Source organism: Gobius niger (genome assembly GCF_951799975.1).
Source record: "Gobius niger genome assembly, chromosome: 15".
NCBI lineage: Eukaryota > Metazoa > Chordata > Actinopteri > Gobiiformes > Gobiidae > Gobius > Gobius niger.
Window position 1 is genome coordinate 18,593,383 of NC_136866.1, and position 288,358 is coordinate 18,881,740.

Here is a 288,358-nt window from a genome sequence, read left to right on the forward strand (position 1 = left end):
GTGACATTGACAAAGCCACACAAGTCGCTTCCAACCCTGCTGCACGGTGAAGTGACACGTGGTTGTAGCATAGACATATTATTAATTGTTGATTATTTGGTAGTGGTGGTAAATTCGATGATACACAAGCCTTATATACCGTATAATATATATTTAACAAAGTAAACATGCATGCGGTTCCTCTCCTCTGACAGACACGGGCTGACGGCGGTCTTTCCTTGGGTCTTGTCCTGCTGCTGCTTCTGTTGCTGCTGCTGTATGGGTTTCCCGCCCCTGCCTTCCTCCTCGCGCCTCCTCCTCTCCTGCGTCCTCGTGCCCCTCTGCAGTCGCGCGCCATACTCACTATGGCTGTGAGCGCGTGCAGGACGCTCTTGGCTGTCTTTGTGACGCTGTGCACACCTGGATTTGGCTACTCAGGTAAAGAGCCCATTTGTCTTTGTAGTGTGAGATGTTGAGCAGGTGCATGTGACATAAACTCTACAGCTCTTACAGTCTGTAATGCATGCGGCAGAGTCAGAACAGCCACCTGTTGATACTGCTAATGAAAACACTTGCATTGTGGTGATATTAAGTTAAAGGGATTATGCCGACCAGAGAAAAGAAAATGTGCTATGGAGCCATGGTTTGCTATTCTAATAGAGTAAAACACATGTTAAATCTAAAGACAAACATACCCATCAGCATTGCAAAATTTACACTCAATTTTCTGCTGTTGCTGTTATTGCACTACACGCATAACCTCGATTACTGATGTTAGTATAGAATAAAAAAATGTAAAAAACGATGTCTTGGATGTACACTTTGTTTGACCCTTTGATTCATTCACATAAATGTTTCCATTTTGGATAAGTCTTGCTTTGGTCCTGATTAGTGAGTTTTTTCTTTTTCTTCCCTGGATGGTTAACCCTGATATTTTGCCACTTTTCATTCCAGTTTTGATCTTTACTGTCCAAGTGTTTGTTTGTTTGTTCTTTTTTTGTATCTATTTAATTTAAAGCAGTACTAAGTAACTCTTCCCCTTAGAGGCCATAAGCGCAACTACAGGTGTAGTAGCAAGTTACGATTTTTTAACTTATTAATTGTCTTGGAGAGTAAATACTACGCTGACAGGAAAGGCGAAGGGAGAGAGGGTTACAGTGCATCAAATTATACAATAGAAATATTTTTTTTCACTCAAACTTGGCTGTAAATACTGTTTAAAGTGACGTTATCCCGCAGTTAGCTTTGCCCGTTAGCATGTTAGCTTCTTCTTCGTGATTACATTAGTGTGTATTGCTTTCTCCGCACCGGGGGCAGTCAAGTTGCAAACATGGTTTTCTGGCCAGAGACACCAGGGGGAGATGAAAGACCCTCCAATCATCCCATAAACACTTGTATTACCCCCACAGGGACTACGAAAAGGATTTATTAAGGTAAACAAGTTACTTAGTACTGCTTTAACCTTAGTACAATTTAGTCATAGATCATGTTATTATAAAAAAAATTATATGCATAAAGGACACGAATTGGAGCAGAGCAGAAGGTTGTTGTCATTTTTGCCTTATTGTTAAATTAGGGCAGCGATGCGTTCAGACAGAATACTTGTTGAACGGCGTTTCCAAAATATGGTGCAGGAACTGCTGATGGTGCACCGGCTGCTTTGGTTTTTGTCCTATTTTTGTGGAAGATGAGGTAGTGTTTTTAGTTAGTTTTCAGCGGAATCGTGATTAGGGCTATGGTCAGTCTTGTGCAGCTTGTGGTTGTGGCTGCATATGGTAGAACACTGTTGTGTCCTCAGAGTCATGGATTTGAGTTCCGGCTCGGAAGAAATTGCTGAATGTCTCTCCCCTCCGCACTCCACCCCCTTTTCATCCCGAGCTGTACTAAATAAAAGCCAAAAATACTTTAGGCTTTTTAATGAACAGATCTGCTGCCAATCGCGTGGATGTAACAGAGGTTTGGAGTGGAGTTCGGAATGAACGGAAATAAAATGGAAACTATATTGTGTTAGAGGGCACTGGAGAGGAAAGCTTTCATTTGTTTCATCTGTTTGTAAGTGAACATGTATTTTGAAACGTTAGTATAATAGAAAAGTCATGTTTGTTTTATTTTATTGAGATCGGTCAAAACTGTGAAAAATAGTTAGACATTTTTGGCACATAATATCATCCACCCAGTGCGAATAGAAAACATGAAACCTCTGTGCGAAGATGTCCAAAAGTTTAGAAAAATGCCATAATGATTCATAATTGGACATTTAAAGACACTCACCCAACATATTACATAATAGACCTTGGCTGTAGCTACTTTGAGTTGCAAACTCAGCTGCTGCACAATTATCATGACCTCATCGGAGCACACCGAGGATCAATAGAGGATGGATATTGTGCAACATTGTGCATTATGGACAGAGCCTTTTGTTCAGTTATAAATCCAGATTAATCTGATGATGATTAATCTGGCCTGGAACAGTTGTGACCAAAGTTGTGGCAAATGTGGCGTTGATGGGAGAATATATAAAGCCTAAGCTTCAGTCTGTGACACTTCCCCTGGGGTTGACAGTTTCATAATGCTCGGTAATGGATAAAGCGATGAGTTATGTGGCTTTAAAGCCGTGGTTTGGGAGGACGAGAGAAGCACACATGGTTTTGCTGTTTACCGAATCCATCGTGAATTAAGAGCCGATCTTCCCACTTTCCTGAGACAGTCAAAGTGCCTTAAACCCAGAGGAGGGGAAACAAGTTGTTTTCCTGTTGCCAAATGCATACAGCTGAAGCATGCTGCAACTCTCATTCAGGTCTCCCCTGACTGCAGTGGTCCTGCGAGGGTTATTGGCCTGATTCAATCCAGGAGTCACTTTATGGCTTTCCATGTTGGCAAGTGCTGCTCGTCAGACTTTGGAGGAGCTTTTAAGTCCAGATTTTCTATTGGTACAGAATACATTCTAAAAAAGATTAATTGCGTTTGAATCAGAATGGAACTGCAATTTGAATAGTCACGATTAGCAATTCAGAAATGCAGCAGCTATTGAAGTAGAACCTTGTTCAAACAGTCCTGTCAGTTTTATGTTGTAAAATGATGTAGTTTAGACCGCTATGAATCTTTTCTGAAATGTATCTGGACTTGTTTGAAACATAAATTGTAATTTGCAATGCATACCCTAAAAAAAGATTAGATAGGCTCGATAACCATGCAGCTCTAATCTAAAGAATGAATTAGTTTCAGAAAGTCATATTCTGGCCTCGACACATAGTGATTATTTGGTGGATTATTAATTCTCTCCTAAAAGGAAAGTTATAATATGTTTCATTATCTCTGTAATCTATGTTCATTTTATACAGTGTTGGTCATAGTACTCAAGTACAGATTCTACTGCTCAAGTATTACTCCAATGAAAGCAAAAATTGCTTGCTAAATATATTACTCTAGTGAAAGTACTGACTGTAATTTCGATGGAAAATATTCAAGTATTCAAAATTGAAAGTTGAAGTCAGTTTAAATGAGTGAGCTCATAAAGCACAAAACATGTGCCCAAATTCCCTCTGCACGGCAACACAACAGAAAACTTCTTTCTCATTTTGAGTCAGTGGCATTGACTGTACATGCGCACAGCGCCCCCTACTGTTCTAAGAGTAGAGTAAGCTTTAATCACATGGCCAAATGTACTGTTTAACTTTGAAGAAGAAAAACTTTATTTGTATAACACCTTTCACAGACATAGTCACAAAGCTCTTTACATGGGACAGTTTAGAGCCTTTGTAGTGGAGTAAAAATAAAACACTCTCAGCAAAGATACTTAAAATAAGAATCCTCAAAAACACTTCTTAAGTACAGCTCTTAAGTACATTTGGATTCAGATCCTTACTTGTATCTCTCTGTGTCATGTGTTTTATTTTAGAGCAAATACCTGCAGTTGTCCGATTGTATTAGTCAACCTGAAGCCTTCATGAATGAAACACCACATGAGGCTGCATTTTCCTCCACCATTTTCTTCTCACTTTTCGGACGTACATTAACATAGTCTTCTCGGCCGGAGCCCCTTAATGCTTTCCCCGTGTTTAGTCTGACAGTAGTTGTTGCGGACAAGTGTAAATCCTACCCATTAACTCTCTCTCCTCTCCTCTGTCATCAGCCCGTCAGTCTCCACGCGAGACTCTCAAAGGGGCTCCTGAACACAGGGAGCGCTCTGAAAAGAGTGTTTCTGGATAATAAAAAATGTCAAGTTCCTCCGCGCTGCTCCAGTCCGTCACCTCCTGGAAGGTAGAGTGGGAAAGAGCGGATCATGTCTTTGCAGGCCAGAGGAATTTCATTTTTTCTGTCTTTCTGCTCCCAGCTCCCAGCAGAAGGACTCAGGCGAGAAGAGAAATGTGTCAGGCCTCTGTAGGAACAGGGAGGAAGTGGATATAGTGAGAGCTGGACAGGTTTTATGTGTGCTGTGTATAGGTGGACTAATGCCAGAAACAGGTGCCACTTTTAAAGACATCCAAAATAACCTTTTTGTTGTTACCGTACACTGTCGGGATATTAGCCTCTTCTATTGTGATATTTAATAGTCATAGTAGAAGTGAGTCCTCCACAGACTTTATTGAAGACCTGCATGTCATAACAGTCTGATGGCAGCACTATGGCTGAGCAGTTAGCACTCTTACAGCAAGAAGGTCCCAGGTTCAGTTCCTCGGTCGTATTGGCCTTTCGTTGTGGCGTTTGCATGTTCATCCTGAGTCTTGGTGGATTTTCTCCTAGTGCTTCTGCTTCTTCTTCTGCTCACCCAACACAGATCATACTTTTGTTCTTTTTTTCTACTTGGTGAAACAATAGCACTGGGAAAACAATGCGTCCATTGGAGGTTTTTAAGAGTTACTCCTCAACTCTAACTCCAGATCTGACTTAACCACACAACCGTCAACATCAAAATAGAAGAAGGAAGAAAATAGCCTCTTTTAAATCAAAAGAAAGCCTCAAAGAGCTGCAGAACTATTTTTATCTGCCAACAACAAAGCATAAATCCACTTTATTGATACTATGATGATAAATCAATAATCCCATCAAAGACCTAAAGAGGCTTTAAAGAGCCCCATGTGTGTTGAGATTGTGGTGTCCCGCTCCTGAACGAGGTGATTATGTCCACACGGCAAAACATAAGTCACTAGATCAGTAAAATGTGTCAAACTGAGCGTAATGTTTTAAATTTGAGCTGTTTGGACTGTTTAAGATGTAGTTAGGTGTTAGTTGTTAGTTTGACCAAGATTATTTCACTTATTCTGAGATGTTTCTGACCCGTCTTTATTTCAGATTCATTTCTTTGCCAAATTGTTCTTATCCCATTGGCAGATTAACTTTCTTATTTCAAGCAAGATGACCATAGAACTGGTCTGAAATGTCATCAAACAAGCAAAGTATTGGTTCGATCAGGGAAAAAAAAGTGTAAATTTGTGAAAACCTCTTAAAACAAGATAAATATTCTCAATTCAAGTCATTTAGACCCATGCTTGATATTTACTTTTTGTAGTGCATGAACTTTGCTCAAGATCTGGAGAAGGATGAGTTGAATGCAGGGGACACATTTCTCTACAAAACGGCACATCTTAACCTTATATTAAAGCAGTACTAAGTAACTCTTCCCCCTAGAGGCCATAAGCGCAACTGCAGGTTTAGTAGCAAGTTACGATTTTTTAACTTATTAATTGTCTTGGAGAGTAAATACTACGCCGACAGGAAAGGCGAAGGGAGAGAGGCTTACTGTGCATCCAATTATACAATGGAAAAGAAAAAAATCACTCAAACTTTGCTGTAAATACTGTTTAAAGTGACGTTAGCCCGCAGTTAGCTTTGCCCGTTAGCGTGTTAGCTTCTTCTTCGTGATTTCATTAGTGTGTATTGCTTTCTCCGCACCGGTGGCAGTCAAGTTGCAAACATGGTTTTCTGGTCTGAGACACCAGGGGGAGATGAAAGACCCTCCAATCATCCCATAAACACTTGTACTACCCCCACAGGGACCACGATAAGGATTTATTAAGGTAAACACGTTACTTAGTACTGCTTTAAGAAAAGGCAGGGAACTACTGGCCCACATTGGCTGCGTGAATGTCCAGCTTTGTGCAGGACTTGACAGGACTTTCAGCTCAAATGACACGTACCATGGATTGGGGCTCGGGGCTGTTTACCCCATAGCTCAGGTGATCAGACCGCCGACCGATGGTGTGCACTAATGAAGGTAGCACAATGACTTACTGTGACTGTATTGTAAGTATCACATCACTAATATGACACAATCCACTCAATTCCTTCCTAATGCAGATCCTTTTGCCCAAGTGCTAACATTTTCCAGTGCGTTTAATTGTCTGAAACAGTATGATCTACGTCTCTGCCTGTCAGATTTACCAGCGCCGGCACGAACCCGATGATCTCACTCACCTTACTCTAAACTAAGGGCGCACAGGTGTTCCAGCGGAGAGGGGGAAAACTCGCATACACCGCCTTAGCTCGCTGTCAATCTCTGTCACCAGCCCGAACAGCAGGAGTCAGGAGCGGAGGCCACCAATGAAGACAAGCTAAATATTGTCTTTAGCTCTTTACACCTCATTATTTCAGTTTTTACAGATGTGCACATTAAGACCTATTTGCTCAGCGTCACTTTCCATAAAAATACTTTACCCTCACCACCTAATAATTCACCGTCATATGTTCCCTCCCGACGTATAACACTACATTCAATGCCAGGGCTGCACCGTTTTGGAAAAGTGTCATGTAGAGGTCGAGACTTAAATGATTTTTTACCACAGTATTAGGTGATGCGCTCTCCATATCACAAAGCCACAACACATCGCAAAATTGCTCAGGTCTTCCATTGAGGACTGAGGTTTGGCTAAAGCAAAAATGCATGGCAACTTTGAAATGTGCAAATGTCTGTTTTTGTTACATGCGTTTACAGAGACCGCTTGTAAACACTGAGACCTCCAGACTTCTCCGAGTTCGCAGTCATAGTGGCCCCAGTGGAGGAGCGGCGCTAATGATAAAACTGTAACAAAACCACTGCAACCTGTGACGTGAACGTTCAATATAACGTTACTTTGCGTGTTTTGAATTATATCTGGTTTGGAAAAGCTAGCGGTTGTAGCATTAGCCGTTTCGTTTATATGAGTTTGCAAAATTAACATTTTATATAATCAGTGAAACATTTAGACTTCCAGACTGTCACTTTAAAGGTGCATTAAAGAGTTTTGTATGTGAAAAAACCAACAACATTATACTTGTGCGTATCTGCGTAGGGTTTCCGCGGGGCTTTAAAAAGCATTAAATCATCAAATAAATTATGCCAAAATAAAGGTCTTAAAAATTACTGAAAAAGCATTCAATTGGATTAAAATAATAATAATAATAATAATACATAAGTCTTATATAGCGCTTTTCAGGAGACACAAAGATGCTTTACAAGTGAGAAAAACAAACAAAGATGGCAGAGCTATTGTTGGTTGTAGGTGAGCTGGGTTTTGAGCAGTTTTTTGTAGGTGGTCAGTGAGTCTGAGTTTCTGATGTGGACGGGGAGTGAGTTCCAGAGGGTGGGGGCGGCGATGGCGAAGGCTCGGTCCCCCAAGGTTCGGTGCTTTGATCTGGTGATGGGTTTGAGAAGGTTTAAGTCGGCAGAGCGGAGGCGACGGGATGGGCGGTGGCGTTGTAGGAGGTCTGTGAGGTATGGGGGGGGTCAGGTTGTTGAGGGCTTTGTAGGTGATGAGCAGAACTTTGTAGTGGATGCGCTGTTGTACGGGGAGCCAGTGAAGCTGTTGGAGGACGGGGGTGATGTGGTCTCTGGAGCGGGTGTGGGTGAGGAGGCGGGCGGCAGAGTTTTGAACATATTGCAGTTTTTGTAAATCAGAGAGGAGACCGTACAGGAGGCTGTTGCAGTAGTCGAGTCTGGATGTAATAAATGCATGGATCAGTGTTTCAGCAGCAGATGTGGAGAGGGTGGGCCGGAGGCGAGCAATGTTACGGAGGTGGAAAAAGGCAGTTTTGGTGATCTGGCGGATGTGGGGTTTGAAAGTGAGTGTGGGGTCGGAAATAAAAATTTCATCGAAAATATAACTTTTCCTTCGAGATAGAACCCTCAGCATGTAAAAAAATGTAAAAACTATTGTCTAAAACTAATTCAGCAGGAGGTCTCACTGAAATTTGACACAATCTTTATCTCTTCTTCTCTTCTTTTAATCTTTTATTTATTTAACCTTTATTTAACCAGGTAAAAAACTCATTGAGATTAATAATCTCTTTTGCAAGAGTGACCTCCACTCTCCACTCTCTTCCAACATTTCCCCTCATTCTCCTGTTCGATTGAATACTTACAAATCTTACGATATGAAATATGCCATGCTTTTTAAAAGAAATATATATTGTATGTATTTAGGCATTAAAATTACATCATTGTTTTTAGAGTTTCTGGTAGGTTTTCATCGCTGGCAGTGCCTCTCACCAGAAAACAACTGATCCTGGAGCATTGTAGAAGCCATCGTGTAAATTGTTCACTGCTCATTTTGCAAGTTAGGAGTGACTTTCTGGTCCAATAAGGAAGAGATGGAAGAGACTTGTTTACTTTGCAATCTTAGGTTAACTTTCACACTATGACTATGCACACTTGTAAAAGCCTGACCTATTTCTGCCCAAGAGTGCCTCCTTTTTACAAGTTCACTCTTCTGGATTACGTTATTTTACCCTTTTCACAACATTTCTGAATTTTAGTGAAGTTAACATCTCCTCCATGCTCCTCTCACACCAGCTGTGCCCCGGGCCCGTGGTAGAGCCAACTTCTTTTGAACAGACGGCACAGGATTCATCTTTGTAGCACTTATTAAATTAAATGTTGCCAGGTGGAATCAAATATATGATGGGCTCATGTCCAACTTGTTGCACGGTGTAGTGATGATGGCAGAGGGATACACAACACTACACAAGAACTGTTTTTACAAGATGGATGGATGGATGGATGGATGCATGGATGGATGGATGGATGGATGGATGGATGGATGGATGGATGCATAGATAGATAGATAGATAGATAGATAGATTAGCATTTGTAGTCACGCTGAAATGAATACTCACTACCATTACTTCATTAACGATTTTCTTAAATGTCACTTATATTGCCATGTTCAATTAGAAATTAGGGTTGGGCGATGTCCCCTTAATTGGCCGTTGACGATGTTTACAGTGAACCATCGTGATGGACGATGATATCGTCCATTTCTCATTATAAGCATTTTTTTTAAAGACATTTACATAGCCTATATATATGCTGCATATTACTATGTATGTTAGGAAGATGTGAGATTGCAGGATAAATGGATCTAAACTAAACATGATTTGAACAGAGTCACGGAACACGAGTTTTGCAAAAGAAATGTGTTAAAACTCGTGCGTAAAGTCTGAGAGGAGAACGACGTATTCAGAGCGTGAACTCCAAGGCTCTTCTCCACTAATACAAATGTAAATCGGAGCTCATTACTTGCATTTGCTCAGTTTTAACGCAATGTTTAAGAAACAGTGGGTGAACGGGACAATATTTTGAAGTTTGCGTCGTAGCTCACGTTTTTGAAGCCGCTCCACGCGCCGCCCGGTCCGTGAGCTCGTAACCTCTTAACTCCTGCACCGCCTCTTTCTCTCTCCTTCCTCTCTCGGTCCTTCGTGAAAATAGTCCGCGCGCTCAGCTAGCTCCGATGTGAGAGCTATTCTCGTAATTTTAAAACGGTTTAAGTTTCAATACGCAGCAAAGCAAAGCAAAACCACGCGCTGTTAAACTCTGAGCTGCAGAAGAGAGAAAGAGAGAGAGAAAGAGAGAGCTCCGCGCGTCAGAAACAGCAGCGCTGCGTCTTTACGTTAATAATTACGGCCAACACATCGTAGCTTCTGGCAGGTACTGACACTAGCGCGCATATTAGTTACATCCGTGAATTAATTTACAGTGCAATCCCTGCACAGTTTGTAGGTTTACAAGGCCTACAGAAGACCAGTGCGTGTTTTTGACGGGAGGGGGCGTGGCATCACGATGGTGGCTCTCCATCGTGATGTTGCTCATCCATCCACAACCCTATTAGAAATCCACCTCTAAACTTCTTGCAATCCTTCAAATGAGCTCGATAATGATAGTAAAGGTGTGTGTTACTGTGTGTGACATCTTAAATACACACTATAAAACCCCTGTCTACAGTGATGTATGTGCCGCTGTGATGTCCTCCTGTGTGTCCTGAGTCTTTATGGTGGACATGATTACAAAGTGCACAAGCACCTCCCTCACCCCGCTTTCACTAATGCTTTTTATTTGGCCTTTCAACTCACATTCTTCACAGTCTTCAGGTGAGAGGCAGCATCGTGTAAACCTACGTGCAGCTGTTTAAGATCTCTGTATCCTTTACTACAGAGTGATACTTAGCTTTGAAAGGTTACGTTTTATGCATTTGCATGTACAGTAAAAAGCAGGTGTTTGCTTTCTATAAGTCGATTTTATTGGCCTGAAAGTATTGACCGGATAAGAGCAGGGCAGAGTGCTGAGCAATGGCACCGATCACTGACGACACAAGAGGAGAGGTAGGAATTGTTTCAGTGAAGGTAGATAGATAAGACATGAAGGTATAACTCAGGGCTCTATTAGTGAAAAGGAATTCTTTCTATGTGTTTGAGACGAGATATGATGGTCCTGCCTTCTCTCAACCAGCCACACGTGCACAGACTCACCTTGATTTCACTTTACAATAACATTTAAAGGAAACTTTATAATTGCTTGCATAAAATTATTAGGGATGCTCCAATCCGACAAATATTTATGATAGATTAGCTCTTGACCAGGCAAAGAAAATCATCAGAAATCCTACGTTCGGTAAGCCACTTACTGAACAGGCAATAAGAGGTTCTCCCCTCTGGCGGTTCGGGGCGCTTAAATACAACAATAACCGCTTTAAGTTTTCTTTCACGAGTCGGGCATTACTCACTGCTGCTATTGTCTTATTCAACTGTCTCTACATGAGTGTTGTGTTTTTGGCTGTATTTTCTTCAGTGTAATGCCCACCACACCAGGCGGTCTGTTAGATGCATAGTCTTTTTTCTGTGCTGTAGCCGACTGTATGTATCTATGTTGTATTGTATGTAACTATGTATGTCTAATTGAGCCAGCAGCTGTGAGTCCAAGACAAATTTCCCACAAGGGACAATATAGTTCAATCTAATCTAATCTAGATAGATGCAGTAGATAGATCGAACAAGTCAGTTTATTCCATATTACATATTTATTCCATGCTTGCATTTTCCCTGCTCCGATGCGGAGGCGCAATACACACTAATAGAATCGCGAAGAAGAAGCTAGCAGGCTAACGGGTAAATGCTAACGGACAAAGCTAGCTGTGGGTTAACACCACTTTAGCAGTATTAGTACAGCCAAGTTTGATCTTGGAAAGAATCTCCATTGTTTAATTGGGTTGTGGCACAATGTACAATATTCCTCTCTCCCTTTGTCTTTTCTGTCAACGTAGTATTTACTCTCACGGACAATTAATGACTAAAAAAAACAACGCAACAACACCTGCAGTGGCGCTTATGGCCTCTAGGGGCATGATTGACTTAGTTCTGCTTTAAGCTGAAACAACCCAGGAAGTTTTTTCCTGATACCTTACTGGTATTTTTTAACGGTACCTGTCTGATTTAGTTAAAAATACTGATTAGGGTTCCAAATATCCAATACTGAACCGATACCTACTGTTGCCTCTGACTGTCTTTCACCAACTTAATCTGACTGACTATGGGCATGATGTGCCATGTTTGAACCTGTAGAATCCAGTCGATTGACACAACCCAATGTTTGTGTTTTAGTTTATGAAGAAATATTGTTCCAGAATTGCTCATATATTTGTAATGCAAGTTGTCCATGGATCATTTCACTTTATGTTGGCAGTTGTCTATATTAATGTAACCAGCCTATGTCACGTAGCCAAGGATATTTAGTTAAGTTCAGTGATCTTTGTTGTTGAAATTCTGAGGCGGTGTCTGTGCTGACATTTTGAACTTCCGTTGGTTGGCCCATGCTTCCTGCGGTCTCCTGTGGTCAGTGAGTGCATGTTTTCCTTTGAGAGGAGCGGTGGGCAGTTCACAGAGGTGTGTGGTGACCTCCTTAGGGTGATGGGGCGGTCACATGTGTCTCCCAGTATGTCCAGGGTGAGGAGTTCTCTTGTAAAAGTCACTGGTGCAGGTGGAGGAGCAGCTTTACAAGAGCCCTTTACCCCCCGTTCACCTGCACGGCATCTGGACATGTGTGTGGCTACTGCCTGGCCAGGATGGGAGGCTGATGTGCAAGAAAAGTATTTGAAAATACAGATATCTGGAAGTCAAGTCTGCAATGCTGCATGTAAACTTAAGCCGTTCTTTTGCTTTCCTTCTAGAAACATAGGGTTGTATATTGGAAATTCATTTCGTAAATTTGGGGATTTTGTGATAAACAATTGTGATCATATTGAGTACATGAGGCCTAAACTGCGTTAGATAAATACTGTCTTTGCAATTTGCCGATTGCGATAATTAAAAAATTACGATTAAATGGAAATTCATCTTATAGTGGACATTTTTAGAGATAAAAATGTTTTTTCCGCTTTAAGATGAATTTATTTAACTTGACAAATTTGTCATGTGACAAAAACCTGCTTCCATTTTGGATGTTGTTGCTAATGTAAACAAATGGAGGTAACTGAAGGTCATTCCGACTGTTTAATCCTGTCAGATATCAGAAGGTATGGCAGGTTCAGTTAGTGCCTGGATGCACACAACTGTGCATTATCTGCAAAAGCGCTATATAAGACTAATGTATTATTATTGTTAAAAGTCTTGTGTCTCGTAGTTGCCCCCTCGCTGTGAATTTCTTCCCCCTCGCTGCAATTTCGCCCCCTACGCTGTGTTTCAACCAACAGTAATTGACACCGTCCGAGCAGGGCTCGACATTAACAGTTGTTCGCTTGCCCAGGGCAAGTAAACCTTTTGTCCAGGCAAGTGCCCTGTTCTCCCTGGCTGCCCTATCGGGCAAGTGAAAAAGAAAAAAGAAATAAATGTGGTCTTTAATGGATTAGCAAATAAACAGATGCTGCAGCCAAACTGAAAACTGCAGCTAACTCATCAGCAAAAACACTTCTAACGGTACAGTACAACATAAAGTGAAGATTACTGCGCAGATTTCGAACTACTCCTGGTATTATTACGCCTTACAATATAGTTCCCCCTTTTATCCGCTTAGAAAATCCACATTGTTTAATTTTGTGTAATTATACTTTGTAGTGTAACACTTCATGTAACCATATTTAAATAGGGAAAACGTGGAAGAGCTTGGTAGCTTCTATCTTGACCTGTTTTGGAGCTGTAGAGGAGAGAGGGAGAGGCTAAATGCTAACGCCGTCTGCGCTGTGTTTACGTGATTGAAGGCACGGGGGAAGACCAGACAGGTCCTATAGAACTCGTCAAAGCTAAGGTAAGAACATATCTCAGTATGTAAAAACGGAGGCCTATTCCTTTAAGGCACCGGTACCGAAAAGCAGGTATTGTTAAAGTAGTGGTATCGAAAAAAAAACGAACGGTACCCAGCCCTACTCCTGAGTTCACTCTGATTTCCTCGCGCTCAGAGAGTAGCTTGTTTGTTTGTAGCAGAGAGCTAATGTAAAGCTAACAGCTAAAGCTGCTTTGGAGTTTGACCCGCCCTCCTCCTCGGCTGCTGTGTTTATTTAGGCCTGTCTGTTTTAGCCAATAAGCAGTTACTGTATATAACCCATGTTATGGTTAATTAAAATAAGTTATGATACATTCAGAAGTGTGCAGCACATTTAATAACCACAGGCTCAGGATAAGTGATTAAAAATATAAAAATGCTGATGGGGACAGAAATTATATCAGAAAATTGGAAACTTTTCTCAGTGGATGAGTGTGATTAATAAGATATTGCTTGGCAGTGAAACTTTTTAAGAGAATAAACAAGTGGCTGTGACGTTGCAGATTTGAAAATAAAGTGACAAACAATTTTCAAGAAAGATGAATAAAAAATGTATTGAATAAACAAAATTACAAGTGGAACAATGCTAAAAAAAAATACTAATGTGAACAACATTGGCATTCCATATAAAAACGTACACATATGTAATATATAATAGCTTGTTCATTTACTCTTAATTTAAAATTAACACTATTTTACCGGACAAGTAGATTTTTTTGTCGGGTAAGTAAAAAATACCTGCTACTTGCCCTGTGTTATACCTGATATAAATAAAATGAAAAAATCCTTGTGAAAAAATCGTGGTGAGAATCCTGCATAGTGTACCAGTTTGATATGACATTTATGTAGTGTCTTAATAGAATGTATATCCAGTTCTTCAAGTTTGTGTGTGGGTGCAGTAAAGACGGCAGAACTGTAAGACAAATGAAGCTGTTTGTGATGTTCGGTGACTTGGTGAAACATAGAGAATCTAATTGTTTTTTGTGTGCGTTTTAAGGAACCGATAATACAAGATTCATCTTCCCTCTGTGCCGTTTTGCTCAAGTATGGAAAAAAATTACGCTTATGCAATGACATGACATGAACAAATACATAGAAAGATAAACCGAAGCTTAAAGTTTGTGTCTACAGTTAAAAGACCACACTGTGCTACTCATTCTACTACTACTCATTCTCGTATACCTGAAATTGTTTTACCTATGTAATTGAATACATTTTCCATTTTCTTTAAAGGATAGTAAATAAAACAACAAGAAGCCTTTTTTTACAATCCAATATTAAGCACTGATAATTTTCCAGTGCAAAGGTTTCTGTCATATTCTATGCCTCTAATTTACAGCTTCACTTTTAGGTTTGAAATTGGGTTTCAAACAAATTTATGGCAGACACGAAACAGCAGCCTCTGGGTGTGCGCTGGCATTCCTCAGATACAGAATACTTTCCACTGTTCAACTCAATCTCTCTCCTCTCTGTTGACTTTCACAAACCAACTGCATGCTGCAGGACACATGACTTTTTATAGGATATTCTTCATGAACTTTGCTTTACTTTTGATGGTCGATAAGTTATTTACAGTTATAATTTGGCTTCCTGTGACTAACGCCCTCTGCTGGCAACAATGAGGAGTTAAGGCTTGTGAAGCTGCATTATGGAGCTAATAGAAGCGCTGTACCCTGGACTTATTGCTGACTGGTTCAAAAGAATAGCAGCCAGATTTGTAGGGGAGGCCATTTGAGCACTAAAAAGATATGTTCTTCATGTGGGAATGGCATCATAGCATTGGTAAAAGCTCCAAGAGGCCAAATCTAACATAGTATTTGTCAGACTGTTAGTTCTTGGACAGCAGTGGGACGTCTGCTTTGTTCTGGAGGGATTTGGGTTCATCAGAACTTTGTGCGTCTGTTGGATCAGTGTTTCCATAGAGGCCCAGATCTCGCACCACGTCACACTGGGATGAACCTGATTGGAAACAGGAGGACACTGACTGAAGTATGTCCAGGCTTGTGTCAAAGGAGCTAAACTAAATATGATAATACTGACCCCTTCTTAACTACATTGTTGTCAGGACAGAACAAGAGGGAAACAATAGCAACCTGTTTCTGCATGTTGCTTTTCTATGAGAGGAAGTTAGGAGGATGTAGTTGGACTGACAGAGAGAGGAATAGTAGAATGTATCGTGTGTTTGTTACGTTCATGGTGGAATGAGATCTTTAATATGAGCAGGACCAGCAGGAGCTGGGATTTGAATTAGCAACCTCTCCATTATAAGATGACCTGATCTTCTAAGCCACTGTTGTGGTCCAGAATATTGTTTTACTATCTCAACTCATTTCAAACATCCCTGTTCTTCACATGAATGAGTTCATAAGCACATTTCAAATGTCTGATTTTACAATATACTGAAGGAAGACAAAAATAATGAATTCCCTTCAGTAAGTGACTCAGTCATCACAGACGTATCTCTTACATCACCAAAGCATCATAATGATGGCAAAATAAAGATGCTTACTCCTTCATTTAGCCTACTACCTAAATCATCTACCTCCACTAACTGGAGGATAAGACATTGTTGTGCACTTTTGTAGTTTTCTTATTTAACACTATGATCCTTCAGCAGCACATCCGTACGAAACACTGAGAGTCCTTAAAGACTGTTGCCATCTGCACTGTGACAGTGGGAGCCAGTCAGACACAGCTGGGAGCACACCTGCTGACTGCCACACTCAGAGCGGGTTAGTGTTCAGACTGCAGAGGAAAACCCCGGGGGAGCCCACAGTAGGCCATGAGGTGCACAAACCACACTTTGTGACATCTGTCCACTATTACTTGGACGAGCAGCACCAGTGCCACAAGAGTGACCTCTAATAGCTCAACACAAGGCTGCAGTTATTTATTTATTAATGGGACACAATGTCTGTCCTTTGGGAGAGACAAATGATCTAAAGGTGATATGTACAGGGCCACCCCACCCAGAGTGGCACCAAAGAGCAAGTTTGAAAAGTTTGTCAGCTTAGAGTCTTCACAATGTCTTCCTCGGTCAGGTTTTTATCTTGTATCGTGTCCATGGGTTGAAGTTGACCTCTACAAACATGTTCTGAAATGCATGTATTTCAGCAGTTCAGTGTTCAAAATATGTACTGTGAAATGAACGTGATTTTAAAAAACTTTCCATCCCACATATAATCATAATGTTTGTCAGAAAAATAGCGATTAGACCCACCCACAGCATTGAATACAGCTGTTTCAGGTTCATAGTGTCACACTTTTACTGCTTGTTTTCAGTAATGTTATCAGTATGGGATAATAGTAGTGTTCATGTGAAATAATGTCTGCCATGTTGTGCTGCAGAAGAGAAGCACTATTAACTTTCTCACTTCATAATTTGGAAGTTGGGGGTTTGACTCCTGGACAGGTAACTTAGAGTTTTATAAAATTGCTGCACAACTTTGTAAGAAACAGAGATATTTGGTTATTTGCTAATTGTAAGATTCAAGATCTTAAGCTACAACAGTTTTGGTTATCTGAAACAAACGTCTTGGGGTTTTTTTATTCTTTGTTTTCCACGACTCAAGCCAAGTAACGAGATACGAAGCTTTGCACATCCAACCAGATCCACATTTATTTATGCTAGCCGAAAATTAGTTTGCATTTCTGAGCTGCTGGTTCTCATGTAAGTTTCCTTTTTGCCAAAGCCGACACCCGTTTCTGCCAAGTGTAATAAATAGAAACGGAGACTTCAGGTTGAACAGTAGTCTGAAATTGTAAAGTCGAAAAGCATCAAACTGTTTGTCTTGTATAAAAAGTGGAGTGAAGGTGGTGTAGGATTTAGCAAAAAACGAAGGCTGAAATTGAAGCTATAAATATATATAGTCCACATCGGGTTTGATCAAAAACATTATTATAACAGATGAAGATAGTGTTTTCATACTGCATATACTTTTCCAGTCAGTGACAATAAGTAAGTAGTGCACCGTTTGGAATTTCTCACATTTCTGCCTAAATTGGTCACTAAATGTGGTCTGATCTTCATCAAAATCACAGGAATGATTAAACAGTGCCTGCCTGAACTAATACCACCCAAACATTTACATTTGATCATATTTTTATTGGCCACAACATGTAAACATTCACAGGAGAGCGTGGAATAAGTAAGTACACCGCCTGAATCTCACTGAATTGCAGCAGTTTTGTAAAGAGGAATGATCCAAGATTCATCCTGATCGTTCTGAGCGTCTAATTTGCAAATACAGAAAAGCAGTTATTGCTGCAAAAGAAGGATCAGCAGATATTTAATACAGAGGTGCACTTTACTTATTCCGAACACAACACACAACGTCATGTGTGGAGGAAAAATGGAACAGCACATCAACATCAAAACCCTCTCCTCACTGTGAAGTCTGGAGCAGGAGAATCATGGTGTGGGGCTGTTTTGTTGCCTCAGGTCCTAGACAACGTGATATCAACAATATAAAAAATAATTCACAAGTTTATCCAGATATTTTGCAGAAAAACCTGAGACATTCACAACAGCATGGAATAAGTAAGTGAACCGGTGTATTAAATAGCTGCTGATCCTTCTTTTGCTGCAAAAACTGCTTTTCTGTAGTTGCAGATTAGACGCTCACAACAATCAGGATGATCGATGATGAAATATATAAAAACTTTATGTTTTTATATTTGTAGCTCTGTTTTATTGCCTTAATGTTCGGTGCAGCCCTGTGAGGCAACTCCTGTTGTGATATTGGGCTATACAAAACCATTGATTGATTGATTGAATCTTGGACCATTCCTCTTTACAAAACTGCTGTAGTGCAGTGAGATTCAGGTGATGTACTTACTTATTCCACAGATTATTGAAGATCATTCCCTTAATCTGCAAAGTTGTAGATGGCAGGAGCACAGGGTTAAAAAACTAAAGCGCAATTCGGCAGCCGCTAGAGGATGACATGTGAGAATTTAAAAAAATCCTGTCCCGTCCCACTCCCGTTCTGATCCGGCATGTTTTACAAAGTTTTTAAGATGCACATTCAGTCAATAAAAGCCACATGTTGTGACTGAAATAACCAGGGCTACATTATTAGTCTAACCACCAGCATTATTTAAATAAAGTCGTTCAGGCAGTTTCAGTTTAATTTCACAGGGGCAGTGGAACATGACACCTCCCCTTTAAGATCGCTGTCCCTTTAAGATCCCCAGCCAAAGGCCCTGTCCTCGTATCACACACAGCTTTTATCACACACGGAAACTAGTGGCTGTGAAGTTTACTTATTTACTTCAGCGTTCGTCTAATGCCACTGTGTTCAGCACCAACACATGTCCATCTGTCCGCCTCGACAGCGGCTCCAGCCCCACACACCCTCGTGAGGGAGAGAGAGAGAGAGAGGGCGGCGTGTTTGGGTCGACAAGGGGATGGTGCGCAGAAGGCAGGAGGAAAGGGAAGAAAGTTAGCGCTCATTTGTATTTAATCGATATACGATAAACTCCCGCCCACTCATGGTGATTTTTCAATCCCAATCACGGGATCAATAGTGAAATTCACTACCGTGACAAATCAGGACAAATTGTCATCCTCTAGCGGCCCCCTAGTCGCCTGTGCCCAGGGTCGGCCCTGTGTCCGAGTCTCATTCCCCCACTACTGGATCCTCATTTGGCGATGCTTTTATCTGACATAAACGCTGCGAGTGCATTCATGGCTTCTTTTCCCTCTGATGCGTTGGCGTTCGTGTCAAGAGCTTTCAATGCTGCTTTTGATGCCTCGAGGAGTGTAGAAACAGGGGTAGAAGCTCAGTAAATGAAATAATGCAAGCGTCATTTGTTATTTTCCTCTGAGCCTCGTTTAGTTCTGTGTTTTATCAGAGCTGTGTGGACTCGGAGGCCTCACAGCGACAGGTGCCCGTCTGCCCCGCCCACTATCCTCCCTCCAGCTGAGCGGTTTCATAGAAAAATTATAAGGCCAGCAAGACCTTCTCTGCAAGATTGTACACGTCTTTGAACAATCGTAGAAATATCGTCCACCCCTACGGTGAAATAATCCATGATGTGTTGCTGTGCTGCAGATAAGCCCCTGAAGAAGGCGTCCTCAGCGGAGAAGACCCTGAGACCGGGGTGGGAGTCATCCATCCTTCTGGATGGGACACCGGTGGATCGCTTTGTGGTCAGCTCCAGGCCCGGACGCTCCCACCGCTTCACCAAATGGGACAGGGACAGTCGGACCAACCCTTTTGAGGATGTGGGTAAGGTTAAAAGCAAAACTCGAGTGTTTTGGGAAGAGTGTGGCGTTTTCAGGAGGCCCCCAATCACGAAGGCTGTGGTTCTTGCCTTTTTTGTTGATATTTCAGTCTTTTCTCCAATGATAGTGCTCCTGAATGTGCTTAAATGGAAACTTGGAACTGAATTTTGATTGTCACATGTACATTTGCAAACCCAGTCACATTATTATTGCAGTTTGATCTTCCACAATCATTCAGCCCTGGATTGTTTATTATCTCTTTATTTGATGGGGATAGTATGTGTTATTGAACATGCAAACGCCACACCAGACCCACTGTCATTCATACATCAACAGACACTGGAGAGAAGGCTTAGTTTAGGTTTGTTTTTTATTTGAAACAGGGACAATATACATTCACGTCAGACAGGAGAAATGTTTTGTGTCTGGTTATAATGCTCAAAAGGGAAGATAGAACATTTTATAAAACGCTAAATTCATTCATTCAAATTACTCTTGGATTCAGAATACACAATTAATCACAATTTTACGGTTGCAATGAGCAAAGTGCAGAGGTTTTGTCCATCTAATCTGCTCTGCAAACAACCAAACACCCTGTCTCCTTGAGGTTTTATGTGTAAACTTTACTAATCGTCAAATCCTGTTGTTCAAACCACTGCAGGTTCTCAAATGCATCAGAGACTGGGACCAGAGCATACGTTTAGTCTTTAGCCAATAGTAATGCTATTGGACATTGTTTTAAATGTGCACTGTGAATTGAATTGAATCTGGATTTGGAAAAATAGACAGCAAATCTAAACTCAACTGCCACACTTTGTGTTTAAAAAATGCAGCTATAAATTTGAGTCTTTTAGTTTATGGTGAGAGCGCTAGAACATGGCTCTTGTCTTTTCCTAAAGCCTGACAAGAGCAGAGCCAATGGTGTTGTACAGCTGTGTGAAACTACAGCAGTCCTATGAGGGCATGACTTCACTCTTGAATCTGTTCAACTCTGCATTTGCCAGATTATAAACTTCTGTGATGCTTGATTGATCTTTTTTGGAAGGACCTTTCGCAGGTTTCCATTTGAGAGTGGTCAGTGCAAATCATCCCCGTTTTTTGTATCAAATGAGTATTTCACAGCGAGAAGTACTTCCAAAGATTGAAGTAAAACATCCACAATGCACTCAGTCTAGACCAGGGGGTCCCAATGTGGAGGTCGGGAGATATTTTCAAGACAATATTTAATCATTCATCACAGTGAATTAGCCGTGTTTTGATTGAAAGCAGTATTTTAGTGAACTGAGAAAACAGCAAACCAGATTTTAAATATTGTGCACCTGAATTTATTGTAATTACCAATAATATTTGACAGTGAGTGGTCCAGAGTTGTTGGTCTGATGATTTTTGGGGTCGTGGTCCGAAAATTCCCACATGACTGAGAGCCTATTCATTTGTCAAATATTGTATTTTGCATTTTTTTTTGGTCGGGCTTCTCAATTTGTGATTTATTTATTTTCTGACAGATATTGCAATTCTATTTAAATAATTATGTATATTTCTGTTTTATTTTTCATGCATTTGTGTTTTAACAGAAAAATACAAGCTTCTACAGCTGCTGCTGAACATGTTCATTTATTACACATTCATAATAAAGGAAAGATCAGAAAAACCCGAGTCAGTACAACAGCCCCGAGGAGTAAACTACGAAGCAGGATGAGAGGGTTAGGGCTAAGTTTAGCGCTAACCCTGGATAGCTGGATAACGTTCTGGCTGGGTAAATCTCCATGGAAACATAACCTGCAGTGGACCAGCTTTAGTTCCAGCTTAGTTATAAGAAGACGACTCTTTGACCAATCAAATCAAAGAAGCGACATCATGTTGTAACTTTTCCAACATGGGGCTGACGCAGATTTTAGATGACGACAGGAAAAGGGCTCATTTCTCATTAACAGAATAATGCGAGTGTTGCATTTTAGTTGTAACAAAGATAACAAACATAAACATATATGTTCGGTTCAGACTTGTGTTCCGTAAAATGTTTGAATTTGAAAGTATTGTAGCTTCATAATGAAAACAACACAGCTAAATACTGAATAATGTAAGTTTAGTGGATCACTTTGTTGAAATATTGGTAGGGGGTACTCGGGGTGTAAATGAACTACACGAGGGGCACATGAGACAAGAAAGGTTGGAACCACTGGTATAGCCCTCTAATGTAGTTCTGTATCTTACCTGTTTGTGTCCGCACTGTGTTTCCCATCGTTCAGATACTGACAACTACTTGTGAGCAGGGATTATGTAAGCTGACGCCTACTGGATGCAGTGGTTTTAAGTTTCATAAACTTTTCCTTGGATGAGAGAGCTGAATGGGCTGAATGAGCTTTGGCGACGACAGACTTTGTGAACAGTTCCGCTTTTCTCAAATCCACAAACAATTAAACTCCCACTCTTCTTTGTTAACAACTCCTCTGCATCCTCTTGTGCTCCTTCAGCCAATATCAGCAGTCACCAATAAGACTTTGCACAGCACGGCACATGTTGTTTGTTACTAGCGGCGAGAATAGTTTACAGTGGAGTTTGTTTACAGTGCCCTACTCCTTCGCTCATTGTTTTCTCCCTATATCCAATGAAGGTTATAGTCCCAAGCCATTATTTAGCTCTTAATGGCTTTATTAGTGTCCCCCTAAAGCTACATAGTAAAATGTAACACCGATCTTTATTCCTTTTCGTTAGTTAGTTGACTTAGCCTTAGCCTGTTTTTGTCATTATTCCATTTTCCTCCGTCCTTGGCATCCGTCAGCCAAAGCAGTCTTCTTTTCCACATCCAAAATCTGGCCCAGCTCTTCTAACAATCCCCTGTGTTGTGGTTACGCTGTGGTCAGAAGCGTTTGTCGCCAAGTCGTGACGCCATGCATTGTCGTTTTCACCGCGTGTTTACCATCGCCGGCAATCAAAAACGCGTCTTTGAGTCGAGAGGATTCGCCCGTGTTCGTGTTTACGGTAGTTGGGGGCGGAGGCGGTTCCTGCGGTTTTTCTGTTCCTCCGTAAATCTTTTTCGGGGCTAGCTGCGTCTCCGGTGCTGTCGATCTGTTCCAGAAATTGTCCTTTTGTTTTTTTGCAGATCGAGAGTTGTTTCCCCCTGAAACAGCATGAGAGCAGCGGCGTCAGGCGTCGTAAATAACACCGCATGGACTTTACAACATTGACGTCTGGCCAAAAATGCAGAAAAACTCAAGATGTTTTTGTGCTTTTTGGAAGCACTTCGGGCAGATGCAGACTGATAAGAGGATTTCAATCATAAACCACGAGTCGGGCATCGCTAGAAAGTGGAATTGCGGTCGTAATGTTGTTGGTTTTATCTGAAATCTCTTGGCTGGCTGGCTCTGGCATTCTCAGCTGGAGGGCTCAAAGTTGGAAGGTGAAAGTGGGTCAAACTCCTTCTCTGTGTGGGTTAGGAATGGATTGCTGGAAAATAGCATTTCTTCCATCAGATAAGCAACGTGTATGTTTTTGAATCAGGAATCAGTTCACAGCGCACACTTTAAAGAGACGTATCAAGCAAAATCAACTTGTTTGACCATGTTGTAATGTTCCCTCATCAAAAACGATGCCTGGAGTAATAAACTTTATTAAACAGGCAAAGAAGACGATTGAAGGCGAACATTGTGAGGATTGTTGTTTTGGGGCTTCAGAGGAGGCGACGAACTCTCAGGCTTTCAATCCCACTGACCTAAATGATAGAAGGCATAGAAAGTAGTGAGATATGGTATGATATGGTATTATCGTGTTGTGTGGTTCGCAGCTACATGGGAACATGATAAACACACTTTGGATTATGGGCTTGAAAAATGCAGAGGACTGTTTCGTGTTTTACCATTGACGGTATATAATAACATCTGTTCCGGATGCCTCCTGGCCGCCTCCCTTGGGAGGTGTTCCGGGCATGTCCTATTGGGAGGAGGCCCAGGACACGTTGGTGGGACTATGTCTCTGAGCCAGCCTGGTCTCGCCTCGGGGTCCACTCAGCACAGCTGGAGGAGGTGTGCGTGGATCGGAAAGTCTGGGCATCTCTGCTCAGACTGCTGCCTCCACAACCCAGCCCCGGATAAAGCGGGAAAAAATGGATGGAAGGATGGATGGATGGATGGATAGATGGATGGATGGATGGATGGATGGTATATAACCAGCAAATACAGATCAGAGAGCATCAGCAGTAGAAGAAGAAACGGCCAAAGTTAACGAGATTATTAGTAACTGTGTAAATGTCGTGAAATAGTACTCCAAGAACATTTTTGACGAGGGAACAATGTTATATATTTGCCTGAGACGTCTCCTTCAGATATTGTTCTTATATGATTGCAACTATATCTGTGAATGAGGCTGATCCTAACATCCCTTATGTATCTGCTGCAGATCCCGACTGGTTGAACCTAGACGGCTTTGCGGTGTTGAGCGCTGCACCTGTCAACTCCGCAGGTAAACTCTGTCTAAAAACATCTTGACTTGAGGTTGTCCATGTAACTGTGTCTGGTCAGCTCCTGTGCTCTGGGCGCTGCCTTGTCATGTGAAATATCAGATGAATCGCTGAGTGTGATGAGATAATTCCTCACCGGTGCTAATGCCCTGAGGCAGTTGTCTAAGTTTCCTCCTGACCTCACCCCTGAGAGCGTTTCTGAAAACACAGTCTGACTCATACGTCCCGTGTGCTCAGGTATGTTTGCCTTGTATTTCAGCCAGGTTTTCAACTTCTGCTGCCACTTAGACTAAGTACTTCATTATCACTGTCACAGGCTTCGGAAAGTTTGGGAGGTTTTAAAATATACAGTGAGTTATCATATTACTGTCAGTGCTCGTTTTTCTCCTTTGATAAGACACTGTCGCTGACAAATGGGCCACGTTTTCTTTATTAAAACCAAATTCACAAAGCACTGCACTCTAGGGTTACAATTCCTAAAATGCTCTGACGAGGATAGAGACAGGGATGCCGGTACTTTAGTCTGACTATTTTATTTGAGTAACGAGTAATCTAATGCATTTCTAAACCAGTAATCAGATTAAAGTTACTTTTCCACGTCACTGCACGTTACTGTTTTGTTTTGTAAGAAGATATTTGCGTAATGTATTCGACAAGTCACATTTTCAGTGTGAGGACCACGGCACAAACATAAACAACAGGAGGAGGAGAGAGAGGTGCGTTTTCTCTTTGGAAATACTACATAGTCACTATTTTGCGTTTGTGACAGCTAAAGATGACAATATTCAGGCTCGTAACTTAAATGCAGTATTTTCGAAAGTCTAAAGAGCTCAGCACTTTAGTATTTTGCACTAGCACCTATTTTGATAAATACAGCAGATAGTGTCATTCTGCTTTGGGGGGATTTGCTTGTCAACAAAAATAAATAAATAATAGAACTTGTCATTCTTGTTCTGCACATTAAATGTATTGAATGACCTTCATATCAAAATACGTATTGAATCATGACAATCCCTAATAAACCCTACACAAATCACACTACAGTAAAGTAACGCGTAAACTTAGTTACCTTCAAAATCAAGAAATCATTTTGAAGTCAGTCAGATTACTTTTTCCAACACTGGATAGAGCAGAGCTTTGGGAACTGTTTTCAAGGCTTTAACGAAAGAGCCCCATCATTCTGAAGTCCAGATGTGGAGCCAGGCCAATGGTCACAATCACCTGCTGTAATATAAACCTATTGACTGGAGAATATGTATCCGATATAAAGCGTTTTTAATGATAAATCTAATTTTATGTAACCTGGATTAATAAATCAGGCCCTTAGTGTCTTAGCTATGAAAAAACCTAAAAAAGTCTTCCATAAAATGTTTTAAAAGTAGTAGGGGTGCTGAAAACATTGATTCGGTGATATGTCGATATTTAAGCATCTATTTTGGGGGAAATAATAATTACAACGTCTCTCTTTGGTCCTGCACTTTTACTCCAGCCCGCTAGATGGCAGCGCACCGCGTAGCCTGCTTGAGTGACACTAGAATCTAGTGAGAGTTAGAAAAACACAGGAAAGTTAACCATGGAGTAGAAGGAGCTAACGAGACGCTCCGGGGAGAGCCACCAGCTTTGTTACTGAGTGTGTTGCCGCTGCGTTCCTCTCCCCCTTTCTCCACTTCACCGTGTTCTGGCACATTGTTTTATCACTCAACTAAGCAAAATGGATTTATCTTCATAGCATTTTATTACGGAAATAAAATGAAGCCGAGGGGAAACTGTGAACTGGTGCAGTGGCAAGAAGTGCCACTGCACTAGTTTGACACAAGTTTAACATGAGCCTGCTGCATTTAGTTTCCCCTTGGCTTCATTTGTTCAGTTATCGTAAATGTAATCATAATGTTAGTCCAACAAAATTTAATTGATTCCATCCATCCATGTTTTGTGCGAAGTAAAAAATAAAAAAAGAAGAAAATGGGAAGAGTGAAGAGGAGAATTGTCTTTAAAATGGATCAGGAGCGGGTTAGCCCAGGACAGCTCGTGTTGGATGTTTTGGAGATCCAGTGAGTTCTCAGCAGCTTCTCAAAGGGTGCAACATGAAGTCATTTTGCCGGCTTGTTTCAAAAGCATGTTGGCATATTCATTTGTTTCCACACAGATACAATAACAAAGTCTCTTTGAAATCCAATCCAACTCTGCGCTGTTTTATTGTTAAAGATGAGGTAACCACTGCTTTTTCTTGTACATTTGTGCTGCCACCTTTTAGGGCTGTGCAGTTGTTCAAAATGTAATCAGACTCGCATTATTACCTTTGGTCAATCTCAATGATCGTCATGGGGCTTTTGAACGCTGAGGTCTACGGCCCGTTATGTTGCAGTGACACCATATGGTTTGGAGTTTGGAGGAGACAATGGGAGACTTTTGTGTGTTAAACAATACTACAACGGAACGCACGCTTTTTTATTTCAGCTGAGGTTTATTTATCTTGTCTGTGTCCATAAACCATATTAGTAAAAGTCCTTTTTATTTGTGCCTATAATCAAAAATCCACAGACCTATAAAGGGTAAACACAGTCATTTGTGAAAGAAAAGAGAGACCACACCCATTGTTTATCCATTGCAAACACGAAAGAGTCTAAAGTCTGTTGCAAGGGCAGTTCCAAACTTGTGTTTAACTGACAACCAGGATGTATGGGAGGTATTGTGAGAGCTACAAACAAGTTGGGCCTGCAGCCACCAGTTCATGCTCGAATGCCTCCTAACTTTCTCGGCTTGAAAATGGTCTTTTATTGGAAATATCATAGCAGACTCGCACTCCTCGGCCCAAAGAAAAGCACAGCAGTCCCTTTTAAAGCTTTCTGCCACTATAAATGATGGAAGGAATCGACATTTGGATTATCTTTGTGGAAAGTGCAGGCTACTAGTTTATGTAAAATGTGTCCAAGTGCTTTCAAAAGCCTCAGTTTTCTTCCCCTTTAGGCTAGCCCGGTGGCTTGAGTGATTTGGTTCTATGGCATGTCTGTGGTTGGAGGCTCGCCCCGTTGCACCTCAGATGATTAGCTTCCAGGAACAGAGCGAGCAGAGGGGAGAATGCAGCGGTCAGGGGCTCTCTGACCTGCGCCAGACTATGCTACAGCGACAAGATCAAAACCAAATGTGTTAGACCACTAATGCATGACACATGTTACATAAGAAATTGGCTGATCATTATTTTTTGCAACATGATTTATCTCACTATTTCAGTTAGAAAAGAGTGTAAGATAATGGGTTATAAAGTTTTGTTACATCGCTGCCATTTTTTTGCCGCTGCTGTCTCCCAGAAAAAAAAGGATCATATTTGTATTGCAGAGTCATCTTGGCCGCCTTTTGTGCACCACGTGAATATCAAACATGTCAATATTTGTGATTAAGTACGCATGGGAAAGACGCCGTCGCAATTTTGTACTTATTTCTTGTCAACAGGACATCATGACAGTTTGAAAACCTGACAGAAAATTACACTGAATTCACATTATTGGCATGTGGTCTTAAAGGAACAGGCCACTGTTTTTACATAGTGAGATATGTTCCTACCATAGACTGTAAATATAATGGATGTCTTCTGCTCACTCCTCCCCGTTTACCACAATGACCGCGCTTGAGGGGGGAATCATGACTGATTTACAGACTCCCCCTCCCCAGCTCTGACGAGGGATCTTCACTGTAGACTCGGCCCTTGCCTGACGTGTAGATCGTGCTGCTCCAATGCTAACAGTCCGACCCTCATTAGTATGAGATTTCTACATTTTTTTTACGAAAACCGGCCTGGTCTCTTTAATTGTGACTAACCCAGCGTTATCACAGGAGGAATATCTAGCTCTAGATAGGTCCAAAAAAATTGGGACCAGGCTTTAAAGTTGTTTTTAAAGTGTCTAAAGTCCAATGCTTTTCAATAGGGGACTAGCGGCCATACAGCGGTACTACAGCAATGGCGGCCTCTAGTGTCGTCAAAAAGCAGAGCAGCCAGCGGCCATTGGTTCCTACCTTAGCTTTGACGAGTTGATGCGTAACTATCTGGTGTTTGTGCGTGTGCTCAGTCACGCAAATTTTGTTAGCATTTAGCCTCTTCCAGCAAAGATGTAGCTCCGAACTGAGGTGAAGATAGAAGCTACCAAGCTGTTCCACATTTTCTCTATTTAAAATATCAAGTAAGAAATTAAATATAGGAAAATAAATTATGAGTATATATATATATATATATAAACTAAAACTCTTCCTCACCCTCCGCGGGCGGTCTCTCTTTTTCCTCCTGCTCGGGTCCTCTACCAGAGGCCTGGTATATATATATATATATATATATATATATATATATATATATATATATACATATACATACGTATACATACGTACATACAAACAAGATCCTCAAGTTCACTCTTCTGACATGGGGCGGTTCATCAGTCCTGCTGCACCACGACTCAGAGGAACTGAGGCATACATTACTTTAAAGCAGATGCACGTTTTTTCATGGTAATTAGAAAAAAGTATTTTAGAAAGTGAATTACTCTTATATAGCAGCTTTCCAGTCCGTTTCCATTTCTTTTCACTGTATCTATGAACTACTCAAGTTTCAGTAGTGATTCTTACATCCAGCAAGTATGAAAGTTCAGTCTGAAGCAGAATCTCCACGACTTCCTTCTTCACTGGTCAGTCTGTGACAGACTAAAGTGCAATGAGGCCTCAGCCTTTTTACTGAAAACAAAGAGCAGATTGTATTTACAGTCATGTTACAGTACATCATGTCACTCATTTTGTCTGACTGAAGTGTAACTCTGTTGGTTGGACACTTGATATTAATTATTATAGCTTTATTAGTGAACTAAATGTGTGCCAGTCTTCAGTTTTAGTGGGAAATTAATAGAAGACATAAGACATTTCCCATTTAGTCTTAATTTAGTCTTTGGAAGGTCAGACTTTCATTACATATTTAAGAAGTGTTACTATTTGCACTTTTTTCAGTCCGGTATATTTGTTGCAAAATCACCAGTCTGAATATTTTATGAGGTACTTGGTGTGAAAAAGCTTTAGGAGTTGAGTTTTGGCGACAGTGTGGAGTGATTTTGGTATGAACTCTGGTCAGGGTTAATCTCTGTCTGAATGGACTAGTGCAGTCTCCTGGCCAGGCCATAATGAAGTAACAGACACATTTTATTGCAGTAACATACAAGCGCGTCGCCGTTGAAGAGGTTTCCATGGTTAAATAAGAATGGCAGATGTTTGAAATTACTGGAGGAACTGAATCAGTGCTGTCAGAGCCGCTTCCACCGGAGTGCTCCAACTCAGCTGTGTTGGCAGACGGTGACAGACGTATGTGTTACAGTGAGAGCGGCTCGCCAAGTCTGGATAACACACACCCTTTATGTGGATTTAGACACTCACTTTTATTATTATTATGGATTTTCCTTGTAAAAGCGCCGTCTTTTAAGGCATGATACGGTGCGAAGTCTAGGGACACATTTGATGGCACTGGATTTGCCATTATTTGAGATGTGATGGTGGTTTTGGAGAATTTTATTGGTCTGGGAAATAGTCCGTCATAAGTTTAATCAGTGTGGTCGACGGTGGCGCAGTTGGTCGAGCGGGTTGTCTCATGATCGGAAGGTCAGGGGTTTGAATCCCAGCTCCCATAAATGCACACTGTCGTTGTGTCCTTGAGCAAGACACTTCACCCTACTTGCCTCCAGTGTCTGGTACATTGGTGTATGAATGACAGTGTGAATGGGCGACTGGTTCCTTACTGTGAAGTGCTTTGGGCCTGATGAAGGTAGAAAAGGGCAATATAAGCTGAGTCCATTTACCATTTTACCATTTAGTGCAAAGACTGGCTGCTCACACTCCGATGTTCGCCATACAGAGAAAGTCATGAAGTTCTTCTGGGTCTTGTGTGCTAAAGTGGAGCATAAAGCAAGTGCAGTTGAGAGTGCTTTTTTAATAGATGTTAAAACGTGCAAAATTTAGCTCCTGGGACCTAATGAATATGCAAAACAGGGCAATTCGGCCACACTGCGCAAAATTTGAGGTGGAGAAAATCCAATAAGCAATAATTAACCCCAAAAAAGCTGAAATTATGATCAAAGCAACCCGATAAGAGTTATTATAACAGACTCAAACCCGGACCAGATCCAGTCCGGGTTTGCCCCAAGCTACCACTCACAGTGAGTCCGGCTGACACTGTGGCTTCCCTGGTTCAGGCGGCAGACGCTGCACCAGGCACAGAAACCGCACTCGCGAGAAAACAAGTGCACATGGGTTCACCCCCTTGGTGCGAGTTCACGTGATGATTAGCCCTGTGTATTCACCTTATTCCGGAAGTTCGCGTGGGCGCCGCCTTGAATTGTGCCCGCCCCTTTTCTCCTATCTGTTAACATGGGACTGGAGAAGTCCAGATAAAATCAGTTACTACACAAAAACAAAGCAGTGTGCAGTGTGGACTTGTTGGTGCAAATGAACATTGGACATTTTACACAAATCAATCTACTAAACTATTTGAGCAGAGAATATTTTCCCTCGTAATATTTTCCCTCGTTCTCCATTTAAATGAATGGGCTTCGCACGGAAGTGCCAAGACAAAGCAAAAAGTGGCAAAAGTGGGCAGGACGGAATAAGGTGAATAGGTAGTTTTTGTAAAAAGAAGACAAAGACTCTCGCCAGTGAAGTGGATGCTTTGCAACACACTGGAGCCCCTGTGTCACCGGTAATGGAGAAATTTACATTTACGACGCTACGTTCGTGTACAGGTGGTAAACAAGACCAAATAAGTAATGAGCAGACAGATTTTATTTTGATCTTCTTGTCTCACTAGACCTGACTTCCTGTTTGGCTCGTGTTTTTCCGTCAGCTTGATCCGCAGGGCTCCAGGCTCCGGCAAAAATAGATTTCTTGCGGATTCTTTCCGTTGACGCCGGAAGGCCGGCGGACGGCCTCGGTAGCCGGACCCGGACTTTGCGGAGCAGTGTGTGTGTGCACACTGGTTTGAATGACTTTCTAAGTTCCCGGAGGCCGTACCGGACCTTAACCGGATTTAATGTGAGCTGGACAAGAAATGTTTTCTTGTGTTCTTTCCTGACCCATCAGTTGAGAACCAATGGTTTAGCGAGTATAGTCATATTTTCATGACTATGCCTGAAATATGAAGACATTTGAGAAGCTTTATAAAGTTTGCACCAAAGTGGCGTTAAAAAGGTTTTCAAATATTTGCATTTGGCTCATTTACAAAGATGTAATAATAATTGTGTTGTTTTGATGGTTAACGGGGTCATACCGCAAACACACTTTACCTGCGTTATTGAACTGGAGCGGATCACAGCAGCTGTCCACCAGGAGTCTTTACTTACCTTATGAAGAGGCAGGGTCTGTGCACGGCATCACTGCAAAAAGTCACCTTGAAATAAGTGATTTTGGCCTTGATTTGAGACTCTAATTTCAAGAAATCTGTCCATGGGGCAAGATATTTACACTTAAATTAGGATAAAACAACTACCTTTTTTTCATGCCAGGTCTAAGCCGTTACTTTCTGACATGTTTACTATCGACATGAACCACTTTGCGCAAGCCTTCGTAGGAAATCACTTTCTTGCATCCCTCGACAGTCCTTCACCAGCTGCAAGTACAGATGGCTAACACTGGCGAGGGAGCACTGTGGTTCCTTTGCATCCGACTGCAACTGATTAAAGAAATGAACAAATAAGTGATTTTTGAGGCCTGGGGGAAATAGAGCAGACAAGAGCTGGGAGGCGCACAGGGATTCAGGCTAAATTGATAACAGCGCCATCACTCTGAGGCTGGAGATGAGGGAGGTGACGTGCTAAGTCTGGTTTTGAGGTAATGTCTAAGCTCCAGTCCAAGATGGAGTCTCAAATGAAGAAAGACAGCGGCATGAGGAGGGGACACGCAGTGGGATCAGCGATCAGGGGGTTTTACAGCCGACTACATCAGCGCAGTGTGGAAGAGTGTTTTCCCTCGTAATCACCAAGTATAACTAAGTGTATTAGGGCTGCACACTCGGGGATAAATGTCTAGTTTTGCAGTTGTGACAGTAGTTTTTAGGTTTTGCTTTATACATTATGTTTAGGTAATTTGCATGTGGTGATATTGACAATAAGCCCAGTCATTTTGTGTGAATGTCGTCTCATCTGAAGCATGTGCTGCAATTTGTTTCACAACCAGGGCTGCCCACTGTGTTGCTCTAGGTCAGGGATGTCCAAACTTGTCTCATCCAGGGCCGCATGTTGAAGTGTTTACACCATTCAACTAGGAGCATATAAGAGAGTTTTAAACCGTTCCCCACACCGTTAGTGAGGCTCTGGACAGTAATCCTGCTCTGTCTCACTAAATGTATTGTTTTTGAGGTCTAATCATGCGGAATGATTACATTTGCAATAAAAGGCGCAATTGTGTGCCAATTCAACATGAAGCTTGAGGGTTGCACTTTGGGCACCCTGGCTCGTGGTGCTTTGTGAGCTGGAGCTGCTCGAAGTCTGTCCCTGCTTTGACAGCGCTATGAGAGGCAGCAGCTACAACAGTATCAACAAGGCAACCACACACTAATGACACACACACACTTGGAGGTGGAAGGAGCAGATGGTACAGTAGAGGTGAAAGATTGCTTTGCTTCTTGTTTTAACATTAAATAAACACTCCTGACTACAGCATCAGTTACTGATGCACTTATTCTGTAGAGACTTGCTATTAGGGCTGGGTACTGTTTTGTCCGATAACAGTACTTTAGCAATACTTGCTTTACAATACAGATACCTGAAAGATGCTTTTTCCATTCAAAACTATTTGTCATCTAGGACCACAAAACAGAAACAAAATGGTAATTTATTTCATAAAAGACTATTTCTTTTAAATTAGTTTCATTTATTTGAGATGAAACAACCAAGTTACTTCCTTTAATTTTGTTCCTGGACCAACAGCATCTCTAAAGATTTCAAAAAAATTTCGGGACCGTTTTTTGACTTTTGCGATACCAGTCGTATGTTAAACAATACCAGTATGGTACCAGTATGGTATGGTTTAACAGTACTTGCTGTGGAAACAAGTAGCGGCCTGATTTTAAACATTTGGCTCATTTGGCTCACTGAGCCACTATCACGATTGTTATAGAGTGGGAAGAAATCTTTCCAAAGCGTTCACATACATTGTGACCCATCACGAGAACGGGGGACACAGCTGGGTTTTGGGCATTTTGAGCGGGACATAGCTTGTGAAAGTGTCATCTCCAAAGTTTCTAACAATGTGTAACACATGGAAATCTGATAATACCAGTAGAAAATCCACTCGCTCTCAGCGGGTAACCAGAGGGGCAGCGCTTGGGGACTGCCTGGTTCCTCTGAGACGAAGTGCCTTCAGTCAAAGCACCCTCTCGGTAACGGCAGCTAGAGACTGGAACTCCATCCCAGCTGGCCTAAGAGATCTGTCAACCTACATACTGTTCAAAAAACATCTGAAAAATTGGTTAATAACGCAACAGATATGTAACCATTAGTGTAGGTCTCTGCCCTGGCTGAGCCCGCTGCCACTCTGTCTGTATTTTTTGTTATTGTGTTTTAATATTTCTTATAGTATGTGAACTATGATATAACTGTGCAGTGTTTGTGTTCTTGCTGTGCCCTGTTTTATGTGTTACTGCATTTTATAACTGGAAAATTGTTGATTATGTTTTTAGGGAGACTATGTACACCTGTCCAGGGACAACAGATGCAAAATAGCCTTCTTGGCTAATTCTGGTGCATTTACAGAAATGTTCCTTATTGCGCAATGTCTCTGTCAAATCTATTATAGAAAACGCTATTTCAATGGCCGCCGCCTGGGCGCCGCCATGTTTATTTCCCATACCGACTTTGAAGCTAAGCAGGGACGGGCCTGGTTAGGACTGGGATGGGAGACCGTTTGGTAACACCAGGAAGCCTGGCGACAGTACTGAGTGTGTGCGTGGTTGGTGGTGGGGGCTGATGTGCGCAGTGGACTGAATGAATATTGCGACACATTGTACACCGACGAGCGTCTGGAAAAGCGCTATATAAGACTTGCCATGTTCATTTCCCAAAAATCCGCGCCCGCCCCTCACGTGGCGGTCCCTCCGCTCGCGGGCATTGGCCACGGGTCCATATGGTCCGCGGTGCTGCTGTCCGAGGACAACCCGCCGTCACAACAACGCGAGTGCACGAGATCTGACCGCCGTGCGTGTGTGCGCATCCAAACAGGGCGATGTGTTCGCGTGTGTGTGTGTGTATGTGTGCGCGCGCGCATCCAAACAGGGCGATGTGTCATCATCACTCACCGCTAAACTGGAGCTGTAGACGCTCCGCGCAGGTACAGTGACATCCTCCAAAACACATCTGTGCGTCTTCATTTAAGTTTCTCCTGCAGTGACCGAGGCTGTGGTTCATTATGGATCCAGTGTTGTCATGTCAGAGGTGCTGACACATGCGTAAGATCCAATCCTGGCCATATTCCGTCTCCAAAGTTTTGTCTCCGAAAAAAAGTACACGCAGAAACACGAGCTTCAAATGAAACGCGCTGCTCCGAGTGCTTCAGCCTCCGTGTGCGGAAAGCGAAAGAGAAACTACCATTTAACGAGCGCATGGCCTGCACTGTAGCTTTTTTTTTAAATTTATGTATTTTTTAACTTTGTTGCTGTACCATTTCTTTTCTATTTTTTCTTTACATTCTATAAAGCGGCTTTGAAAGCATTGCCAATTGTATTCTAAGGATATAAATACTGTCTAATAAAAAACAACTTATTCTTTTTTAGATTGCACTTACACCGTGATGCACCAAACCACGTGCCCTGCACCGTGAACCGAACTGTGAGAGCTGAACCCCTAATATTTATCCATAGGCCTACATGTTCCACTTTCTCTTGAATTCTATTCCCTGAGTTTATCGAACATATTGTCGTTGTAGTATATACGAAAGGAGTACAGGTGCATCAAACATTCCAATTGCAGTTTGTTTGAAATTATTTTTAGCATTCATTATTTTACACATTTGTAGTGGCCAGAGTTTTAGGAATGGGTTGGGAACCACTGGTCTACTTACTGCAGGTCTACAGCTATTGCTGGGTTGCAGGTTCTAGAATGTGATGATGTCATCGGACCCAGCGGGGGGCAAGAGCCAGTTTTTCCTATTAATAACATTACACTTTCACAAGTCATAGCTAAAAAGAAAATATATGAATTTAAAAAATGATCTGGGTCACTGGGTCCAAGATCTCTCTGTACAAGACCAAAAATTTCCTCAAAAACAAAATAATTTTTCCTCTATATAATAGTATAGGCCTTTAGAACGCTGTGATGTCACCTGCAACCCAGCAATACCGAGTGACGGGTTATAGGGACTATACTGGACATTTCTTCTCTCTGAATATCAAATGTGGAGACTAGCGAGGGCCGGCCGAAGGCCGGGTCTCAGCTAGTAAACTAAGAAAATAGAAAATCAAAAATATTGTTGATAAAACATTGATGTGGCAAGTTGAATTTAGGAACTGGAAATCTGTCAAAGAGAGGAATCGCCCTCTAAACTTTTGGGCTGTAACCGCTGTAAAGTTCTCCCCTGTCATGTCATGTGTGGGGGGTTTCAGTCCTTAGGCGTTGAGTTCATTCACTTCATTGAGTGAACTCAACTTCTTCTGCGTTTTTCTCCAAACTTGAGCTGCCGACTTGTGTCGCTCGTTCTCGCAACGGGTCACATTTCCCTCCCATTGTATTCGATCAGTATATGACAAATACTACAAATACTACATCATTTCCCCTATATATTTTTTGTTTTTAATGCAGACAAATCAAGGTCTGTCCCACTTTTTAGTCCAGTCATTTGTTTCAGCCTTAGCCTTCAATTTTAAGGGGTAGTCGTAAAAAAATATATATAATTGGGACCAGGCCTAAAGCTAATTTTAACTTTAACTGTGACAGATTGCATTATTTTTGCTCCTCAGTTCCTGTCAGACCTCGCCAGGCCCGGGGCAGAAACAGCTCGTCTGTGCACCGCTCGGCTCGTGTGAACCGGACTCTTCACCCCTCTGCTCAATCATCACCCACCAGGACCCTCCGCAGGGCGCCCCAGTCGTCCTCGGGGCCCCGGCAGCCCGAGAGGTACTCCGCTGGGACGCCCCCGCTGGAGAGGAGACGCTACCACCACATCAAACCGCAGTCGGACCAGAGGAGGCAGCGGCAGGCTCCCAAACTCAGTAAGGGGAGATTTTGGAGACGAAGCTGTGCAGTAGAGTAGAATGTCAACTCCACTCCTCGGTGTCCCTCTTTGTTCGTAGCGTCTGAGTCCGTTCATGTGGTGTCACTGCAGGCTCCGAAAGAACCAGGGCAGAGCGCCGCCAGCAGAGGAGCAGCCGCCAAAAGACCCATCCCAGGTATCGCAGCATGGGATGGAAACAATATTGGCTATAATTCAAGAATACTCTGCAAAGGGCAGAAGTCGTTCTTAAATTCAAATATGAGCATGTGCATTTGTTTGCCGCAGACCCTCCTCCAGAATACGAGGCTCGGGACATCAGCGTGAGGGTCATGTCCCCAAAGTCAGTGCTCATCTCCTGGGTGGACCCTGCCGTGGAGATGGGCAAGGTGGAACCAGGAACTACAAGGTAACACTCCGTAATGTGAAAGCCATGCCAGCCAAAGTGATGAAGAAATATTTTTCCTTAAGCGTGACAGCAGCACATGTAGAAAGGCCGTCACCTACACAATTTCATACAGTATTTTATGTTTCATGGTTAGGGCTGGGTACCGTAATATTATTTCCGATACCAGTACTTTAATAACGATGCTTGGTTTTCTGTACCAATACCCGAACCTTTTCAATACTTTTTACTTTCATACTAAAATATTTGTCATGTAGAATCATAAAACAGATCCATTTAACCAGAAGTACCTAAACTTTTTTTAAATACCAGACTGGTATCGTTTAATGGTACCCAGCCCTATTCATGGCACAGTGAGTGAAAGGCTACACTATGAGTCGCAATTGAAACAAAAGCAACTTTGGAATGGTAGCAATAAACAGTTCACAAAAGCTACATAATTTCTCCTAATGTTTTCAAACAACAAAGTATCCGGTCTCTTTGGGGTCATATTATATATAAAACCTGCTATTTCTCTCATTACTGCAGTTCTTATGGAAGTCTCCTTTCAAATGATGAAGAGGGGATGTTATAGTTTTCAATGCATTTGGTTATATTATAATCTCAAACACATCTTGATCGCCATTTTACACTTTGATTTAAAACGCCTTGCTCAAATTTTCCCCATTCTTCCTGGTTCAACAAGCGCACTGTAAGCCCCTCCCCTCCTCACTCCCCTTCACGACAAACCTCCGTAGTGTACTCTGTCCCAACATGACTGGACTCCTCTCAGAGCGGGCTGGTTACGTAGAGCCATGGGGACGGGAAATGTACTACAAGTGAGCGGTGCGGCACTAAGAAGAGTCACAAGAGGATTCAAAGATTACTCAAACATGCGCGAATGGTTCAAAACACAGCTCCAGGTGTGTTTGTGAAGAGGTTTGTGAAGTGTTGCATCTTCTGTTTGTCTCAGGTCGTACACGGTGCGGTACAGGGAGAAGGGCGAGTCTGCGCGGTGGGAGTATAAGGACAGCGCTCAGAGGAGGGTGATGATCGAGGACCTGTCGGCTGACGGCATGTACGAGTTCTCTCTGCGCATCAACCAGGAGCAAGGCCAGGGCAAGTGGAGCGTGTCGGTGTTCCAGAGGACCCCCGAGTCTGGTACGGGCACTCACATATTTACAGATCAACTATAGAACCAACCAGGAGAGACGAGGCTCGAGGGAGGGAGGTTTATTCGCTTCTACTTTACAGCATTCCCGTCTTCTTATTGTTGCCAACAAATTACTCGTTGTATTTCCTGCTAATCCACAGTCTTCTTTTGGGAACTGATTAGCTCGAAGACTTTGGCCGAGTCCCACTTCTCCTCCTTAGCCTTTCCCTGGACGTTTTGCACGTTCATGAGAGTTTCCCATTTCTGTACTGCTGTGAGGGGCGGGGCTTAGGGCAAGGGGTGCATTCAGATTTGGACTGAAAACAGAGGGGTAGGCAGAGTTTCACAAAACCCTTACTTTAACCTACAGTTAAGGGACCATGTAAAGCAACCTCATAGAGATAGAGATGTACTATACCAGATTAGAGTTAAATAGCGAGTTTGTATCCATAATGCATCCAAAATGAATTCACAATCATCTATAAGCACTTTTACAAAGCTCTTTGCTCGTGATTTTGTTTGTTATTTGACACAGTTAAAATTCTCAATTGCTGTAAACATGTGAATTACACATGGAGTTACATTTCCATATTGCATTTTATTTTTTTGTCTTCTCTGCCCTTGCCCATAGCCCCCTTTTTTAAGGTGTAGGTAGAGGAAGGGCGAGGGGTAAGGGCAGTAGTCTTAAGACAATAAAAAAAAACATGTTCAATTGTTCATTCTCAATGCAGTGTAAGGCGTTTGTCTGTCCTTTTCACAGGCATCAACTCTTTCTGGGAGTTATAATAGTTTATTAGGTAGCGCATTTGTTCATAAGAAAAGTAAATGGCACAATGATGTAAATCCACACCAGAACCCATGCGCATGACTCGCTTTTCCCAAACCTTTTCAAAACAACTCAAAGTTCATCATTGTTTCTTCAGTATTGTGTATCCCAAGTGGCCAAAAACCTCAGTAAACTAAAGTACTGCATTGCACACAAAAAATAACTTAACGTTGTACACATAGTCTGAATGTTATGAGTCTTCCCTAAAAACCACTAATCCCCTTCATGTTGTTTTACCAAATCTATGCGACAGACATTTACATGCTCCTTAAAATGATTTTCCACTATGATTTCTGCATCTCGGAGCCCTGGCTGTCAGCACCTCTCTGCCCCTCATACCAGGCAGACCACATGAAAGGCCCGTTTGAGATTTCAGTTTTGGCTCTGACTCGCTGTGATTGCAGCTTCAAAATACCTGCAGTCCATTTAACAGATTGGATTTACTGCCCGTCTCGGTCTCTCGTATGCTTTCCAGCGGGCACTTCCTGAAATATATGGCCGTATTTTACGTAGCAGAAGTTTCTTGGCCCCGAATGACTCCTGTTTTTACATGGGTTTAGGAGCGATTTCCTCTTTCCTATGTTGATGTTGGGAGCTTTCAGCTGCTTTTCTGTTCTTTTTGCTAGCACCGTCTGGGCCGCCTGAAAACTTTGAGGTGAAGCCCCTCAGAGGAAAAGGAACAGCCGCCATCGCAACATGGGACCCACCAGATGAACCCAACGGGAGGATACGAGGTTAGGCTACATTCTGTAAGAACGCAATTAGTTAAAGGTGCATCATGCAACGTTCTTTTGCGGGGGGGAAAAAAAGTGTCTATTTGACCTTGTAGTGCCCCAGCGGCCGTATGAGTGGTCAGCATAGCACCTTTACTTTCCATCACAGTGGTCTCTAGGATGCTCCAGCGTCAATTATTTGGAGGTTTTCATGCCTGACGGACCCTCTTTCCAAAAAACCTACAAAACAATTGATCCTGGAGCGCTGTAGAGACCACCGTGATCGAAAGTAAAAGTGCCATGCTGAACACTCATACAGCCACTGGGTCAACTTTCTTTTCGCATAAGAAGTTACATAGTGAACCTTTAATCATCTCTTGGAAAGTGGACCACATGAGAAAAACCTGGTGCAGTTTTTCAAAATTGGAAATTTAACTTAAAGGGATATTTCAGGATTTTTGACATAGGACCTAATTTCCTAGTTTTCCATGGTGTGGTTGATTTCTGGAGATATATATATATATTTTAAATTCATGCAGTCCTTATATTTGATGAGTTTAGTGGTGCTAGTAATAGGCTAGCGCATGTCTATGGTAACTAGTAGCTTGAATGAAAAACCTATTCAAAATCATGGGGTAGTCCTCCTGCCATGTCTGATTTGTAATTCCACGTGAAGTAATGCCGGCCGCAGGTAAACAAATTACCGTATTTTTCGCACTATAAGGAGCACATAAAAGCCTTTTTTTAACAGTACGCCTTATATCCCGGTGCGTCCTATGTATCAATTTCATTCGTACTGCATCGTGCCTTTGTTTACAGGTAAGCCAGCATTAATTAATGCTTATTTATGAAAATAAACATTATCATCGACAATGCGCCTTATAATAAGGTGCACCTAATCGTGCGAAAAATACGGTACTGTAGATCCGGTAACCGAGCAGCTCACTCCGCCACTGCGTAGCTTACAACCAGGAAGCTGATGCTGCTCAAATATAAGTTCTTTGAAATGCAAAATTGTTATATTTCAAACATTATTCAGTCAACACAGACATTTATATCGGTAGTCTGGTGTTATAAGTGGTTTGCCTGCGGTGCACTGTGCTTGGGTCAGCCTGTTTTTGCTTAAAACTTAGTACATGTACAATAGACCATGAATAATGAGAATTTGTTTGTGGGTGCAATCAATCAATCAATCAATCAATCAATCAATCAATCAATCAATCAATGGTTTTATATAGCCCAATATCACAACAGGAGTTGCCTCACAGGGCTGCATCGAACATTAATGCAATAAAACAGAGCAGTAAATATGACAACGTAAAGTTCAAGCGAATTAAGTATCCAGGCAAACATAATGTCTAAATAAGCGTCGGCAGCAGGTGGCGTGCAAGTGTGCAGGACAGCATGCGTGCTCATTTGCATGCACCGTCCCAACCAGATATACCAAACAACCAAAAAATATAATAATGATCTGATTTCATCTCCTTTAGAATACATTCTGTCCTACGCTCCTGCCATGAAGCCGTTTGGGATGAAGAGCCTGACCTTCTCTGGCAGCTCCAGCTCAGCCACAGTGGACGGTCTGACCCCCGGGGACCGCTACATCTTTAAGATCAGAGCCACCAACCGCAGAGGGCAGGGGCCTCAGAGCAAGGCCTTCAGTTTGGTCATGCCAACATGTGAGTCTTTTATTTAACTTGACATTGATATTGACATTTCACCAATTCTTAAAGGTACATTATGCAACTTTTTTTGTAAGAAAAAAAAGTTAATATTTGTGTGTGTATTGACCTTGTAGTGATCCAGCAGCTGTATGAGTGGGTAGTCAGCATGGCGCCTTTACTTTCTATCACGGTGATCTTTACAAAGCTCCAGGATCAATTGTTTTGTAGATTTTCTGGGGGGAGGTTCCGTCAGCAATGAAAAACAATTGACCCTGGAGCATCCTACCTGACCACCGTGATAGAATGTAACAGCGTCATGCTGACCACTCATACAGCCGCTGGGTCACTACAAGGTCAAATAAGCACAAATATCAACTTTTTTTTTTCACATAAAAAGTTGCATAAGGCACCTTCAAAATGTTTTACTAGTCACTTAACAAATAGTTAACAGCCTATATAAATGCCCAATGTCTATCTTGACTTTGCATAGCATTATTAATTAATGTGCATCACTAGGCAACTGGCTTGTTCTGTAAAAGGTTTAAACTACTATTTCTTCTTTTGCCAGCCAGCCGCACCGCGTCTTCACCTTCCAAAACCGTCGAAGTGAGAAGAACAACTCAAGCTCCCATTGGACAGGACACCGAATATGAAGAATCCGACATTGAGACAACTCTAGCGCCTACAACCACTACTACAATACCAACTACTACTACTTCTACCACTACTACTACCACTACTCCTCCTCAACGTGGTCCTTCGAGCCGGAGAGTTAGGCCTTTATCTGAAACCAGATCGTACCATGGTATTTTCTCATCCGTCAGGGGTTCAGTCAGAAAAGGTCATAGAGGGAATTCTAAAGCTAAAGAAAAGCAGACAACAGCGCCACCTACCGTTCAACCAACTACTACTACAACAACAACAACAACAACAACACTGCCTCCAGAAACAACCACTATGGAGTTTCTGGTGGAAACGGAACAAAATAATGATGTTGTTGAGGAGGAGAAGCCATTGACAACCGAGACGCCAAGTTTAAAAATAGCCACGCCATCGCCAAGTAAGAAAGTTAAACCGCCGCAAAGAAGGCCGTTAAAAATTAGGATACACCAAAAGCCAGGTTCCAAGACTACCTCTCTGTCACAACCGATATCAAGCAGGCCAGTTATTACAACTACTACAGCTGCACCAAATGTCCAAGAATCAGCGGCTAAGAGAATGGACTATACGGCAACAGCTTATCCAGACAGCAAAAAGTTATATGACACACCAGTACAAGGCAAGAAACCTGTTTTAAGTTCACAAGACACTAATTTTCAACCAGAGAAAGAGTCAGTAGTTACGAGTAGGGGTACGGCAAGGGGTAAAGGTGGATTTGGTGGGAGGTATGGCTATAACCGAAGAAATCCGAGCATTTTTCACAGAGGTAATTTGACAAGAAATGGGTTCAACCCTCTATGGACGTCAGCTGTGTCATCGAACGCGAATATCCCAAGCAGAAATAGTCAAGCAGTACAAAGTAGACTTGGCAACAGTGAAAGTAGTGCAAATGAGCCAAACAGGGGTGTTTCGGTCTCAAGTCGGCAAGAAACTTCAGATGGGTTGCACTTTGATAAATCAACAAATGCGCGGTCCAAATTACAAGAGGGTTCTAGTAGTTCTATTACGCGAAGCAGTTTGACTAATTTAAAAGCAACCGGAAATGGCCATTCAAATTCAAATGTAGAGAGACCTACAAAATCTGACAAAGATGAAAGTTCGACACATGCTTCAAGTGGTAAAGGGAACAGAGGCGATAGCAGAGATGCTAAGAGCCAAGCTGGCGTCGAGTCCAAATCAAATACTAGAACTCAAATATCTGAGAGTTTTCCATCTCGCACCAGCACATCTGTTTTGGAATCAGCAAAATCAGACCATGCTGAAAATTCAAGACAAACTTTGAAATCTGAGAGGAATTTCGAAAGTGAAAACAAAAAAGTCGAAGCAAACTCCCAAGCTCAAGGGGATAAATCTTCTTCGCAATCCAGAACACATACTGGTGCCACGCTTTTGGAATCTGCAAACTCAGACACTATTGGAAATTCAAGATTAACTTTTAAAAATGATAAGAATGATGAAAGTGATGGTAAATTAGCAGAAACGTCAAACTCCAAAGCGAAAATTTCAAACGGCGAAGAGACCACATCCCAATCTGGAGCAGACATTTTAGAAACGGCTAAATCTGACAGGACCGAAAACTCCAAGTTATCAACACAACAGAATGAAGACAGGAATTCCAACAGAGAAAACAACAACAGAAAAGTTGAAACTTCAAGTTCCAATGCTCAAAGTTCAGAAGGCGAAAGGACTAGATCACAATCTCGCGCGAGAATTAGCTCATCGCTTTTGGAGAAATATCCTTGGCTCGCTACGCGGTTCCCTCACCGGTTTGGATCCGCCGCGAGAACACCAAGTTCTGTTTCAACTTCCAGCCAGGATGGCAGGACTCCGGTGACCAGAACAACGTCTTCTGCTTCTTCATCTATGGGGGCGTCAAAGCCAATTTCACGAGGTACTCCGACGAGAGTTTCAGGGGCGAGCGGTGCAGCGGGAGTGTCCACCATACAGGAGACAAGCCAAACAAGCGACGCCGACGAAAACATTTCCAAGCTTGATTCGCTAAAAAATAACATTGGCAGTGAGCCAGTAAAGGCCGGTGTGAGGAAAGCAGTTAGCGAAACAAGGCAACAAGCTACCTCAACAAGTTCCACCAGTTCGAACAGAGACCAAAACTTAGAAGAAGAAATTACAGACAACGAAAGCCATGAAAAAGATCATGCTGCAGAAAATATTGAAAAATACGATCAGAAAAACCCAACGTCAGAAGCTACCGACAAGAAAACTGACAAAGAAAGCGTGGATGCTACCAACACACGGACTGTCTCATCTGGGGTCAGTCCGACGATACGAAGACCAAATATAGGAGCCAATGGGCGTGTTCGTTCTCAATTTTTACCGAATAGACAATTCGGAAGCAGATTTCCGGTCAGACCAGCACAAAGAATAGCTTCAGAGGCTTCCGCAGAAGCAAAGCCAGAGCTAACGTCAGACAGTAGCACCAGCAATGGAAATAAGCTAACAAGAACAGGTGGGCTAGTTCCGAGTGGTGGTGTTGCCACAGCTAGTTCTTCTCGAGATGGCTTGAGAGGACAGGGAGGACAAGGAGGTAGATCTCGGTATCCAGTAAGAGGGAAGCCACTAAACGGAGGGGGATACAAGCCAGTCAATGGGAACGGTAAGGTTGATATTATTTCGATATGGGTGTGTGAGGTTGCTTTATTTTGTTTTTGTTTTGTAATTATTATTATTTTTTTGCATTAAATGGCTTAGATAAAAATGGAAGACCAAACCTGACAACAGCTGAAGATAAAGAGCCTGCTGCACTGGATGAGTCCAGTAAATCGAACGGTCAGAGGTACATCACAGGGCCTGATGGAACCAAATGGGTAAGGCTTGATATAGGACTGAAACATAACCGAAGAACCTGAATGTTTTTGTGCTAGAGTTGCACCTTCATGAGATAATGATATTCCATGAACTGTCAAAATTTCAAGTCACTGTTTTGTCTGTAATTTTTCAGCTGGTGGATCTGGAGAGGGGTCTACTGATGAATTCTGAAGGCCAGGTTTTACAGGACTCTCAAGGCAAACCCAAGAGAGTGGTGCTGGGAGAGGACGGCCGTACCATTTTTGGTGGGATATTTTTATTTTTTTAGGTTCTTTTAGAAAGACACTAGGTAAAGCAAACAAAGCTTGTTCAAATACCTTACGCGTTTCGACGGACAAGGAACTACTTCCGTCTTCATCAGAGGCATCTCCCGACGTGCATGATGCGTCTCTTATTGGGATGTTGTTCTTCCCAGGCGTGGCCACAATGACATAAGCAATAAACCTGTTAGTGTGACCATGTCGCTATTCTTTCCCTCTGTACACAAATAATTCAGCGTGATGTTTGTTTAACCTTCTCAAAATGGCTGTTGCAGATACTGGTAAGGATTCTAAAAAATCCTTTTGAAGAACTTCCATGCAAAGTCATATTTTGTGTCACTAAGATCACTGCTTAGTTGCACTTGTATTCTGCAGACGTGATGGGCACCCCGTTGGTGAACCAGGAAGGTGTGGCTTTGTTTGGACACGGCAGAGACAGTCGTCCTGTGGTCAACCCTAAAGACAAGATGCTTATGGTGGGAGGGAAACCTGTGCTGGGCCTGGATTTACCAAAACGCAGAACTTCTACTTCTACGACTACTACTACTACTGCTACTACTACTACTACTACTACTACAGCAACGACGACTTTGGCTCCTACCACTACAACTGAAGCCCCTACAACAGAATGGACCTCTCCTCCATTTCCAACATGTCCGCCAGGAACCTACTCTAAAACAGACAAGTTTGGATACCCTGAGGTGGATGAAGAGGGAATACTGGACTGCTATCCCATAGAAGGTATGTGGTTCGTTTAGTCAATATCTCCATGCATGACAAAACAAATATTTTTATGCCCCATTGGGTTTGAGTTTCCTCAAAGTATTCATCGTGAGCCCATCACAGTCAGGGTTTGTAATTGATCATACAGCTGGCACTTCCATGCTTCCCTTTGGGTTTCTTTTAGGACTTCCACCGCAGCTCTAGGTCAGGTCAGTCCAGACCAAATGGCACCATGTGATCATGTTTGTCTAGTTGCACTGAAGCGGGCTTTGCACAAGGCATCACACCAAAGTAGACAGATTAACTGACCGAGATTCCTTATTCAAAAGAACCCAAGCTACATGACACCTGACTAACTTCCATGAATAGAAAAGGTTCAACAGCAGGCAAAGCAAAGTCCTTCCTTAGGTTACACTATAGTAATGTTACATGATTGACAATACCAGTGCCATATTTTACTCATATTCTGCATACCATCACTGTCTTGTGGTGAGCAAACAATAGATAATTGAGTATCCAGCAGTTTTTTTCTCTTTCAAGGCCAAACCCATGGCTGTTTCCTGTCTGTGCCCGCAGACTTGTAGCTCTGAACACTAGCTTGTGTTGGGGGCATTCTGTCTCAGCCGGGTTTCTGCTGTGTCTATGGGAGACCACCAAACCACAGCTAAGTCCCCACATCTGGAGCAGAGACACGCTGGTTAAGACATGTGCCAGCTGTCACATGTTAATTACCAAGACTTACAGGGCAATAAAAAAAATATGCTATTGCCAACATGAACGATTTTGGCTTTGTTTTCTTACATTTTAAATGCTTTGTTGAAACATCGTGCTCAATTAAGCCATGACAAGCTGAACGCGGGTCGGCCCGCGTGCTACTAAAACAAATTGACAAGAATTAAATTTACTACTACATGTAATACTCAAGTAAAACTACTACTAAAAAGTGTGGGGTAGTCGTCATATTGATGTTCCTTGATTGGTTCAATAAGATTCTACATTAGAGAAGCACATTTTTTTTAATTTTCTTTAACCGATAGTCGGAGCCTTAAGACTTAAATGTAACTCTTTGCTAAAGTGTTCTAAAACCCAGTTGGCTTGGTTGGGATTCATGCACAGTGTTCTAATGCTGAGCCGCAGTCAGCTGTTTGTACAAAACAACAGTCCGATTCAGAGTCCAGCTGATGTCCAGAGCTTATAACCGGTTACGCATAACAGTTACCAGTTAATCGGTTAACCATGAGCATCCCTATTCTACACGGCTTGTTTATCATAGACATAATACTGTAAGAAACTACTTTTATAACTGAAATGTTTTCCATCTTCATCTTTTTCTCTCACAGAGGAGTCGTCAGGGATGGAGGACTTTGAGAAAGGTATTTGTTACATTCATTTACTTAAAAGTTTGTATTGAGCAACATCTCAACTGCATAAGCCCACATAACAGCAGAAAGTGCAGTTTGTCACAGTTTAAACCTTTCCTGTACGCTCTGGTTGTTGCATTTATCGGGTTTTCTCTCTCTATCTCCCTCTCTCTTGTTCTCTCTCTTTGTGGTAATGTTTGATCTGGTCTTGTTTTGTTGCTGGAGACTTGGATGATTTTCGGCGTGGGCTGGTTTTGATCACGTTTATTCCAAAGTTTTGGACCTTTTGAAGCATGAGGACAGCATTACTAATCTGTACAGAATGCAATTGGCTTGTAATTTTGCACTGTTTCTGGACCTTCTTTTAAAGGATAAAAGGCACGTGTTCACTATGTTCCATTGAAAAAAAAACAAGAGAAAGAGGCTGCCCTGAAACTGTTGCAGTGTGAACAGAAAACTCTTTGGGAAAAGTGCTTTTGTAATTTTATCATCCCGACGGAAGGAAAAACAAAAACCTCAAAACATGCAAACTAGGCCAATCATCCTGCTGGGTTATCATTTCTTTGCTATTGACCAGCGGTCCAGCGACATGTCGAAAATTTAGTCAAATGTTGAGTAGAACATACATCCACACAGGAACAATGAGTCTACAAATACAAATCATAGAGCCACGGCTCGTGGGACCTCCATTCATGAGGCGGATTTGTTAAGCAGGATTTGTTACTATTTATGTCTGTATAATCTGTGACCATACAATTTGCATGATATCATTTGACAATTAACCTTTTATTTGTAACAAAGTGCTAGAAAAGGAGTTTTAACACATTGAGTGCCAAAAAAACAGAAAACTAAAAACTAGTTACTAACTAAACTAATTACTAAACTACTAAAACTAATTTTTGAGTGCCAAAAACGTAAAAACATGTTTTTGCTGTGATGAACAAAAGTGAAATTAATTCAGATTGACTTGTGAAAAGTCACAATCTGGACATTTCATCTGAGCATTAGACGCATTTGTGGCGGTGCCACAGAATCAACACTGGCCGCCACATATTGCGGCCGGTGTCTGCGCATAGTTGTGGCATCCAGCGCTTCTGCGGGGGCTGTTGCATCTGTCCATCAGTCTCATTTCTCTCTTTCTGCTACTGGACCTCATTTGACTTATATCTGATAAACTGCGTGTGCGTTTAGACGCTTCTCTTCTCTTGTGATGTGGTGCGCTTTCGTGAGGTGCTTTCTTTTTCACGCGGACTTTTAGGAGTCACATTGCTGAACTGGGAGCCGAAGCTCATTTCTGCAAAGCAGCTCGTTCTGGGCAGTGTTTTATCAAACTTGTGTGGACTCAGAGGCGCTAAAGCCGCTGTAGTGTCTCTGAGTCTCTGAGTGCTGAACTACAGCACCTGTCTGCTGTGCCTGCATGTCTGCTTTGCAAAACAACAGCATAAAGTTGCCCACATCACCATAGTAAACCAGAATGCGTCAATAGCACATGCCTTGTAAAGCATCAAAACAACAGCACTCATCATTAAACTGGATTTCTCTTGCCATCGTCGAGTCTGTGTCCGTCATCCGCAGTTTTTCCACCGGCCTCGAAACGGTCTGGTTCTAATGAAAGGTGATGTCATGTTAGGCCCACCGATGCAGAGGCCAGCCGCGAAGGAAGAAACGGGCTAATTCAATTCTGCTCACCCAAAGTGCCCAGCATTTGTCAACCTTGGAGCCCTAATTGCATTTTGTTGTGAAAAAAATATCCCCGTGCCCCCTCGGATGGAAAATCGGCCTCTCAGAACATTACCTAATTTTAGCGTCTGGGATAAGAAAGTGCAAATTCAAAGTGAGATCACGCAGCTGCCGGCAATTAGTTACAATATGGAGGGTTGTAACATAAATCACTGTGACTTTTATGCATAATTAATGGGGCTGAATACAAAGGGTGGAGAAAGTCAATTATTTATTTATTTGTCAGCGATTGTGATGTTCTTTTGTTACTTTGCGACATCAGCAATGACTCTCTCCACTACTGGCAATGCATGCTGTTGTTGTGTCCATGAGCAAGACTCTTTACCCACTGTCTGCATATACTGTGTGAACGTGAGAAAGATTCTGCATTAATGTGCCGATCAGAGATTATGTTAGAATGCTAATTGTCAACTGCATTTTTTGGTAAGAGCTCCTGTTGGACGGTGAGCGCCCGTTCCCGGATTCAGTTTGTTTGTCTTGTTTCAGATGAGCTGATCCCTCAGACCACTCTGCCCCCCTCCACCACAGTCCACATCACCGAGGCCTCCAGACCCTCCAGCAAAGGCCCCACCAACGAGTTTGACCTCAGCGGAAAGAAACGCTTCACAGGTAAAAGACGCCGGGGTGACCTTAGACTAGTAAAAAGTGGTGCTTCATATCAGCTTTTCCTTTTGGCCAGGGAGCTATTGAAATTCAGCTCGGCGGGGCTTTTTTGTGGTAGGAAGTTGATAGTAAACAGGAACAGCCAGAATGAAAATCTTGTTCTTTCTGTGAGGCAGTACATCCACTCTGTAAGTATAACCTGCTGTGGAAGTCTTCCTCGAGGGCTGGCTCACCTGAATTACATTTGTGAATCACGAACACACTTATTATTGTTTTCCCTAGAAGTCCATCGAAACAACTTTTTTCAGATATAGATTTGTTAGCTGCTTGGACTTGTTCTGGTCAGTAGTTAGAACAGAGGTGAGCAGCTTCTGGGAGGGCTATGCAATGATTCATTATTGTATTGTGAACTTGAAACAATCAGTGCCGGCATCAACTACGTATCCAAGCAGACAAGGCAAGGAATAAACCAGCAAAGAGTGGGCTTGCGGTGTTTTTTGCGGTTCTGCATTAATATTGAAACAAGATTATGAATAATAAAAACTCACTGTCGACAGATACAAATGGCATCTTAAGAAACGTCCACTACGTTAAGAAACCCTGAATGAAGGATGTATTTTCTATCAAATAAAGATACAGAGACACAGAAAGAAGCATTGTGGTCCAACAGCCCAAATTTGAACAAATTGCAGTGAATGCTAACCATAATGCTAAAATTAGTTTCATGCTAATGCTAACCTCTAGTCTCGAGTGCTTTTTTTTTCAGTGCTTGTGGACAAACTGCTGTGAAAAAACATTCAGAATGACCTGACTTTGACTTGACTACATACATATGCTCATAGTCTCCCAGAAAACGTCAAAAAAGAGTGAGAAAAATGTTCATAACTTCCTTCCCCCTCACTATGCCACGCTCCCTATGACGCGTTATCGTCTCATCATTGCCAGAATCCTTCCTCCGTATCCACTTCGTTGACCTCCATGGGAGTGGGGAGAGGGAGTTGGAACAGCCTCGTGTGTGAGCAGCTGCTGCAGGTCACATGATCAAATCATGTGATGAAATATCGATCTATACATGCAAAAAGAACTGTTTTATGGCTAAAAAGGGGTATAGGGCCGATACCACATGCTTGTACTCATACTCGTACTCATTCATGAGGTCCCGATACCAGAAACCGATACCATTTGACGTGCGGCAAGCGCACCTACGAGGCGCAGCTCTCAGCTGAGGAGAGAAAATAGCAACAAACTAGAGAATTCTTTAGTGAAAATACAATAATCCACATAGAGCTGACTTTACTACAGACTGCGCTCTCTAAATCAGAGTCTGGGCTGGATTTAACCAGAGCTTAATGTTGTTAGTGCTGCAGCGTGGAGTCTGCAGTGTTTACAACATACAGGCTAACGTTGCTAACTCGCGGCTAGCGGTTTTGGCCATTCTGACGCCGTTTTATGCCCAGGGGTTTAATCAGCTGAAAAACTAACCCAACGACTAAAAAGTCCTCAGAAAATCCAAATTAAAGAGATACAGCATTACCATATTGAGTGAAAATCAGCTGCAGCAGAACAATGAAAACGCTGTAGCTACTCGCTAAGTTGCTACAAACACACGAGAGAGACCATTTAAGTAACATCTCAATACTATCGTTAAATAAAAATACACACAATGAATAAAGCACAGGCATTGGGGAGCTTTTGGACATGGGCTTTTCTGTCTGTGTAATGAAGTGCAATAAAAATGTAAAATTATATTGAATGAAAATAAAATAGATAAATGGCATCAGCACAATTCTAATATAACTGCTCTTAAATGTGTAGCATACTTTACTTAAGGAAATGTAAATGAGTAAATTAACTAATTACAAACCAATCTGCTGTGAAAAAAGTAAGAATGTTGAAGAAACTGCCTTGTACTCGTATCGGTATTTGGTATTGGCAAGTACTTAAATCAAAGTACTCGTACTCGTATCGGTTTTAAAAAAGTGGTATCGGTGCATCCCTAGTTGTGAGTCACACAAACCGCTCCACATTTCACTCCTGGAGTCAGTGCTCTGACACTGAGCTGATCAGCTGTTGGTCCAAATCAACAGTCTGAGGGCGCAACACTTTGAGTCACTTTTCTCTCATTAGTTCATGTGCGATTTACATTGGGGACATAAAGTGACCACATGAGCATTTATATCACCGTGACAACGACTTATCGGGTAATTGCTCCGATCTCACTTCATATGAACTGCACAGGACCCGACTGAGCCTTGATGATCCATGCTCTCCGTTTCTAAAGGCAGGACCTCCTCTGTCATCATTACGCCGTATAAGTTTTACTCAGTGATGGGCCTGTCCTATTTTTGCTTCTACTCTGCGTCCTCAGACTATTCTTTATTCCATTCCAGTTCAAACTTGTATGCCCCTATCAATGTTTTATTGCACGCACCTCAAAAGTAAGGAAAAGTAAGTAAGTGAGTAGGATATAGGAAGGCCATAGAGGAGATTTGTGGATGTTTTGACATGGTTAGGGTTAGCTAGAAGTCAACTGGTGTGACAAGACGGTGCTGAGGAAAGGCTTAGATGGAAACCAATGACATCACCCAGTCACGCATCATTTTTCTGCTTGCTGTCTACAATTTCTCTTTCCTTAGCGTTCAAGAAACACACAAATAAACATTCCCTCTTTCAGACAGTGTAAAACAAATTCATCTTTTGAGACGGTCGAGGTCTGGTGCTCCTCAAAATCCCATTGACTTTACGTCCTTTCCTTTTACAAAACATCCCTCTCATCCGTGACACCATTTACTCGAAGCACCTTACTACTGCGCCAAAACAGTAAATGATTTAAACATCGAAGTCTTCCCCGTGTTATTTCTGCATACATTTTACGCCATAAAACATCATAACAGTAAATTCCCGTCCGCAGAGGAGCTATCAAGCTGTAATTGTACGGTAATGTGAAAGGTCGATGGGGACGCGGGTTTGAAAAGTGGCGATCTGGCTGTTTTACTGTTGCTTTGTGCTTATTTTGGCCTGCCATACTCGGATCAGCTCCATCTGCACGTACAAACGGTCGGCGCTCCTCTCGACTGAAATCATAACAGGAGTTTGACCCTTCTGTAGCCAAGGGGGTCCCACTGCTCTAATGCTCTTCAATGGGGCTTTTTGTTTGGCCTCAGAAGGGGAAATGATGTTAGTGGGAAAATGGAGCTATCCATACAAGCCTGCAACATGTTCTTGTGAGCATAAGTGTCACAATTATCGATCTCCACATCAAAATGAGCAGCGGAACAACTCTGTTAGCTTTTAAGTCACTTCTCAGCTTTTCTGCAGCATTTAATTCTCACTGGGACTAGATCTACATTTCTTTGGAAACGGTGATCTTTGGTCAAAAAACAAAAAAAGAAGCTGATTTTTAAGCGACGGTAAGCCCCGCCCATTCCCCTGCGCTGCGCTTCTGTTTCAATAAAGAGACAAAAAAAAGGATGACAAATAAACCATTGCCTCTGGTGACAATCCAAAGATTACTCAAAGGTGCACAGCTCCAGGTCTGTTTTTGATGAGATGTAACATTTTGCATAATAATAATGCACTTACTTATTTTAATAATAAAATGTTTGCTTAAAAGTTTCTCATAGTGTAGATACTAATTCTACACATTCAAGTTTCCCATAATCCTTCTGTTTCCTGGAATGACTGAAAAGCATTGTGTTTTGGCTTGCTTTGGGCGGGCAGACCGACTGCAAGCCTCCAATAGTGATCCAGAGATTTTTATTTCTGATATTAAAAAAGAAAAGAAAATGTGGTTAAAAATATGACACCTAGCCCAGTGTTGTCACATGGGTCATAGTAATTATAGTAATTGGAGCTAGGCTTTTAAATGGTCCAGAACAAGGTCAAAGTCTTCATAGGAACCCTGTCTTTTGGAGTCACCCCTGGTCACCAGGGAGTGTTATTAGAGCAATGTCAGCTCCCTGCCATGAGGACCAAAGAGAAGCGCCCATTGGTACAAACCCGACAGTAACTGCTTACTTTATATTTATTTTTCTTCTCGCTCCTTGACTCGTTTAAAACCTGCACTGGAAACCGAATCTTGGCACCAAAAATCTATCACAAATCAAATTGGCAAAAACTGAAAACAAAACAAAATGCAATTAGGATGTGGAAATTGAGTCTGATTTTTACGGACAAAACTATTACGAATTTCCATGTAATGTGCTGTTTGATCTGAAAACAAGTCCAAGCTTTATTTAATAGAACCTCATTACTCTCAGTGCAACACTTGCTGACTAACCACAATGGTTCACAGATGAAATTAAGATCAAATATCTGATTAAACTGTATTATGGGCAATTTCACCATCTAAAATATGTGCTTTTATTCATCACTGGGATAATATATATGACAAATATCCTCAAACTCATTTAGCTCAAAGCTTCACTGTGGAACATTCCAGAATATACGCTACTACATCACAAGAGTAACTTTTCATAAAAGTCAAAACAGAAGCATAGAGATTCCAACTGAATGCTAGACTGCGACAATGCTTGTTTTGCAGTGGGTTAAGGTTAAGGAAGAGGCGTGTCCACTCACATTAAGGACTTTTGTGGTATCTTTCACCAATAAAACCCCGATAATGAAGCTGTATATTTTATACTATTTACTGGGTGAAGTAACACAAGTCCGTCCTTCTAAACATCTGTGTTGCGAGTGCAGTGCCCTTCAGTAGAGTCTATAATCCCTCCAAGTCTCCTGATCATACGCAGGCAGGAAAAGGCAGTGTGAATGCTTAAAAGCAGAGAATGCTGACCTCAGCTCGGCGAGGACTGTTTTGGCTCCACACCGAGACAGTACTCCCCGATTTATGACTTTCATATTTTTAGATCCGGTTCTTCAGACTGACGCTCTAACTCAGCATGTTTGCAGGGCTGTTTGATGCGGACCTCCTTCCACTCCCTTTTCTAATCCCAATACTGCATTCTTTATCTTTTAAAGTATTCTTACATTACGATCCCCCTACTCTCTATACCTTTAAGCAATTTTAGTCTTTCATACGAGGAACAATCTGCCCATGTTTGCCCAGTTCAGACAAAGGACAAGTATAAACAAATAATCATCAGCAGTTGCGTCAGTGTGCGTCTTATCAGAGCCACATGGAGAGCAGTGACTTCGCTGGGCTTTCAAACCAGTAGCAGGAGTCTTGGTCTGGTTAGCGTCCTAATTTATGCCTGTCCATCTCCACTCGTAACATGGGACCCATCCTCATCATCTCCTCAACATTATAGTGCTAGCTAGGAAGAACAAAATCCTTTCATTGTGGTTTTTTTGGCGGTAGGGTCGAAAGCTCAATACCTCAGGCTAGGAAGTCTTCAAAAAGCAAACTTCAACATGCCGCACCCACTTGAAGGCGTTACTAGACTGGAAAATTTGGTTGTTTGCAAGGGAAAGATTTCGACAACTTTTAGTGCTTCACAGTGAGTATGTGCTGATTTGAAACATGTCATTGGTTGATGTTTATCCTTTCCAGTGCCTGGTGGACCGGCCGATATATAAATCTCCAGACCACAGCCGAACATCATTGGTGTAATAGTAAAACCATATGCTACATGTAGAGATAGAAGGTTTTTTTTAGGAATGAGGGAAAAAATTGAGATAGCAGAGCCACGTGGATTGAAGTCGGGAGTGAGTGATAGACTTGTGTGAGGGCTTTCTGTGGGGTTTCCTTGGTGAGAGATAAATTCAAAATATTGCCTAACAGAGATGAGAGCTAGAAAACATCTAGAGGTGGTCAGTAACAAAATAAGATTTACTGAAGTTCTGTACTGTTGTCTTTTTTAGGAGCTGTACTTTACAGATTCTCAGAAAGATTACACTACATTACATATTCTCATAAGGTTGAGAACGTATTACTTTTCCTCCACTACACATTCAAATATCAGATATTTTTTTTATACTCCACAACATCGCTATAATGGCTCTAAATAAAACAAAGAAAACCTATTAAGTTGGCTGCAACTCCGGGACAGTAGGTGGCGCTGTGCAGATGTACTGTCAATGCTAGTGACTCACAACAGAAGAAGATTTGACCTCATCGTGTTTGAATCTTGATGTTTTTGAACCTGCAAAGTTATGATTCACAACATTTCTTTAACCTTATTTGCTTTCTTTCTACTTTGAACACTTCAGTACTTTAGTAGATTTGAATTTAGCAACTTAATATTTAACCAGTAGTATCTGCACTTTTACTCTAGTAGACATTTATTGCGGGAGGAGGGAATTATATGAGCTGAATAAATAACTGCAAACACTCAGTTTTGAATTTGATTGTGATTTATCTTGCTAGCATAGCTTTTAGCCCTGTCTTTTGGCTATATAAGAGACAGAGCACTCTTCCTGCATCAAACTCCCTTTTTACACCTCCTCACTGAGTTATCCTAAGACGATGGTCCTCCTGATTCCTGGTATAAATTCTGTGTGAATCCTACGTGATGTTTTGTCCCCCGTGCTCTCATCTGGAACAGTGGAGCCCGTCCAAGCCGCTGACTTTGTCCAGACCTCGCTCAAACCAGGAATTGTTGGAAATCGCAGCGTTCACAGCTGTGGGTTCAGATTCACACACTCTGAAGACAAAACTCACATAAAGGAAACACTGGAATGGGAGGACAGATGACTTTGTAATTACTTTAACTGAAATTATTTTCTTTTCTTGTTGGCCTTGAATATGTTTTTACACTACTGATGGCTCTACTTTTTCTTGCTCTTTTTAAAGGGTTGTTCAAGGTGTGATCAGCACAGGTTGTTCAGAGTTCACCTTTGTCCCCCTTCGTATACATAATATATATCCACTCATACTGCACTGTTCTTTTCTCTCAGCACCGTACGTGAACTACATCCAGAAGGACCCAGGCGCCCCCTGCTCCCTGACGGAGGCTCTGGAGTACCTGCAGGTGGACGTTCTGGAGAACCTGCTGGAGAAGGACAACCTGGTGACGCCCAACGCGCCTCCCAAGAACAAGCCCCACAACCTGACCGTGGTGGCCATGGAGGGCTGCCACTCCTTCATCATCGTGGACTGGGCCCGGCCGCTCAAGGACGACATGGTGTCAGGTGAGAGGCTAAAGGACATCATTTAATCATTCACGCTGGTTTGAATCTCCACGTTTGCTTTTGTCGCCTCTTCTTCTGAACCGCTCTAATCTGTAGTTCCTTGATTTTGATTTCGAAGCCTGTAAATAAACAAAACTCCACCCGATCGTGTAATGGCACAGTATATGAATGATAACACTCCCCCGCAAAAGTCCTGTATGCTTTGTACAAACACTGGCCACGAGTCAATTTCCACAACATTCCCACAGAATTCTTCTCAAAGGTCACTTTTAAAAGGTTTCTCTCACATATGGTTGCTAATGGGTGTCCTAAACATCGGCCGTAGCAGTGTCAAATTGTTAATAATAATAATAATAATAATACATTTTATTTATATTGCACTTTACATTTCAACGAAACCTCAAAGTGCTACAACAGAAGAATAAAATTAGATATAAACAAAAAGAACATTCACATAGTAAAACAAAGCAGCAAACAAACAAATGAGTCCGAATAGGCCTTTTTAAATAAATGCGTTTTCAGGCCTTTTTTAAAAACCCTCAGGGACTCTGGCAGGACGTTCCAGAGTCTAGGGGCTACTGCCTTAAAGGCCCGGTCTCCCATTGTGGATCGACACAACATTTCTAACTACGCAAATCTTAACAGCAGCGAGTGCATTCAGCAGCTGCACCGTGTGTGAAAGGTACGCAGTTACGCGCACGGCACACGTGCACGCTGCAGTGCCGCACACATACCAGGGCAGGCCGGGAGATGTGCCCAGTTATGTGTGCGGCGCGGGGCAGGTTATGTGCCCGAGCCGCAGCTCAGTGTCCGCTGCATTTACAACAGCCTACTTTTTACGCACTAACAGGAACCAAACTGCCTATTTCTCTGCTGTAAATGAAACGCTGTCCTGAGAGAAAGAGTGAATAGCGATGTTCTCTGTATGGCGCTGGTATCAAAGCCTGGCCATGCTGCTTAAACGTGTGTCAGCATGTGCACCCGAAACCCCGCACCTGCACCACCTCCCTATTTTATATTGAGTATAACCACATTTTGTATCCAATAGACTAAGCCTATACAGTGGTGAGAAAAAGTATGTACACCGTTTGGAATTTCTCACATTTCTGCCTGAATTGGTCACTAAATGTGGTCTGATCTTCATCAAAATCACAGAAATGATTCAACAGTTTCTGCTTAAACTAACACCACCCAAACATTTACAATTTATCATATTTGTATTGGCCATAACATGTAAACATTCAGAGAAACATTTGCAACTACAGAAACACAGTTATTGCTGCAAAAGAAGGATCAGCTGATATTTAATACAGGGGTTCACTTACTTATTCCATGCATGTTGTGTCTCAGGTTTTTCTGCAAAATATCATGATAAACTTGTGAATACATGTTTCTATTGATGATATCACGTTGTCCAGGACCTGAGGCACCAAAACAGCCCCACACCATGATTTTCCTGCCCCAGACTTCACAGTGAGGAGAGGGTTTTGATGTGCTGTTCCATTTGTCCTCCACACATGACGTTGTGTGTTCCTCCCAAACTATTCAACTTTGGGTTCATCAGTCCACTGAATATTTTTCCGGTAGTGCTGTGGAGCTTCCAAGTGCTCTTTCGCAAACCAAAGTTGAATAGTTATGACCAATAAAAATATGATCAAATGTAAATGTTTGGGTGGTATTAGTTTAAGCAGACACTGTTTAATCATTCCTGTGATTTTGATGAAGATCAGACCACATTTAGTGACCGAGATTTAGGCAGAAATAAGAGAAATTACAAACGGTGCACTGTAGCTAAGGTTTTTATTAGAGATTGTAATGACTTAAAAAAAAATGCCGCCGCATCGTAAGGACTTTTCGAGCCACTCGAATATGGCAAATTTGTGGACTATTACAAGAAAAAGATTAAAAATTATAGGTTTAAGATATGGGAATTATCTGTTTGGTCATCCTGTATAGACTTACATAGAAATTATAGAGTAGACTGGCCAGAAACTAAACATGAAAAAAAGAAATAATTTTAGATATAGTATCCCTCCTTAATTTGGATTCACACGCACTAATGTAAACTGTTGAACCACCAACCTTACACATTTCAAAAGCTTGATTTGTCTTATTAAGTACATGCAGTGATAATAAAAAGCATATTACAACTACAGTGTTAATATGTTATTTTATTGTGTGTTCTGGTGGTCTGCCAGTCTGCATAAGGGATTTCCACTTGTGTTTGATTTAACAGCCCAGGGATTGTCCAAATACAAACTCTTTCAGAATGTTGGCTCCAGCCGATAAAGCCAGAGTGCCATACTTACATTTCTGAATTATGTATCTTTTTTGGTATCAGCTACAAAGACACTTTTGAAATCTTTCCGTCTTTAATTATGAAAAAAGGTCAGAGATTAGGCACGTACCACCAAGCTCTTGGCTCTTACTGCAGCCCATAGGGGATTACTCCTTAGATAAAAGAGTACGTGGGGCTGGAGTTTAATGCGGGCCATATCAAAGAGGTGTGTGACTGGAAATATGGACAGAGCTGGAGATAAAGGGAGTGCTGGGAGGAGAGGGAGTCAGACATTGCAGCATGTTGTAATGTGCAAGGGAGATATGGGGTTTTCGTTGGCTTTAAACTCAAATCATGATGTATCTTGTGTTATTATCTGTCCATCTAACAAGTATAATGCTTCTAAGGCAAAGTCAAAGCTTGACTTTGAGCTTTTAGCCCTGACATTCCCTTGTCAAACTCGTATCTGGAGTAGTATTATATTTTGAATAATCTGGTTCACTGTTTCTTCATCTGGATTTCCTGAGTTTTGTCATTTGTCGAAGCCGTTCTGCATTTACCACAGCACCATTGATTCATGTACATGCTGTTAGCTAGAAATGGTCGCTTGCACCTTGTTTTTATTATTATATTGTGGCCATGCCGCCTTTGCCATGCCCAATCCCGTCAGACCTTGGATGCTAAGCAAGGAAGGGCCTGGCAGGACTTGGATGGGAAACCGTTTGGAAACACCAGGAAGCCTAGCGAATGTAGTGTGTGAGTGAGTGGTTGGTGGTGGTCGGAGGGGCCGATCATAATTAGGCCCGAGCAACGGACACGCAGTGTCCCGCGAGGGACTAATTAAAACCGTTAACGGGGGACGAAAACGCAAGAATTCACGTAGCAAACGTGAACCGATTCGCAAGTAACAGGGGTCAAAACGTAGTGCTCCGCAAGCTCTAATTTTGGGTGGGGTTCGCGAGAGAAAATAATAAAATATGGCTCAGTGGCGCCCCCTCAAGCACGCAGTTTACATTGAGTCAATGAGAGCCCGGTGGCAAAAAAAATCATCGTACAAAAGTGACATTGGCCAGGGACATAGACCACGTCAAGACATGTCAAAAATGATATTACGACCCCGCCCTAAATGCTACAGGAAGTCGGCCATCTTGGCCCGAACCTCAAACCTTCAAAATCGTACCTCTTGAACTTCTGGTCCCTGATCCTCGAGTTTTCTATGGAAAGACTCCAATTTTGGCCAACATGTCCCCAACCCATGTGGCTTTCAAAATCATCAATTCAAATTTTGTTCCATTATTGGGCGTGGTCATGACAAGGCCGCAACTGAGAGGCCATTTTCAGCAAATTTCAAAGCCTCATATCCTTCACAGACTCGGCCGGATTGGAAAGGACCCAATCCGGCGCGCGTGCACATTCCCCACCTGGACCTAATGGTGTGCACACGCAGCCGCTATCGCCAAAAATGACCCACTGGCGCCCCCTCAAAGTTTTGACTTTAAAAATTCGTATTAAAAAAACGGGATGGCATGGAGGTGTGGAAAAAATCATACAGACCTTGTCAGTGATGGGGAACAACATATCAAAGCCACGGCTCTCTGAGTAATGTCTTTGTGGGAGAGAAATAATAGCCGAAAAATCATTTCCATTATTATTATTATTATTTTGGTGCGCCTTTGACCCCAATTTTGACCCCCTGAATATTAACGAAAACTCCATTTTATTTGACTAAATGATCAAAGTTGGTGAAAAATTCAATATTTTGAAGTCTGCAAAATCACACTGTGCATAATGCCTCAGTGGCGCCCCCTCAAGTCTGACCCCTATTCAAATGGAGGCATGAGTTTTTGGCCTAAACCTATGTTATTCGGTACAGTGATAGAGCACATCAAGACAAACGTAAAACGTCATTATAGCTACTTCCTCTGACAAACCGGAAGTCGGCCATATTGGATTGAAAATTTTACCCAGCATTTCTTCGCCTGACATTTTTTCAAGTCACTCCCAGGATTTTGGACCAAATGACATTTAACTTGGTGAGTGCAATCTAGAGGCGTAGAGCTACAATAATCAAGCTCTTTTGTTCAGATATCTGTTACGGTGTGTCTCTACCGCTCTGCTAAAAAACATGCTTTTTCCGCGCCTCTTTGACGACAACTCACAAGGGCATGCAAATTCAGATCACACTCATCTTTGGATCACATAAGCCCCTCTGTGGATCGTACTGATTACCCTTGATAATTGTACAATTTTCACAAAAATAGCGCCCCCTACCCATACCTTCAAAATTACACTTGCACGAAAGTGAAAACAAAGGTGATATCCTGATTCGGCACGTCGCACTGATCAAAAAAGTCTATTACAACATGCCTCTATCTCGCTTAATTTTCTGTATAATTAGGCCCGAGCAACGGACACGCAGTGTCCCGCGAGGGACTAATTAAAACCGTTAACGGGGGACGAAAACGCAAGAATTCACGTAGCAAACGTGAACCGATTCGCAAGTAACAGGGGTCAAAACGTAGTGCTCCGCAAGCTCTAATTTTGGGTGGGGTTCGCGAGAGAAAATAATAAAATATGGCTCAGTGGCGCCCCCTCAAGCATGCAGTTTACATTGAGTCAATGAGAGCCCGGTGGCAAAAAAAATCATCGTACAAAAGTGACATTGGCCAGGGACATAGACCACGTCAAGACATGTCAAAAATGATATTACGACCCCGCCCTAAATGCTACAGGAAGTCGGCCATCTTGGCCCGAACCTCAAACCTTCAAAATCGTACCTCTTGAACTTCTGGTCCCTGATCCTCGAGTTTTCTATGGAAAGCCTCCAATTTTGGCCAACATGTCCCCAACCCATGTGGCTTTCAAAATCATCAATTCAAATTTTGTTCCATTATTGGGCGTGGTCATGACAAGGCCGCAACTGAGAGGCCATTTTCAGCAAATTTCAAAGCCTCATATCTTTCACAGACTCGGCCGGATTGGAAAGGACCCAATCCGGCGCGCGTGCACATTCCCCACCTGGACCTAATGGTGTGCACACGCAGCCGCTATCGCCAAAAATGACCCACTGGCGCCCCCTCAAAGTTTTGACTTTAAAAATTCGTATTAAAAAAACGGGATGGCATGGAGGTGTGGAAAAAATCATACAGACCTTGTCAGTGATGGGGAACAACATATCAAAGCCACGGCTCTCTGAGTAATGTCTTTGTGGGAGAGAAATAATAGCCGAAAAATCATTTCCATTATTATTAGGCCCGAGCAACGGACACGCAGTGTCCCGCGAGGGACTAATTAAAACCGTTAACGGGGGACGAAAACGCAAGAATTCACGTAGCAAACGTGAACCGATTCGCAAGTAACAGGGGTCAAAACGTAGTGCTCCGCAAGCTCTAATTTTGGGTGGGGTTCGCGAGAGAAAATAATAAAATATGGCTCAGTGGCGCCCCCTCAAGCACGCAGTTTACATTGAGTCAATGAGAGCCCGGTGGCAAAAAAAATCATCGTACAAAAGTGACATTGGCCAGGGACATAGACCACGTCAAGACATGTCAAAAATGATATTACGACCCCGCCCTAAATGCTACAGGAAGTCGGCCATCTTGGCCCGAACCTCAAACCTTCAAAATCGTACCTCTTGAACTTCTGGTCCCTGATCCTCGAGTTTTCTATGGAAAGACTCCAATTTTGGCCAACATGTCCCCAACCCATGTGGCTTTCAAAATCATCAATTCAAATTTTGTTCCATTATTGGGCGTGGTCATGACAAGGCCGCAACTGAGAGGCCATTTTCAGCAAATTTCAAAGCCTCATATCCTTCACAGACTCGGCCGGATTGGAAAGGACCCAATCCGGCGCGCGTGCACATTCCCCACCTGGACCTAATGGTGTGCACACGCAGCCGCTATCGCCAAAAATGACCCACTGGCGCCCCCTCAAAGTTTTGACTTTAAAAATTCGTATTAAAAAAACGGGATGGCATGGAGGTGTGGAAAAAATCATACAGACCTTGTCAGTGATGGGGAACAACATATCAAAGCCACGGCTCTCTGAGTAATGTCTTTGTGGGAGAGAAATAATAGCCGAAAAATCATTTCCATTATTAGGCCCGAGCCGGACGCAGTCCTGGCAAGGGACTATTGTTTTTGGGTGGTTTCTTATTAGGCCCGAGCCGGACGCAGTCCTGGCAAGGGACTATTGTTTTTGGGTGGTTTCTTATTATTATTATTTTTTTTCTCCGGAAATGATCGCGTTTTTGACCCGCTGAACGTGGGCGAAAACTCCCCAAAATTGGCGGAGGCAATGGGGCAGCGAAAAAATTTATGATATTGGACGAATTGGACACGCTCATAACAAAGTGGCTCCGCAGCGCCCCCTGGAAGCGGACCCCAATTCAAAAAAATTGGGGCATTTTTGGGCGTATGCCCAAGTCCTTGGGCACAGTGAGAGGGGACATCAGGACAAGCCCAAAACTCACTTGGAGCGCCACGCCCACTCGCACAGGGAGGCGGCCATCTTGGCTTCAAACCCGGACCTCGTCCAAACTAATTTTACGTTTTAACGAACTAGTCCCTGGTTTTTCGCCGGATTTAGCTCACATTTGGCACAGCGCATCTAGACATATTGAAATTCAATATTTGCCCAGCGTTTCTCAAAAAAGTTTCACCGTCTCCGCGTAACGCCGCGGCAAAAAACGCGTAGATTTCGCGTTGTTTCCAAGAAAGCTCACGCTCACAGGCATAAGCCCACAGAGCTCATATTCATGTCACTAATGCGCCACCTGAAACTGAACAGCATGAAGCCATTAATGTGTAGCCTGCTCCCAGGATAGCGCCCCCTAGCCATACCTTGAAAACTGCACTTTTGAATCTTTTTTATACAATGATGCCAGTATGTTCTAGACACTTTTGCAAAGCAAAAAATACATTATAGTTATGTCATATTTTCTAAGATGTGGGCGTGACTTTGACTTTTATGTGGGAGTCTATCTGGACCTGTCTTGTTTGTCAACAAACTAGTCCCTGGTTTTTCAGCAGAATAAGCCCATACCTGTTTAAACAGACTCTCCTGACACGGGGCTACAAAAAATACCTGACTTTTTTTTCACTCAGACCCCCCCGTTTCGAATGGCGCCCCCCCAAAAACACGTTTTGTCATGTAAATTTGACACCACCTCGCAGGCGCGCGCTCTATCCAGTCTGGATCCTACTTGGCTGACAGAAGGCCACTTACGGTCTGATTCCATAGAGATCAATTACTTCACGGTGCACATCACTATAGCGCCCCCTGCCTATACCCTGAAAAATTTATTTTGTCCGATTTCCGCGAAACTTTCCAGATGTCTTCTACTCATCATAACAAACAAAAAAATATATTACACCATGCCTCTATCTCGCTCCGTTCTCCTAATATTTAGGCCCGAGCCGGACGCAGTCCTGGCAAGGGACTATTGTTTTTGGGTGGTTTCTTATTATTATTATTTTTTTTCTCCGGAAATGATCGCGTTTTTGACCCGCTGAACGTGGGCGAAAACTCCCCAAAATTGGCGGAGGCAATGGGGCAGCGAAAAAATTTATGATATTGGACGAATTGGACACGCTCATAACAAAGTGGCTCCGCAGCGCCCCCTGGAAGCGGACCCCAATTCAAAAAAATTGGGGCATTTTTGGGCGTATGCCCAAGTCCTTGGGCACAGTGAGAGGGGACATCAGGACAAGCCCAAAACTCACTTGGAGCGCCACGCCCACTCGCACAGGGAGGCGGCCATCTTGGCTTCAAACCCGGACCTCGTCTAAACTCATTTTACGTTTTAACGAACTAGTCCCTGGTTTTTCGCCGGATTTAGCTCACATTTGGCACAGCGCATCTAGACATATTGAAATTCAATATTTGCCCAGCGTTTCTCAAAAAAGTTTCACCGTCTCCGCGTAACGCCGCGGCAAAAAACGCGTAGATTTCGCGTTGTTTCCAAGAAAGCTCACGCTCACAGGCATAAGCCCACAGAGCTCATATTCATGTCACTAATGCGCCACCTGAAACTGAACAGAATGACGCCATTAATGTGTAGTCTGCTCCCAGGATAGCGCCCCCTAGCCATACCTTGAAAACTGCACTTTTGAATCTTTTTAATACAATGATGCCAGTATGTTCTAGACACTTTTGGAAACCAAAAAATACATTATAGTCATGTCATATTTTCTAAGATGTGGGCGTGACTTTGACTTTTATGTGGGAGTCTATCTGGACCTGCCTTGTGTGTCAACAAACTAGTCCCTGGTTTTTCAGCAGAATAAGCCCATACCTGTTTAAACAGACTCTCCTGACACGGGGCTACAAAAAATACCTGACTTTTTTTTCACTCAGACCCCCCCGTTTCGAATGGCGCCCCCCCAAAAACACGTTTTGTCATGTAAATTTGACACCACCTCGCAGGCACGCGCTCTATCCAGTCTGGATCATACTTGGCTGACAGAAGGCCACTTACGGTCTGATTCCATAGAGATCAATTACTTCACGGTGCACATCACTATAGCGCCCCCTGCCTATACCTTGAAAAAATTATTTTGTCTGATTTCCACGAAACTTTCCAGATGTCTTCTACTCATCGTAACTAACAAAAAAATATATTACACCATGCCTCTATCTCGCTCCGTTCTCCTAATATTTAGGCCCGAGCCGGACGCAGTCCTGGCAAGGGACTATTGTTTTTGGGTGGTTTCTTATTATTATTATTATTAGGCCCGAGCGGCCTGCCGTCGCAAGGGCCTATTGTAATCGCAATCGCGATCACAGCGCAGTGCGCACAGCGCACTGAACCTTAGTGCGCGGAGCGCACAAAAACAGCGCGAAGCGCTGTCCCCATGTCAACCGTAAACTCACCATGTAAAACAGTGAAGCCCACACCGAAGGTGTGGGCCCTTTATACTTATTATTGCATTAAAATGAATGGGGGTATATAGTGTGAATGGGGGTATATAGTGGATGACGAGCGCGAAGCGCTCGTCATCCACCCAGGAACCCCACGGATGTGTGCGGATCGTTGAAAGCTTTCCAAAAATGTATAATATGATATCGTCGCGAAAGCGACGATATTGTTTTTGTAAAAAATATTATTATTAGGCCCGAGCGGCCTGCCGTCGCAAGGGCCTATTGTAATCGCAATCACAGCGCAGTGCGCGCAGCGCACTGAACCTAAGTGCGCGGAGCGCACAAAAACAGCGCGAAGCGCTGTCCCCATGTCAACCGTAAACTCACCATGTAAAACAGTGAAGCCCACACCGCATTAAAATGAATGGGGGTATATAGTGTGAATGGGGGTATATAGTGGATGACGAGCGCGAAGCGCTCGTCATCCACCCAGGAACCCCACGGGTGCATGCGGATGGTTGAGAGCTTTCCAAAAATGTATAATATGATATCGTCGCGAAAGCGACGATATTGTTTTTCTCGGAAATATTATTATTAGGCCCGAGCGGCCTGCCGTCGCAAGGGCCTATTGTAATCGCAATCACAGCGCAGTGCGCGCAGCGCACTGAACCTAAGTGCGCGGAGCGCACAAAAACAGCGCGAAGCGCTGTCCCCATGTCAACCGTAAAGTCACCATGTAAAACAGTGACAGCCCACACCGAAGGTGTGGGGCCTTTATACTTATTATTGCATTAAAATGAATGGGGGTATATTGTGTGAATGGGGGTATATAGTGGATGACGAGCGCGAAGCGCTCGTCATCCACCCAGGAGCCCCAGGAGCCCCACGGATGCGTGCGGATCGTTGAAAGCTTTCCAAAAATGTAAAATATGACATCGTCGCGAAAGCGACGATATTGTTTTTGTAAAAAATATTATTATTCTTTTTTCTTCTTTCTTCTTCTGCTCTTTGAGCAGGAATTTGACCCCCTGAACATAGTCGAAAACTCACCAAACTTTGCCCAAAATTCAGGTCCGGTGAAAAATTAATTAAAATGTGTGTTTCATGTTGGGGGGGGGAAAAATGGCGCGACAGCGCCACCTACAAAAGTCAAAATACATTGCGCCAATGGGGGAGGGGCCGAAGTAAACTTTGTCGTAGAGCGACGAGATTCGGTACAGACGTTCGTCATGTGACGACAAAAAAAAAATATTATTGTGGCCACGCCCCCTGACAAACCGGAAGTCCGCCATATTGGCAGGAAGCCCGGAGAATGCTGAGTCAGCGTTTTCGCTGACGTCGCATTTTAACGAACTCCTCCTAGGGCGTTTCACCAAATGAGCTCAAAATCGCTCCAGCTCATGTCGAGATGTGGGGCATCAAAAGTTATCCAAATTTTTTGGCTAAGTTCTTCGGTTTGTTTGCGGCGAAGCCGCAATCTTTACGAAGGATTTTGCGATTAATCAAAAACTAAAAATTACTCCCATTCGCACAAAGAAACTCCGATTAAAAATCGGAAATATACATTTTATTGACCTTTCACCCCTGGACACAGCACGTGTGAAAAAGTGACACTGGGCGCGATAGCGCCCCCTCCAGGTGCAAAATAAAAAATGCATTATGGGAAAAAAATTAGTTTGTCGGAAATGGATGAAATTCGGTACAAAAATAGTTGATGGCATCCCGATCCAAAAAGCCAATGAGACCCATATCGTATTTTGCACGGTGTTGCCATGGTGAATAAAAATACATTGCGTCCATGGAGGCGGGACCAACGTCAACTTTGTCGTAGAGCGACGAGATTCGGTACAGATATTCATCATGTGACGACAAACAAAAAATATTATTGTGGCCACGCCCCCTTACAAACCGGAAGTCCGCCATTTTGACAGGAAATCTGGAAAATGCTGAGTCACGGTTTTCGCTGACGTCGCATTTTAACGAACTCCTCCTAGGGCGTTTGACCAAATGAGCTCAAAATCGCTCCAGCTCATCTCGAGATGTGGGGCATCAAAAGTTATCCAAATTTTTTGGCTAAATTTTTCGGTTTGTTTGCGGCGAAGCCGCAATTTTTCCGAAGTATTTTGCGATTCATCAACAACTAAAAATCGCTCCCATTCGCACAAACAAACTCCGATTTAAAATTGGAAATATACATTTTGTTGACCTGTCACCCCTGGACGCAACAAATGTGAAAAAGTGACATTGGGTGCGATAGCGCCCCCTCCAGGTCCAGAAGAAAAAATGCATTATGGGAAAAAAATTAGTTTGTCGGAAATGGATTAAATTCGGTACAAAAATAGATGATGGCGTCCCAATCCAAAAAGCCAATGGGACCCATACCGTATTTTGTACGGTGTTGCCATGGTAATGCCCGGGGGCCCCCATGTTATCATAATGGGGCTGACACATGAATCTCACATTATGCAACATTACAGCGCGTTAGCGCCCCCTGTCAGGAGCGTGTGGACAGTGGTCATTGAAATACGGCCCGTTAGGGCCGTCTGATGCTAATTGTGAAATTAAAAAGTTTATGCGCGCCAGCGCCCTCTGCAGGCTGGAGCCATTATTCACATGGAGAGGCTAAAATGTAGTTTTGATGTTTACTGACAAAGATTAATGGCTCATCGGGGCAATAAAATGCAGTGTGGCGCCCTTGGTACGGTTACATAGACACGGCAATAGAGGCGCTAAAGGAGGCACGGCCCGCGAGGGCCGTTCGATGCCGCTTGCGGCTTTAATTCTTTCTTCTTTCTTCTTCTTCTTCTTCTTCTTCTTCTTCTTTCTTCTGCTCTTTGAGCAGGAATTTGACCCCCTGAACATTGTCGAAAACTCACCAAACTTTGCCCAAAATTCAGTTTTGGTGAAAAATTTATTAAAATGTGTGTTTCATATTGGGGAATAAAAAAATGGCGCGACAGCGCCACCTACAAAAGTGAAAATACATTACGCCAATGGGGGAGGGGCCGAAGTAAAGTTTGTCGTAGAGCGACGAGATTCGGGACAGATATTCGTCATGTGTCGACCAAAAAAAAATATTATTGTGGCCACGCCCCCTGACAAACCGGAAGTCCGCCATTTTGACAGGAAGTCCGGAGAATGCTGAGTCAGCGTTTTCGCTGACTTCGCATTTTAACGAACTCCTCCTAGGGCGTTTCACCAAATGAGCTCAAAAGCGCTCCAGTTCATCTCAAGATGTGGGGCATCAAAAGTTATCCAAATTTTTTGGCTATGTTTTACGGTTTGTCTGCGGCGAAGCCGCAATCTTTCCGAAGTATTTTGCTATTCATCAAAAACTAAAAATCGCTCCCATTCGCACAAACAAACTCGGATTAAAAATCGGAAATATACATTTTATTGACCTTTCACCCCTGGACACAACAAATGTGAAAAAGTAACATTGGGCGCGACAGCGCCCCCTCCAGGTGCAAAAGAAAAAATGCATTATGGGAAAAAAATTAGTTTGTCGGAAATGGATGAAATTCAGTACAACAATAGTTGATGGCGTCCCGATCCAAAAAGCCAATGAGACCCATATTGTATTTTGTACGGTGTTGCCATGGTGAATCAAAATACATTGCGTCTTTGGAGGCGGGGCCAACGTCAACTTTGTCATAGAGCGACGAGATTCGGGACAGACATTCGTCATGTGACGACAAACAAAAAATATTATTGTGGCCACGCCCCCTGACAAACTGGAAGTCCGCCATTTTGACAGGAAGTCCGGAGAATGCTGAGTCAGCGTTTTCGCTGACATCGCATTTTAACGAACTCCTCCTAGGGCGTTTCACCAAATGAGCTCAAAATCGCTCCAGTTCATCTCAAGATGTGGGGCATCAAAAGTTATCCAAATTTTTTGGCTATGTTTTACGGTTTGTCTGCGGCGAAGCCGCAATCTTTCCGAAGTATTTTGCTATTCATCAAAAACTAAAAATCGCTCCCATTCGCACAAACAAACTCGGATTAAAAATCGGCAATATACATTTTATTGACCTTTCACCCCTGGACACAACAAATGTGAAAAATTAACATTGGGCGCGACAGCGCCCCCTCCAGGTGCAAAAGAAAAAATGCATTATGGGAAAAAAATTAGTTTGTCGGAAATGGATGAAATTCAGTACAACAATAGTTGATGGCGTCCCGATCCAAAAAGCCAATGAGACCCATATTGTATTTTGTACGGTGTTGCCATGGTGAATCAAAATACATTGCGTCTCTGGAGGCGGGGCCAACGTCAACTTTGTCATAGAGCGACAAGATTCGGGACAGACATTCGTCATGTGACGACAAACAAAAAATATTATCGTGGCCACGCCCCCTGACAAACTGGAAGTCCGCCATTTTGACACGAAGTCCGGAGAATGCTGAGTCAGCGTTTTCGCTGACATCGCATTTTAACGAACTCCTCCTAGGGCGTTTCACCAAATGAGCTCAAAATCGCTCCAGTTCATCTCAAGATGTGGGGCATCAAAAGTTATCCAAATTTTTTACCTAAGTTTTACGGTTTGTTTGCGGCGAAGCCGCAATCTTTCCGAAGTATTTTGCTATTCATCAAAAACTAAAAATCGCTCCCATTAGCACAAACAAACTCGGATTAAAAATCGGAAATATACATTTTATTGACCTTTCACCCCTGGACACAACAAATGTGAAAAAGTAACATTGGGCGCGACAGCGCCCCCTCCAGGTGCAAAAGAAAAAATGCATTATGGGAAAAAAATTAGTTTGTCGGAAATGGATGAAATTCAGTACAACAATAGTTGATGGCGTCTCGATCCAAAAAGCCAATGAGACCCATATTGTATTTTGTACGGTGTTGCCATGGTGAATCAAAATACATTGCGTCTCTGGAGGCGGGGCCAACGTCAACTTTGTCATAGAGCGACAAGATTCAGGACAGACATTCGTCATGTGACGATAAACAAAAAATATTATTGTGGCCACGCCCCCTGACAAACTGGAAGTCCGCCATTTTGACACGAAGTCCGGAGAATGCTGAGTCAGCGTTTTCGCTGACATCGCATTTTAACGAACTCCTCCTAGGGCGTTTCACCAAATGAGCTCAAAATCGCTCCAGCTCATCTCGAGATGTGGGGCATCAAAAGTTATCCAAATTTTTTACCTAAGTTTTACGGTTTGTTGGCGGCGAAGCCGCAATCTTTGCAAAGAATTTTACGATTCATCGTAAGCCAAAAATTGCTCCCATTCGCATAAACAAACTCCGATAAAAAATCGGAAATATACATTTTATTGAACTTTCACCCCTGGACACAACAAATGTGAAAAAGTGATATTGGGCGCGATAGCGCCCCCTCCAGGTGCAGAAGAAAAAATGCATTATGGGAAGAAAATTAGTTTCTCGGAAATGGATGAAATTCGGTACAAAAATAGTTGATCGTATCCCGATCAAGAAAGCCAATCGGACCCATACCGTAATTTGTACGGTTTTGCCATGGGAACGACCGGGAACCCCCATGTTATTCAAATGGGGCTGACATATAAATCTCACATTATACACCATCACGGCACGTTAGCGCCCTCTGTCAGCAGCGTGTGGACAGTAGTAATTGAAATAAGGCCCGTTAGGGTCGTCCGATCCTGCTTGTGAAGCAAAAAAGATTATGGGCGCGCTAGCGCCCTCTGGAGTTTGGAACCATTATTCACAAGGAGATGGAAAAAACACATAGCACCTATGGGGGCGGGGTCAACGTCAACTTTGTCGGAGAGCGACGGGACTAGGTACAGACATTCGTCATGTGACGACAAACAAAAAATATGATTGTGGCCGCGCCCCGACAAACCGGAAGTCCGCCATTTTGACAGGATGTCTGGAAAATGCTGAGTCAGCGTTTTCGCTGACATCGCATTTTAACGAACTCCTCCTAGGGCCTTTAACCAAATGAGCTCAAAATCAGTCCCCCATTCATACGTAATCTCATCGTCTCAAACAGTGACCAAACATATTGTTATTGCTGGATAGTGCCACTCAGTCATATTGAGCTCTTTTTTTTTTTTTTTTTTCAATAATCTTTGAACATTTATTGGAAAATACACTGACCTAATTTCATACATGTTGACAGAAAATCCTGAGCATTGTGACAGATTTTAGCCAAAATGAGAAAGTCATGTGACGCTAGTTCATGTGCTGAGAGAGAAGACGCTGGACCTTGGGACAAGTTTTGTTTCATATGGATAGGTCCAGCCATAAACCAATAGTAATCATGGTTACCACAATAAAATTTGTAACTGTGTCAACTTGATTTTAAATTGTAGGCTGTTTTTGTGACATCATGAAAACACAACCTAATGATGCAATTTTTTTTTTTAGAAGTAGAAAAGATAAGACAGATCTTTATACAATGGAACCATAGACCAGAACACTGATGGAGCTCACTAAAGTGCACTCAGTCTCTACCCCGTTCATCTTAATACCATAAGAAATAATCATAAACATGAGTTTATTTTAAAAGTACACCTTAAGTTGAGAAAGGATTACAAACACAACTGTTATTGCACTTTGCGCTATGTTTCCACTGATCGTGGGTAAACCTGTTCTGCAGCCTATTTGTGTGCGCCCTGGGAGTTGAGTCTGCCTCTTCACCACTCTCTCCTCAGGCAGTTTCCTGGGTGAGTGGGAGCCTGCAGTATGTTGGCTGCAAGTGTGAGCGGTCGAGTGGCGTAGATGTCATCCAGGTTTGGCAGAGCGGAGCCCAAAATCCTGTCCGCTGTCCTTATCACACACTGCAGGTCCTTCTCAGCAGCAGCTCGCGCACCATGCTGTGCAGTAGTATGTATGCCAGTAGTATGCTTTCTATGGTAAAATGATAGGTGAAAGTGATCCTGAAAAGTGACCCTGCAAGTTGTGAAAATTGCTGATTATTTGAAATAAAAATATCAGGTATAGGGACTTTAATAATGCAGGTGTTTACACTCCATGTCAGGTCCTCACTGATCTGCACACCCAATAACCTGAAGTCTGAGACCCTCTCTACCTCCACCCCATCAGTCCACAGACCACTGAGGTGTTTTCTTGTTCTCTCCCAAAATCAATTATGACCTCTGTTGTTTTCTTTGTGTTCAGAGGTTGCAGCTAAAATGGCAGGAATCATTATATAAGACCATTATAAGACCTGACAGTATTTGACCATTTAAGATAAACATGTGTCATGTATCTGAAACACTTAATCTGCTCTATATGTCTGTGAATTCTTTCATCTGCTGCCTTTGTAATTTGTCATAAAATTTCTACACCAGAAAAATGACCAAGCCTTGAATGTAAGCAAGTGTAACAAAACATTTATTGAGTTGAATACTTCTTTAAATTGACATTGACAAAACATTTATACACATGTTTCAAACAATAGCAACTGTCCCTTAAAATAAAAAAACAAAACATTTTCAATTTCTGTCACATTATTACAACATGAATACTTTAAAAAAAGCTTGTGAATACATTCAAACCTATTTACATCATACACAACAACAAAAAATGAGGATCAATCAGTGAAAACTTCATTGTAGTTTAATTTAATATTATCTGAACCACTCTTGGTCTGGCCTGTCACCTAGAACCTGTTTGCCCTGGGAGTCCCTACAGAGGCATAAAGCCCCTCACAACATAGCTCCTAGGATCCTTCAGGCGCTCAAACCTCTCCACCACGATAAGGTGGTGGTTCAAGGAGAGGAAAATTTATTAACATTATTAGTGTCATTACAATCGAATACATGATTTACATCAATAATACATTATAAAATACATAAAAGTACATAAAAATACATAATATACAATATAAATACAATACATACATTATTATTTGGCATTTATATATACATTACATAATTAAATTATTCAAGGGACCCTTTGAACCAGTCAGAATGGTTCAAGACCAGAGACAACAAACCTTACAGTATGTGTGCACGCATCACTGTAAGGTACAACACACAATAAAGCCAAAACTAAATCAACAGTAACAACAATTACAACCAAAAGCCCTAAAACTACAACGCCTAAATCAGCAAACACATAATCCAAAGCTAAGCAGTCTCTTCACAGACAGGTTTGTTTGTTCACCTGCTTTACAACTTTGGTTTTCCTCAGAAACCTCCCTCTTCACATGATGTCACTGTGTAAAGGCTTGTAGTTTTCTAATGTACTTTTGTCAGACAAAATGGGAAAACTTTAACTGCATGGTCACAGATAAGTTTTCCCAGTCTGACAAAATGACATTAGAAAACTACAAAACTGAGCACAGCTTCGCCTAATAAAGAGGACGAGAGGAGGAAGACCAATATTGTAATGCACGATTCACAAAAAACCTGTCAGCAAAGAGAAAACCTCTGCAAATAAATATCTCAAAATACTCCATCACTGAATTTCCATGATCCAACATCTAAAGCTATCATCAAAACGAACCAACACATAAATATGTACAACACTCGAAATGTTTCCAAAGACAAACACACAAAAGTCAAAATACATGATTGCAGCCAATCAGAAAAATGTTATGTACAATTTTGACAAAGGGTCAAACCCTGAATGCTCAATAATCAAGAGAGGAATGGACTGCTTAGGGCATGATGAAAGGGCATGGGAAGACAAAGTTGTAAGAGACACAAGACAAGTCATATGTAAGGAGCAATGTGATGAGCCGACACAATAAACAGCAGCTGTCCATTTAAACTATAAAGTAGATCTAATCTAAACGCGGCATTTCAACGCACTTCCCCCTAAAAGAACAGACGATCCCTTCATGGTCGCTAAAGTATGTTGGCACGACTGAACAGTCAATGTCGTAATCACTTGACTTTAGATAAAAATGATCAATTAATGTCCCTCTCTCAGTTGTGGGAGATGTGACGTACTGAACATATCCTCTTTCTACCATAAAATTGCAGAGACTTGTAGATTTCAATACGTCGTCATTAAAATCTCCCATCACAGCCACAGTGGCACAATGTGAACTCAGCCAATTCAAAAACCTGTCAAAGTTATATTTGAATAGAGACATGGGATAAGACGGTGGCCTGTAAACTACTGCTATGATAATTTGATGCTCTGCAAAATAGTTAACTAAACACTCCAAATCGAAATCTCGTACTGTGATTTCATAGTTACGGTTCTCCTCACAGTACATGCCAACTCCACCGTACTGTTGGCCACGTAAACTAACCAACGCTGTGTGGTTACTGCGCTGGTAGGAGATACTACGGGGACGACTATGGAAGGTATAACCTTCAATTTGACAACCATCAAAAGATGAGTCTACAGATAACCATGTCTCTACCACAGCGATACAGTTAGGCTGCAAAAGCTGTGTGCGTGAAGCTAAGTCAGACACATGTCGGGCTAATCCCTGTACATTCATAAAAAATACTGTCAAAACATGTGCCTCTTGTCTGTGCCAGGGCAAACTGTCGGCCACGAAGGGAGGCAGGTTCTCTAACGCGGCTCTAATGTTGTCCTTGCAGTAAATGGCCTTTTCCGAAAAGTCTTGAATTACAAGACCCTCTAAACTCCGGACGCGACTTAAGGCCACATACGCCTGACCCGCGGTAAATATTTTCTTCAGGGACACCACAGCTTCATCTACAGTAACCCCTTGTACTTTGTGTACTGTACAGGCCCACGCGAGTTTAAGCGGAAACTGTCTACGCCTCTCGGTGCGTTTATTCACCTGTTCTTCAGCTGGTCCTATGCGGGTAGAACCAGTCAGGTCTGCAGGGGTACGGGTCTGTTTCCTTGTCTTCGCACCTACTCTATCGTCATCGAATTTCACGTAAATAGCTAAAGGAAACCTCTTGTTCTGGGGATCTTCGACTATATAGGTTACAATGCCACATACCCCATTTACTAGACCGTCAGAAAGATCTATGTTTTTACAAAGCATAACGCGTGCATTGACGCCGATATGCAGTGCCTCCGCCAAACTAGGTTTCATTTTTTTGGACTTATGGAAACACAGATGACCATGGAGTTCCTTAATTTTACCGGAGCCCTTATCAATCCCAAAATCCCGCGCCTCTATGGTCATCACCTCTGAACAAACGCTACTAAGCTTTCTTAAGTTATATTCCCCAACATGAACTCTCCTCGCGAAAATATGCAATACGTCGGGCTCTTCGCCTGTTTCACGACGCTTCAATATATCTATGTCGCTTTGGAGCATGGGTGTCCCTCTCGTACGCACTCTTAGCCGGTTTAAGAGGTCCGCGAAAGTACTATCTTGTTGTCTAACAACAGTTTTTAATTCCGCTACTTTAAACAAATCGTTGAAAAAATCAACGCCTACATTTTCTTTATACAAAACCTCCCCCCCAACAGGAGCTAACTGATAAAAATCCCCAACTGCAATAACGCAAACGTTTCCAAATTTAATCTCCTCATCCGTCTGTTTAATTTGACCCAAACGACCGTCAATCCACTCAAAAACCCTTTTGTCAACCATCGATATTTCGTCGATTACAACAATTTCAACATCGATGTATCTAGCGCGCAGTGTACTTAACTTTTCCTCTCCAAGCTTACCATACTTTGCTGGAGGATTCGCAGGGATAGAAAACGTCGTATGGATTGTCGCCGCCTCTAAGTTATACGCTGCTATCCCGGTCGGAGCCATTAATAAAACGCTAATGTTATCCGGACTATGACAAATAGGAGCCAATAACCGCGACGCTTCGTACTGAATAGCCCTAATCAGGTGACTCTTCCCGGTGCCAGCTCCACCTGATATAAATACGTGCAATGGCTCAGGGTTGTTACCGGCAACCTTATCTAAGCACCATTGCCGTATTTTGTAAAAAATTGACAGCTGTTGCTCATTCAGGCTTCGCAAAAGTGCAAGACCCTCTGGACGACTCATAACATTTGTCCTCTCCAAATGACAAATGTCCTCGTTCCTTACAGCTAAGTCAGGGATGGGCTCTTGCTCATGCTCAGAGAGGACCTCCTGCAACATCTCCCTAAACTCCTCCTTCGACTCCAACCTTTCAACTTCCAGCTCTGGGCAGAGATCGGCCCATGCCTCTTCCAAAAGCTCTTCAGAGTTCATTGCCTCTTGGATCTCATCCAGATCCTCAGCCTCCACTTCAAAACGACACCTATTCGCATCAACTATCGCCTTCACCGAATGCACCGACCCGTCACTATAGCGCACTTCCCCATTTTCATAAAAGTCCTTATATGTTTCGTATGGAGCCGGCTTAAGGTCGGCTTCATCGCGATATGGTAAAAACAATTGAAGGATGCTAAGATGGAATAACTCTGAATCTTTTGTCTCTGAAAACCGTGCATACCTAACAATTGCAGGCTTGGTGTTCTGCCGTTTAGCGACAGCACCTAAAGAATTTAGTAAAGGAATAGCCTTTTGACATGTATCTGTTTGACTAAGTACACGGTATTCAGATACAAAAGAAGCAATACACATATCATTAAAAGTACTATCGTTTGGCCTACTCATAAAGCGATCTATAATGTTGGTCATCCAAATATCGTCCGCAGCCGAATCACCATCTAACTGACTGATAGGTTTGCTCAATCTAACAATGTTGTTTCCCGTAGGAATGAATTCTACTTTACGTGAGAATTCCTTAAGGTGCATGTTTGTAACGCGATAAACAGCTTCCTGCGCAGAGACATCCCGATTATGCAAATAAACGCGTCCTAACTTTTTCAATGCCTCTTTTGCACTAACATTATCTTTGGAAGCTTCTTTTTGGGCAGCGCCCAAGAGCAAACCCATCTCCCTCTCTGCCTTAGAAATATATGAAATTATATAAACTATGCACGCCCACGCATCTACAACAAACTGAATATCCATATTCGCATCCCAAGCATCCAACAATTTCGCGTTATAATTATTAATCCAGACTTCCTTAATCCCCCGCTTTAAAACTACATGAGTGTGACCGCCTAAAGCCTGGTACACCATTTCAAACGAGTCCTGTGTTAAACCGGCAGCTGCAAACAATGACTCCACACTATCAATGGGAACATTCTCATCTACAATAGCATCTTTAAGTGCAGTCATAAACGCCACAGCTTCCTCTTTAGGCATAATCGGTTCGCTCTCCGGGTCTACTTTTTTAATAAACGTGCGCATGGACGGAGGACGTGGGAAATTAAAGCGACACTTCTTTTTTCCCTTTTTACACGTTTTTGAGTGACGCTTTGAATGCTGCTGCACTGAAGTAACTTTTTCCAATAATTTTGGATCAGAGGGTAATTCACAACTAATGTACTTGTCAATAAAGTCAATTACCTCCTCGTCTGTATTAACTCCTAGCTTGGGGGCGTCTCTAACCCAATATAAACAGTGGACGTGAGGGCTTCCGCGCTGCTGAAACTCTACACGATAAAAGGAATCTATAATTTCGCCTATCGGGTGAGCCGGGGACTTCAGGACGGTATTTTGAAATCTATGCCACCGCTGATCAAACATACGGGCGACAGTTGTGGGGTGGCGACGCAAAAGATCACATCTGTCTGCCCAATTTAAGTCCTCTACGCTCCTGGTACTACCCTCTATTTTTAACAGTGCCTCGAGGACTTCTGGCCAACGCATATCTGCCGAACTAAATGAACAAAACCATGTTGGAATACCGAGCTGGCGCACCATCGCGATTAAGTCTTTCAGTGTGGCTTGCCAGTATGGGGGCGTGCCTCTAATAGGCTTTAAAAAACGATAACCGCTATCAAATTGTAATAAATTTTCCAAAGATTCTTCATCTGCAGCAGCATTACCCGAACCCTGACACGCATGTCCCTTTCGCAAAGCTATGGAGACCTTCGATACAACCTGCTCTACTTCCAACATGTACAGAGCCATGAATAGAAATTTAAGATTACGCGCAAAACGACCATCCGCGTGCAATAGTCTGTTAATGAAATACCGGCACAAAGTAATACGAACAGGCCTACGGGTGTGAAACGTATTACGCCCAAAGGGGAACTCTTTTGGGAAGCATTTTGCCTCATTTTCCTTATCAGTGAGCAAACTCACTGGACTGTTCCCCTCTGCCGGAGCCAAATTCAGTACACCCTGGAAGTAGTGGTCAAGAGCCTCCTGAGCCATATCTGCAGGCATAAAGAAGGTGTCCTGAAACATACAATGACGCTGACGGTCATGGAGATGCTCATCATCTAAATCTTCATCCTCTCCCTGTGCTGCCTGTCCCTGTGCTGCCTGTCCCTGTGCTGCCTGTCCCTCTCCTCCCTGTCCCTGTGCTGCCTGTCCCTGTGCTGCCTGTCCCTGTGCTGCCTGTCCCTGCCCCTTCTGTCCCTTCGCTGCGCGTCCCTTCGCCAGCCGCCCCTTTCCCCCCTGTCCCTCCTGTCCCTGTGCTTCCTGTCCCTGTGCTTCCTGTCCCTGTGCTTCCTGTCCCTGTGCTTCCTGTCCCTGTGCTTCCTGTCTCTGCCCCTTCTGTCCCTTCACTGCGTGTCCCTTCGCTGCGCGTCCCTTCGCCGGCCGCCCCTTCACCGGCTGCCCCTTCACCGGCCGCCCCTTCACCCCCTGTTCCTGTGCTTCCTGTACCTGTGCAGCCCCCATCTGCCCCTGCGTTGCCTGTCCCTGTGCTTCCTGTCCCTGCGCCGCCTGTCCCTGTCCTTCCTGTACCTGTGCAGCCCCCATCTGTCCCTGCGCCGCCTGCCCCTGCGCCGCCTGTCCCTGCGCCGCCCCCATCTGCCCCTGCGCCGCCTGCCCCTGCGCCGCCCCCATCTGCCCCTGCGCCGCCTGTCCCTGTTCCATCGGTGTCGCTCCCGTATCCATAGCTTCCTCTTCCTGCCTCATGAACTCATTCACCCACTCTTCATCAAACTCTATGTCCAAATAATGTTGGTTGTTCGCTTTAAGAAATGCTATCGCGCTCTTTATCCGACCCGTGTCGACGTATTGATATTCATAATGGCCTTTGTAAGTAAGTTTACGCTTTAACTTCACAGGTAATAACCATCCGTCCATGCTACGACGCGGTAACAGCTTAGTGGTGTCAATAATATTGGATGGCACACATGTGGCCGGACCATGAGTCCCCCCTTGTCCCCCTTTTGGCAGAGCGTACATCTGCATAAACACTATATTGAGCGCCACTAAATGCTGTTCGACTGTGTTCAAACACGCGAGTTCAGGAGGAATATCATCTAACTGTAAATTGTTTATTGAGCATTCAGCCGGCATTTGACCCTTTTTAAGTTTGGAGTTACAAGTGTAGCAGATCCACAAACTCCCTCTACAATCAGACAGCGGACACGGTGACGGACAACTCTTACTACACGTATGTAAATAGGCATCTGAGATACAGGCCTCAGCAACAGCAGCACATTTAGGATCAACCATAAAATCATCCTTTCTACAAGGTAAGACCTGGTTGATAAATAATAATTTAAAGCACACGCAACAAATGTGTTCAGGACCGTGTTCAACTTCCCGCCAAAAGCGTTCCTTAACCAAATCAAAATTATCAGCCAATTGTTGCTTAATTTGCCTTTTACGATTTCTGTAAGCAACACGAGTTTGAGCTTTGTATTGCTCATCTTTGTGGTATTTCACTTTGCTATAGGTTTTTACTTTCTGCCTATGTTTGGGACTATCTTTGTACTTCTGTTTACTGGCGGCCCTGACATCGTGTTTGTGCTTTAAGTTATCTTCATACTTTTTAATGCTAGCTGCCTTTTTCGTTTGTCTATACTCTGTATTAGCACAATATTTATCTTTATTTGCTGCCTTGATTGCCACTTTCCTTTTCTCTCTATAATCTACATTGTCGCTATATTTAAGATTGACTGCAGCCTTCTTTTCCTCTTTATAAAATACATTCTCTCTATATTTAAGATTGACTGCAGCACTGCTTGCAGACTTTTTTTGTTCTCTATAATCTACATTGTCTCTATATTTACGATTGACTGCAGCCTTCTTTGCCTGCCTATAATCTAAATTTTCTCTATATTTAAATTTGTCTGCAGCCTTCTTTCCCTGTCTATAATCTACATTTTCCCTATATTTGACTTTGTCTGCAGCCTTCTTTCCCTCTCTAAAATCTACATCTTCCCTATATTTGACTTTGTCTGCAGCCTTCTTTCCCTCTCTAAAATCTACATCTTCCCTATATTTAACTTTGTCTGCAGCCTTCTTTCCCTGTCTATAATCTACATCTTCTCTATATTTAACTTTCTCTGCAGCCTTCTTTCCCTGTCTATAATCTACATCTTCTCTATATTTAACTTTGTCTGCAGCCTTCTTTCCCTGTCTATAATCTACATCGTCTCTATATTTAACTTTGTCTGCAGCCTTCTTTCCCTGTCTATAATCTACATCGTCTCTATATTTAACTTTGTCTGCAGCCTTCTTTCCCTGTCTATAACCTACATCGTCTCTATATTTAAGGTTGACTGCAGCTCTATTTGCGGCCTTCTTTCCCTGTCTATAATCTACATTTTCCCTATATCTACTTCTCAATGTTTCACGCAGTCTATCTTTAATTGTGGCATATTTGCTTTTTAAATGTCTATGCTTTTTGTTTTGAATGTACTTGGATAATTTAGTGTGTTGTACATTCGTTTCAGTGTTTGGACTAACCACTGATTGGGCATCTACCTGTCTAGACCTAGTGTTGTAACCCATAAGAATAGAACTATTAATTTGGCAGCTTCCGTAACAACTATGGGTCACAGGGTTTTTAACGCAAGTTACATTTTCATAATGAATATTGTTAATATTTTCGAGGTAGATGCCGCTGGTTGACAAAGGCCTGGTAGTACAACCATATTTAAGCCAACGTCCACTCAAAAACGTATATATATCTACACATAAAAGATCTGCTGTTGCTTGGATCTCTATCTCAGTGGCCCACGTGTTAACTCTATGCATATTACTATCGTTAATATACTGGGCCACAGAAGAGCAGCCATCGCGCAAAAGACTATTGTATTTTGATGCATTACTTTTAAGATGTTTAACGACCGCAAGTCTAAGTTTCCTATGATGTTTCTGTGTGCCACTAACAGCCTGCGAGATGGAGCGAAAGAAACAGTTACCGTCGGCAACGATTTTATCATTTGTACACGGCACATCTAACTTTAACGATCTCAAAGGATCTATTGTTTCTGGTTCTGCTACAGCGAGTCTCTCATAGTCAATGTTTAGGTTCTTACACAGTGCCCTACAAACATTCTCCTGAAGAGGAATAAAATCAAGAGCATCATCTGTGGCACCGGTACAAACAACATCCCAATCAACATCACATTCACGATCAAGCTTTGTCTTTTTAGGTGTGTGTGTGTGTTTGGGAACAGACGACTTTGCTTTAACTGAGCTTTTACGCTTCGGCTTTTGGTCAGAAGTGTCAAGCTTTGGAGGGGAAATGACCTCAGACGCTTCACACTTCAAACCAACCACCACGACAACAACACCCGTGATCTCAAACAACTTATACTCAAGTCCATAACACTCAGCTAACGCGCAAAAATGAGCATACACTTCATCCAGGCTGCTAAAGTAAACAACAACACTTTTACCATCAGGGTCAACCATCCCAGTCGCACTACGACTGTGTGAGTCCACCACCGCGTATCTACCGCTGTCTTTAATGACTGCACAAGTGTTGCCACACATCGTCAGTAGACATGCATCATAGTGTGCCAACATCTCCGCTAAACCACCATCTAAGGTGACCCAAGAACCAGAAACAATAAACTCATGCTCCACTACATTTGCAGCCCCAGCAACCGGCCGACTGAACTCAAACTCAAACGGTTGACCATCAATAACTAACTCTTTGGGCAAGTCAGAAGGTAGTAAGTTATCATTCCCATGAGTCAGGTCGTTACCCCTAAGCTCTGTGTAAATAGCATCACCAATCTCTAAAGTCCTGTCTAAATCCTTTTGCTCCCATGTAAACACACTGGACACAGTGTGCCAAGCTAATGCCACCAGAGCTATGGCTGCACACTGCACCCCTCCATACGGGAACCTGTTATCAGCCTGATGAAAACTACCCCTAACACAACTTGGAATATCAACGGGAACGCTATCCTCCATAACTATATCAGAACACGCTACAACAGGACTATCAACTAGAACACTATCCTCCATAACTACATCAGCACACACAACATCCAAATCATCACGTTCACGTTTCACCCTCTTACTTGTGAGTGTGCATTTGGGAACAGACGACTTAGCTTTAACTGACCTTTTGCGCTTTGGCCTTTGGTCAGAAGTGTCAGGCTTCTGAGGCAAAATGACCTCAGACGCTTCACACTTCAAACCAACAACCACGACAACAACGCCTGTAATCTCAAACAACTTATATTCAACTTCATAACAGTCAGCTAACGCGCAAAAATGAGCATATAAATCATCCAGGCTGCTAAAGTAAAGTACGACGCTTTTACCATCAGGGTCAACCATCCCAGTCGCACTACGACTGTGTGAGTCCACCACCGCGTATCTACCGCTGTCTTTAATGACTGCCAAAGTGTTGCCACACATCGTCAGTAGACATACATCATAGTGTGCCAACATCTCTCTTAAACCACCATCTAAGGTCACACAGGTACCGGAAACAATAAGCTCACTCTCTAGTACATTTGCAGCCCCAGCGACCGGCTGACTGAACTCAAACTCAAACGGTTGACCATCAATAACTGACTCTTTGGGCAAGTCAGAAGCTAGTAAGAGCTCGTGCCCATGAGTCAGGTCGTTATCCCTAAGCTCTGTGTAAACAGCATCACCAATCACTAAAGTCTTGTCTAATTCCTTTTGCTGCCATGTAAACACACTGGACACAGTGTGCCTAGCTAATGCCACCAGAGCTATGGCTGCACACTGAGCCCCTCCATACGGGAACCTGTCATCAGCCTGATGAAAACTACCCCTAACGCAACTCGGAATACCAACAGGAACGCTATCCTCCATAACTATATCAGCACAAGCTACAGGACTATCAACCTCCATCTCTACATCGCTACTACCAAACGTGATAAGGCTTTCACTATCACTAACATCTATGTCAGACTGTGCACAACAAATGCAAGACTTATCTTGGTCCCTGGCGTCAGAAGCGCTCTCCCCGTGGACAGCTGGTGGAATGCTGCGGCGTGGAGACGGCTGACTGGCTGAAAGGGGGCTGGTCCTCTTCATCTACAAGTCACAAAGAAAACACATAACCATTAGACATCTCTCAAAGTAAAGCGGATCTCACTCTGTTCAGTGTAGCTGCTTTTGAAAATGCATTAATAAAAGAACACTGGTGTTGCAAGTATACAGTGTGCGAGAGATTTTTCCTTTTCTATATTTGGCCTTTGTGCCTTCTCTTACGCACCTGTTGAAAACAAAGGAGATGTGCGAAGTAAACCTTCTTTAATTTTTGAAAATGATACATAAAAATCATCATCTCACCTGGTCCACGAAGACCACTGGGGCGTCGGGGGAACTGGTGAGTGATGCTCCTGGAATCACCCCCACATCCACGAACTGCAGCTGCAAAAAGAATAACGTGTTAGATACTACTTCATGACAGATCATAGAATGTCAATTAATAAAAAGTACACACACCTCCTCCTCCAAGAAGCCGTCCAGGATGACCACGCTGGTAGGTGACGTTCCTGGTGTCACCTCCACGACAGCTGCCGCCACCTAGAGGACAACATTTGTTAATAATCAAAGAAGTTACAATGTAAAAACTTATTCAGCCACTTTAAACGACACTGACCTGGTCCTCCTCCATAGTAGACACGGAGCTGGCAGATGAGCCGGGTCTCACCGCCACAACCTCTTGTGCTGCCCGCGCCTACAATAAACAAAATACCAAATATGCATTAATTTCTTTAGAATGTATAAAGAGCACAGCCTTAAAAACACCTACCTGCCGCGTGGGCCGGCGTCTCTTTGGGGCAGCACGCTTGCGACGCCTCGTCCGAGACGTCTGCAAAAAAAAGACGTGTTATTTCACCAGCTCAGAAATCATGATTAAACAACAACATTTCACACAAGATCTGATACTTACCTTCTTTCCCGAAGGAAAGGAGCCGATGCCCTGGCCACAGCCGCCGTGAGATGGAGAGAAGCGCTCCATCTCCACCAGCATGGCAGGGCTGAACAGGCAAGGCGACAAGGGAAAGGAGAACACGTTCTCCACCTCAAAACAAAGGAAACAGACAGTTTAGTCACAGCACTCACAATCTAACCATAGCTTTATAGAGTAGAACACTAACCTCCTGCGCCTGCAGCAGTCCCTTGGGGCTCACGGGGGAGACCCCAGGCTGAGTGACAGAGATAAACACAAAGCAGTCAGTATAATGCAACTTCAGTTAACAATGCTTTAACAAAACAGGAACAGTATCTCACCTTGCTGCCCCGTCGAACCTCGGTCCACTCAGGAGGGGGTGGAGGTGGCACGGGCGGCGGCTCGGGCACCTCCACTCTTGGGGAAACCCTCCTGGTGACCGGGCGGGGCGGGGGAGGAGACACCGGCGCAACAGCGGCAGCGTCATCCAGCTCCAGCTGCATGTAGCACGCCTGCCACAGCAGCTGGACGAGGATGGGCATGCCAAAGTCGTCGCTCAGGTGAGTCTGAAACACATCATTCACCCACGTTAAATAAAACAACAGTCATTAAAATGGTCAACTTTAAAGAGAGAGACTGTACTTACACCATCCCTGGCCCACAGATGCCCATCGCTCCGGGGAAACTTGTGTGCTACACGGAAGTAGCGGATCCCTAAAACAGATGTTAGCAACAAAAAGAACATGTTAAAGTATGCGCCACTCTAAGGAAAATAGTGATGACAGTTGCATTTTTTTTACATACCCATGCCGACAGCGATGCGGTGGTACGCCTGCCGAAGGAGGGTCTGAATCTCCACCCCAGCGCTAAGCCGAGGTGGAAAATCCACGACACACACCTACGAACACAAAATTACAATTTAGACATGTTAAATACAATAATGAAGTACTTTCAGACCTCATAGAAGTGAAGTACACACCTTGGGCCAGCGTCCACAGACGTAGGCCAGGAGCTGGCCGAACTCCCTCGCAGCCTGGTCCAACGTCCGGCACGTCGTCAGTCCGTTGCAGGGTGCCATCAGAACCACAAGCGCTGGCTCTGACAACAAGAGAAGGGTCAGAGGTCAAACGTGCTGAACAATATGAGACAAAGTCAAAAAAAAAAAAAAAAATTTTTTTTTTTTTTTTTTTTTTTTTAAAGTAAAAAATGTTGCTAGTACAACTGTACCCACCTCGGGGCAGGGTGGTCCCAGCCAGCTCCCTGTGGATGTGCGAGGGTCCACCACCAGGCGTCGCGCTGAAGCCGAAGGAATAGTGCCCCTCCTGCATCGGCACGTGCTGGTCCACGATGGCTCGCAGATGGGAGTTCCCGACAAGCAGAATGAACTAAGACCAAAAAAGAAACAATCTGTATTTAGTGATTGTCAGCACATCAAAAGTCACACATTTATTTCCTTCTCAAACTCGTGAACTTGCCTTCTTGTCGGGAGACTCCTGTGGGAGCACCAGCCGGTGCTGCTTCCCGGACACTCCAGTGGGCCAAACCTGGGGACGGTGTCGGTAGCCGGGTCCACGGGCTTCAAAGACAAGAGAAATCATTGTAATATCAAACAGAATTAAAAAGGAGGTGGAAGTATTCTGAAATCCACTTACGTTCCTCGACGGGGGGCCAAAGAGGAGAGGGATCGAGCTCCTCCTCAGGAACAGCCGACTGCCCCGGGAGCAGCTCGACGGGAACAGCGGACTGCCCCGCGAGCTCCTCCTCGTGAACAGCCGACTGCCCCGGGAGCAGCTCGACGGGACCAGACGACTCCCCCAGGAGCAGCTCGACGGGAACAGGGGACTGCCCCGCGAGCTCCTCCTCGGGAAGAGCGGACTGCCCCGCAAGCAGCTCGTCAGGTACAGCGCACTGCCCCGGGAGCAGCTCGACGGGAACAGAAGACTGCCCCGCGAGCTCCTCCTCAGGAACAGCGCACTGCCCCGCGAGCTGCTTCTCCCTCCTCCTCTTGGCCGCAAGGGATCGCCTGGACCCCTTGCCGCGCGGCATCTGAAATACAAAAGTGGAATGAGTAAACAACACAATGGTCAAACAATCAAACCGAAGTAGCCATGTCTTAAACTAAAGTCAGACGCATAGAGAAACAACACTTCATATCATCCTAGCCTCAGTCTTGTGATGGTGCTGTAGAAGGTACTGACCTCATTCTGGCATCAATGGACTGAGGCAGAGACGACCACAGCATGGACTGGTATGACTCAGTCCACACTGTCAACAGCTAAAGATTTAATTCAGGTTTAATGTGAAACAACTTCTGTCCTCAGTGTCCTCACAGACAGGACCAGACATGGACCAAGCCAGAACCAGCAAAACCAAAACCACATGATCCTAGATGTATCTAGTTTAACACCAAATATAGCCTAAAGTGAGATTTAGTCAACCTGCCAGACACAGACAATACATTTCCAAATCTGACAACAGAAAACGCTCCACTTCCCAAATTTTCACCAAAGAGTAACAAAAGAAAGACCTTATCCCAATCAGTACTAAGCCACTATCTCAGTTGTACCAAGAAGACAGTCATTTACGGCCCGTTTCATCAAAACATTCCACATAACATAAGCAACTAAAAACTATTAACTCAAAACAGTCAAATGATCTAAACTGTAGAATTCATCTGAACTGTAGAATTCATCATTAGTGGGACCCATCAGGTATAAGGCAATAAACAAAAAAGACGTACACAAGACACAGAGCCACACCAAGTCTGCACCAACAGTGTTATCATCACTACATTAAAACATGACGCTGCTCCACAACAAGAAAGAACCAACAGGTCTAATATATTGCCTTTAAACTGACAAATTTGGATGCTACAAATATGTTCCGAAAGTTAGGAATGAGTTTGGCCCACAAACAACATTTTAATTTAGTGATTTCCTTTTCTGTGTTTGCAATCAACAAAGTCACAAAGGGCCTTTAAACACAGGGCAGCTCCTCCTCCTACCACAGACATGTCACAAATACAAACCCTGCATCAGGTCTGAAACAGTACCACTCTGAGGCTGAACCCTAAGCCAGACCAGAACACTACAGTAAAGTTCACATGAATCAAGAAAACAGCCGCTGTCAAACACAAGGTAAAATACCCACAAATATCAACTATTTTCTCCACATAAAAGTTGCATAATGCAGCTTTAAGTGAGACACAAGGACATTAACAAACAGAACGAGAAACAAACCTTAAACTGAAACATCCGCACCAAGCTTGGACCAGAATGCAAACTCTATACAAAACATGTAGACAGTTCCACCAGGAACAGAACTCATTTAGATTAAATCTTAGAGGAATCTATCAAGTTAAAATTAGCTTAAAATGAAAACAAATAAATCAAATCAACAAGACACAGAACCAAACCAAGTCTGCACCAAAACAAACATGAATACGCGACACAATGAAACTGTTCCACAACATGAAAGATGAGAAATCATGAACCAAAACATCTGAGACAAAATGGCCGCTCTCTATCACACAGATGTGCTGTCACAACAATAAACACTACATCAGGTCTGAATGAGCACCATACTGAGGCTGAACCTTCAGCCATGCCAACGCTCCTGTTCTTAACACACGCTCTCACAGCATCTATCCAAACATCACACAATAAAACAGAATGACCTGCAATACACACAATGGCCACCCAGAGCACTGCACTTCAGGGTCAAGGTCAAATACACACAAATATAAACTCTTTTTCCACATGAAAGTTACATAATGCAGCTTTAAGACACAAGGACATTAACAAACCTTACACTGAAACAAAATCTGCACTAAGCTTGGACCAGAACTCCACAAACTACAAACAAACCATGTAAACAGAGTCCTCCCAAGAACAGAACTCATTTAGATTAAATCTAAAATATGAACAATGCACTTTTAAGTAAGACACAAGGACATTAACAAAGAGAAAGAACCAAACATTACATCCTCTTACATGACACGCTCTCACATGTACCAGAACACGACATCAGGTCTGAACCAGAACCTGCGTACTACAGCACTACAGTAATGTTCACATGACACAAGAAAACAGAGCCACTGTCAAATACAAGGTCAAATATCTACAAATATCAACTCTTTCCACATAAAAGTTACATAATGCAGCTTTAAAGCAGTACTAAGTAACTCTTCCCCCTAGAGGCCATAAGCGCAACTGCAGGTGTAGTAGAAAGTTACGATTTTTTTACTTATTAATTGTCTTGGAGAGTAAATACTACGCCAACAGGAAAGGCGAAGGGAGAGAGGGTTACAGTGCATCCAATTATACAATGGAAATATTTTTTTTCACTCAAACTTTGCTGTAAATACTGTTTAAAGTGACGTTAGCCCGCAGTTAGCTTTGCCCGTTAGCATGTTAGCTTCTTCTTCGTGATTTTATTAGTGTGTATTGCTTTCTCCGCACCGGTGGCAGTCAAGTTGCAAACATGGTTTTCTGTCCAGAGACACCAGGGGGAGATGAAAGACCCTCCAATCATCCCATAAACACTTCTATTACCCGCACAGGGACTACGAAAAGGATTTATTAAGGTAAACACGTTACTTAGTACTGCTTTAAGTAAGACACAGGGACAATAACAAACAGAACGAGAAACAAACCTTAAACTGAAACAACATCCGCACCAAGCTTGGACCAGATATCTACAAACTCTACACAAAACATGTAAACAGTCCCACCAGGAACAGAACTCATTTAGATTAAATTCTTAGAGGAATCTATCAAGTTAGCTTGAAATGAAAACAAATAAATCAAATCAACAAGACACAGAACCAAACCAAGTCTGCACCAAAACAAACATGAATACACAACACAATGAAACTGTTCAACATAAAAGATGAGAAATCATGATCCAAAACATCAGAGACAAAATGGCCGCTCTCTATCACACAGACGTGCTGTCACAACGATACACACTACATCAGGTCTGAACGAGCACCATACTGAGGCTGAACCTTCAGTCATGCCAACACTCCTGTTCTTAACACACACTGTCACAGCATCTTTCCAAACATCACACAATAAAACAGAATGACCTGCAATACACACAATGACCACCCAGAGCATGGCACTTCAGAGAATATGTACTCCTGTTCATCACATGCAATCTCACAACAGAGAACCAGAAAAAAGCAAACAAATAGGTGCCAACTGTGTCAAAACTGGACATTTTCACACAACACTACAGGCTACACCAACAAGACTTGTTCCCCACAAACAGTTAAGCTACTAGAACAAAATAGTTTTAAATGATGATTTATTTGTGAAGTGTCACAGTCGAGCCAACAAGTCTAATGCAAACACATTAGCAGTATCATATCTGACACAAAATGGCGGCTGTCCTTAAACACACAGAACATCGTCCCTCCTCTCACAAGTACAAACCCTACATCAGGTCTGAACCAGTACCAGAACACTACAGTAATGTTGACATGAATCAATATAACATTACATTTATAGGTAACACTTTATTTTACACTACCACTGATACATTGTACCTGCCACATTTAGTACAGTGTAATCTGCTCTGTAACCATGTGTTCTATGTAACCATGTGTTATTACACACCCATTTATATTCACATCATACAATAAAACCGCCTGAGCAACTGTACTGCAAGACACAAAATGGCTGCCTATTACAGTTTTGTTCTTTTAGCAAGACAGACGGTTTAGCTGATCTGCTTCACTAGTTTTGATCACTTCCTGTGATCTTCCTCATCTTCCTCCTTCCAGAGGAAGATCACAGGAAGTGATCAAAACTAGTGAAGCAGGTAATCTAAACCTTCTGTCTTACTAAAATAACAAAACTGTAATAGACTTAACCTAACAAGACAGTATGAACCTTTTACAAAGACAAAATGGCCACCCACAGCACTGCACTTCAGGGTCAAGGTCAAATACCCAAAAATATCAACTATTTTCTCCACATAAAAGTTGCATAATGCAGCTTTAAGTGAGACACAAGGACATTAACAAACAGAACGAGAAACAAACCTTAAACTGAAACATCCGCACCAAGCTTGGACCAGAATGCAAACTATACAAAACATGTAAACAGTCCCACCAGGAACAGAAATCATTAAGATTAAATCTTAGAGGAATCTATCAAGTTAGCTTAAAATGAAAACAAATAAATCAAATCAACAAGACACAGAACAAAACCAAGTCTGCACCAAAAACAAACATGAATACGCGACACAATGAAACTGTTCCACAACATGAAAGATGAGAAATCATGAACCAAAACATCTGAGACAAAATGGCCGCTCTCTATCACACAGATGTGCTGTCACAACGATAAACACTACATCAGGTCTGAATGAGCACCATACTGAGGCTGAACCTTCAGTCATGCCAACACTCCTGTTCTTAACACACGCTCTCACAGCATCAATCCAAACATCACACAATAAAACAGAATGACCTGCAATACACACAATGGCCACCCAGAGCACGGCACTTCAGAGAATATGTACTCCTGTTCATCACAAGCAATCTCACAACAGAGAACCAGAAAAAGCAAACAAATAGGTGCTAACTGTTCAAAACTGGACATTTCATCCAATGCGAACAGGCAAAACCAAGCACAAAGACTTCTTTACAACAGTTTTAAATGATGGTTTACTTGTGAGGTGTCAGAGTAAAAACAGATCAAATGTGTGTATTTGACCTTGTAGTGACCCAGCGGCTGTATATGAGTGGTCAACATGGCACCTTTACTTTCCACCACAGTGGTCTTTAAAACACTCCTGGAACAATTGTTAAGTAGGTTCCCTCCTGACCGCCAGAGGCGGTGCTGTAAGCACTGACAGAGAAGCTCTGGCGGTCATCCGGGATTCATAGAACCGTAGTTACATACGTAACTTTCGTTTTCTGATGAGGCTCAGTCAGCAGTGAAAACCTTTTAAACAATTGATCCTAGAGCATCCTAGAGACCACTGTGATGGAAAGTAAAGGCACCATGCTGACCACTCATACACCCACTGGGTTACTACAAGGTCAAATACCCACAAATATAAACTATTTTTCCACATAAAAGTTACATAATGCAGCTTTAAGACACAAGGACATTAACAAACCTTACACTGAAACAACATCCGCACTAAGCTTGGACCAGAACTCAACAAACTACAAACAAACCATGTAAACAGAGTCCTCCCAACAACAGAACTCATTTAGATTAAATCTAAAATATGAACAATGCACTTTTAAGACACAAGGACATAAACAAACAGAAAGAGAACCAAACATTATATCCTCTTACACGCTTTCACAAGTACCAGAACACTACAGGAAAGTTCACATGAATCAATACAACAAAACCACTGTCCTGTGAGTCACAACATGGCCACAGCACCACAGAAACAACAAGAGTAAACATAATGCCTTTTTAAAATACAAAGCCTTAGAACTACTCCTGTTCATCACACACAATCTCACACAGAGAACCAAAACATACACAAACAGATCAACTTAACTGTTGCACAAAACTGTACAGTAAAAACGTGACACTACAGGACTAAACAAGAACTAGAACTCTGCATGGCCTACACAAACAATAAGACCCACCAGGGTCAGACATTATTGTGAATAGAAGACCTGCCATATTAAAATGATCCCCAAAACACAGAACTAAACCAAGTCTTCAACAAGACTGTCATCATCACTGCATGAACATTCACATGACTTGATAAAACTGTCCACAACATTAAAGATGTTTAAATCATGAACTGAAACGTCTAATGCAAACACAGCTCAGCACAGACGTGTTCTTCAAACAAGGACAAACACGTGTGAAACATAACCTTAGTCAGAACATTACATTTATATCATCACACACGCTGTCACAGCATTTATCCTCACTTCACACAATAAAACAGAATGACCTGCAATACACACAATGACCACCCAGAGCACTGCGCTTCAGAGAATATGTACTCCTGTTCATCACATGCAATCTCACAACAGAGAACCAGAAAAAAGCAAACAAATAGATGCCAACTGTGTCAAAACTGGACATTTTCACACAACACTACAGGCTACACCAACAAAGACTTGTTCCCCACAAACAGTTAAGCTACTAGAACAAAATAGTTTTAAATGATGATTTACTTGTGAGGTGTCAGAGTAAAAACAGATCAAATGTGTGTATTTGACCTTGTAGTGACCCAGCGGCTGTATATGAGTGGTCAACATGGCACCTTTACTTTCCATCACAGTGGTCTTTAAAACACTCCTAAAAGTTACACAATGAAGCTTTAAGTAAGACACAAGGACATTAACAGAACGAGAAACTAGCCTGAAATGTACAGACCATCACTTTAAAGCCACACAGTGGGAACATTCCAGATTATATGAGCAACTGAAAACTATTGCCAATTTCAAACATTCACAAACAGATCAGATAAGCAATTGCAAAAAGCGGACTAATCAGAAATACACGATGCAACTTAAAACACAAAACACCAACTCAATCTTAACCTAGAACATCAGAACTAAAGCAGAAATCTTCATAGAGAACATGTGCAATAAATCTGAATGTTCCACATCATGAAAGACGACAAGTCATGAACCAACAGGTCGACAGCATTGGCTGCAATAACAAACAGAGGAGCAGCATCCTCCCCCTCACAGCAGGTCTGAACCATAACCTTAGTCAGAACATTACACAATTACATTACATTACCTTCACATCACCCAATAAAACAGCCTCATCACACACGCTCTCACAGCAGAGAAACACAAAAAAACACATCACCACAGAGGATCTAACTGTTAATAACTGGACCATTTCACCTAATGCAAACAAGAAATAAGAGTGTTCCTCACTAACAAAACAACTTCAATAAGATAGTGATTTGAAAAGGATAGAAAAGCCAACTTAATCTCCATAAAATCAGTTTTTAAAAAAACATGCTATTTTGTTTAAGAAACATTAGGTGTTAAGTGACACTATAAAACTGTTCCAAAACATATTTACAACATGACGAATAAAAAAGATGAACCAGCAGGTCTAATGCAAACACAGTCCCAGAATCAAAATGGCGGCTCTCCATCACACAGACACCCCTCACGAGGAGGAACATTAGGTCTGAACCAGTACCACACTGAGACTGGACCATGAGCCAGGGTCAGACTTTATTGTGAATAGAAGACCTGCCATATTAAAATGATCCCCAAAACACAGAACTAAACCAAGTCTTCAACAAGACTGTCATCATCACTGCATGAATAGTCACATGACTTGGTAAAACAGCAGCTGTACAACATTTAAGATGTTTAAATCATGAACTAAAACATCTAATGCAAACACAGCTCAGCACAGACGTGTTCAAACATGAACACGTGTGAAACCTAACCTTAGTCAGAACATTACATTTATATCATCACACACGCTGTCACAGCATTTATCCTCACTTCACACAATAAAACAGAATGACCTGCAATACACACAATGACCACCCAGAGCACTGCGCTTCAGAGAATATGTACTCCTGTTCATCACATGCAATCTCACAACAGAGAACCAGAAAAAAGCAAACAAATAGATGCCAACTGTGTTCAAAACTGGACATTTTCACACAACACTACAGGCTACACCAACAAAGACTTGTTCCCCACAAACAGTTAAGCTACTAGAACAAAATAGTTTTAAATGATGATTTATTTGTGAAGTGTCACAATCGAGCCAACAAGTCTAATGCAAACACATTAGCAGTATCATATCTGACAGAAAATGGCGGCTGTCCTTAAACACACAGAACATCGTCCCTCCTCTCACAAGTACAAACCCTACATCAGGTCTGAACCAGTACCAGAACACTACAGTAATGTTGACATGAATCACTATAACAGTACATTTATAGGTAACACTTTATTTTACACTACCACTGATACATTGTACCTGCCACATTTAGTACAGTGTAATCTGCTCTGTAACCATGTGTTATGGTTACATAGAACATTACATTGTACTAAATGTGGCAGGTACAAAGTAATCAAGGGTAATGTAAAATAAAGTGTTACCCATGTATATTCACATTGCAATAAAACCGCCTGAGCAACTGTCCTGCAGACACAAAATGGCTGCCTATTACAGTTTTGTTCCTTTAGTAACACAGAAGGTTTAGTTTACCTCCTTCACTAGTTTCGATCGCTTCCTGTGATCTTCCTCATCTTCCTCCTTCCAGAGGAAGATCACAGGAAGTGATTGAAACTAGTGAAGCAGGTAAACTAAACCTTCTGTATTACTAAAAGAACAAAACTGGAATAGACTTAACCTAACAAGACAGTATGAACCTTTTACAAAGACGAAATGGCTGCCCACAGCACTGCACTTCAGATATTATAATATAAACACCTGTACATCACACACGCTACCACAGCAGAGAGTCAGCAAAAAACACCACCACACAGAGGCTAACTGTGCTCCAAATTTCACCCAATGCAAACAGGCAAAACCAAGAACAAAGACTTCTTCACAACAGTTTTAAATGATGATTTACTTGTGAGGTGTCAGAGTAAAAACAGATCAAATGTGTGTATTTGACCTTGTAGTGACCCAGCGGTTGTATATGAGTGGTCAACATGGCACCTTTACTTTCCATCACAGTGGTCTTTAAAACACTCCTAAAAGTTACACAATGAAGCTTTAAGTAAGACACAAGGACATTAACAGAACGAGAAACTAGCCTGAAATGTACAGACCATCACTTTAAAGCCACACAGTGCAAACATTCCAGATTATATGAGCAACTGAAAACTATTGCCAATTTCAAACATTCACAAACAGATCAGATAAGCAATTGCAAAAAGCGGACTAATCAGAAATACACGATGCAACTTAAAACACAAAACACCAACTCAATCTTAACCTAGAACATCAGAACTAAAGCAGAAATCTTCATAGAGAACATGTGCAATAAATCTGAATGTTCCACATCATGAAAGACGACAAGTCATGAACCAACAGGTCGACAGCATTGGCTGCTATAACATCTGAGACACAGACAGAGGAGCAGCATCCTCCCCCTCACAGCAGGTCTGAACCATAACCTTAGTCAGAACATTACACAATTACATTACATTATCTTCACATCACACAATAAAACAGCCTCATCACACACGCTCTCACAGCAGAGAAACACAAAAAAACACATCACCACAGAGGATCTAACTGTTAATAACTGGACCATTTCACCTAATGCAAACAAGAAATAAGAGTGTTCCTCACTAACAAAACAACTTCAATAAGATAGTGATTTGAAAAGGATAGAAAAGCCAACTTAATCTCCATAAAATCAGTTTTTAAAAAAACATGCTATTTTGTTTAAGAAACATTAGGTGTTAAGTGACACTATAAAACTGTTCCAAAACATATTTACAACATGACGAATAAAAAAAGATGAACCAGCAGGTCTAATGCAAACACAGTCCCAGAATCAAAATGGCGGCTCTCCATCACACAGACACCTCTCACGAGGAGGAACATTAGGTCTGAACCAGTACCACACTGAGACTGGACCATGAGCCAGGGTCAGACTTTATTGTGAATAGAAGACCTGCCATATTAAAATGATCCCCAAAACACAGAACTAAACCAAGTCTTCAACAAGACTGTCATCATCACTGCATGAACATTCACATGACTTGATAAAACTGTCCACAACATTAAAGATGTTTAAATCATGAACTGAAACGTCTAATGCAAACACAGCTCAGCACAGACGTGTTCTTCAAACAAGGACAAACACGTGTGAAACATAACCTTAGTCAGAACATTACATTTATATCATCACACACGCTGTCACAGCATTTATCCTCACGTCACACAATAAAACAGAATGACCTGCAATACACACAATGACCACCCAGAGCACTGCGCTTCAGAGAATATGTACTCCTGTTCATCACATGCAATCTCACAACAGAGAACCAGAAAAAAGCAAACAAATAGATGCCAACTGTGTCAAAACTGGACATTTTCACACAACACTACAGGCTACACCAACAAAGACTTGTTCCCCACAAACAGTTAAGCTACTAGAACAAAATAGTTTTAAATGATGCTTTATTTGTGAAGTGTCACAGTCGAGCCAACAAGTCTAATGCAAACACATTAGCAGTATCATATCTGACACAAAATGGCGGCTGTCCTTAAACACACAGAACATCGTCCCTCCTCTCACAAGTACAAACCCTACATCAGGTCTGAACCAGTACCAGAACACTACAGTAATGTTGACATGAATCACTATAACAGTACATTTATAGGTAACACTTTATTTTACACTACCACTGATACATTGTACCTGCCACATTTAGTACAGTGTAATCTGCTCTGTAACCATGTGTTATGGTTACATAGAACATTACCTTGTACTAAATGTGGCAGGTAGAAAGTAATCAAGGGTAATGTAAAATAAAGTGTTACCCATGTATATTCACATCGCAATAAAACCGCCTGAGCAACTGTCCTACAAGACACAAAATGGCTGCCTATTACAGTTTTGTTCCTTTAGTAACACAGAAGGTTTAGTTTACCTCCTTCACTAGTTTCGATCACTTCCTGTGATCTTCCTCATCTTCCTCCTTCCAGAGGAAGATCACAGGAAGTGATTGAAACTAGTGAAGCAGGTAAACTAAACCTTCTGTATTACTAAAGGAACAAAACTGTAATAGACTTAACCTAACAAGACAGTACGAACCTTTTACATAGACGAAATGGCTGCCCACAGCACTGCACTTCAGATATTATAATATATACACAATTGTTTTGGAGGTTTTCTGGTGAGAGGCTCAGTCAGCAGTGAAAACCTTCCAAACAATTGATCCTGGAGCGTCCTAGAGACCACTGTGATGGAAAGTAAAGGCACCATGCTGACCACTCATACACCCACTGGGTTACAAGGTCAAATACCCACAAATATAAACTATTTTTCCACATGAAAGTTACATAATGCAGCTTTAAGACACAAGGACATTAACAAACCTTACACTGAAACAACATCCGCACTAAGCATGGACCAGAACTATACTGAGGCTAACTGTCTAAAAGTGGTCATAGACAGATTTTAATTAAATGCAGATAAGGTAAACAGGCAAAGATGGACAGACCATCACTTTAAAGCCACACAGTGGGAACATTTCAGATTATATGAGCAACTAAAAACTATTGTCACTGTAAAACATACACAAACAGATCAACTTAACTGTTGCACAAAACTGTACAGTAAAAACGTGACACTACAGGACTAAACAAGAACCAGAACTCTGCAAGGCCTACACAAACAATAAGACCCACCAGGGTCAGACTTCATTGTGAATAGAAGACCTGCCATATTAAAATGATCCACAAAACAAAGAACTAAACCAAGTCTTCAACAAGCCTCATCATCACTGCATGAATAGTCACATGACTTGGTAAAACAGCAGCTGCACAACATTTAAGATGTTTAAATCATGAACTAAAACATCTAATGCAAACACAGCTCAGCACAGACGTGTTCAAACAAGGACAAATGACCTGCAATGCACACAATGAACACCCAGAGCACTGCGCTTCAGAGAATATGTACTCCTGTTCATCACATGCAATCTCACAACAGAGAACCAGGTTACTACCAAGTCAAATACCCACAAAAATAAACTTTTTTTTCCACATGAGAGTTACATAATGCAGCTTTAACTAAGACACAAGGACATTAACAAACAGAACGAGAAAAAAGCCTTACGCTGCTTTACCAAAGCACTGCACTTCAGAGAGTTCATCACATGCAATCTCACAACAGAGAACCAGAAAAAAGCAAACAAATAGGTGCCAACTGTGTCAAAACTGGACATTTTCACACTACAGGCTACACCAACAAAGACTTGTTCCCCACAAACAGTTAAGCTACTAGAACAAAATAGTTTTAAATGATGATTTATTTGTGAAGTGTCACAGTCGAGCCAACAAGTCTAATGCAAACACATTAGCAGTATCATATCTGACACAAAATGGCGGCTGTCCTTAAACACACAGAACATCGTCCCTCCTCTCACAAGTACAAACCCTACATCAGGTCTGAACCAGTACCAGAACACTACAGTAATGTTGACATGAATCACTATAACAGTACATTTATAGGTAACACTTTATTTTACACTACCACTGATACATTGTACCTGCCACATTTAGTACAGTGTAATCTGCTCTGTAACCATGTGTTATGGTTACATAGAACATTACATTGTACTAAATGTGGCAGGTAGAAAGTAATCAAGGGTAATGTAAAATAAAGTGTTACCCATGTATATTCACATACAATAAAACCGCCTGAGCAACTGTCCTACAAGACACAAAATGGCTGCCTATTACAGTTTTGTTCCTTTAGTAACACAGAAGGTTTAGTTTACCTCCTTCACTAGTTTCGATCGCTTCCTGTGATCTTCTTCATCTCCCTCCTTCCAGAGGAAGATCACAGGAAGTGATTGAAACTAGTGAAGCAGGTAAACTAAACCTTCTGTATTACTAAAATAACAAAACTGTAATAGACTTAACCTAACAAGACAGTATGAACCTTTTACAAAGACGAAATGGCTGCCCACAGCACTGCACTTCAGATATTATAATATAAACACCTGTACATCACACACGCTACCACAGCAGAGAGTCAGCAAAAAACACCACCACACAGAGGCTAACTGTGCTCCAAATTTCACCCAATGCAAACAGGCAAAACCAAGAACAAAGACTTCTTCACAACAGTTTTAAATGATAATTTACTTGTGAGGTGTCACAGTAAAAACAGATCAAATGTGTGTATTTGACCTTGTAGTGACCCAGCGGCTGTATATGAGTGGTCAACATGGCACCTTTACTTTCCATCACAGTGGTCTTTAAAACACTCCTAAAAGTTACACAATGAAGCTTTAAGTAAAACACAAGGACATTAACAGAACGAGAAACTAGCCTGAAATGTACAGACCATCACTTTAAAGCCACACAGTGGGAACATTCCAGATTATATGAGCAACTGAAAACTATTGTTAATTTCAAACATTCACAAACAGATCAGATAAGCAATTGCAAAAAGTGGACTAATCAGAAATACACGATGCAACTTAAAACACAAAACACCAACTCAATCTTAACCTAGAACATCAGAACTAAAGCAGAAATCTTCATAGAGAACATGTGCAATAAATCTGAATGTTCCACATCATGAAAGACGACAAGTCATGAACCAACAGGTCGACAGCATTGGCTGCAATAACAAACAGAGGAGCAGCATCCTCCCCCTCACAGCAGGTCTGAACCATAACCTTAGTCAGAACATTACACAATTACATTACATTACCTTCACATCACACAATAAAACAGCCTCATCACACACGCTCTCACAGCAGAGAAACACAAAAAAACACATCACCACAGAGGATCTAACTGTTAATAACTGGACCATTTCACCTAATGCAAACAAGAAATAAGAGTGTTCCTCACTAACAAAACAACTTCAATAAGATAGTGATTTGAAAAGGATAGAAAAGCCAACTTAATCTCCATAAAATCAGTTTTTAAAAAAACATGCTATTTTGTTTAAGAAACATTAGGTGTTAAGTGACACTATAAAACTGTTCCAAAACATATTTACAACATGACGAATGAAAAAAGATGAACCAGCAGGTCTAATGCAAACACAGTCCCAGAATCAAAATGGCGGCTCTCCATCACACAGACATCTCTCACGAGGAGGAACATTAGGTCTGAACCAGTACCACACTGAGACTGGACCATGAGCCAGGTCAGAACACGACAGTAAAGTTAACATGGATCAATAAAACAGAGCCCTGTTACACATATGAGACACAAAATGGCCGCCCGTGTCCTATTATGCAGATAATAGCACATGGAAGAGACGTAATGGCCGCCGGAGCATGAGACGCAACTTCAAAGGCACAGTGACATAGAAAAAAAGCCTACTAGCCGTATTAGCATATGAAGAAAACACGAGGCCTCCATCCACAACTAAACCTACAACAGCGTGATAGCACATTTAGCATCTTTATGCCAGTATTTTAGCTCTATTATGTGATCACTGAACATGTGGCACAGGGCACAGGGACAGAAAAAAAGCCTGCTAGCTGCATTAGCATATGAAGAAAACACAAGGCCTCCATCCACAACTAAACGAAAATCAAACTAAAGCCAACATTAATGAACTCTGTCAACCTACAACAGTGTGATAGACATTTAGCCAACAATAAGCATCCAGCAGAAGTAAATTAAATCACACAAAAGCCAGCCTTAATGCACAAGGTCTTCAAACACCACCTGCTAGCAACATTAGCATCTGAGAACAATAGGCTAACAAACTAAACTAAACTTAATCACAAAAAAGCTAGCACTTTACCCCACATTTGAAATAAACAGCAATAAAGAGAGTAAAACATTTTTTTTTCTTACCTTCTCCTGGGAAAGTGGCTCTTTGCTGAAAGTCACAGACGATCAGACGGTCCTCTCTCCAGCCGAAGAAGATGTCCTCAATCCAAAAAAAAAGTCCACACAAAAGACGATAAAACTCACAAAAGACTACAAAAGACTTACAACCAAAAAACAGTAATCCAATGATCCGATGATCGCAAAGGCAAGCCAAAGTTAGAGAAGACAAATCTGGTTCAACCACTAGTGATTGCTCCAGGAGTCTGGAACGTTCTGTCCTCTCCCCCTTCTATTTATAGACTCCAGTGAGTCACAGATAGCGCCGTCTCTCCACCAATCAGAGCGGAGGGAGGGGAGGGTGGGGCTCGTGGGGGAGGGGAGGGGCGCTGTTGCCAGGCAGAAAATACACAGGGATGGGAGGGGCTGAGGAGACGTGCTCTGTGCGGAGCAGAAACAGACACAGAAACAGCCTCCGTTTGGACATGATTAGTTTAGTGAGTTTAAGGACTACAAATATAAACCAGGACAGGAGAGATTATTTGTTTCTGAGATACTTATATCTGCACAAGAGCTGTGTGATCAGGGGAGAGCAGAGAGACAAGTCATAGCTTATTTTATCACAATTCTTAGTAGATTTCTGTTTCTCTTTGGCTCAATGGTTAATCACTCAGACTGGAGTTTGAGAGATGTAGTTTCTAAACTGGGAGTTCTTTGTACTTTATATACAGATATTATACAGATATACTTTTACTCCTGTGATGATGTGATTTACAATAATTAAATAAGACATGTATTATACTGATGGAAAATATTTGCTCTTAAAGAAAGGACAGAAAGTGGCCAGAGAATGCATATTTGCATTTGCAACAATAGCATGACATTTATTGAACATTTAAGTCGTTTTTTGGGGGGGGGGTTACTCAAATAAATCAACACAGAAGCTAAATCTGTGGAATAGTGGTTCATTGATGACAGGTGGAGATGCATAATGAGATCCTGTGTTTGCCTGATCGCTCACATGATTTAATCACACTTAATGTAAGTAAAGTCAGAAATGCCAGGCACGTTGGCGCCTTCTGTATGTGTAGTCACAAAGTTTTACTCAATGTTAAAATGATTTTTATTTTTTTTTAAACATGTGTTCCATTTGTGGGAAATAAAAAAGGCGCGACAGCGCCACCTACAAAAGTGAAAATACTCCCATGAAAAAAAGATAAACAGTATGTTGACCCTTCACCCCTGGACACAACAAATGTAAACCAATGACAGTGGGCGCGATAGCGCCCCCTCTAGTTTGAGAAGAAAAAATGCATTGGTAGTCAAACAATTAGTTTGTAGGAAATGTATGTAATTTGGCAGAATAATAGTTGATGGCATCCTGATAAAATAAGCTAACAGGAACCACACGGTGTTTTGTACGGTGTTGCCATGGAGACGACTGAGGCCCACCATGTTTTTCTGACGGGACAGACACATGGATCTCACATTATACAACATTACAGCGCGTTAGCGCCCCCTGTCAGGAGCTTGTGGCCAGTGGTCATTGAAGTACGGCCGTACAACGCTGCTTGTGAAACAAAAAAGATTTGGGGCGCGCTAGCGCCCACTACAGGTTGGAGCCATTATTCGCATGGACAGGCTAAATATTTAGTTTTGACAAAGATTAATGGCACATCAGGGAAATAAAATGTAGTTGGCGCGTTAGCGCCCTCGGTAGGGTTACAGAGGCGCGGCAATGGAGATGCAACAATCGAGGCACAGACGGTGGTCAGTGAAATAGAACCCGATGCTGCTTGTGAAATTAAATAGATTATGGGCGCGCTAGCGCCCTCTGCATGTTGGAGACATTATTCACATGGAGGCAAAAAATGCCGTTTTCATGTTTACTGACAAAGATTAATGGCACTCAAGGGCAATAAAATATAGTGGGCGCGCCAGCGCCCTCTTCAGGTGGGTGCCATTATTCACAAGGACAGGCTAAAATGCAACTTTTCGTCTGTGTTTACTGACGGATTAATGGTACATCAGGGCAATAAAATGTAGTGGTGTTACAGAGGCGCTAAAGGAGGCACGGCCCGCGAGGGCCGTTCGATGCCGCTTGCGGCTTTAATTTTTCTTTCTTTCTTTCTTCTTCTGCTCTTTGAGCAGGAATTTGACCCCCTGAACATTGTCGAAAACTCACCAAACTTTGCCCAAAATTCAGGTTTGGTGAAAAATTAATTTAAATGTGTGTTTTATTTTGGGGAAATAAAAAATGGCGCGACAGCGCCACCTACAAAAATCAAAATACATTACGCCAATGGGGGAGGGGCCGAAGTAAACTTTGTCGTAGAGCGACGAGATTCGGTACAGACATTCGTCATGTGACGACAAACAAAAAATATTATTGTGGCCACGCCCCCTGACAAACCGGAAGTCCGCCATTTTGACAGGAAGGCCGGAGAATGCTGAGTCAGCGTTTTCGCTGACGTCGCATTTTAACGAACTCCTCCTAGGGCGTTTCACCAAATGAGCTCAAAATCGCTCCAGCTCATCTCCAGATGTGGGGCATCAAAAGTTATTCAAATCATTTGCCTATGTTTTACGGTTTGTTTGCGGCGAAGCCGCAATCTTTACGAAGAATTTTGCTATTCATCAAAAACTAAAAATTGCTCCCATTCGCACAAACAAACTCCGATTAAAAATCGGAAATATACATTTTATTGACCTTTCACCCCTGGACACAACAAATGTGAAAAAGTGACATTGGGCGCGATAGCGCCCCCTCCAGGTGCAGAAGAAAAAATGCATTATGGGAAAAAAATTAGTTTCTCAGAAATGGATAAAATTCGGTACAAAAATAGTTGATGGCGTCCCGATCCAAAAAGCCAATGAGACCCATATCGTATTTTGATCGGTGTTGCCATGGTGACGCCCGGGGCCCCCCATGTTATCCAATGGGGCTGACACATAAATTTCACATTATACAACATAACAGCGCGTTAGCGCCCCCTGTCAGGAGCTTGTGGACAGTGGTCATGGAAGTACGGCCCGTCGGGGCCGTCTGACGCTAATTGTGAAATTAAAAAGATTACGGGCGCGCTAGCGCCCTCTGCAGGCTGGAGCCATTATTCACATGGAGAGGCTAAAAATGTTGTTTTGATGTTTACTGACAACGATTAATGGCACATCAAGGCAATAAAATGCAGTGTGGCAACGCTGGCGCCCTTGGTAGGGTTGTGGCAACAGAGGCGCTAAAGGAGGCACGGCCCGCGAGGGCCGTTCGATGCCGCTTGCGGCTTTAATTATTATTATTATTTTTTTTTTTTTTTTTCTCCGGAAAGGATCGCGTTTTTGACCCGCTAAACGTGGGTGAAAGCTCACCAAAATTGGCGGAGGCAATGAGGCGGCGAAAAAATTTATGATATTGGACGAATGGGACACGCCCACAACAAAATGGCTCCACAGCGCCCTCTGGAAGCGGACCCCAATTCAAAAAAATAGGGGCGTTTTTGGGCGTAGGCCCGAATCCTTGGCCACAGTGAGAGGGGACATCAGGACAAGCCCAAAACTCACTTGGAGCGCCACGCCCACTCGCACAGGGAGGCGGCCATCTTGGCTTAAATTGGCTTTTAAGTGGCTTGTAAGTGGCCCACCCATCCTCCGTGAAAATAGCCAGAGGTCTTAGCCATGCAACATACTGGCCTCTGTCAGAGGCCTCTGTCTCCTGAAATTCGCCAATTTTCCAAATTTCTCCCTTTCTTCACAAAAGCCACACTTTTGGACTCATAGGTACTTATACTACCCCTATGTCACAGACAGAAGCTTTAATTTGGACGTTTTTGCCTCCAAATTCACGTTTTTCTCAACAGTACAATCACAGGAAGTTTAATTCGTCTGTTTCCTGTCCGTCTCTCTGTGTGCTCCTCGTACTATATGGGTCTTTCCAAAATATTGCTTCAATATCGAGGGTGCTGCAGGGCTGAAACCCTCTCTCAACGTTTCTTTGGGCAGCCAGGAATTTACCCTGATTAAATAATGATAGAATATATTATTTTCTATACTGTAAATCCATTTCCTGCAAATACACAAGTGCGGGGTATTTCATGATATAAATCTCAAATCCCCTACAGTAATCACTCAGCCTTAGTAGCTCCATTGGTAGAGAGCTGGGTTAGTGTACAGGAGGTTGCTGGATCAAATCCCAACCAAGACTCCTTTTCATTTGTTTTTCTTTTGGACTCCGCACTTTCTGGTAAGAACATTAATCGTCGCCGATGGTTCCAAACTCATTAGAAACAGGAAAATTACCCCTCCAGTGTGTTGCCGGGATCAAATTTCAGCCTGTGAATTTGGAGTACCCAGGCATTCATCAGGCCCATGTTTGCATGGAATTACAGCTCAATGATAGCATGTTCGTCTCAAGTGAAGGAGGTTGCTAGTCCAAACACGACCTTGACACTTTCATATTGCCTTCACCTTTTACATGGGATGCTGCACACATTGTCACAGCCTATAACACGTGAGTAAGGGACATTTTGCAGAAGTTTCTGTGCCTGTGTGGCATCATAGCTTGAGCGTTGGATTCCCAACCATTAGGTTGTTGGATCAATTCTGACTTTACCTTTTTTTTTTTTTTTTTTAACCGCAAATATGGTCCCACCCTCATGAAAAACGCTTCAAAACATGCGTCACTAAAGAGAAAGAAATGGGGGATAGTAGGGAGACAATTAAGGAAACACTGGGGAATATGTCGAAAACAATCGGGGACATGTTCAAGGTGGTGGTGGGGGGGGGGTGAATCTGTTTCCTGCAAACACACAAGTGCATGATCTCTGATGACATTAATTTCCAATCTGCTATTTTATTCACTCAGCTGGAGTAGCTCCATCGGTAGAGAGCTGAACTAGTGTACAGGAGGTTGCTGGATCCAATCCCAATGTTCACTCTTTTATTTCCTTTTTCTTTTGGACTCAGCAACTCACTAAAAACAGGGAAATAACCTCTCCTCCAGTGTGTTGCTGCGACCAAATTCCAGCCTGGGAATTTCGAGAAACCAAGCAATCATCAGGCCCATGTTTCAAGTGAAGGAGGTAGCTAGTCCAAACACAGCCATGACACTTTTATATTGTTTTCACCTTTTACATGGGCAACTGCACACATTGTCACAGCCTAAAACACATGAATACAGGACGTTTCATGAGATTGGTTGTGCCTGTGTAGTGTTACTGCTTGTGCATCGGCTTGCCAATCATGACATTAATGGATCAATTTTGACCTTAGCTCTTTTTTTTTTTTTTTTAACCGCACCTATGGTCCCGCCCCAATGTATGGGTGGGGTGCATGACCTGAAATTACCTCTCTCCTCCAGTGGTGTGCTGGGAACTAACTTCTGCTCAATAATTTAGACAAAAGTAGCCCACATCGGGGTCTAACTACCATGGAGGTACAGCTCAGTGATAGTGTGCTTGTCTTTAGTGGAGGAGGTTGCCAGTTCAAACATGGCTGTGACACTTCTCTAATCCTTTCTCTTTTTTTGTCGGCATTGTAATAGAATTTCTGATACAGTGCAGTCTGTCAGTGATTTTAACAGTTTATACAGTGTTAAGAGTTTCTGCAATATCAACATGTTTGTACAGTTTCTGCAACAACATAGGGATTATTGCAATTACAACACAATTATACAACTACATAGGGATTTTCACAATAGCACTATAATGCAACTTAATAGGGACTTTCGCATATAATAAACTGTAATGCAACTTAAAGGGACTTTCGCATAAAATGAACTGTAATGCAACTTAAAGGGACTTTCGCATAAAATGAACTGTAATGCAAATTAAAGGGACTTTCGCATAAAATGAACTGTAATGCAACTTAAAGGGACTTTCGCATAAAATGAACTGTAATGCAACTTAAAGGGACTTTCGCATATAATGAACTGTAATGCAACTTAAAGGGACTTTCGCATATAATGCATTGTAATGCAACTTAAAGGGACTTTCGCATAAAATGAACTGTAATGCGACTTAAAGGGACTTTCACATAAAATGTACTGTAATGCAACTTAAAGGAACTTTCGCATAAAATGAACTGTAATGCAACTTAAAGGGACTTTCGCATAAAATGAACTGTAATGCAACTTAAAGGGACTTTCGCATAAAATGAACTGTAATGCAACTTAAAGGGACTTTCGCATCAAAATGAGCGAGTTCAATCGTGGGGCTCGTAAGGACCTAGTGTGATGAAGAGTGGTCGCAAGGGACTAGAGCGGAGGTGGCCGCAAGGGACGACAGCGGAGGTGGCCGCAAGGGACGAGAGTGAGCGGGGGCGGTTGCAAGGGACGAGTCCCCAAGAGCGAGGGCCTTCATCGCCGCTTGCGGCTTTAATTATTATTTTTTTTTTTCTCCGGAAATGATCGCGTTTTTGACCCGCTGAACGTGGGCGAAAACTCACCAAAATTGGCGGAGGCAATGAGGCAGCGAAAAAATTTATGATATTGGACGAATGGGACACGCCCACAACAAAATGGCTCCACAGCGCCCTCTGGAAGCGGACCCCAATTCAAAAAAATCGGGGCGTTTTTGGGCGTACGCCCGAATCCCTCGGCACAGTGAGAGGGGACATCAGGACAAGCCCAAAACTCACTTGGAGCGCCACGCCCACTCGCACAGGGAGGCGGCCATCTTGGCTTCAAACCCGGACATCGTCTAAACTCATTTTACGTTTTAACGAACTAGTCCCTGGTTTTTCGTCGGATTTAGATCACATTTGGCACAGTGCATCTAGACATATTGAAATTCAATATTTGCCCAGCGTTTCTCAAAAAAGTGTCACCGTCTCCGCGTAACGCCGCGGCGAAAAACGCGTAGATTTCGCGTTGTTTACAAGAAAGCTCACGCTCACAGGCATAAGCCCACAGAGCTCATATTCATGTCACTAATGCGCCACCTGAAACTGAACAGAATGAAGCCATTAATGTGTAGCCTGCTCCAAGTATAGCGCCCCCTAGCCATACCTTGAAAACTGCACTTTTGAATATTTTTAATACAATGATGCCAGTATGTTCTAGACACTTTTGCAAACCAAAAAATACGATATAGTCATGTCATATTTTCTAAGATGTGGGCGTGACTTTGACTTTTCATTGGTAATCTGTATGGACCTGTCTTGTTTGTCAACAAACTAGTCCCTGGTTTTTCAGCAGAATAAGCCCATACCTGTTTAAACAGACTCTCCTGACACGGGGCTACAAAAAATACCTGACTTTTTTTTCACTCAGACCCCCCCGTTTCGAATGGCGCCCCCCCAAAAACACGTTTTGTCATGTAAATGTGACACCATCTCGCAGGCACGCGCTCTATCCAGTCTGGATCATACTTGGCTGACAGAAGGCCACTTACGGTCTGATTTCATAGAGATCAATTACTTCACGGTGCACATCACTATAGCGCCACCTGCCTATACCCTGAAAATTTTATTTTGTCCGATTTCCACGAAACTTTCCAGATGGCTTCTACTCATCATAACAAACATAAAAATATATTACACCATGCCTCTATCTTGCTCCGTTCTCCTAATATTTAGGCCCGAGCCGGACGCAGTCCTGGCAAGGGACTATTGTTTTTGGGTGGTTTCTTCTTATTATTATTTTTTTTCTCCGGAAATGATCGCGTTTTTGACCCGCTGAACGTGGGCGAAAACTCACCAAAATTGGCGGAGGCAATGAGGCAGCGAAAAAATTTATGATATTGGACGAATGGGACACGCCCACAACAAAATGGCTCCACAGCGCCCTCTGGAAGCGGACCCCAATTCAAAAAAATCGGGGCGTTTTTGGGCGTACGCCCGAATCCCTCGGCACAGTGAGAGGGGACATCAGGACAAGCCCAAAACTCACTTGGAGCGCCACGCCCACTCGCACAGGGAGGCGGCCATCTTAGCTTGAATTGGCTTTTAAGTGGCTTGTAAGTGGCCCACCCATCCTCCGTGAAAATCCCCAGAGGTCTTAGCCTGGCAACATACTGGCCTCTGTCAGAGGCTTCTGTGTCCTGAAATTCGCCAATTTTCCAAATTTCTCCCTTTCTTCACAAAAGCCACACTTTTGGACTCGTAGGTACTTATACTACCCCTCTGTCACAAACAGAAGCTTTAATTTGGACGTTTTTGCCTCCAAATTCACGTTTTTCTCAACAGTACAATCACAGGAAGTTAAATTTGACTGTTTCCTGTCCGTCTCTCTGTGTGTTCCTCGTACTATATGGGTCTTACCAATATATTGCTTCAATATCGAGGGTGCTGCAGGGCTGAAACCCCCTCTCAACAATTCTTTGGGCAGCCAGGAATTTACCGCAATTACAACATGATAGAATATATTACTTTCTAAACTGTTAATCCGTTTCCTGCAAATACACAAGTGCAGGGTCTCTCATGGGATTTATTTCACATCCGCTGCTTGTATTCTCAGCCTAAGTAGCTCCATTGGTAGAGTGCTGGGTTAATGTGCAGGAGGTTGCTGGATCAAATCCCAACCAAGACTCTTTTTCACTTGTTTTTCTTTTGGACACATCACTTTCTGGGAAGAAAGTGCATCGTCGCCGACGGTTCCACACTCATTAAAAACAGGGAAATGACCCCTCCAGTGTGTTGCGAGTGCCATGAGTTCAGGACGTTTCCTAGAAGTTCCTGTGCCTGTGTGGCATCACAGCTTGAGCGTTAGATTCCCAACCATTAGGTTGCTGGATCAATATTGACTCTTTCTGACTTCAACTTTTTTTTTCTTTTTAGTAACCGCGCTTATGGTCCCACCCTCATGAAAACGCTTTCAAAATATGCATCACTAAAGAGAAAGAAATGGGGGGATAGTGGGGAGACAGTTGAGGAATCACTGGGGGAAAATGTCGAAAACTATCGGGGAAATGTTCCGGGGGGGGGGGACATGACCTGAAGAATTCTAAACTGTAAATCTGTTTCCTGCAAACACACAAATGCGGGGTCCTGTCATGAAATTAATTTCACATCTGCTGTTTAATCACTCAGTTGAAGTAGCTCCATTGGTAGAGAGCTGAACTAGTGTACAGGAGGTTGCTGGATCAAATCCCAACATTGACTTTTATTTCCTTTTTCTTTTGGACTCAGCACCTTCCAGGAAGAACTCACTAAAAACAGGGAAATAACTTCTCCTCCAGTGTGTTGCTGCGACCAAATTTCAGCCTGGGAATTTAGAGAAACCAAGCCATCATCAGGCCCATGTTTCAAGTGAAGGAGGTTGCCAGTCCAAACACAGCCATGACACTTTCATATTGCCTTCACCTTTTCCATGGGCTGCTGCACACATTGTCACAGCCTAAAACACATGAGTGCAGGACATTTCACAAGAGTTCCTGTGCCTGTGTGGCATCATAGCTTGAGCTTCAAGTTCCTAACCATGAGATTGCTGGATCAATACTGCCTTTAACTTTTTTTTTTTTTTTACCGCGCTTATGGCCCCATCCTCATGAAAAACTGTTTCACAATATGCATCACTAAAGAAAAAGAAATGGGGAAATTGTAGGGAGACAATTGAGGCAACACTGGGGAAAATGACGAAAACAATCGGGGAAATGTATGGTGGAAACATGACCTTAAATTACCTCTCTCCTCCAATGCTATGCTGGGAACTAACTTCTGCTCGATAATTTAGACAAAAGTAGCCCACATCGGGGTTCTACTACCATGGAGCAACAGCTCAATGATAATGAGCTCGTCTTTGGTGTAGGAGGTTGCCAGTTCAAATATGACTGTGACCCTTTTCTAATGCTTTCTCTATTCTTGCCTTGCCTGGCTAACGCCTTGTTGCTGTGTGCACTCGAATCATTTCGAACTGCACAGCAGCCGGTGGACCATGGCTGAAATTTTCGCATGGATTTGGGAACCAATCACAGAACGAGGAGGGACGTCAGGATGATGACGACCTATTCGATATACGGAAGTTGTAGTTTATTTATGGATAAAATAATACTCATAACATTTCCGGATTAAACATGACAGTAGCAGACGCGATGGCTACGTGCAGTAGCGCCCAATAACAACTATGAATAATGTAAACCACACCTCTCCTACGAGAACATGAATTGGTGGTCCCTAGACTAAATATCACTTGTGATTTTAGTCTGGTGTTAGCCAGGCTAATTTTTGCCGGCATTTAATAGGATTTCTGATACAGTGAAGTCAGTGATTTTAACAGTTTATACAGTGTTAAGAGATTCTGCAATTTAAACAGTTTTTACAGTTTCTGCAACATATAGGGATTTTCACAATAGCACTGTAATACAACTTCAAGTGACTTTCGCATATAATGCACTGTAATGCAACTTAAAGGGACTTTCGCATAAAATGTACTGTAATGCAACTTAGAGGGACTTTCGCATATAATGTACTGTAATGCAACTTAGAGGGACTTTCGCATATAATGTACTGTAATGCAACTTAGAGGGACTTTCGCATATAATACACTGTAATGCAACTTCAAGGGACTTTCGCATATAATACACTAATGCAACTTCAAGGGACTTTCGCATATAATACACTAATGCAACTTAAAGGGACTTTCGCATATAATGTACTGTAATGCAACTTAAAGGGACTTTCGCATATAATGTACTGTAATGCAACTTAGAGGGACTTTCGCATATAATGTACTGTAATGCAACTTAAAGGGACTTTCACATAAAATGCACTGTAATGCAACTTAAAGGGACTTTTGCATCAAAATGAGCGAGTTCAATCATGGGGCTCGTAAGGACCTAGTGTGATGAAGAGTGGTCGCAAGGGACCAAAGCAAACAGAGGAGGTCGCAAGGCATGAGAGTGAGCGGAGGTGGTCGCAAGGGACGCAGCGAGCGGAGGTGGCCGAAAGGGACGAGAGCGAGTGGGGGCGGTTGCAAGGGACGAGTCCCCAAGGGCGAGGGCCTTCATCGCCGCTTGCGGCTTTAATTATTATTATTATTTTGGTGCGCCTTTGACCCCAATTTTGACCCCCTGAATATTAACGAAAACTCCATTTTATTTGACTAAATGATCAAAGTTGGTGAAAAATTCAATATTTTGAAGTCTGCAAAATCACACTGTGCATAATGCCTCAGTGGCGCCCCCTCAAGTCTGACCCCTATTCAAATGGAGGCATGAGTTTTTGGCCTAAACCTATGTTATTCGGTACAGTGATAGAGCACATCAAGACAAACGTAAAACGTCATTATAGCTACTTCCTCTGACAAACCGGAAGTCGGCCATATTGGATTGAAAATTTTACCCAGCATTTCTTCGCCTGACATTTTTTCAAGTCACTCCCAGGATTTTGGACCAAATGACATTTAACTTGGTGAGTGCAATCTAGAGGCGTAGAGCTACAATAATCAAGCTCTTTTGTTCAGATATCTGTTACGGTGTGTCTCTACCGCTCTGCTAAAAAACATGCTTTTTCCGCGCCTCTTTGACGACAACTCACAAGGGCATGCAAATTCAGATCACACTCATCTTTGGATCACATAAGCCCCTCTGTGGATCGTACTGATTACCCTTGATAATTGTACAATTTTCACAAAAATAGCGCCCCCTACCCATACCTTCAAAATTACACTTGCACGAAAGTGAAAACAAAGGTGATATCCTGATTCGGCACGTCGCACTGATCAAAAAAGTCTATTACAACATGCCTCTATCTCGCTTAATTTTCTGTATAATTAGGCCCGAGCAACGGACACGCAGTGTCCCGCGAGGGACTAATTAAAACCGTTAACGGGGGACGAAAACGCAAGAATTCACGTAGCAAACGTGAACCGATTCGCAAGTAACAGGGGTCAAAACGTAGTGCTCCGCAAGCTCTAATTTTGGGTGGGGTTCGCGAGAGAAAATAATAAAATATGGCTCAGTGGCGCCCCCTCAAGCATGCAGTTTACATTGAGTCAATGAGAGCCCGGTGGCAAAAAAAATCATCGTACAAAAGTGACATTGGCCAGGGACATAGACCACGTCAAGACATGTCAAAAATGATATTACGACCCCGCCCTAAATGCTACAGGAAGTCGGCCATCTTGGCCCGAACCTCAAACCTTCAAAATCGTACCTCTTGAACTTCTGGTCCCTGATCCTCGAGTTTTCTATGGAAAGCCTCCAATTTTGGCCAACATGTCCCCAACCCATGTGGCTTTCAAAATCATCAATTCAAATTTTGTTCCATTATTGGGCGTGGTCATGACAAGGCCGCAACTGAGAGGCCATTTTCAGCAAATTTCAAAGCCTCATATCTTTCACAGACTCGGCCGGATTGGAAAGGACCCAATCCGGCGCGCGTGCACATTCCCCACCTGGACCTAATGGTGTGCACACGCAGCCGTTATCGCCAAAAATGCCTTTAATTGGCTTTTAAGTGGCTTGTAAGTGGCCCGCCCATCCTCCGTGAAAATCGCCAGAGGTCTTAGCCTGGCAGTATGCTGGCTTCTGTCAGAGGTTTCTCCTGAAATTCGCCAGTTTTCCAAATTTCCCCCTTTCTTCACAAAAACTACACTTTTGGACTCGTATATACTTATACTACCCCTCTGTCACAGACATCAGCTTTAATTTGGACGTTTTTGCCTCCAAATTCACGTTTCTCTCAACTGTACAATCACAGGAAGTTCAATTCGACTGTTTCCTGTCCGTCTCTCTGTGTGTTCCTCGTACTATATAGGTCTTACCAAATAATTGCTTCAATATCGAGGGTGCTGCAGGGCTGAAACCCCCTCTCAACGATTCTTTGGGCAGCCAGGAATGTACCCCAATTACAAAATGATACAATATATTATTTTCTAAACTGTTAATCCGTTTCCTGCAAATACACAAGTGCAGGGTCTCTCATGGGATTTATTTCACATCCGCTGCTTGTATTCTCAGCCTAAGTAGCTCCATTGGTAGAGTGCTGGGTTAATGTGCAGGAGGTTGCTGGATCAAATCCCAACCAAGACTCTTTTTCACTTGTTTTTCTTTTGGACACATCACTTTCTGGGAAGAAAGTGCATCGTCGCCGACGGTTCCACACTCATTAAAAACAGGGAAATGACCCCTCCAGTGTGTTGCGAGTGCCATGAGTTCAGGACGTTTCCTAGAAGTTCCTGTGCCTGTGTGGCATCACAGCTTGAGCGTTAGATTCCCAACCATTAGGTTGCTGGATCAATATTGACTCTTTCTGACTTCAACTTTTTTTTTCTTTTTAGTAACCGCGCTTATGGTCCCACCCTCATGAAAACGCTTTCAAAATATGCATCACTAAAGAGAAAGAAATGGGGGGATAGTGGGGAGACAGTTGAGGAATCACTGGGGGAAAATGTCGAAAACTATCGGGGAAATGTTCCGGGGGGGGGGGACATGACCTGAAGAATTCTAAACTGTAAATCTGTTTCCTGCAAACACACAAATGCGGGGTCCTGTCATGAAATTAATTTCACATCTGCTGTTTAATCACTCAGTTGAAGTAGCTCCATTGGTAGAGAGCTGAACTAGTGTACAGGAGGTTGCTGGATCAAATCCCAACATTGACTTTTATTTCCTTTTTCTTTTGGACTCAGCACCTTCCAGGAAGAACTCACTAAAAACAGGGAAATAACTTCTCCTCCAGTGTGTTGCTGCGACCAAATTTCAGCCTGGGAATTTAGAGAAACCAAGCCATCATCAGGCCCATGTTTCAAGTGAAGGAGGTTGCCAGTCCAAACACAGCCATGACACTTTCATATTGCCTTCACCTTTTCCATGGGCTGCTGCACACATTGTCACAGCCTAAAACACATGAGTGCAGGACATTTCACAAGAGTTCCTGTGCCTGTGTGGCATCATAGCTTGAGCTTCAAGTTCCTAACCATGAGATTGCTGGATCAATACTGCCTTTAACTTTTTTTTTTTTTTTACCGCGCTTATGGCCCCATCCTCATGAAAAACTGTTTCACAATATGCATCACTAAAGAAAAAGAAATGGGGAAATTGTAGGGAGACAATTGAGGCAACACTGGGGAAAATGACGAAAACAATCGGGGAAATGTATGGTGGAAACATGACCTTAAATTACCTCTCTCCTCCAATGCTATGCTGGGAACTAACTTCTGCTCGATAATTTAGACAAAAGTAGCCCACATCGGGGTTCTACTACCATGGAGCAACAGCTCAATGATAATGAGCTCGTCTTTGGTGTAGGAGGTTGCCAGTTCAAATATGACTGTGACCCTTTTCTAATGCTTTCTCTATTCTTGCCTTGCCTGGCTAACGCCTTGTTGCTGTGTGCACTCGAATCATTTCGAACTGCACAGCAGCCTGGGGACCATGGCTGAAATTTTCGCATGGATTTGGGAACCAATCACAGAACGAGGAGGGACGTCAGGATGATGACGACCTATTCGATATACAGAAGTTGTAGTTTATTTATGGATAAAATAATACTCATAACATTTCCGGATTAAACATGACAGTAGCAGACGCGATGGCTACGTGCAGTAGCGCCCAATAACAACTATGAATAATGTAAACCACACCTCTCCTACGAGAACATGAATTGGTGGTCCCTAGACTAAATATCACTTGTGATTTTAGTCTGGTGTTAGCCAGGCTAATTTTTGCCGGCATTTAATAGGATTTCTGATACAGTGAAGTCAGTGATTTTAACAGTTTATACAGTGTTAAGAGATTCTGCAATTTAAACAGTTTTTACAGTTTCTGCAACATATAGGGATTTTCACAATAGCACTGTAATACAACTTCAAGTGACTTTCGCATATAATGCACTGTAATGCAACTTAAAGGGACTTTCGCATAAAATGTACTGTAATGCAACTTAGAGGGACTTTCGCATATAATGTACTGTAATGCAACTTAGAGGGACTTTCGCATATAATGTACTGTAATGCAACTTAGAGGGACTTTCGCATATAATACACTGTAATGCAACTTCAAGGGACTTTCGCATATAATACACTAATGCAACTTCAAGGGACTTTCGCATATAATACACTAATGCAACTTAAAGGGACTTTCGCATATAATGTACTGTAATGCAACTTAAAGGGACTTTCGCATATAATGTACTGTAATGCAACTTAGAGGGACTTTCGCATATAATGTACTGTAATGCAACTTAAAGGGACTTTCACATAAAATGCACTGTAATGCAACTTAAAGGGACTTTTGCATCAAAATGAGCGAGTTCAATCATGGGGCTCGTAAGGACCTAGTGTGATGAAGAGTGGTCGCAAGGGACCAAAGCAAACAGAGGAGGTCGCAAGGCATGAGAGTGAGCGGAGGTGGTCGCAAGGGACGCAGCGAGCGGAGGTGGCCGAAAGGGACGAGAGCGAGTGGGGGCGGTTGCAAGGGACGAGTCCCCAAGGGCGAGGGCCTTCATCGCCGCTTGCGGCTTTAATTATTATTATTATTTTGGTGCGCCTTTGACCCCAATTTTGACCCCCTGAATATTAACGAAAACTCCATTTTATTTGACTAAATGATCAAAGTTGGTGAAAAATTCAATATTTTGAAGTCTGCAAAATCACACTGTGCATAATGCCTCAGTGGCGCCCCCTCAAGTCTGACCCCTATTCAAATGGAGGCATGAGTTTTTGGCCTAAACCTATGTTATTCGGTACAGTGATAGAGCACATCAAGACAAACGTAAAACGTCATTATAGCTACTTCCTCTGACAAACCGGAAGTCGGCCATATTGGATTGAAAATTTTACCCAGCATTTCTTCGCCTGACATTTTTTCAAGTCACTCCCAGGATTTTGGACCAAATGACATTTAACTTGGTGAGTGCAATCTAGAGGCGTAGAGCTACAATAATCAAGCTCTTTTGTTCAGATATCTGTTACGGTGTGTCTCTACCGCTCTGCTAAAAAACATGCTTTTTCCGCGCCTCTTTGACGACAACTCACAAGGGCATGCAAATTCAGATCACACTCATCTTTGGATCACATAAGCCCCTCTGTGGATCGTACTGATTACCCTTGATAATTGTACAATTTTCACAAAAATAGCGCCCCCTACCCATACCTTCAAAATTACACTTGCACGAAAGTGAAAACAAAGGTGATATCCTGATTCGGCACGTCGCACTGATCAAAAAAGTCTATTACAACATGCCTCTATCTCGCTTAATTTTCTGTATAATTAGGCCCGAGCAACGGACACGCAGTGTCCCGCGAGGGACTAATTAAAACCGTTAACGGGGGACGAAAACGCAAGAATTCACGTAGCAAACGTGAACCGATTCGCAAGTAACAGGGGTCAAAACGTAGTGCTCCGCAAGCTCTAATTTTGGGTGGGGTTCGCGAGAGAAAATAATAAAATATGGCTCAGTGGCGCCCCCTCAAGCATGCAGTTTACATTGAGTCAATGAGAGCCCGGTGGCAAAAAAAATCATCGTACAAAAGTGACATTGGCCAGGGACATAGACCACGTCAAGACATGTCAAAAATGATATTACGACCCCGCCCTAAATGCTACAGGAAGTCGGCCATCTTGGCCCGAACCTCAAACCTTCAAAATCGTACCTCTTGAACTTCTGGTCCCTGATCCTCGAGTTTTCTATGGAAAGCCTCCAATTTTGGCCAACATGTCCCCAACCCATGTGGCTTTCAAAATCATCAATTCAAATTTTGTTCCATTATTGGGCGTGGTCATGACAAGGCCGCAACTGAGAGGCCATTTTCAGCAAATTTCAAAGCCTCATATCTTTCACAGACTCGGCCGGATTGGAAAGGACCCAATCCGGCGCGCGTGCACATTCCCCACCTGGACCTAATGGTGTGCACACGCAGCCGTTATCGCCAAAAATGCCTTTAATTGGCTTTTAAGTGGCTTGTAAGTGGCCCGCCCATCCTCCGTGAAAATCGCCAGAGGTCTTAGCCTGGCAGTATGCTGGCTTCTGTCAGAGGTTTCTCCTGAAATTCGCCAGTTTTCCAAATTTCCCCCTTTCTTCACAAAAACTACACTTTTGGACTCGTATATACTTATACTACCCCTCTGTCACAGACATCAGCTTTAATTTGGACGTTTTTGCCTCCAAATTCACGTTTCTCTCAACTGTACAATCACAGGAAGTTCAATTCGACTGTTTCCTGTCCGTCTCTCTGTGTGTTCCTCGTACTATATAGGTCTTACCAAATAATTGCTTCAATATCGAGGGTGCTGCAGGGCTGAAACCCCCTCTCAACGATTCTTTGGGCAGCCAGGAATGTACCCCAATTACAAAATGATACAATATATTATTTTCTAAACTGTTAATCCGTTTCCTGCAAACACACAAGTGTGGAGTCTCTCATGACATTTATTTCACATCCGCTGTGTTTTTCTCAGCCGAAGTAGCTCCGTTGGTAGAGAGCTGGGTTAGTGTACAGGAGGTTGCTGGATCAAATCCTGACTTTGACTCTCTTTCATTTTTTTTTACTTTTGGACTCAGCACTATCTGGGAAAAACATGCATCGTCGCCGATGGTTCCACACTCATTAAAAACAGGGAAATGAAATGACCCCTCCAGGGGGGACATGACCTGAAGAATTCTAAACTGTAAATCCGTTTCTTGCAAGCACTCAAGTACGGGATCTCTCATGACATTAATTTTTACATCTGCTGATTCATTCACTCAACCTGAGTAGCTCCATTGGTAGAGTGCCGAGCTAGTGTGCAGGAGGTTGCTGGATCAATTCCCAACCTAAACTTTTTTTATTTCCTTTTTCTTTTGGACTCAGCGCCTTCCGGTAAGAACATAAATCATTGCCTATGGTCCCACACTCATTAAAAACGGAGAAAAAACCTCTCCTCCAGTGTGTTGCTGGTACAAAATTGCAGCCTGGGAATTTAAATAAGCCAAGCTGTCATCAGGCCCATGTTTCAAGTGAAGGAGGTTGCTAGTCCAAACACAGCCTTGACACTTTTCTATTGCTTTCACCTTTTACGTGGGCCACTGCACACATTGTCACATGAGTACAGGATGTTTCATAAGATTTGCTGTGCCCGTGTAGCGTTATTGCTTGTGCATTGGGTTTCCAACCATGAGATTGCTGGGTCAATTTTGACCTTTGCTCTTTTTTTTTTTTTTTAACCGCACCTACGGTCCCACTCTCATGAAAAACGCTTTCATATGCGTCACTAAAGAGCTAGAAATGGGGGGATCGTAGGAAAACAATTGAGGGAAAATGTCAAAAACAATCGAGGAAATGTATGGGGGGGGCATGACTTGACTAACTTCTGCTCAATAACTTAGACAAAAGTAGCGCACATCAGGATAAGAGTACTATGGAGCTACAGCTCAGTGATAGTGTGCTTGTCTTTGGTGTAGGAGGTTGCTGGTTCAAATATGGCTGTGACACTTTTCTAATGCTTTCTCTTTTCTTGCCGGCATTTTAATAGGATTATGATACAGTGAAGTCTGTCTGTGATTTTAACAGTTTATACAGTGTTAAGAGTTTCTGCAATTTCAACAGTTCTTACAGTTTCTGCAACAAAATAGGGATTTTTGCAATTACAACACAATTATGCCACTACATAGGGATTTTCACAATAGCACTATAATGCAATTAAAGGGACTTTCGCATATAATGCACTGTAATGCAACTTAAAGGGACTTTCGCATATAATGCACTGTAATGCAACTTAAAGGGACATTCGCATATAATGCACTGTAATGCAACTGAAAGGGACTTTCGCATATAATGTACTGTAATGCAACTTAAAGGGACTTTCGCATAAAATGCACTGTAATGCAACTTAAAGGGACTTTCGCATATAATGCACTGTAATGCAACTTAAAGGGACTTTGCATATAATAAACTGTAATGCAACTTAAAGGGACTTTGCATATAATAAACTGTAATGCAACTTAAAGGGACTTTCGCATATAATAAACTGTAATGCATCTTAAAGGCACTTTCGCATATAATGCACTGTAATGCAACTTAAAGGGACTTTCGCATATAATGCACTGTAATGCAACTTAAAGGGACTTTCGCATATAATGCACTGTAATGCAACTTAAAGAGACTTTCGCATATAATGCACTGTAATGCAACTTAAAGTGACTTTCGCATATAATGCACTGTAATGCAACTTAAAGTGACTTTCGCATATAATGCACTGTAATGCAACTTAAAGGGACTTTCGCATATAATGCACTGTAATGCAACTTAAAGGGACTTTCGCATATAATGCACTGTAATGCAACTTAAAGGGACTTTCGCATATAATGCACTGTAATGCAACTTAAAGGGACTTTCGCATATAATGCACTGTAATGCAACTTAAAGGGACTTTCGCATATAATGCACTGTAATGCAACTTAATAGGGATTTTCGCGTCAATATGAGCGAGTTCAATCATGGAGCTCGCAAGGACCTAATGTGATGAAGAGTGGTCGCAAGAGACGAGAGCGAGCGGGGAGTGCGCCAGGGGCGAGGGCCTTTATCGCCGCGCGCGGCTTTAATATTATTATTATTATTATTATTATTATTATTATTATTATTATTATTATTATTATTATTATTATTATTTATGCTTATTTTTCCCCTAATGCCGATTTGTGGCAAAAAGAGGCAAATGTGGACTGGGTGGATTAAGTTAAGTATGTTTGAAGTTTCTATGTCATTGATACGGATTCAGGTTTGCAAACGTCTTTATTTAATCGTTTTTGGTTTGACTGATTGATTGTCCTTAAGAACACAGTGTTCTTATTACGTCAGGGCAGCCACACTGGCAGACTGCAGAGCATCAGGCTGAGTGAGTGAGTGAGTGAGTGAGTGAGTGAGTGAGTGAGTGAGTGAGTGAGTGAGTGAGTGAGTGAGTGAGTGAGTGAGTGAGTGTGTGAGTGAGTGAGTGAGTGAGTGAGTGAGTGAGTGAGTGAGTGAGTGAGTGAGTGAGTGAGTTCTGTACTAGTTGCTACCACTTCACCCCATTTGAACGATAAATCTATAATATAAAACGCAATCGGGAGTAGGGCAGGCACCGGCCGCGGGCATTGGCCACGGGTCCATATGGACCGCGGTGCTGCTGTCCGAGGACAACCCGGCGTCACAACAACGCGTTGCACTGCCGTGCGTGTGCGCGCATCCAATCAGGGCGATGTGTGTCATCGTCACTCACCGCTAAACTGCAGCTGTAGACGCTCCACACAGGTACAGTTACATCCTCCAACACACATGACATCTGCGCGTCTTTGTTTAAGTTTCTCCTGCAGGTGACCGTAGCTGTGGTTCATTATAGATCCAGTGCGCTGCGTTATGTCAGAGGCGCAGACAAATGCGTAAGATCCAATCCTGGTCATATTCCGTCTCCAAAGCATTGTCTCTGAAAAAAAGTACACACAGAATGTTGCCCAACAACTGGCCAAATAAGAGCTTCAAATCAAACGCGCTGCTCCGAGTGCTTCAGCCTATGTGTGCGGAAAGCAAAATGAAACTACCGCTTAACCAGTGCATGGCCTGCACTGCGTTGTTGTTTTTTTTGTTGCTTTGATGCTTGATTATAAAGCAGCTTTGAAAGCATTGCCAATTGTATTCTAAGGTTATAAATACTGTCTATTTAATTTCAAAACCAACTTATTATTTTTTAGATTGCACTTGCACCGTGATGCACCAAACCGCGGGTCCTGCACCGTGAATCGAACCGTTAGAGCTGAACCCCTAATATTTATCCATAATTATTCCACTGTCTCTTGAATTCTATTCCCTGAGTTTAGCAAACATATTGTCGTTGTAGTATATAAGAAAGGAGTACGGGTGCATCAAACACTCCAATTGCAGTTTGTTTGAAATTATTTTTAGCATTCATTATTTTAAACATTTGTAGAGGCCATAGTTTTTAGAATGGGTGGGAACCACTGGTCTAATTAGCGCGGGTCTACAGCTATACTGAGTGACGGGTTATAGGGACTAACCCAGAATATCAAATGTGGAGACTAGCGAGGCCCGGCCAAAGGCCGGGTCTCAGCTAGTTTTATATAAATAAATATGTAACACTCTTAAACTACAGTTATAATTTGATTGAACAACTTTGTAATATTTGATTCGTAGTATCTGTACGTTTACTGAAATAATGAAATCAAGAAGTTTGACCATCACTGCCAGACTGAGTGAGTGGACAATAACATTCATTTGGAGCTAGTCAATTGAACGCATTACATTGAAAGCCCCATGTAAATGCATTGGCAGGTAGAACACACACTTTGAAATCACATTGCTTTCATTTATTGGTCCATGTTTGCACAATCATCCCGCTCAACTTTCCAAACCATCTGTTCACTGGTGGATCCAGGAGATGAGCGCAGGGCTCAGGAATGCTACCTGCTTCTCTTTACGAACCTTTTGTTTTGATCATTTTTGGCCACGTGTTAATTAGAACTGGTTTGTATTACATTTGGTGGTGCTTGTGGTGAAATCTTTTTTGGAGAAGACTTGAGATGAGACATAACAGGCAGTGGTCAGTTTGGAGATATTTGGCAAGTTTTCTATTTTCTTTCTCCTTAACATCTTCGTTTTAAAGGAAAAAAATATAACAAACTCAGCCTTTATGATGTTAACCAACCTCACTGTCTTCATTCACAAAAAACTGGGCATGCTTGGTATTGTCGTAACCTCAGTGTCCACCATTCTGCTGTCCAATACAAATGCTCATTTCCTTTGTGCTTGTTTTATCACACCATAATTCTTACAGTTTTGCACTTAATGTTTTCAATGTTTCTTCAGTTTCAACTACATTTATTGAGGAGTTTTTTTTAACCCTAGAAAAAAACAAGCCGTAGTCTGAATTTTTACAGATTTATTCCACTAACAGCTTATTCTAAAACTAAACAAGAAATCTCCTATCAACACATCTTTGTAACTAATACGGCAACAAAATAAAACAATGAATTTAATCCTGACTCTGATGCACTATTTATATTCTAAGGCCAACAATCTTTTGCAACACAGTTTTGTAATATTTGTCAGTAATTTAGGAGAAAAGTGATTGATATCTGACCCATCATGAGAACGGGGGACACAACTCGGTTTTGGGGCATTTTGAGCAGGACATAGCTTGTGAAAGTGTCGTCTCCAAAGTTTCCAACAATGTGTTACACATGGAAATCTGATCATATTTGGAGAAGATGTGGGAAGTTGAATTTCGGAACTGGAAATATGTCAAAGAGAGGAATCGGCCTCTAAACTTTTGGGCTGTTCTCACCTCTCTGGGAGTGACAATAGGGCTCATTTACATCTCATTTAGAAAAACCATCCTGCTGTAAAGCCCCGCCCCCTGTCCTGTCATGTGTGTGGGGTTTCAGAGTTCACTCACTCAAACACACATAAACTGATCAACATTAGATAAAACTGACTTTTTTGCGTGGCATTTGTTTCACTAAAGGATGTGTCGACAACACAAACCAAAGCAGCGGTGCCTCCTCCCCAAACAACAACAGGAAACAGGAGACGAGCGTATTCTAACGTGGAAACAGAGCGAGACATCAGAGATCAACTCAAATAGCCGGTTTGAACCTAAAAGTTTACACTTTTAAATATACCATTACTGCAGCTTAAACATGTAGTGGCTTCTTTGTGGCTTCTGCAAAAAAGTGAAAATCACCAATTTTTCTCGAAACTTGTGCTGCCAACTTCTGTCCCTTGTTCTCGCGACGGGTCATATAAGTCTATATTTTAAGTTTTTCCCTATTCACCTGCAGTGTCTCGTCTTAAGGTCCAATTATGTATGGTCTGTGTTTTAGGGCACGTGAACATGTGTATTTCGTGTTTCTATAGCTTAAAATAAATTGGGATATTTGAATGGAAATGCAGGGACCGGACCTTTTTTTATCCCCCTGTTTTCAAGGGGAGTGTCCTGCATAAATGACACTTGACGATGAGGGACGACTCTTTTAAAAATTTTGTGTGTTTCTTGGAGCAACAACCAACAAAGTACGAGCCACTGTTATTAGCCAATAGCTTGCTAACAAATCAACGGCGCTGCTCAGAACTGGTCCAGTGATGGTTTATGAGATTTGAAAGGAAACTTCTGGAAAATTGAAGGAATATAGATCAGAGTGCTTCAGCTTATGATTAAGACATTACTAAACAAAACAGGATTACGCAAAATACTACTCTGGTAATGTTTTTGAGAAAAGAAAAAAAACTCAAAAAAGCTGTTTTTGAAATGTATCGCAAAAAGCCTGAGCTCTGTGAACGAAAAGTCCCTCTGCTGAGGCAACAGTCCAGTGAAGCCACATTGCCTGACAGCAGTGAATGGAAAGGCAGCGACAGGAGGAAAACAAAGCAAGCTCCCTGGGCAGCTGCAGATGGGCTGGTTCTGATCCAATATCAACAGAAGAACCTCTTCAAACCGCGGGAGGAGCAGTCGGCGGTGGGACACGCAGCCCAAGTGCTTTCTGAAAGTTTGCTCTGAGTGATTGGGAAGGTCAGAGCAGCAGGTTTCTTCTTGTATGCGCAGGATTAGGCCGAGATGCCAGGTCTTTCTTTTGCAGATGTCCGCCCAAAGGGAGACCACCTACAACTGTCTTCTTCTGTGGTCGCATTTTTCAATATACTGCTTTTCTACTGGTTTGAGAAGCTCCTGGTTTGAGGTTTGCTACAAATGAATAGCCCTTTGGGATCAATTAAGTTTTCTGAATCTGAATTAAAGTGCTCCTGAGAGTTGGGCCAAATGGATGCTGGAGGCAGGATATAGAATCCGGGATGATCCGGAACATGAGCAACAGAGATGAATGAACTTCCTGGTTAAATATGCTTCTGTGAAATTGGGAGGTGCCGAGGAGGAATAGTGAGGCGTGGCCCTGCACCTGAACCTCACTTATTTTCATTAACGATTGGACTGTAGTTAATGTACCTGGATGTTTTATCTTACTATTGTGATAATAATAGTAATGACAGTGGCTCTGAGGTTAGGTTGCGTTGGGTGTGGGCTGGGTTGCTTTATTTGTACCCAAAGATAAATTTGTCATGCAATTCTGAGGAAAACTAGTCAAACATTTATGAACACTAAATTATACAAAGAATAAATAACCACCTCACTTAAATCCGTGGTGTGGAGTCGGGTTTGCCGCTGCTCTGTGGTGAATGAGGGACGTTATTTGCAGAGCACAATGCAAAGTTGCAGGAAGCCAAACGCAGATAAATATTCCAGACATCGCTATAATCAGCCATCTTCATTTGCCCAAGTCATTATGTCCACTTACAAGCATACAGAGTCCAGAAAGAGTCTAAAAATCCACTTTACTACACTGCATTTGAGCCAGGTGGAAGTACACGTGAGACTAAGCCCCGGCCATCAATTAGCATAGACAATGGAAATAATTCACCCCATCGCCTTTTTAATTTGAGCAATACTGATAGAAAAAAAGTTGAATAGGCAGTCTACATAAAAAAGAAAAAAGAAAAGTAGTTAGCTTTAAAGTTTAATATCAATTCATGGCATCAATAATTGTGAATATTTGTCAAATCTTAATTTATTTGATATAAAATATTATATATATATATATATACATAATATATATATATATATATAATATAATATATTGCATCAAGCACAGCGTGGATTGTGAAACATGGAGATGCATGGTGATAATTGGCTTAATGGAATGGTATATGGCTGGTGGTTACAGATGTGTGGACCGAGATGCATCGTGGTCACGGTGATGATTCGAATCACATCTCTGGTGTCACCAGGTGTATCTTAAATGAATCGGATCGTGGCAGGTGTATCGAGATGCAAATCGCATCGGACAGAGGGCAAAGATTCCCATCCCCACTATATCCCTAAAATCTGCAAATTCACAATATTGGGTCCAAAAGTACCATAAAGCTTTTCAATACGTTTATTTTTACTCCAGCCTGTACCATCTCTAATACAAACAGGCCCCTTCGTGGTCCCCTGGGAAAAGGCAGTGGTTGTTTGTAAAATGAAAAGTACATACATCATCTGTCTGACGTGTTATGGCCTTGTTCTTGCAGGTTACATGGTGCACAGTGCTTCTTACGACGACGTCCTGAGCAACCGCTGGTCCTCCAAGTTGTCCAGCGGCACACATCTGGCCGTGGAGAACCTCAAGCCCAACTCCAGGTAACGAGCCAGTCCCCACTGTTTATTTATCCCACGGAGACTGCACGCTTCAGAGGTCACGTTTATCCTGGAGCTCTGAGGCGTTTAATGGCGCTCCGCGAAACACCACATTCACATGAAAACAATAGATTTGCTAACTTACTAAAGCTAAAACACATTTAAGTAAAGCTGCTTTTGCTTTTCCTTTTAGCAGGACTTTGATGATGTGTTTGTGAGGCTGAGGACACACACGGCTACTCTCCTAGTCTTGTGTTTTTCCTGTAGATTTCATTTGAAAAAATGAGTAGACTGGAGATCTGAGCGGGAAACGGAGTGACGCTACAAACAAGGGAGCTAACGGCTAAAACTTCATCTTGGCCTCTACCATTATAATTAATCAACCAAAACATGCTCAACAAATCACCAGTGAAGAGATAGTAGTTTGAGCAAGTAAAAGAGGATTTCTTAGTGTCAATCACAGAAACAAGTTTGGTATCCACGTGACGCACGGAATCCCCCCGACATCTTGTAATCCGAATATGGTAATATCATCACTGAAGGACACCAGTCACACAGAGATATACACACGCATTTGGATTTATTTTGTTGTCTTTATAGTTACAAAGATTTTATGAACAGAGGGGATTTTGATCTTGTTTAGTTTTTGTTAGTGTTTGTTAGTGTTTGTAAGTTAGTTATCACTTAAAGCCTAAAGGTGCACGATGTAACTTTTTATGTAAAAAAAAAATGTTTTGGACCTTTCAGTGACCTAGCGGATGCTTGGGTGGTTAGCATGAAAAGTTGCATAGTGTACCTTTAAGCTTTGAATTTTCACAGATAACTAGCTTCGTCAAAAACTAATCAAGATCAAAATCCCCTCTGTGCATAAAATCTTTGTCAATAAAATGTCAACAAATTAATCCAACAATTAATCATATTTTACTTTCATTTGTTTCCAACCCGAGTCTAAAAAATAAAAGTTGTCAAAATGAGCCATGCTCGTGTGTCAAACCTTCTTCCAAGCATGAGTAATGAGAACTGAAAGGAACTTTTTTGCCCCTGAAACGAAACCAGCCCACCCCCTCCGCTTATTTATCCCACATTTATTTATTCATACCATACACAGACGCCAGATTATGCACCAAATATTTAGGCTTCAGCAGTTCCCTGTATCGCTTTCCGTATGCGAGTCATCGAGTCATCGCGCTCGTAAAGGAGAATTCCGATCATCATGCGACGCTTATGATAAGAAATCTGCTCACTGCGGGATTTTAGAATGGCTTTAACGCTGTGTGTTATTAAAGGTTGATATTCAAAGTGTCTAGTCAGGTGTTTGGCACAGTCTTATCTTTGCATAAGATGATTTATTCAATCGTTTTTCTCCATCTGTATTTTCTAATGTATTCATATGTGTTTAGGCGTCGTAAATCATAATTCATGTCTCGGCGAGTCCTTCAGGTGAGTGTTTACTAGGGCTGGGTACTTTTGAACAATACCAGTCTGGTACTTGATTGAGGAGGAGGCCGGAGGGGCTCACTGGATCTCGACCATGTGTAGTAGAACCGGGTGCTCTTCGGAAGAAACGGGCAGTAGCTAATGAATTAGGAAAATAAAGTTTCCGAGGCACAACTGGATTGAGTTTCATTCATTCAGACGCCGACGTGTTTCGACCTTAGGGTCTTTGTCGAGGCAATGTACCACAGCTGTACCTGATTCAGGTTTAAATAGTTCAGGACATCAGTCAGTAGCTTTGTGTCAATCAATTTTCTGGTGACAAACTAAATCTCCTCTTCTGCAACTATCCATCCATCCATCCATCCATTTTCTTCCGCTTTATCCGAGGCCGGGTCGCGGGGGCAGCAGTCTCAGCAGAGATGCCCAAACTTCCCGATCCACACACACCTCCTCCAGCTGTTCTGGGGGGACCCCGAGGCGACACCAGGCCAGCTCGGAGACATAGTCCCACCACCGTGTCCTGGGTCTTCCACGAGGCCTTGTCCCACTAGGACAGGGGTGGCCAACTAGTCAGAGACCAAGAGCCGAAATTGTCAACCTTGATCCTGTAAAGAGCCACAAAGGCACCGACCATTAGCGAGATTCCGGGGCGGTAGTTTATTGTGATTAAATAGAATGTGACCGTTTTATATAATCACAATAAACTATAATTTTATGCCTGGCCTTTTTCTTTTTTTTAAATAATTGTGTTAGATTGAATGGTTTTACTCCTCAACAAGATTGAAATACATGTATATTAACTGAAATTTTGTGCTTTCTGCTCTGACTGAGACAGAATTAGATTATTATTATTATTTTATTTATTTTTTTAATGCTGGGGTGTGTTTGTATGTGGGGGCCTGCCCACTGAGCCCCCTTCTCTGATTCGCCCCTGGCCTGTGCGCTCAGTGCAGCTTCGTCCTGACTGGACTGTGCAGAGAACGCACTCTAGTCTGCACAAAGTTCATGAACTTTAACCAGGAGCCTCTGGAGGACGTCTGAGAGTCTGTTTTAAGTTGCATCTGTTACAGTTATAGCACGTGTGAAAGAAAAGTCATGACTTTGCGTATTTCCGCGTTGCGATGTCGCGCTTCGCATCACACGCTTCAAAAGAGCTCCGCTTTTTTCCATTTCCTAATTTTGATCTTTTTCTGTGAAAATGAGGCCAAATTACATCAAATAAAGAGTAGCTGATCAGAAACCTGAAAAGCACAGAAGCTGATCCTAGTGCCACGATCTGCCTGTTGTTCAACCTACATCCCGCTTTGACTGAGGCTGCCGCACGGGCACCTTTTACACACTGCCTCGAAAAGGAGGGAGATACAGACTCTCATTCATGTAGAGATGGAAACAGGGTCTGTAGGACGATGGTAGGATTTTTGGTCAAAGACTATTACAGTTTATGGGAAATATTTACCAATTATTTTGCAAAGAGCCGCCTTGTATTAAACATATCCAATCATGCAAAGAGCCGCACTCTGATTGGCCAAGAGCCGCATGCGGCTCGAGAGCCGCGGGTTGGCCACCCCTGCACTAGGACATGCCTGGAACACCTCCCGCAGGAGGCGACCAGGAGGCATCCGGAACAGATGCCCGAGCCACCTCAGCTGGCTCCTTTCGACGTGAAGGAGCAGCGACTCTACTCCGAGCTCCTCCCGGGTAACTGAGCTCCTCACCCGATCTTGAAGGGTGCGCCCAGCCACCCTGCGAAGGAAACTCATTTCGGCCGCTTGTATTCGCGATCTTGTCCTTTCGGTCATTACCCAAATCTCATGACCATAGGTGAGGGTGGGAACGTAGATCGATTGGTAAATCGAGAGCTTTGCCCTCCGACTCAGCTACCTCTTCACCACGACAGACCGATACAGCGACCGCATCACTGCTGACGCCGCACCGATCCGTCTATCGATCTCACGCTCCATCCGTCCCTCACTCGTGAACAAGATCCCGAGATACTTGAACTCCTCCACTTGAGGTAAGGACTCCCCACCGACCTGTAGAGGGGAAGCACCTTTTTCCGGTGGAGAACCATGGCCTCGGATTTGGAGGTGCTGATCCTCATCTCGGCCGCTACACACTTGGCTGCAAACCGCCCCAGAGCGCGCTGAAGGTCCTGGTTTGTTGAAGCCAACAGAACAACATCATCAGCAAACACCAGAGATGAGATCCTGAGGCTCCCAAACCGGACACCCTCCGGCCCCTGGCTGCGCCTAGAAATTCTGTCCATAAAAGTTATGAACAGAACCGGTGACAAAGGGCAGCCCTGGCGGAGACCAACACACACTGGGAACAGGTCTGACTTACTGCCGGCAATGCGAACCAAGCTCCTGCTGCGGTCATACAGGGAACGGACAGCCCTTAACAGAGGGCCCCGGACCCCATACACCCGGAGCACCCCCCCCCAGGGCACCACGAGGGACGCGGTCGAACGCTTTCTCCAGATCCACAAAACACATGTGGACTGGTTGGGCGAACTCCCACGAACCCTCGAGCACCCGATGAAGGGTATAGAGCTGGTCCAGTGTGCCACGACCAGGACGAAAACCGCATTGTTCCTCCTGGATCCGAGGTTCAACCATCGGCCGGATCCTCCTCTCCAGCACCCCGGAGTAGACCTTACCGGGGAGGCTAAGGAGGGTGATTCCTCTGTAATTGGAACACACCCTCCGGTCCCCCTTCTTAAAGACAACTATGCAACTATGACCTGCTAAAGAAGAAGTCTCTCGCATGGGACAGTTGTGGCAGGAGTCCCCAAGTATTTATTTACGGGTAATGTGGGCCATCTTACCAGATCAGAATAAATAGGCCTCTGTTTGTGAGCGTAGGAAACATGTGCATGTCTCCTGATTGGTCAACAGTGTCACGTGATCACTGTCACAACAACGCAGTTCATGCTGCTGCAGCTACTGCTACTACGAGCTTCAACCTGGCGATAGTTCTGTCAAAATGGAGATAAACGTCGACAACACGAAGATGCCGGACGTATTTCTTTGGATTTGATAAGAAAAGGAAACGGGCCTCAGCCGCGAGGCGGAGGAGACAGAGGCGAGCGGAGAAAGACAAGCTAACGGACTCGGAGAAAAGTAGCTGTAAAGTTTGTTTCCAAACTCAGTAAGTTCTGCGGTTAAACTCTGCTCGCGGTTGAAATGTAGCTGGAAAAGGCTCTTGTGAACTTTTGGTGATAAAGTTGCGCTGTTTCGTGTGGGGCTGTGGCCATGAAATGAGTTGTTTATGTCACTGTTTTGAAAGAGAGAGGCGCTGCGGTGTTTTTCTGTCTTTTTTCACTCTGTCATTGGCCGCTGCTTCTGTATGTTCGCTTTGGAAACGCTATATTCACTCACGTTTCTCCTGAAAATTCCGAAATTGGGCATAAAAGTCGTGTAATGTGTGCTGACCATAAAATATCACGGTGAAAGTCATCATAGCTCGCAGAGTATAGACCCAGCTCCCAACCCAGCTTTGAGAATAGATTAACGGCGATATTTTTTTTATCGCCCGATAAGAGTCTCGCGTTAACGCAGCACGTTAACGCCCATAATGGCCCACCACTAATATTTATATATTTATTCATTCATTCATTCATTCATTTTTTATCACATGTCCTGAACTATTTAAACCTGAATCAGGTACAGCTGTGGTACATTGCCTTGACAAAGACCCTAAGGTCGAAGTGCGTCGGCGTCTGAATAAAAGAAACTCAATCCAGTTGTGCCTCAGAAACTTTATTTTCCTAATGTATTAGGCTGGTATACCAGTCTGGTATCAAAGTTTTGGATGCTGTTGGTCCAGGCATTAAAGGCATTAAAGGAAGTGACTCGGTTGTTTCAGTTTCAGTTGTTTTATTTTTATTTTATTTTATTTATTTTATTATATTTATTTATATTTTGTGCTGGGTGTTTGCTCCATTATACCATTTTAATCCGTTCTCAAATGTTGACTGCAGCCCAGAACAAAGACTATTTTAGTTTGCCAAAGTGTGTAAACAAGGCGTGGGTGTGGTTACAGCAGGCCTGAATCCTCCCATAAGGAGTGGCCAGGGTTTAAATAGACCTTTGGCCTGTGTGCTTCACCAGGCTGACAATTGTCTTCAAGAAGCTTCTGAACTCAACAACGATATTTGAAAATCTCTACTATGGTGGAGGATCCCTGGACGACCGAGAGCCCACACACACACACATACAACTGCAACAACCTCTTAGTCTAGAATATAGAAGGTTGTGGAGTGTTTTGTGTTCGTAGAGTGTATTCTTTGTGACTTGCCAAATGCAGACTTCACAGTGGCTTTGTCATTTCTCACTGAGATTTGAGTAAACGGGAGAACTCCGGTGTTGTAAAGCTCTTCAACCTAACTTTACTTGAGGATGATATGAGTTGTGCTTCATGTAAACATATTTAACTTTACATTAAAGGGTGTATTATGCAACATGACTTTTTGGATAATTTTACCACAAAATCATACATAGTTGTGTTTTGGAAGCTTTGTGTTTGAGTAATCTTTCAATCTTCAGGAACAAAACCATACACCGAACTTACTGCAACTTGCTAGGACAACCTGCTCAGTTTTGTTTTTCTTTGTTGAATGGTCGGAAGGGGCTTGATGAAGCAGGAAGTAAGACTGCTATGGTCATGTTTGGATAAGCTGTTCTAGAAATATAACTTTTCTAACCAAACAAGTCTAAGATGTTTGAGTGTGTTTGAGATTATCACCAGACAACAGAAAAAAGCACAATAACCGTCCTCTAACCTCTTAACCCCAGCCTTAACCAAGCACATGTTCTTCAGTCCAGCTTTACCCAAATCTAAAAGCTTCCCGACTGGAGTTTATAGAATATACGGCAGACTGACGCCTCATTTGAAAGCTATGACCAACAGAACTGATTTTTAAGTATTTTTGACGTGTTTGCGTAGTTTCTCTGTCGTGTTTTGGTCACTTTCTCATTGCATTTTTGCCACTTTTTTGTTGCTCTTTTTTCACCAGTGGTGTTTTTGTCGCTTTTTGTGTCACATCTTTGAAGTGTTTTTGTTGCGTTCTCATCTTTTGTAATTGCTTATTTTGTTGCGCTTTCGTTGCTTTTTCATCACTCTTTAGTCTTGTGTTTTTTAGTTTTTTAGTTTCCCGACACTTTTTGTCGCTCTTTTGCCACTTTTTTGCTTTTAGATTTGGGTAGTGCCAAACTGGAGAAAATGTGCTGGGATAAGGCGGGGGTTTAGAGGTTAAGGAGTAGAAGTGGTTTGTCTCATTTGATCTCATTTTGTTTACTCTTGGTTCTGGGTTTTTTTTTGGCGCAGATGAAGCTCACCATTGAAACATGTGTTTGGAAAGTTAGGAATGTCTCTGGTCCAAAAATAACAATTTAAAATACACACACTCTCTCTCTTTTTATCGCAACAAAACAATAAACTCACGTATACTTATATATAATATATATTTTAAAGTAGTTGTTTTTTCTCAAGGTGATAATATACAGTATTAACATCTAATTCCTTGCCTGATTTATTTAATTTTGAATCACAGAAAACAAGTCAAAGTTTGAATGTTTGTTTTCTCATTAATTTAGTGATCTTTTTGTTTGTTTACTTTGGCCAGGACAGTGCACGTTTATGGGACTCATGCATGTAAACACGCCACACCGGATAATTTCCACCCATTGTTCCACATTTGCACTAAACCTACTATGACATAGGGAGAACATGCAAACTCTACACAAAAAGGTACACACCCGAGATCAAACCCAAGACTTTCTTGCTGTGAAGCACCATCAAAAATCCCCTTTTTGTAACATATAGCAACTCAATAAAACTATTAATTTAAACATGTGACAATTTGAGCTTTTCCCCCCCTTTTTTTTTTCATAAATGGCTTTATTTTTATTTCTGAAAAGGTGTTGACTGACTGGGTGCTTGCATGGAAAAATGCTAACTTTAAGTGTCTGTAATCAGGTAAAAGTTTTACAACTCAAAATCTTGCATCGTGTGCTTATCTCCCCTTCCCAACGTCATACATTTAATTCAGACCTTTCTCCGCTATGCCTAAAATGTAAAACCGAAGTGGCTAGTCTTACTCATTACCACTGGTCCTGCTGAACAGTACAGTATGTTTGGCATATTGTAAAATGTGAATTCAGTAAAATATTCTCAATTTCTACTACTAGAGAGTGCAATCCATAGATCATGTTGCTCGGAGTAACAGATGTCACTATCACGGGGAAGTATGAGAGGCAACTTCACAGGATGCTTACATTCTGCACAAGGATTATCTAACCAGCAAAGTGCACTGTCGAGACAAAATAGAATAGATTAGAATAGAATAGAGAAATTCATCTTTAGCTCACAGATGCACACACACACACAAAAAAAACCCCACAAGACTAGGGACAATACAAACATTCCCAGTAGAAAAAAAAATACATAGAAAAATTAAACAGAAAAAGCATTACAGAACAGCTCAGTCCAATTCTGTGGCAATTATTATTTCAGATTTTTAGCCAGTGGAACTATATCTGTATATTGTATAGAGTTCAGATGGGTGAGCGGAGTCAGAGGCAATAGCTCGAGCTTTGGTCAGTGTCTTGTCCTATGTGAGACCCTTTTATTGGTATGGGCATATCATCTATACTTCACAGAGGCATAATCTGAACTCATATGGCATTGTGATTGCGTGATTCTGACTGACTCTGAGCTTTCCACTTGTCTTTGAATTGAGCCAGAATGTTCTATTCTGTTTTTTGTTTTGATTTTGATTTTGTTATGCCTTACATTAACGAAAATCCAATAAATATATATGAAAAAAAGAAAGAAAGAAAAGAAAAGGTGTTGGCTGGATTTGGTTTAGCGTCGGTGCCATCTGTTGAGTGGCTTCGACTTTGGCACCTCAACTTTTCTGTTCGAATTTTTGTTCGAGTTCACAGGTGTGTCCAGAGCAGTCTTTGTAAAGACTTTCTCACTGTCAGTTTCATGGATTTTACAGGCGGTTTCTTCTGCTTGAACTCTCCCCATGCTCTTTCTGGTGGTGGTGGTGTTGGCTGGTGGATTCGAGCGACAGGTCTCTTGGTTAACAGTCTTTGAGCCCTGTCCGTTGAGTTGGAGTGTCGGTCTTTTGTCGCCTGAAATTTGGTTCTTAATCCATGCCCTCAATTTAGCGATTAGAGTGTTTGCGTCGTCGAGCTGCTTTTGTTTGGCCTTTTGTTCCTTCTCTTGGTTTTTAACCTCTGCTCTCAGCTCCTCATTTTCCCGAACTTTCTTCTCAATGTACTTTTCTTTTGTCTGGAGCAATTCTTTTGCCTGCTTCAGCTGGGCGGACTGGTCTTTGGAACGTTTTTCCTGAGCTTTCAGACTTTTGTCGAGAGTCTCGTTCTTTTTGATCTGCATTTCTAGTTTGTCTGCTAGCTCCTTGCTAGACATTACCTGCTTGTATATATAGTTCTCTTTCTTTTGGAGAAGGGTCGTAGCCTGTTCCAGCTGGATGGATTTGTTCTCGGTCATTTTTTTCTGGTTGTTTAGAGCTTGTTCAAGTGCTTTATTTTTGAGAACTTCTTTGTCTAGATCTGACCTCACCCGCTTAAGCTCCTCCTGAAGCTCTTGTATCTGTCGCACAGACAATGGTGTCGTCTGGTTTGAGGCAGGATTTGGAGACGCCAGCCGGGTCTCCTCCTCCTCCTCAGCGCCCCCTGGTGTAATGGGGGCCTCAGACGATGGTGTAGTCTGGTTTGAGGCAGGATTTGGAGACGCCAGCTGGGTCTCCTCCTCCTCCTCAGCCTCAGACGATGGTGTAGTCTGGTTTGAGGCAGGATTTGGAGACGCCAGCCGGGTCTCCTCCTCCTCCTCAGCCTCAGACGATGGTGTAGTCTGGTTTGAGGCCGGATTTGGAGACGCCAGCCGGGTCTCCTCCTCCTCCTCAGCGCCCCCTGGTGTAATGGGGGCCTCAAACGATGGTGTAGTCTGGTTTGAGGCAGGATTTGGAGACGCCAGCCGGGTCTCCTCCTCCTCCTCAGCGCCCCCTGGTGTAATGGGGGCCTCAGACGATGGTGTAGTCTCGACTGGGGCAGGATTTGGAGACGCCAGCCGGGTCTCCTCCTCCTCCTCAGCGCCCTCTGGTATAGTGGGGGCCTCAGACGATGGTATAGTCTGGACCGGGGCATGATTCGGAGACGCCAGCCGGGTCTCCTCCTCATCTACACCCCCTGTTGGTGTTGGGGGGTAGAGTATTGCCTCCAGGTCAAATGCCGGGTCATAGACACGGACATTGTCCTCCTCCGTATACTCATCCCAGGATTTAATTTTGAAAGATTTGCTCAGTACCATTTTGTGTGCGATCAGCTCGACGTGAAGATGCAGAATGACAAAGTGTCTGGAAGCGCTAACACAAAACTCTGACATATGCGTCTATGATGTCATCAATGGAATGTCGGATGGCAAAGTTACCGATTCTGACAGTGTAACCATCGGTTACGTTCACGTTCTAGAATTTGATGTCATTATCTGAGCTAAAGCAGGGGCTAATAGTTCAGGATCGTGATGTCATACCGCTATAGATACAGACGGCATAGATACAGACGGCATCTCTGGAATCGCCCATATATGGTCATTTTTGAAAACAATTTTGAAAAAATGTTAATTTTCTCAAATAATTCAAAAACTACTGTAACAAATGCTGAATTATGAATATAATTTTCCACGCCCCCTTCTATGACGAGATGCCGTCTGTATTGATCTCGTCATAGAAGGGGGCGTGGTTTCGCCGAGGGAGAAAATAGAATCTTTAGAGAAACACAATTTTCCCTCTTTTTAGCCATTTTCTGGTGGAATATCAACTTATTTATCACACATAGATAAAGTCAAGTGTAAATCGTGCCCATATGGATATTTTGTCACAACAGATTGTTCAGTAGAAGTGAAAAAAACGGCAGTTGTAGCAAGCGCTAGCTAACCGTTAGCATTAGCCCGATGCTAACATGTAGCATCAAGTTAGCATTCTCCGTTATTCATGTGTTTATGGGCTGTTGAACCACTTTGCTCCTCCCAATGTCTTTGTATCATTATTTAGTAGAAACTATGTACATAATTCAGCGTTTGTTACAGTAGTTTTTGAATAATTACAGAAAATTTACATGTTTTCAAAATTGTTTTCCCCCTTAACTGTTTTCATAAATGACCATATATGGGCGATTCCAGAGATGCCGTCTGTATCTATGCATTTTGGGATTTGCAGCAATAATAAACCAATGGAGATTTTAAAAGGTAAAATAATTGTTTGTTTGTTTTTTAATTCTTTTTTGGTTATTATTACTTTATTTATTTATATGATCTTTTTTTTGTCAACCTTTATCTATATTATCTATTGTATATTATATGTATATTAATGGATTTATTCCTTGACTACCTTTTTTTGTCTTGATGGATTTATTATTATTATTATTTTTATTTTTTCTGTCATTGTTAGTTCTGATTGTTTACTACTTTTGGAATTATTTTATGTTGGTATTGGTATGGATGTGCGCCTGTGAATGTATGTGTGTGTGTGTGTGTGTGTGTGTGTGTGTGTGTGTGTGTGTGTGTGGATGTGTGCATGGTATTTGTGTTACTGTTTTCTCCCCTGCCCCCCCCTGCTTTTTTGGGCACGTATAGGGCCTTTAAGTTATTCAAGGACATGTACATTTACATCACAAACAACTTGAATAAATGTTTAAATTAAATTAAAATCTCCCAATGCTGCTTATGAGTCCTCTCCTAGCTTCACTTTTGTGGGTCAGTGGGGACCTGAAAAACAGTGAAAATACCTGGCATTCTCTGACGTTTACACCCTGTCAAGGTATTCCCACTCGAACATACAGGTCGGGCTTTTTACACAAAGACTGGAAGGTTTGTGTTGGATCCGAGCGCTGAGGGAAACATTCCTGTCAGTGTGATTCCTCTGCACGTCTGTACAGCGAGCAGGGCCGTTACTTTTTGTATATCCTTTGAATAGAAGCCAACATCACGACGTACAGAAGCAGGTGTTCATGTGAAGGGAAATGCCTTACAGAAGAGTGAAAATGTGTTTTCTGCCCATCTTTGTTCAAGCACAGATCGATCGTTCGAACGCCGGTGCTTGTCATTTACAAACTTTCTGTTTCCTCTTTTCTAGACTGCGTTCAATTGAAAGCTAATCCATCACTGACAGGAGAGAGTTTCCAACCTGAGGGCTGTCTGTGATCTCTCTGCACGGGCTCTGAGCTGAATAACTAATGAGCCGCGGCCACAGTCAGAGTCTAGACAAATCAATCAACATGTCAGAGCGGAGAGAGGGATGTGCTGGAGAATAGATTTAGATACAATTGTCACTAATGACAAGCAAAAACTGAAACACTATTGACTAACCCTCTTTACTTGGGTGACTTATCGATGGAGAAAACCTATGATCATTGTCCGCAGAGCCACCTGCCGCCTCGCGCTCTCGGGGAGTTGAGCTCAGGTTTTCCTACAGTCTGTCTGAGTGCGTAGCAACACTTTGTTTTGCCCTCTCTCTGTCGTTGGCCGGGGATGGTTTTATGAGGCACAGTTGGCACTCCCTCGGCTCCCGCTCCTTATGGCTGCCAGAGCTACTGAACTACTGCTCCACTTCCATTTAAACTCATACATGTGCTTATGGCACACAGGGGACGGGGCAGGACTTTAAAAGAGACCGCTGAGAAGCGCATTAAAGATGGCTGTGAATTTAGGAGCGCAGTATTTTTCACACCCTCTTTTTTTTGTTGGCGGTGTTTATTTGTGAGTGTGTTAGTGGCGTACAGATGTAAGGCTGCCCCCCAAGTCCAAAAATCCTAGAAATCGGGTACTGGTTACATGGAAGTCCTCTTTTTATTTGCCACAGAAATGCCAGAATTATTTGGGGCATTTTTGAAATGTTTTTGTTGTGTTTTGGTCACTCTTTAGTCGTTTTTGTTGCATTATTGTTGCTTTTCCAGCACGTTTTTGTCACATTTTGGAAGTGTTTTTGTTGTGTTCACGTCTTTTTTAAAACGCTTTTTTGTTGTGTTTTTTGTCGGGGGGGGGGGGGGTTTCAAATTTTTGTCACTTTTTTTGTAGTTTTTTCATCCCTTTTAGTCGTGTGTTTTTGTCGCTTTTATTATTGTGTTATTGCTTTTAGATTTGGTTAATGCCAAACTGGAGAAAATACGCTCAGTTCATGTGGAGGTTAAGAGGTTAATGAATAAGTTAATAAACTTCTTAACCCCCGCCTTAACCAAGAGTTTCTTCAGTTTGGCTTTACCCAAATCCATAAAGTCACCACAGCTAAGGCCTCATTTATATAGATTTCTCTTTTGGCACTTTTTCATCACATTTCTGTTGCTTTATTGTCATGTTTTTGTTGCTTTTTTGTTGCATTTTCATCCTCATTTAATTTAATTATTTTTGCCTTTGGATTTGGGTAAAGCTAAACTGGGGATAATGTGCTTAGTTCAGGTGGGGGTCAAGACGTTAATGCATAAAGTGGATGCATGTAGTCGACTATTGAAACCGCATCGACCAGTGAGTTGACTAAATGACAAACAGGGGGCGGCGCCAGTAGGTTATGTGTCCTCTGTAATATGACCCACCCACTTTTATTACATTAAGTTCGTTAAATGAGTTTTCCATCGAAGACAACAAGTTCGAAAGCCGTCATCTGCACAGGCCAAGTCAAAAAAGCTCCAGAGAAGTTTAAAGGAAACATAGACTTTACATCAAACCAGTCAACACTTAACAGACAGAAAAGAGCTTATGTGAAAGATAAAACTAGCTACAGAAGAAGAAGACGCAAAGAGCATCACACTGGAGAAACTATAGCCTGGTCTTAGTCATCCGTAAACTCTGGTCAATTATCATTTCTCTACATGTACGTCTGGGTCTGATCTCAGTGGCCGCGTTACATCGGTTGAATTTCAACCTACCATTCAGCGAGCCGGGGAGGCGGGGCTTGTAGGTGACGTCAAGCATTTGCGCCGAATTTGCTGGTTGTAGTTTGACAATGGCGGCTGATACGAAAGAAATGGAAGCTCTTCAATCCGTTCTGGCTCAAATATCCATAAATTGAGGAAGTTATTATGGCTGCTTCACTCACTCGGACGTATTACATACAGTAAAGGCCAAAAGTTTGGAAACACTTTTTTTAAGTATTTGTTTTTCCTTTCATTTCAAAACTGTTCCTCTGGTAGATTCTAACCATAGACACTCATTTATGAGTGAACACATACGGAAATGTGTTTTAAACCAAACAAATGTTGACATAAATTCTTCCAAATCGCCGCCTATTGCTTTGATTACTGCTTTAACATTTGCCCAGTGAGCTTCATGATGTCGTCACAGAAATGGTTTGGACTTCTCAAACATGTTGAAAACTATCTCAAAAGACGAGCTTATGAAGCTTATGAATGGCAAGAATTAAGAGTGGCAGTTTTGAAGAGTTTAGAATAGAAAACATATTTGGAGTTATTTCACCTGTTTTTGTTTCCTTCATAATCTCATGTGTTCATTCATAGTTTAACGCCTTCAATGAGAATCATAGTGTGTTATTAATGTTGAAAATAAAGAAAAGCCAAGACATAAAAAGTGTGTCGTAACTTTTGGCCTGTACTGGACATCACGACCAAACGCTAGCGAAAATCAGATCCAGATCCTTTTTAAGTAACTAGTTTCCCCGTCACTCCTCTGGGAAACGTACTGGTACTACTTGGATTACTTGGTCTTGCATATCTAACATCTACAAAAGTAATGCAATTAATTCTTTGATGACAATTAGGTCAGAATTTGAAGCCAAAGAGAGATGTTAAAGAGGCCGTTTTTGAAGATGATAAAACCTTTCAAAGAATGAAGATGGTGGCCTTAGATTCCACTTCCGAGCACAGTAGCCTTCTCCGCTCCAAGTCTAGACCCCAATAACAACCCGGGTCAGATCAGCAGACAGGTAATGAGCAGATAGGTCATTGTAAACAGAGTTGGTGAAAGTCAATATACAGCAGAGGTTACAAGGTGGGAGTTATTCTTTGTGTAAGCTTTGGCAGTGACATTAAGACACTTGAGATCAGCCATGATGCTTTAAAATCAACCACTGCCTGTTGACAGTGCTGCTGACTTGGGCCCTGATTGGGGTCAAGAGGTCAACAGGGCTTCATGCAAGAGCGCGAGAGAACACTTTGGAAATGTCTAGGTACATTTTCCTAATTACAGCAAACACAAACAAAACGCCAACGAAATTTGACTCTTTCCAGACCATTGGTGATGCTGCAAGTCGCCCCGCCATGTTCAGACTACCTTTAGTCACTAAAAGTCCCTTAACCTGTTACCACCCGCCTTAACCGAGCGCATTTATCTCTCATTCGGCTTTACCCAAATCTAAAAGCTTAAAAGTACTCAAACTTGTACTCATTTGTAAGTCGCACTGTGAGTGAGCGAGCTTTTAAACCTGCAGCCTTTTTCCTCACTGATGCTTTAATTCTGTAAAAAGGTTAGCTGTATTGAATGTGTTTTGTTTTGTTTTGCTATTATACTCAAATTTTCCATTTTTTCCTCCTAAATGTGACCTCAGATTACATCACCTTCTGCAGCTGCTCTCCCTCTCTGTAGTAGGACGTATTTTGGTCATTTTCATCACACGGCCGGGCCTGATTAGATCCAGACTTTTTGTGGAGCTGTAGCTTAGTGAAAAGTCCTGCGTTGGTAATATAGGCCCCTGATCTGACTGTATGTGACCTTGTGAAGTGGAAAGTCCGCCGCTCTTTTGAAGGCCTCTCTCTCCCCAGCTGAGCCGCCCGTTGTTTTAGTTCAGATGAATGTCCTGATAATCCCCCAAACCACATGGACGCGGGCCGGTCGGGCCTCCTTTGTTTGGGTATGATAGAAAAGCTTTACTGAGAGGTTTGTCGAGACAGGGCTCCTTGATATGTGTGGACTTCTGCATATGCCGGATATCTGTGAAGGGATAATAGTGTGTTTCCAATTCACTTTATCCAAATATGAACTCTGACAGGATGACCCACTAATGCAAAAACAATAATGATATTGCACCTTTTTTTTCCTTAAAAGTTGCCCGTTGTGTCATATCTGCTTTTGAATATTGACATTTTCCCTTGTTCCTCTTTTTGACATGTTTGCAAACCTTAAAAAGTAGAATATGCAGATTTTTCATTTGAGGCATTAACAACATAGTATTTGGATAGTCAAAGAGCATAAAAAAGCATTGAAGATGACCTGCTGTGACCCTTTTAAACCCTGTACATTATAATCATTTCAATGCCTCAAAGAAGCAGTAATCGTAGTAGGAGCAGTTCATGGTAGTACATGTAGTAGTAATGGTTATTGGAGTAATTGTGAGAAAGGCTGGGACTAAACCAGGAAACGTTTGGGCAAAATCAGACAATATAACGGACTCAATCTGAATTAAACCAGGAAGAAATAAACCAGACTAAAGCAAAGACTGAAATCAAGGTCTAAACCAGGACCTAACTAAAAAGGACTAAACCAGGGACAGAATTAATCGAGGATTAACTTAAACCTCAATCAGAAATAATAAGAGAAAACTGTGTTCAAATCGGGTCTAAACCTGGACAATATCAAAGACTGAACCAAGACTGAACCATGGGGAAAGCATGTCAAAACTATATAAGAAAGACTGAACCACCAAGACTAAGCCGGGACAACACCGGGTCTAAACCCAAGAATTAGCCGACGGCTTTAGTCGCCCCTAAAAGACAAAAACACACATGAATTGTGAGAAAATGGAAATTGTGATTTAAATGAAAGAAAATTGTGATACGATTTTTAGGCCAGATCGGCCAGTCCTAATTGTGAGAAGTAGTCGTGTAACCCAAAACTCTGATCTATGACCCTACTATGACCCTATGAAAAGGCTGGAGAAACAGTGTCCGGTGTTAAATCCATCCCAAAACACGTGAAGTCAGCGGAAGGTACGATAATCCAATGTGCAAAGGGAAAATCATATCCATTTTCAGATGATATTTGCATAACAATGCGAGAGGAAGAGTCCCAAAAGAACCATATGCAGCTGTGTTTGTTATGTTGCGGTGAAAACAACAGTGAACATGTTTGTTTAGGTAGGAATGTCCTAAATATCGTGAATTCATGAGACACAGATTAGAGGAATATCTTATAGAATATCTTCTGAAAACACATCATTATTGATATATTTTACAGGAGGGTAACCAGATTAAGATAAAGATAACACATGCTGAATGTGTAAAAGGTTTTCAATTCAAACAACCCTTACATAAATATAAAATGTACATATTGTGATCATGTAGACTAGTATTTTCTTCCTTCATTTCGATTAAATTTTGTTTAGTCTCCAAATAATCATAACTCAAACATTTTGAATGATGACGTCCCTGTGTCTCTCTCAGAGCCACTACAACAGTGTGAAAGTGTGTGTGATACAGTGAGCCCCCCCACACAGATGTCCTGCTGTTGTTGTAGAACACAGCTGTGAGCGACACAGTCCAGACACAAGCTCTTAACGTCACTCATCACACTCTGCTCACCCCACCGCTTCATTTCAGCACTTGTTTTAATCCAATTTTCCTCAGCTATCCTCCCAGCGTGTCCTCGGTGCTAACGTCAGCCAACTGCAGGGGAAGAGTGCTCCAATATGGGACATTTACTTCACTAACTTGGTTCAATATCATTTAACATAATATCTTAATAGAGCAAACAAAAAGGCATCTATGGGATCCTATAACAAAAATGTAAGGAATCATAATTAAATTTAAACTCCCTTTACCTGAACCGAGCACATTTTCTCCAGTAAGAGGTTAAATGTGTTCTGGAATGCTGAATTTTATTTCAAACATAAAACACTCATCAAATCCTGATTTCAATACCAGTCAGATCGATAGTTTGGCTCTTCTTTCCACCCACCTCTTGCCAAATCCATCATTTTGCTTCACCTCAAGCAAAGCGTCCGGTCTGTTTTCCTCATTACTGCTCTCCTCAGCGTCACTGCTCCTCCTGAACTCGTCCAACGTGTCGGTGACTCCGGTGCTTTGCTTTGTGTCTCCACGCAGGTACTACTTCAAAGTGCAGGCCAAGAATGTGTTTGGCCTGGGCCCGGTCAGCGATACTCTCACCTACGTCACCGAGTCAGGTAAGTCTTCAGTGACTCCTGCTTTTCCCCACTTTCACCCTCCATGATAGGACCGGGAAACACCATATTACAAAAGGAGGATTGAAGGCTAGATTTAGACACACACAATAGCAGGAAGGCCTTTTGATGCAGGCATTGAACTGGACTTTAGCAGAAGCCTGGACAACTATGCGTAATAGTGGAGACATGAATAATGTAGCTTCATACAAAGACAATCTGGTTTAATTATATATAACCAAAACATAATTAATAAAAATGAAGTAATAGTTAAATAAGTTATTAAATTTTCTTTAATTTAATTAATTATTATTCACTAAAGGCCCTTGGTCCCAATACCAGAAACCGATACCTCTCAGCTGAGGCGAGCAAAGAGCAACAGACTGGAGAATTCTTCTGTGTAAATCCAATATTCCACATAGAGCTGACTTCATTACAGACTACACTCCCTACATCAGAGTCTGTGCTGGATTTAACCAGAGCTGATTGTTGTATCACTGACCTCAGTAATTATGTAACTTTTGGACATGGGCTGTTCTGTCTCAGTGTGGACTTTACCATCTCCATTTAACGCCTCAACGTGAGACCCAAGGAACAAATCACAAACCTCAGAAAACAATGATTGAATTGAAATGATATGCAATAATTATATTGCATGAAAAAGAAGTCTATTCACTTCAAAAAGTATGCTGGAGGAAAATGCCTTGTACTCGTATCAGTATTCGATATCGGCAAGTACTTAAATCAAAATACTCGTATAACTTCAATTAATAACACATTTTTGCTTTAATGTCATTGTATTTCTCTTGTATTCTTGGTACTTTGGATTTATTTTTAAAGTGAGTGATTGGAGTAGGCGTAGGACTTCCTCTTGTAGACTCTCGGATGTGAATGCGCTCCAGGTATGGCTTTGACAAATATGGTAGAAACAGTTTTCACATGGCACAATAGAACACATCTTATCTGTGCCTCCCCTTTCCACTGAAGGCCTTGATGTGTCACAGTATGTTCACTTGACATTCGAGGGGATTCAAAGGAAAAGGAGGTCAGTAGTAGAAGTCGTCTACAGCTGCAAAGGGCATTATCCACGTTATGACTTTTACATCCCGTCTGTCTGCGCGCTCTTCCTCTCTGCTCAAATCATCACATTCCTCATTCCTTTTGTTTTTTGTTATATTTCAGATGATCCTCTGCTCATCGAGCGGCCGCCTGGTAAGTCTATAACCACGTCCTTAATTTCAGATCGACAAACTGTGACTACTCAAATACGTATTGGACCGAGACTAAGGATCTCTGTTTGTACAAGTGCTACTATGACAATGCAGCAAAATAGAAAGTAAACTGACAGAAGATAGATACTACAATATGAATATGAATTGTATATACTGGACTTCTGACAATGTACATGCATGTAAATATGTCATAATGAAATCTATTATTATGGTTTGTGGCCATATCTTTAAGCCTCACTAGTACCAGGATGGGAGGCTCGGGGTAATAGTGGCTCCATGGTTTGAGCAGATCCAAAGTGTCGGTGATTCGAATCCCTGCTTTGATTGTTGTTTACTGTCATTTTGAGCTAGACGCTTCACCCACCGCGCTCTCACTCTGCCACTCGCCCGTCAGTCTGACCCAGGGCACCAAGTAACAGTCCTCAAATATATCTATCAAATATATCACCATTCACTCAAGGCGCTTTACAATAACTATCATGATACATCTTTCCTCATCTTATTGTTACAGAGCAACCATTTGTATTCTGAATTGTTGAAAAAGGAGTGACCCTGTATAAAGTATACATATATGCCAAATTTGCAATGTAGATTTACTTATTGTACAGTTTGCGTGCACATTTAGTGGTGGTTCCCCCACAGAGCTTTGTAGACTTGAGCATTTTGAGTCCAACTCTGCAGTAGGCTATGTAGAGCTGTGGATATTTACTCACACACAGCCATGAATACAGAGTCAGAAGGCCTATGTATGAGTAGAAGCACTTGGTAGATGGCAAGAGACAAAAGGATTACACCTGCACAACACTACACTATCGTTTATCCAGTTCGATGACACAATTCCACATTTAGGATTTGTTTAGGCTTTAGCAGATTCTGGGATGTCTCAGCTGATATCTATCCAATGCTCAGGTGGAGAGCCCATCTGGATCCCCTTCAGCTTCAAATATAACACGGCCCACAGCTCGTGTAAAGGCAGCCAGTACGTCAAACGCACCTGGTACAGGAAGTTTGTGGGCGTGGTCCTGTGTAACTCTCTGCGATACAAGATCTTCATGGGAGACGGCCTCAGAGGTAAAGAACCATGTCTAAACCTCATGTCTGATAAAAGAACAGTGTTCTCTGATGTGGGCTGTCCTCCTCAGAGCCGTTCTACAGCATAGGGGACACGCTGGGACAGGGAGAGGACCACTGTCAGTTCGTGGACTCGTACCGGGACGGGAGGACAGGTCCCGCCTACATGTCCAACACCCTGCCCTCAGCTCAAGGTGAGCCCCTTCATCGTACACAGGAGTAACCCAGTGTTCACATGACTACACATTACTACACAGTTCAGTGGGATTTCATCTGATTAAGGCGAGACGCGGCACGTGAAAACATTGACTTTGAGACTTTAGCTAGTTTTCTTCCTTAACTTATCTTAGTTTTAAAGTCAAAGAATTAAAAAGACAAACTTTTGTTGCTAGTGAGCCAGAGATTTGCAGGTAGTAACTACAACATCATGCTGCAGCAGCCTTTTTGCTGATTCATTTACAATTATTGACATATCTTGTATCCATGTGTAGCATGAAAGGCTGTGACTGAGATGACACTGTAATCCAAATATGGTCATTTCTAGGAGACAGCAGCGGCTAAAGACAGGAGAAATACACACAGGGAGCATGTGCAGACGTTACAAAACATGAGGCCCATTTTTTTATATATATTTCCTGCCTGATTTATTGAGCTTTAAACCCCCCACCAAAAAAAAAACAGGTGAACTTTTTCATATGAAAACCTAAAATATTTTTTTTTTTGTATTTATATCAGTAATGTAATGCAAAAGTTTTAAACTGATGTCTCAAAATCCCTCGTGCAAAATTCCCAATGCCCTTGCTTCGTCCAGGAGCAATTGCGATGTTTAAAGTCAGATGAGTGTGAAGTAGTTTCTCAGATGAGAGGCAGATGTTCTCATCTCAAACAACCCAGTCCCTGCTGCGTATCCTCAATTAGGTGATATTGGCAGAATATTGTGCTTCTTTCTTTGAACATAGGACTGTTTAGGCCCAAAATGACATCAATTGCTATTAATGTAATAATAGCAATTATTACATTAATAATTGCTATTATTAAGAATACAGTAAAATGACTGTATTCTTTAATTTTAAGTAACAGATCGGGCATGTGTTCCTTCCTTCTTTTGAATTTGAAAAGCTTCTCCGATGTTGCCAGAATGTCCCTTAAACGCATTAGATTCTCAACCCTTGACAATCTACTGTGTTGTTGTTTTTTCAGTCGTTTTGACGATGAATAACAAGAGTAAAATGTCAGTGGTGGTTTTTCCATTGGCCTCCTGTGTGGACCCTGATCCTGTCCATGCACCAAGCAAATGTCTCCCACACATGACTTCAGCTCTGTGCGGGTGGTTTATCTCCAAACCAACGTGTTTTATATTAGCAGACACTTCATTCATTACACATGTAGATTACAGTCTCACATTGTTACTATTAAGAAACAGCTTAAAGTCATCAAAATATAGTTAAGCCATCATTAAACTTGAATTAGAGGTGTTTTCCCAAACACAAATGCATGGTTTGACGAATTTATCAACAAAGAATAATAAATAATAAGAAAAAACATTTACATTTGCAATCATTTTGTCATGTTTTGAATTTTGCAAATGGAATTATTTATGATTCTTCTGATACAGACATTTGGCATATCGCTAAACCAACTGATTAGGGCTGCCCCCAAGTTAAAAAAATAATTAGATGACCCAAAACATGCCCTGAGCAGCTATTGGTCAACTGAAAAGGGGCGTGGCATGGCGCTGAAAAAACTTCTGAAAACTACAACTTCTCTGATACAAACTGCACTGCATGATATCACAGAGGGCTCATGTTGTAGCAACTGTTAATACATACAGTTGTGCTCAAAAGTTTACATACCCTGGCATACCATTTTTCCGAGAATATGAATGATTACATGAACTCATAGTTAGTGATTGTGCGAAGCCGGTTATGGTCAAACAACTGAGTTTACTCTTTTTAAATCATAATGACAAAAGAAACTGCCAAAATTATCCAGAGTTTACACTCCCCAGTTCTTAATGCCCTCTTTAACATCTATGACAGCTCTGAGTCTTCTGTGGTAGTTGTGGATGGGCCTCTTTATCTCTTCGGATGGTAAAATTGACCATTCCTGGGCCGTCCTGCATGAACTGCACGTTTGAGCTCTCCCCAGATATTAAGGTCAGGAGACTGAGATGGACACTCCAGAACCTTCATTCTGCTGTAGCCAATGAGAGGTGAACATGGCCTTGTGCTTTGGATGGTTGTCATGTTGTCATGTTGAACATACAAATGCGTCTAATGCGCAGATTCCAGGCTGATGAGTGACACTTTTCCTCCAGTATTCTTTAATAACATGCTGCATTCATCCTGAAATCAGTTTTGACCAAGTTCCCTGAAGCTCACACACCTCCAAAACATCAGTGATCCACCGCCGTGTTTTCCTGTAGGAATGGTGCACCGTTCATCACAGGCCCTGTTGACTCCAAATGTAACGTTTATGGTTATGGCCAGAAAGTCCCATTTTGGTTTCATTATTCCAAATGACATTGTTTCAGCCATTTTGAGGCTTGTCTCTGTGCTGTTTTGCATATTGTTTTATTAACCGGATACTTTGGGGCATTTGGAAAGTAATGGCTTTCTTCTGGCGACTTGGCCATGCAGCTCATTGATCATCAAGTGCCTCCCTGTTGTGCTTCTTGGTTTTTCTTTGCATCCACAATTTTCCTGCCAGTTGTTATTGAAATTTTTCTTGGTCTACTGGTGGAAAAATTTGCATTCGTCATGCTGGAAGCTGCGAATGAGACGCACTTGGACGTTCCAAAATGACAACGATCCAAAGCACAAGGCCATGTCGACCTCTCATTGGCTACAGCAGAACAAAGTGAAGGTTCTGGCGTGGCCATCTCATGCCTCATTTACACAGAGTATGTTTGCCCACGCCACTTTTTTACATACGTCAAATCACGCATTCTAGTTTACAGTGTCCTTATGTCTTTACTTCGTCATGTAATAATGTAGCCTTTTAATGCAATTTAAGAGCTCACATTTCCTACATGTTAACTTCATTTTTTAGGGACTATTTAGTGTTTATGTGTTTACCTGCGCCTGAAGAAACATCACATGGAGCCACTGTTGGTCTGTGTCCTCTCCTCCTCTCTCATCATCTGCCTGTTTGTACTCATCGTTCCCCTCGGTTTTCTGCTTGTCTGTTGTTCTCTGGTCCTCCTCTCCTGGCCTTTGTAACACCTCCAATCATAGCCATCGTTATATCCGACGTCTGAAGCAAACGTGCTCTCAGTCCCCGGAGTTTCCGATCAGAGTCTGTGTGTGAGAGAAAAAGAAAGGCGATGCGATGGGTCTCAGCGCAGTCACGGTGGAGAGAGCCGCCTTAAGCTCGGTCATTTACGGCTGAATATCTTAGGAAGAGACGAGACGCGGGTCATGGATGAAACGTTTCCCATGAGATATTGTTATGTTGTTCTGAAGTAGTGTTACGCTGTTTATCGTCCCACCAAAATACAGAAAAGCATTTTTGCCATGACGTTAATGTGAAAACTAGGCATTTGTCCTGTGTTTAACTGCACTGTAGAAAAAAGCTATAGACGACACTCTGGCGTCCGTCAAAAACAGAATCAATGCCTCTTCCTGCCGTAGAGCCGTAGATGTAACGGACACCTGACGCACAGGTGTAAACCACCAGATTAATTTAATTACATTCCTATTGTTACGGCAGACGTACGTAAAACGGGCCGTAACGTACTCGGTGTATATGAGGCGTCAGTCTCCTGACCTCAGTATTATTGAGCCACTCTGGGGAAATCTCAAACGTGCAGTTTATGCAAGACAGCCCAGGAATTTACAGGAGTTGGAGGCTTTTGGCCAAAAAGAATGGTCAACTTTACCATCCGAGGACATAAAGAGGCCCATCCACAACTACCACAAAATAATTCAAGCTGTCATCGAGGGGGAAATACACGGTATTAAGAACTGGGGTCTGTAAACTTTTGATCAGGGTCATTTTGTCATTATTATTTAAAAAGTGCAAACTTGGTTGTTTCACCAAAAATGGCTTTGCACAACCACAAAAAAGTGTTATCACTCTTATTCCAAAAAAAATGGAAAAAAATCTAAAAATCTACCAGGGTATGTAAACTTTTGAGCACAACTAGAGTAACTAGTAAACGGTGTCTTTATGTGTACAAAGAATGATTAAACTCACTGAGAATGGGCAACCTTGTCTAACTCCACCTCTTCTCCGCCGCAGGATATTACCGAGCGTACAGACAGGAGCCGGTTACGTTCGGAGTGATCGGCCGCCGCACCAACTACCCCTTCGTGGGCTGGTACGAGTGCGGAGTGCCCATCCCGGGGAAGTGGTAACCTCCAAGACGAGGTCACAAGTTACTACGGACTAACGCCGGGATTTGTCCTTTTTTTAATCCATCCGGTCATTTTGGAAGAGACTGACACCACTACAAATGTATCACATCCTGAAAGAAAGAGAATATAGTACTTTGAAATATTTTAAATTGTATATCTTTAACTTTGCACTTTTTTTATATAAAGCAGTCTGTATATGAGGGAAATATGCGCATGTGTGTTTTGGATTTGTGTAACTCTTGTCTGAAAGTGTCCCAAAACAAGGACGGTGGGCCAATGTTATTTAAATGTCATTATTCAGTCAAATGGACCAACTGGTATAACATTTTTTATTATAGAATACAATGAGAAGGTTGGTTTTATTGCAAAAAGTGTTTGCTAGTCTTGTAACAATGCATCTCTGCCATTTTAGAAGCATAGACTAAACAGGTCCATAATGTTAACAATGGGCGAAGATCGCACTTCTGTTTGGTCCTCATGGCAGGGTGCTGACGTTGCCGTGATACTATCCCGTAGTGCCGGAGTGCCCATTAACGCCGAACACGAGCTCCCAGTCCACGTGAACCGGGTCGATCAGAGCCTTATCGCTCCAAAGCTGTCTTACATTCGGTCCTGGATTGGCACTCGGAACGACCGTCTGATAGATTCTGTTAACACTCGGAAACGCACACACCGCACACATGCACAACGTGAGCCAAAACAGCTGAAGCCCCGCCCTTGAGCGTTACCATGGAGCTCCTGTTACAACAAAAAACTAAATAATATTTGAAGAGCAAGATATGAAGAGATAATAAACCTCAATTGAGCCTTATTTTTGATCAGATAAGTGATGACAGAATATAACATTGTGTTGCTTTGTTACAAATAGTTCATCATTTATTAAGTTAAATAATGTTCTCGCTTTGTTTTATCATGAACTATTGTACATTATAGTTTTATTGAAGAGGTAAATTCAAAAAGCTTTAATTTGATATCAATAACAACCCTGATAAAAACTCCATTGTGACCTTCTGAGAAATACGTATAGGTATGCAGTAAATATAGGGCCTTGCTGACTTCCAATGCAGCTCATGAGCCAAAAGAGTGGGGGCCCTGCTGTAGGGGCCAGGGGCGACTCCAGAAACAACAATACATTATGAAATCCCGTTGGAACTTTACACCAGCCAAAAACAACTTAAAATCCTGGCTCCAAAGAATATTGTTGTTTCTAAAGATAGCCTTTCCCCCTGTGACAACACTGAGGACAGTATCATATTGTAAACCACGCTGTTTTTTCTTCTGTGGATTGTTAAAGTTTGTGGTTTGGCCATAAGTAGAGTAAGAGGGCGGAGTTTACTGCAAAGTTACCGCCTCGTTGCCATTTTCAGGAGCGTCTGTGGGAGGAGTCTGACCTGGCGTCATGGATTCTGATCAATAATGTAAATGGGGAGGAGTGAGGAATTGCTGTTTTTGATATGTTTATGATTTCAGATCAAAACTATGTCACATTTTTCTCTCGTTCTACTTTGAGATGACCAAGTTTGGCATTTTCTCCAGTATTTAAGACTTTATTTATGTCTACTTTGTTTTCTATGTGTTGCTATTTGCACTAATTGGTTCTATTAAGCAGACAGTTCTGGAATCTCCGGCCTCTCTTGAATGGTTGAACGTCTTCAGGATGCCTCCCATGACACAAGTCTTAAAACCCATGACAAGGCTCCACCAGTGAAAGTTCATCTGTCGCCTTACTGTACATTTTAAACTACGCCCTGTCATCTCCCATCACGCATCCTGCCGGCTGCAACGCTAGTTATCTCATCACTCTTGACACACTTTTCAAAAAAATGTTACTGTATGGATTTTGTATGTACTTTGACGGACAACAAATAAAAGTATTGGCTCAGGAACCTTGGGATAGAAGTACTGTGTCTGACACCAACATTGGAGAGACATTCTGAAGTTTTTGTCTTCCAGAAATGATCCGGAGGTATTTAATCAAGCCAAAGCAGCTCTTGAGATTGGGCCAGTTGGAAGAGTCAGATAGAAAGACAAAAGCGTCTTGAAGAATGCAGGAGGGTGAGTCCAAAAGCATTTACTGTAAAAACCAAGTACAAAACCAAGACCAGGGTATCGCTTTCCATTTGGATTGGTAACGGACGGCCACAAAGCTGTGCTGCTTATGTAGAAATGAGAGAAGCTTCTACTGTGCAAAGCTAGGCTAATAACAGAACAGCCAATTACATACAGTATATTTTGGAGAAAGTTTTGGACATATCTGATCCAAATAAAATAGGTGTTACTTTTGCCTCATTTAGCTGTAATTCTAAAAATGTAAGGGTGGATATGCATTATGTTTGACCAGAAATATAGGAGAGATGGAATATGTATTATTATACTTACTGTTTAATCAGCTTCACAGCGCGCATCATGCATGTGCTTAAAGCAAAAAGAGCACATTGAGCACGGTGTGGTAGTCTCACCGTTACTGTAAATTGAAGGGAAGGCTCCAGAGCTGCAGGGTTACATCATCCTCCATAAAAGTGCATGAACTAAGTGTGGGTTATATTTTAGGGCTCTGTACTTTGGTTTTGTATCGTAGCACGAGGTATTTTTATTATAGAGTAGCCTTTGAATCAATTTGATTGTATTTGATTCATAATACAGTATTGGCAATAAATACTGTCTCATGATTAACATGTAGGCTATTGTCATTTCATAACTAGCTAAAAAGATAAACAAATATTTTAATGGTTCATAGGTTTGTGAATTAAAGTATTGTGCAACTTTTTATGCGAAAAATAAAACCAACAAATAAGACAAAAAACATTTTGTTAAGGTAGGCCTATGTTGATATTTCTTTTAAGGGTTGCTTTAAAGGTGCACTATGATTTTTTTGATTTTTTGTGTGTGCATGTTTTACATTTTTGTGACCTAGCAGCTGTATGAGTGGTCAGCACGGCGCCTTTACTTTCAATCACAGTGGTCTATACATCGCTCCAGGATCAATTGTTATGTAGGTTTTAGTTGAGAGGGTCCGTCAGCAGAGAAATCTCTTAAACAATTGATCTTGGAGAATCATAGAGGCCACATTATGGAAAATAAAGGCACCATGCTGACCACTCATGCAGCCACCGAGACATCAAAAGGTCAAATATGCACTAAGAAAATCGACCACCTGGTCTTGCATTTTGATGTAAAGTAAGTAATAATATATATGTTATTTTTTGTAAAGTCCCTCCTTCGTGGATCTGAGAAATTAATCAGAGTCTAGTATCCTCCCGCGTCGACCAATGAGACAAGCTTTTTCTGTGATCCAGCCTGGTCCACAGGTCCAATCAGGAGGGGCGTGGGAGGAGCTTTTACTTTTGAAAGTTCTGTTCCTGCTCTCCTCATTTTGTAAACGAAGACGGGTGTATTAGCCAGCCTATACTGGGCTAGTGGGATGTTGCCTCGGTGGGTATGACGCGCTAGGCGGCTACTGCTTTAGAATAGAATAGAATAGAATAGAATAGAAGAGAATAGAATAGAATAGAATAGAATAGAATAGAATAGAAAAAACATTATTGTCTACCATGCACAATGATGGCAGGAATTTGCCTTTGGCTTGCTCATACATTCTAATACATTTGCCCAGCAATGTACATAATAAAATCAGTTCATTATAAAATCAGTTCACTGCAGACACAGTAGTTTGCTTTATATTTTTGTATTTTGTATTTATCAAAATAGTCCATGGCTCCAGCAAAGTGCAAAATTCATTATTTATTTTAGTGCAAAATAGGTTCAAAAACAAAAGAACAGTGACACAGCTCCGCCAATGCGGTCAAAAACCTGTATGCCCTTCCGTGGGTCAACACCTGTCTCCCCTAATGACAGGTCAACACCTGTCATTAGTTGCCCCCGGCCTATATGCACATGGCGACAGCGCCACACAGTGCACACACACGTACACAACACAAGCACATCAATTCGTGAATGCCATATTTGGCTCCTACAACAGGCTTTCGGGTTAAAGTTGTGAGGAGTTTAATTGTTTACTTTAAAATTTCACTCTATCTCTCCTCACTTTGCAAACTTGCAGACTATCACTTTAAAGCAACCCTTCAAATAAATATTTAAGTAAGCCTAATTAAACAAATTTTTTTTGGCTCATTGGGAATAATGACTTGTAAATTGTTTTCATTTATATCATATTTGCATCTTGCTTTGCTTTGTGCTTTGTGGCTCCTGTGTCGTGAATCAAAGCGAATCGTGAGATGTCAGAATCGTTACGCCCAACAGATTTAGTTGGTGGATGTTTTCATAAGGGTTAATGGATTACATTTATATTATGCTCTAAGCCCTGCATTAGTTAGTCATGTTCTTTGGCTCCATGGACAAATAGTGAAACCACTGAGCCACTGTTACTCATCGTCTGTGGAATTTCCTTATTTGCTGGAAAATACCAGATGAATTCTTGCATGGAGTCCCTATCTGACATATAAAGTCACAGGCTCATGTCTCATGTGGAGCGGTTTCAATTTGAATCTGACAGACATGCACACGCTACATGGACAGTTCTGTCAGATTCATCCCACCTGAAGCGGTTTCCCCATCATGGAGGAAAGATAACTAGACCTCCCATCTCCCTCCAACACATGCTCAGAATAAAAGTAGATTTCAGACTGCAGAGTTTGCTGTGGCTTCTAAGAGAGAGAAGGAGAGGGTTTTTGTGAACACGTGTCCGCACATCTGCTACAGCTGTTAGCACACGTTAGTCACTGGGCCTGTGTTTGAGTGTCCCCTTCAGGAACCATCAAGAATGTAGAAAAAAGAACACGCCGAAGACCAATTCTGAAGCGCAGTTTTATTCCATAATAGTTAGAGATTAATATCATTCAATCAATCAAAGTTTATTTCTATAGCACTTTACTGCTTCACTTGGCAGACCATGGTGCGTTTCATAAAAGCATCAACATTAAATGACGCAAAATGTAAAAACACACAAAGGTCGGTCAGCGGAGATGGAGAGGCTGAGGCTGCGGTGGTGGAGTAGGACTGTAGCTGAAACAGGAGGTGAGGCTTTTATCGGTCGACACAAGGTTTCAAAGCACATCATCAATTCATCCATTTTTCTAGTGGCATGTTGTCTAATATACATGTAATCTGATTTACTTTCTGCATTTTCACATCTGGGCAGAAACAGCAAAAAGGCAAACAAAAATATCAAAAGAAAAATAAAATACATTATTTCAAATTTCACAGACGTTTTCCATCCGTTTAAATCATCAACATACACAGGCACATAACAAAAGGCTCCATTTCACCGCAAGTTGTGAGCAGCCCAAATATTGAAGGCGCTCAGTGTTCAATTTGTAAGTGAGTAGTTACTGGAACACTGGTGTGATGAATTAGGGCAACAGGCCAAAACAGTTGCGGAGAGTCTCAAATTAAAAGGACTATACGGAGTTTAAAAATGTTAAAATTAAGTATTTTCCTCCCCTACATGTTCCAGCCATGTCCTAATGTGTAGAATGAGCTCAAACCTGTTCACCACAACTGCCTCTAAAATCCTGCACTGTCACTCAAAAAGGTGTTATTTCGGGTCTGAAGTGCCGTCATGCACAAGCTAAATATAGAAGCTGCAGTTACGTTTAAGACCTGAGGTGGCAGTAGTGAGTATAAAAAGGACCAACGTGTATCTAGTCCCTTTAAACAATATTGTACAGTTTCTTCCCAAAACATACCAGAATCCTCCAAACTAGTTCCCAGATCCTATACCTTGATAAATAGAGTAAATGTACTTTTGTTACATGTATAAGGTACTGGTGTAGTACATGTATAGTTACTGTGTACAGAACAGGTGCTCTTTGTAATGGGTTCTCTGCAGGTTCAGAAAATATGGAATGGTCTGTTGGGTTAAACTGTCAAAAAAAGTGTAAAATAAAAACTAAATAAACCAAGGTACTGAAAGTGGGCTCCGGGGCCTCAGAGGCAGTGCAGGGGGGGCCCCAAAACTCGTCTACAAAACAATATATTTAACAGTATATATATATTTAAAGGAAATGTACATTCCTTTGCTACATTATACAACTTTAGACCAGCATTTAACCCATAGTCATTGCTAAATGTTGTGTTTTAAAATAATAACAAATTCCTCAGAGAAAATATATTATTTTTGGGGGGAGCCCTTGAGAAATTTTCGGATCAATAAGGGGGCCGTGACATCCCAGACTTTGGGAATGGGTGAAATAGATTAATGCAAAATGTTCCCAAAGTTTGGTTGGGACATCTAGAGATCCTGGGTCCCAAGATTATGTAAATCTAAGATCATGAAAATGATGTTGTTTATTTAAGATAACTCTTAATGGGAAAACAATTAAGGCCCTGTCCATACGAAGTTAAGCTGAGGACTAAACGCAAAGATATTTTATCAATCCAGTGTATCGTCCATTTGGGGGTCTGTAAACGAACATTTTCCAAACTAGGTCCCAGAGTGGAAAGATCTCAAAACGCCGTTTACGTGGCTCCGTTGTTACGACGTGTCCACAACTTTGACTAAAACAATGACATCACAGCTCCAGAGTGGCGTCTGTGATCCATAATCTAGTGACATTATCATGAGTTTCACTCATGGATCTATGATGGTTTGACTCCACTCCTCTTTGCTCCACTGCAGTCCACAAGCCACAGGTGACGACAAGTAGAAGAACACGAGTCAGTCTGTGTTTTTGGACTGACAGTAAAAGTCCATGACAGGTTTTTCTGCTTTAGTCCAGTTACATCTGAAGAATAAACTCTCCTCCTCGTCTCTTCTGTAGATCCTAAATCCTTGAATCAGTTTCATTTTCACTGTTTACATTCCACAAAAGTTTACTGCACATGTGCCCTCTACATCTTGTTCTATTATCTGTGTTAGCGTCACAGCGCCTCACACAGGCCTGGAGGATGAATTGCGCCATTTTCACAGACCTGAGTCGTCCCATGTGGACGCACACATTGACTGAGCTGGCTTCATGCTTACAAAGAAAGTTTCTGAAAATATAAGTGTTTAGTCTTCGTGGCTCTTGTATGGTCACCGTTCTGCTTGTAACAAATAATGTGTATGCATGGACAGGTTGTGCCATGCTCATCTGGAATGTCAACAAGAGGTGATCATGACCAGTGACTTCACACCTGCCAAGGACTAACGTTTCCCCAGCCTGTGTCATCAGCTTCACTCAGGATCGGCCCATCCTCAGACACCACGGTTACTTGAGTGGCCAGTGAGGTAAAGCGAGTCAAGTAAAGTAGGTTGAGACAGACTTTAAAAGGGGGAGAAAGGTGACATTCTGGCACTTCCTAGACAATTAACGCCGTAATAGTACTCACAAAAATCCCTCAGACCCTACCAGAGGTTCCGCTAGACTTTTTTTTTGTCGGCCACTTTGGCCGGCTGGGTCGTAAAATGTCGGCCATTCGCAAGAATTACCAGCCATTAAAAATATATATACATAATGAACGTGGCTTATTATCATCAACAATCTACATTTAGACAGAGCTACACAAGCGCTTTAGTGGATTCCAAAACACGGCTATTTCTAATAAAAGACTGACGTGAGAAAAATGTAGCAACAGCTAAAATCCAAACATGTAGTTGTGCGCGTGGAGACGGTGGAGCAGCAGGTGTCACGCGGATAAACACCACTCATATGCACTTTAACTCAGAACAGAAAAGTAGCCGATATCTACGACCCTAGCGCTGTCCTTATCCAGGTCTGACCAGCTGCACAGCGAGGGCTGGGCTGTAGATGCCCTTCCGCGCTTTTACGTGGCTTCAGGTGTAAAATAGTGATTAAGTCCCTCACCACGGAAATATTGTGGAGAGACAAATCGACAGCACTAAAGTCACAACAGTCAGTCTCGAGTGATTCAAAACGGACCCAGCTCTGCCGCGCTGTAGAGCGGCTCCGAACACCGGTAACTGAGCCGAGGCGTCTGCGCAGACTGACCGAGGGAAGCGTCTCCAAACCCGGCCGCTCTCCCAGGAAGAGCCGCCGCGGGGCAGCGCGTCAGTCTGACTGAACACACGCGCGTTTCAAGAATATCCTAATCAAACGTATCAGCTGCTGAGTTCTTAACACACTTATATAAAAGTAAATGTACCTGTAGTTTGCAGTTTTCTTGGAAAATGTGACGAAGCACGAAGAAAAAGCGTAACATATCCAGACAGCGATGATGACGCTTCGACTGCGCTTTGTAAAACGGGCTAATGGCGTAAATCAAAACTTTTTTGATAGAAATATTGAACCTTTTTTAATATTTAGGCCTGTCTCGAAAACACTTTGTTATGTTAGTCACTGACTTAGGTGACATGTTTAATATATTTTTCTATTTTTTCTCACTTTTTTACTGTCGGCCAATTTGGCCGATGGCAATTATTTTTACCGGCCATTTGCTTTTCAAACCGGCCAAAAGCCGGCTACAGCCGGCTAACGGAAACCCTGGACCCTACACTGTCAGCCTAATCTTTGCTCAGTATAAGAACCCGATGATTTTCTCATGTTCCCGTGTTTACCATATTAAATTTCAGCTTCTTTCAAACTCCGCAGTATCAGTAGTGCCTTGCTCTGGAGTGAAAGTCTCTCACCCACGGCTATATAAACACGTAGTCTCTCTGATTGCATCCAGACGCAGCGATTTCACACATGGCCCTCACATTAGAGCGTCTACAGCACCTTTCAACCGCTCCACGCACCACGCAGAAACCATCCATTTAATATCGCAAATTTGTCCATAATTCGGGGGAAATGCATTGTCTCATTGGAAAATATGGGCTCTCAGGCGAAAGTGCATGTCGCTCTTTTTCTTTTCTTTTTTTTCCACGGGCTGTTTATGATTGAAGTGGGTCACATGCTGGAAAAAGTTAGACAGCATATTCGCAAGCTGAAATCATCACAACATGCAGCAAAAGGACAGAGCGAGTGAAGAGGGGAAAGTCTTTTGCTTATATTGCAAACATTTGAGGGTATATTTAGGATACTTTTATATGAGAATAAGTACAACTGTAAGACGTTTCTGGAGAATTGTTCAGTGTTTATAAGAAGCCAAATCCCTTCTTAAACGAGAGATGCCCAAATTCACGAACGTGGCACTAAGAACAGCACACCCCCTAATTATCATGGAATTTGCATAACATTGAGAAGTACAGAGACATGCCCTTTACATTTCCATTATGGACATGACAAGAGGCCAGTAGTACTTTTTACTACATTTACTCATGTACTCATACTGCTTTGTAGTAGCCATACCATTACTTCAGTAATATCATTTTGATATAAAGACTCTAGAAAAACAGTGACTAAATCAGTATGTCATGTGACACATGATCATTTTTCAAAGTTTAGTTACTTAAACTTCATAAAAATATCTCTTTGAGTTTATATCAGAACTTACATGTTATCTCGTTTTGTTTGTTCTATTACATTATTATTCCCTCTGTCCCTCTAGCCAATAGCACTAGTAGTAGTAGTTGTAGTAGTAGGAGGAGGAGGAGGAGGAGGAGGAGTACCTTAAGTAAACATTTGTGGTGGTTCTAATAGCAGCAGTAGAAGTAGCTGCAGCAAAGCAGTAGTAGTAGCAGTCATAGGGCCCGATCTTGTGCATCAAAACGGAGACGATAGCGTGACATTTTGCGCTCAGTCGGGGCGCACTTTGTGATCTTGCCACTCCAGACTTGGCGCATTTAAGTGGGTTGAGACATACATTTTCCTCCAACCAGATCGACTCCGCGTCCAGGAGAGTGGTTGTGTGGGAGTGTGGGGTGAACATGTGCTTTTGTTTTGCTTCGCGTTCACGCCAAGCGCGGCCGATCCGCGTCACAGCGGACGCTGTAGCTCTTTTTCTCTCGAGACGTGAACATCGTTTAGCTCACGATGGGGTAAATAAAGTTTTTAGTTTGACCTGTGAGAGCCTAAGGCTTAAGAAAGAACGCGAGCCAGCGCAATGTAAACGAGGAAGTGAATGTCAGCCGTGTTTCCATCAGTGCAGTCACCTCCTCTTGTGACGCTCCCTCACAGGTGGCGGAGGCGAATGGCACATACAGCTCCGCCACTCGGAAAATAATTCGCCAAGAGCCTGCGCCGCCCCGTGCGCCGCCACAAGATCTGGCCCATAGGCTTAGTAATAGTTGTAGTACCATCTTTCTGTTCTGTAGTATAAAGTAATCAAGGATGGCAACGGATATTAGCAAGAGAAATCGTAGGATAAGTGCACATTGTAGCTGTTTAGTCTAAATGGTGTCAGGAAGGGCATCTGAGGGAAAATAAAATGATGAACGTTTAGATAGTTAGATCAGCCGTTTGTCCACAGACCAAAGTTCACTTAGATTGTTGCGCTTTGTAATATCAAGATCAAAGAGAGTGGAAGACTGGGGGGGCTAAAATTGCCCCCTGAGGAACACCTGACATTTCAAAGAGATACTGTGCAGAATATAGTGGTTATTTGGATAGCCCAGCATCAGGTTCCGAGTTTGCTTTCTAATTCTGCTCATGTCCTGACAGAACACTTAACACAGTAATGAAACTGCATGGCATCTGTCCATACACAGTAAAACTCAGAGGTTGCTGTTTTGTAAATTAAATGAGAGGAGAGCTCTGTTGAAGAGTTTTGTTAAGGTTATACGACTTCTGCAGGTGTCCTACTCCTTTCACAATGAAACCTAATTTATCACTGTCTGTTTGTGTTTTTGTACTGTTAAATTGGCGTATGTTTTCGGGTAGGAAAAAGCCGTTAAAATACAGTTTGGAAGTTTAACCTCCGCCGCGAGGTGAACAAGGTCTGGAAGAGAGCGTCGACTATTAAAAAGGTATTCTGAAGCCAAGCCAATGGAAATGTGGAATATCTTTAACTGTATCGTTTGTAAAAGAAAGGTCAGACTCATAAAAGGACTGCAGGTTGAATAAATATATATATGGTTATAGTACTGTATAAGGGCATGCTCGGCTTCTGTCATTTCAAATAATAGGAATCAGATACAATTATTATAGTACTTAGATCCTTTTACGTTTTATTTTGTTTTACCTTCGGACAAATAAACAGCAGGGTCTGAGACACATTTCAGTGAAACAAAGACATGACATAATTACACATGTCTGCAGTCACAGTGACAATGAGTCGCTTTGTAAGACTTGGATGTTAATATCCTCTGAGCTCATTCTTAAAAGATGGCTCTAATGGCTTCCAAATATGCTGGTAATTATATCATATCTGGAAACACAAGGGCCATGCGATAGAGAAGTGACAACCTCTGGGGACAGGCCATATCTTCATGATAATTACAAAGACATCTGGCGAGTGTGGAGCGATATATCGTCGAAATCTCAGGGTCAAAAAGTTGTGAGTGGGGACAAAAGGCTCTTCACATTGAATGTAGCTTTGTAATGTTTCAAAAATACACTGTTTATAGGTTATTAATGGGGAACAGTTGTTATCTCTGTGAAAATAGCAACAGAAAGGTTCGTTCAAAGTGTTGTCATCTTGCCTTAATGATGTTCTCATGTCCTCCCTCAAATAAAGAACACAAGACACAATGATTTGTTTCCCTATTTATTGTTATTGGAAAAGTGGAAAGCCCAAAACGTTTATTAAACCAGGGTTTTTACAGGTAGCAGCAAGTCAAATTGTATGCTTTTAATGCCTAAATACTATATGTTTAAAGCAACAAATGCAAAAAGTCTCGGCATATTTTCTTTCGTATGATTTGTAAACATTAATTCAAACAGAGGAATGAAGGGAAATAGGATATTCAGAACCAAATTGGACACAACGGGAAATTTTTGAGCAAAGCTGCAGCTGAGTTTGTTTTAGTTTTTGAAGTTCAGACATTAAGCAGGATCTGCCTCTGAAGAAAAAATATTTTCTAAGAAATGTAGATGTAATGCCAGTTCAAATCCAGTTAAATGCTTTTTAATGACTCTGAAAGACCTTAGTTTTGGCATAATACAGAAACCCTGTACACAAATTCAGTTAATCCTTGCACCCTCATTTTGACTGAAGAAATATTCTCTGAGACACATTTTTATGCATTAGGGCAGCACCGTCTGATTTTCTCTCCGAATGATTATTTATGCAAAATGAAACACACACGATTGTGAAAGGAGTAGAAGAACAGAAGACTCCATTTGTTGTTCATTTGTCTGTTTATTTGCCTAAAACTGGGGTGTTAAGGAGGACACACTGTTGCTTAGTAACTGTTTTTTCACCTGTTTTTGTAGTTCACAAAGTAGGTGCTCCTTACAAACCTAAGCACAGCCAAACTCAACATCTCCACCCTGTTAGTTTACAGCAGGGGCAAAATAAGGTTGGGAACCTCTGCACTATCTACTTTATTTAACAAAACATGTAGAATTGACTGCTTTAATAACACACTTAGTTAAACGTTCAACACTATAGTCATTTGGCCCCAGGTCAGCTACTGTATGTCGGCCTGTAAATCCACATGACTGTGCAGTCATATAAAGACATTTTCAACCAGGGCTGAGCGTAAATGTCCCCTTTAGTGTGCCATATATCATCACCGCACTGCTACTGGAGCTGAGAACATAAACACAGGCCGCCCCAGAGGGACCTTTGAGAAGCCATAGGCACACGTTAACCAAATGGATTTGAAGTTGAAGTTTTTCTCAGGCAGAGAGGTCAGAATAGCAGCTCTTCTGTCAGCAGACTCATTCATATAACTGCACTGATGTGGAGGCTCATGGAAACTGAGCACAATGACTTAAATCTATGGAGCGTGTTGTTTCCAGAGGCCGGAACGGTCGCTAACTTATTTTCTCAAGTAAGAGCAGTTTCACTCACTTTGTGTTAAAACATTTACTTGAGTAAATGACTTCCCACATCTGATTGTGATTGGGACTGTTTTTAGTAGTATCAGTAAGTGCCTCATACAAGTGTCATATCCGGGGCGGTGGTTGGCATTTAAGGGCCAGACCTTGTGCCTTGTGCAAGGACAATGCTGCTCCAAACGTGATGGTTATCCTCCATGGGCCTACATCACTGGCGAGAGGGCGTGGCTTATTAAAAGAGAAGACGTCAACTGAGAGCGGTGTCTGATATCAGCCTCACATTCATTAAGCATTATAGGCTGTCACCGGTCAAGCTAAAAACTTTATTCACCTCATCGTGAGCTAAACAATGTTCGTGTCCCGAGGGAAAGGTGTAGCCACAGCCGGTCCCACTGTGGTGCAGGTCAGCACTCGCTCGGTCGAAAGCACATGTTCACCCCTACAACCCCTCTCCCTCTCCCTTCCCGGCTGTGGAGTCTGGTTGGGGGACAAAGGCTTCCCACTGGAATGGGCTCAAGTCGGGGAGCTGCAAGATCTCCAAGTCTGCGTTCAGAAACACAAGATTGGGCCCATAATGTTTTAAATAGGTAATAATAGTTCTATGATGAACAGAAACAATGTTCACAAACAGGGCATTGCTTCCCCTGTAACAGATCGCTCATTTTCGGAAGTAAACAACAGTGATCGCTCGCACTGGTAAAGCATTTACCCACTCACCCGAGGAGGTTAGATCCTGCGCTTATTCTCCCAAAAATATACTGTTTTGAATGTGAGATGGGTTTGCCACAGTTGGTCCAGTGGGAGTAGCTCCAGATGGATTGCCGTGTTTGTGGACTGTACTGTTCTCACTAATTATTGAGACAATGGCAAAGTGCATTCAGTTGAGCGAGGACCTTTAGCTGCTATTCCTCTGGTGTCTGTGTACACTGGGACGTTCATGTCTTAAATAAGTCCTGCTGTTTTGTTGTTTGTGTTGTTACCCCGAGCAGTAGTAACAGACTAGCAGGAATAACAGAATACAGATGTAGCAGTAGTTCCTTTAGACTCTATTAGTCGTAGTACAGTGCAACAAGTGACCACATTGAACTTAAAGATTTTTCCAGCGGCTTTATGAGTGACAGTTATAGCTGCTGCCCTTGTGCCTTTGAGCCTCTCTCCTCTCATAAAACACCCCAGAGGAGCACATACTCACAATCACTGAGTAATGCCTTCATATCCCGGGCTTCTAGATAATACTCCTCTTTACTGGCTCGTAAAACGCGCAGACAGAGCCGAGGTTGTGCGTAATTGTTCCCCAAAGATAGTTATTTGGCACTTGAAGAGCGTTTTGTCAGACTACTTCAGAGCGGTCTGACGAGGAGAGGGATTTTCACTGAGTAATGGCGGCGTAATAGTCTTGATAAAATTCTCAGAGAAAATCTTTAGGACGTTTAATTTTCCTTCAAATATATCCGTCTCACTTCGTCTTGAGGACAAACATCGACTTTGACTCCATTTCCTCTCCAGGCCTGTGTGGTGAACTTTACCTGAACTGCGCTTCAATATGAATCAATAAAATGGCGTTGTTATGCGCCAGAAGGTGATGAACGTGATACAGTCTGACGCGTGGCCATGTGCTGCTCGGCCACTAGCTAATGCTGAACTACAAAGAGCGAACACCTGCTGTAACCCGGTGTAAAATGCCTCGAGGATGTGTTTGTGAGGCTTTGAGAACATCCAAATCAATCATCAGAAAAAGATCATCAGATGTGAGGCCAACGCACAGCTGCGGCTCGCAACAGCTTTGGATCAGCGCTCGCAATTAGAGCAAACATTTAGTTGTTAGGTGTAAATATGATGATGGAGATTAGGCCAGAGTGTTTGTAATTCCCTGTTTGTGAGGGTAACCACAGCAAACCCTCCTCAGCGTCCCCGCCATAGCTTTAGTGTCAGGGTGGGCACGTGCGAGCACAGATACTCTCATCATGTTGACTTTGAGAAATGAATGTGACCCAAGGCAAAAACAAGGTGACGTTCACAACGCAGCTTACAAGGACATGTCAAAGGAAAGACCAACTTCTGACCGCACTAAAGGATCAAACGTATGACTAAAACTTCATGATATACATATCTGTAAGGCCACAATCAGAATCGGAACTTCCAGGATTTCTGCGGCATTTTGCGTGAGTGTTGCGGGTAAAAAGCCTGATGTCGTGGGCCATTTTTCCAAAAGTTGTGATGAAAGGTTGCACATTTTTTCTGCTTAAAACAATATGTTGTTCCATTAAAATCAAACTTTTCTTTGCATTTTACATCATTTTAAACTCTGGGGAATAAGAAAAGACTTAAAATAGGTGTTATTTTAAATAGTATTATCTGAACCCTAATCTAGACTCTGAGGAGAACAAACCAAAGGACGAATGTCTGTTTATTTCATCGACATTGAGCTTTAACTCCGGTTCAACAGAACTGTGACACCTAAAGTTCACGCAGCAAAGAAAGCACCAGCCTCACTCAAACACCACCGCCTCACAGGGGAAAGAAGCGATTAACTCAAATCGGACAGAGGGCGGAGGGAGCACACAGTGGCGCTCGCTGTAGAGTCATACCCAGGCGAGTGAGAGGAGGCGGAGCAGAAGCCAAAGTCCTCACTTCAGTCTGAATCACTTAAAGTCACAGGGACGCTTCCTACGTGTACAGAAAGTAAAATGGATTTAGATGCGGAAAAGTTGCAATGCCGCACTGACTTAGCCGACTTTGCGTTAATAGTTGCAATCACAAACATCGTGAAATCCTGAAGGGACAGGTTCATGTTTGACCATCCTGTAGAACAAAAGTCAAACTGGTCATAATATGTACCAACCAGTATTCATTTCATCAGCTATTGAACTACCTTGAATAAATATGACTATAATGAATATTATAAATGCAAAGTCCACTAAATTGACTTTACTCGACTAAAACTAGACGGAAATTGTAGATATATTTTTGACTAAATGTCGACTAAAATTAAATTACATTTTCGTCAAAAGACTAAAACTAAATTAAAATATGTTGTTAAAATTAACACTGGTACCAACAACCCTAAGACCCTAATTCCACACCAGGTCAATAGATCATTTAAACAAACTGAAACACAGTTAATGATCATTATCTTTGATTTGTCCTTCATATTCAGCATCTCTTTTGTTCAGGGAAGTCTGTTTCTAGAGAAAATGTTTAAAGTGTTAAAGTGCAGCAGTATCTCACATACCCAGCTCCAAAATGTATTTAATTCATTACTCAAATGTGTTTATGAAAAAGTCATTTCACTAGCAAGGGCTGTGTTGGTTTAAAAGGTTAAATTTAGCTTGCAAACAAATGCGTGGAACTACTCAGAACTGCTATTGGCGAAGGAACAACTTCATAACAGGGTTAAAAGCTACCAACAAAGGTTGAAACATTGACTGCCAAAATGGTGCTAATATCGTTTACATACAATAATGAAGCGCTACAATCAGCGACCATATCCCTGCCCAGGATTAATCATAACATTTGACATTGCATCCAATTCATTCAATACTTCTTTGACGTCACAAGCGTTAGTTTTCGCAGAATATTGGACGACAAGCATTTAAAAGACAGGGCTCACTGTATCTGTGCAGTTTGGAAACATTAATTGAAAGTTGACCTACTTCTGTGTGCCATGTGTGAAATGAAATTGGAAAAATATCTTTATAACCTTTGCCACACATGTCTAATGGTGAGAGTAATCTTTTCCAAGTCACTAGGCTTTGCCACTTCTTCTGTCGAGGAGATAGGACAGGTTTATCTTGTATCTAAAAGCCGCACAGGTAGAGCGACAGAGCGAGGGGAGAAGACAGGTCAGATAAAGAAGAGATTTGGATTTAATACAAACATGATGGAATGTTGGGTGAAACCTTGCGTTGTTGTCCTTTCAGATGCTCAGTAAGTATTCTTTGGCTTATCTTTTTTCCCTAGGCTTTATTTGGCAGGACAGCACAGGGTGAAAGGGAGTGAAGAGCAGGGAGAGACACGTAGCAAATTGTCAGAGCCAGGACTCTAACTTACGATGGGGAAGGGACAGTGTTCTGCCATATGTGCAGCAGCCTTAACCACTAATCTCTCAGCTGCACAGAAGTATTTGAAATGACAAATCAGCAGCATGGCTGTTGTGTTTTCTATGATCAGTTCGGAATGATTCTCAGTGAGATGTAAAGTCGAGGTTCATTCGTCTCAGAGGTCAGTTTAAAGGTCATTCCTAGAACCTGGGCTGGAGGGACTGCAAGTCAATGGGAACAGTGTCCGATGTGAAGTGCTTTGGACGACTTGGGCGGTGTTAGGAAAGTTACTTCAAAGGAACAGGCCTCTGTTTTTCCAAACTGAGATATGTTCTTACCTGAGCTTAGACGAGTTGATATGTACCTGTCTGGTCTGTATTCTATATTAGTAGTTACAGCTTTAAAAATGTATCTTTGTATCACATATTACTGTTTCAAAAATGTAGCTGTGTTACACTGAGTTACTTTTGGCCAAATATAAACTAAAAATAGTAATAATGCCACAGAGTGAAAGTGCAGTCAGAGATGTCCTTTCTTTCAGTTTCCCCCATTCTCTCTCTGCCCATCTGGATTTGGTACTGCAGTTTATTTCAATACAAACCATTTAAATGCACTTGTATCTTCTGTTACTTAAACTGTAATGGCTAATATATTACCGTAAGTTATATGTAATATTCCTTAGTTACTGTAAAAAGCCATATAATTTTGTAACACTGGCTTTGGGTCATGTGAAAAGCCCTTTACAGATAAGATTCTCTTCTCCTACCTGCTAACGTTACTGTGGATGTCGGCCGTAAGCTCTTCACCTTCACCACGTCCTATGAAGGAACCGTTCAACACTTCTACCTGGCACATCAGACATACACACGAGGCCGGGTACTCCTGGCCTAACCCGAGACCTGGTGAACCCTGACGCCTGCTGCTCCTGACGGGTTTATTCCCAGTGGCATTGGAGGATGGCTGAAATGCAGTAGACAGTGTGGTGACTTACTGTGAAAAAGTAAAAGAAAAGTGAAGTTTGCACAATAGCCCTGGACGTGTCCTGCAGAACAGACTGCCCCGTAGGCATCTTATTAAAGCATAAATCATAATGTCCTTCTGTCAAATCCACTCTGTATCTCCACAAATCAGCCTGGCTCCTTCCCTCCTGTGTCTGACCCGGCTGACCTGCTCCTGTCTCTGGCCCTCTCCACATGTTTCCATCTGGCTTGTAAATATTGTAATAGAATGTGTTGTTTACAGTTGTAGGTTTGACTCCAGAGGAACAGGAAGCAATGCATTTGAACACAGAGACCTAACCTAGACTTTTAGATTTTACTTAGGCATTTGAACACTCTTTAATTGATATTTCATGTTGGAAAACAGCCCGTTACATTTACTCAAGTACCACTGTCATACTCATAATTGTCTGATTAAAACATGAATCGGAAATCCCTTTTCCAAAATGGTGCAGCCCTGAAGTCGGACTACAAACACATGTTGGCGGAGTAATGACGTGAGGACAACAGCGCGCTCGACATGTGGCAGGATTTGAGTGTTTACAACTGCTTCCCTTATGACTTTATTTGTTTATGGTCAAATTAAAAACATCATTGGGGAATAGTAAATCATTTTATAGAGGTATATCAAATGCCATGAAGTTTCCAACATTGAACAATGGTTCTATTGCGTCTCTAAAGGGGACAGACTTCTTCTACCACGCTCCAAGCGCTCCAATCTGTATTCCCTGGATTCAGTTTTGTAATTGATTGAACCCGGAAGTGTGTCATCTTGGAATCTCTCAAACATACTGACATCTTTCCCACGACCACTGGATTTGAATTTCCACTTGATTGTTTCTGAAATGAGAAACCCTTCACTGCATCAGTTGGGTTTAAATGCCATGCTGCAGCTGAAAGACAATCACTCATTTGGCAGTTATCCAATTGGAGGCTCCGAACTGTTTGCTTAGTGAAATCCAGGTGGCCCTTTTTTTGATTGGGTCAGCCAGTGTCTTTAACTGTCTGCCTCCGTGTCTTAGACTAAACAAGTTAACATTGAGACCAAACCTATGATCACACTAAAGTATCCAGCTACTCCAGGACACGCCCGGGCCCTGGACGAGAGCATTTAGCAAGGTGAGAGCAGATTTAGAGGTAAACATAACAAGAGTACTACTCGAAAAACTGTCACTACGATGGAAGGCAAGGTTTATTTGTAGAGCACGATTTGTTCACAAAGCAAACCAAAGGGCTTTACAGAACAATGACTCTGAATGCAAATAAAATGAATAAAACATGGGAAAAATCATAATGTTCTCGATTAAACGTAGCTGTTCATGTCTGAGTCTGTTAAATCCCCTGTTTCTCAGTGATTTTAGGTGTAAGCAAACTCCAGTGGGATGGAGAGTTTACACAAACATTCTGTAATCTCCTGGTCATATACAGAGGGACAAATACAGCAGTGTGAATAAGGAAAAAAAACTTTTGAGCCACCAGAAAAAAATCTATTCATTTTGGACTCTTACAGTTGTGCGAGTCCAAAATTGTGGACCAAGTGGATATAAAGGGGAACTATACTGCAAAATATAGTGTGGAAGAGCTTGGTCGCCTCTAACTTCTCTTAGGCCATAGATGAGAAGAGGAGAGGCTATATGCTAACGCCTTCTGTGCTCTGTTTACGTGACTGAGCGTATGCACGAAGATCAAACAGCTACACATCAACTCGTCTAAGCTATGAACATATCTCGGTGGCCTATTCCTTTAACTGCTGCAACAGAAGCCTGGCTGTTTAAAGCTGCATACAAATGGGTGATTACTGTGTATTGTCAATGTGAAAGGTGTGCACACGTGCAGTTGGTTCATGCACGTCAGCCGGGGAACACAGCGTTAGAAGGAAGTGAAGTCGACGCATCCAACAATGGGGGGAAATTATCTGTCTGAATGTGGGGCAACATAACCACCTCTACTGCATCATAAAGACACCAGTGAAACGGAGACACCGTCTGAAAAACAGCTGTGTGCGCCCAGGCATTCTGATCAGAGGAATTATACGACAGACAGGTACTACACACTCTAAACCCACACATATTGAAATAATATCCGGGAGAGGCAGGCGGGAGGAAAGAGGCCAGGTTTGTGTCAGAGAAAGGTAGGCTAGTAAAACTATTCCACTGTCACCAAAGCACAAGCAAAGAATGGGGAAACTATTTTCATTCACATTGTCTTTTTTTTTTTTTCAGAACTGCGCAGCAGCGGCTCCTCCTGAAGTGAACACATGTGAGCGTCTGGTTGAAACAGTTTCATACAACCAAATAGAAGCAGGAGCACGATACGTCCGGTCCGAAAAATCACTGAGGTGTTGGAATAGATTTTGCATTAAGTGCGCTGTAGCAGGGAGATGCATTTGGACGCTGTTGTTTGACTCAGAGGTGTTAAGTTGAACACCTCAGCGAGTTAGTTTGATGTCCCAGCATGCCCCTGGAAACCGAGATGCTGAATTTTACAAGGTGATAATAGACTTTGCACCGTGCACGAGGCTTCTGTGCCCAGATCAGAAGAAAATGAAGACATGTGGGCGACAGGAAAGCTAGTATACAGCTTCATGCACATGTTGACCATTTGTACTGTATTTGTAGCTTATGTGTGAAGATGAGGTCACCAGATGAGGTCACCACATTAACAAGTGCAGCAGTAGTAATGCACACCGACGTGCAGGAGGAAATATGAGGGAAATGATTCTGTTTTTCCTGGCTTTGCGTTGTGCTTTTTCGCAGGACGTGATTATGTGTCAATGGTAGCTAATTGTAATGCCACTCTTCATGCTAATTTAATCTGCAGTCTGTGCCGATGTACAGTGGCCCTGTTGGGACATATGCAAATACACAAACCGCACAAAAAAAAGGATTTTAAATAATTTCTTTGATTGTATTTACCGGGTGAAATGTTCTTTTTACTGAGGGCCGTTTGTGTGTTTCAGGTAGTGTTACAGCTGTACCTAGATTACAATACGACAACACCGGCAAACTACAGTACATCAATTACAAGGAGTTAAAAAAACAGTGAAAACTTGTGTCTGCAATGACTCAACTGCAGAATTTGAACTCCCACAACTGCTGTTGGAGATATGCACGGGGTCATGTGACCATAGACAAAGATCACTCACTAAAAGTGCCTTTTCACTCAAAAGTGTTTAAATTCACGCTGGGACCTATTCAGTGATTTTAAGGTTGTTAAATCAATCGTGATGTGGTCGCTGTATCGTACTGTTCCCTCACCGATGGTCATGAGATCTGGGTAATGACCGAAAGGACAAGATCGCGAATACAAGCGGCCGAAATGAGTTTCCTTCGCAGGGTGACTGGGTGCACCCTTCGAGATCGGGTGAGGAGCTCAGTTACCCGGGAGGAGCTCGGAGTAGAGTCGCTGCTCCTTCACGTCGAAAAAGGAGCCAGCTGAGATGGCTCGGGCATCTGTTCCGGATGCCTCCTGGTCGCCTCCCTGGGCGGGTGTGGAGTGAGTGTGGCCGCCTCACGACCAAATACTCTCGTTTTGACGACTCTTTTTAGAAAGAAAGAATGAATACACGCTGCATGAGGACGTTTGGATTACTGCTCTGACGAGGCAGAATGGATCATCTTTAAATCCTCAGGTACGTCTCTCTACCCCGTCTTTCCCTTCCTGCTGCCGTGAAACTTTCCTCTTCATGAGCCGATTAACGAGCATTTCTCCTGGCTTCGTGTAGGCTCTCAGCCGCACTATATTTTACCATGAGGGAGAGGGGTGACTGCTGCCTGTCCACGTGTGTCGGCACATTGACAGGTCGGAGCCTGTTGTCATGGGAATAAGTTTTGCATAGGGACCTCTGGTGGTTCCTCACCAGCTGTTAGGAGCTATGTGCCATCCCATAAACCACCCCGACCACTCCCCCACCCCCGAGTGATTCATGTGCAACCACTGTTGATTGACAGGTGTAAATTAATTTAAAAAAAAAAAAAGCCAAACTTGATAAAAGTGACAAAATAAGTCACCACGGCTCAGTCACATGTCACTGTTTTAAAGAGCCGCCTCAGTCAATGGCCTAAATGAAGGCAGCTTGTGTTTTTGCTTTTGTTTAGTCGAAACTTAAAGCCACATGGGTGATTTGCAGACATTGCCCAGCGGAGGAGCAGACCTCACTGTGTTAATGCAGCATCTTTCTCTGAGTATGAACCAAAGGCCAGGATGTGGTGGGATATTTGATCAGAGCATTTTTTATTTCTGTGATGAAGCTGTGGAAGGTAAATGTGAACCAGTCTTTTATCATCGTCATTTTCTGTGGCTTCTTATCATATTGGGGTTCATGTTTGAGTCATCAAAGTCAGGGGCTGCAGTAGAAGTGTTTTTGTAGTACAATACAATATGGTGAAGCAGCTGCTGTGTGTTTTCCGCCGCTGGATGAGGACGGTCAGATTGTGCAAACGCAGCTGAAGCTCTAGTTCCAAACTGCAGAGAGATCTAACAGTTGACCTTTTTTCGTGTGACAGTGCGCGTCAATTGGTTTAGCTAACCCTGGGTTCATCTCAGGATTTGTGAGAGAAGAGTCAGCGCCAAGCGGCCAATCATGAAAGAGACAAAGACAGCTCATCGGACTCAAAATCTATCACTAAACTCATGATATTCTACAGCACCATTAACGCCATGAGTCTGAAGTGAGCAGCTCATAAGGAGAAGGTTCATGTTTGTTAACATCTTTATTACAAATGAAAAACACTGTATTATTCTGTGAACGAGAAATAAGCCTTTTTCATGTCGTCGTCTAACATGCGTCCGCCACATGTGTAGGAAAAGTTACATGATGTCACTACTTCATCAAATCCATGCACTCTTTCAGATAAAAGACTTCGTCGCCGCCGCTCAAGGTCCCGCCTCCTCCTCACCCCACACAGTGGAGAATTCTCTCCTCTGATTGGTCAAAGAGCCGTCTTCTTATCTAAGCTGGAGCTAAAGCTGGTCTTCTGCAGGTTGTGCACTAAGGGCTTGTTTCCATAGAGATCCACCCAGTCCGAACGTTATCCAGCTTTGTAGTACGGTAAGAAGGGTTGGATCATCATATTTCTGAAGCGTAAACACATCACGTCTGTTTCTTACATTATCTGCTGACTATTATTTACTCTTACTCTATTCTATATAGAACATTTCAAATGTATAATGTTTTACTCTCCACCAAAAGATGTGGCAAATTAGGCCTCAGTTAAGAGTTTTCTCACTGGCTTCCTACAGTCTTTTGAACGACTCTTTAAACTGAACAGATCGGCTATCAAGAAAGAGCCATGAATCCCATTAGGGAAGTGCACCAGAACTAGCATACTATGCAATAGTTCCTACCAGAGAGTTTTGAAAATAAGTGCCTTAATAACATGCATAATAATACATATTCCAAATGTATCTCAGCATATTCCACCTCACAATCAGCAGCATAATGTGGGGCCCTCACATGTTGAGACTCGGGAGACTCGGGACAGTAGGAAGAATGCTTCTGAGGCCTTATTTCTTGGCCCCTGATTGTCCGACTGCTGCTGCTGCTGTGCCAGAGTGACATCTGGTTCTGAACGCTGCAGTGACAGTGGAAAATCCCCTGGCAATAACACTCTACACACTGGGTCTGCCCCCTGAGTATCTCCAGCCAGTGTCTTATATAACAACAACAACTGTCCAGAGCTGACCCCTGCCCCCCCTGCCAAAACAAACACGGATGCACGAACTGACAACGTACCCATGACTTTGATGCCTTTAGTTTCAGCTTGTCCCAAACCCTCTCACTCGGCTGCGCTGGCTGATAAACCAGTGCCCTCTGTTGGGGCCAGACATTTCAGAGCAAACATTTCACACTGTGTTTTTAGACACATACGTTTGTGACCTCGGATTATTTATAGCCATTTACTTACTTTCTGTGGTCACTCCGTGTTGAGGGTTTGGCTGTGAGGATCTGGACAGAACCATTTACCCAGTGGTTTGGTGGATATAATTGTTACACCTCTCATTCATGAAGCTTTCTTATTTCTACCAACACCTTGCTTGTTTTTTCTTCACTTTGGTTCATTGTCAATCCGAAAAGAAATCAATTAAACTTGTTCCTTTTGTGTCGTCATATTTAGCCTATTTAACCTCTTAACCCCCACCTGAACCCAGCACATTTTCTCCCAAATCTACAAGCTTCCTGAAAACGCAACAAAAAAGTGACAAAAAAGAGCGGCAAAAAAACGTTCAGAAAAGCAACAATAACGCAATAAACAAGTGACAAAAAGAAAGTGTTGGAGAAAGCCACAAAAGAGCAAAAAAAAAGTGACCAACAAAGTAACAAAAATGTGACAAAAACGTGACAAAAGAAACTGCAAAAACACAAAAAAGAGACAGAAAAGAGGCAACAAAAGATGAAAGGTCATATGTCTGTAATCATAGGCACCATTTAAAGGTGCATTGGGCAACTTTTTATTAGGGTTTATTTTTTAGTTTTCTGGATGTAATGTGTGCGTAACCATGGAGATGGTTCAATTAGCAGTGAAAACTTACCAGAAACCCTAAACGCAATAGATCCTCGAGTGTCAAAGGCACCGCCCAATCCGCCACTGTGTCACTGAAAGGTCAAATACACACTAATGTCAACTTGCACAATGTACCTTTAAAGAAATCACTGGGAGTGTAAAAAGCGTGCCACACCAAACCACAGTCACTGGAGTAAAGACAAGTCTAACTCCTCCATAAAGGCCCAGTTGGATGGACTGAGAAAGCTTTGTGGATAAGAGGCGAAACGTTTTCAGATCGATGAAATCCAGTAGTGAACAGGACTATTGCAACGTATACATTTCTAACATACACTTGTGAAATGGTTTTGGATCTGAGGCGTAGTCAAACTTTCCACGCTGCTCCACTCTCCCCGTCAGAGTGATGCAGACAATGAAAACCAGCAGGGATGATGATGAATGGCGGTGAACAGAAAACAGACTCTATTTTAGTCCAGGATGACCTCATGTGTGGACCCATGAAGTCAGCCCCATGTGCAGGTCCACACAGCTAACGGCTAACGCTCCAACACGGTTTCCCTCATTTTCCTAAGAGTACTTTGCTTTTGAGGGGTTTCTCTCTCGCTTCAAAGCTGGGTGTTGATTTCACACCAGCGCTGGCTTCAAAAAGTTGGCTTTGGGAGTTTATTTCATGCCAAGTGTAAAAGGTCAAAGTCTATTTACAATACGCACTATGAGCTCGTACAAGTGTTGACATTCAGACTTAGACTTCATCCACCAAATCTCAATACCTCAACAATACAAGAAAGACGCACTGGCACTGTGTAAAGACAGCACTTGTATTTTCCGTGTAAGTGAGTTATCTAGCTGGAGGATGCAGGGCCACTGCAAGTTATTTTGGTGCCCGGAGCAGAAATGCCTGATGGTGCCCCACCGGAAAATTAAAATGCGGTGGGTGTGAGTGGGTGGTGAGGGTTTGCTTACTAAAATTTTCAATACTACACTAAATATTTTTTAGAAATGATTGAATTGAGTGTAAATGTAATAGTTGAATTGTTGGTGGAAAAAGGGAACTGTTTTTTTTGTTTTGATGCCCGAGTTGCCGAGTCGAGATAACCGTTGACCTTTCTACACCACAGAGAGCAGTGATAATACATTTTGAAGCCTTTTAGCTGATGATTATGAAGCCTATACTATGAGTTTAGCTGTTTAACTACTCAATTTTAATATTGTCTCTCTTTCCATGGAAAGAGAGACAATAAGTGCACTTACTGTCATATAAATAAAGCCAAACTTTATATTTTACCGCTCAAAGCTGATACAAAGTAGCAGTAGGTCAGCGGTTTGTAGATGACTTTCTCACCTGAATGTATTTGTTTATAGCAGTGGTTCTCAACTGGTTTGGCGTCCGGATGACCAGCCGCGGCCCAATACGACTTAGACTTGTAAAATATAATGTCAAATATTCTTAGTCTTTTCCTCAAACATTGCAGTTGAATAAGCATTAGATAAACCAAAGAAGCCAACATTATGATCAAAACAACCCAATAAGAGTTATTTGAACAGACTCGAGTCGTGATTCTATTCTTTTCTGTACATAAATATTCAAATAAATGTTTTCTGTGAAAGGCTCGAAACTAGTTGAGAACCACTGGTTTATAGGGTGTGTTTTTTTTTTCTTTTCTCTTTGACTTAATAGCACTTGAGCACAACAAACTTGTAATTTCCACTCAACAACTGAAAAAGCTCTAAGTTACCAGAGCCCAAGAAGGCAGCATTAATGCCAAATGCCATACAAAGCCTTTTTCCTGTTGCCATCCCAGGATTTAATCTCCTTTGAGCCTGATTTTTATAATAATTGTTAAATGGCTTTAAATTTTTGAATGGCATCTTTAGCGATGGCACCTCCTGTTACTGGAACACTTACAGGCTTAATTCTACAATCAAAAAATGACTTTAAAAAAAGAATTTATGCTGAACTGACACTTTCAAAATGATCTAATATGGCATTTTCTTTGAGTTAACAAATGAATGAGATTAAGTCACTGCAGATACAGGGGTTGTTTACATTTTGCACTATATTGCTAGAATAGTTGATTTTGTTCTACTATAACTAGGCTGCATTTATTTTAATGTAATGTGTAATTTCATGTTATTTGCATAGGTAGATAAAATGCAAATGTATAGGGAATAAAGGAATAAAGTAAACTATTATTTGCAGTTATTTGTGTTTCACGCCCGCGACCAACAGGCGCATTTTCATTTTGGCCCTCGGAGACAAAACGTTTGTGCACCCCTGTTTACCCCGGTTTATTATTTCTACATAGTGTGGTGTTTATAAATGTTCGACTATGTTTTCTCAGATTTGTGAGACTAATTTACCTACAGGCACAAAGTAGCCTGACCACCTTGAAATTGCACTGAGTGGACCTAGTGCCATATATAGAACCACTTTTGAGACGTTTTACTTCTATTTCCCTAAAAGCAGCAGCACACGTGTCCACAGCGTCGAAAGCTCTACTCCAGTTTTCCACCGAGAAAAAAACCTGCCAACTCAGCAAAACATTCTGGCATTGGAGAGGGCGCTAATAGAATTGATGTGTGCGACGCTAACGTGCAGCTAACCACGACTGATCTGACCCATGCTTCTTCTACAAAGTGCTTCATCCGCTGTTCTTTATTCCATTTTTATTCACATCAGCCGCTGCTTCTCTCTGATCATGAGCCAGGAGTGGGAATATCAGGAGAAACTTTCAATACTGGAATAGTTAGGATTTACAGTCCTTTTTCACGGCTATAACCTAAAATCAAAACAAGTTCCATTCAGTTTTCCAACAGATATTGTTATTATTTATGTTTGTTTAACATTTTAGGACAAAATTCCCATGACCACAATGCACCTGCAGTCAGGTTTTGTGGGGGATTTGTGAGGAAAGTTAATATAAGAAGATTAAAGCTGAAAAAAGTGTTTGTGAAGGCTCTCACTTGTCCCGGAAGTACCTACAACGGCAGAAGTAAACTCTAAAGTAGAAGAGCTTGTTAAGGAATCCTTGACAGGACAGACAGGAAACCTCTGAGAAATCCTCTGCAGTATCTCAGAGGATCTTCAGACAACACAAAATCACAATTTATTTCAAACCAGTCAACACTTGGGGATAGAAGTAAGTCCATCCAAAGACGAGACATCCAGCTCTTGCAAATGGGCTTTACAAAGACTTAAATAGACTGGTGGTTTTGGTTTCCTGAGTCTTATATAGACGCTTCTCTCTGGGCGTTGAGTGTCTCATTCTGATCACAAGAGCTAAGAAGATGTTAAACTGTTAATTGAAGCTGATGAACAGAAACGGCTGCAGTGGCTCAGAAATACATGAAGACTCATTTTCAAACAGTCTTGTTCACTGATGAGGCTGTGTAACCCTGGATGGTCAGATGGATGGAGTAGTGGGTGGTTGGTGAACGTCCACCAATGCCCACCATGTCCCAACAAGGCTGTGACGTCAGTAAGGAGGGGGCGGAGTCATGTTTTGGGCCAGAATCATGGTGAGAGATCTGGTCAGCCCCTTTTAGGATCCCTGAAGGTGTGAAAATGACCTCTGAAAAATATGTGGAGTTTCTGACTGACCACTGTCTTCTATGGCACAAAAAGAAGAGCTGTGTTTTCCCGAACAGAATAATTCCCTAAAGAATACCTCTTGGCTGCTATGGACATACAAGGAGAGAAACTCATGATGTGGACCCCCTCCTCCCCTGACCTCAACCCTATTGAGAACCTTTGGAGCATCAACGAGCAAAGCTTCTATGAGGGTGGGAGGCAGTTTTCATCCAAACGGCAGCTCTGGGAGGCTATTCTAACATCCTGCAAAGAAATCCAAGCAGAAACTCTCCAAAAACTCACAAGTTTAATGGATTTAAGAATTTTGAAGCTGCTATCACACAAGGGCTCCTATGGTAAAATATGACTTCACCTGTTTAGATTGTTTTGATTGAAATAGCTTTTGATTTCAGTAAATATGACCTCCTAATGCTACAAATTCAACAAATGACCATTTTCAGTTAATTACAAGCTTTAAAATGTATTGAAACGATGAGTAGCATAATAATTTGGAACAGTGGATTTTGAGTTTTTTACTATATTTATTTTTGAGAAAGATAAAATAATGCAATAATAATGCATTGGTTTTATATAGCGCTTTTCTGGACACTCAAAGACGCTTTACATTGCACTATTCGTTCACTCCATACTCTGTGGTAAACTACTATTGTAGCCACAGCTGCCCTGGGGTAGACTGACGGAAGCGAGGCAACCATGTCTGCGCCATCGGCCCCTACGACCACCACCAGTCACTCACTCATGCATTACATTCGCTAGGCTTCCTGGTGTTCCCAAACGGTCTCCCATCCAAGTCCTGCCAGGCCCTTCCCTGCTTAGCTACCAAGGTCTGATGGGATTGGGCAGAGCAAAGGCGGTATGGCCACAAAAAAATACTGTTATCACTGGGAGATTTTTTCAACCACTTTCAAATGATCCTCTAACAGTTAAAGACTTGAAGATTATGCTGACTCTCATTTGAGTTGATAAATAAAAAAAAACTCTTTGGAACGCAGTGTAGAACCGGCTACAAACTCTTTTTGCTATTTTACCGTCTCCTTTTGATAATGTGGAAAAAGACGTCCAGTGACCAGGGGTTCATACCACAGCTCAACATGTTTATTGTTCATTTTATGCACTTAGCAAAGGTTTGAGAGATAAAACAAATGTTGAGTTATTAGACAAACTTGATTTAAAACTGTCACGTCATTATACACTAAATACATTTTAGCTAACCCTAACCTTAATCCTGTTTCTAAACTTAAAGGGACTGTACGGAGTTTAAGAATGTTAAAACTAAGTATTTTCCTTCCCCTACATGTTCCAGCCATGTCCTAATGTGTAGAATGAGCCCAGACCTGTTCACCACAACTGCCTCTAAAATCCTGCACTGTCACTCAAAAAGGTGTTACTTCGGGTCTGAAGTGTAGGCAGTAGTGAGTATAAAAATGACCAACTTCCATCTAGTCCCTTTAAGTGTTTCCCAACTCCTGGCTCTAGCCTTTGTAGACATTGTCCAAATCAAACGTTATGTGGCCAAAATAGCCGGGAACCGTGTGCCCCTGCATCACTGACACTTCGAACGAAAGAAAAGACAGATTTTGTCATAAATTTTATGAAAATATAAGACAAGGCCGAGGCAATCTTTCTTATCTCAACATTTTTCTTCTCCTGTTTAAGTGGGGACAAGGCCTCGTGGAAGACCCAGGACACGCTGGTGGGACTATGTCTCCGAGCTGGCCTGGTGTCGCCTCGGGGTCCCCCCAGAACAGCTGGAGGAGGTGTGTGTGGATCGGGAAGTTTGGGCATCTCTGCTGAGACTGCTGCCCCCTCGACCCCGCCCTGGATAAAGCGGAAGAAAATGGATGGATGGATGGATGTTTAAGTCTTAAAATTCAAGCCAACTTTATAAATAAGAATTACTTAAAGCTGCAACTTTTTGTTCGAAAAAAGAAGTTGACATTTGTGTGTATTTGACCTCGTAGTGATCCAGCGGCTGTATGAGTGGTCAACATGGTGCCTTTACTTTCCATCACAGTGGTCTCTAAGACGCTCCAGGGTCAATAGTTTGGAAGGTTTCTCTGCTGACGGAGCCTCTCACCAGAAAACATACAAACAAATGATCCTGGAGCGTTGCTTTTTTTAAATGTTGCATAATTCACCTTTAACGTTTTATCCGAAGATTGTAATGAGTAGTTCATAGTGACTAAAACTGTGCCAAAAATCTCCTTGTGGAGGCAGGGTGTCATTTCATTTTAATGTCAAAGGATCATGTTTGGTCTTGAGAGAAGCTCCATAAAGCAGCACAATATGATTAAATATGTTTGAATAATATGAATTGTGCTGCCCTATATGTGAGCTTTTCCCCTTCCCAGGATTTCACGTCTAATAAATCGCCTGATCCGTTCCCACAATGGTCCAGAGCTCTCACGTAAACGTTGCCAGCTTTGACATTTCTCGTGCCGTTTGTCACTTTGTTTTTCCAGACGTTTTGCTCAATCGTGTCTGAAGCATGTAACACGTTTTCTCATAAATACACAACAGGAGGAACACGGGTAACATTGTGAGTTGGGAGATATTTTCCAGTCTATTCCCACTTGTTTTGGTCTCATCCTCTTCGGAAACCGGGGCCAAAACGTCCTCTGGTGATCTTCTCCAAATACGGCAAAGAACAGGCCAGAGAGTTGATTAAATACATTTGGATCGCTTTGGCTTCTGGTGGGAATACTTCAAAAACGGCAAAACAATAGCACAAGTACCTAAATGTATCATTGCTGAACAGAAAACATGTACAATAATGTGAAGTTCAGTTTTCCTAAATTATCCACCATCAAAGTTTGATTTAATAACAAAAATATTTTAAAAAGCCATAGTTTTTTGGCTCGTATTAAAGTGGACATGTCATGCATATGGAGCCTAAAAATAGACTTAAAAACCTTATTTGGGGGCCTCAGCTTTGATATTTAGAATTATGTCATTTGAAAATAGATCTCTGTAACGATGAAATGCAGGAGAGAGAACTGGGCCCCTTCTGAAACAAGCAGATTGGTAATAGGTCTTACGCCAATCCAGATGTGTGTCAGTGTCCGCCATGACAAGAAGCTTCCGAATTGGGCTGTCAATTAGGAAGGAGTTAGGAAAAGGAGCCTCAATGCTAACTATCATAGCCATTTTAGCATAGGGAACTCTGGTGCTAACTAACCAGTGATAAGGAGCTATGTGCCATCCCATAATAAGCTATCGTGCCGCCCATCCCCCCACCCCCTCGCCCCCACCCTAGCGGGATTCATGCACAACCACTGTTGATTGACAGGCGCACATTAAATTAAAAAACTTTATAAAAGTGACAAAATCCATGTTGTCGTCGCCACAGCTCAGTCACATGTCAGTGTTAAAGAGCCGCCTCAGTAAACGGATTAAATGAAGGGAGTTTGTGCTTTTGTGCTTTTGCTTTCATTTAGTAGAAACTTAAGCCATATGGCTAATTTGCATATAGCTTTATGAAACAGCTGTTGAGATCAAATAAAGCTTAAAGGAAATATGATGGCTCATCTGGATTTTTGTTTTTTTCCTCCTTAAATGTCTCTATTTGGACACTATGTTGTTGCATACAGTATACAGTCCAATACAGTAGGGGGCGGCATGTGCTTTTTTTGCCTGCAGTCCGCCAATAACCTTATAGAAGAAGACCAGCAGCGTTTGGCGATGTCACTTCCCGTTCCCCTGGGTAAGGACGGTCAAATTGGGCAAATGCTGCTGAAGCAAAAGTTCACTAACTGCACAGAGATGAACAGAGAACAGTTGACCCCATGAAAGGCTAAGGATCAGGAGCTAGGGTTAGGACATAGAGGCTATAGTTTGATGGTTTCAGACGCAGCCAACTGGTGAAGATTTTCTTCAAAAATAACTGTAAGGTTGGATGTAGAGCAGCTCCAGCGTGATAAACACACTTGAAGCACAGAACGGCTCAGAGTCGATCATGTTTTTATGGTCTTTAAAAATGTTTTTGTTTTGGGGGTTTCAACAATGAGTGTTATCACACGAGGCGCTGACACCGTAGAAGAAGAAACAGCTATATTTAACAGCTTTGTCTCAGGATTAACTTTAAACTGTGTAAATGTTGTGAAATACTGCTCCAGGTCAAAACATGGTTTAAACCTCAAGAAAGTCTAAATCTTTAGTATATTTTCATGTGCCAAGACGCAGCTTGTCACCAGATTAATAATAAAGCTCGAGCTTGGACATTACAATCGTGTTACAATGTGGTAAATGTGATCTATCCAGCAATTGTTCTATTAGCCACATTAACTGCAAGTAAGGTTAACACAGGGGAGGAAATTTCAATTAATAAAAGAAAAATATCAGATGCTGTGGTTATGTTGGACCTCCTAATGACACAGTCAAGGGCATTTATGTTTGTCATCATTTCACTGAAATATGAACATGAGTATTAACCACAGAAAACATTGTGCTCAGCTCTGTGTTATACAGAATTACAGATAAACATCCATCATTAATGGATCTTTATTTTACACTAAAAGCTGACTGGATTACTACATCCTGTCTAGAGTTTTATTGTACATCTGCACTATAAGTATAACTGCTTAACACTAGTAAGAGTTAGTTGTTTCAAAATGATGTGTAAGTAGAAGTCAAAAGTACTGTGTGAGTGGTTGGTGGTGGTCGGAGGGTCTGGCAGCCACACTTCCTTCAGTCTGCCCCAGTACGTGGCCTCCACCATGGATCAAGTGAATGAAAACTTTCCTGTGAAAAGACCTTGTGTTTCGCGTCCCTTTACATATATTTTTTGATTCATTTTGGTATTTTATTTGGAAATATTAGAATTTTAGAATTAGAAGCTTTGTTTCTCATCATTTGTGTCACAACTGAAACATAAATCAAACTTTTACGCTCAAAAACTTACTCACAGTTCTCCAGTAACATTTTCTCCATGGACTTTTTAACTTTCACTTGAGTATTCATTTGGGTCACTACTGTTTATTTGTTCTTAAGTAAAATAATTTGATTCTGAACAGGTTAACAAAAACGGCCTCTTACTACAACCATAGCCTTTTCTTTTTTCTATAGCCCAGAATATTCCATGAGCACAAAGTGGTGCCATGCCATCGACTCTGGCAGCATGTTGTTTTCCAGAGAATCCCTCGTTTACCAGAGTCTTGAACACATTACTCAGAAGAAAGCGACCCGATCAAGGAGCAAAGGATCCTGGACTTTGGCCTAAAGATGTACCTGCTCCTCACCAGGGCTGTGTGGAATGGGCCTTCAGGGATTTGTCAACAGAGGGCAACCAAAGGGTAGTCAGCCCCAGGGCAGGTTACGATGGAGGTATTTTCAGGCAGTCTTTCTGCACAACGATATAGGACAATTTACCGGGCCTCATTTAAAAGCCCTTGGACACTTCTCTCGGGCGGCGTTTGTGGAAAGGGAGGGGGAAAAAAAGGCATAATTCTCCAGTAGAAATCCGTCAGACTTGGACAGATGCACGTGAACTGGACTGACCCCGAGTCGGTGTGATTTATGACTCGCTCCGGTCTTTACATGTGTCTGCGCTCGGAGACTGTGAAAGGCCCTTACGTAACACAACACTCAGCCCTCGCCAAAATAAGGCCGCGGCGCTCTACTCACAGGCTGGGTGGTGGAAGGATACGAGAAGTAGTAGCAGCAGTATAGTTTTAACAGTACTGGTAGTAATTAAGTTGGTCTGGTAGTAGTGGTGTTAGTTTCAACCCAAACTTTATTTTGAGTTTTTGAGTCGTTGCAGTCTCCTAATACTGTTGGAGCAAAATTGTTGAAATCATACGTATTATCCGCTGCTATTTCTTCCTTTATGAGGGGCCTGATGACAGATCTGGTTAAAACTATAGGCTACAGTTGGGTCCTTAGAAATGGTTTCACTGGTTTGCATTAATGTGGCGTCTGGGAGAGACTGGGGTTGGAACATCATTTGCATTTGTGAATGTATTTTGTTACAGAGCAGCTGAGCTCACAAACGAGCAGGGTGATTTATGAAAGCTCCATACAGGCACTTTTATCATTTGATACGTAAGTCCACTTCTTAGAAATGCCAAAAAATATGACAGAAACATGTAGTTGATGGATGTAACATGGAATTCAACTTGGACAGACACAAACAGTGACAAAAGGCAGTGACTAGAAAGATTTATTGACATACTGTATATATATTTTTGACGGTCAGACCCCGGTAGTGGACATTGACATATGGATTATAGATAGTATAGATGGGAAGGTTCCCCTCCTGGAACTAACGTTGCGGAGGACTTTGAGCACCCAAATGATCCTGGGAGCTCTGTTGTCGGGGCTTCATGCCCCTGGTAGGGTCTCCCAGGGCAAACAGGTCCAGTTAGAACCATGAGGCCGTCCTTCTGTGGACCCACCACCTGCAGGAGGAGCCATAAGGGGCTGGTGCAATGTGATTTGGGCAAGTGGAAGAAGATGGATGGATGGGTATAGGTTCGCGTTAGGGATATCTTACCCCGGAGCCTGGACACTGGTGGTGGTATGGGAGACCGGTGAAGGATGTAGCAGGGTGAAACCGTGGATTGAAGAGGCGGGGAAGGGGTGGAGGTGGGTCGCAGTACAGCTGGGAAGTGGACGAGCCATGCACACTGGCGGCTTAACTGTGGAACCGAGGGCGATGATTGGCTGCTACGAAGATGTGGCTCTGTGCTGATTGGCCGAGGTGGAGGTGTGGCCCTCGCAGACGTGATCATTGGTGAAGCTGAAATGAGTCTTCCAGGTTGAATTTACACCTAGGCTTCGTTGCAGAGATGGAAAAATCCACAAAAACCTGACCCCTAACAGGAAAACGTGATGTCATTTTCAGATTCTGCGTTGCAAAAATAAATAATTCAGTGACACCTCATAAAAAGTCTTGTTTTGTAACCCAGTGTTATCAATCCTATTTGCGTAAAACAACCTAGGATCTGCCGTCTGACTCTGGACATGGGTTTTCACACATATTCATGTGCTCTGCCAAAACGGTTATCAGTGTACCGGTTTTTTCCTGATGGATTTAAACAATAAGAAAAGCATATTTCTGCACTGTGTGTCAGCAGCAGCAGCAGCAGCTCACCGCGTATTTTTCACAATATTAACCCTCGCCAAAATAAATGCTTTGACAAATTGAGATTTTCACAGTAAAAGGTCAAATCTTACAAAGTGGTTTTCCGTCTGGTCCAAATGAATCCATCGCCTCTCTGCCACGCTGAAAGCCACAAAGCAGCTTCATGCCCACTTAACCGTCGGCCCCTGGCACTGACAGCGGCCGGTTCCCAACACGGGCCAGGAACAACACCACGTCCCATTCTACTTTATTCAGACTTTTAAATCTCTTTTCGACACTTCAGCCATGGTATTTTTTGTTGTAGGACTTGAGGAAGTATGCCTAAGGTTTAACATATCAAATGTAGTTATGCACAAGTCCAGCAGAGGGCAAACTCCTTAATCTGGCGCCCAGGTAAGAACAGTAGGTGTGCTAAAATGAGAATTACCATGGACTGGATCAGAATATGTTTAGTGAATGTGTCTGGAGCTTCAATGTATGAATAAAACAAAAGACTGGTTCAGGTTGTTTTTAACGAAGATACAGGAACAGGTCACATTTGCATAGTAAAGGCAGTGGTTCTCAACTGTGAACTCACAAGTGGGTCATGGGCTTTTTGTTTTGATGTTTTTTTTTGCTAGTATCAACAGAAGATGGAGCCAGACTCTGAACTGTTACCTGGTCATAGCAACTAAACCCAGTCCAAATAGTACCTACATTGCTAACAAGGTTTAACTTGAAACAAAACTGAGATAAAAACCTGAGATGAAACCACACTAAATATAACAGGTCCAAATGAGGGCTAAGAAGACAAAACTTTAAATATCCAAGTATTCTGTCTCTCTCCTCCACAGCTGTATCAATGTGAGGGGGCCGATGGCACAAACACAAAATTGTAAAGGGACTTTGAGCGTCAGGAAAAGCCCAATATACAACGTGTATAATCATAAGCGGAGTGGCCATGTGTGCATGTGTGGGTCAATCAGGTTCCTAAAGTTCAGCCCAACAGCCCACGCCGCGACCGTGAACACTGAGCCATAACCGTGAACTTACTTAATGCTTACAGCCATTGGGTTAAAAACTTAAAGGGACTAGATGCAAGTTGGTCATTTTATACTCACTACTGCCACCTCAGGTCTTATGCGTAGCTGCAGCTTTTATATTAAGCTCGTGCATGACGGCACTTCGGACCTGAAGTGACACCTTTCTGAGTGACAGTGCAGGATTTTAGAGGCAGTTGTGGTGAACAGGTCTGAGCTCATTCTACACATTAGGACATGGCTGGAACATGCAGGGGGAGGAAAATACTTAGTTTTAACATTTTTAAACTCCGTACATTCCTTTTAAGTCTTAAGTGATGCTTGCACACATTTATTTTGTCAATATCTTGAAACCGAGGGAAGAAATGAGCGTGTGCTCTGTAGGCAGGAGCGGACCATAGCGGACAGGGGAACGAGGAGAAAGAAAGGAAATGGGATCAGCCCGATACTGACACTTTTTAAATCATTTAAATTCTTCCAGGAAACACAGAGAAAAGTTCCAAAACAGTGTCGATGTTAAATATAGTGGATAAATGACCGTGTGTCAAACTAGTGATCGATTTGCTGCGTCGTACGCTGTGAAATCACCTCACTCACGAAAAATGAAAAGGTATTTTTTTCTCATCCCTGGTTAAATATTTTGAATATTGGCCACGGTTTCAGACTCTGGACTTTGTCCAACCTTCTGTCAGTCGCCTTCAAGGCTCAGAAATATTTTTCTCCAACTGTGAACAAGGTCACTTTTGACAGCATCTCTCTTCATGTGCCTCGGCAGGTCAGTTCTTCTTTCTGTTTCTGTTGCCGTACACAGTCCTGGTTTGACCATAGACTTTAAGCTGATATTGTAACAGGCTCCACGGCCATGACGAAAACGCTTTCAATCATTGACTTTCCTGCGTTCCAAAGCAGAGCTTTCTTTGTTTAATGCAACGCGTGACTCCAAATGGGAACTTGGCTTATCACTGCATTCGACTCGATCAGTGCACGGTTCGTCCGAGGAAAGTCACATGTTCTAATATTTGGTCAGATGACCTTTAGCTCTGATTAAAGCTACATTTGCTGTGACAATGTCCACAGACCCAGTGTTGCATTCATTTTTCACCACCATCTCGTATTGATGATCTGATCTGATGTCTCCTGTTCCCTGAACCACTCTTTCACAATGTGAGCCCAATGAATCCTGGGGTAGTCATCTCAGAATATGCCTGTGCCATCAGGGAATAACCTGGTCATTCAGAAGTGTTCAGCTGACCTCATACCTCATAGTGTTGCTGAACTGAGACCTGGCCAACAAATGCAGACAAAAATAACTTCTTTTCACGTCATTTTCCAGGTAGTCAGTAAAAGACATGTGAATGGGAAACAAAATCTAACTTATTAAAAAGTGTCTCTCCCGTCACCAGTCTGCACGCGCTGGAGAGTTTAACACATTTTTAACGATGATCATGCTAAAGAGGAGGACCGGGACAGAAATAGGCCTTAGACGTGATTTTCCTGAGCGTCTGCCCGGAGGCTCCACACTGAAATATGAACCGCCTCCATCCTTTTTAAAAAATGTCTATTTATGACTTATGGAAGAGCGAGGGTCATTTTGGTACAACAGCCCTAACTTTCACTAAGTCGGTCGCTTTAGACCAGAGTTCCTGTTGGGGTTGAATTTGTATTGACTTTATTTCAAGGTTATGGATAACTTTAGGTTTATGGCAGTTACGGTTATTATTCATCAACACCAAGTCCTTACTGCTGATTTAGCTCAAGCCTTGGTCAAGTTGAAATTGCAGAAAAGTATTGTTAGGATCTGGTTCTTTTGTATCACGCGAGAACAGTTATTTGGATATAGCCAAAGCATACACTGGAGATAGAAGTCGTCTCAAAGATAAGGCTTTTATTGCCATTGTTCCTAGTTACAAAGTTGTATAACCAGCTGGTGACTTCAAAGAAAGAGAAGAAGTGAAGTCCAGAATTCCGTTGACAGTCGCCTTTTATCCTAGTCTTGCACTCCTCTACGTAGAGAGGGTGACTGCCTATCAGTGAGTCAGTTGTTTGTGTCTATGTGTTTGTATATTATCTGTACTTTGCGTTATGTTCAGAATGATTATGGTGTGGACCATTGTCTATCAGCTCATCTCAGTGACATGGTCTTCTTGTTGTGTAGCGTGTAAGCAAAGCATGAGTCAGAGGTTTGTTCAGATTTCGTTAGAATCCTTACAATCCCCCTGTTACTTACTCCCAAGAGTAAGTATAATATTAAGTTTTAAAACTAAACAGTCTAAATTAGCCTTTAATTAACTCTAAACTAACTGAATTTCAGCTTGTGTTGTGTGTGATCCTATGTATAGTGACATTCCACCTTCACCTCCATAGCTCGGCGTGGCTTTAACGTGATGCTGACCACCCCCAAATCAGCTCTGCCACCCTTTCAGTTCCAGTCAATGCCAGCATGTAGCGTGTTTTTTTTTTTTTTTTTTTTTTTGCAAAGCACATAGTGTATTATTTTTATTACTAAACATCGTGTACCTCCCAATAATCTAATTAAGCAAACCTACAACTATTTCTAGCAGAGCACAGCGTTATCATGTGTGATTAACTTTAGCAACATTGTGTATCAGTAATGTCGACCCTAGACTTTCACGTCCAAGGATTCCAGCCTCCAGATCTCCATCTCACCAAAATCTGTAACAGCATGAGGGGAAACAAATGGGGAAGTTACCCTACTCTCCCTCACCCCCATGTCTAACTTTGTTATTTTCCAATTGTCTTACCTGGCAAATTTGGGGTTTGTCTTCTACTTTTATAAATGACTACGTCTATGGCCTTTTTTAATTCAATTCAGTTCAAAACATGTATTGTCAATTTTTATCCCAATTAAAAAATGTATCTGTCTTATCCCCAGAAATACGAGACTATTACTATTATTTGTTATTTTAACTAAACTAATACCCAATATAGTTCCCTTTCTTCCAAAGTTTAATCCAAAGAAAAAAGAAAAAAAAATGTTTTTGAAAACTACTGAGCAAGAAACCACCACCAAGGCCAGACCGCACTCCAGGCCCAACAGTCCCACGAACAGAGCCCCAAACATTCCCCTTTAACCCAAACAAATCTGCAATGAGCAGCACACACAAGGCTAAACTGAAACAACCTCCCCACAAGAAAACCAAGAATTAAAATAAGCACTAAAAATTAAAATACAAAATCATAATGAAGAGGCTCTTACCACCTCTGGCTGTTCAATCTTGTCATCACCGAGTCTCCTTCCTGTATTTACTCCAGGACCCTGTCCTTGGGTTCCTTGACAAGCGTGTCCTGTGCACCTTGGTATAAAAACTTCACAGCAGAGTTTTAGTATTCTCATGTATTCAACACAATATTTGTTTTGGCCCTGGTCCCTACAGTACCACATTCCTTTCCAGCCTCACAACTCCCCCTGTTGGACCCTTAGAGTGGTGGTAGGTTATGTGCATTAGGTAGAGTGTACTGGGCACCTTGCACCCCCTGTTGATTTACACCTACCCCCTGTGCAGGTTGATAGCCAGCAATTGCCTGTGGCTGTTGGTTTGGTGTCATTAAATACTGCTGTGGTTGTGGTAGAGCAGGCTGAACCATGGGCATGTACACCCCCTGTTGTTGTGGCACATAGTTCTCATGGTACATATTAAAGTATTGCATTTGGTTTCCATACTGTCCTCTCCATCCCCTTCCCCTGTTGTTACGGTAATTATTATTCCTTGGCCCCCCGGTATGGGGACAGCCTCTGGCAAAATGGCCAAAATTTTGGCAATTGTGACATTGTACGCTCTCCATTTGACATGGCCCTTGTACCGAAGCAAACATCTGTGCAGCCAGGGACTCCTCAATTATTGCAACATCTGAGGAAGTCTGTTTTTGTGTTAACAGTTTTCTTTCGGCATTAATTTGTTTTCTTGAATTTTCTAGGTTCAATTTGGCTAATTGCAACTGCACTTCTCTAAGCTGGCTTTCCTGTTTTTCGTTATGCTCATTGTGGGCGTTTATGTGATGGCACACATGCTCTTTCCATCCTTCTCGAGGCATTGATGATAACCCTACGGTCTCTATCAGTTTGTTTTTCACTGGCTCTGGGCATCCGGCCTCAACTGCATTCCTGTATAGCACCATTGTTTGGTTGTTTAATTCTGCGCCTAACTGTTGAACCCATAAAGTTTTAATTCTCTGTAAATAATCCGCTCCTGACTCCCTATTTCTCCACTTTTCCTGTGTTAGGCGTCCAGCATCTATTTTAGTTGGATATTTTTCTCTCAAAATTTTCCACAGGTCCTCCACGTAACCATAAAAAGGGGTGTGGTTTGGCTCCTCTATTGTACCTAGATCTTGCTCAAGCATGGCCATTTCTGCTCTTGAAATGTGTCCCTTCAACGCTATTCTTATGTCTCCCAGGGCTAGTGTGTGTCCTGTAGTAAGATCCGCAAATGCTGAAATCCAGGGTCCTCCCCCCTCCCTGAGCGGAGGCAGCTTTGCCCTGAATAATTCAGCATCATTCATCGAAAATGGGGTGTAAGTTTGTTCTTCTCTCCCTATCTCATTGTTCTTTAGTATTAGTGGCATGGCCAGGGTGATGTCAGTGTATGCGTTGAATTTTTTCCCTCCCTTTCCTTTCGGTTTTGTCCCTGCGGCATTTGTTTTAAACTGTTTCCCACTCCTGGTTGTGGACAGCTCTTTTTCTACTACTCCTAATTGTTTCTTCAATTTCTCTAATCTTATCATGTTTTTTTTCACCTGCTTCTCTTCTTTCTCTTCTATGACTTTTTTCCTTAGCCTTTCTGTCTCTTCTTTTTGTTCTTGTAACTTCATTTTTATGATTTCCTTCTCCTCGTCCCACTCTTCCTCTGTGTCCTCCTCCCCTTCACTCTCTGATAGGGCAAGCTGGTGACTGATATTTGTGTCCCCCCTTGTTATTGTATCACCCTGTGCCCCACTGTGACTCGCCTCTGCTGTTCTGTTTCTAAGTAATTCTTGTTTTAGGTTCTCTAATTCTTCTAGTTCCTCTGCTTTCCATGCATCTTTTTGCTCCTCCATATTTCTTTTTAGTTCCCTCATTTCTTCTGTTAGTTTTGTTAAGTGCTGTAGCCCTACTCTACGCTCCTCCTCTTTTAAGGCCCTTCGCTGCAATTCGTTCTGTTCTTCCCACAATTTGGTATATTCGTGCTCTTTTTCTAGTTTTTGTCTAGAGTACTCATGTTGTTCTTTCAACAGTTTTGTTTCTAATGCCAAAAAACCTGGGTCCTCGCTGGTTGTGTTTAAGGCAAAGTCATCACAATTTAATATTCCTTCTTTGATTGAAATCATAGGGGCCTGTACAGTGGGTGTTTGTTCTGCAACTAACTCTGTTTTTGCCAAATCTTTCAGTGCTTGAATCACATCAGCATAGGGTGAGACGTGTGCTGTGGTTATCTGCTCAGAGTGCTGAGGAGCCTGGCTGCACTGAGCTATCTGGTCAAAGGGCACTATCTCCTCTACTGTTGTGTCTTTCTTCTGCTCTCTCTGGGCAATATTATACCATGTCTTCATGATCCACACATTTAATGCCGACATAGCTGTTAATTTTTTTACTTTGTCTTGTATTATTTTCCCTTTGAAAATTTTAGGATCTTGTTCCTGCTCCAAAAGTCCCTGTATCTTATGGTCAATGGCTCTGTTATATGTTTGAATGGTGTTTAGGCTTGGTATAAGTCCTTTTTTGCTAGTAATTATACCATATTTTTTTGCTTTTTCCATCCACTGCTTTAGGTCTCCCACTCTCACTATAATATCGGTTTTAGATTTTCCTGGCATCCATTCTCTGATTAACTTAAGCATCATTCCTCTAACAGTTTCTGGGTCTGCTTCGACCCATTTTGGGCACTCTTGTTCAAATATTTCACTATTTATGGTTGCATCCTCCCTCATTTCCTTCTTATCCATTTTGTAACTATTTTTTTTTATTATTTATTTATTTTTTTAACTGTATTTATTTTTTTAATATATTTTTATTTTATTTATATATTTTTTTTTATGATTTTTTGCGCGCTTTCTTAGTTTTCTCGACGTGTTTGCGCACGGAACTTAGTTTTCTCGACGTGTTTTCGCACGGAACTTAGTTTTCTCGACGTGTTTGCGCACGGAAGAAATATTTTTTTTTTTTTTTTTTTATATTTTTGTATTTTTGTATTTTTTTTTGTAGTTTACCTAGTTTTCTCGACGTGTTTGCGCACGGAACTTAGTTTTCTCGACGTGTTTTCGCACGGAACTTAGTTTTCTCGACATGTTTGCGCACGGAACTTAGTTTTCTCGACGTGTTTTCGCACGGAACTTAGTTTTCTCGACGTGTTTACGCACGGAACAAAATTTTTATTTTATATTTTTTATATATATAGTTTTTTTTTTCCAGTTTTTTGTAGTTTACCTAGTTTTCTCGACGTGTTTGCGCACGGAACTTTAAATAAAACCTTAACTGTTATCTAAGGAATCCTTGTAAGAAGGAACGGCAATCTTTTTTGTCATTTTTCTTTTGCCTTTCATCAGTGTATGTCAAAATTTAAATAGGGAAGTACCAAACCTTAAGAGCGAGGCCACTCAAATATAGGGAAATAACACGCTCGAGCGTGGCAGAAATTTAGAAAAGGTTTTCTGCTTACCTTGTTCTGAGGCCTCTTTCCCCTTTGAGTGGTCACGTGCTCAGGCTGCGGCTCCCAACAAGTACAATAAATATTAAAAAAAATAATAATAACAGCGATCCTCTACTCTCGCGAAGATATCTGGGTCACGGCACCAATTGTTAGGATCTGGTTCTTTTGTATCACGCGAGAACAGTTATTTGGATATAGCCAAAGCATACACTGGAGATAGAAGTCGTCTCAAAGATAAGGCTTTTATTGCCATTGTTCCTAGTTACAAAGTTGTATAACCAGCTGGTGACTTCAAAGAAAGAGAAGAAGTGAAGTCCAGAATTCCGTTGACAGTCGCCTTTTATCCTAGTCTTGCACTCCTCTACGTAGAGAGGGTGACTGCCTATCAGTGAGTCAGTTGTTTGTGTCTATGTGTTTGTATATTATCTGTACTTTGCGTTATGTTCAGAATGATTATGGTGTGGACCATTGTCTATCAGCTCATCTCAGTGACATGGTCTTCTTGTTGTGTAGCGTGTAAGCAAAGCATGAGTCAGAGGTTTGTTCAGATTTCGTTAGAATCCTTACAGTATAAAAGAATGCTAAGACATTATGAAGGAAGACAGTGCCTCCCTCTGGCCACATTGGGAAGTAGCAGAGCATCGAACTGTAACAGCCATGAAATATTTACAAAATGATGAAAAGTAGGTCAGGAATTTTTGTTCTTGCTGAATATTTCATAGTTTGGACTTTCTGATGCTCCAGAAATACATTAGACAAGATATCTCTGCAAGTACAAAATTGCCTTTAAGAAAAAAAATGTTTGGTGCTTTAAATTAATGGATTGTTCTACACCTAAATGCGACAGCAGTGACGGTTCACTGTTTAAGACAGAATCTGAATTTTATCCTGATGGTCATGGGCCCAATCCAGTCATAGTTTAGTGTTGTTTATAGAACCTAGCATCATTTTAGCACTCGACTAGGAATGTTGCAGCTGAAAAGGTAAGAACTAGACATTTTTACAATGATTTTTGAAGAACATGATAAAACTAGTAATGCAATGGCTGCGCCATTGCGATTGACTGCGGAATTGCAGGAAGCGAATGCATAAATTGCTTAATTTGCATAATCTTATTTGCATAAACTGGTAAAATGCATAAAATGTCATGTTGCATAAACTGTATAAACTGCATAAAGTGGTAAAATGCATGAATGGGTCAATTTGCATAAATTATGTAAATAGCATAAACACTTTAAAATTCATTAATCCTAAATGGCATAAACTCTTAAGTTGCATAAACGGTTTAAAATGCATAAACTGGTTAAATCCCATAATAATAATTATGCAATATTAAATATTGCATAATTTAATATTATGCAATATTAAATTATTAATATTGCATAAACTTTTAAATTCCATAAACTGGTCAAACTGTTGAAAGTGCTTGATTGGCAGAAGCTGCACAAATGGCTGAAAGTCCTGGAGTCTCCCCATTGGCTGGATTCCCCCATACACACCAATGCAAAGATTTCAAACTCTCGTATAAAAAAACTGGAAATCTGCAGAAGGCCAATTTTTTCTCAAAACCCACAAGTTGCAGAAGCTGAACATGCACAAAGTGCAGAAATTGCATAAAATGCAGAAAAAAGTGCAGAGAAGCATGGATTTGCGGAAGCCCCATTATAAGTCAATGGGAAAAATCTCCGACATTTCGGCCGATTGCGGAAAAACCGTAAATTGCAGAAGTCCCAAAAGTAATAGCACCCTTCTCCTCAACATGCGGAACGTTTTGATGCATAACTTGCATAAATTGCACAAAGCATGAAGGTGCTGAAAGCTCTGCGGAAGAAGAATTCCGCAGTCAATCAATTATCAAATATATTGCTGAGAGAAAACAGTGCATTTGGAAAAGAGACAAACAGTAAATATAGTAGCCGATATACGTTTAACAGAGGACCTCGGTATTGAGTTTTATTTTCAGAATATTTTCAGAGAAAACTGAGCTTTTAAACAATTTTATTTCATGTAGATTGGCCCAGTAATTCCAGACCTCAGTGTTTACTGTTGGCCCATTTCAAAATACTTCCATTGTCCAAACATCCCTTGAAATACAAATAACTTAAGCCTGGTCCAATATAAATCCTATTTTATTATATTACATGAAAATCACCACAGCAGAGACAGAATTGAGCATGACGTTTTTTGACCAACAACTTGTACAGTACATGTTACATACAGTGACTGTACCTGTAGCTTTATGTAGTTGATTAATAGAAGCCTTAATGTAAAAGTAGGCTATTTTTGTGCGCTTCAGTAAGGACTTCAATCTTATGGACCTATGGCAAAAAGCTTTAGCAAATGCGTTTCAGATGATGCCTGTCATTTCCAGTACTGTTCATTACTGTCCATTGTAGATTGTGGTTGGAGAGTCTACTTGTGGGCAGCTTTGAGACGGTCGCTGACGTTCTCCCAGTTGATAACGTTCCAGATGGCTTTCACATAGTCGGGTCGGACGTTCTTGTACTGCAGGTAATAGGCGTGCTCCCAGACGTCAATGCCCAGGAGAGGGATCAGACCTAAAGAGGAGACAACATCATGTGGTTACTGCAGAGAAGAAGAAGGAAATCAGGTACACGGCCTCATCAGATTCCCATGAACCTCTGGCGACCACATCTTGAGAGCCACTGTAACCCCTCTTGCCTTTGTGTGTGTGAATGGTTTTATAGTTACCTGTGGTTCCCTGCAGGGGGTCCTGGTTGGCACAGGCAGCGATGCGCAGTCTTCCACTGTCCTTATCAAAGCCCAGCCAGCCCCAGCCTGAGCCCTGCACGGCCACAGTGGCAGCAGACATCCTGTCCTTCATGCTCTGGAAGGAGCCAAAGTCACGCTTAATGGCCTCCATCAGCTCACCTAGAAAAGAGAACGGCGGTATGATGACGAGCTTAAAGAATCCATCTAATATACAATAACCAGTGAAAAAGAAGAGATAATAATGAGTCTTAGAGCTTACCCTGTGGCTCTCCCCCTCCATTAGGAGACAGGTTGGACCAGAAGATCGTATGGTTGATGTGGCCTCCTCCATTGAACTTCAGAGCAGGCTGGAGGGCAACCTGTGCTGTAACATCGCCTGGCACGACAAAAGAGAGAGAGCACATTAATATGAAGTTATAGAACTGGAAACTGGCAATTTCATCATTTCAACCCTGGCCTCTACATAGACATTTGAAATCAGTGAGTGCACCCGTGTTTTGAGTTCACACACTTTCCTTGGACTTTTTAGCGCTTGAATTTCCCTCACTATAAAAGTTTCAACTGTGTAGCACCACTTTCATACAAGTGTTTCATACGAGTATTTCTTTCCAAAACGGGTTACAGCCTGTTACTGCCAACAGAGAGCAGCATGGGGACCAGCAGCTCAAGAGAAATTAAAAAACTACATTAATATGCTAATATGAATAGACAGCTATTTACGTTTCCACTTAGTCTTCATTTTAAGAAATATAACCATTTATTTCCATTATTCATGACCAAAGGTTGGGAGCGAGCACACTACTTAAAAGACAGAAATAGAGATGTGATTGAGGACCAGAATGAAGCTCTCCGGGAACTATTTAACCTCTTAATCCCCACCTGAACCAAGCACGTTTTCTCTAGTTGGACTTTAACCAAATCTAAAAGCTCTTCAAAAGAGTGTCAAAAAATTGTGACAAAAACTAGAAGTAAATGAGGATGAAAAAAAAAAAAAAATTAATAAAAAAAAATATCGCACTGAAACGAATTGTCAAAAAAGTGATGACAACACTCTTTCCTCACATTGTTGTGAGGAAAGAGTGTTGTCATTATCTGATCTGTTCCGCTCAGTTTTGTAGGTCTTAGCTTTCAAATGAGGCATTGCCCTGTAACCTGGGTAAAGCGGAACTGGAGAAAATGCACTTGGTTAAGACGGGAGTTAAGAGGCTAAGCCCTAAAACAAAGTAATACACAGCCAATGCTATTGCTTTCTATCAAAGTGGAGTTCTTTGAACATTCACAAAAGTTTACGTCTGTGGTAAATAAATCCGTTCTTTGTCCATGTTACAGAAAAGTACAGCCTCGATAAGCCTGACAGTAGATTTGTGAGTGCATGTCTCTTCCATTGACAGGGTAATAGTGCCCGTACCCTTGGCGAGCGCCTCGTGGTACTTCTCCTCTGTGACGTTGAGGTTGTTGACGTAGGTGGCGTGGTGCTTGCTGTGGTGGAGCTGCATGATCTCTGCGCAGATGTGAGGCTGCAGCGCGCCGTAGTCGTACATCAGGTCGGGCAGCGTGTGCTTCTGCCTGGCTGCACTCACCTGGCTCAAAGAGGAGCTCAGGCCGGCCGCACATCTGCACAAACAACAGAAAAGGCAACGTTAATGATTTACAAATCACAAAGCCTGCAATCATTTTCACACTAAAATAAAATACTCTTCATGAAAAAAACAACTAAAAAAATAGCAATTAGATATTCTCAAATTACTGGAACTCATGTTTGGAATGTTTTGGTGACATCTAGTGGCCAAAGTGGTGCCTCTGTTTTCTGTTGTGATTGGGAAGGGAAAGAAAAGAGATGGAAGCAAGAGCTGCTGTTGGTTTTCATCCTCAGTCAACATTTAGTCTGGACGTTCTTTTATTACTCACCCTCTTCAAGCACATGCCAAGCTCAAGCGAAGAAACTAATGTGAGCTAATGTGGAAAGAACCAACCTCATTTTGACCCCTACAAACATAGGAAGTTCTACATGAAATGAATTGCAGCATGCTGTCAGACTTAGAATGCATTCTGGCTGTGTTCCATTTCCAAAGAGTGCATTGTTCAGCCCATTTTTAAAGATATTCTAAAACACTAAACACTAAAAGTCTTTTTGTTGAGGGTCTGCTTGGCATTCTACTCTCGTTTCCTGTCCAGACAATAGAATGACTGAGCTGAGAAAAAAAACTGTTGAGTCACAGTGTTTACAAAAGATGTAGATAAAGAAAAAAAAAGTTTTATTGACTGTTCGGTCAAGCATCACATATGCAATATGTATAAAAAAGGATAAGACCAGTGCATCCTTTATTTAAAGATGCTTATAGTGAAATTTAACATTAGTTCTATATAAACCCTTATCCCACCCTCAAAAATATATGGTTCAAAACTGTTGTACACCTTTAAAAAGGGCTAAAGTAACATATTTGTCTAACTTAGGGGTAAAATGGTAACAGAAGCCTTGGTGGAGGTTAAGGCTGGACAGACATATAGAAATAATTCATGCAAAGAAGTTTAGTCAGACTTGATCAAACACATGTGACCCTGTGACAGTTGGTGCGCCACAGCTTAGAGAATGAAAGAGCTGCTAGCATCTGGCTACATAACAACTGTGCCAACTTTACTGACACACATGCTAACACGAGCCACTGGCACCTTTTTGCAGTCTCGAAACAAAACAAAGACACCGATATTGTTCACGTTTGGTGGTTTTGGGAGACATACCTGCGGATTTGTGCTGCTCTGCAAAGCATGGTTGATTCTTGGGCTCCCAGGTACAGGACAGAGTTCACGCCAGAGCACAGAGCACCCCCCCACACGGCTGCTAGTGCTAGCTGCCCTTGAAATGTGCTACAGCCCCCTCGGACGGTACCATCGTAGTAAAATAGGGGGGGTTCTAGGTGGTGAAATAAGATCGAGTGCATGTTATATAACCGAAGCGGTTCACTTTACGGATATTACTCTTTTTGAATCAACGCAAAATATATTCATTTATTAGTCTGCAAGTGTATGTGGTAAAATATAGACTTAAATAGAGTAAATATATAGTATCAATTAACCTACCCGATTAGGTTCCATGCATGTTCCGTTTTTTCGTGTGCGTATAATAACAATATAAATTCAATATAATTTTAGATTATGAGTAATGTTACGATGGATAATCTATACATCTATCGCAAAAATATAAATAAAGCGTAAATTTTAAAACTCTAACAGTACGGAATCACGTGGAATTTGCCAGCAAGGGGAGAGATCGTTACCGAAGGTGATGGCACTCGCATCTATTGTTAAACTCGAGCCACCGACAACTATCATTATTTATTCAAGTGTCTTTTTCCTGCAAGCATTGTATATCGCAGATAAATTGATACCTCAGCGTTCTAAACTGTATCAAAATGGGAGAAACGTGATTTTAGTTACTAAAAGTTAATCACTAAAAGCATATTAAAAGTCCAGCCACAATTTCTATACACAAGCACCTGGTCGATCATCATATAGATATGATATCAAATAAATGTGATTTCAGGAAGTAGTATATTAAAATCTATATTCTAGCCATCAGCATTTGCATACATCCAAGTACTGAAATACTTGGGTGCGCACAAATCATGTTGCCTTGGTTTCCGGTCCTCGCAGCGGAGTGAGTGCTCTGTCTCCTCTCTCTGCTCTCTGTTCGTATCCGCAGAGCGCTGTCCGAGCGAAGCCATTCCGCTCTGCCTTCGTGAGAAAGATGATCGGGAGCAAGCCGCGCCTACGCTTCAAAGCGTGAATCTGCTCTATCATCTATCAATTACTTCGGCTTCGCACTTTTAAAGGAACTATTGAAACCCTCTGTTTTTGGAAGCATCCGGGCAGACTCAGCGGGTAAGCGTGTATCCAGTCTATGGCCCGCTCTCTGCAGCCAAGAGCGCGCTAGTGTCAGGAAAGACTCTCGCAGGGGAGGGAGTAGTTTCCTTCAGCGCCATTTTGTGATAACAAGAAACTGAAAACAACCAACACCCGCCCGCATGCAGGCAGGATCTGCACAAAGAACGGCTCTCGGGTCGATTAGGAACTACAACGTTTGTTTTATCTTCTGTAACAGTTGGGCGGTTGGCGGATGAAAAAGTCAGGATTATTCATTGAGCAGTTCTGTCGTAACATTGGCTGTTGCACGCCACACCAGCTAACAGGCTCAGCGGCTCCATTCGTTACCTTACCTCGGTTTTATGGCTAAAGCTTTAATAAAACCAGCCTCTGATTTTGCAGTTAGTTCAACGGTCGTGTTTTGGTTCAAATGGGCTCAACTCAAGAGTAAATAGTCTTGTTTGTACACAACGTGGATCTGCACGTCATTGATGCAGAGCTGTGAACATAAACACATGTCTGACTTGATTCTCTGCTCTTTGTAGAGGTCTACCATGACCAGCGAGGAGCCTCTCCCTAAGAAGGTGAGCTTATATCGCATTTTTGTTTCCAATCTTTAATTGCATATAAACAAATATTAATAATGCTTTTCCCTCCAGATTCGCCTCAGCGAATCAGACATGAAGACACTGACCAGAGAGGAGCTGTGTACGAGGTACTTGCATGAGCACTGAAGACATCAGTGTTAGGCTGAACATCTCATCTATCTGTCTTTCACTACTCTTAGGTGGAAGCAACATGAAGGCTATCTCCAGGCCCTGGAGGCTAAATACGCAGATTTATGCTGTAAGTATCATACTTATGTATTCCTTCTGAAACATTTGGAACTTCCTATACTGATACGTGGCTTTTGTTTCCCCCGGATCACCTCAGCTAACGATGTGCCAGGACTGAAGGAGTCTGAAGAGAAGCTCAAGCAGCAGCAACAGGAGTCTGCCCGCAGGGAGAACATCCTGGTCATGAGGCTGGCCACCAAGGAGCAGGAGATGCAGGAGTGCACAGTGAGTATCTGTTGGAATCATAGAGTCAGACACTTACCTTTCAGCCCTCCTCTGCTGACTTAAGACTGCAGTCATGCTGTCTATCTGGGTAGTATCATCCATCTGGGGATGTTGTTTAACACATCAGGATAAATTCATTGTGTGTTCCATTCATCTTTGGGTTAAATCTTTTTAATAAACAGTTGCACCAGTTACTGCCGTTTGGGCCAGAGCGTGCAGTGCTCCTATCAGAGACAGTAGAATAGATCTTCATGCTATTCCTAGACCAGCTATGGTGAATATACTGACCGCACACATTTAACACTCGAGACTGCACGTATAACAGTAACCACCTGTCCTGGACAGTATATGTGGTCAGTTGTCTTCAGATAGAAAGTAAATAAATGTATGGTGCAATGTGGTCCTGACTATCCTGGTCACTTACACATCTTTCCTTCTGCAGACTCAAATCCAGTACCTCAAGCAAGTCCAGCAGCCCGGTGCAGCCCAACTGCGGTCAGCCATGGTGGACCCTGCCATCAACTTACTTTTCCTCAAAATGAAGGGCGAACTGGAACAGACTAAAGACAAACTGGAGCAGGCCCAAAATGAACTGAGTGCCTGGAAATTTACACCTGATAGGTAAAGACAATCAAATAACCCCATCCCCAGAAAGGGCCGCTGTTGTCACGCCCCCACTCACTCTCTGCAGCCCTGCAGGACCATGTGAGGGGAAGGCACCAAGACTCAGACTTTACACTGTGCCATGCGTTTGTATTATCCAGCTACATTTCACATAACGTATGGTCAAAGACAGTATGTCAGGTGACACTTGTGTTTCAGCTCTCCCACGAGCCCCTCACCGGAGTGCGGACTGTTGTGAAGAGGTGGTCTCTAACGTCCTGGGACGGACGCTCCTCGCAGCTCAAACTGACATTCACATAACCATAATACAGCCAGAGAACATTTTAAAGACAATAAGACAGCACTGTGGACCACTGCACACACACACCGGTAAAGACTCTAGGACAGTTCAGGAGCTAAAGCTAAGACTTCGGGGGGAAGACTGAGTAGAACTCTGGTCCACAGAGGACTGTTCAGGCCTCAGGGTCTGTGGCTCGCTACGGTAGAGTGGATTTCCATGTTTATTTTGTGACTTTGTTTTGATTGCATTTCAGTTGCTTTCTCTGGGCTCTCTGAAACACTTATTGCAGTGTGTAAAACAAATAATATTGTCTGGAATTGGAAAAACCTTCCCAATGGTCAAAGAATTTGGGCATGAGTTGGCCTGATTTGCATTTGTACAGCACACTGCTGTAGGTGCGGGAGAGTCCTGTTTTCTACTTGTGAATCCTCATGTTACAATTTCATGTACAAGTATGACGATGTATTGTGTTCACTGTATTTGTCATTGACCTGACTTTTCTTCCCTCAGCTCTTGACCCAAACATTATGCCGAGCGCAGTATTGGGAAAAAAAGAAAAAAAAAAAGAAAATAGTCACTGTGGCCTCTATTTAAAAATAAAGTATTTAATTGTACTTTCAATACAATTTTTGGAATATGAAGTTGGGTGACTTGAATTTTTGTTATGGTACATGATCCACAATGGCCGAGTGATTTCCCCTGTAAATGGGGACCTCCAGAGTGTGCATTTAGCATTAGCTTAAACTACTCACAAATATATGATACCTGTTTTCTCCTGCTCTGATCAAAGATGATGCTCATGTTGGTGTGTCACTAAATAGTGTTTTAGAGTTTGTTGTGTTCACTTGATGGGTGGATTATTGCTAATGTTTGGGGGAATTTAAAGTTTGTTAATGCTTTAAAACAAGCTTGTAAAACCACCTAAGTTATTATTGGCCAAATGATGCTGTGGTTTACAAAGCCAGCTTAGTTCTATCCATTTATTGAACTGAGGATTTTAACAATCTAAATGGAAGACGGATCCTAGATGGTAATAAGTACAGCTGAAGTGTTTGGACATTGTGCTTGTGGATGTTGGTGTATAACACTGGGTTCACCCAGAGTAATGCTGGTTGTAATGGAAGCCTTTTGTGTACCTGGTGTAATATTGTGTTGGATAGACTGGTGTCAGGGAGCTGTGTTCATTGTGGTTCACCCTGTGATGTGAGCTTTATTTCCCTTGCAGCCAAACGGGGAAGAAGCTGATGGCTAAGTGCCGCATGTTGATCCAGGAGAACCAGGAGCTGGGCCGGCAGCTGTCCCAGGGCCGCATCGCTCAGCTAGAGGCTGAGCTGGCCCTGCAAAAGAAGTACAGTGAGGAGCTGAAGAGCAGCCAGGATGGTGAGGGCTCCACTCTTCTCTTGGCTTTAGACACACACAGACCTATTGTACTGTAACCTGCTGTGTCTCCTCAGAGCTCAATGACTTCATCATCCAGCTGGACGAGGAGGTGGAGGGCATGCAGAGCACCATCCTAGTGCTGCAGCAGCAGCTCAAGGAGAGTCGACAGCTGTTGTCCCAGCCACAGGGCTCTACAGCTGGGCCCAGTAGGACTTCACCGTCTGCCTCCAAAGACCCAGCCACACCAGAGCAGGCCAGTACTCCCACTGAAGTAGTGGGCAAAGACTACAGGGTCTCCAACGGACCAAGTAACGGAAACTCATCACAGAGGAGCGAGACCACCACGCCAAGCCTGTACAGGGAGGTGAGCAGTACAGAGGAAGACTTCCCCATGTCCCCTAATGTGTCCAGCCCCGGAGAGAGCAAACTGTCCAACCATTCAGAGGAGGCAGGGGGTCAGACTGCAGCAGCCAGGGCCCAGCTGAGCGCGGGCTATGAGAGCGTGGACTCTCCTACTGGCAGCGAGACCTCATTGACTCAACACTCCAACGATACAGACTCCACCACCGACCCCCATGAGGACAAGGCCCTGAGCAAGGGCTCCAGGACTGCAGGCTCCCGGCACACCCACAACGGTCTGGACATGAGCGCCAGAGACACCACGCTTTTGTAATGTACTTCGACATGTACCTTTTTTACAATCAAACAGGCAGCACACAGCACTGTCGTCCCACACATTTGGTTCTCACCCTTGTTCCCTTTCTGTGACGCCGGGCAGGTTTGTGTTGCTAAGTGGTGATATTTACAATGAGTTCATGTTAGATTTGAATTGAGTGAAAGTCTAATTAGTTCGACTGTGACATTTGGGAGCACATCATTCTGTTCTTGTTTGAGCTCTTGACAGATCAGGCATCATCTGTTGTAACTTGTCAAAAACCTGTGAATTTTTTTGAATTACAGTTTTTTCACAAAGTTAGGGTCATTAGAGGTTGACCTTATTTTCTTTTTTTTTTTAAATGCCATTTTAATTTTCCATTTGCAGAGTAAAACTATGTTCAAAAGATTCTTTTCAATTGTGAGTAGCTATATGCGATGTTCATAATATTCTGACTTAAGTCCTCTACATGTACTGACCAAATAAATAAAAGACTTTTAATACTACTTACATGTCCTCTGATTTGGAAAACCATTACCACTAAAGTATGTAATGCATTGGAAATAGTTGATATAGCTGGACTGCTGGTTAAATAACTTGAATATCAAATTGATTAAAATTTTTAAATATACCTTCCTTTCACGTCTTGACTTTTTCTCCTTTTTTATATTTTTTTTAATAAACCTCCACAACACGAGGTGGTGCAAGTCAACCCATATTGAACGGGCTCAAATGCTAATCTAGAGTGGTTATTCACATAAAGCCAGGCAGCCATATTGCGATTGCAAGCTGAACTCGATAAAATGTTAAGTATCACCTGCATGTATCATTTGACTGGGTCACTTAAATGTTAACTCATTTTTGAATGTGTTGGTGACATAGCTTATGCATTTGTTGTCCTTTATGTAATGCCCATGTTCAACCATTAAGATAAATATGTCATTGATTTATGTAATTGTGTTAAAATATACTTTGACTAAAACTGTTGACCTTTACTCTATGAATTCACTTCTAAACAGTCTACCCACATAACCTTTAAGCAATAGATTTCAGTCCCAGTACTTTTATCAGTATAATTGGGCTCTTCCTACCGTCCCAAGATGGCGGCTTCGTTTGCCACAGCGGCAGTGCCAAGCTATCACACTAGCGAATGACCGGCGGAGCAGAGTAGTGCTATGACCTGTCACACTGCTTCAGCTCTCGTGCGCTAAAGGATACAGGACAACAGGGGACCAAGCTCCTTCATTTTATCCACCAACACCCCCCAAATATACAACAACATGAGTTTTGAGCCTGTCATCATCGCCTCTGCAGCACGAACCCCGATCGGTAAAGTAGAACGTGTCTTGAACACATGTTTTTGTGATTTACTTACCGATTTAACACTCGTAATTGCTGTTTAATGTCGTTTTGAGTTTGTATTTGCTCTCATAATTCTTGCTAATGCAGAAAACACTACTAAATCACGGGAATTCGGTGTAATTCATTTCAAGTAATTAGCTACAATTCATTCATCTTGTTAATTTGGGTAATTGAAGACAAGTAGGCGGTGTCTTGCGTAGCTCCGATTGGCTGCCTGTTGAACCCGAGCTCGTACTCGGCCTGTGATTGGCTGAGAGTCCTAGTGCGACAGAGCACGAGGCGTCCGTGATTGGTCAGACGCAGCATGCAGATAGTAAGATCAAGAGAGTGATTTGTCGTATTATTTACATTGGGAAATTCAGAACCTTCCGATTATTGTACACCACAGTAAACAATTTAGTTGGTTTATTTTGTCTATCTTGTGAATGTGTACATAAAAAACTGTATTGTTAGGTAACTATTGGTAGCCATTTTGTTCAAAACCATCAAACTATTTTTGCATTGTAGTTTCAGTTCAGTACACATAATTCCTGCACGGAGCCATATATGCATACGCATATATGCATGTGTTAATTTCGTCGACTGAATTTTTTTGTCATAATTTTAGTCAAAGTAATATGTTTGCTGATTAAAATTAAACTTAAACTAAATTAAGAGTTGAAAATTTAGAGAGAGACTGAAATCATTGACATCTCCAATTGAAAGAGCTTCATATCACCACTGCCAAAGGAACAGCTCTGTGCTTTGTTCATGTGGTAAAAGCTCCATGAAGAAGATTACCTTGATTGATAATAAATATTATAAATGCAAAGTTGTCAAAGAAAATTACATGTAAAATTTAGTCAACTAAAACTAGGCTAAAATCTCAGATAATTATTTGACCAAGTCTTGACTGTAAGTTAAAACTAAATTAAAATGTGTTGTAAAAATGAACACTATGCAGATATGTCGTTTTTTTCTTCTTTCTGTTTGCTACCAACTCAAAATATAGCCCCTAGGTCTAAAGGTTTAGTTTTTCTGAAGCTCCTTAAAGGGGCTAGATGCAAGTTCGCCATTTTATGCTCACTACTGCCAACTCAGGTCATACGTGTAACTGCACCTTCTATATTAATTCGGCAATTCCGACCCAAAGTTTTTAGAGGCAGTTGTGGTGAATAGATCTGGGCTCATTCTACACCTCAAGACATTGTTGGAACATGTAGGGGGAGGAAAATACATAATTTTGACATGTTTAAACTCCGTATAGTCTCTTTAACTTCTCACTGAGGTCATGCCTGCTCTGTTAATATGTACAGACTGTACAATACTTCTTCTTCCCCTCAGGATGTTTGAATGGCTCCCTGTCCACACTGCCTGCCCATGAGCTGGGAGCAGTGGTGGTGCGGGAGGTTCTGAAGAGGGCAGGAGTCCAGGCTGAGGAGGTGTCGGAGGTCATCATGGGGCATGTCCTGACCGCAGGTAACTAAGGTTTTAGATAACATGAAAAAAAGGCAGATAAGATAAAGAGAGAGAGGTGGGCTTCGGGAGTTTCTGTGCCAGTAACGTGACTTGAGGTTCACTGACTCACATTTGTTTTACTTTTTGTGTGTCACACAAAAACTTTTGTTTATAAAATGTGCTGTAGAAATATAATTGAATCGCACTCTGATGTGGATGTGAAACTAAACTTGTAGGGAAAAAAATGTGTGCAGGTGATGGTCAGAACCCCGCACGGCAGGCCAGTGTTGGAGCTGGTATCCCCTACACGGTCCCTGCCTGGAGCTGTCAGATGGTCTGTGGCTCTGGGCTCAAAGCCGTGTGTCTGGGGGCTCAGTCCATCCAGGTGGGGGACGCCTCGGTGGTGGTGGCAGGAGGCATGGAGAGCATGAGCAGGGTATGGAATATGAGAACATCCTTTTTTCTCCCACAGAGGGAAAATTGCATTCAACAGGTCCACTTGTAGGCCTGCCAGGTCAGTAGAAAGCTCCAGCCTCAAGTGGAGGAGTTCAAGTACCACAGGGTCTTGATCACGAGTGTGGGACGGATCAGTGCGGTGTCTGCAGTGACATGCTGGCAAAGCTCTCGATTTACCGGCCAATCTACGTTCTTACTCCCACCCATGGTCAAACATATATACAGAGCAAAAACCAGCTGATTTAATCAAAATGACCAAAATATTCTCAGGGTGACTGGGTGCCTTTGTGCACCCTCAAAGATAGAGTGAGGAGCTCAGTCACCCGGTTAGAGCTCGGAGTAGAACTGCTGCTCCTTCCCCTAGGGAGGAGTCAGCTGAAGACTTGGCATCTGTTTCGGATGTCTCCTGGTCCCTCCCCGAGGAGGTGTTCCGGGCGTTTCCCATGGGGAGGAGTCTCCCGGGGAGGACCTAGGACATCTCTCTGCGGCCTGTGAACGCCTCGGGATCCCCTCAGAAGAGCTGGAGGAAGTGTGCGTGCAAAGGGAAGTCCACAACCCGTCCCCGGATAAAGCTGAAGAACATGGATGAACTAGCTGCATAATCATATATCCATCCATCCATCCATTTTCTTCCGCTTTATCCGGGGCCGGGTCGCGGGGGCAGCAGTCTCAGCAGAGATGCCCAAACTTCCCGATCCACACACACCTCCTCCAGCTGTTCTGGGGGGACCCCGAGGCGACACCAGGCCAGCTCGGAGACATAGTCCCACCACCGTGTCCTGGGCCTTCCACGAGGCCTTGTCCCACTAGGACATGCCTGGAACACCTCCCGCGGGAGGCGACCAGGAGGCATCCGAAACAGATGCCCGAGCCACCTCAGCTGGCTCCTTTCGACATGAAGGAGCAGCGACTCTACTCCGAGCTCCTCCCGGGTAACTGAGCTCCTCACCCGATCTCGGAGGGTGCGCCCAGCCACCCTGCGAAGGAAACTCATTTCGGCCGCTTGTATTCGCGATCTTGTCCTTTCGGTCATGACCCAAATCTCATGACCATAGGTGAGGGTGGGAACGTAGATCGATCGGTAAATCGAGAGCTTTGCCCTCCGACTCAGCTCCCTCTTCACCACGACAGACCGATACAGCGACCGCATCACTGCTGACGCCGCACCGATCCGTCTATCATATTAGATAGTTTTTGTATTTTTATTTTTTTATTTTTTATTTTTTTATTTTAATCATATATTAAAATAAAAAATACAAAACTATCTAACTAGTTGTTCAACCTAAATTACGAAGTATACGTTCTATAAAATGAAATATACAAGTGAATGAAAGCATAAAACTAGAGTTAAGCAAATGGATAACTTTTTAGGTTACAGCTATGTAGAGCATAAACAGTAATACATCAGGCTGTTTTAGGTTTTCAGTTGTGTAGATTCTAAAATCTATAATGCTTTAGGCACTAGCTTTGAATCAATCCTTCAAAAATAATTCTTAATTGGTAAACTATCATTCCCTCATTGTATGACAGTTAGTAACTCACTTACTGTGTGTTGGGGATTAATGCCTTTTATGGATTTTGAAAGGTTGTTAGTTATTTTTATCATTATCTGATAGAGTTCTGTGGAAAAGAACCAAACACACACAATTATCAATCTTAGTACCACATACATGTGTATATATACATTTTCATGATCTAGTAATAATATTTTGTCCTCCAGGCTCCGCACACAGTCCAAATGCGAGCTGGAGTGAAGATGGGGGACGCCGCACTGCAGGACTCCATGGTGGCTGACGGTTTGACAGACGCCTTCCACAAGTACCACATGGGGATTACAGGTGCGTCCTCTGCTCCTCATGAACACATGAATAAACCATCCCAAGAACACGCTTTGTCCATATGCTTTTGCAGCGGAGAACGTGGCCAAGCAGTGGGCTGTGTCTAAGGAGGACCAGGACGGCTTCGCGGTGCTGTCCCAGAACCGGACAGAGGCGGCGCAGAAAGCAGGACACTTCGATCAGGAGATTGTCCCTGTTCAGGTCCCGTCCCGGAAAGGCAAGGACATCAGCTGATCCATCTGTCTTCGAGCTAATTGTTCCTCTTTACATTATTGCTATGTTCTGCATGCAGCTGTCTGATATTTAATCACCTGTTTATTTTTCTTGGTTATTTATTATTTATCATACAATAATACAGGAAACATAGACTTTTTGTTTTACTTTGAAATGGAGAGTCTCATTCCATTGCCCTCAGCCATATTTGTACTGTTTCTTTAAAGCCCCGGTACCATTATTTTAATTATATAGCATTTCTCAGCATCTGTTAGGAACTAGCAGGCTGGTTGATTAGCATTACTGTGACAGTAAAGAGAAATGTGCTAACAAACTCATCCCCGTGAAGAATCAGGAGATTAGCGTTTGTAATGAGTTTAGACCAATACTAATAATTTACAGTTAAATCCTGACTCTTTATTGTTATAGAAAATAGATAGATCTTGTACAGGTCCTTAAAGCATGTCAGTTTTCTTCCTTGATTCTTATCATTTAACCTACATACAGACAAGTGCCCATATATGGTCATGTTTAAAGCAGTCAGAGGGAGTGACTGAACTTTCTCCCATTACTTTAACAAATGCTGAATTATGAATATAGTGGAGCAAATAGAGGAGCAAAAACAGGCAATGGTAATTAGGAAACCAACATTATTTTTAGGCTGAAAACAAAGTAAACAATTGAAAGTAAATAAGCCCAACTCAACTTTACTGATTTAAATTAAAGAGGTAAAGTATTCCCAACTGCAAAACCATTTGACTTAATTAAAAGGATAAAACCAATGGTCAATGTTTGTGTGCGTATGTGTGTGTGTGTAGGTCCGGTGGAGGTGAAGGTGGATGAGTTCCCCCGTCATGGCAGTACCATTGAAACCATGTCCAAACTCAGACCCTGCTTCATCAAAGACGGCTCCGGGACGGTCACTGCTGGAAATGCATCAGGTCGGGATCTCTACTCCTACAGGGTTTTTATTTATCTATTTTGGTATCTATTGTCTTTTCTTGTCCCATAGTGAGATTTTAGATATAATTTTAATTTCTGTCATGCCAAAGATGCGGCCCGTGCGCAGAGGAAAAGAGAAGTGTTGCCTTGGGAAAACCGTGTATCAAATATAGGAAAAGGAGAACAAATAATTTCCCTGTTTCCAATTTGCCCCATGTTCTCCCTATTTTCCTTATTTTTTACACAATTGTTTCTTATTTTTGCCCCAATATTTTCTGGTTTTGCCAATATTGAACCCGATATAGCACATTTGCATTATCTTCCACACATTAATGTTCTGTTTTCTGGTTCTAGACGACAAATATTTTAGATATCAGAAAAAACGTTCAGACATCAGTATAATACTTCATATAATATTTGGTACTTGGTTTTTGATACTAAGTATAAAAAGTAAAGATACCCAGTCCTAGTGAGGAGCAAAATCAAACATTTTATTAATGGAAAACAAAGTATTACTATAAATGAACAATAAAAAAAAAAAAACCTTTCTAAATTCTCGACTTTGGAGAGTAAATAATCCAGGTTCTGACGAAGCTCTTTACCGTTTTGTGTCTGTGATAAAAACTGTTTTTAGGCATAAATGACGGAGCAGCTGCCGTGGTCCTGATGAGCCAGTCAGCGGCAAAGACTCGTGGGCTCAAACCTCTGGGCGTCATCGTCTCCTGGGCTCAGGCGGGACTGGACCCCTCGGTCATGGGGACAGGGCCCATACCGGCCATCAGGAAGGCTGTAAGGAAACACTTTGGGCCCTCAAATGGTTCACAGCGTTCTAAACTCTGACCTCATGTGGGCCGGCAGGTGGAGAAGGCGGGGTGGAAGCTGGACCAGGTGGACCTGTTTGAGATCAATGAAGCGTTTGCTGCCCAGTCTGTGGCTGTGGTCAAAGAGCTCGGCCTGAATGTCGATAAGGTACGTGAAATATTCGACGTACTGTCCGTGTACTATCAAAGATCATTATCAGGCTGTGCGAATGTACTGTTAAAAGTACAAAAAAGAAGCAAACTCAGAGACTGCACAGGAACGCACATTTTCTCTAGTTTGGCTTTTCCATCCATCCATCCATCCACCCATCCACCCATCCAGCAACCTGCAACTGAGTTCCACAAACAACAGAATTGATTTTAACATTTTAGTCCAGTAAACTGTTATGTGAGGACAGTTCCAAGAAGTGTGAGCTCTTGAAGAATAGAATAGAATCCATCCAATATAGTATTCATGTCTGAGCCGGGAGGCTGACGAGGAGAAGATGGAACATTGATTTAACAATTTGTGAATATATTTTAAAAAATCTGCATTAGTGATTTGATATTTGTGACGCAGCTGGTTACTTGAACATTTTTATTTATTTATTTTGTATTAAGTCCTGATGAAGACCTGGTGGTTGAAACATGTTGGCTTGGCCATTTAAATAAAGTCCTTTTAAGAACTTCCTCGTGCTGCTCATATTGTTTGGAGTGCCTGGGTTTGCTTCTTCTTTGACATTTGGATAACTTTCCCAAGAGCACCTATACAAACGTTTGGAATACCTAAGGACACTTAAAGCAATCGGTCATATTGCTGTTTCTACGAACTATCAAATGTGGGCTGTTTGGGGCTGCTTTCGTGTTTAGGATAAACCCTCGCTGTTGTCTCAGTGAGTGAACTTTACATTACACTGAGAGCGCTGATGTGCCACAGAGCCGTCCTCGTCTGTCACTAAAGTGGAGTGAGGCTAAACTGGGAGCAGTGGCCCACATGTCAAATTGATCAAATTCATGTCTCAAAGTTGGACGAGAATAGCATCAAATGATGGGTCTTTTATCACCAGAGGACTTTTTAATAAACCAACATATGATCACGGACATTTTTTCAGAACTAGTGACTGGAATAAAAAGCGCAGAATAATAAAATCAATGACTTGGAGCTAAACCTGAAACAAAGATGACTACTTTGATAGTTTAATATCTGAAAAGTTAATTAAACTTTTTGGGGGTCAAATCTGCTTTTGTGTTGATCCAGGGTTTCAAGTCATTAAATGAACTGTGCCAAAATCTCAACATCAAAGCCCTTAAAGGGACTAGATGCAAGTTGGTCATTTTTATACTCACTACTGCCACCTCAGGTCTTACGCGTAACTGCAGTTTCTATATTAAGCTGGTGCATGATGGCACCTTTGCAGGATTTTAGAGGCAGTTGTGGAGAACAGGTCTGAGCTCATTCTACACATTAGGAAATGGCTGGAATGTAGGGGGAGGAAAATACTTAATTTTAACATTTTTAAACTCTGTGTAGTCCCTTTTAAATGTCATTAAAAAGCATTAAGTTGGATTCAAACTGGCATTAAATCAATTTTTTGGGGAAAATTCTGACATTGCATCTTTTTTTTACTGTATCCCCAGGTGAACGTGAGTGGGGGCGCGATCTCCCTGGGACACCCCATCGGCATGTCGGGGTGCCGGGTGCTGGTCACCCTCCTACACGCCCTCCACAGGACGGGCGGGCGCAGAGGGGTGGCCTCGCTGTGCATCGGAGGTGGCATGGGCATCGCCATGTGTGTGGAGCGCCTCTAAATGTCCATTGTCCACTTGGAATTTGCACTTAATCTGAAGGGAAATGGGAAATCTTTGTTTACAGAAATATTCAGTGCATTAATTATGTTTACTGGGATCATTGCTGAACTAATTCCTGGATTGTGATCAGGGTTTGACTAGAACTGTCTGGCCAAATGTTTTATCTTATGCAGACTTAAACTTTTGTCCCATATCGGCTCATGATTTATAAATCAACGGCTGAACCATAGACTGTAGTATTGTGATGGACTAAGTGGGCTTCCCCCATAGCGTTCAGCGCAGGCTAACTGAAGCTCATTCATGCTAGCACTTTGCCAGATACCATAGAGCCAAAATAAAGATAGCAAAAGGAAAAAATGTTAAAGGGTCAGAGGTCAGAAAGGCAGACCTGTGTTCAATAATGACATAAGGAGGAAAAAAAGTTTAAATGAAAGCCCATGAGAGCGAGGGACTTTGGAAACATGTCCTACTTCCTACTCGGCTTCAGCAGCTAATAGCGATGCTACCTCCATGCGTTACACGGTCTATGAGCTAATGTTATACTTTATGTTATACATATATCAGGGCAGTCCACACTTTTTCTATCGAGGGCCACATATCGAAGTGTAAGTGTTGCCCCACACTTTCATTTGGGCTTGGAACCATGATGTCAGCTCGGTCTCACAATTAAATATTAGTATTTGACGTTTTAATTGTGTTCAGTTATGAAACTTGCAGTAAAAGTAGTTTCTCTGGAGATGTTTGCCAATTCAATAAAAAGCCTGAGGGCCACATTTGGCCCGCGGGCTGCACTTTGAGCACCACTGACATATATGCTATATACCTAAACTATAAACCTAAATGTAAACCATATTTAGCTGCTTCTCTGTCCAAACAAACAAACAAACAAAGCTTTAGAGCATATACTGTAGATAGACCTGGGTTCACTTACTGTTATTTCGTTCGTCTTATTTGTCCTAAAGTGAAAGTGAATACACCAGCAGCCAGAGGAAAGTTATTGCCAAACCCTGATTATGTTTCAACTCTTCTAGTCTCTGTGTAGATGTAATTTAACTCAGGTTTACACTCAATGTAGCTTCATTTATAAACCCTATATTGAAATATGTAACTGTACTAGTACTACTACTAACTAATACAGCCAAGTATCTTTGACAACAATTGCTAACACAGTAGCAAAACATGATGAGCTTGGCATTGATTGTAGTTGAAATGCTTCAGGTAAATACTGTGTCTGTTATTGTAATGGGAGATCTGTTCCTGAATTGGCTAGCTACATATATCACTTTTAAATGTGCCTCTGTAAAATACTGTAATGCCGCTATATGAACTGCTGTATGAAATCATGGTGAGGGTTGGTACGAAGCCATATTAAATGAAGCATGTAAGAGTAATAGGATGTTTTATAAAATGTTTGTATTGATGTTTTACTAACCCATGAATTATTATCATCAATCCTAACATTCCAGCTCTGACCTTGTACTTTTCTTACTAACCTCTATCACGGGAAGAAGAAAAAAATGAACTGCAACAATAACTGTCTTGTTATGAATTAATTTCCACATCGCTGCCACTGGGGCTTTATTTTGGAATCCGCCAGTTTATACATGAATATGTAACAGCGTCTGTGAGAAAATGAGTTAATGGAGGAGCTGGTGATGTCCCAGTCCCAGCAAAGTTGACTCTGCTCACTCATTACTTCATTTCCTTTAAAATTAACAAGCCAAAGTCCTGTTTCCAAAATCAGTAAATTAACCAATAAGTTCATCTTATCATAGTAAAAAACTACTATTAAAAGTCATATTACTCTGTTGACCATTATTCACTTTACTGACTGAATGTTAACCGCCATACCGCCTTTGCTCTGCCCGATCCCATCAGACCTAAGCAGGAAGGGCCTGGTCGGTGCTTGGATGGGAGACCGTTTGGGAACACTAGGAAGCCGGGCGAATGTAGAGTGAGTGGTTGGTGGTGGTCAGAGGGGCCGATGGTGTTCGCTTTCGTCAGTCTACCCCAGGGCAGCTGTGGCTACAATAGTGGCTTACCACCATCGAGTATGGAGTGAATGAATAATGCAATGTAAAGCGTCTGAGTGTCCAGAAAAGCGCTATATGCATCCGATGCATTATTATAAAAGAATGACAAATGATCCACCAGTGTTTCCAAAGTCATATATATACTATAAGGAATTTTGCCAAAATTAAATTACTGTTTCAAGTAGGCATTAAATCTGAACTTCGTGATCTTTTCTGCCATGAATTCATTAAAAATATAAAAAAATATGGTTTTGTTATGGTCACATTTAACTGCAGGTTTTGATTACATTGTATTTTCCATCCATTATTTTGCCTAATTTGTCAAATATTCAAATTTTACTCAATTCCTCTGCTTAATCAGTTTCTTTTAAAAATGATGAATGCATAGACTTGTTGTATAAAATACAATATTGAGTCCTAACTTCTCAGATTACAATACTTTGTGACCCATTTCCATCTGTATGTGATTGAGCCAAAATAACAAAGGAAACGCTTATGTAATCGAACTTTAATTTTCTCCCGTCTGTCCCTCTGCATTACTGACTTGTCCTACTTTTACGTCCAACCTGAAACGGACTTCACCATGGCCCAAAGTGCTGGCCTCCCGTGAGCTCGTCCCCTTCAGACAGACCCCCTCCTCATCGCTCAAACTACTATTGACTTTAAAAATAAATGAATTCCAGACAGCCATTTGTAATGTCTAAATCAACGGTCATGTACAACCATTGGGGCTTTATTTTGCAAGTGTCCAAAACAAAACAGCTCAGTCAGATAATCAGTAAACGGGCAAGTGCAGAGCAAACACTACAGAGAGAACAACGGACAGCTGGTCGTGTATAAATACAGGGACAGAAATCAAAGACGGTTTAACCCTCTAGTGAGCCGGACTGCACGGCGTCTCTGTAGGAGCTGCCCCCCTCCTTGGGCTCGGGGAACAGTTTGATGAGGTCGTCGATGCGGAGGATGGTGATGGCGGCTTCGGTGGCAAACTTCAGGCTCTTGGTTTTGACCATGGTGGGCTCGTAGACTCCGGCCTGTTTGTTGTCCCGCGGTTTGCCGTTGATCAGGTCCAAGCCGATCCTACAGGACACACAGATAAACACTAATAACAACGGGCCGATGTTTCAGGAGATCTGAGCCGCTTGGGTTATGTTTTTGTTTTAGCGTCAAGGTGAGCCGGCTCATTCTATAAAGCATCACTCAGGTTAAGTTTTGTCTTTTTACTCATACAGCATTTCTTCAACTTAGTTTGGATGTCAAAGTAACATTTTAGATAAATATTTTTGAGCAGACATAACATCACTGCAGCTTTTATGATTTTGTTTTATTCAATAAACCAGAGCTGGGGAAAAAGCATTATTATTGGCAAAAAGTGAAATAAATAAAATTATTGATTCTTTCCAAAATATCTCCTCCTTGTGAACACACATTGAGAAAGAACTTACCACTTTAGGTTCTTGCGCTCTGGGTTGACCTGCGCCTCGTTGTGGAAGGCTCGGAGCTTAGCCACTAAATCTGTGGAGTCCTGAGCTGCGTTCACAGCCAGAGTCTTGGGGATGACCAGCAGAGAGCGAGCAAACTCCGCTATGGCCAGCTGTTCCCGAGAGCCCTGCAGGGAAACAAGAGGATGATGAAAACGCACTATTATGAAAAATAAAAGCATTATTTTGTTGAGTTGTGCGTAGTTTTGGTTCTTACCATGCTGGTGGCGTAGTTCTCCAGGTAGATGGAGAGCGCTGCCTCCACAGCGCCCCCTCCTGGCACCACAGACTTGGACTCCAGGACCCTCTTGACTACACAGAGAGCGTCGTGGATCGAGCGCTCCATCTCGTCGCACATGAAGTCATTGGCGCCGCGCAGGATGATGGAGGCCGACGTGCGCGCTTTGGTGCTGAGGACGGACAACACAACATTTAAATTATACATGGTTTTATATTTGCATCAAGTACCTGGAACTTTGGTTCATGGTTTCAGACAAGTTATGCAAATTAATGAAGTAAGAAGTAGGGACGAGCCAATCTGGGAAAAATACGGGATCAGGTATTGATTTCACATCTGATAATAATGATCCGATTATTTTATGTTGGAAGCAGCCAAGGACATTCATTAGGGCAGGGCGATATGGCCAAAAATGTATATCACGGTATGAAAAAGAAATATCATGACAACAGTATTGCCGATATAATTTACACCTGGCAAAATACAGAAAAATCAAAGCCTTTCACCGATGGGGAAAATACATTTACAGCTATTTCTTCTTTTTATTCATCTAAATCAGGGGTCTCAAACTCATTTGGACCGGGGGCCAAAAATGCGAACCCAGTGTTGGTCGGGGGCCGCAACAGACGAAGCCTTTTATATTAAGTCAATTATGATTTAGCAACTTTTTATTGTTTGCTATAATATAACTTAAAATAGACTGTACATTACCTATCTGCACATTTTTAAGCTTCCAGAGGTTTCCAATCAGCCAAACATTTGCTGAGCTTCTAGATTTGAAATTACAGACTTAGACAATTAGTTTTTTGTAATTAATCCCATTTTGGTTCAGCATCAGTGAATGATGTTTCAGGAGTCAGGTCCAGTTTCTGTCTGTGAGCCTTTTAAAGAAATGCAAAATGTACAAATGTCATTTTAATTTAATGTTGAAAAGCACAACCAGGGACTGGAGCTGATCATGAGCACCAGCAAAAAGCATCAGCTTCAAACTTGTTTTGCTCTGTGTTAATTTTCACCCTGTCATATGATAAATGAATGTGTGGACTTGGACACTTTTCCAGACTCTGGTGTGTCTGAGATCAGCTCAGTGAGATTCACCTCATGTAAATAATGTGGAGTCACTGACCTCTGACCTTTTTCTGACCGACAGTTAGAACTGATAGGGCTTATATTTTTTACTGTCAATGTTGCTGTCATTATTTGCAGTATTTTAATACATTTCCATATTCTCTATTTTTAATGTAACTATGGGTCATGTGTTCCCACATGTGTCCTTAATAAAGATTAAATTCATTGACCTGATAATGTAGCTCTGAGAGAGAGATGGAGAGAAAAGGCTCCTCACTTTACTGTTGTGACGCTTGTAAACACTATGCAATGCAATGTGTTCGCTTTGCAATGTCCTAATGCTGGGTTACACATAGACACGATGCGTTACGAATGCCACGAATCCACATTCGTGGCCCAGGATCACGAATGTGAGTGGAATTGGTAGAGGTTTCACGCGCCACGAACTGTTGCTGCGTGTTGTGATTAATGGCACGAATTATTACGCACTGTCACGAATATGCCTCCTGCACTGCTGCGTGCGGTGGCGCGCTGCTGCGAGTTATTGGGAATTGTCGCGTTCTGTCAAAAAATCTGTCAAGAATTGGGCGAATGTGGACGAGATCGCCTGCCGCGCACACCGGGTTGGAGGCGGAGCAGGGACGTCTCGCTCTGCCGTGCGCCCCTGACTCGTTGGGCTCTCGCCAAATCGGGATAAACAAAAAGTGAATAGACCAGCTCAGCGTCGGGCTTGTCCATAAACTGAAGAATGGCAATAGTTTTTCAGTCTATGGGACAGTCACACCAGTTCAACCCCGCTCCTTTCAATGTGTAACACCGGCAAACGCATCAACAAACGCACGCGCTTCATGTCAGATAAGTCCGTGCAACAGCCGCGCATTAAGGGCTGACTTTACTCCACAGAATAAACATAAAACACTACACTCACTGTGCACTCGATCTCCTGAGGATCCGTCGTAGAACTCGCTGCTCTTAAACCTCTTTATCCAATGATTCTCACGTGTCTGGTCAGTCCTCAGCTCCAGTTGGAAAAACTTTATAATCCACAAACACAGACGCCTGTCTCCACCTGCCCCGCGCCCATCACCGCTTGTTTTACGTGTCTAAGGTTGTAAATAAGCCTTAACTTATCCATGGTGTAGCTGCTGGAACCACGCGCTGTTGTTTTGGTCAGTGGAGGCAGCGTGGGAGATGCATTCAGGGACAGCGGCGCATCTCCCTTTCCCTGTCTGATGTTTACATTCTCGCGTCCGCAGCAGAGTTGGCGCTACCGCGCGGTGCCTCATGGGAAATGTAGTTCTAACGTGTTTAATGTGATTTACCGGCGGGCCGCATATAATATAAATAAGTAATTATCTCGCGGGCCGCAAAAAATTACCTTGCGGGCCGCATTTGGCCCGCGGGCCGCATGTCTGAGACGCCTGATCTAAATTCACCTAAATCTCAAAAAAAAAAACACAGAAGATAAGATCAAAGAATATTGCTACTTATTTGCACCTTCATCTCCATGAAGGTAAAATGCTCCTGTAAGTTCACCCTCATCACAGCAATAATTGAGCGGATCATCTGTCCAACCTGTCCCCCTGTGTGTAAAGACAGCATTGACCACATCGGCCATGTCCCGCGAGTGTCCAGATCATTTATAGATCGGCACTGTGCTTGGAGAGAGGCGGTTGTAACCAAAACGCTACGGAGCTTTGCCGATGCTGACACTTTCTGTGAACTTTATCGCGGAGCAAGATGGACTCGTGTGAATTCCAGCTGAAAGGGAACGCATCACGGAGAGAATAACAACATTAATGCAAGCTTTATCCAGCGTGAGAACAAAGCGAAACCACTGCCCACTCAGGCCGCCGATAATTAAATATAATCGGTGTCAGTAACGGACATACCGGTTCAAATTGGCATTATCGTGCATCACTACTAATTAGAGCTGCTGTTAGCGAAAAGCAAAAGCAAAAGCCAGAGAAATGCTGCAACGACTTTACTGCACGGATGTCAAAGTGCTCCTATGGTGTTACTACGCCTTACAATTTAGTACCTCCTTTATCCACTCAGAAAATGTTTAATTTTGTGTAACTATACTTGGATCATGTAACCGTATTTAAATAGGGAAACCGTGGAAGAGCTTGGTCCCTTCTAACCTCACCCCTGTTTGGGTCCATGAACAGAGGAGGAGAGGCTAAATGCTAACAACATCACCTCACGTCTAGCGTGACTGAGAGCACGCGCAAAGATCAAACAGGTATGCATCATCAACTCATCTAAGTTCAGGTAAGAACATATCTCAGTTTGGAAAAACGGTGGCCTGTTCTTTTGAGAAGACCGACAAGGCTGGAGCTCATCGGTCTGGGTGGACCAGCACACGTGGCCCCGGGTCCGTTATGTTACCGGGTTTCGGTCTCTACAGCTTTGACAAGTCATTTGCAAAAAACCTTTGTCTTATCTTTTTTGCTCAGCTGCTCTGCTGTTTACTAGTGTTTGTAAATGTGACACACAAAAGAAAAATTAGATCCAGATCAAACTGTTTGTTATGTCACATGACTAACCTGAGCTGTGGCCATTCCCTCATCAACAGTGACATTTTGAAAAAGGCGACATTGTGGTCAGATTTGTCAGAGTCCAGTGGTCACACTATTACAGCTCTTACTTTTTGATGAGGATAAGTTCGTCGTCACAGATTCGGTCCTGAACCACCTCCTCAGCCTGACCCAGCATCGTGGCCTCGAACGTCTCCTCTCCCTCCAGGTTACTCAGAGATGCACACATGGTGGCTACGAAAACACACACCACCTTACAGTTTTCTGTACAGTATTCAGTGCATGTAGAATGTCCAGTTCCCCCGTACCTCCTGAGGCTTTGGCGATGCGTTTGAGGTCCCTCTTGTGCACCCTCCTCACCGCCATGGCGCCCACGTCCACAAAGTACTTGAGGCACATGTCGTCGATGCCGCCGGTGGTCAGCACCACGTTGGCTCCGGTCGCCAGGATTTTCTGGATCCTCTCCTTCGTGATGTCGGACTCTCTGGAAACCAAAACATACAAACTACTGATCAGAACAGTGACAGCGCCGGGAGCCATTTTAAAGTGTGGATGGGAGTCAGAAAATGTGTCCTATGCCGAGGTGAATAGTACTACATTTACACAGAGGTGGGTAGGACACATTGTTTTTTCAGAGAGTTGTACACACAGTAATAATACATTTTAGCCATTTAACTTGTTTATTATTTTTAGCAGCATTAACAGGAAGTCTTGTGTCACTCGCGTGAATTGAGCCTATTGTCTTAAAGGAAGAGGCCACCGTTTTTACTAGATATGTTCTTATCTTAGGTCCTAAAGAACTCGTGAAAGCTGTCTGGTCTTCCCCCGTGCCTTCAGTCACGTAAACACAGCGCAGACGGCGTTAGCATTTAGCCTCTCCCCCTCTCCTCTATAGCTCCAAAACAGGTCAAGATAGAAGCTACCAAGCTCTTCCACGTTTTCCCTATTTAAATATGGTTACGTGAAGTGTTACACTACAAAGTATAATACACAAAATTAAACAATGTGGATTTTCTAAGCGGATAAAAGGGGGGACTATATTGTAAGGCGTAATAATACCAGGAGTAATTTGGCATCCGCACAGTAAAGTGAAGATTACTGCGCAGTAAAGTGAAGATTACTGCGCGGATTTCGAATTACTCCTGGTATAATTACGCCTTACAATATAGTTCCCCTTTTATCCGCTTAGAAAATCCACATAGTTTAATTTTGTGTAATTATACTTTGTAGTGTAACACTTCACGTAACCATATTTAAATAGGGAAAACGTGGAAGAGCTTGGTAGCTTCTATCTTGACCTGTTTTGGAGCTATAGTGGAGAGAGGGAGAGGCTAAATGCTAACGCCGTCTGCGCTGTGTTTACGTGATTGAAGGCACGGGTGAAGATCAGACAGGTCCTAAAGAACTCGTCAAAGCTAAGGTAAGAACATATCTCAGTATGTAAAAATGGTGGCCTATTTCTTTAACATTGTCCAGCCCAGAAGAGTGGTCCCACAGCCACAGAGGCCGAGGTCTCGACTTCGGACTGATCATGTTTTATCCCACGCGTATCACTGTGAAAACTACTGACTGAGAAACACAGTAAATTTAATGGGATTCTCTAAAACGTACAGTGGCAGGGCTAAATGATGCATTATGACCCACCTCTGCCTGATCTGGTCCAGCTTCTCGGGGTCGTTGATGAGGACTTGGACGCCCAGCTTCATCTTGGTCTTCTGCAGACTGAAATCCAGGCATGCGATCTTGGCGTTCACCACGCGCTTAATCATGCCTGCAGAGACGGGACGGGCCGTTAGAGGGAACGATGGAGGGTTTACACAGTCGGACAAGTGCGTTTAAGACCATTTCCAAGTCGCACGGATTACAGATCACTTCCATGGTGCTGATTGGCCAGACTTTCAAAATACTGTCCAAAATACAGTCTACAGGCCTTAAATCAATGACTTGGGTCAATCTCAATGACCGCCAAGGACCTTCATCAGGTTTACAGCATTTCTTTGGCAGAAACTGCTCCTGGTTTTTGAGTTTGGACGAAACAAAGGGAGATTTCTGATACTGGAGGAAAGAATTTGGGTTTTTTCACTTGAAGTTTGTCTAAAATCAGCTACATTCATGACTATTTAGTATGACATTTCTGTAAGATAGTGTGAATGTAAAGAGCTCAACTAAACTAAATGCATGTTAATAAGGGGGGGTTAAATGACAAAATATAATATCTCTTCTTTCCGCAAATCACCAGAAATATGCAAAAACCAGCCAGCAAACATCTCAATTTCAATCCCTTTGCCAGTCAAAAAATAAATTGTTTTGAATGAACAACGAAAGTGGATGAAAAAGAAAAACAAAAAACTGTGTGGCCACAAAAACGCCGCCACCGTCTACAAGAGACGGCGACATCTTTTTTCCCAGCCTCTCTGCTTTGTCCCACGCGTATCACTGCGCACACCACGGGGCTGGTGTGGCAGTAAATGAAATGGGAGCGGTAATGTGGAGGCGAGCGCATACCCTGTGACCCCACGGTGCAGTTGAGGGCGTATCCGTTGACCAGGAAGCTCTCCTTCTGGCTGCGGCCGTGAGCCTTCAGCACGTTCACCGAGTTAATGGGGTATTTGGCCACGCCCCTGCCGTCTGTGAACTTCACGGCCAAGGCGGCCTCCACCACCATGTTGGCGAAGAAGTCGGAGTCACTGAGAAGGCAGGGATTAAGGGGTACAATAGGAAACCTTTGGATTCTTTGCGCCTCAAAGAAACCTAACCAGGGACAACTGCAACAAGAATCAAGGATACACTCCGATGATTTTGGAAGACATGGAGGTCTTGGCCGCGTTGATGAGGCACTCTCTACCCAGCTCGTCTGCTCCGATTGTGAGGTTTTCATTGATGTAGCGCACCGCCTCCCTGGAAGCAAAACGCACAATGGGTCAGAACATGTGCACACCTTAACTAGCATTCAAGTCTCGGTCAGTCAGTATTTATGTGAAAACATTCACTCATGTTTTAGTAGCGTTGTAATTCTAAATAATGATCACAGCATTGTGGCGCTGATAACAGTGCGAGTCCGTACTTGCAGGCCAGGCGATATCCGCTGATGACTGACGTGGGGTGGATCTTCTGCTTCACCAGCTCATCCGCGCTCTTCAGAAGCTCTGCAGCGAGAATCACCTGCAGGAAGCAACACATGTCTGAAATACTGCTAATCACGAGCGCAGAAAGAAGTAAATGCTGGAGTTTTGTGCCGTCGTTTCATTAGGGGTTTAAAAGAGACGCTCCTAAACCCCTTCAGACAACGAGGGAGTTTCTTTGCCCCGTTAGCATAGCCACGCTCCTGTAGGAGGCAGAAGCATGGTACTATAACAGGAAGTAACATTTCACTTCACTCGCATGTATACTGAAACAAAAATAGCAGTTTTGGAATAACGTCTAATTTCTTTTATACTAACAAGAAGCACAATTGCAATTCGATTTAGGATTTTACCATCTTTTACTTAAGTTTTTAACAATGAAAACAAGTTTAACCTATTGGACTCATACATGGTAAATCCTAATGGTGAGAGCAATTACTTTATTTGATATGCCCATATGCCCAAAAACAGCAAATGAATCCAGAAATGACACAGTCCATGTATCCACTGCCAAGTGTGAGCAAAGTGTGCACGGCTGACTGCACTCACCACAGACGTGGTCCCGTCCCCGACCTCCTTGTCCTGCAGGTCGGCCAGCTCACACAGGACCTTGGCCGCTGGGTGCTCCACTTCCAGCAGCTTCAGGATGGTCGCTCCGTCATTTGTGATGGTCACGTCCTGTTAACCAGACAATCATTGAGCTCCATTAAGCATTTGAATAAATATAAATAATAAGTAGTTTGGGGCAAATAATGGATCATGAACCCTTCTTGATATTTCCCCCCCATTTGCAAACATTTTAAAACTTGCCAAAAGTCATTCCAATTCCTTTTACAAACCTATCTGCTCTAGTGGCGAGTTGCAAAAATACACAATAAAATCAAACTAATGACGAATTGATGAAAAACTCACCCCGATGTCATCAACCAGCATCTTGTCAAGTCCAACTGGTCCCAAGGAGCTTTTGACGATGTTGGCGATGGATGATGCGGCCATGACTGCACAAAAAAAAAAATTACAGGCAATGCATTAGTTCAACCTTGTGGACATTCTCTAATTAAAATTCCAGGATTTAGTCAGTGAGCTCCCATGCAGGCCTGCTCCAGCACAAACCTGGACTTCCTTGAGGACAAGGTGCTGGGATTTAGCAACCAATTACACCTCTCAAGAATCATCAAAACAATGTACACATGAAGCAGAATGTTTGTGCAACGGCAAATAAATCAACATTACAACTATCAGTAAAAATAAGCATTTGATTTGAACATCGTTCACCTCAGATACGGGGACACAAAACACCAGTGGAACAGTTATAGTTATTACGCAGAATGGCTGCATAGATTTAGGATGATACAATTGCCCTTGTGTTTATCTATGAACACATTAGGTGGGAAAATACGGAGGATTTTGTTTAGGATATTTCTTGCGACATCATCAAAAAATGAACACAGCCCCCGTTTCCTGCATGAACACGATCTGCAGACTACCAGCTGATAAAAATAGGTTTCTGACACTGTTGTGATGTCCTGTCATCTTATTTAGCGTGGATCACAGTGATAGCCACACCTTCAGACCATGACAGTGTTTCTGTAGCCCATTAGCATAGCCATCCATTCAACGCAGACGAATGGAAGGTACTAATATGGGACTTTAACACGTGGATCCAGAAAATGTCAAAGATATGGGGGGGAACACGTGTCAAAATCACCTTAACTATTGTCTTAAGTCATAACAACAAAGCCTTAGGGGTAAACAGAAAAGTTAGCCCATAGCATTAGCCACACGTGTGATGCAGCAAAAGAGACTAGCTAGTTTAGCACAAAGGAAAGACACTGTCCGGCGGTCAGACTCTCCTCAGATTAAGCTCAGGTTGTAAAGAACACTGACCATTTTGCGAGCGGACAGACTCGCCGCTTGTCCTATGTCCGAGCACGTTTAGGGGACCCTCCAGGAGCGACATTTTCAGACCCGCTGCAGGAACGAGAAGAAAGGGAAGCGCCGCGGTGCACTGTGGGTAAACCGGTCTGAACTCAGAAGCTTCGAGAAGAAAAGGAATAAAAAGCCGCTATTTGACGCTTATAGAAATTAACATTAATTCGAGTGACTTGATTTTTTTTTTTACGTACAGTCACGTGAGGCTGAAAACAAGGGGCGTTTAATTACTAGAATTAAGTTTTAGCGTTCTAGTTGATTAGAACATCATTTCCCAGAATGCAACAAATAAAACATGATCTTCTTCTTCGTGGGTATTCTTTTGTTGGCATGTTTGAGACCAAAACTGCTTTGCAGCGCTCCCTGCTGTCGATTACCAATACAAATGAATTTATTTATGAATGTCACAATATTAGCTGATTTCTACTTACTTATTTATTCAGTTATTTTTATTATTATTTATGTTTATAATTATCTTATTATACTAGTTTCTAGTTAGTTTTATACATATATTTATTCTAATGTTGTTATTTACATATTGCATTTTTGCATTTTTGTTTCCTCTGAGGGAGCCCTCTGCCCCGGGAGCGGTGGTCAGCTGTGGCTGTGTGGGCACTGTCCTCTGGGTGCCCGGATGGAGGTGTGGTGTTTCTGCTGCACCTCCGCTGGGTGTCCGGTGGTGGTGCCCTGTGGCTGTGGCTGATGTACCGCTCCCGGTGCAGACGGCTCCTCTGATGGCATTTCCTTACCTGGTTCATCTGTACCCAGACTCAGCACTACGTCCATTATCTCATCGTGTGTGTGTGTGTGTGTGTGGCTGCGTGTGTGTGTGTGTGGCTATGGGGAGGGGGGTGGGGTGAGCAGTGTTGTCTGTTTGGAAGAGTGGGTGGTTGGGTGGGCGGGAACTGCTTTTAATCTGTAAAGCACTTTGTGTTACAACCTTGTAGGAAAAGCGCTTTATAAATAAAGTTTTGATTGATTGATTGAATATTGGGAATATTCCCTAGCGATCTCAAATTGTAACATTTCCCCATTGAAAATAGGCCTACTACTCTTAATTGCAATGAAAATGATTGCAGTCTTTCAGCCCCCACCATTAAGAAGTGTATCACATGGACCAAATAACAGCAAGATTGCAAATGAAAACTGACCTGTTTATGGACAACTGGTTTTCATTTGTAAGTTATATTATATTGTTATATTCATTTATGTCTACACTTTTGCTGTTGAAGATTTTAAATAGAAATTAAGCAAGTATTTAATTACTGTATATATTTATTATACAATTATATATTTATTTATGGATGACCCTTCTGATTAGGCGTTAAGTATGTTTTCCAAGGACATAATACAAATACAATGAAAAAAGTATTCAAGTAATTACATTTATGTCTGTCAAAAAATGTATTGCTGCTATCATCATTCCAAATTAACAATATCTCACCCTTAGTCTAATGAAACCTCATGTTTATGCTCTTTACGGAACATGAATTCCTTATAGGTAATTTCAAATTTCTCCATCATGTACATAAATTACAAATAACGGTGACTTCTGACTGTAAATACTAATTAATCATAATATAGATGAATAACTTAAGTTATACAAGTTTACCATAACTCAAAAGAAACAAATTCATAAAGTTCAGTTAAAATTGAACTTAAAAAAATATACAGTATATATATGAATGTGTGGAGTGTTTGGGGCCGTCTTTGGAGAATTTCCGCTGTACCTTTAAGGCCCACCAGGAGTCCCTGGAGTGGACCCATATAGTGGACCTAACTTTGTGAATAACCATTATAGCCTACAAAGGCGATGTTTAGCCTCAGAGGTTTAGGTTTAACATCTGTCCTTTGTTAAGACATTTCACCAACCTTGTCGATGTATCAATGTGTTGATATCGGATATTGATAACACATACACACCCTGTTTAGTTAAAACCTTATATTTATTTCCTCCAGTAAAATTCAGTGGAGCGAAGACAACTAGGCAGTTACAAAAATACAGTACTTAACTTAAAAAGACACTAAAAACATTATAAAGTATGGCATATGCGAATAATGTTCCTACAATGTACATCTATACAAAGAGTTTACAAATGAAATGTCAAATACAAAAAAAAGACAGAAAAAAAAGTGCAATAAGAGAGTCAATGATACTAAATGACCACCAGTAAAACAGACTCGAACGAACATAAAAATGATACTTCATATTTCAATCTTTTTTAATGTACACATCCTAAAACAAATTTAAAACTATTGAAATTTCATGTAGAATCGTGAGAACTTGTCAAATGTGTGAATCTAAAAGTTCAATAAATACATTTAACCTGAATTCTACCATTTCAGTTGTGAATTTAAACTCGGTGTTTTGACAAATAAATAGTGTGAAACATTTGTGACGAAAAAAAAAGAAAGAAAAGAAAATGTGCGAACGTTGTCATGTTGTGACTTCAAATTTTCGGAAAACGTGATGTTCAGTAGTGCGACAAGGTGAAGTGTCCCGTAAACGAAAATAAACAACAATATGAAAAGAAAAACAATGGCAACGGGGAAAAAAAACAAACGGTACTGTACAATTTGAACTACCGTCAAAAATACGCTCCTTCCTGGTCCCTTTACGCCCGACAACACCATTTAAAACTTCCGATCCATATAATATTCACTTACGGATTCAAAAATAAATAGCTCTTATAAGATAACTCTTTAAAGCATGACAACCTACTGACAAAGTAAGACTCCGAGTTCCGCTACTTGTCACGATATATGCGTCTGTGTGAAATGCTTTTTGTTATTGCTAAAAGCGGATAAAGCGATTCAGAAGAACAGCAAGGTTAAAAAGTGTCTTATTGCAAGTTTGACAGCACAAAGAAACACCAGCTAGCCAGAGTTTGAAGCCTGTGTTGTTGCTTTCACTTAGTTGGTACATGATGTTTTTCAGTTTGAAAGATGTTCAGAGAAGTTTGTTTTGTCAAGTAAAAGCTGTAAATGGCAACTGTAATAAATACTTTACAAAACTAGTTGAAGTGCTAAGGCAAAATCCAATATTGCAGTTAAACATATGAAAGCCCTGTAACAGAGAGAGAAGGTTAAATGTCTGATGAAAGATATTGGAGTGAAATTAGTTTTAAATGGCAAAGCTGGGTCGAATCCCGTTTCTGAAAACTTGCCTCGGCTCCTCGATTTGTGGTTTGTAAATCCCGCCCACTGAAGTAAGAGAGGCCAATAGGAGAAATACAAGGTGTTTCCCATTGGTCACTCTTCTCTGTGGACGGAGTTCAGTGTAGGAATCGAGGAGTTTGATGAGACAAGTTTTCAGAAATAACATTCACCCCAATAGTGGCCAATGCTGTTGTTACAATCAGACTTTTAGGCAAAACTACTCGAGCTAAGACAGTACAACTTCTCTCGCAGTGACTGGACGATTTTGGGCTGGTTCTGATGCTGCGGCTCGCTCCACAGGTACTTCTCCAGTTGGTGGCGCTCTAAGGACCTCAACGGATCGCACGTGTGGACCGGCGTGCACGGCGAGCTGTGCGATTGACCCCGACTCTTTGGGAATTTTTCCGGGAGCGTTCCGAAGCTAATGCTGCCGCTGCTGCGGTCCTGCTCGCTTTCGTCCTCGGATCGGATTTCCACATAGTCGTCGTCGTCCTCGCCGTTGTCCTTGAAATTGGCGAAATAGTTCTGCGTGGCGGTGAGGATGCTCAACGCCGAAGCGCGGTTCAGCACCACGATCTGCTGCCCGTCGTGCAAGGTGATGTCCGTGCTTTCCGGGAGGCTGTTGTGCCGGCCGGTGCGCCCCAAACTTGGATAGTGTCCTGAAGATCTGTTGCTTGGGACTTTTGTAGCTGGCTCTACGTGGCTCACGGGCTGATTCTTAGTGGGCAAAGATGGCGCGTTGAACGAAGTATGTCTTTTAATTGTGCTGTATATATGCTCCTCTTTTTCGGACGGGGCGGACATGCAAGAGCTCCACCGCTGGGACACGGGAGTGGACTGGGACGATTTGGAAGCGGGGCTGGGGGGAAGGGGAGGGCGCTGTGGGGTAGAAGAGGCGCGGAGTTGGGACGAGTCGCTGGACAGAGATGAGCTGATGAAGCTCGCCAGTTCGCCGTTGCTGTAGGTAGAATGGAGCCAGTCAGGGTCTGTGCAGGTTTCGGGTAGGGAGGGGGAGGAGGGGAGGCCTGGGTGGTGGGGGTGGTAAGGGTGGTGAGGGGTAGCGGGGGTGGACGGTCCCGAGGAGGAAGACGAAGAGGAGCCAGGAGGGAACATGACCTGGTCGTACAGCTGCGAGTACTCGGCAATCCGTGCACCTGAGACAGAGGGACAGAAAGGAAATGGGTAAGTGACAAATGTAGTTTATCCCAGGAGTGTCTAAACGTTCTTGTCATTTAGGTCTGCATATTGAAAAGTGTATGAAGTAAAGTCATGCTAAGGATAGAACATTTGCTTTTGGCTCCAACCCCTGAGCCATAGGTTGGATATCAGAGGTGTTCATTCAGACTGTAGTTGGGACACTGTCACTTGATTATGACTGAAACTACCAAAATGGTTAGGTCTTCAACCAAATACAATGACAAAATCTGTGAAAAGAAAATCTAAACTAGTCAAACTACTTTTGAATCAAGTATCTCAATAGAATTATTGTTTGCCAATGAAATTACCAAATGAACATGAAATATTTGGAAACTGAAATACAGAACATTTGGAGAGACCGTAAGGCTATGCCATTTTTTTGTTTTTACAACCTAGAGCAATTTATACACAATAACCAAAAGAAAGGTTTTATTTCTATCCAAAGAACTTGAGCTAATCTTGAATTTGTCTCTCCTTGTACTGGCTAATACTTTACCATTTCTATTACCTCTGCTAGTGTTACAACCCACTGTAAAACACAAGCTGGCTTTTCATGGATAGAAGTTCAAACTAACAGGCACTATAATGTATTTTGTAATACCTATAGCTGCCCCTCCTTGCTTCTTCTCCTCCAAGATGGCTGCCAGGTCCTTTTGTTTCTTCTCGGCTCGGGCGCGGCTGACGCTGGTGTCCGAGGGGTCCACGCTCCTCATGCGCAGCAGCTGGTTGGCCTTTTTGATCTTCTGGCTGTACTGCCGAGCCATCAGGAACACTCTACTCTTCGTCTTGTCCATCAGCTCCATCGAAAAGTCGGCAGAATCGCCCAGGAGCAATGAACTGGAAGCTAGTGGTGAATCTAGACTCGCCAACTCCCCCGGGAACAGCAGGTCTTTGAAAGCGGCGTCTTTCGGAGACGGACATTTTGTCGGAAGTTCTACAAGATCGTCATCCTCGTCCAGTCGGAAACTGCCGCTGCTGAGGCGCGCAAGCCGATTGCGCATGCTGCGGACTGTTCCTGGCGGGGGCTCGGGTGGAGTCGCAGCTGGAAGTTGTTGTGCCGCGTTGGCTAGTTCATCTTCATTTGTGACTTCAATATCGGGTATGTTGATGACCGGAATTTTGAACATAGGCGTGGACGACTTTTTTGAAGGACTAGCGGTTTGTGTAAGACTTCTCATTTTACTCAAACACTTTTTCTTTGGCGAGAATTTGTTTACGGGAAACGCCGCTGGTAAACGATCCGCCTTCTTCTCGTTGACTTTGATGTAATTCTCCAAATCGTCCCATATCTCGTCCACCTTTTCCGACATCTTATCCCCCTTTTGTTTCGCGAACGTTTCGGACGCGCTTGACGAGGACAGATCGAGTTCGGAAGTGCAGGGGTTGACGTTGTTGTTTGCTTCGTCTTCAAATCGCAAGCTTTCCTCAGACACGAAGGCTCTCAAACTTTCACTCAAGTCTTGTGACGCCAACAAGCTGTCCCTCTCTTGTTCAGCTTCAGCTTTGGCATCTTTAGTCGGTAGCTCTCTAAAACATATCGTATCATAGATGTTTTCTTCCTCGATGTTGCGCTCACATTGTTTTGCTTCTTGCGTCGACGACCTATTGCTCTCCGACGATGTGTCTGGTTCGATTGTGGGCGACGGACTTTCTGAAACCTCCTCTTTGACCTCTTTCTCCTCGAGATCTCTCCTCACCAGCCCCATATTTTTGAGATCTTCGTAGCTGATGTTGTCATACACGTTCTCGACATCGTCCAAAGTTAGCTGCTCAGCCGAGGAGGAAGCCGACAGGTCGTTACTCGAAGACTCCGTGTGGATGACCTCAAGGTTGCTCGATTGATCGCTTTCCGGACTCTTGGCTTCGGTCGCCTTCTCGCCTGCGCTACTCGCCCGCCGCAGCACCCTACCCCCATTGGAGGGCGGGGGTTCCACTTGGACCGTCGGGACTTGGCCTTCGTGCCAGCTAACCGGTCTAGCCGTTCTCGGGGGAGACTGGGATTGCGTTTCCGAATCGGGGTTGCTTGCTTCCGACGGGACGAACATTTGGTAGATGTCTTCTTCTTCGTCCGGCTGCATGGTGCGCTGGCGGGTGGGGAACATGGCGCGGCGGGCACGGTGGTCCGCCCAAATGCTGTTCACCGATTGGTCGGATTGGGTAACGATGACGGTGGGGATGGGTGATTCGGGCGGCTCCTCGATCACCCTGGACGACCGGCGCAGTGGGGGGTGCCGGCTGCTGTCCCGAGAGAGGGATTCTCTGGCTCGCTAAAGGAGTAGACAGAACCATTTCAGGTCATTAGATAACATTCATCATTCTTGGTTTTTAGCTCTTATTTTATCTTGTTAAAGCGGTTAAAAAGACACTGCTGTCACAACTAGGGCTGGGTACCTTTAAACGATACTGGGGAAAATACGGTATTGGGGAAAAAGTTCAGGTACTATCGGTATCGAAAAAATAAAAGGATCGAAAGCAGGTACCGAATAAAAAATCTTATAGCTTTTGATCCAAGTTTTGATGCTGTTGGGCCAGGGATAGCATTAAAGGAAGTGACTTGATTGTTTCTGCAAAAAAAAAAAAAAAGATTTCCCCCCCCAATGTTTTTGTCAATTTCCCCGCCTATTTTTTTTTCCTTTTTTTGTTGGCCCCATTTTTCCAAAATTTAGTTTACACCATTTTCTCTTATTTTCCTCCAATGTTTTCCCCCATTTATTCCATATTTTTGACCATAATATTTTTTCCCCAATCTTATTTTCTACACAATTTTCCCCCAATTTTTCACCAATTGGAGATGAATCCAATATTGTAAATTTGCAGATATTTCACACTTCATTGTTCTGTTTCCTGATTCTAGACGACACATATTTTTGTAGATACAAGTTAGTCATGTTATACTCACTACTGCCACCTCAGGTCTTATGCGTAGCTGCAGCTTCTATATTAAGCTTGTGCATGACGGCACTTCGGACCCGAATGAACACCTTTTTAGTGACAGTGCAGGATTTTAGAGACAGTTGTGGTGAACAGGTCTGAGCTCATTCTACACATTAGGACAGGGCTGGAACATGTAGGGCAGGGGTGTCCAAAGTGCGGCCCGGGGGCCAAATGCGGCCCTCAGACCAATTTATGGTTGCTCTCGGCCTCTTGCTGTATCGGTACACCAGAGATCACCAGAGATGGACCTTTTTATCTGAAATGTAATAATTCTATACTATTCTAACCAAACAACTAACATTTTACTGTGAGACTGAGCTGGCATGAAGATTTTAAGTTTAAATAGAGGTATGGGGCACAATTTAAACTTCTGCTAGTCGAAGGTTTTGCGGCACTAACTACCGATCTACGGCCCTTCACCCCGTGTACGCTTCAATATGCGACCCCCCATGAAAAAAGTTTGGACACCCCTGATGTAGGGGGAGGAAAATACTTAGTTTTAACATTTTTAAACTCTGTATAGTCCCTTTAAGTATCAGGAAAAGTATCGTTCAGGTATTGGTATTGAAAACCAAGTATGGTATCGGAAAAAAATCGAACGGTACCCAACCCTAGTCGGCATAAGCTGCATGGGCACACATTTGAGGACACACCTTAAGTTCAGAATCTACAAAATTAAAGTCCTTGACCTTTCTACACCTGAGCCTACATTATTTTGCACCAAGCAGTGGACAGGTGAGATTTTTGGAAGTAAGCTAGAGTCATTTTTTATTTATTGATTGCTTTAATAGGGACATGGCAATAACATTGGGATGATATGCATGTGTTTTTTTTTACCTGTAGGTCGGAGGGGCTCATATTGAAGGCATTCCACTGGTCAATGCTGTCCACTGAGGCCTGTGGGTTCAGCCTCTTCCTGCTGCCTTTCCCCGGGACCCGCAGCTTCTTACCGCCGCCCTGAAAACACCGGTTTACCATTAAAACAAGGGTTTGCAAATAGCCATCACGGCAGTCGACAGAAGTACAGGAATATGTTTATAGTTACTAATAATGAGGGTTTAAAAAGTATCAACATACAATGCCGCTGTCGTCCTCGTCGTCTGCGTCCTGCTGGTGGGGCTCCTCCCCCTCCTCGCGGTCGCTATGGTAAAAGTGGTCACAAGGGTCTAAGGACTCCTGTGATTGGTTGATGAGGCTGCGGCTTCGGCCGATGGTGCCCAGAGCCAGCTGGGACACAGGGGACAGCAGGGTGGCCCCCAGACTGCTCCGCTGGAGAGAGACAGGACATGTGTAAACTGCTGCTTTATCAGACAATATTCAGACAGTCTACACTCGGGCTGGAAACTCCAGGTACCTCATGATTCAATACGATATGCGATACATGTCTCACGATAACCATAACCCTACGATAAGCCGATACTGCGATAATTGATATATTGCACAAAAATAACCTACATCATCAATACATCATGTTTTTTAAGAAACATGCGATTTTTAACCTTTTTGTTTTTTTACATGCTACATATTACATATTACATATTACATTTGTTTCCATGTGCTTTGTACCTTTTTTCATAAATAAGTGAATAAATTATCCCTGGCTTACTAAAAATGGGTCGAATGATGTGTCAGTGGCATCATTTAATTTATATTTAAATAAACATGAAACCACCGTCCTGTTTCAAAAGGAATAAATCAACCACAACTTACTCTTATTTATAATTAGAAAACTAAAAGTCACATTTGTGTGACAGCGTTTGATCCAAGTGCTTAAAAGTGCAGTGCTGCCCTCTACTGTTCTGACTGAATTCTTGACTGATTACTGACTGACTGAAAACTGTGGAGCACACTACCTCATTAATATGCATGACATCATCAAAAGTATCGATATAAAAATAAAACGCTTTGGTATCGTTTGGCAAAATATCCCGATATATTTTGTCAGACTCGTGTTCTACACTAAAGCATCGAACACAAAGACACACTCAACAGAATATCTAAATAAATACATGGATCATTTGGTAGATTTAACTTGGTATGTATTAAGAATATAATAATATTGGAAAAGTGGTGGTGTTATGAAATTACCTTTTCTGCGTCAGAGTTGGCAGCGTTCTGCTTGGCATTCTTCAGTAATTTGGATAAAGGCTCTGGAAAGATCAAATGGTAATATGATGAATGGTGACATTTTACTCAACTCAGCACCACATTACAGAGCCCTAAGACATGTTTTTATGTCATATGTCAGAGTAATACATGGGCTGTCAGACGTGGTGGACGCCTGGGGCAGAAAAGAACATTTGCATATTCTTTCATTTTCATTACAGGGCATCTGCACTCTACTGACTACTACTGACTCAGACTGGATATTTTGTTGCTTTTTAGGTGAACCCAAATGAGTCTCACCCTGGAGCACTGTTCAAGTCATTTTCATATCACATTTTGGATAGAGTATTGTTATAGAGCAACTTCGGCCATTCAATATGGGCGAAGAAGAAACAAAGTTTGATTAAAAACGTCACTCAGACTGACGTTAAACATATGCTAATTGTTTCATCTCAAACATTCAGACAGCACTAAGGGACTGCCTGGTCGTACTGCGTGTGCTTGTTTTGTGCCCGGTACCTTTCCGCCGTCCTCTGCGAGGAGTTGGGCCCTCCTTGGTTTGAGGAGAGCTCTTCTTGTCTCCATCAGGGCTGTAGTGAAATCCTGGGTGATCTGCACAAAAACAGGGTGGAATCACTTTTGAAATACGTTTTTCATTTCTTTTTTGTGATTCGACACATTTCTACAATAATAGAAGAATTACTTTTGGAATCATCTCCATCTGTGCTCTGCAATACAGTTTGATTATACTGAATATCATATATGTGTCATGTATTACTACTTACGCATAGCATCCATTTCCAGAATCGCCTGCTTGGCCTGAAAAGAGAAAGATGAAAGATGAAAATACAGATTTTTACCACTAGATGGAGCTATGTCAGTAAAATCTGACCCTCAGAACCATCACTGATGTTTAAGGTTTTTTTTATTTTTTTTTTAAACCTGGTTAAGAACTGAATGAGATGCAAGATTAGTCCAAGATTCCTTTATTTATTAGTTTAATAAATGCACATTTCATATGTTTGACATTTTACTGAATAAAATAAAACTATATTTTCCCAGAAAGGCCATGTAAATGAGTTGTTTTTCATAAGTATCCTGTAAAAGCAGTGATTCTGATTGTGATGTGGATAGAAAACATGTTTGTGTCATGTACACTGCAAAACTAGTCTTGAAATAAGTGACATTTTCTTGAAATAAGTAATTTTGTCCTTGATTTGAGAGTCACTTCAAGAAACCTGTCCATGGGGCAAGATATTTACATTTACATTAAGACAAAAGACATCACTGCATTTAAAACTAGATAAAAACATATCATATATCATACCTGAAATAAAACTGTTGTAGCTGTTTTATCTTCATTTAAATGTTAATATCGAGCCCCATGGACAGATTTCTTGAAATTAGACTCAAATCTCAGACACATTTACTTGAAAATGTCACTTATTTCAAAAGTATTTTGTGCAGTGTGTGGATAACCGCACGTCTGCAACAAAAAAGGTGTAAACATATCTTTTATGGCACATTCTGAACTGAGTGTAGGGCCTTTAATATAATTTGTATGAGATTAAATTTATAAATCGACGCATTGACCTGTCTGTCAACAAATCTTACTTTCCAAATAAAGCTAATCTTAGTTTCTTTAGTCTTTACTAGTTTTCATTTGGTCCCGTTTTGACCTCATTTATCCCTAGTTTCTTCCAGACATGAAGTTCATTTTAGAAATAGTATTTTGACTGTCAGTTTTGTTCTATCTGGAGTAAATGCACAAGTTCCAACTTTAGGAAACCCATGTTGTACAAGTTTGCGTGTGCCGTACCTTGGCTGGGATTTTGGCCGGGTGGTTTTCCAGGATGAGCCTTTTGAGGTGCAGGATCCACATGCGCTTGTCCTGCTGGGATTTCGCCTGGAGCCAGAGGAGCATCACAAGAGCGGAGATAATGTAAGATATTATGCACGGTTAGGGAAGACTTTAAACATTTACGATCTTATGCAACGCGATTATTATCCTTTTTCTTTCAGGGGCATGTCCAGAACGCTCTGGCGGAGTCTCAACAATGGTTTTATCGGCCTGTGATGCTCGACGTGTCTGTGCAGCGACGGAGCGCAAAACAATCAAGAGACGGCTGCAGAAGTGCCAAAAGGCTGCTCTTGCCCAACCCTTTTGCTCAAACGTATAATTATGCCGGGGTTGCGGGCCAAAGGTGGGACAATGCGTCAAATGTACAAGCACGCAATTTTGGGGGAAAAAAAAAGCTACGTTCGGATTGGAAGAGGCTAAACATTAGAGCGGATTCGGATTTGACTTTTTCAGATCAAAGTAAAAGCTTGGGTGAACTTTGATGGAAGTGACACATTACAAAACATTGAATTACAGAAAGAATAAAAACTACAGCTAATTTTAACGTTGCTGTCCACTTCATTTTGTGAATGGCAGGTTACTCATGATTTTGCATTTGCATTAGCTACAGCCTTAGGTTTTGTTATAGACAGTGTAAAAGACAGTAGATTTGATAGAAAATATACAGCACAGGTAGAATTCATTGACAAACTAGATTAATAATCAATCATTTAGATAATAAAACAATCATTCATTAAAAACTGAAAAAAGGGCACTGAATTTTGAATCCGAGGTCGAAAATCATGCAGGCAACATTAGCTCTGTAAGCTATGGGGAATGAACCTTACTTTGGAGGAGCTCCATCACTTAGTTTACAAGATAGATCTAAGACATTTGACGTATGTATGTGTACGTATATTGCACACATTAATGCAGCTCTCTGTATTTTATGTCATGTCATTTTTTCAGTTTTCATGTAACATTTTTGCAGGGTAATGTTCCCGCAGTGTCTGAAGCACTGCTCACTCCAGTAAAACAATGGTGAAGGAAACATGACAGCCGTACCTGAACCGTGTGCTGGAGTTTGGGGTTCTTGTAGTGGAACACGCTGAAGCTCAGAGGCTCTTTGGGGATCACCTCCACCAGCATCAGGTTACAGCACTGCTCAAAACAACAAAAAACGATAAGCTCGACACGTGCTTTTGGACATGTCTGAGCGACACAGACGTGCGAACGTGCTGCGCCTGACCCACCAGGATGTGAGCTTTGTAGGTGTAGGTCTCCTCGCGCTTCTTGGTGATGAGCAGCAGTTTGTCGAAGAGGAAGAGGGTGCGCTCGTTTTTGGCGCGCTGCAGTCGGAACGTGCCCTCCAGGACCAGCTCGCCGTAGCCAATCAGGTCCGGGCCTTTCCAGTTGGTCAGCAGGCTCTGGATCTCCTGATAGCAGCCAAAGAAACAGCAAAAGCATTAGATTTCATGACCTTGTACACGAATTAGCTTCCAAATACATACAAAGTAATGATGATTGATGTTTTTTGGGGTCCGTGTTTCACAGTTTCTCACAACCAAACAGAAAGTAAACAAAAGTATCACAAAAAAATGATCTCAGGTCCCTTTTTTTATGCCGTCACTCCCACCCAAACTTGTTTTCTTTGAGCTTTTCTGCCGCTTTTCCATTTATTGCTATTTTGTTTTCTTCTTCTGATTTCTGGATATATATATATTTTTAATTCATGCAGTCCTGAAGAGTTTAGTGGTGCTAGGCTAGTGCTAGGCTAGTGCTAGTGCTAGTGCTAGGCTAGTGCTAGGCTAGCACATGTCTATGGTAACTAGTAGCCTGCATTAAAAACCTCTTCAAAATCATGGAGTCGTCCTCCAAACGTTGCCATATCTGATTTGTAGAAAGCTCCTTTATGAATTCCACGTGTAGTAATGCGGCCGCAGGTAAACAAACTACAGTAGATCCGGTAACTGAGCAGATCACTCCGCCGCTGCGTAGCTTACAACCAGGAAGCTAAAATATAAGGTCTTTTAAATGCAAAATGGTTATATTAAAAAAAAATAAAAAATCAGTCAACACAGACATTTATATGGTTAGTCTGGTGTTATAAGTGATTTGCCTCAGGTGCACTGTGCTTGGGTCAGACTGTTTTCAATGCAGGCTACTAGTTACCATAGACATGCGCTAGCCTAGCACTAGCCCAGCGCCACTAAGCTCTTCAAATATAAGGACTGCATGAATAAAAAAAAATATATAATCAGATGTACAGCGTCTTTTCACAAATGTCTACTTTAACAATTTACTGCAGAAGGATCAATGACAATTGAATTCCACTACCAGGAAAAGCATCAGCTATAGTGCCTTTAAATGATCTAGAAGCACAATTTATCAGCCAGGATTTGAGTTCTTCCCTCATGACAAGAGTCTGCAACCTGTAAAAAGAGCCAATTTGCTCCAAAAATGCTCTCGGCGACCTTTTCTGTTGTTCATGTGGAAAGGCATGAACGAGCCCATCCCAAAAAAGGCATTAAAGTCAGTAGATAGCATGAAAGCCAGTGCATGAGCGCTCGATAGTGTCAAATGTGGCTGGAAAAAGACAAATTGGTTTAAGTCATTTGACCTAACGCAGGAGGAGAACGGGTAAAGTATAATGACTAAAGCAGTGACATCCTCTGGTCTATTGGAGAAAGTGCTCCCTTTCATGTGGGCCTTATGCAAGTGTGAAGACGGGATGTTGCATAAGGACAAGAGGATCACAATGAAAGCTGGCGCCTCCTCTGGGCTCTAACTACTGAGGTGTTTCGAATAATGAGAACCACAGAAATAGTGCACCTCGCTCAAATATTGTGCATGTTTTAGGAAGGACAAAGCCACAAGTGACATTTATGGGCACTTTGTATTGAAATTCATTGACATTTTTTCCCCTCTGACCAACTGTTAAAATGTTGCTTCCTCATCTAAAACAAACTGTGAGAAGTATTTTGGCTTCACTGTTTGAGTAATGAGGTTCACATTAGTCGCTCACTGCAGAAGAAGAAGCTCAGATTTGTTTTCACTAAATTTTGTTGCGTAAACGACTGAATCCGGAAGTTTCTGACACATTCTCAACACTTATAGACCATCACTGGACCTGTTCTGAGTGGTCCTGCCCAAAACCTGAATTCATCACGCCACCATCGATTTGCCGGCATTGGATTTGCCAGCAGTTGGCTATTAATAGAGGTTTGTATTTCTGTTTTACATGGCCAATTTCCAGAGCTGCCAACGGAGGGCGCTCCGAGCAGCAAACAAGAAGCTTTTTGCCAGGGGCGGTCAATAACAAAGCACATTTATTGAAGTACTGTTCTTTGAGTTAGGATTTGTAAATTACTTGAGTAGTGCTTAGATTGAAAACCTATGATTTTTACTCCACTACATTTGAACGACAAATATAATTCTTTCTACTCATCTACACTGATATAAATGCACCTAATGCACATGAAGTAAAAGTCCATTGGTGCATGTGTGTTGTTTAAATTAGAAGCCATAAAACGCTCACTCCAGAACAGTAGGTGGCGCTGTGCTACTGTGGCTTATGTGTGTTAGCTAAGGTGTGGTGCTCGTCTCTGCTTCTACGTGCCAAAGCTAGCTCGCTGTATCAAAGGTGGCACATCTAGCGATGCAATGTGGCAATGGAACAATTCTGGGCCTTTAAACTTTGGTACTTTCTACTTTAAACAATGTAGAAGTCGTAGTAAATTTGCATCTCCAGCAAATACTTTCACTTAAGTCATAGCTTGACAGAGCATCGTTACACGCATTGGAGTCATGTTTGGCCAATAGTATCTGTACTTAAAGTAATATAACATATGTACTTATTGGAGCAGGCTTTACTCACATACTGTCTTTCCCCTACATAGACATCATTATAAATTACAAATACATGAAGTATCAATGTGGAGGTGGCCTAAAGCAGGATCCTAAGCCTCAGGTACACATGAGTGGCGTGCAGCGTGTACCTGCAGCCTGACGGCGTGCTCGTGCTTCCTCTTCATGTCGTTGATGTGCCAGGCCACCCTCTGCATGGTGTCGATGGCCTCCTGCACCACCTCCAGCGTCTCCGTGTCCTTCTCCAGGTGGTTGGCTATCTCCTGCAACAAAGTCAACGAACAAATGAACAAACAAACACAAGAGAGTCAATAACACCGAGTCCGTACAGGCAGGGACACACACTGAGGGACATATGGCTCAACATTTGGCTTCACAGGCGGAGGGTCTTCGAAAAAAGGGACAAGTATTACTCAAAAGGTGAGACTCTGCAGGTAAAACACATTAAAGGATGGACATTTACAAAGTTTCACTAAGGATTACTGACGGAAAAATGCATTGCAAGTTTTCCATCATTTAATCATTTTGGTACGAAGGAAAATACAGTATGTGCAAAATGACCACAACTGCCAGTATTTGTGGTGATGAATTTTGAAATTTGGGGTTTTGGGTATCTTACTATCAACATCATATAAACATGATGTTGTCCTTTAAAGCGGTTCAAAGCTCAATAAACCAGGCTAGTGATAAACATCCTTGTGAGGGAAAAGCTATAGTTTCTCACTTACAGTTTATCTTTGTACTGTTGGATCATTAACTTAACCAATTAGTTTATTAATGTGGGACTTCACCGAGACAGAGAGGATGTTGAGACCAGTTGAAGCCATTTAATTACCGCAGAAACGGCTCTGAAAGTTCAATTTTAAATTCTATTTAAAGGCACTCAAAGGCAACATATTTGACTGAACTGTTGCCAATACAAAACCTGTAATCAAAGAATGGATTTGGAAAGCCACCCCTAGTCTGCAAAATGAGGAGAAAGAAATAGGATTCCAAAAGGGAACGATCAAGCTCCTGATTGGACCTGACAGGCCGGTTCACCTGAAAAGCTTGTCTCATTGGTCAGAGTGATGGCAGCGGAGATTCTGATTAGTTGCTGAGAGGGACTTCAGAACAATTTGTATTTAATATTACTTATGATATGTCAAATGGCAGATACAGGCGGCCAATTATATGCGATCTATTATGTTTGTATAATATATATTTCAACTTACAGACTATAACTTTAAAAATTTGCCTTTGGTCAACATCTCCATGGAGACAAGCTGGAGACATCCCGCTCCCACTAAAGAGATTTTTTTTTTTGGTTCCTTTTTAGGCAGTTTTAAACAATCTAAAATATCTGTGATAAAATAAATGCTTGTATAAATATAAATAAATGCTCTACTTTTAGGAACTAATTTGTTTGAGAAATGCCAATTTAAATAATGGTCCATATTTGTGTTTGGACTTTATGCACACATTTCATCAATGTGCTTCCTCAAAACTTACATGTTACGGATGACCTTTTTGTTTAAAAGTCTATCTTTCTAAAACATAGAGACTGTAAAAGTGTGTGAATTTTGAAAAATACACAGAGCACTTGCAAAGACAGAGAACTACTGGCGTATGCTGAGAATGGGAGCCTGTGTGGACGTACGTGCAGCAGCAGGTGGTACTTGAGGATGCGCTGCACTGGCTTGAGCAGGTAGGAGCCCAGGGGCAGGGAGTGACGCAGAGACTCCTGACGCTCGCGGAAGAACTTGGCCAACGCTTTGTTCCTCATGCACTCGGTGAGCACAGCCACCGACCTGTGGAGACAACACAACACAGCAAAGACATGAGGGAGATTAACACCCAAATGTACCCACAAAGCAAGGATGAAAACGAAAGAAAAGAGTTTTGTGGCAACAAAACAGCCACAAAACAAGTACAAGCACAACATTTGAATTCTGTGTCCACTGCGTGCACGCAACACTCATGGTCCTCGCCTCGGAAGGTGGCACAAATATAAACCCATATATATCTTTCATTTTTAAAAAGGAGCATAAATCGTGGTAATAATAAAAGGCAAAAAAATCGTTCATTTCTCCTCATTTGCAGAAGCCGTAAAACTAGGGCTGTGCAATTAATCGAAATTCGATTACGATTTCGATTACAACAGTAAACGATTACAAAATTAGCATAATCGCAAAAAATCGATAATATATACATATTTTTTTTAAATACATTTTTTCAAGTTTTTTTTCAATTTTATTTTATTTTATTTAAAAAAAAAAAAAATTGTAAAGCAGACTTGCGTTATTTCACGGCGCTGGGATTATTTTCCCTTCGCTTTTCAGGTGCCATGGCTCATGCTTTTGTCTGACATAAAAACAAACGGCGCTGTGTGATGATGTCATCGGGCCGCGCTGCTCAGTTTACTTGCGCAGGTGTGAGGGCTGGCCAGCAGGGGGCAGGTGTGAAACAGGGACCTCTCTTTAATCAAGGCAAACTTGAAATCATTTGTACTTTTATGACTGTCCAGAAAACATAAAATATCATCAGTGTTTTGATTAATAAATAAATAAAATAAAGATAGACTTTTTTTTAAAGGCAACAAATAATCGTCTGAATAATCGTGATTTCATTATGACAAAAATAATCGTGATTATAATTTTTTCAATAATCGAGCAGCCCTACGTAAAACCATTTTATAATGTCCACAAACATATTCACTCATATTTACTATTTCACAAACATTCACTCATATTTCCTATTTTTGTCCATAATTGTGTAAAAAAATGGCGTCCACTATGATACTGGAGGTCATTTTGAATAAGCATTTTCTCTGCTAAACTTATTAAGACTCAGTGGATCTGCCAAAGCGGCTCGCCCCCTCCCCTGTGCGCGGACTAAAAAAGAGACTGGGAATCCCATTTGTGCCCCCCCCCCTCCGCCGTGTGTTGTGGTTTTGCGTGTGCACGTCTGCATGTCTGAATTCCTGTGCGCTCGGAACAGGCCTGTCATTGTTATGGGAGGAAACCAGAGAGAGAGAGCCCAGGACATCTGCGTCTGTCGGCCCGGCGTGTGTGCCCTTCAGCGGGGTCACCAGCTGTGGAGGGCACCGGGGGAGGGCATGGTCCCCTTTCCGACGCAGGACAATGGCTGCTTCATACGAGCGCTAACACCGTCTCCCACCAAAATAGAACGAGGGGAGAATGTGTGAAGAAGTGTGAGGACCTCTTTACACTGCGTTCCAAATTATTATGCAAATGACGTTTTTCTAAGATTTTCTAAATTGTCAACTCAAATGAGAGTCAGCATAATTTTCAAGTCTTTACCTGGTAGAGGATCAATTAAATGTGGTGGAAAAAATTTCCTAGTGATAACGGTATTTTTTTCAAAAATAAATATAGTAAAAACCTCAAAATCCACTGTTCCAAATTATTATGCAACTCATCGTTTCAATACATTTTAAAGCTTGTAATTAACTGAAAATGGTCATTTGTTGTATTTGTAGCATTAGGAGGTCATATTTACTGAAATCAAAAGCTATTTCAATCAAAAAAATATTAACAGGTCAAGTTATATTTTACCATAGGAGCCCTTGTGTGATAGCAGCTTCAAAAGTCTTAAATCCATTAAAATTGCAAGTTTTTGGACAGCTTCTGCTTGGATTTCTTTGCAGGATGTTATAAAAGCCTGCCAGAGCTGCCGTTTGGATGAAAACTGCCTCCCACCCTCATAGAAGTTTTTTTTGTTGAGGCTCCAAAGGTTCTCAATAGGGCTGAAGTCAGGGAGGAGGGGGTCCACATCATGAGTTTCTCTCCTTTTATGTTCATAGCAGCCAGTGATGCAGAGGTATTCTTTACAGCAGGACATGGTGCGTTGTCATGCATGAAGAGGATTTTGTTTGGGAAAGCACGGCTCTTCTTTTTGTAGCATAGAAGACAGTGGTCAGTCAGAAACTCCACATATTTTTCAAAGGTCATTTTCACACCTTCAGGGATCCTAAAAGGGCCTAAAGGGGCCGACCAGCTCTCTCCTCATGACTCTGGCCCAAAACATGACTCCGCCACCTCCTGACTGACGTCACAGCCTTGTTGGGACATTGTGGTCATTCACCAACCATTCACTACTCCATTGAATTGATCATCCAGGGCTACACGGCGCTCATCAGTGAACAAGACTGTTTGAAAATGAGTCTTCATGTATTTCTGAGCCCGTTGCAGCCGTTTCTGTTCATCAGCATTCAATTAACCGTTTAGGGGAGGCCCGGATAGAAGGTTTATGCACAACTGCAGCCTCTGGAGGGTCTTACATCTTGATGTTCGGGAGACTCCAGAGGCACCAGCAGCTTCAAATACCTGTCTGCTGCTTTGTAGCATCTGTTCTCCTAATCTGATGTGTTTGTCTGGCAGAAACCGTCCATATTGTGCCTTTATCGGCACAAATTGGAGTGTGCTCTGAATCATCCTCAAATCTCTTATCAGTTCGATGATTACACTTAATCTTTCATGAAATATCGAAGGTTTTCATACCTAGACCAAGGCATTCAACTATTTCAAGCTTTTCATCAGCAGAAAGACCCTTTTTCTTAACCATATTGCTTGAAAATGATGATCTGCATAATAAAGTGGAACACCCTTTTTCAGTAGTTTTTCCCTTAACTGGGCTTAACCCGACAACTAATCATCCCAGGTCTCTGAGATTAATGTCAGTGGTTCATAGAGCCCTGAGACACGATACCATCCACGAGTTTCATTATTTTTTAATTTTTTTTTACCTTTTTGACACAGAAATACAATTTGCATAATAATTTGGAACGCAGTGTAAGGAGGAAAGTTCTCTGATTTAAAAGTCCACACAGACCTGTCAATGTTTTCCATCTGTCTGACCTTCACTGAACAGGGAAATAGCTCTCCAAAGGACCTCTACATCTCTATATTAGACACTTCATCTTTTTGTTCTGAACAGACAGAACACAAACATTTATGTCAAGACAGTAAAGAACACAGAGGAAACTTAAAGGTTTAATAGCAAGTAGCTCACATGGTAATAAGTTTAGAGACTCCTGCTGAGTTACAGAAGCCGAAATTGTCCGTCATTTACGGAATAGTTTTGATGGATTGAAAATGGCGCCATACTGAAAGTTCAAACACAGCACCGCTCTCTGGGCTCTCACTAAAGCTCAGAGACATGAACACCGCACGGAAACTAAACCGCCGTTACTGCTGTTTCCAACACAATGCACTTTGGAGCTGAGCGCATGGACTTGGATACTTGTGAACGACAGAGAGAGGAGAGAGGGAAGAGGGCGTGGTGGAGGCTTCAAAGGAGCACCATGTGAACTGCCCGGTTCTCCCGCTGTGTTTCTTAAACACTAAAACTAAAACCGAGGAAATGCAAAAATAATAAACTCTGAAATATGAGCCTTAATATTGACGAGCAGATGATGCTCAGAATAAATCCTTTGAGACTTTAACACACGAGTTTGAACACATTTCAGTTGCAGTATTCATGTTCTATGATTTTGTTCAGATCATGTTTAATCTAGCTCCATTAATCCTGCAATCTCAGAGTATTTCCTTACATAAAGAGTATCTTCACTATCACAAAAGTTAATTAATGATTTAAGAGTTTAATTAATGATTCTTTATGACCCTGTTTGTCAAAATGAGGGAGAGGAATGATCTCTAGTGAAATAACAGCAAATGCACTCGGCAATAACTGCAGTAAAATGTTTAATAGTGAGGGCACCGGCAAAGCACCCATCACATATCTAGCCGACTGAAGAACAGCGTCATTCACCACTGTCAGGAAACTGAACTCTCGCCCTTCCTGCATCTACTGTACTCACCACCCACATACTATATACTATATTGGGCACATTTTTATTTAATTCATATAATACAAATACAAACTTTAGACTGAGGGACAGCATCGCCCACCAGGCTGTCAGGAAGCTGAACTCTCTCCTTCCCTCCCTTCAGAGAGTGTGCAGCTCTCTTTTAGTATTGCTCCAACTCTCTTTTTGTGCATAAAGGTAATTTTGATTCTTTGTATGGACGCGAACTGTAAAAAAGACTCAATCCTACTAAACGTGGGCTTTTTTTAAAAACTTTATCCACTTCAATAGTGTGACTTCCTTCCACTGAAGCCCGTCCTTGACCTGCTCCGCTTTGACTAATTCACTAATGACCTTGGCGTCCACCCAAGTCACACTCTGGTGTCAATTAGCCTGTTATTGACCGTCAGCGACCCAAGCCTCCCAGTGAGTGCTTTGCTCTCCACGTGCCTTATCATAGCGTGTGTGTCGGCGTATCAGCTTCAGCATCAGCGCCGGCCTCACGTTTCAGCCTATTTATGCTAACACAATATGCAGGGCCCACGGACAAGCTCGTCCCCCCGCGGGTGTTACCGGCGCTAACCCGATGCCACACAAAGCAGAATAAAACATTAGCGGTGGCGTTAGCATGCTAGGATGACAGGTAGAAGACGCCCCATGTCAGTGCGCGAGCTGTAAGTCTGTCAATGGGTGGGGGAGAGTAGAAATTAAACGGAGCCCAGAGGGGAGGGTGGTGTGCGCTAAAGTCTCTCGGGCAACACTGGAGCTAGACTTTTTGACTCCTGAGAAAACAAGTACAACATGCTTCTTAAGTGGGTCACTCAGAAAATACAAAAAAATACAAAGTGGTAAAAAGTAGAACAGTGGCCTAAAGGGGACAAATGTAAACTTCTGGTGGTCTCACAGGAGGAAAATGTAATTCTGGTTATTTGATTTCCTTAAGGCTGCTACAGAAGTCTTTTGGACTTAACTCGTGCTTTTGGACTAAACTCGTGGCTGTCATAGTGATGTGGCGTTCATGACCGAGCGGCTCTTTGCGGTGAACGGTTCTGTCAGTTTTACCCAGAACTCCCCTGAACGAACACAAGGATCAGCCCAAGAGATTTAACACTAAAGTCAAAGATACATGTAGTAAAAAATATTTGTCAGACTCTTTTTATCAGTTGTGGTGCAAGACTTTATTCACAAACATGTTTTTCAAAGCGTAAATATTCAAGATTCAAATTATTTTATTGTCAATTCATTCAAATATCAGTCCTATACTAATTTTAGATGATTTAAATAATCGATCGTGTCTTAGATATTGTGAGTTATCTTGCTGGTGTTATTCAAATTGTATATTAAAAAGAACCAGTCTTTTGAACGGCTCTTTGAAATGAATGGACCCCATAGACTCGGCTCACAGTAAAGAGCCGTAAATCCCATCACTGTGGCTCTCGACCCGTCTCTCTCGGAGCGACTCCTCTCGCACTCTGGAGCGGAGCTGGCGTGGTGTGAAGGCGGCCGACGTTGTCGTGAGGGGATTTACGGCTCTTTACTGGGAGCCGAGTCTTTGGGATCAGTTCATTTCAAAGAACCGTTCAAAAGACTGGTTCTTTTTAACACTAGATTTTAATAATGCCAACCAGAAAACTCACAATATCTAACACACGGTTGACAAAAGGCGCTTTTTGTTTTGTTTTATGGAAATAATCTAAAATGACAATGGGACTGATATTTACACTTTGAAAAATGTGTTTGTGAATCAAATCTTGCGCCACAATGAATAAAAAAAAGGCAGCAACTGTCTGACAAACCGTTTTTAGTGCATTTAGCTTTGACTTTAGTGTAAAAGCTTTGACTTGTGTGGCCTGCTCCAGTGCTGGGCTGATTCTTGCGTTTGTTCAGGGGAGTTCTAGGTATAATTAACTGCTACAAAGACCCGTCTCTTTTCACAACTGAGATCCGGTTCAAACGTCTTAAAGCTAAACGAGGACTAACCCAGGATTCGCCCACAAGACCTGACAGAGAAGAATAAGTTGTGATACTCGCACCATCATTTGAGAACCCATGACAAGTGTGACATGGCTGTAACTCGGACAATAGTGATGTGAGGAGCTGGGGGAGGTTTACACAGTGAAGGAGCACATGGATCAGGTGGCAGCGATGATAGGACAGTAGATACAGTATAGATACAGTAGACAGGCCTGTTGTTTAGGAAAATGAGGACACAACATAAACTAGAGCAGGAGGGGCGTCTGGGGGAGAGAGGGGGGGGGGGGGGGGGGCAGGCTTACCGAGGGTAGTTGGTGCAGTACTGGGTGTAGATGTGGAAATCTTCACTCTGGAAAAGAAAACACAGGAGTAGCTTGTTAAAGTTAAATCACGTTGGATGATGTGTTTGTTAAAGCAAAGCACGCTGCAAAACTAACCTTTAAGTAACCTTTAAGTTTCAGTAGCGCAGATAGACAGGGTACTTCAGAGCGGTAGACATAACAAAAACCTGACAAATGAAGACGCTTTGAATACCATTCCCACATTAGTCCCACAAAATGTCAATACAGCATTTAAAATCGCACAAAATGATCAACACGACGCCACTTCTTCACTTATAATGCTTCCCTTTGTGCATTCTACTGAAACAAATGAGTTGGCAAATGACTGTGTGATATTTTGAAAACCCTCGTAATCGTCTTCCAGGGGTGTTTTCATTACATCCATAAAAAGGATTTATATAAGCAACTTGGCACGCAAAACATCACCGTGCCATTTGTTCGCGAAGCCAGTTCATAAAACAGTTGAAGGTTTCGGGCTTGGAGAGGGAAGCGGACACTTATTTTGCCATTTCGTTCCTGCTCATTTGCTGTCGTCCATTTGTACATGTTCTCGCATCTGAGACTTCTATGGTCTCACAGAAGGAGAGGTGAATGTGTGTCAGCCTCCCCTCTAATTGAAAGTGAGTGCAGGTGATGCTTGGCGCCGCTCTTTTGAGTCTACTCTCAAGTCCTGTCTTATAATTTGCCCCACAAACTTCAAAACGCGAGACAGAGCCGTATCAAAGGGGGCTCAGGGGGTTCACTGGGGACTCAAAGACTGTGGCTGCGACGGATAGAAAATGTCTGATATTAACAATCTGCAAACCTAATGCATATTCAGTAGAGAGGTTAGCGTCAGCCACCGAACTTTGCAGATTAGGAAAAAACGACAAGTTGAATTTTGACAGAAAGCAACCCAATCATAAATGAGTGATAAGAACCTAGTTAGAAGAATAGATTAATATTGGTTTCTTGGTAATCTAGCTTGAAATAACAAAGTAAAACTGCCAATGGAACAAGTGCAATTTTCTTATCCCATTGGCAAACAAATGAACCTGACCTTGACGCCAATTTGAGGCGTTTAAACGAATCTAGATATTCACTTTTTGGAGTGTAACTGCTGCTCATGGTTCGGATTCAGAAACAACGAGTAGAGACAAACCATCAATGACATCTTCAAACCATTTACCAACTGCAAAGTGTCTGGCCTAAAGAAACAACAACTTTTACGGTGTTTTTCATTAGAAACAGAAAGATGATGTTCATTTATCCCTGGAGACTATTGCTTTGACCAAAACCAGCAGTTTGATCATACTAGATGGGACGACAAAGTAACTTTCTTTAGGGCCGTCAAGGATCCATCGAATCAAAACATAGCTTCAACTTTTTAAATGCCATACGGGTGTTGTTTAATGGTTTAATTGTGCTACAGACCCCGGCTCTGTCCACGGACAGAACGGGGACTTTCACCAGAGTCATCTTATTATCTCCTTCTTCTTCACTGATCCTGATTGTGTACAATTTACAATAAAATGTCCCCTGTGAGCCCTCCTCAACCAGCTTTCTCACGCATGACTAACACGACCCTTACATAACATGAGAGTTTAATGAACTCAACCTTCTGGTGATCTCAGGAAGACGACGGCTTCTATCAGCAGCCTCATCACAAACAAACAGGACACTGGTCACTCGCGCAGAAGTGCATAGACTTGTTATGTTCCTCAGTGCTGCTAAATAAACAGCTATATTATTGTTATGTGAGCTTTGGGAACACACACGAGCTAGTGCTAGTGCTAAAGCCTCGTAGCCTGAGGTGCTTGGTGGGAAACGGGGTAAATTGAAGAGCGGCGCTGGGGAGTCTCCAGGCGTCTGCAGCCACAAACTAAACACCACCAGATGTGCCACCGACCGACCGTCCACTCCTGATGACACGTACGGGATAGTTCAAGGCCCTGAAATGCCAACACCTCGACTCACGCAAATCTAAAAGTCAGTATAATCTTTAAAAATACAGTGCCCACTTCTGCAACTCGCCGGGACAGAAAAAGAATGCTACTTTCTGCTCTGAATATACGGAAGGTAGGTCATGTTTGCGGATGAACCCAAACCAGGGAACCCTATAGTGACCCAAGTCTATAATACAGTGCAGTATGATGTCCTCCAGGAAGTTTATATTTCTGCACAGATGATATAACAAAGTCAGGAGAGCTGTGGGTTTGTGCCCATGTGGAGGCCCCTAATAACACACTGCACTTCCCTCCACTGGGGAAAAAAAACAAAAAACTATAGGACTATGTCTATGTTCTGTAGATGTGCGTTTATTGGTAATGTACCATGGCTAATGCTACTTTTTCTTCCCTGGCACAGGTTGTCTTTTAACATAGCTGAATTGATCAATGCATCAATTGCCTTTTTCTATCAATGTTATTCAAATTGTTTCCATAATTTTCAATTCAAATACAAATTGAGTATATTGAGAGAATGAAAAGCCTTTGGGGGTCCGGACTAAGGCCTCTGGAGGTCCAGATCTGGACCCAGGTCCACCAGTTGGGGACCCCTGCTGTATATTCTAATGCTCTTGGTGTGGAGGTGCTGCTTTTGAATTCTTCAAGGTTTGGATTTGATTGGTCACAAGCATACACATACCACTGCTTTTCAGACATAATATGTTTTATCTATATTATAGATTACAGTGGGGGTCCCTGATTGTTTGCATGGTCATTTGGGGGCCTGAAAAGTTTGGGATCCCCTGCCTTAAGCTTCATTTATGCTCCCATTTCATATAAATATCTGTGCGTTCCAAACAGTAGTTACCATCAGTGCATTTATGCTTCCACACGTTTACATTGTCCAGCATGCGTTATGGAAAGCTTCCACCAGAGGGCGCTGGAAAATGTACCCACACACAAGATGAAGATCTGGGACCAAAACAATATGGCGCAGCCTGCAATGTTCTTTACACCACACTGACTGAAGTATAGTCAAGAAAATGATGTAAAACAAAGGTGGTGAGTTTGGAAATGGTTCAAATATTTTTTTTAGTTCACCTGTTGAGCTGTGTGTAGTGTTTCCTCGCAACTCCCGTCTCATGGTTAAATGTGCAAAGTCTTTTTTCTGTGCAACAGTGCAGGGGCAAAACTATGCCAGTGTGAATGTGAGCTCTAATCAAAGCTAAAGGCTTCCAACAAAATAAAAGAGTGTGACCTGATGTTTGGTGGCGAGCTAGTTTTCTACAGCTGTGCCTTTCTGTCATCAAGTAGCTCCTTCTTCGTTGTTTTTGAAAAAATCTGCAGATGGGTCCCCAGGCGCTGCACACAGATGCATTTCCCAATAAAGTCCAACACAAATGCTTGCTGGAACAGTAAAAAGAAGCCCAAAGAATTCCAAGGTTGATTCACCATGGGAGTAGCTGTTCTCGGGGAGGAATAAACATTATCAGCATGTGCATGATTTACGGGAAGGCTGTATTCATGGCTAAATTCAAGAGAGAGAATTTGTCAAGACTGGACTGGTCATGGTGACTCACAGGAGGCGAAACTCGGGAGCAAAAAAAAATGCTTAAGCCAATGTTTTTAGTCAGCAAGTTGCAACCCATAAAACACCTCACGTCTTACTCAACACTTTGGATTTTGTTAAACAGAGGGGAGCAACAATTACCTGAAAAGATTTACAACTGGGCCGGTGTCTTCTCCAAACAAGTCGCGGCTTTGTGATTTTTGGCGCCGCCGACACAAAGAAAAAGTATTAGCTGAAGAGTCAATAGTGAAAGGGGAGTATTGTGCTTTTGCAGGGCCTCGGCGACTGTGGCTAACCTAAAATAATACTGGGGAGCTAACGGCTAATGGCTAAGTATTAGGTTACAGCCGTCTTAACAAAAGGCTACAGCCAAGGGGAGACAATAGGGATTCAAGGGGGAGGCTCAATGTCAAGAGGAAGTTCTGTGTTCCAGTAACGGAAAGTCAAAGTGGCCTAAGGCAAAGGGAATACAGTACTGCGCTGTTTTGTGAGAGAAAATTAAAAATAAATACAAATGCCTGAGCAGTTGAAGAAAACTAAATCTCATTCATGATTGAGGCTTATGAACATGTATATGGGGGAAGTAAACCTTGGTATTATACATTTTTTAAAGTAAAAAGAAGAGAGACTGGGCTGGTCAGGATCTCAACCTGGCCTGGATCGCCCTCTGCAGGTAGTCAAGGGAATGCCACATTGTAAAATAGTAAAAACAAGCTTTCACTTAACCAACAAGCTTGTTAATGGCGCTGTGATGAACACACACTGAGCACAGAACTGCTGTTCAACACAATTCAGGAAGAACAGATCAGAAAGTGAAAAAGTACTTCCCCCGCTCACTTCCGTCAATAACCTTTAGGAGTTACTGCGCGGACGTTTTACTCCTCGTATCATTACGCCTCACAATATAGTCCCCCTTTTATTTGCTTATAAAATCGACATGCTACATTTCTGTGTAAATATACTTCGCATGAAAACACTTCACGTAACTTTATTTAAATAGGGAACACGTGGAAGAGCTTGGTAGCTTCTATCGTGAGCTTTTTTGGAGCTATGTGATATGTGGGAGAGGCTGGGTATGTGCTCCGTTTGCCTGGCAGAGCGCACGGACAAAGACCAGACGGGGATATATTAACCCGGCTAAAGTGAGGTAAGAGCATATCTCAGTATGTAAAAACGGTGGCCTATTCCTTTAAGCTTTCTTTAGTCCCAACAGCTGTCAGTCTTTAGAACGTCAGGCACTGATCCTACTTACTGCCGCTAATGGCTTCTGATGGCTATGGTATGCCTCCATATTAAATCAGGCCCATCACTTTTTAACAAGTTTCTCATGAGCCAGACACACAGTGGAGGTCTGTAAAGATGCATAGTTTTCAGTTTATTCACATTTTATTTTTGTCACGCTCACAGGTAGTGCTTAGACTGAGTGGGAATTCTTGGACCACAAAGGTTAAAGGTATACAGGAGGATTTTCCCGAATTTTAGGAAAGAGCCGCCCTCTCCACTTTTTAGCGGGCAGCCTCAGGAGGCAGGCACCTGGGAACCCATCTCCAGATGTGAAGCCAGGCTGATGGAGTCACCTGGCTGGAGGATTCAACTATTGCACATGTTTTTAATGGTAATGAAAACCTAAGTACCCAGAGGAAACCTGTGAAGCACAAACACTAACCGCTTTGCCACGATGCTGCTATAGCCTGATGTTTGAAAGGGACAATGGTTGATTGTGAACTTCCAGGGTGCAAAGATGTGGGACAGTATTCCTCCATCGTGAGTGAATGCAGACGTCTCCTGACATTTAAGAACAGCTAAAACTGTAGATGAGACATTTGTGTGAACATGTGTGACAGTAATCATAGTCTGTTCTCTTGTCTCTCTTGTTGGCTGGCGTTCTGCTGCAGTAGAGGGAGAGGGACTAACTGAAACATGCACAACACAGCCCGTTTCAGAGGGCACTTGTGTTGTAACCCGACTTTGTTTTTGCAACACAAAACTGTGGCAAGTTTTCTTGGCAGCGCTCCCATTTTGCAATCACCATTTTTTTTAAAACTTTTACACAACCAGCAGCAAGTTTCATCGCACAAGCTCAGCAACTTTACCGCTCCTGTCCGCCTCCCTCCTGGCTGTAAAAATAGCAGCATGATTATGTCCTACGATAATGTTTGTTGTGCATTCCACCATTTCCTCCACAAAAGCACTCCTCCTCCGCCCTGAGAGCCATCACGCCCGGCACCGCAGAGAGCAACTGTCTGACCGGGATACCAGAAAACAACGCCATGCTAAATCGGTCCCCGTTGCTGACCAGCGTGGGTTTTATAGCAGGTCCCGGTGCTAATTTACAAGAGTGAGTTCAAAACAACAAGCCCTCACCACTGTGGATGTCCCAAAGTGTATTGGGAGGGGGTGTCTGGGAGATTTTCAGATAAGAAGTGCATTATGGAGCTGTGGGAGTCAGTAAACATCCACTATAGGACGTATGTGGGCTCCATGTCCAAACACTTCCTGCTATAATACACGGAGGCTGTGGTCATGTGATGTATACTTATGATATGTGCTGTACATGGAGGTGGTGACGGGATATTTAGGGAAGCCATCATTAGCACTGCAGCTGTATTTTGACATGGACATTTTTACCGTGATACATTTTAGGCAAAAAACAAAACTTGGTTAATCATTGTAATAAACACACACAAGGCAAAACAAATACAAGTGTTTAAACTACAGACTAGTGCACTGTAGTTGTTGCTAGCTAAATAAGAGTGTCCCAAGGGAATACAATTTCACCAATATACATTTTAGAATGCAGAAAAGCTGATTTACTCCTGAAAAGGGCTGGGTACCGTTACTACTCTCCCAATACTAGTACTCTACCGATACATGGTTTTTGATACCAATACCTGAACAATACCTTTTTCGATACCTAAAAATAAAAACACATTTTTGTGTCTAGAATCATAAAACAGAACAATAATGTTTATTCCTTTTTCTTCCATTACATTTCTTTTGCATTTGTATCATTTGTTTGAGGTGAAACAACAAAAGGCCATTATTTCTTTTCCACGTTTTTTCCCCCCAATTTTGCTATATATTTTCTAAACATTTTGCCCCAAATTAACCCCAGTTTTTCCATTTTTCCTGATTTTTTTTTCAACTGGTGTTTCCCTTTTTTTTTTTTTTTTCCTTTTTCTTGTGATGACTAACAACATCAACACTTGAATATACAGATTTTATATTTCTTTTTAGTACCTGCTTTTGTTACTTTCATTTTTTAGATACCAGTGGAACCTAACCCCTTTTTTCCCCGATACCAGACTGGTATCATTTAACGGTCCCCTGCCCTATAATGACTAAAAACATCCAGACATCCATTCTATGTTTCTTTCTACATTTCTACAGAAGCCGGATGAGCCCAACTTTTTTCTTTACGCTTCCTATACTGGGCTGTAACTTCAGCAAATATCAAGAAGAAACTGAAGTCAGTTTGTTTGATTGTTGAAATGTCGTCTCCCTCCCCTCCTGCTGTGACCAGAAAGCCACTCCTACTTTCCGTGAAAAGAACTTAAAAAGTTAACCATCAGGCTCCCTCCCCTCCTGATTGGACCCGACCCGTTCACAGGAAAGCTCATCTGATTGGTCAAAGTGATGGCATTGGGGAATCTGATGAGTTACCGAGATTACGTCAAATTTCAAGCCCAGGCGGTAAATTATATCTGATCTACTATATTAAATTATTGAATATTTAATCTTACAACTATCACTTGAAGACATGTAGCTAGTAAGGGGAATGTAATAGCACAACAATTAGTGTTGTTCTGATCCCAGTTTGTCCCATCTGATCCCGTACCGATACTTGGGATCAGAGGAGCCGCCGATACAGAGTACCAGTCTGATACCACAGCAAGTGAATAAAAACATGCAGAGTATATTAATAAAGCAGATTAAACAAAGTCTGTGCACTGTGACGATGTGCTGCTTGATTGTGCGTAAGCGGAAAAAATAGAACACAAACGTCTTTATTGGGGGTCTTTGTCTTTATCGTCACCGACACCAGGAAAATCGCTATACATTTTTATTATTGTGTGCGGCCATAAACATTTGTATGCACCAACTGCTAATATACTGTGCTTGAAATCCAAATACAGTATGTGACAACTCTTTTTGCCACGGCATGAATTAACTACATCTTCAAATACCCCGTATACCTGAATCCTGTTTACAAAGAAAATACTTAACTCCTACTCCCTCCTTTTACCTTGGCCCCTGCTCGTACCGTGTGATTTATCCTTACCTAAGTGCTAACGGGGCATGCCTGTGTCCACAGAAGCAGCTGTGAGTGCGGACAGGCTCGGGCAGGTGGAGTAAGCAACACGGCAGGGAGGCTAATTTAAGAGCGCAGGAACAGCAGGGGTCAGGGAGGGCACCTGTTTGACTTTACCTTAGACACAAAGCACTCGGCGATGGCCACGGGGTCTGCGTTACACTGCTCCAGGTCCTCCAGGAGATTTCTGAGGGGGAAAAATAACTAGTGAGTAAAATGAGAAAGGTTTCTGCAGTAACCCCAGCATCTGCACTTCTTGGTTACGGCTTCATTAATTTGAATATCTCAGTCAGTTCTTCACCTTGCCATGTTTATAGTGCAATATGAATACAGGACTGCAACATTTTCGGACAAATAATGCGTTTAGATTAGCAAAAATCAAAATTCAGTTTACAATGGACCTTTAAAATAACTTTAGAGGCAATCATATTTGAGAGAAGACTGAAAAATTAACTGATATACTAAAGTAATACAAGAATCGCCTACATTTCAGAACATTTATATAGAACTGTTTATTGCTAATTGTGATCTGATTGCAAAGAAATGTGCTGATGAATAGAAATAAATTCTATTCTCAATTGAAAATCTTTAAGGTTTTTTAAGGAATACTGGCCAAACCCAACCCAAAGATACTGTACAACCTATTACAATACTCCCCTTCCAGGCATATCTTCTCCCAAAACCATCTCCTGAGGCATGAGTCACCCATTATTAGGTCGAAGTCCACCGATTATGCGGCCACTTCCTTGTATTCAAACTATGTAACATGCAGTAAAATACTTAGGCGTATGATCATTGTTTCATGTTTGTGGCATGAGGTCACTGTGAACTCCGTTTAGGCTTCCTCTTTACTGGTTCTGTGTAGTCTGCTGCACACAAATGAATAGGTGCGGCCCCGGCAAATGTGCACATTGGGGCCGAGGACCACCAGCACTGTGTTTGACCGGCCACATGAGCGAGCACAGCCAATGGACGCCAGTGTGGAGACAATTACGGCCACCACCTGACTATTACGGACCAAAGGCTTTCCACAGGTGTGCAGGCAGCCCGTTTCATTGGCCCAGCAGCTGAGCATGGTTTATTGGATATAAAAAAAAAACCACAGGGATGTCTGGACTAAAGTGTGTTTAAGGTCAAAAACGTTTGAGAGAAGACTGAAAAATTAAACTAATTCAAGAATCCTGTGCATTTTAGAACATGTTTGTAGAGATCTAAACTACAGGGTTAGTAAGTTTTATTCATAATAAGACCCCATGGAGAATAATTTGATGCTTAAACAAAATACTGTATTTTTCAATAATTGCGCGCTTTACAATATGTAAATCCTATTGGGCTCTATTGAATTTGCTTCAATGACAGGATGATTGTAACATCTGATGGCATTAATCACCGAGTTAACGTTAACAACAGCAATTAAAACAATTTCTGCAATTTGTGGGCTGAGTGCACATGAACGAACAAAAGAGAACCGGAGACAACACACATCCCTGTGGACACCCGCAGTAGACAGCAGGTGGACATTTTGCCCCTTTTAATAAATATAATTTTAATAGTGCTCACTATTTGAAAAAGCATCATCAAACAAGAACAATTATTTTATTTAACTTTACATGAAACCCCACAGATGCTTTATGGCAGGAGTCGAATACCTCTAAGCTAAGCACTGGCCTAGTGTCAGCTGCAAAAGATTGGAGCTGTATTTGGCTAAAAATAACTTGTCTTTCTCTATGTATTCACTTTGATAGGCCATAAATAATTAATACACATACCCACAATTTCAGAAGACACAGAACAGGTTGTGCAGAGTGCCTATGGACTGACCTGTTGAAATGGTAGATGTCCTGGATGTTCCCAAACAGAGAGCCTTTGTCCTCTGGGCTCAGAGCTGAGACAGACTGATCGTTGATGCTCTCCAGGTAGTCCTGCACACAAGTCGATGGACAGGGTGAGCAATATTACACATTTCTACAGTGTCGGGGAATTCTTACAACACCAGTAAGAGGTGGTTTTAGACCAAAGTGATTTAGATCTGGGTCATTTAAACAAATGTGACTCCAAATATGCAATAACTCGTAATACGTTTCCATATTTACACCCTTAACTTGAAGCATATGTGCATTGTTATCACCTCATTAGCATTTGTTAGCTGGTGTCCTTAGGCTTTTATAAACAGCCCGCTACAGCTACCACACATGCTTTATCAGTTTATATAAGCTCTCGCCATAAAGTCTGTAAGGACAGGCTAGACATTACAAGGCTGAGAAAACTACCAGTGTGGGCCCAACAAGCACTAACAGACTCATATAGACTCTGCATATTTGCAGGTTGCTTCCTGAGTGTTTGCTTAGTGCCACTCTACTGCAGCGGTTTGTGTTCCCAGTAATGCTCCAATTATGGCATTATTACCATATTAGCCAAAGACCCAAGTACAAAACCAAGAGTGTAATGGTTTGTGTTAAGTCTGATATGAAAATATTATAATTACGCACCAATTTCCATTCATTTCCATTTCCGTTCCATTTTTTTTTGCCACAGGCTTTTTGCAGCTGTGGCTATTTAATCTCGCAATGCAAACGCCAATATAGACAAAGCAAATACATTTCTTGACATGTGTATTAAATGAATTGAATGAACCCATCTAAGGTCAACAATCGGATAAATGTGGCTTTATGAATGAACGTCATCGGAATATTAGCTCCAGGCAAACATTTAGCGGAGGGCGTTGAGGAAGTAGCGCTAAGTCATACTGACAGGTAAGACGGTGCTAAAGCCAGGGGTCAAGCTAGGGGTCATGTTGAGATGGTTCGCAAGGTGATGCCTTATTAGCCACAGGGTCGCGCATTCGACCCCCCCCCCCCCCTCTCGGCCACTCAACAGATAGAGCCTGCCAGTCCGAACAAAGGGCAGCATTTAGCAACACGAGCTAACCTTCTCCCATAACACGTTCAAGACACGACATGCTCTGACGTTAAACATTAGCTTAGCACTGTTTTGCTACTTTAAAGTGCGCCGCCGAAAAGGAAGTCAAGACATTGCTCAGGGCAAACAGACGTCACCTCATTACATTACAATTTTGTTTTGCATCTTTGTATTTCAGGATTTATAACTGCTTTGAATACTTTGTTAGGTCAGGAAGCTAACCTGCTACAGTAGACGTAACCTTATAACCCTTTATAAAACCTTCCACAATAGCATGAAAAAATATTCTTTTTTTTCTGGTGATGCAAGCTCCTTTTGTAGCCACTGCTGCCCTGCTGGGAGAGAGGCTGCTACTCTGTGCTATTGGCCCCTCTAACAACCACCAATTACTCCCTCACACACCACATTCACACTGGTTGGTGAAGTGTCTTGCCCAACGACACAATGGCAGTCTGTGGGAGCTGGGAGTCAAATGATCAACCTTCTGGTTATAAGACGAGCCGCTCTACCGTCTGAGCCACTGTTGCACAGACGTGCAGCATTTGGCCAACCTCAAACACAGTTCATATGAACAAAACAAAAAAATCATTCTCCGGTTAGGTTTTGAACTACAGTATAATATTGTTTGATATTTCCTTTAACATACTGTCACATTTCTATTGGAAAGTAGTGACCAGTCCAGTCCAGTTGCGTTGGATTTGTGACGCATTCAAATGGTCAGGACAGGAGGAGGCTTTGTTTCTGTGTGGAGAAGTGATTGGCTTCAGTTACGGACAAACGCTGAGCGCTCTAAACTAATCAGGTATGGCGGCTATTTTTGTATTGCTGTCAGAAATGAAAGATGATCAAAGCTTGATCCAACAAAGTGTGCTTAGCTCGCATTTGGTCCTCCATTAAATTCATATGGACCTAGTTTATTGCCTCCTATTATTGCCTTTTACACAGAACATCACAAAGAAAACCACATCATGGACTGGGGTGGATGATGATCAATGGGATATGCAAACATTGTTGCTGTATAAAGGAGGAAATAGAAGAAGAACTGTATTTAATTATTTTATCATTTTAATGCATTCAGTTTTTGTCTTTCAGACTCTTTTTATCCATTTCCTTTCTCTAATATAACCTTTCCTTGCATTGGTTTAGGACAGGTCCACATATGCGCCGGGTGGTCGGTCTGCAGAATGACAGTCACCGGGTGAATAGGTGCAGTTGCTTGGCTCTGTGCGATGTTTTTCTAACCCACTTTGAGAGCGGTTATCTGACAGAGAGATCCCTCTTCCTCTCTTCCACCTCCTTTATGGCTTTTCCTCACCTCCGCGTCCCGACCGGAGCAGGGGGGCGGGTCATCCATCAGGGTGACAGGCCAAAAACACCAAACCCTAACCTCTGCATGTCTGCTGCTGGAGCTGTGGGCTTCCTGTGACTCAGAGAGCGTTTAGCATGTTCGGGTCATGGTTTCCCAAAAGGTGAAGTAATTGGAGCGCTACTGACAGTAAAAAGGAGTGGAAGCAATTAGAGGTGGCTCGAGTTGAGAGCTCTGAAGAAATAAGTTCTTTTTTTTCCCCCAGTAAATCTTATTGCCCAAAACAATGCCCCGATGTCCAAAAGTACTTCATAAGACCAGACCAGAACATTTCACTTGAATATTTCTGCTGCTGATTAGCATTAGGTCACGATAGCTTCAAAATCTCTCCTGACACGCATCCAAATTCCACCTCAACACGTGTCAAACACTCTCCATTTCAAGTGGAGCTTGGAGGCTTTTCAGGCCAAACAAACAAAATGTTACACCCTCTGTCTAGTCTCTGTGGGTCACAGGCCCTGAAGCAGGATTCAGATCAAAAAGTATGTACCTCTGGAAAAAGCTGAAAAGATTTACGCCGGGCATTAAAAAGCATTTAAGGGATGTAAGATTACAATATGAGAGAGAGAGAGATACACGATCAAGCTCCCTCCCCCTCGCCGCCTGATTGGATCTGGTTCACAGGAAAGCTTGTCTCATTGGTCAAAGTGACGGCACCAGGCATTCTGATTAGTTGCTGAGATCAGTAAAGAAAAAAAAAGAAATTAAATATTATTAACATTATATCAAATTGCAGGCCCAGGTGGTTAATTATACACAATCTAAAACATTTTTAAAACATTTAAAGTTACAGACTGTCACTTTAAAAGTCATGATGTGAATTGTGCAGAAATGAAGGCCTTAAACTTAAAGGGACTATACGTTCCAACAATCTCCTAATGTGTAGAATGAGCCCAGACCTGTTCACCACAACAGCCTCTAAAATCCTGCACTGTCACTCAGAAAGGTGTCACTTAGCTTAATATAATGCACGAGCTTAATATAGAAGCTGCAGTTACACGCATGACCTGAGGTGGCAGTAGTGAGTATAAAATGGCTAACTTGCATCTAGCGCAGACCTGGGCAAAGTACGGCCCGCGGGCCACATCCGGCCCGCGAGATGATTCAGTCCGGCCCATAACTTGTAGGGCATAAATTCATAAGCATGTCAAAAAAAAAAGTAAGTCTCTAGCTCATTCCTGTGCGGAGTTATGATTTTTTTTTTTTTATTACCAGAATGCTCACTCCAGCCACTAGGGGGCAGATTAAATAAGAATAAAAGTAAAGAATTCCACAGGTGTCCAGCAAAGGGCACTGGCATAATAAGATATAAGGATATAAACAACACATTGTGTGACTTGCAAGTGGGATATGGACAGTCTGCCCCTGGGCAGCTGTGGCTACAATAGTAGCTTACTACCACGGAGTGCGGAGTGAATGAATATTGACTACAATGTAGCAGAGACTTGTGACACAGGCTTGTAAAGTGCAATAAGTGTAAGCCGTTTTTATGAGGCCACAGTCCTGCCAGGCTCATCATTATAGATTTATTGAAAAAAAGTCCTCAATGTATTTTCCCAATCAAAACATTTTTTTTATTTTGGAGCTTTTGTTCATGGACCCCGGCGATACACTCCTGATATATTATACTTATATCCCGATATAAGTTTGTGTTATTGTTGGTGCGGCCCTCCGACTCAATTCAGGCTCCTCATGTGGCCCCTTATGAAAATGAATTGCCCACCCCTGATCTAGCCCCTTTACATGTCATTCGAAAGCAGTAATTTGGATTCAAATTACTGCAAATTACTGCTTTTCACGGCATAAATTGTAGAAAATATAAAAATAATGGTCTGAAACAATTTATTTACCTTATTTGTTATTCAAACCATGGATGATAGATCATGTGTTCGCACTTGTGTCCTTAATAAAGATTTAAATGAATGAATGAAGGACACAACTGCAGCTTTGGCTGAAATTGTGCTTATTTTTTCCAATTTGCTTAAAGGGACTATAAGGAGTTTAAAAATGTTTAAAAAAAAATGTATTTTCCTCCCCCTACATGTTCCAGCCATGTCCTAATGTGTAGAATGAGCTCAGACCTGTTAACCACAACTGCCTCTAAAATCCTGTACGGTCACTCAAAAATGTGTCACTTTGGCCCGAATTGCCGTCATGCACGAGCTTAATATAGAAGGTGCAGTTACACGTATGGCCTGAGGTGGCAGTAGTGAGTATAACATGGCGAACTTGCATCCAGCCCCTTTAAATAGTGCCTGTTTTATCCAATCAGCTTTTGAATATTGAAATCCTCCTCTTTTCTCTGTTTAACTGAATATTTGCCAATTGTAAGAAATGTAATTTGCTTATTTTGGCTTATTTAGGTTTATGGTTTTATAAATATAGTATTTGGGCATTTAAATGGAATCAGAAAGTGTTCCATTTCATTTGCTGCTGCCTGTATGAAAACAGTTTTGTTTGGTTCATGCATTTTTCAGTTCAGTTCTCACTTGCTCACAACACAGTGGCTGATTGAAATAAAGTACTGTCTTCAAAGCCCAGGATTATGGTGGAGATCTATGTGGAACTAAGGGATCGAAAAGTACTTAACAAATCTTGGATACTGCAGATTATAAAGAATCGTAATGCGACATATATAACAATTTAAGTTAAAGTCTGCTTTGTCTCCACATGCCTTAAATGGAGAAAAGGAAGAAAAAAAAATCCCATGCTGTTCCAATGGGCCTGCAGAGAACACACATCGCATCTGTGCGCCAGACAAAGTGGAAACACAATCCGAAATCCCACAGAAAGGCAAACATTCACAAACAAACAGCTTTCATTCTGACCGGCCTATTCATCAAAAACCAAAGGCGGTTGTGCACGCCGGTGAGCGGGCATGTGAAGGGTGTGCACGGAGGTAACCGATTTTACGAAAAGTTTTGTAGCCGGAGGCACAAAGGCAGAGCCAGCGTGTAACCTGAGCGCGCCACGCCCGCCAGCGCTCGCAGGTGACTTTATTGTGGAGAGGGATTAGAGAGGACAACAGGCTGTGGGCGTCACGTGTGGAAGAGGGAGAGAGAGAGAGAGAGAGCTCACCTATATACGCAAGAGTTATCAGGATTTAAAGGGCCAGCGTTCATGGAGGAGAAAACGAGCTTTACAGGAGATGAACTGACAGATTTACAAGTTACATTTAGACCCCAACGGCCCGTGCGGTTCACAGATGTCGGGCAGGACTAGTGTCATGGCCTGTTTACAGCTTTCACTAAATCGGTCACAATTAGAGCTGGGCACATTACATTTCTTACCATTCTTTAACAATACGAATTACGATACCTGAACGGTACTTTTACCATTACCTATACTAAAATACTTGTCATCTAGAACCAGAAAACAGAACAATAATGTGTGGAAGATCTGCAAATTTATAATACCCGGGTTATCTCCAATCTCCAAGGGGTGTCCAAACTTTTTTCATGGGGGGCCAAATACTGAAGCGTACATGGGGTGAAGGGCCATAGATCGGTGGTTAGTGCCTCAAAACCTCTGACTAGCTGAGGTTTCAGTTGTGCCCCATACCTTTATTCATGCTTAAAACCTTCATGCCACCTCTGTCTCACAATAACATGTTAGCTGTTAGGTTAGAATTGTGTAGAATTATCCATCCATCCATCCATCCATCCATCCATCCATCCATTTTCTTCCACTTTTCCGTTTCCGGGTCGTGGGGGCAGCTGTTGGAGCTGCCCAAATCACACTGCACCAGCCCCTTATGGCTCCTCCTGCAGGTGGTGGGACCACAGAAGGACGGCCTCACGGTTCTAACCGGGCCTGTTGGTCTCTCATAAGGGGCTTCTGAACCGCTCTTTGTCTGACCCGTCACCTATAGGACCTGTTTGCCATGAGAGACCCTAACAGGGGCAGGAAGCCCCCGACAACAGAGCTCCCAGGATCATTTGGGCTCAAACCCCTCTCAACTAATTTTGCAGCTTTTTTGTCATTTTTTTTTAATCAATTTTGTCATTTTTTGTCATTTTTTGGTCAAATTTTTGTCACATTTATTGTCATTTTTTTAAATCTTTTTTTTTGGTCAATTTTTGTCTTTTTTTGTCATTTTTTGTCAAGGTTTTCTCACTTTTTTTGTCACATCTTCATCATTGTTTTCGTCTCAGTTCTGTCGCTATTTTCCCAGCTTTTTTCCAGAAGCTTTTGGATTGGGGTAAAGCCAAACTGGAGAAAATGTGCTCGGTTCAGGTGGGAGTTAAGGAGTTACGGTGGCGTTTCCAGGAGGGGTGTAGAATTATTGCATTTCTAATAAAAAGGGCCTTCTTTGATGATTTGTTTCAGCAAGAAGGCCGAGGGCCACCAAAAATTGGTCTGAGGGCCGCATTTGGCCCCCGGGCCCCACTTTGGACACCCCTGATTTAACGGAACCCAGCCCTAGTCACAAAATAATACCAAATAGTACAACCATGGTTCTCACAAAATAACAGGAAAAAGCCACAATTACCCCTGTATTAAGATCGTAGCATTGCCTTCTTGATGGTCAGTATCCAAAGCAAGGATGATCAGGAACGAAGTGGTATTTTTATTGAGAACTTCTTACTTTTGCTCCACTACACTGGAAAAATAAGCACCATACTTTCTACCCCACAACATTTCTATAAAAGCTCCAAAGTAAAAAGCACAACCTTTCAAAGGCGTCATCATGAGAACAGAAAGGAAAGAAACTACTTGAGCAAACATTATAACAAGGATGAAAGCTTGAAAGGCTGATTCAGCAAAACTTTCCCTTTAGGTAACGGTGCCTTTAGAGTAGCCTTTTACTATTTATACTTTTCTTTTGTGCCGACACTGGATACGTCTTTAAATCACGCTGCCCCCTCATGTTTTTGACCTTGTCCCGACTCTCTTTTTAAAGTCCTGCCAAAACGCCCGGCTCCATCTTTGATCTCCCTCTATGCTCCTGTTTCCCATTCACTACTGCCTGCTTTCAATTACTGCGCTCTTTTACAGTCACTACGACTACGCTCACTGTTGGACTCACTCTCCAATCAATATGCAGGTCAGAGAGCTGAATTATGGGGAAAACGGCTCGCAATGTTGCAAATCGGTGTTAGCATCCAAACTGTGCTCACCCATTGCCGCTGAAGAGCAATGTTACAAAAAGATTATTAGAAAAAACGAATTGCCTGCACTTGGTTCTAACTTACATGACGAGGATCCTAGTCCCAACTAAAACAATCTTAGTCTCACTCTGGAGCCCTGTGCTAACACTAAAAAGGCCTAAACAGGCCTGTCAGTCATCTTGGGGACTTCTGGCTATATCAAGCTCCAGAGCATCTGGGAAGTATCGACACCCCTACTTTTCCTGCATTTTGTTATGTTACAGCCTCATTCCAAAATGTATTAAATTCGAAACAGGATTGTATCAAGGCACAGATCTGGGAAAGGGTACAGAGAAAAAATGTTGCAGCATCGAAGGTGCCGAAGAGGAAAATGGAAGAAGTTCAGAACCACCAAATGGTGAAATCAGAGAGAAGGTTCTGAGGAAATGGGAGACAACCATCCCTACCATAAAAGCCTGATTGGTGGAGTCCTGCAGAGATCAGGCAAGTTGTAGACACATCTCAAGGATGATCAGTGGAATAAAGCATGTACCTGAGCTCAGGTTTGCTCAGCAAAGGGTGCCAACAATTATGTATATGCAATATTTCAGAGTTTTATTTTTAATACATTTGCAAAACATTTTAAACAACTTTTTTCATTTTGTCAGTGTGGTGTATTATGTGCAGATCGATGAGGGGAAAAAAACAAACAAAAACAAATGTAATCCACTTTGGAATGAGGCTGAAGCATATCAAAATGTGGGGAAAGTGTAGGAGTGTCAATACCTTCCGGATGCACTGTATTGCACTGTCTCTTCACTGAAGTCAAGATACTACATCTAAACAACAGAGCAGAGCTGATACAAAGAAAACTGAAACTTAGGATTTGATCCTTATAAACTGCCTGGAGAGAAACACATGCAAACATCTTCTACTTTACTGCAGTAAAGCAGTTGAAAACAAGTGCGTGGTATTTGGATTTTCTCTTTGTCCAAGCAAACATCTTACCTCCATAATACTCCGCAAGTCCTGCACGTACGTCCTCTCCGTGTCCAAGATCTCCTGCACCACCCTGTCCACGTACGTCCTGGGCCCATGTCCCCCCATCCCGTTTGTGGACTTCTCCTTGAACTCCGACATCGGCGTCTGGGGGTGACTCTGTCTCCCTTGCCCCACGATGGAGTCCCCATCGCTGCCCTCTTCCAGCTGCTTGGTGGGGATCAGCTCCAGCCGGATGGCGCCGGAGTCCCGGTCAGAGTTGCAGTTCGGGGCCGACACCAGGGTGGAGCGGCTGCCCAGCGAGCAGTGGCTGTCCCGGGACGACGCGGAGGAGGAGGTGGAGGTGTAGCTGATGGGGCGGTCGGCAGCGTCCAGGGCGGAGTCCATGCTGTGGGAGGAGCTGTAGCGGGAGGGGGCGTGGCGGAAGGTGGGGCTGCGCAGGCACCGCGAGCTCAAGTCCGAGACGGCGTCCGGCACTTCAGGCAGAGGCGGCAGCGCATCGGGGAGGTAGGTGTAGTCGTCTGGAGGAGAGAGCAGACAGACGTCAACGGCTGTTTCTCAAAAGAATGCCCGTCATTTCAATTTAAAATTGGTGCAGATAAGGATTTGATTGTGGTAACTATGGTAACTGTCAAAATGCAGAATTTTGGACTTTCATTGTTTATGGTTAATATCTGTCATGTAACTAAACTGAAACTGTCCCAGCACATATGAACTAAGGTCACATGACTATCTCAAAAAGGTGTCCAGGCCAGACACGCCTCAGAAGGTAGAACATAATAAGCGACACTTCACCACACCCGTGATACTTCTGATGACGGCATGTCAAGGTAAAGATTTCAACATCTCGAATACTAGTGTCTGACTAAATGAACACTGAAAGTTATACTGAAACACAAGTAGACACAATGAACGTTACGAAGTTCAAGTGGAGACAATGTTCTACATTATGTGTTAGATGTTGCTCAGATGAATGTGACAATCACTTCCAAATAAAGATCAGGGAAAACATTTGGACATTTCTTCTAAGACATGTCTCTCCCGTTGAGTTGGCCCCTGCTCCAACTGAAATTATGCCATGACATTCTACACACAAATAGGGCTGAACTATGTGAACAAAATTTCATATATCGATATTCATGCCAGATATCTCGATATCGATATGATATAACTATGGGATAGGTGAAAACCAAGCATTTTTCAGAAAGTAATATAAAAGTAAATAAAAACATAATGATAAAGAGTGCAGCTTTATATCTTGCTTTTTTCTATTTGAATGTTTTGAATGTTAATATCTCGGTATTGATATGATAACGATATATTGTTTCTCGTTCAATATTAATATCTTGAATGATCATACCTCGATATCGATATTATAACGATATATCTTTCAGCCCTACACTCAAAGTTGCCATTCAAAGTGGAGAAAGGGAGTCTTAATTGTATAGGGCTTTTCACATGACACAAGACAGGGCTGTGTCCAGTTAAACGATACCAATATGGTATTGGACATAAAAAATAAAAAAAATAAAAAATCTTTAGATCCGAGTTTTGATGATGTTGGTCCAGGGATAGCATAAAAGGAAGTGACTTAAAGGAAGTTTCTCCCCCCCCATTTTTCCCCCCAATGTATTTTCATTCCCTCACGGTCCTCATCACACCCTTGCTTAGCTTCAGAGCTTCATACTATTGATTTAATTGTATGATATGTCCTCTTCATTTCCAATCCCATGATATCATCAAAGTGTTATCTGTCCTGCACTCCTCCTCACACACAGGCTTCTGCAGAGCTAACACATTCAAATACATGCGCACTTTCCACGCTGTAAGAGCGCCTAAAAGGACGCACTGTGACCGGACTCTGGCGTTTACAACAGACGTGTTCATATCCCACAGCCCTGCTCTGTTCAGGATACTTGGCATCGCAGTTCCACACATTTCCAACAACTGCTGCCAATCACCCAGACGACCGCCAAGGACCGGCTTTCATTTGTACTGATTTCAACTCAAAATGTCGTCAAAAGTTCAAGATCATGAAAGGAAATTGAACAACGGTTTACAAAGCACAAGTCAATATTGAGATGATATTGAAATATGCCACATGTACTGAATGGTTTACTGCAACTCCTGTAACAACTGCTACCACTATTTCTGACCGTTACAGCATTTACCTCAGGTACTCACTATCAAACTTTTCAGGCTGCAACTGTTCACATCTGGGGACACTGTAAAATATGTTTTGATGACAAGGGTCAAAACCAGGAAAATCTGCAACATGAATTCTAATTTAGTTCTTTATATTGCTAGTTGATGCATGTGTTGTTCCAAACTGTAAAATACATAAACCATTTCATATTTTTTGGTAATAATATCTTGAAATAATCTTGGGGGTAAAGCTCACCCCTGAGGTCCGCCACTTTCGGAACTTTAAAGCCACAGCGCATTCATTTTATTACAGATACTTCCATAACTGAAAAACTACAAAATGACCAAACAAACGTCTCGTCCCCATAGATATGAGACTAAAGGTGGCCAAATATGAGATTTCAATAGGTTAGGGCCTCATCTATGTCGATCTTATAATTGGCTGCCTTTAGTCAAAATCTTTGATCATTCAATACAAAAATAGCATTTTCAAGGGGCATGTTTTGTATTGCTCACAACAGTGTAATCATATATAAATAATAATATATACTTTACAGAGTCTATTAAGTACACTCTTATAGTATACTTGAAGTGCAACTAAACATACTGTCATTAGGTATGGGCTGGTAGTTTTACCAATGCCATATCTCTGTAGCAAAACTTTACAACAACTTCACATTCACACACTGCTACCTCTAAGGGTACTACTACTACTACTACTACTACTACTCTTACTACTTCGACTCTTACTACTACCACTGAAGTAGACTGAAGTAAAACGGCTTCCACCGCTCCACTATTTATTTGCCCGTGTGCTGTTTGCCAGAGAATTACAAGCAGGCAGATTGACTCTAACCTGATTACTAGGCCCATTCTCAGGGTATTTGAATGCAGGCTCTATGTCCTTGGAAGCGGAGAAGCGTGGTACTGTGTGGGGCTTGTATACAGGAGAGTCTTTGGCATCGGGCTGCTGCCAAACTGGCTCGGCAGTCCGGCCTCCTGTCCGCAGAGAGGGATCCGTTAGGACAGCACACGGTCGAGTGGAGGCGGGCCAAGCAGCGCCAATGGAACACACAAGAAGAAGACTGGGCTAATGTTGTGCTACGAGGGGTTAAGAATGAGCAGGTTATTTTCACATTACAGAGTGCGGCAACATGGCAAGTCTTGAGCCGCTTCATTTGTGTGGGAGCCAGCTAATTGTGAATGTAAAAGATAAAGGGGAGAGGAAGGACAGCGGCGATGTTACTGTCCAGGTGGAAATCGCGTGGGGTCACTGTGCATACATAAAGCCCATAGAAGCGATGGCGACTGTTTTCACTTTGCGATGAGAGGAATAAGCTTTGCAGGAGATGGAGGGGTGAAGAAAGCACTTCCTGGATAAAAAGGACCTGAGGAGGAGCTTTTTGGTAGCTGCTGCCACGCTGCTAAGAACATCCACCAGGGAAGACCCAAAGATTACTCAAAAATGCGATTGTCGTTTGCCCTGTGAAGTCAGGCTAGTTCTGCGCACAGCCACAACTTTAACCTCTTAATCCCAACTTTAACAGAGTGCATTTTCTTTAGTTCGGCTTTACCCAAATCTAAAAGCTGCTCGACTGGAGTTATCGGCCAGCCTCATTTGAAAGCTAAGACCGTTAGCGTTGCCATCACTTTAACGTCGTATTTTTGGTGCTTTTTTTTGTCACGTTTTTGTTGTGTTCTTTGTTACCCGTTTTGCTGCATTTCTTTGCCTTTTTTGTTGCGTTTTTGTTGCTTTTTCATCACTTTTTTTGTCACATATTTTGTTGTGTTGTTTGTTGCTCGTTTAATGCTTTTTTTTGCTGCGTTTTCATCTTCATTTACGTCTCAAGAAGCTTTTAGATTTGGGTGAAGTCGAACTTAAGAAAATGTGCTTGGTTAAAGGAAAAGGCAACCGTTTTTTCACACTGAGATATGTTCTTGCCTGAGCTTAGACAAGTTGATACGTACCTGTCTGGTCTTTGTGTGTGCGCTCAGTCACGCAAAACGACCAAAGATGTTGTTAGCGTTTGGCCTCTCCCAGTATATTCCTATAGCTCCAAACGGGGGTGAAGTTGGAAGTTACCTAGGTCTTCCACGGGACAGGTACACATCAACTCGTCTAAGCTCAGGTAAGAACATATCTCGGTATGGAAAAACGGTGGCCTGTTCCTTTAAGGCGGGGGTTAAGAGGTTAAAACCAAATCACCTCATTTCCAACTAGAGCTATGTTTGCGATAAATGATGCATCACCCTGTAAAACGTCTGTATAGACACACCTTCATTGGATTTCATGTCATGTCCAATTTCCATTACAAAGCCGGGTATGTGTGAGGAGAAAGCTGAGCCTTTTCGAACAGCAGCCAGAGCTCATCATCAAAGCCTGTGGTGGCAGTGACCCGGCGCTTCACTGTTGTGGAAACAGTCGGATGCCCCGCAGGACGCTTCCACAGTGGCTTGGAGGTCCCCCGTAAAGGCTCGCATCAAAGCTCCTCACGTCAACAGATCAGGTTCAAAAACTCAACACTACAAACAGGATTCGCTCAACTTTCCCATGTAGAAGCTGAGTGGAGGACATAGAAGTCTTTGTTTTTAAAATTCAAATAGCACCGAACCAAAAGTTACATAACTAAGGAAATAATATAGACTGGGTGTTCTATTACATTCCGGATTAGAATTTTAAAACCAGTTGTTAAATTGAAGGCATTTACATATTGCACTCTTGGATCTTCAGAAGGTTCTAAGTAGATGTTCACAATGCAAAAGGAAGAGATGTGAGTGAGACAGCAAATTGAGTATGTAACTTAATGATCAAAATATGAATGACAACAGTGTATGACAACTGAACACATATACATAAAGAACTGTCCCCCATGTTATGAAGTTCGTACGCAAGAGTCTCGCGCATTTAAAAAGTGTATAACACATTAGACAAAATGTTTGCTAAAAAATAGTAGTTAACACAATTATATAAAAAAAAAATTCACCCAGATTTCTTTAGTGTGACCATATTTGTGATGTTTATAGTTTCACTTCCTTATTGGAAACAGACAGGAAGTGACATAGACAGAGGCAAACAATTTTAAACTGTTACCGTGCCGACCATGTTATGTCCATGGGAAATAAGTCAAACTGCTATGGAGCTTTAAGATAAGATAGCCTTTATTGATCTCACAATGGAGAAATGTACTGTTATCTATGTCACTTCCTGTCAGTAGCTTCAAAATTCAAATAAAATCATTTTTTTCTATCTATCTATTATGATTATTACTACTTACAACAGATCCATCTAAATTAGTCATATTTTCAGACTCTCTTCCTGCAGGCCAGTCTTATTACTATTGATCAAAAAGCTATTGCTGTGGCTTATACCTCTACAAACACGTGTCTCTTGTATTTGTTATATTTTGTAAACGAATGTTCAAACATGACGGAGATAAGCTTCAATACAGAGGCGTCTCTTGAGAGTTTGTGCTGAGTGATGATTTGCACACATGTCGGTTTCGTGGGATCTCCTCAGACACTCATACAAAGACAAACCATCCTAAATCATTTAAACAGATTTTCTGCATTGTCTTCAACTCTCAGCGATGACAAAACAAGAAAACAACAACATCAAACCATATACCGTAAAAGACCGAAGCATAAAAAATCCCATCTAATGTTTTACGGTAAAAGGACAAAGGCAAATGGAATTTGAAAAGGCGACCTGATGTCAGTCCTGAGGCAGTCGAAGTGCACCACACATCCTTTGAACAATCAAGTGAAAGCCTGAACAATGGCAGCGGAGAGGTTCTGATGTGGTGGAGGGTTACATGTGTAAATGCGCAAACCAAAGCAAGACCGCTTTGACTCTTCACAGGAAAATGTTGGATTTTGGGTACTAAAGATGACGATAGTGGTTGACGTATGACGCTCCATACAGTAGTAGTTTGTATAAAGTTTGGAGTTTTAACAAAGCAAATACAATTCAAAACTCCATGAACTGAGTTATTGGTTATTAGTTCCTTTGCCAAGAAAACGAGGAAGGAAAGCGAAGCGTTCCGCGAAACCGTCTCCTCAACGAGACGGGTTGATTATGAGCACATGTATGAGGCTGTCCTGCCAAATCTCGCTGACCTACTTTTGGACAATATCAGCGAAGAAGCAGAAAAAACAAACAACTTTGACATTCAGGCCGAGTGTTGTGGCACGGCAGACATAGCTTTGGTTTTTATGTTTCGGTTTCCTGACGTCAAAACTGACGGCCTTGGTTTTGGACATTTAAAGGTTTGCATGGTTTTTGATCAGAATGTATCAAGTCGCCAAAATAATTTTAACTGTACTGTTTTCTTCAGTGTTGTTGTAGAACTAAAGACGGCTTAAGAACCTTAACCTGTCCACGATGCGAAACTGCTGTATACGATAACACAAATATGTAAGTCATAGTCTGGAGATGGTACATCTGTAGGCACAGCCGCCCTTGGACAGATTAGTGAAAGTGTGGCTGCCAATCTGTGCCTGTAGCCTCCGCAACCTATAAACCCATTCACAGGAAAGGTGGGAGCAGCTGTACCCAACAGTATGCAATGCAATTAGCAGGGACTGAACAAATATGAAGAGAACTGTGCAAATGTTAGAGCTCAAAACTCTTGGCCCCACCTGCTGATGTCATGAGGTGGTGGTCATCTGCAGGGTTGTGTAATCAATTTGAATGGACGGCGATTCTTAAGTTGTGCCATATTATTTGCAAACAATCCTGTCTCCATAAGGTATGAATCCTGCTCACCCTGTAGTTTCCACTGTAGTTAACCAATCAATTATCATTTAGTGTATGCACAGTTAAGTAAATATCTTTATAAATAAATAATCTTCAAACATCTGTTTAATCTCATTTGCCCTTTATTTAACCAGGAAAGTCTAATTGAGATTTCAGAATCTCATTATAAAGGAGTCCCAGGGGGGACTAGGAGTTGTTGAATGTACAATTGTCTCATGAAAAGCGCTTTGTGACTAGGTCTGTGAAAGGTGCTATATAAATAAAGATCTTCTTCTTCCTTTATGAACCACAGTGGTCAGCGCTCGTGCCTCATAGCAAAAAGATCCCAGGTTCGATCCCTGCTTCAGACGAGGCTGTTCTGTGTGGAGTTCGCATGTTGTCCTTGTGCCCAGGTGTTCCGGTTTCCCCTACCTCTAAAAATATGTACAATAGGTTTCCCCTGGGACTTGGGAAATAAGATTCATAATCTCAGGGGGACTTTCCTGGTTAAATGAAGGTAAAAACAAAAAAACAAAAAAATGGAGTCTGCGCATGCACAAGAGAACATCAAACATTGTCCAAAATCTCAGATTTTAACATCTTTGTCTTAGTATTATGAAATGCGCCACAAATTCCAGAAATCTTGGCGGTTTGGACGGAACAATCCCAAGCTTTATAGCCAGCATATTGTTTTAAGACTTTTACAAACTGCTTCCTTTTTTTACTTGCTTTCCATAAAAAACATTTTTTACGTTAACAAATCTGAAATACCATATCCAAATACTATAGCATCATAAAGTATGCATGGAAAGTTTTCTTGTATCATAACAACCCTTAACCAAAATGCAGGAAAATAGAGTCAGAGAAAACTAACTACACTGAAGGTATTCACATCCCACCAATAAGCTTTTCGGCATAAAACCTCCCCCTCTCGGCTTAATAGGTAACGTCTTATCAGCACAGTTTGAAATATGTGTGTACATATACCACCGATAATGCATTCGTTTTTATCGCAGCCCAGATAAGGCTAAGTGAGCTAATCACTTAATGGTTCCTGGGCTGGCTAAAGCTACCAGAAAGGAGGCGGCTGAGTGTGTGCATGTGCGACAAACTGACCACAAACCAAATACAGAGACGGCAGGCGTTTCCGTCCATAACGAAACCCAAACACGTGCAGTGATAGTGCCAACGTTACTGTTGATCGTTCCAACATTTCAGAGTTAGGGGTACACCAGGGCTCCCTGTTGGGGCCGCTGGTTTTCTGTGCAAAAGGCTTTAGTCACTGAGTTTATAATTTTTTTTTTAAAATCACATTTTAGAGTTAGTGAATTTGATGATTTCTTTTCATTTTAGGCCCATTTGTGTTGAACTGTGGCTTCTTTTTTTTCAAGCAAAGAAAAATGGAAGCATTCGATAGCCTTTCTCTGGAGTTTAGGGAGGGGCCTTTACCACAGTGCTGTAGGTCGCATTAAACAGTGCCAAGTAAAAATGACAATATTCAGTTACAAGATTAGGCTGAACCGGATCCTTGTAATGGATCCGTAATGCCAGGACCATCTCTGGTGTGTTTGTGTACACGGATTAGCAGAGTGTGCAAGCGCAGAGCTATGGGAAAGCCGACAGCGTGCTAGAGTCCGACTGAAAAGGGCCCGGCTCCAATCTATGGCATTTGTTTAACTACAAAAAGAGCCGCAGTGCTCTGCCGTCCATCTGAGCTTTATACACGGATCATCAGCGAGGCACATGTTTTACAGAAAATGGTCTTTTAACACAGGCTGGATTGGAAATGTAATTTGGAAGCTCAAAAGCACATCTAGGAAAAACTATCCGAGATATTTGAAGCAGGAGGTTTGACATCACTTCAGTCATCTGGCAGGGCTACAGCCAAAATCCTGGACATGGCACGTTCAGATCTCAACAACAATAAACCAAGCTAATGAAACTAATATCAACATTTCAATAACAAACGGATAATTAGCACAGTTAGCCAAACAGAAAGGCATCCTAATTTAATGTCTAAACTTCCTTTGTGAACGGCGACTGCCATTGATTTGCTTGTTTGGTTGAAATTCCAGCCTCCTTCACTTCATTAGACACCAACAGCTCCCCAGTGGGTCATCTGCTGTGTCAACACCCTCGCAGTCGGCCATGATGTCAACCTTTTGTCCAGATATTGGTCACTTCTGGCTTCATCATATCAGTCCATTAGATATTATTGACTGGCTTTTGGAAAATATAAATAATGTCAGAGTAATAAAGTCCAAAGCTGTATAAATCCATAACGGTGCGCCACATCGTCAAGACGATCAGCAGCCATCTTGGAAACTCCAATGTCTTGGACTGTACTATCTCAAATTTTCAAATCAAATCGTGTCATACTGTATAGATGGGCTTCAGTCACAAGTTTTCCATTGCCTTTTTGAAGAGTAAAGTCTGTTTTGGCCCATTGATTATTGTGCATCAGGATAAATAAGGAACACATAAAAGCAACTCACTAACCTGTCCACTTTGAGCCAACGAACCCTCCATGGCCCTACAGAGTGCACTTTAGCTTCAACTCGTCAACAAACAACTACCCCTTACAACCTCACCGACCCTTCCACACAGCACTTTGAAAGCCCTTGGTAATGGCTGTGTACACATTCTACACAGGATTTCCCAACACGAAACATGCCTTATGTCATACGCAGATGGTTGGTTGAAAATAACAGCAAGCGAGCTTAAATTTGGCGGTGCGGTGGACGTAATGACAGGGTTGGAGATCGGAGTAATAAAAATGTGCAGCGGCAAAATAGACAGCGTTTCAGGAGAATCCCGGCGCAATAAAACATGCCTTTGGGACATTAAAGAAAAAGGGAATTTTGGAGTAAAAAATGGATTCTGGAAAATACCCATGTGTCAAAATGGGATGACCGCGCTGACCAGTGAATGTGCTTTACTTGTACTATGGGTTTGATGTACTTTTAAAAGCACCAGAATGACAAAAAAAAAAAAAAAAAAAGTTTTGGGTACATACTATAGCAGTCTATCGACACCCAACAACCACATTAGTCAATCCTCAAGTCAAAGCCAAATGTACATGTGGAGGTTCAGTGAGGAGTCTTGCCCAATGACACAAGATCTTACCTCAATGAACCTATTGTGGTCCCCAAGATTCAGTCTCCTGATTCAGGCTCTCCCCCTCTCCTAACACTTTGTATTTGTATTTTCTAGCAGAAGGTAAAAAGGGGCCAAAAGCAGGGAGAGACATCCAGCCAATCGTTGGAGCCGTGACCCAGGAGGACAGAATAGTAGAAACAGAGGTAGACCATCTCTGATCCACCATTTTCTTCACAACAATCGCACACATACTTCAGCTGCAGAGACAATGAGCTCCATAGACAATAAATCAACTATCACCACGATGATTCTTTCCAGGACCTTCCATCTACAAAACCACTTTTGTTTTGCTCCTATTCAGACTTTCCAACGCTTCTATCGTTCCAGCATTGTTAGAAAACCCAACTGTTGTCAAGATTCCAATCCCTTTGACTGCGATTATTCAACAACACAGAAAGAAAAGGTTGAGAGTACAGAACATCGTCCACATATGAGCAGCGCAGGACATTCCGACAGGCCTTGACCATGGCTTCTGGAGCGTATACTTTTCAATGTAAAAATACACAGCAGTTGACGGCAGACCACCGCGGTCGGGATTTGCATTTGGAGCACATGTGTTCATAACAAGCCTGGCCTTCTCCACGGACAATTTCACTTCACAAATATCCCCATGAGCTCTGACGGATGGGTTTTGGAGTGATCGAAAGTTCAAATTCCACATCTCAACGTGGTTTACAACTCGTGCAGTGAACCCAGTCTGCACATCTTTGACTCAAAATTTGTTTTCATTACAGATATTTGCAGGAATATTAGGATGAAATAATAAGCTGATTTGGAACAAAATATTTTTTGCATATACTAACACACTCTGCTACCATCCTCACCAAAAGTCTTTAAAAGGTATAGCCTGTGCATACTGACTTTAAAGTAACCAAATTCCCCAAACTGCACCATGAGACAGAAAAACACCTCTCCATCGTTGGATTATTGTCACTTTTCTCTCACCATTTTGCAATTACCATTCAAATAAACAACATTTGTAAGATAAGATAAGCCTTTATTGATCTCACAATGGAGAAATTCACTTGTTACATTCAGCTCTTAAGAAAAACACTGTGCAGGATAGACAGGCAATGTGCAAACAATTAAAATCATGAATAGGGGTTCTTATATACAATGACTGCCAAAAAACTTTAGGGGCAAAAAGTAATAACAATAAAAAACTAAATAAACATACTATAATAGAAAATGTCAATATTATCAGTGCAGGCTTACAGTCATAGTGCAAGTGGTTGATAAAGTGACGCAGATAAAGTGTCGTAGATTGTCAACAGACCTTTTCAACACTTGAGGCCATTCTTTATTCTGAAGTAGCCTGTTGATTTATAGCAATTGCCTAATGGAGGTGGAAGAGCGCTATATAAATACACTAACTACCAATTATTCCTCTATTGCAATGGTTCTTATCTGCTGTTGCCTCGGGACCTACGTTCAGCGTTCTGAAAATCCTTTCAAGTGACTAATATCACACCAATGACATGATATGACCGGCTGAGGAATTACAGAGATAAACCAAGCCAAAACCTTAATATTCAACTTATTTGACTTTTTCCATTTTGGATATCCACATTTCAAGCTGAATATGGACAGAAGAATTATGGACAAAGAGAAGAGAGGAGGACGCTGCAGCGGAATGACAAAGTAGGAAGAACAGATGAAGTGTCAAGGGTCAAACGCCACCCACCGCCTGTGACTTTCTCCATTCTCTGTTCCCCACTCATCCTCGACTACATCTGAATCATCCCCATTGTGGTGATGCAACCCTTATAGCCACTGGTTGGTGATAGAGACGCCATCTTGATTCGCCCTGACGTTAAGGATCTTAAAACGTCACTCGGGATTTCACAGAACGGACAAATGACCAAAGAGAGAGGAGGAAGAGATAATGTGGTCCAAAAAAGAAGTGGGGAGAGGGGGCAGCCTTGGGGGTGGTCACCCTGCAGGACAATGGGCAGCTGCTACAGCCATATGTTGAAAGCTGTTGGCAAAGCTTTAACGTAAACAAAACATAAACAAGTCAATTTGAATCAATGTAAAAGGTAATAAGATAATTATTTCAACTCAAAGGAAAATGTTTGTTTGGAACAACACATATATCAAGGCTTGGTCTGGCTTAAATTAATGTTAGCGCTCTATCATCCAGGAGTTTCAAAAATAAGTCACATGGTCTGGCCTTTGACAGTACACAACATGGCTGCCACCGTAGACATTAGACTGAAGTCTGGCAAGATTCATGGATAAAAAACACTAAATCTTTGTTTGGAAGATTTATTACTAGTTGCCACGCTGTAACTTAGTTAAACCCAGCCCTAGCCACACACACCTGGAGGAAACACAGAAATAAGATATTGTTAGCATTAGATATTTATTTGTTTTTACCCATAAATTTGGATTAAAATCTCTAAAGATAAACTCATAGGAAATATTTCAAAGCATTCTGAGCAAACGTGCTTTATGTTGCAGGGAGGCAACTGCTTCTTGATGGAGCACTTCCACATGTCGCGACTACTTAAACAAATGAGGGTCTCAACGCGCTCCTTATAAACCGCCCAGGATTTTATGGCCCAACAAAACACGCCAAAGTAAACATAGCGAGATGGCAAGGTAATTTACCGGCCGTAAACGTCCTCGAATCAATTACGTTATAAAAGTAATGTGCAAATGACTAAGGGTTACGGGAGAAACTATAAACAAAAGGGGAATTGTGAACAATAAACAATTAAAAGAGAAAGGAGCGTTAGCAATTGGGAGACGACTGAAATATGGACAAGCAAGTTCTACACAACACAAAACATCATGGACAAGGATATTTTTGGTTTATAAAGGATTTAGTTACAATGTTAGTTACAGATGAGCGTCCCTCTTGTTTTTCTGTTTATTTACGCTGCTTAGCGTTAGCTTTAGCTGTAGGAATGCGCCGGTTGAAGGCTGATAGATGACGGCCCCGTGTTTAGCGCCTGTGAGAAAACGTCCACCCCCTTGAACTTACAACGCCCTATTTCTGGACTCCGGCACCCACCCATGGGACAGCAGTGCCCATCCTGACACACTAGCCCCGTTTTTGGGATACCGCGCTTAAGTTACAGGGCACCAGACCCTTCTCCGATAACTGAACCTCCTTAGCAGTAATGTCAGGTCAACAGCAAGGCCCACGAGCACTGGTTACTGGACTTTACATGCAACGAAAACAAGGCAAATAAAAAGGTACAAATAAACTTGGCTATAAAACCCAATCATGTAAAAACTATATCCCAGTTTAAGAATATTTGACATTAATTCGAGTAATCTTGAGTTGCTAGGTGAAAACAAATGTGTATTTTTGCAGTTAAAATGAGATCTTAAAATTTTAAAATGACTGAACATTGGAGATACGCCTCGGAACAAAATATACTGCAATGGGGCAAAAAGGAGCTCCCCTACTATGAACAAAAATTGGTTTGAAACGATAAAAGAATATGATTGGGGAGTCTTTCATCTCCCTTGGTGTCTTTGGACAGAAAACCACCCTTGCAACTTCTCTGCCTCCAGGCGCAATACACACTAATGGATTCCCGAAGAAGAAGCTAACAGGCAAAGCAAACTGCAGGCTAGTGCCACTTAGCAGTATTTACAGCCAAGTTTGATTGAAAGAAATTATCTCCATTGAGTCATTGAGATGTGGCACAATATCCCTCTCTCCCTTTGTCTTTTCTGTCAGCATAGTATTTACTCTCACAGACAATCAATGAGTAAAAACACAACATGATACAACACCTGCAGTGGCGCTCATGGCCTCCAGGGGCAGGGTTACTTAATTCTGCTTTAATGTTAGCGGTTGGAATTGGTTTAACAAGTATATTCACCAATCTCACCAAATTCCTTTGGCCCAATGCTTCACTCTGCACAGACATCTGCCTCCCCAGTTGAGAAGCAGGGGTATGAGGTGTGGGTGACCGGTGGGGGGTTGGGGTACATGGCTCTGTGTGTGTGTGTGTGTGAGAGAGAGAGAGAGAGAGAGTGTGTGTGGGGGTGCTTCCTTTGGGCCAAAAACAAGTGTAACTTACTTCAGCTAGATGGATACGGGGAAAGGGCAGAGGTGTATCTGAGGACAAGGAAGTGTGAGCAGCAGAGGGGCCCAGTAAATTGTAAGAGGCAGAAGAAATAAATTAAGCTGAGGTCGAGGAGGAGGAGATGGATTTCCCCCCCCCAGCTGTATAGTGGATTAAGACCTGAATCAGTTAAGTGGGGCTCTACTTTGAACACTTGAAGGTCCAATATTATACAAATAATGAAAGAGCGTGCAACAATTTTAAACTTTCCTCATGCATTTCTAACATGCCAGTTCATCAGTGTTGAAAATCATGATCCACCACTTTCAGGGTGCAGTATTGTCATAGTAATGTAAACAACAACTAGCTGCTAGTTCACCATTGATTAGAAGGCTTTAGAATGACATGCACGGCACATAAAGGTCTTTTTTCCCCCACAGATGTCAGATTTTACAATACACTGAAGGAGTACAGGGCATTTACAAATGAATTGAGCAATTACTTGCCTTTTGGGGTGAATTAGAGGTTAGCAATGTGAGAAATGCGAAAGTTACACGTTTGGACTGTTAACGAACTGTAACTGTAAGAGTTTAAACTTAACGTCTTCAGAGCTTGTTTACAACCTTGCTACACAAACAGGAAGCTTATGTTCTGAACCTCAAATGATCGCAAATCTATTAGCAAATCGCAAGTTCCATACTTCCCAAAAAATCACCATGGCTCGCCCCTAGTTCACATAGCATTACTTGGAACTCCCCTGCATGTGAGGGCTTCGGTCTCCACTTGGGGGGCAGATGTCCGTGGAGCAGGCGGAGCATTGGAGGAGGGGGCCATTGTCTCCATCTTCAAACCAAAGTTCTAAACAGTAATTATGCGCCCCCACCACCACCACTCTCTTTACCGAGGGCTTTTCCCATTTGTAGCCAACACAACACGACCCCCTTCTTCCCTTGTCACCGGCCCGATCCAAACTGCTGCCCTCAAAGCCCCTAATTTGGGTCACAGACCGCAGAGTGGCAACTCAAAACTTTGCCCAAACTGCACCCAGTGGGAACAATCTAAAGACGTATGTGTGCAGGGGAGAGGTCTGTTTATTTGTTTGAAGACAACATCATCAAATCCATGAACCGCCTCCAAGTTTTAGAGTTGCTTGAAGTTTTATTTTGAGTGGTTTTCCCTTTAAACCGCTGCAGCAACAGCACTAATTGGTTGCTGCCCCCTCTTGGTGTTTTGTATAACTACATTCAATGAGATCAATACGAATCTGAGGAGTAGTTTCTAGACAAATACAGTATTCCAAGTTATGCAGCAAAAGTGTCATGGGCATAGTGTCCAAAAGTAGTTAAAAAAAAAAGCCAGAATAAAGATTTCAATCCACAAGGGAAATGGTCAAAATGGTTGACCAAAAAAGCAAAAGTTCACCTGCTCTTCTGCAACATCAATAGATCCAGTGTGGCATTCATTTTCCACCAAGACCTTGCATTGATTGATTGTATTGAGTGCGACGACTGTGCAAAGACTTCTCCAGCACACCCCGGAGACTCTCAATGGGGTTAAGCTCTGGACTCTAGCACTATAGGGTTTGATAGGGGACAGGAGCTGGGATTTTACAGGTTTATTGCGAACTGGTTTTAGCCTCAGGAACTGGCGCGGCAAAAGTGTTGTAAGATTTCTTTTCATTTACTTCAGTGGTTCCCAAACACCACATCATGAAATAATTGACCAAGCACCCCCAGGCCAAGGCGGTGGTACGAACTTGCCAAAATGTTCTGTAAATTACAAATAAATCAGCTAGAAAGAAAGATTTAACAATGACTTTTAAACATTTTTGAATGCATTACCAAACACACTGTACAGCGGGGCGCTGCACGGAGCCTTTGCATCCTCAGGGAAAACCAAGCCCAGTGCTCAGCGCGAGAAAGCAAACGCGATGATGATGTATTGGGCCCCGGCAGCAATGAAAACAGGGCTGTCCACACAAGGGCTTCAAACGCACCCGCACACACCGACAGCTGAGGGACGTCCCATAAACCAACACACCAACACTGAGAGAAGATCTGTTCACCGACAAATTCACTTCCCTGTATTAGAATCAATCAATCAATCCATCAATCAATCAAACAATAAATCAATCAATCGTCAAAGTGGGACATGGAAGTTTGTGGCCAATGTTATTAAGTATCAAAAAGACCTGATGAATGTTAAGGAAAAGGGAATAGCAAGAGATTTGAGTTTTGGGGTTGGGACAAAGCTGAGCCTGGACTTTTAAATGGACTGAACCACATTGTTGTTAGATCTTGCACAAGAAGCAGCTTATGAATTTGAAGTCTTTTGGCAAAATGCGGTAATGTGAAAAGAAATCGACATGTTGCGCTTGAAATTCAAAGCCAATATTAGAAGGCAACTAGAGGAATGAAAGAAAAAGGAACCACTGTGAGTTGGTTTTGTGATCTTTGCCATTTGTGCCAGTGCAGGAGACTTCAAAGTCAGTCCAGAACTAACTCCACAGATGATGTTTGGCTTACCGGTGGGCATGGTGTTTTCCTCCACCAAAACCGGTCGCTTTGAGCTCACTTGTCAAGCACTGCTTTGAATATCCAAGTCACATATCCAAAGTGCTTCCAGCTGCAAACTCCCCAATGCAAACTACAAGTCCTGGGAGAAGAAGAAGTAGTTGTAGTTGTTGTAGTAGTAGTACAGTAGTCCTCACGTTCTTCCGCTCATTGTAGATATCCAAATTGTGCGGCGAATCCAAAGCAAAGTCAGTGAGAGCCAGCCTGTGTTGTGTGTGTTTGCATGAGGGAGTGAATGGTCTGGCTCTCCCTCTCTCTCTGTCTCTCTCTGTGAACCCAAACCCCTCCCCCTCCCCTCATTGACCACGCCCCTCCCTTCATTAGCCACTCCCCCTCGGGGTTCCAGCAGCAAATGACAAGCAGCTGCACAGGAGTTGCACATTAAGGCCATTTGCAGCTATGCTTTCAACCTCGCACCCTGCGTTTTTTCCTGTCTGGATTTCATCATAGTTTTGTCGACTATAATAAGGCAACATTACATTAAAAGGTAGTTAATGATGACTAAGACTATGACTAAAATGTCCAGATATTCGTTGTCTTGTAAAGACTGAATAAAAATGAAAAGAAACTAAAACGTTTAAACTTCTGGTCACACAGTTAGAAAGAGCCTTGTATCAAAATCAAAGAGCTTCATGTTGACATACACAAGTACAGCAGTATGCATAAGTATGGGCCCCCTTTAACTTGTCGACATTTTGCCATGCTATGGACCAGAAACATAAATATATTTAATTGAAATTTTATGTGAAAGACACACACTAAGTGACACACAATTGTGAAGTGAAAAGAAATTGAAAAACATGATTTTTTTTTATTTTTTTTATAAATAATAACTGAAAAGAGTGTTGTGCAAAAGTACAGGCCCCCCTTTCCTTTTAGTGCAACCAATTGCCTTCAGAATTTGCCTGATGATTTCTGAATGATCACATGTTGACCCAATGACTAAATAGAGTCTACCTGTGTGTAATCTAATGTCAGTTCAAATACAGCTGCTCTGTGATGGTGTCAGAGGTCTGTTAAGAGACTATTGTGGAGCAGAAGCATCATGAAGTCCAAGAACACACCAGACAGGTCCAGGATACAGTTATTGAGAAGTATAGAGCTGAGTTATAAAAAGATTTCCAAAGCTTTGAACATCTCTCAAAGTACAGTTAAATACACCTTCCAGGAATGGAAAGAGTATGGCATCACTGCAAACCTACCAAGACCCGGCCGTCCTCCTAAACTTACTGACCGAACAAGGACAGCACTGACCAGGGGCCTCATTTATCAAGCTTGCTGCGCACAAAATGAGGCCAAAACTTTGCGTAGCCGCTCCTCTGCGCCAAAGTTGGTATTTATAGAAAACAAACTGAACGTGAAACATTGCGCTCCTCCACGCAAACTAAATAGCTGCCGTACGAGGCACGCACTTTTCAGAAACACTGCTGAGAGACGGGAGAGCAGCGACATCACTGGTTTGAGGAAGTCAGGTTTGGTTTGGTTTGGTTTGAAATGGTTTGAATTTACTTTCTTCAGCAATTACAAAGATTAGAATGAAATAAGCAACTTATCACGATGTTTGTGAATATTGGTGCGCACATACGTGCACGCTCGTACCCGTGCACGTATGTGCGCACTGGCGCTAAAGCCTTTTAAACGGGAAGCAGGAATGACCCCGTTGTCCTGTGCATTGAGTCATCTCTGGACATAAGTCTGACCAACTGGGTTTATGTCCAAAGCTCGGGTCACATGACCTTCAGACGAGGCCGTCTTTACGCAGTGCGCACCGGCACCATGGCTCCACTGCGCGCGCCGTCCTGAGACACCACCGGACAACTGACCTCTCCCTCCCTCACTCCACCCGGACCCTGACCTCACCTCACTCACTCCACCCGGACACTGACCTCACCTCACTCACTCCACCCGGACACTGACCTCTCCTCACTCACACCACCCGGGCCTAACCGCTGCTTCATCCTACACAGAACATGACCTAATGTACAGCGTGTGCCGCTTGGAGTTTGGAGTTTGACTGAAATGCCCCACAGTTTATCGTGTTTTATTGGCATATCCAAATCTTGCTATTGGCAAATCTAGCCGACACTTAAGGCTCTTCTTTACGTTGTAAACATGTGTTTTGAAAAGTTTTATTGATATTTATATGTAGAAAGATGCCAATACGTGTGATCAGAGAAGCAGAGTTCACTCTTCAGTAAATCTCCTCGAGCCCGTGTCGTCTCCGCTCGAGCTGCGGCAGCATCAGCCCCTCCCTCTCTGCACCTCGCCTTCGGTAAAACCCACTCATTATCGCCTCATGTTTAGGGAAATCTCATTCATAAGTCACTTTGCATTGCCTTTTATGGTCAAATGGAGGCGGGCAGAGGGAGTGGCGTGAGGTCCGCAGCTTTCTGCTCCAGGTGGAATCAGCGAAGGAAAGATTGCGGTCAGGTGTGCGTACCGGCGCATACGCAGGGTTTTATAGATCGGAAATAAACTTTGCGTATGAATTTTTTTGTTACTTTCCTACGCACTTTCAAAGTCAGAGTCTCACGCACAGTTTGATAAATGAGGCCCCAGAGCTGTTACCAAGAAGCCTATGATGACCCTGGATGAACTGCAGAGAGCTACAGCGCAGGTGGGGGAAACTGTCCACAGAACAACTATTAGTCGTACACTGCACAAATCTGACCTTTATGGCATTTTTAAAAGAAAACCGTAAGAAGTCCCGTTTGCTGTTTTCCAGAAGCCTCCATGTGTGTGTCTTTCACATAAAATTTCAATTAAATGGTCCTGATGTTTGTTTTCAAGGCCATCAATGGTCTGGCCCCGGCCTACCTTGCCGAATTAGTAACGGTCTACGAACCAGCCAGAACTCTGCGCTCCTCTGAACACACCTCCCTGGTCACTCCCAAGTTCAAATACAAAAAGTTTGGAGGCCGGTCATTTGCCGCGCAAGGCCCAAAGCTGTGGAACGCACTTCCGGTCCAGCTTCGAAACATCACAGAGCTGAGTGTTTTTAAATCACAGTTGAAGACACATTTTTTCAGGAAAGCCTTCGATACATAGCCACCGACTCGACTGCTGTTTTTATGTGTTTTTGTATTTATTGTTGTCTACTATGATTCTTGTTTTTATCCTGGAAAGCGCTCTGGGCACCTTCTGGTTGTTGTTGGGCGCTATACAAATAAAATTTGACTGATTAATTGATTGATTAAATATATTTATGTTTATGGTCCATAGCGTGGAAAAATGTCGAAAAGTTAAAGGGGGCCCATACTTATGCAACCCACTGTATATTTAGATTTCCTAGTAAACCTATATCCATGAAACAAGCCGCATCATCCGCACATTCCGCTGAGTGAAAGGACAGATATCTAATGAAATCGCCAACAGTAGCACCTCACCCTGATCTATAGGCCCATCGGACCGACAGCTGGAGCACTTTCATCCCAAAACGCTCCATAGATTCCAATGTAAAGAGTGCGTTCTGGCCCAAACAAAAGCCTTTTCACGCATTCAGACATGTACGCTGTGAATAACATCAGAGCGAGCGGGCGGGCGCGACATGGTAAAAGACCCAAACTTTGGCGGTAATTAGACCGGCTGAATGCGCTCCGTGGGGCGGTAGCGGCGGCCATTGAGACGCCTTCGAATGGTTACAGGAGTTTTGAAGACCGGTCCAGTGTTCCGTCTGGGGATTCCTGTGTCCGAGGTCCCTGATTGGATTAGATGGGAGGTGTAGAGGCCTATATTGGCGGCGCGGTGGCATTGTGGGCCCCCATTCTCAGCCTCACAGGAGGAGGTCTGGGGGTTTGAGTCCCGGAACGCGTGGGTAGCTTATTGTGCCGAGTCTGCACGGTCCGCCTGTGTCTGGGCGAGTTTGCTTGAAGCACTCCTTTGCTCTGCGGTGTTGGGAAAATATCTAATTGGAGCATTTTGAAACGAGGAAACGGATTGAGACTTTTAATGGACATTTCTAACACGTCCAGGAGCATTAGCAGCTGAGAGAAGAGGTTTCCCATGACACAATGTTGTCTACAAAAAAATGTATTGTCCCTCATTAATTTAACTTAAAGTATTGCAGTGATGTTCCAGTTCCTAACTCAAAGTGGAGAAGAGTTTATTGGCGCTGCACTATGAGAAGATACCACGATTGGTCAAAAGCAGAGAACACATTTTGATCATGGGTTATGGTCGTCGACATTAAACCGGAGTTAGGGGGAATATGTTGTCATTTAGCCAAGTCATTTAGTACTACTTGCGATATGGGTGTACAATATTGTGATAACGATGAAATTGCCCTATTTTATTAAACTTTTTCAATACAGCATGTTCCATTTAATCTAAATAGAAATCCTAAGTAATTTGTTTTTCAGCAAACGGTGTCAAAACACTTAACGGGACCAAAATGAGGCTGAAAAGGAACTAAATCAGGAAAATTAGAACTAAACTATAGATGCACCGATCCAGCTTTTTTGCTTCTGATACTGACACCGGAGGTTTGAATATCTGCCGATATCCGAAATGAACCGATACCAAGAGATTTTCTTAAAAGTGTTCTGTTCTCTGAGTGAAAAGGTGAATGGTCTTTTCTTCAGTGTGAGATTAGTAAAGTCTGACCTTTTCTTGCAAACGTGATGTTACAGATCAATGATAAACTAAAATACATGCACTTGGCCACTCCAGCAGTGACTATTTGATTTGATTTGATGATCCAATCGCAAGTTCTGTCCCAACTGAACTTTTCTTGCGATAAGTTCTGGTTTTATGGGTAAACTGTCTGCAAAGACCATGGTTCATCTTTGGCAAACAGTTAGCGGTTTCATTGCTTTTGAAGGATGCTACATGTTGATGGCTCTTATTGTGGGCTGCTGCTGTAGTTTGTTAGTGTCAGTGTTGATCTCATTATTATTCATGTAGTTTCTGACATCAGGCCGTTGTTTTCGTGGTTTAGCTTGATTGGCAAATGAAGGCTGTAAGTATAAGGGTATGGAAAACTTAAGAGGAAAATTGTCTGCCAAATTAACATATCAACACACCAGGGGATGGTGAAAGACTATAAGTGTGTGGATTCATATGGGGCAGGTCTATTAACGGGACAGTCCGGGCCCCGGGGTACACTTTGAGGGGGGTACTACACGTGACACAATGAGCCTCGGTCTACCCCAGAGCAAAATGTGTCGGTCATTAGTCAAAACTCTTTCACCGGCAACGACTGGTCCCAGCAGCATGGGGTCCCAGCCGACCCCCCCCCCCACGGCCCCAAGTAAAGATAATACCAACCGCGCTCTAATCCACTCTGACGTGGGCACGGATCTTCTCTCAAAAGTGAGCCAAGAACTAAGTCTGGGGCAAAACAAGTATGTAACCTCGTATTTTCAGTTCAGTTAGCTTTGATGTCAGTCATTGTCAAAAACAGCTTTGCACAAAGGTTAATAGAGAAA

The 288,358-nt window shown here is 42.3% G+C and overlaps 6 protein-coding genes across 7 annotated transcripts in view; 3 read left to right on the forward strand and 3 right to left on the reverse strand.

Annotated features, from left to right (window-relative positions):
- Positions 1-305: 305 nt before the first annotated feature.
- On the forward strand, positions 306-150,549 carry fndc1 (fibronectin type III domain containing 1). Its single transcript, XM_079572628.1, has 22 exons — positions 306-417; positions 19,537-19,713; positions 24,105-24,167; positions 36,134-36,385; positions 36,467-36,562; positions 36,673-36,793; positions 37,743-37,930; positions 39,375-39,482; positions 40,952-41,140; positions 41,694-44,399; positions 44,495-44,610; positions 44,745-44,856; positions 45,247-45,612; positions 46,935-46,967; positions 49,182-49,304; positions 56,157-56,390; positions 126,007-126,115; positions 143,623-143,702; positions 144,882-144,911; positions 145,841-146,002; positions 146,074-146,196; positions 150,245-150,549. Exons 1-22 carry the CDS (start codon positions 345-347, stop codon positions 150,358-150,360), a joined length of 5,577 nt encoding a protein of 1,858 aa, XP_079428754.1. The 5' UTR covers positions 306-344; the 3' UTR covers positions 150,361-150,549.
- A 44,480-nt stretch (positions 150,550-195,029) lies between these two features.
- sod2 (superoxide dismutase 2, mitochondrial) lies at positions 195,030-198,612 on the reverse strand. Its single transcript, XM_079572849.1, has 5 exons — positions 198,492-198,612; positions 197,161-197,366; positions 196,012-196,128; positions 195,732-195,911; positions 195,030-195,577 (listed from the first exon to the last, which is right to left on the reverse strand). Exons 1-5 carry the CDS (start codon positions 198,518-198,520, stop codon positions 195,432-195,434), a joined length of 678 nt encoding a protein of 225 aa, XP_079428975.1. The 5' UTR covers positions 198,521-198,612; the 3' UTR covers positions 195,030-195,431.
- An 835-nt stretch (positions 198,613-199,447) lies between these two features.
- wtap (WT1 associated protein) lies at positions 199,448-204,128 on the forward strand. Its single transcript, XM_079571912.1, has 8 exons — positions 199,448-199,631; positions 200,159-200,197; positions 200,273-200,328; positions 200,401-200,459; positions 200,547-200,674; positions 201,117-201,295; positions 202,804-202,958; positions 203,033-204,128. The coding sequence occupies exons 2-8, from the start codon at positions 200,168-200,170 to the stop codon at positions 203,629-203,631; spliced, it is 1,206 nt and encodes a 401-aa protein (XP_079428038.1). The 5' UTR covers positions 199,448-199,631; positions 200,159-200,167; the 3' UTR covers positions 203,632-204,128.
- A 667-nt stretch (positions 204,129-204,795) lies between these two features.
- acat2 (acetyl-CoA acetyltransferase 2) lies at positions 204,796-212,570 on the forward strand. Its single transcript, XM_079572788.1, has 9 exons — positions 204,796-204,942; positions 206,299-206,433; positions 206,667-206,848; positions 208,589-208,706; positions 208,780-208,923; positions 209,738-209,860; positions 210,496-210,650; positions 210,720-210,830; positions 212,300-212,570. Exons 1-9 carry the CDS (start codon positions 204,894-204,896, stop codon positions 212,468-212,470), a joined length of 1,188 nt encoding a protein of 395 aa, XP_079428914.1. The 5' UTR covers positions 204,796-204,893; the 3' UTR covers positions 212,471-212,570.
- Positions 212,571-215,216: 2,646 nt separating this feature from the next.
- Positions 215,217-224,995, reverse strand: tcp1 (t-complex 1). Its single transcript, XM_079571900.1, has 12 exons — positions 224,840-224,995; positions 223,865-223,950; positions 223,502-223,630; positions 222,895-222,992; positions 222,618-222,728; positions 222,336-222,517; positions 221,475-221,601; positions 220,139-220,314; positions 219,941-220,064; positions 216,202-216,394; positions 215,949-216,112; positions 215,217-215,583 (listed from the first exon to the last, which is right to left on the reverse strand). Exons 1-12 carry the CDS (start codon positions 224,910-224,912, stop codon positions 215,370-215,372), a joined length of 1,677 nt encoding a protein of 558 aa, XP_079428026.1. The 5' UTR covers positions 224,913-224,995; the 3' UTR covers positions 215,217-215,369.
- A 3,008-nt stretch (positions 224,996-228,003) lies between these two features.
- LOC306975196 (pleckstrin homology domain-containing family G member 1) overlaps positions 228,004-288,358 on the reverse strand; it is a 69,285-nt gene continuing 8,930 nt past the window's right edge. Inside the window, exons 1-17 of one of the 2 annotated variants that reach the window (XM_079572646.1) lie at positions 282,885-283,144; positions 266,302-266,813; positions 257,740-257,840; positions 256,036-256,105; positions 248,073-248,119; positions 241,627-241,777; positions 240,119-240,250; positions 237,374-237,556; positions 237,186-237,281; positions 236,100-236,186; positions 235,066-235,099; positions 234,800-234,892; positions 234,263-234,324; positions 233,252-233,443; positions 233,012-233,131; positions 229,842-231,507; positions 228,004-229,197 (exon numbers count right to left, since the gene is read on the reverse strand). In XM_079572646.1, coding sequence (XP_079428772.1) covers positions 228,251-229,197; positions 229,842-231,507; positions 233,012-233,131; positions 233,252-233,443; positions 234,263-234,324; positions 234,800-234,892; positions 235,066-235,099; positions 236,100-236,186; positions 237,186-237,281; positions 237,374-237,556; positions 240,119-240,250; positions 241,627-241,777; positions 248,073-248,119; positions 256,036-256,105; positions 257,740-257,840; positions 266,302-266,813; positions 282,885-282,894 — 4,503 coding nt within the window. In that variant the 5' untranslated portion in view covers positions 282,895-283,144 and the 3' untranslated portion in view covers positions 228,004-228,250. Of the gene's footprint in view, positions 229,198-229,841; positions 231,508-233,011; positions 233,132-233,251; positions 233,444-234,262; positions 234,325-234,799; positions 234,893-235,065; positions 235,100-236,099; positions 236,187-237,185; positions 237,282-237,373; positions 237,557-240,118; positions 240,251-241,626; positions 241,778-248,072; positions 248,120-256,035; positions 256,106-257,739; positions 257,841-266,301; positions 266,814-282,884; positions 283,145-288,358 lie in introns of those variants that run through there. The other variant, XM_079572647.1, reaches the window with a different exon arrangement.

Excerpts from the sequence above, each read along its gene's own strand:
- fndc1 (XM_079572628.1), top strand. The coding sequence starts at position 345 with ATGGCTGTGAGCGCGTGCAGGACGCTCTTGGCTGTCTTTGTGACGCTG. Across the intron at positions 24,168-36,133 it reads TGCACCTGTCAACTCCGCAG|TTCCTGTCAGACCTCGCCAG; the intron begins GTAAACTCTGTC and ends TTTGCTCCTCAG. Across the intron at positions 39,483-40,951 it reads ACCCAACGGGAGGATACGAG|AATACATTCTGTCCTACGCT; the intron begins GTTAGGCTACAT and ends CATCTCCTTTAG.
- sod2 (XM_079572849.1), bottom strand. The coding sequence starts at position 198,520 with ATGCTTTGCAGAGCAGCACAAATCCGCAG. Across the intron at positions 195,912-196,011 it reads TGGAGGGGGAGAGCCACAGG|GTGAGCTGATGGAGGCCATT; the intron begins GTAAGCTCTAAG and ends TCTCTTTTCTAG. Across the intron at positions 195,578-195,731 it reads CCCCCTGCAGGGAACCACAG|GTCTGATCCCTCTCCTGGGC; the intron begins GTAACTATAAAA and ends TCTCCTCTTTAG.
- wtap (XM_079571912.1), top strand. The coding sequence starts at position 200,168 with ATGACCAGCGAGGAGCCTCTCCCTAAGAAG. Across the intron at positions 200,329-200,400 it reads AGAGAGGAGCTGTGTACGAG|GTGGAAGCAACATGAAGGCT; the intron begins GTACTTGCATGA and ends CACTACTCTTAG. Across the intron at positions 202,959-203,032 it reads GCTGAAGAGCAGCCAGGATG|AGCTCAATGACTTCATCATC; the intron begins GTGAGGGCTCCA and ends GTGTCTCCTCAG.
- acat2 (XM_079572788.1), top strand. The coding sequence starts at position 204,894 with ATGAGTTTTGAGCCTGTCATCATCGCCTCTGCAGCACGAACCCCGATC. Across the intron at positions 210,651-210,719 it reads TACCGGCCATCAGGAAGGCT|GTGGAGAAGGCGGGGTGGAA; the intron begins GTAAGGAAACAC and ends GTGGGCCGGCAG. Across the intron at positions 210,831-212,299 it reads TCGGCCTGAATGTCGATAAG|GTGAACGTGAGTGGGGGCGC; the intron begins GTACGTGAAATA and ends CTGTATCCCCAG.
- tcp1 (XM_079571900.1), bottom strand. The coding sequence starts at position 224,912 with ATGTCGCTCCTGGAGGGTCCCCTAAACGTGCTCGGACATAGGACAAGC. Across the intron at positions 220,315-221,474 it reads CTGGACCAGATCAGGCAGAG|AGAGTCCGACATCACGAAGG; the intron begins GTGGGTCATAAT and ends TTTGGTTTCCAG. Across the intron at positions 216,395-219,940 it reads GAACTTATCCTCATCAAAAA|CACCAAAGCGCGCACGTCGG; the intron begins GTAAGAGCTGTA and ends GTCCGTCCTCAG.